Genomic DNA, 288,358 nt, shown 5'->3' on the forward strand with positions numbered 1-288,358 from the left:
TGGTGGGCACAGAGAGAAGCACAGAGAAGGCCAGTGTGGCACACCAGGGTACAGAGGACTCCAGGTGAAGATGAGCTATGAGCAAGGATAGATGTCGGGGTCATTGGCTGAGGAGCCTGGGTTGTTTTCTGCGTGTGATGGTGGACCAGGGAAAGGATTTCAGCAGAGGAACTTCTGTGTAGTGAGGGGGTTGGATGAGACCAGAGTGGAAAGAGGAAGGAGGCTATTGCAGTAATCCAGAAGAGAGAAAGGTGGTTTGAACCAGGGAGAGGTAGTGAAGGTGGAGAGGAAGTGACAGATTGGCAATGGAATCAAGAGGGCTCAGTATTGGAGCCTTTGCAGAGGAGTTGGGATTTCCATACAAGCCTGGGGGGTTGGGCTGAATCCAGTCTATACGAACAGGGAGGCCCTATACTAGATTTTCCAAAAAGATCCTGATGAAGAGGCTCAAGTTTATGCCACCAAGTCAAAGCAGTTGAGTCTTCATTTTGAGCATCTGTGACAGAAGGCTACTCGATGAGTGCTGGTTCTGCCTGTAAAGGTATGATTATTACAGAGTAAAGGCCTGACACTGAGATGGGCAGGGTCGCCATGTCCCATGAGAGGAAAAGACAGGTCAGTGGGTCTGCCCCACAGAGCTGCCCATTGGCTCAGGATGAGCTGGACCAGGATGAATGGTTGGAAGGAGGTATTTTTATCCTGGCCCAGGGGAGGGGTCCAGATATCCAGGCAGAGTGGCCGTGTGTCAGGAAGCAGGCTGTGCCTGCAAGGTGGAGATAAGCAGTGAGTTAGGGGACAGAAAGCCCAGCCTAGGGGTCACTGGCTGAATGGAGCTAAGATGTTGCTCAACGGAACCCAAGGAATTGGGGACATTTTCATGATTCATTTTCCAACTTGAGAAAGGTTTAGGTGTATTCTCCTCTCTACCCTCTTTCCCATCAATTCCCCTGTGGATACCCCAAGTGCCGGTCGTATTTGGGGGAAGACTTGCTAGGAATGCCTTCATTTAATTTCTGGGTTTAGCCAAATCCACTGGATTTGCCCAGCTGCTGGGTGAGATTGGCTTTCTGTGGCTTGGTCGTCCCTGGGTTCCAGTTCAGTAAAAATAATGGGAGTTCTTCAACTAATGTCTGCCCTCAACCTCCTTCTCTTCTCCTGACCCCTTCACAGCTCCCTGACTCTGGTTGTACCCACAGCCCAGCTCTGGGTGGGATATATTCCCTGCCAGACCCCTCCTCAGTCCTGCCCTGCCCCAGCCTCCTGCCAGGGCAGGGGCTTGGACACCCACCACACTCTCTGAGTCCTCTGTGTCAAGAAGACAGGTCCTGCTAGCCCACACCCCTTTCTCCTGAGTAAGCCAGGCCCTTTGAGCAAACCTGTGATGGGCCACACGTTTCCCTCTCCTTTAAAAATAAGCACTCCCTGTGGCTCAAGTTGGCCTTCACCCTGGTGAGGTGACTCCCTTCCAAAAACCTATGTCAGAGCATCCTTTGTAACACTTGGGGAAGAGCGAAGGTGGAAAAAAAGGCTTCTATTTATCCGGATGTTTGACATCCAGAGAAGGAATATTGTTTCTCCAGTCAAATACTGGGGCTCCATTGAAAAATATTTTCAATCTGCCAGCCTGAAGTCCAGCGTCTTTGTGAACCTCAGCCAATACACACAGTCCAGGTATTGGATCCAGGCCCATTTGTCCCCAGCAGCCATATTCCTGTCTGATGTCCTGAATATGGCATATCTGGTCTTGGTCCCAGAGGCGACTGCTGTGACATTCTCCCATCCTATCAGTGGATAGGGTTAAGGAATTCTCTCCCAGTCATTACAGGGAGGCTAGGGGCTGCCAGAGGAAGGATGGGGTCATGCCAAGGAAGGCTCATGCTCTGGAGGTTACAGAAATGAGGTGGCTGAAATCTCCTTCCAGCCAGCCAGTATCCTCCCAGATGTAGGATAAGCCTGCCTAGGATGTGGCTTTCAGACCTCACCTAGTCTCTCCCTCTGCCTGTCTACATTAAAAACACTGGGGTGGAAAAATAAATAAATAAAAAAAAAACAAAAACAGAACAAAAACACTGGGGTGGTTTTTTTTTGGGGGGGGGTACTTTTTCTTATACTACAAATGCAATTTAGAAACTATAGACAAGCAAAAGGAGAAAATGAAATTCACCCCATTTCCCATCTCCCAGAGATAATAGTAACTATGTCCATTATACTTTATATAATTCAAGCATTATTTTTATGCATGATATATAGCTTTTAAAAAACACTAAAATGAAATCATCCAGCATATACTATTTTATAACTTGCCTTTTCCACTTAGTAGTGTATCATGAATATCTATTTAATAAATACTCTTCTAAAACATACATAGCTACAGAGTATTTAATTCAACTGATGCGGTGATAAATTGAGAATTAAACAATTCTCAGTTAATGGATACTTAGGTAGTTTCCAACTTTTTACTACTATAAACAACACTAAGATGAACATCCACACAGCTAAATCTTTGGGAGCACCTGTAATTATTTGTTAAGAATGACGATAATATACCACAAGCAAACCAAAAAGAAAAAAGAATGATGATAATAGTTACCGTATTTTTAGTGTTCACTCTACTTTATCTGGAAACAGACATGTAGCTTACCCAATCTACCCAACTGTACATGTCAGAGGCAGAATGCATACCCAGGTTTGTCTGACTCCAAGTCCAGATCTCCAAATAGCGTTCCCCCTGTCCTACTAGGCTGAAGTTTTAGAATGATGGGGAACATGGTAAGACTAGCTAATTCTATGAGCACAAGCCTATGGATGCACTTCATTAGCTGTGAAATGAGTTCCCCAGTCAGAAGCAATGCTGTGTGAAATACCATGATAGTAAATAAGATATTCCGTAAGTCTATGGATGGTGATATGGGCAGAAACATCGTGGGCAAGGAAGACAAACCCATATCCAGAATATTCATCTCCCCCAGTGGGAGAAAAAAAAAAAGTGCTTCCAAAATGGAAGTGTTCCAATGTAACTGACCTGCCATCAGGTGTTTGGCTGGTCTCTACAAATAGTGGTGCCATATTGGGAGCTCTGTGTTGGTTTCTGCTATGGTAGGTAGGTTGGGTATTCAGAAGTGATTGTAGCCAGATTGGTCTTGGTGAGTAAAAGTCCATGTTATTGGGCCCATGTAAAATCTCCATTCATGCTGTCATGGCTGTTTTGTTTATGATCCCACTGACACACACAGAATGGGTCATCTTGTTGACCTGATGATTAGGATCATTCTGTGCCAAGACTGCTCTTCGATGAGTGCTCACTTGGTATGCAAATATCTTCACCTCTGAGCCTACATTGAGAGACCCATCCAAATATCTCTTTCTCAGACCTCCTTGTCATCAAATTTCCAATTGTGCTCTTTCCAAGTCCCTGACCAAACCATTAGCCACGTCCGTGAATGAACATAGATCCAAACCCCTAGCCATATTTCCTTCCAGGCAAGATAAACATCTAGGTGTCCTGCTCGAAGTTCTGCCCACTGGGAGGATTTCCCTTCACTACTGTCCTTCAGGGAATCTCTGAGTGGACCTATAGTGCTGGAGAGCTGCCACCAGTGGCCTCAGCACAGCTCTTTTGTCCCTTACCCGTGGACCTCTCTCCACATGCCCTCTTGGTGGGATTCCTAATGAACTCCCTAATGGCAATTATAATAGAATTATAGAAAGTGCCCAAACCCCGCAGATTTGTCTCTGGGAACAGCCACACAATGACCCAGACATTGGGCTGCTTTCTCAGCTTCATCTTGGTGGTCCTAAGGCAGAGACCATGTCTATTGACCCCTTTCATCTAAGAATGAGCCCTTTTTCCACCAGGGATGTTCCCCAAGGGTGGCAGGGACAAATCTACCTCCCTGTCCTGGTAGCATCCAGTTTCCAACACCCAGAGCACTCAGCAAAAAGCCCAGGCCCCTCTTCACGTATTTTTCTCCCCAGGATACAGAGGCCGTAGGCAAATCAAGTTTATCAGTAGGAAGGGTCACAACCAAGACGTCCCTAACCTCCAGGGTAGAGAGATGTTTTGTTTAGTGTAGCTTAGGAAGTTGTCAGAGTATTTCTAATTTTCTCAGTGCTAAGCACAAATCCCACCCACCTGCCATTTTATCAATTCTGAAACTGATGTATGTCTTAGTGTTTGCATTTACTGTAGGTTCCCTGCCCCCCAAACAAAACAAAACAAAGCTATTATATCAATGGTGAATATCTTTCAGTTAAGTTAGTTCTTGGCATTGAGGTATTAGGGAAAATGATAGCCAAATTCATGGGAATGGGTGAAATTACCTAAGGCAAAGATGTGAGGTAGGAAGAGAAGAGAACTAGGAAATAAGATAAAATTAAAAATTAGTAGTATTGTAATATCAGTTAACAATTAATTGACTGCTTACTGTGTGCTAAGTACTGTTTTAAAGGCTCTGCAAATATTAAGTACTTTAATTCTGATTATAACCTTATGGGCTAGGCACTGCTATCATCAGCAGCATCCCCATTTTACAGATGAGAATATTGAGGAAAATTGCCCAACGCATACAGCTAGTCAGTGGTAGAGGTGGGACCACAACTCCGGCAGTTCTGGTTCCAGAGTCCTCTCCCAACTTCCATGCTATGTCCACATCAGGGGTAGGCACTTAATCAGGCATTTTCCAGCACCAGACTGGGTACCCTGGATTTATCCATCAGAGTTTTTAGTTGCAAGCAATAGAAACTGACTTCTTTCTTTAAGGAAAGGAATTTATGAAGAGGCTATTTGTCTAGGCATCAATCAGCCACAAGTGCTAAGCCCATGGGAGAAATGTTAACAACATGTCAACACCTGACCAATTTCAGCTCCATGAAAAGTGGGACGTCTGGACATGTATGAATCCTGATCTGATGCACCACCTTACCAAAATAATGAACCCGAATCTGACCAAGCTTCTGAGGTAATTACCAGTTTCCAGGGAACGCAGAGGCCAGAAGACAAGTTAAACAAAACTATAAGATAGCAATCAGCCATGATTGGAACATAGAAGATTCCCTAGGAAAATTGACCATAATGCCTCAGGAAATAAGAGGCACAAAACCAAAAAAGAAGGAAAACTTTTAGAAATGGAAAGTCATTTAAGAGCATGTTAGCTAAATACAATGGGTGAATATTGCTTGGATCATGATTTGAATAAACCAACCATAGAAATACTTTTTCAGACAATTAGGGAAGACTGAATATGGCCTGGGTATTAAATGATATTAAAGAATCATTGTTGGTGGTGTAGGTTGGCATAGTGGTAATGTAGCTCTTTGTGTGGTTGTTAAGTCCGTATCTGTTAGAGACATATACTGAAGTATTTATGAGTGAAATGATAGGATGTCTGGAAGTTGCTTTAAAATAAATTACATAGATCCTCCACTCTAAAGAAGGAGGCACACAACTCCCCACTGTTTAAATGTGGGCTGCACGTAGTGACTTTCTTCCAAAGAGTACAGTGTGGAAGGGATGAGTGGGGAGAATGAATAACTCTACAGTGGAGAAACCTAATGAGCACTACTTCAGCCAGATGAATAAGGCCAACATCAACTACAGTAAATCATGCTGGTGGTATGTACTCTTAATATGGAGTGATGAAAACAGCACTTTACCTAGGCCATCTTCCTCCCCAAAACCCATCACCTCAGTCTAATCATGAGAAAAACAGTAGACAAATTCCAGCAGAGGGGCCTCCTGCAACATACCTGACCAGCACTCCTCGAAACTGGTCAAGGTCATCAAAAACAAGGGCAGTCTCTGAAAGAAAAACGGTTTCTCAACCAACAACACTTCTGACACCAGATGTGTGGATTTTCCACACCAAGAAATTCTCCAGTTTTCTGTAGACACCCACTGGGTGTACTACAATTTAATTCAATTCTGACATTAATGCAGGCCCTGCCGGTTAAGGGCTCAGTCCCACAAGACTTCCCCCACTTCCAAGGCCAACCACAAGTGGTGGGTGTCCAGGTAACCCACACTTCTGTCTGACTTGGCTACAAATTGAGGGTTCCCATGATCCTCTCCTCAGGTCCAATAATTTGCTATAACAACTCACAGAATTTAGGGAAACACTTAAATTTCCTGGTGGCATTTAAAGGAACAGCCAGTTGAAGAAGTACATAGGATGAGAAGGGTCCCAAGAGCAGGTGTCCAGAAGGTCCAGAAGGGTCCCAATAGCAGGTGTTTCTGCCTCTTCCATGTGGACATCCCAGCACATGCAGGTGTTCACCAACCTGGAAGCTCTTTGAACACCAAGCCTGGCTCCTGGGAGGCATTCATTCAAAACTGAATGGTTGAGAGGATGTGGTTGTAGAAATGATCTTGCCTTTTAGGGAGAAGGTGATGAAATCCTGGAGTTGTGAAGCCAGGGTTCTAGCCCTGACTCTGTATCCTACTGGCTGTGTGTCTTGCAGGGAATCACTCTCCCTCTCTGAACCTGCCTTCCCTCCCCCTGCAATAAAGGAGGTGGACCAGATGCTTTCTTAGCTTATCCATTCCTCAGCCTAGGTCAACATTACTGCTGGACAAAGAGTCCAGTCCAGAGGGCCCTGCTGTCAGGAAGGCCGGCTCACAGCTGACCCGGTGACTCCCCATGCCAACCCCCCCCCTTTACTGCTAGAGGGGAGGGAGGTGTCTGCCACACGCTGGCAATGGGGCCTTCAGAAGGGTCTCAAGGGCCCTGGGGACTCTCTCCAACAGGGGGGAGATGAGGGTTGCTGACCAATCCCCAAGGACTCTCCCTGTTCTGGGATTCTCTGGTCATTACCAAGCCCACACGTGAAGGCCTCAGTCACAGACGTCCTGGCTCAGGAACACCTGGAGAGAAAGCCCAGGAGGAAGGGCCAGGTCACAGCGCTGTTTGCTCTGGGCCTAGGGTCTGTCCTATATTGCCCCTCCTGGCCCAGGCACTGGCTCTGTGGGAGTGCAGGAGAGCTGGGGTGGATGATACACGCTTCCCTCCAGGGGGAGGGAGCCTTAGAGAGGAGCGAATCCCAGAACATAAATCAAATGAGGTGTAAAATTGTTCCAAGCCACGCTTCGTAAAGCTGCTGCAACATGTCTTTAGCAGCGGCCCCAGAGCCGGGGAGACGCACAGGCAGGCACCTGGCGGGTGGGTAGGGGGGCAGTTAGTCCAGGAGTGATGATGTAGGGTCTCACAGCTCATCTGGGGGGCACTATTGACCCACCCTGGACCTCACTACCCCTCTAGCAGGGCGTGAGGAAGGGGGCTGAGGGGCAGATCCTAAGGCTGGCTTGTCCTTACCAGCCCCTCCTCTTTGAGTTCTCTGAGAATCTCACTTTGGGCACTGCCCCTACAGCTCACTACAGAGGGTCCGAGGCCCCAAGAAGGGCTGTCAGCAAGCCATCAGCAGTTCCAGACGTGCAGGGCCCAAGGTGCCCAGCTTGCCTCCTAGACTGAAGTCAGCAGTCTGCTAATCCTCTCCTGTGATCAGGCCTCTTAGCCAAAGGCACAGGGAAGGGCCTACCTGGGGTGACTGGGGGACTGTCAGTGGTCCCCAGACCTAGATTTCCAGGGTGCAGAGCTTCTTTTGCTTGCTCTTTTGCCAAGTAAAGGTATTTTTTTTAACCCTACAATCTATTATCAGCACTACGTAGTCATGTTAGTAGCAAAAAACTACGACCAGCGGTCACGTCCCTAAATTCACTGTATCGTCCCCACTTTTCTCATTTCATTGTGAACTGTGAAAATTCTACTGCCACCGGCAGAGGTCAGTGGTTTGACCATTGCCTTGGTGGCCCACCAAGAATCAGGTCACCGCTGTGCGTCAAACGCGTCTGAGGGTCCGTCAGGGGTCTTCTAGAAAGAGGTGTGAGTTAGGGCATGTAGCCCTTCTCACCTTCCAGCCTGCATCTTATCTTTCCTGCAACTCTAACAACTCTTATCAGGAGAGCCTCCATCCAAACTGAACTGTATTTCCAGATCTACAGGAATCTGAGCCAGGTGTTAAAGGCCCGATTTTTCAGGGATGGGTGCTTCAGGCCCTGGGGACTGTATTCTCTATGTAATAAGGGTAGTCGTGTTAGCAAGATAACCCTTTTTACTACATAGCTTTTGCAGGCCAGGTTCCCCTGAAGCAGTTGGAGGTGAAGTTTGGGGTGCAAGATGTTATAAAGACCATCCACGAAATGAAAAGACAACCTACTGACGGGAGAAAATATTTGCAAATGATATGGCCAATAAGGGGTTAATATCCAAATTATATAAACAGTTCATACAACTCGACATCAAAAAAGCAAACAACCCAACTGAAAAATGGGCAGAAGACCTGAATAGAGATTCTTCCGAAGAGGACATGCAGATGAAAAGATGCTCAATACCGCTAATCATTAGGGAAATGCAAATCAAAACCACAATGAGCTATCATCTCACCCCTGTCAGAATGCCTACCGTCAAAAAGAAAACAAATAACAAACGTTGGCAAAGATGTGGAGAAAAGGGAACCCTTGTCCACTGTAGGTGGGAATGTAAACTATTGCAGCCACTGTGGAAAACAACATGGAGGTTTCTCAAGAAACTAAAAAGAGAACTATCATATAACCCAGCAATTCCACTCCTGGGTATATATCCAAAAAAGCCCTGAAAACACTAATTCAAAAAGATACATGCACCCCAATTTTCATAGCAGCATTATTTACAATTGCCAAGATATGGAAGCAACCTAAGTGTCCATCAACAGGTGAATGGATGAAGAAGATGTGGTATATATATACAATGGAATATTACTCAGCCATAAAAAAAGAATGAAATTTTGCTATTTGCAACAACATGGATGTACTTGGAGGGCATTATGCTAAGTGAAACAAGTCGGACAGAGAAAGACAAATACTGTATCACTTATATGTGGAATCTAAAAAATACGACAAACTAGTAAGTTTAACAGAAAAGAAACAGACTCACAGATATAGAGAACAAACGAGGGGTTACCTGTGGGGAGAGGGAAGAGGAGAGGGGAAATATAAGGGTAGGGGACTAAGAGGTATAAAATATTATGTATAGAATAAGCTACAAGGATAGATTGTACAACATAGGGAATATAGCCAATATTTTATAATAAAAATTGTGAACCACTATGTCGTACACCTGTAACTTATACTGTACATCAACTACACCTCAATTAGAAAAAAAAAAAAAGATGTTATGAAGGATCAACACGTGTGAGAGGAAGAGGGAGGAAGGAGGAGTGGGCAGAGGCGAGGTGACCTCGATGCAGGTCTGATGATGAAGGCTTGGCCAGTGCCCATCAGAGTGTCCCACATGGACCCACATGGCTGGGTCTTTATGCCCCCAGCTTGCTCTGTCCCTGGCTGCAGCCTGCCCCCGGGGAGGGCATGATCTCGGGCAGGGCGGGTCTCTGCAGCTGAGACCAGCTGAAGGCGCTGACAGTTGGAGGCCATCTGACCACTGACCCCACTCCTGGCAACAGGGGAAGTGGGCGGTCATCTCTGTGTCCACCAGCATAGTTTTCAGCACTTACACATCTCGTGAATCTTGCAACCACCTTGGAGCGCAAGCAGAGCAGAAGTACTTACCCGACTTTACAGATGGGCAAACTGAGGCCGCACATCAAGCGAGATAGTGCTGAGCAGGTCCTCTAAGCCAGGTCTTCAGAGTCCTCCTCCAGTGCCTCTATGACCAAGAACAAGGACTCAATGAAAATAACAACTATTAGTACTGCAAATGCTAACAGTTAGTATTAATCACTAGGTGAACGGCCAGGCGCTGTGTCATAAACTTTGCATATTAGTTCATTTAAACTTCCTAACAATCCTATGAGCTGACTTCTAGAATTATCCCCATTTTGTGGACAAGTAAACTGAGACTCAGAGAGGTGATGACTCTTGCCCAAGGTCACTCAGCTAATAAAGCAGGGTCACAGACTCACACCCGGGTCTGTCAGGTTCCAGAGCCTGCAGGGGCTGTGCTCTTAAACACTGGGGTGATCTGAACCCCCTGCCCAGCAGGGGGGGCTTTGAGGGCTGAAGGTTGGTGCTCCAGGTGTGGGCAGGCTGGATGGAAGAGCCCAAGAGACAGACATCACTTACCGAGGGAGGCTGTGCTGACTAGCTGGTCCTGGTGGTGGAGCCTGAAGCAAGTCCCTCCCACTCAGGGCCTCTGGGAAAAATGAGGGTCTAGCCCATGTGCATTCTGAAGGATCTTCCCTAGAACTCCTGACCATCCGGGTTTCTACTCTGGACTCATATCTGGAGCCACCCATGGCTTTGTAGACCCCTTAGGAAACCCCTTGTATGGCCTGGCCCCTCTCTCCTCCCAGCTTCCTGTCCTTAGGTTGGCCTGGGCTGTGAGCATCATATCTGGTTCGGGGCGGCGATAAGTCAGTCTCTGTGCTCTGCCATCTCTCCCTTCTCCACCACACTTGTTATTTACGAAGCACGTCTGGCCCTGGGTCTGGTGAACCATGCCTCCCCCAGCCCTCCTTTCTTGGGCTCTTACGAGCCCTTTGGTCTGGGAAGATACAAAGGTGGGTGGGGGGAAGAGGAAGCAGGGAGCGGGATGTGTGTGCGTGTACGGGGAATGGGGGGGGGCACTGCAGGGGTTCCACGTTCCTCAGGGAACCTCCTCCAAGAAATTTCATGCTCCAGCGAGAACACATAAAATCAAAGATGTGCTTCCATATGCAATAATTTATCCTGAACAAGTGATGAAAGCTTCCCACCCATTAATCATTGGGCAAGAGGCTAATTGATTTACAGGCATGTGGTCTGTGCAGAGCTCTGGAGGGTTACATATGGCGTGAATATGGATGTGCCATCATCCGTTCTCAAGCTCAGCCTTCCAGGCCCTCCCCAGGCAGGGCCAGGCCTGGCTCTCCCCACCTCCACCTGCTTACCCACGTCCCCACCACTCATCACACTGCACCCCAACTTCTAATATGTTCTTGAAGCTGCTCTTGCTGTCAAAAAAACCAGAGCCAGGGGTTCTGACTGTGCCAGACAGGTTTTGGCTGCTTTAAACTGGTCACAACAGGCTCAAACCACTTCTAACCAGTCCAAGCAGGTTCTAGCTAATTCCAACTCTGACCAGATCAGGATGAAAACTGGTCCAATGTGAGATCTGATAGGATCACACCAATGGAGTCCTTTTAAAGTAGATTCTGGCTAAATCTAACTAGATCAAACCAGCACCGTTCAGATCAAAGCAATGCTGACTGGTTTCATTGAGTCCAGATGGGGTCCAGCTTGGCCTGCTTCTTCTGCTCTAAAGCTGTTCTCACTGAAATGGCCTCTCCCTTGGCCTCCTCTGGGAAAGTGTGACCCTGCTGACTGTTCTTGAACAAAAAGAGGGTTGGTTATATGTTCTGAGATCATCTAGAGAGGGAGGCTGTTATTTTACTAATAACTCCGTTTACAGTTTGCTGGGTGCCTTTACACACACTGGTTCACATGACCCCCACAAGAAGTGCCTGGGCCAGAGGTTCATATCCTGTGCCCACTGAGTCTTTAGAGGGACTGAGAGATAGACTCGAATCTCAACCTCCCCACTTAGCTTTGTGGCTTCAGTTTCCCTCCTCTGAGCCTCAGTTTCATCCTCTGTAGAATGGGATAATAATAGTGCCTACTATTGTCATGGTAAAGACTGAGAACGATAATCTAGGTCACAACACTTAGAAGAATGTTGTGACCCACAGCAAGTGCACATTAATTATTAGCTCTTTTTTAAAATTATTATGATTACTGTTGTTACTGTATGATTACTACTGTCATCGTGTAAACAGAAAACTACCTGGACTCATCCTGCCTTTCTCTCTCACTTGAACCCTAACCCTGCCTGGGCCATGGCCTCTGGCTTCCTCTCCCGGAAGGCTCACGGGAAGTTAGAGAATTGATTTCCACAGTGTTTTCCACTCTGCCCCGCCAGGTGAGACCCAGGGCTATCCTGGGATGCGTTTTCCAATACTGCTCCTGGGAATTCATCACTTCTAAATTGTTTTCTGACCACTGGCCGAGGTTTCCCCTTTACTGAGAGCTTCCTACGGTTGGATGAACTCCCCTGGGACAGAGGAAATGGAGCGAGCTTGCGAGCCACACCTGGAGGGGTGGGCAGAGCCAAAGACCTTGTGTGGGGAGTGGGATTTGAGGGGCCTCTCCTTGGGCTGAGGAGAGAGCTCTGAGCTGAAAACTCGGGTCCTGAGTGTCCCTGCCCCCCTCCAGGCCTCTGTATGGGGAGGGGGGGGGCACTGGCTGAGGGAGGAGGGTCCTTTGGAGGCCCTGGGGGTTCTGGGGAGCTGGGTCTTTGGGCCTCTGGCCCGTGCTCTGATGGGGGTCATGGCTGGGGGTGTAGGGGGTGAGGGGGACAGAGTGTGGCAGGCACCTCACCCCAGGAAGGATGCCAGCAGGACCCTCTGCCTCTCCCTCTCTCAGTCCCTCTGTCTCAAAAACAAATTATGCACACCCTACTCAACACTCAAAAACTAACAATTTAAATAAACTACCTTTGTGGAGGGTTCACTGTGTTCCAAGCACTTTCCTGCATCTGCCACTTTGCATCACGCGACCTCACGAAAGAGGTGCCGTCATCACATCCTCTCACACAGGAAGACGTGGGCTCAGAGAAGGGAGGTCTAACCACCGGCTTTGGCCTTAACCCTCTACTGCCCTTCTTTCCCTCTCGCTCCTTCTCTCCCCACCGCCTCCCTTCCACGTGGCAGCTTGTCAGCTGGTTCCTCTGTTGCTCATCTGAACCCACCAGAAGCTCCTGCAGGGCCGGGGCCTTGCCTGGGGAGGCCCGTGGCCCGTGCTCAGGACCTGGTCTGAACGGGATGTAGGTGCGAGGGCAGAATGACCAGGACGTGAGCACAGCTGCTTAAGATGGTGGTGGGACAGGGCTCAGACACCAACCAAATCCCTGGTGGAGAAGGGAGCTCAGAGACCACTCCCACAGCAGCGCTGGGCCGCCAACCTCCGCTTGTACACCACCTCTGCCGAGAAGCTCACCATCTCCCACCGCAGCCCTGACCCCACGAGCATTTCCAGCAGCTACAGCTGCATCTAACACCCACTGCAGCTTCAGCTCCAGGGACCACCCCTCTTAGGAAAAGGGACACGAAGGAGGCGCAGGATTTTTTAAGTGTCCTTTTCACTTCACACATGGTACAGAGCGATGGAGGTGACCAGCTCATTTAACTCTCACAACAAACCCATGAAGTAAGATCTCTTGCTGGCCCCCTTTTTTTTTTTTTAAGATTAAAAAAATTTTAACTGTGGTGAAGTACACATGAAGTACAACTTACCATCTTAACCATTTTTAACTGTACAGTTCAGTGGTGTCCAGAGCATTCACATTGCTGTGCAATCTCTAGAACTCTTTTATCTGGCAACACTGAAACTCTGTGCCCATTAAACACCCACTACCCATCTCCCCTCCCCCAGGCCCTGGCAACCACTGTTCTACGTTGTCTCTGAACGTGCCAACTCTAGGCACCTCGTGTAAGTAGAATCAGACGGTTTTTGTCTTTCTGTGATTACTAGCACCATTTTAAAGCAAAGAGATGGAAGCCAGAGAGACTAAGCCACTTACCTACTGTCACCAGCTACTACATGACACAGCCAGCACCGGAGCGCAGGCTGCCTTTGTCGGCACAGGCCCACGCTGCCCTTCTGACTCAGCCGGGCCTCATGAGCCGTCCCTGCTCTGGTGGAACAGCCGAGGCCCTTCAGTGTCACAGGTGCAGGGGCAGTTGTGGGGAAGCCCGGACACCTGGGTCCAGGCCTAGACATACCAAGGAGAGGTTGGTTCTTATTATCATGCCCTTGAATTCGGCATGAAGGTATTTAGGCCATCCGGGCACGGGGAGTGCCCTGATCTTCCTCAGCTGCTCCCTGAGGCCCAACCTGCTCTTCCAGGCCCTTTTCCTCAGGAGATGGTGCCAGGGTTAGACAGCCTCTCAGAAAAGGGCATCGGGAGACTTATGTTCCCGAATCTCCACTTATAGCCAGACGCTTATTGTTCATTCTGAGACACAGGTCTTTGTGGGTCCCCATCAGTCAGGATGTCTAAGTTCGGGGCAGTCAGAGAGCCTCAGAAAGAGACCCTGGCTTCGAAGAGCTCCCTGAACTAGGAGGGGCAGTGTCACAAGCATAAGTGACTGCAGGCAAGGTGGGGCTAGAGGAACACTCCATGAGAAGCATGGTTAAAGGGCTAAGGGAGTCTGTGGGCAGAGGTCATTTCCAGGTGGGGCAATCAGGGAGGCCTTCCTGGAGGAGGTGAGCTGGGAGGACCCAGACAGGTTCGGCAGTGGGGGGGCAGGGGGAGTGGAAGTGTAGCCCAAATGGTGGAAACAGCCTGAGCACAAGTACAGAGGCCTGTGAGTGTCCTGTCCCCACAGTTAGGGCAGAGCCCAGGTCCTCACTGTGTGTCAGGAAGTACTCAGTAAGTATGCACAGAACATGAAGGTTCCTGGAGAGGGGGAAGAAGAGGGGAGGAGACTTATCCCCTGATTCGCCTGTCTTCCTTTTCTCCCTCCCTATCCCATCAGGGTGCAGACTTTGCAAAGGTGGTCCCCTTTCAGAACCGAAGCTACCCCTTTGATGTCTGCAGCTCTCTGTAGGGGAAAAGAACAACTGAGGGCACCAAGAGCCCTGGGTGGCCCCTTCAGCACCTTGCACATAGCGGGTCTCACAAAATGCCTTCCTTACGACTTCTGTTTGGATGGAAGGGAGACAGACCAGGTGCTGCTCCTGTTTGTTGCCCAGAGTGCCGGCTGTGAGTCACCTGGAATTTCCTAAGTGAGTCAGAAGGTAGAGGAAGGGGAAGGGGTAGGCATGTGGAAAGAGAATAAGAAAAAAACCCAATGCACTAAAATATAGAAGAGGCAGAGAGCACCCCCTATTGTGGGGAACTGTGAGGTCATCAAGGAGGTGGGAGTATTAACTAAGGTGGCCTTTGAAGAGAGAAAAGGTTTTGAGAAGTCAATATGGAGAGTGGAGGTGAGGGCAGGCACCCCACATGGAGGGAGGTGCATGGGCAAAGGCCCGGGTGGGACGGTGTGGGCCATACAGGGACAAACATATGTTCACCTTGGCTGAAACCTAACAGGAGTGAAGAGTAGTCTGGAAATTGAGTTTGGAGATGAGCAGAAGGGCCAGATCACAGACACTCTGAAGTTGGACTCTCTTGGGAAGCCTGCGGAGGACTTTCAGAAGTTCCTGAGCTGAGAACTTTAGGAAGAGCATGCTGCCAAGTTGTCACAATGCACTGGAGCCCAGAGAGGAGACTTGCATGGGGTCCCTGCAGAGGTAACACAAGACGGAGCTACAATGGCATTGCAGGGAGCAGAGAAGGAAGAGAGACCATTCCACAGAAACACAGAAATTCTAATCTATCTTTCTGTTTTTCAGATGGGAAAAATGACAAGAATTGCCCCAGGTCACCCCGCTGTGTAGGTAACTGACCTCCATCCGCTACATCAGGGATGGTGATCATCAATCGATTGGTAGTGGTTACTTGAAGGGCTGTGTACAGAAAGATTCTGAACTGGAAAGAGTGGTGTGATTGATTAATGATGTCTGCCATGAGCAAGGGAATAGAGGAGAGCAGCCTAAGAGCAGACTGTTTGCTATCTCTGCTCTCTTAAGCCCCAGGGTGAATAGTTCTGCTCTCCCTCGCTTACATAATAGCTGCAGGGATCAGCAAGATCACGTGTACAAAGATGTTTTGAAGACTATTGAGACTGCATAAGTAGGAGGGGTTGTTCCTATGGTTATGCATGTCGCTCTTAGTCACCCTGATCCTGGTGCCAGAAAAAACACACAGTCCCCCGATATCCTCGACAGCTTTCACCCACCAAATGTCCCCAGCATGTTCACTTGCTTGTTGACTAAGGCGGGCTTAGTCACAGGTGGCTGCACAGGGGCTGAGTTTGGGGAGCATATGGAGGGATGGCATATTTTATAACCACAGAACAAGGGCACCATGAGTCACCCAGCTCCCTGGCACATGGAATTGAGGGCAGAGTCCCTTTTGTGATCAGCAAGGGCCTGACCCTGGTAGGATGTGCAGCCATGTTAACCATTTCTGCCACATCCTGTCAGTTTCCAGCTTCAGCTCATCATGGGCTTCACTCTGTCCCTGAATTCCAGTGTCACGGTGGATAGAGGCTCATCCTCCTGTTTGTACATCTGGGTGATGTCACCTTACCTGCTCATGTGCTCCCAGAACAGTGGACCCCCAGGCCTGGAGAAGTCCGTTTCTGTAGGGTGGAATCCAGAGGGATTTTCTTTTCATGGGGGTTTTGTAGAGAAATGGCTTGGTGAAGCAGAGACTAGATTCAGACTCACAGGACTGTGACCCAGGCTCTGCCACTCACTGCTCGTGGGACCTTGGGTACATCACTTAATCTCTTTGTGCCTCAGTATCCTCATCTGTGAAATGGGAATAAAATTAGCTGCTCTGCCTAGCTCCCAAGGAAGGGTAAGATTTCACTCTGAAATAAATTTATGTTCTTAAAGGACTGCCAAGTTTGGAAAGGCCTTTCATACCCACTTTCATATTTGAGCCTCACAGGGCTCCTGTGGGGTAGGCAGAGCGTGTGTTTATCACGCCCATTTTACAGATGAGGAAACCGAGGCCCAAAGTCACATGGCCAGTTAGTGGTGGAGCCTGGACTTAATTCCAGGTCCTGTTCTCTGTTCACAATGATGCCAGGAGGAGGAGAGATGTCAAGATGCCGTCACAGGTGGGAAGGGGCATTGCAGAGACAACGGGGCCACAAGAATGGGATGTGGAACCAAATGCAAGCACCTGGCCACGGCCCTGGGTGGGGAGGCCCTGCGTGAGGGCTCCAGGTCAAATGCGGGGACTGCCACACACCCCGGCCTCTGCAGCCACCACCCTCCTGCTGTGGGGCCCTGCCCAGCTTCCACTGCCCAGCGGTCCCTGCAATCTGTCTTGCGTCCTCACATGCCCTCTCTTGCCCACACTTGGCCCATCGCTGTGCTCTCGCTTCTGCTGGTCCTCCTTCCAGAAACACCTTCCCTCTGCCCATCTTTGACTCCATGAGAGCCTCCTTTCCTGCCAGAGGGACTACCCTGGTGGGTTCGGGGCTTGAACCCCATCACGCCTAGCTCCACGCTCATCCCTGTTGTCAATTTACCACTTACACGTCTGGACCCGGTGATGCTCAGTTCCCCAGCGCCTGCCACGGGGCTGGGCTCGCCGGAGCCGGTCAGGAAGGGTCTGTCCAATTGAACCGAACTGAGGATACTGCTCCTCTCCCTGGGCCTCGGTTTCTACCCCCGTGGAGTGGGCTTCTCAGCAGCTGCTGTGCCCCCTCCCCAGCCAGCATCAAACTGAGCATATGGAGACGCGGGGTCTTTACAGACTGACAAGTAGTGAGTGAATTCCAGGTGGTTGTTCCTCATACACTGTCCCCGCTTAGCTCTCACCTTTGAAGTCCCCCCAAAACCCAAGCCAGCACCAGTGTTCCCAGAGGCCACTTCTCTTTAGCTGGGTGGTGGGTTTTCTCCCGCATGCCTAGACTGAGGTTTCCTGAGGACAGGGACCCGGGCTCTTAGCCTTGCTTGTTCCTGCATAAAGAGCCTTCCCTGAGGCCACAGGTGGCCAGGTGCCCATCAGCTGCACAGGCCTCTGGGCTTCCCCAGCACAGGCATTTTAACCTGGGCCTGGAACCCCCGGAAAGTGTATGCAAAATGCGGGGGTGTATGTACAGATGCTCATGTGTGACTTCCCAGAAAGGAGGCCCACAGCGCTCGCTGGAGTCTCCAAGGGGCCCAGCACCCCCAAAGTGTCAGAACTACTTCTGTGACCTCCTGTCACTGTCTCATCACATGAGCTGGCCCCCTGTGTCTGTGACCCCAACCAGACCATGACTCCCTGTTTTCATATTATGAGCACTGGCCTGCAGGCCTGCCACACAGTACTGGCTCAATACACTGAATTGGGAGCTGAATAATTGTACATTTACTGCCCCCAAAGGTGGCCATGTCGACCCCGTTAGGGACCTTTTCCTCTTGTGTCTGCGTGTGGAACAGGCTGCCCACGTCACACGCTCCCTCTCAGCTCTCCTTGAGTCACCAAAGAGATCACATTTGTTGAGTACCTGCTGAGTTCCAGGCAAAGGCTGTGCACATTCACCTATGTTACCACACAATCCTCACAACTCTACGAGGTGCATCAGTCAGGGAAGTCAGATTATGCTGCAGTAACAAAGAGCCCCTCACAGTTCAAGGTCTACACCAGACTTGTCTCTCACTTATGATCTTGCAGGCTGGCTGGGACTACTGTTCCACTTCATCCTTGTTCTCACTCTGAGACCCAGAGTGACAGAGCAGCCACCATTGGAAATACTACTGACCATGGCAGCAGAGCAAAGAAGGTTCTGGAGGGCCTTGCATCAGTGATTACACAATCAGGCTCGGAAGTTACACGCATCATTTTAGCTGACAAATCATCAGCAAGAACTAGTCACATGGCCCCACCCAAACACACAGGTGCTGAGAAACACCTGGCAGCAGGAGGAAGATAGCACGCATCATCCCCATCTTACATCTGTGGGCATGGCAGTTAGAAGCCCACCCAAGAGCATGCAAGGGAGCAGCTGGGCTGGGAGGTGATGCACTTGACCACTGCAAAGCTGGGTGTGTTCTTTGGCACCATCCTGCCCCTGAGAGGGGCTGCTCAGGGTCCAGGAACTGCCTGGAGCTGGTTGAAGAATCTTCAGGGGATAGGATGTGGTCAACAGGCCCTTGGGGTCGAAGCCTTGGTGGGGGTGCTCTCATTTGTGGAGTGTTGAGTGAATGACAGGTGGTAAGATGTCACAGACATCTGTCTGTCCATCAGAGGGGTACTGAGTTTCTCCCACATGTCCAGCTAGAGTCTGACAGTCCAGCTGGGGAGGAGGGATGGACGCAGATGACAGCCCAAACGTCAGTCTGTTGTAGGGGTGAGGGAAGGGGAGTAGGTCAATATGGCAGATTAGACACCTACATCTTCTTTTGCTGCCCCCTCAGTCCTCACCACAAAAACCAAAAAGGGTGACTTTTTTTTTTTTAAGTATAAAGATTGGGGGACAGGAGAAGAAACAATGTCAACAAAACATTGGGAGATAGAAACCCAAGACAACAAAACAGTAACACAGTAGTGTTACTTGAGGAAAGCCAAGCACCAACACAGCTTGCACTGCAGAATCTTTAGAAGGTTGAGGACCTGGAGGCTCCAGAGCTCTGGAGGGGCAGAGGAGAGAGGGGCTGACAAAAGGAGAACTGAAGGAAAGTCTAAGAAAAAGACAGGCCCGGCTTCTCTCTCTCCACATCTCAACAGCTGGGTTATTTTCTTGGGGGGTAACATCGGAGGGTCTCTTGATGGGGCAGCACCAGCAGAAGTGGAGGGTAGGGTACATACCACCCGCTGGAGAACTGCGTGAGTGCATCATGTTACTGCCAACACCACCTCCACCCTAACCCTCTGCCCCATTCAGCCCCCGGAGCCCTGGCAGCTAGGCTTCCCCCTCCAGGCAGAGACTGGAAAAGTCTTTTCTGCAGAATCTAAGCTGCTCAAGAAGAGTGGTCTAAAGGTCCTGACATCAGGAGTTCCCCAACCAAATGACCCAGCGGCTGGCCCACAGGGACTCTCATAGCTGATGAGCTCTCAGAGCTTCCAGTGAGCTGGTTAATTCCTCACCATGACACGTGAGCCTGCGGCCAGGGGTCCCCAGACACTGAAGAGAGCCCCTGACCTGAAAGACCTCTATCTATCTATAAACAAACAAAAAAAGCAACGTGGAGGAATCAGACTCTGCACTTAGAAGAAACTGCAAAACAAACAAGCAAAAGCCGTCATTAATACCCTCAGAAATATACAAGATGAGATTACAATCATGAAACAAAAACAGGATACTATAAAAAAATAACAGTTGATTAGATATAAAAGTAGCTCTTCCTCCTCACCCTTCTCCTCTGCCCCTCCTCAACAGTTCAAAGGTCATTAGGTGGAGCTGGATAACAGGTGTCTTCTTGGGGTCAGGGACTAGGGTAGCGGCTACACAAGAGTGTTGAAAACCATGTGAGGTGAGGCGGGTACCCCCACTGAGGGGCAGCCTGGTGAGAGGGGAGGACAGCATCCCTGTGGAGGAAAGTGGCTGCAGTGACCTACAGAGGGGTGTCAAAGCCTGGGTGGGGTGAGGGGGGCACCGGTGGTGGGAGGTGGCAGAGGTGGGAGACTGGTTACATAAAGAAGGATTAATCAGGTAAGTAAATATATTAGAGATAACGGGAGGTAGGTTCCTCACCATCAGAAAAGGGAGTTACAAATATGAAAAGGGACAGAACTAGATGGAACTGGGGTGGTGACTGGAATGAGAAGTTTCAGGTTAAACTACTAGATGGATGGATGGATGGATGGATGGATGGACAGATAGACAGATAGATAGATAGATATAAACATATTATGTATTGATATAACATGTAAACACATATAAATACACATATATCCCCTAGCCCCAACCACAGAGAGGGCCTGGGAGCACCAGCACCCCAATAGCAACAAGTACACCTAGCACCCAGATTCTGGCTTCTAAATACATTCTCCACTTTGGGACCCAGGGCTCCTTGGAGAAATGTCTGATTCTGGAATTGGGGCAGAGAAAGTACCAGATGAGCCTGAAACACCTTGTGGTGCCAGAAAGCAAGGAAATGCTCAAAGAATGAGGGGAACGTGCCAAAAGGACACAGGTGCCACCTGGAAGGGACTCCCACTAGGCAAATCTGCGACAATTTGAGCACCAAATTATGTAATGTTGGTAACAGATTATAACCCATTGAGCAGAATCAGAAACCTTGCGTCCATGCTCATACAAATAAATAAATTGAACAGGATAGTTACATGATGTCAAAGTACCTCCCACAAAATACTTATCAGTTACAGACAGCAAAAGAATAACATTGCAGTGGAGAAATCTGGCAGACACCACCCTCATCAAGTAATCAAAGTGAATGTCATCAGGAATTGGACAAATTGAATCCTGTCCATTGGTAGGATGCCATGAGAAGACAGCGTCAGAGAAGAGCCCAGAATTCCTGCCAAGGACGCAGGACTTGAATCTAGTCATAAGAAACATCAGACAACCCCCAACTGAGGGACATCCTCCAACAGCCTGGTACTTCGGAAAATCAAAGAAATATGAGGAGAGACTTGACAACTAAATGCAAGCATGTTTCTGTTCTGGGTATTTTGCTACAAAGAATATCATGGCAAAACATAAAAGGAGGCTGCAGATTAGGTGACAGAGATGTTTCAGTGTTAACTTGTTTCTGATTTTGAGGGCTATAGTGTGGTTAAGAGTATGTCCTTGTTTGTAGGAAATAACACACAAGAATTCGGTGTACTTGGGGAATCATTTCAGCAACTTATTCTTAATGGTTCAGGGAAAAAAACGACTTGTACTGTACTTGCAACTTTTCTTTATGTATGACATTGTTTCAAAAAGGAAAATATTAAAAACAATCGAACAAGTAACATAAAGTGAGGCCTTTCTTGGCTCAGCAGCCGTGGGAGAACTTTATACGGTATCTGTCTTTGTTGGTGCAAGGGCGCCCTCTTGTGGTTTTTATGGTACAATGCAGCACCCCCGCACTCGGTTGGGTCTGGGATTTTGCTACTCTTTCCCAGATTTTCTCGGCCTCAGAGGTCATCTCACCCAGTCCCCTGTCTCAGGCCATGGTTTCTCCTCACCTGGATCACCCTTAACGAATCACAGAAAACAAATCCTGGTCTGAGCTAAGCCCATCTTAAGTGGCTGGGCACTGGCTAGCAGGGAACTGGCTCCTTCTCCAGAAATCCAGGAGTGTGGGCAGGCAGGTGGGCCCCAGGGGCCTGGGAAGATAGGTTACACGTGATTTGTTGAAAAAAAATTTAATATCATACTTTTGTGGTGGAGGAAAATGAAAGCATCTCTCACCATCTCCCCGGGAAGGGGAGTCCAGGACTTTGAGTTCCAGGGTCAGGGAGAGGTGGGCAGGGTGACAGCCTTTGATACGTTTCAGGGCCCGTCACCAGGTTTGGTCCATCCAGCGGGTGGGGGGAGAGCCTGGGGGCTAGAGAGCCTTGAGGGTCAGAGAGGCGGTAACTTGGCACCTAGAAGATGGTGGGTGCCTCTCCGCACCCTGCTGGGAAGGGTGGGAGCTGTAAGTTCCGAGGTGGCGTCCTGTGCCCTGCTCCCCACGTGGACGGGGGCTTGACGGGCTGGTGGTGGAGGTTAGGGGGGTGGACAGGGGTCTTCAGTGCTGTAAGTGCAGCCAGCCCCACGCAGCAGGGGACAGAGGAGAAAGACCAGGCCCCACGCAGTCATGTGCAGAGGAAGGCGCAGAGGCCACGCCAACAGCCACAGCCCAGACGACAGGCCAGGCCCTGCCCAATGTCCCCAGACGCCATGTAATCAAGACTTGCTATAGGACCTAAGAAAGGGATGGAAAATAGGGTGCTACAGAAATACACAAAATTGGCCCTTATGATGGGTTCAGGAGGCTTGTGGATTCAGGTTGAGCTTGATCTAGGAAAGCAAAGAACAGTGAGGTTTCTGAGATCCAAGTGTAGAGGAGACCTCAGACCAGTCTCTAAACAAGCCCCTCAGAAAGGGACCAGGCTCTTGGGAAGCTGGGGGCGGGGGGCCGCAGATATCTGAAGTTAAAGCTTCATTTTTCTTTATCACTATTTTTTAAATTCATGTGAAAAGGGCATACGTTCCAGAAAATAATATGAATGTTCACATAAGAGGTCACCGTACCACTGACCATTTAGGGGTTACCTTCCACGGCCAGGGGACTGAGGACGTGATCTCAAACCCTCACAACCACTCTGTAGAGAACTACTATTACCCCAATTTTCCAGATGGGGAAACGGAAGCTCCCTGGGGGACGGTGGCTCTGCCGAGCTCTCCCAGGTGGGTCAGTGATGGGCTGGGATTAGTGTGTCTGCCTTCTGGCCACGACACCCCACGGCCTCTCTGGGAGGAGACATAGTCCAGCTCTGTCCCTCATTCCCTGTGCATCTCTGGGACTCCGGCCCTGGTGTGGTAGGCAGGCCCGAGCCTGAAGGAAAATCGGCAAAGTGCGGCCATGGAGAGACAGTTTGTGGAGACGTCTGAGGAGGCCGCTCTGTGACAGTGCCTGGTGGCGGCCTGGGGACCGCTGATGGTTGAAGCTGTCAGGACGACGGGCTGGATGTGGGACAGGAGGAGAGTAGTGACAAGCTGGGGCCCACCCGGCACCTCCATGTGTCTGGCCTGACCCCAAACTCTGGACTTTACTTCCATCTTGCAAATCTCACCGACTCAAACCCTGCAGGGAAGGGGATTCTGGGAAAGGCAGTTCTGAGCTAACTGTGGAGGGGAGCGGAGGTGCCAGGTTGACAGCCCAGCCCGGAGCAGTGACCCGAGGGCCTTGCCTCGCCTCCGGGGGCGCCGAAGTGGGGAAGGTGGTCTGGCAGATGCGCGTCTTTGGGAACCGTCTCTCCCTGCCACCAGCCCCTCGCACGTTAGACACAGACACAGGCAGCCTGCGGACCCCTCCTGCCCAGGGTCTGGGGCCACAGCAGACGGCCTGGGGGCAAGTGCCTGGGCCTCTGGCTCTAACATCCAGAAGGGAAGAGAGGCCGGGGGGTGGGACTCTACGGAAGTGTCCTTCTCCCACTGGTTCCCTGTCTTCTCTCCTCTGCTTTCCGCCTGTTGCTGAAGGGCCCTCCACGCCACCCAGAGGGTCAGAGTCCTCCTTTCCTGCAGCCCCTACCCTGGGTGAAGGACAGAGAGGGGAGGCCCCACAGAGCTGGCCCTGCCGGGGGACAGGCTCTGGGGGCCTGGGCGTCTGCTTTCTCAGAGCTGGGTCTGCTCACTCGGCCTTGTGCGTTCTCTTCCTGGGGAGAAGCCGAAGTCCATCACCCCTCTCTCCCACCAATCCCTCCCTGCCCCAAACATGCCCCGCAACTTTCCCCATGAAATTAGCCAATTGGAAAAAGTACCTTTTCCACGTGGCCTGAGTGGGCAGCCCTGAGCAGAAAGTGCTGGGACAAGAGTCACAACCGCTGGGTGGCCGGGAAACTTCAGGTGCGTTTCCTCCCAAGCTCTGGACTTGGGTTTCCGCCTGGGATGGGCAAGAGGGTAGCTGCCTCATCCACCTGTCGGCAGGACTGGGGCACCAGGAAGAGCCCAGCCCCCGGCGCGCGCTGAGCACAGAGTACACGCACGATAGAGCACCAAGGATTTTTAAAGAAAGTAAATGCACTCAGGGCTGGCTGGGGGGCCTGCTGAAGACGGTGAGACTTGAAAGGCTTCCTGTGGAAAGAGTGGTGGTAGAAAGAGTGGTGGCTGGTCCCTGTGTGGGCCCTGCAGGAATGAAGGCACAGGGAACCATGGAAAGATGCTCTGGGTCTGGGAGCCTTGGGGAGTGAGTAGGGGGAAAGCAGCTGTTAGCAGTTAGCACGCCACCAATGTTAAAGAAAAAGTGAAGTTCTGGGCTCTGGAGCAGGGAGAGGGCATCTAAGGACAATGAAAGCCCTCAAGGGACGTCCGGGGTGGCGCAGTGGTTAAGAATCCGCCTGCCAATGTAGGGGACACAGGTTTGAGCCCTGGTCTGGGAAGATCCCACATGCCGCGGAGCAACTAAGCCCGTGGGCCACAACTACTGAGCCTGTGCTCTAGAGCCCACAAGCCACAACTACTGAGCCCACGTGCTGCAACTACTGAAGCCTGTGCGCCTAGATCCCGTGCTCTGCAACAAGAGAAGCCACCGCAATGAGAAGCCCGTGCACCGCCACGAAGAGTAGCCCCCACTCGCCGCAACTAGAGAAAGCCTGTGCGCTGCAAGGAAGAACCAACGCAGCCAAAAATAAATAAATTAAAAAAAAAAAAAAAAAGAAAGGCCTCAAGAGAGAAGCTGGGACGACAAAGGAGAACGGTAGTGACCATGAGTATCGCACGGCATCAATTACAAACACACAGATACAGTTTTTTCCTCAGTCTTCCTCACAACCCTGTGAAGCAAGTCTTATCAGCTCCTCAACTTCATTTTCGAGACCATACATTGCAACCCCCTCTTTTTATAGAGGAGGAAACTGAGGCTCAGAGGGGGCAGTGATTTCCCCAAGGTCCCCGTGGCAGCATCAAGACTCCACCCCCACATCTGTGGTTTGGAGCTTGTGATCCGGGGAAGCCGGCTGGGCGAAGGCTGGGAGTTGCAGTGAGCTCTGCGGGCTTGGGCTGGAGTGGAGGTCTGCCCTGGGGAGCCCCCGGGGGTCCAGTGGTGACCCTGAGAAAGATGGAGAGGTGGGCTGGGAGGCAAGGCGGACACCTGACAAAATGAAAATGCCAAAGCCATCCGTCCCGACTTCCTGCACCAAATTGCTCAGTGTGTATGCAGCCTTCTGTGGGGAGGCTGGGGGTAGAGCTGGCCCGAAGGGTCTGGCAGCAGGGTCTGATGGACAGAGCTCCACTCAGACATCGCCTCTGACATTGGGTGAGACCTCTCTGTGTCAGGCTTTTTCACACACCTCCATTCCCCCAAGAGGACGTCATAATCTCCACTGTACAGTTCAGAACACACAGGCCCTGAGAAGTGAAGTCACTTGCCCAGGGTCTCAAGAAAGTGGTAGAACTATTCCTCAACCTAGGATCTTCTGTCTCTAATGCCATCTTCTTTCCAAAACATGATCCGTAGTTAATGAGAATTGCTGACGACTGAGTAGGAAGCAGGTACAGTGCCAGGTGCTTTATCTGGATTACCTTTAATCTATATGACCCTCCCTCATTTTACGGAGTAGGAATCTCTGGCTCAGAGAGGTCCAACCCAGATCTTCCTCGACTCCAAAGCCCATATTCTTTCCTCTATAGCTTGTTTCCCAAAGCGTGTTCCATGGGATGTCCACTGCTGTCTCGGAAAGGGCGGGGACGGGCAGATGTCGGTGGACAAACGTTTTGGGAAGCATTGGGTTAGACAGCCATCTTTGCATTAAGACTTCTCGGAGGCTGTAATAACCTATTTTTTGAATCTCTGACAGTGGAAACAGGAGTGCTCACACTTACTTGGTCCCCCTTTTATCACAAAACATCGTATTAGTTAGGAATGTGCTGAGCTGCAGGTAGAGAAACAGCTCCCCGGTCGTAGCCAGGAACCAGCACAGAGATCGGCAGTCCAGGGCCGATGCGGTGGCTCAGACATGGCACTGGGGACCCAGCCTCCTTCCAGCTTCCTGCTCTGCCATCCTTAACATGTAGCTTCCACCCCCCCGGTTGGCAAAATGACTGCAGCCCTTTCAGGCACCACAATTACACTGCAGGCAGGAAGAGGCAAAGAGCAAAGGTGAATTGAACCTTTATATCCCAGAAGCTCCCCCCAGCAGACTTCTGCTACGTCTCATCAGCCAGAAGCATGTCACGTGAGCACCCTAGCTGCAAGGGAGCTTGGAAGGCTGAGTAATTTCAAGGGCCCATTGCCAACCAGATGGAATTGGAGGTCTCTGGGTGAGGAAGAACAGGAAAGTGAATACCATACAACTCCTGGGACTGGTGTTCCATGAAACTGTTTTGGAAAATGCTGCTCTTCCCTCATGCCATCTCCCCTTATTGTTCTGCCCAGTGACAGTCAACTCATTCTTTAAGTCCTACAAATGGCCCCTCTGCAGCCAAGGCCCTCATATTCCTCTGCCTCCTCCCCACCCCTCGCTCCCTGGCAGGTGATGTGGTCCTAATCAGTCCACTGCAAGTTGTGCCAGGGTGAGGAACAGGGATGTCCATCTCCCCTGTGGATAGGATACCTACCCTAACGGCTGCTGGAGGGCAAGGACATGACCCACTCATGTCTGTATCTACCGTACAGCAAGCCCTGGCACAAATGTCAAATAATTGCATGAATGGCCTGCAGAAGAAGAAAGTGGTTCAGGATGCTTTGCTTGGTTAGCTGAAGCAGGCACCAATCTAAGCTGCCGTAAACGGAAAAGCAGGCATTATAATAAGGATCCAGGGGGGGCTTCTGGGAACAGAGGGAGGAGATGTGGTCAGGGCTCAGAAAGGGATGCTGCAGAGTCCGGAAGGGCATTGGGATCCCAGGCAGCCTCTCTGCACGTGGGCTGCTTCATCCACATGCTCTGAAGCCCGGCCTTTTCTGCTTCTCTGTCCAGGGGGCAGAAATGAGACGACACACTTCAGCTCCCAGTGAGATCAGCTCCAGATGCAAGCTGACCCTCTTAGCCCAAATGCCAAGGCAGGGGGAAAGACTCTGATTGGCCCAGCTTGGGCCAGGTGTCACCCTGGTCCAATCAATTGTGCCCCTCAGCAGCTGGGGGGAGGGGAGGTGGGGCTCATGTTAAACAGTGGGTGGAAGGGATAGTAAAGGCAGACACCGCAAGGTGTGACTACCTGAATTTAGACTATAGCAGGGGGTCAGCAAATTATGACCCAGGCGCTAAATCCAGCCTGCCACCATTTTTATAAATAAAATGTTATTAGAACACAGCTATGCTCATTCATTGATGTACTGTCCACAGCTGCTTTTGCAATAAACTGCAGAGTAGAATAGTTGTGCCACAGACTGTGTGTCCTGCAAAACCAGATATTTACTATCTGGCCCTTTGCAGAACAAGTTTGCCAACCCCCATATTACTTGTCCATCCTTAGGAGCTTGTCCATCTAGGAGCTTGTGGGAAACTTGAGGGCAAGGATGTGTCATTTAGAGCTGCATCCCGGAAGGACACAGCACAGGTAGCTGGGTGAGCAAAGGAAGGAAGGAAGGAAGAGAGGGAGGAAGGGAGGAAGGGAGGAAGGAATAGAGGGAGGAAGGGAGGAAGGGAGGAAGGAAGGGCAAAGGCAGAAACGGGTGCCCTCGCTGGTTCCCAGACCTCTTCTCTGGCTTTTGAGCAGAGCGGAGGGATGTTGGAGAAGGGGGCTTCTCCCTCTTCGTTCGCTCAGCCCCCCACCTGCTCCTAATTGAGGTGCACTGGTACGAGCCTGATTGGGAATAGCAGGTGCTGGGACGTGGTGAACATTAGGGAATCGTCACTTGGCGGGCTCTGGAGCTGCCAAAACGAAAGTGTGCCGATGGGCCAGATGTGCATTCATTACCATCCGCTCTTCCTCAGAAACGTTTTAAGGGAACATTTGCTTGTGGAGGAAACACAGCTGTTCCCAGGGAAACGCGTTTCCCTCCTTTGGGCAGAGGAGTGGGGGAGGCAACCATCAGGGGAGGGACACTGGAGACGCCTCAGGTGTGTGGCAGCTAAAGACTCTCTGGCCGGTCAAGGGCAGGCGTCCGTGAGGACAGCTCTTCAGAGGCTGGACCGTCCTAGTATGCCCACCGTGACTTTCTCCACACTCGTGTGCAAAAGAATGTTAGAGAAGGAAGCAGAGGCCATCTCTCCATATCTCAGAGAAGGAAGCAGAGGCCAAGGGAGGCCATGTGACCGCAGCCAAGGCCACACAGCCAATTAGTGACCAATCCCAGCCCCAAACCCAGCCTCTGTTCTCCAGGACCACTGCTCTCACACAGGCCCGTCTCCATCCTCTCAGCTCCGTGTGCAACGCATCCCTGATCTCAGTCTTAGAATCGCTGTTTCCCAGCCTGTGTGTGTTTCTGTCCCTGCATCTCATTGCTAATTTCCTGTCTCTCTGTCTCCAACTCCCCATCCCTGGGCCTCTGTGTTTTCCACTTGATTTCACCTGTCTCCTTCTCTGCCCTTCTCGGGGTGTCACATCGGCATCTGTGGGTGAGTGGCTCTATTTGGTCCTTCCCGCCCATCTCTCTCCCTGCTTCTCCCTCTCCATCTCTTTATGCCCGAGCCACCTCGGTGACGTCTGTAACATCTCAGGGTCTGAGGCCAGGTCTGTGTGACTTTGCCTCCTTGGAGTTGCTTGATTCCTCCCCTCTAATTCTCTCTCTCTCTGGCATCTCTTTCTGTATATTTTCAGAATAGTGTTTTTCAAGTTGTGTGTTATGACCGTTGGTAGGTCATGAAATCAATGTATTAGATTGTGACCAGCAATTAAACAAGCAAACAAAAATAAAATAGAAATTACCAGAATGTGTTGAACATACTATCCTGTGAATTGTTTGTTTCAATTTGCTATCAATACATGACTGTGTGTACTGGGTTCCAATATAAAATGTTTTCACGGGCTTCCTTGGTGGCGCAGTGGTTAAGAATCCGCCTGCCAATCAATGCAGCGGACACAGGTTCGAGCCCTGGTCCAGGAAGATCTCACATGCCACGGAGCAACTAAGCCCGTGCACCACAACTACTGAGCCCACGTGCCACAACTACTGAAGTCCATGTGCCTAGAGCCCGTGATCCGCAACAAGAGAAGCCACTGCAGTGAGAAGCCCATGCACTGCAATGAAGAGTGGCCCCTGCTCGCCGCAACTACTGAAAGCCCACACGCAGCAACAAAGACCCAATGCAGCCAAAAATAAATAAACAAAAAATAGATTTAAAAAATAAAAATAAAATAAAATGTTTTCACTATGAGATTTGATAAAACATTTGAAAGCCACTGACTGGAGATGCTTTGGCCGCAAGTGCAGAAATCTCCGACCCAAACAAGCTCAACAAGATTTATTATCACCACTATAAGAAGTCCAAGGGCAGGGCCCCTCCAGGGCTGGTTAATCAACTGCCAGACAACATCACAGGGCGTCAGGTACTTTCCTTTCTCCCTTTGCCTTCGGCCATCCTCAGTTAGCCAGCTCACTGTCCTCATGGTCACAAAGTGGCTACTGGGGCTCCATCTACCCCTGACAAGTCCATGAGAGAATGAGGGATTGTCTGGTCCCATACATCCCTTTTTAGAAGCCAGGAAACCTTTCACATCTCATTGGCTGGGACAGGGTCACATGCCCACCCCTTAACCAATCACTGGCAAAGGAGACAAGGCTCAGCATGATTGGCTTAGACTACTCAAGAGGGAGTCTCTTCCCTGCACAGAGGAAGGTGGACACCAGAGGCCTTGGGCCTTCTCCCGCCAGGATGAAGAGGGAAAAGTCTATGGGCTGGGCTGTCACCCACATCTGCCACAGCCTCTCACTGTCCCCTCTGCCTGGGTGCTGGCCTCAGTTTCCCTCCTAGTCCTGAAGGGAGGCCATGGTAAGTGTGGGGTAACATTTAGAGTCTCTGTATTTGTTTTCTAGGGCTGCTGTAACAAATCACCACAAACTTGGTGGCTTAACACAACAGAAATTGATTCTTCCACAGTTCTGGAGGTCAGAAGCCCAAAGCCGAGGTGTCTGCCAGGGCACACTCCCTCTGAAGGCTCTAGGGGAGAAGGCTTCCTTGCTCTCCCAGCTTCTGGGGGCTCCAGCTGTTCCTTGGCTTGTGGCAGCATCCCTCCTGTCTCTGCCTCTGTCTTCACATGGCCTTCTCCTCTCCTCCCAATGTCTCTCCTCTATGTGTCTCTTATAAGGACACTTGTCTTTGTATTTAGGGCCCCCCTGGGTAATCCAAGGTAACCTCAACTCGAGATCCTTAAGTTAATTACATCTGCAAAGACCATTTTTCTCAAAAAAGGTCACATTCACAGGTTCCTGGACGGGGACATATCTTTGGGGGCCACTCTTCAGGCCACTACAGGGCCTCTGCTCACCCCAGCCCAGCCCAGCCCAGGCTCTTGCAGGGGCAGGGCCTGGAGTCATAGACACTCTCCTACTGGCCCCCAAGAGGCTTGGCCTCTGAGCTGCAGCACCCTCATCTGCCAAACAGAGACCTGGATGAGTAAGTAACTGAGGCAAAAAGGCCTGGCAAATATCAGGAGGCAACCTGTTGTCCTAATGCTTCTTGCCCCTTAAGAGAAAAAGCAGGTTGACATTCCCACCCATTTTCCAGGGAACTAAGGCCTTTTTGGAAACTGAACTGAGGCAGTGGGGCCTGGTGAGCTGTTAGTAAAACACCCCCAGGTCCACCGTGAAGGTCATAGGACCTTATTCAGCCTCTGGCTCCCAGTCACTCTCTTGAGTCAAAGCATGAGGTCTCTAGAAGGCTCCTCTGATAAGGCTGCACCTGTTACCTGGGAGGGGCTAACCTAGCCACAACCACAGCTACGGTAGGAGTGAGTTACTGCCCCTCAACCCTGCCCGACGCCCCACAGCTCCCCAAGGGCCCCCATACATCGGACTCTAGCAACAATCCTAATGGTTCAGGTAAAGTGACTGAAGTATATTCATTCATTCAACAAGTATTGATTGAGCACCTATTTTGTGCCTATCAGGCACTGTTCCAGGCCCTGGGGATCATTTATCAGTGAACAAGACAAACATCTCTGCCCTCGTGGAACTGAGGTGTCACACAGAGAGGTTAAGTAATTCGCCCAGGGCCACATGGAGCTCAATGACCAGACCACGCCCAGAACTGGGGTCCCCAGGCTGTTCACCAGTGGATGAGTCAGTGGTCTTCTAGGAAAGCCTCTGGGAGGAATGGGACAATGGCAGCAGTGTTGGAATGATGTATAATAAAGAATTTGGCTGGCCTTTGTCCCCTGTCCCTGGGAGGTGATTTCTAACCCCTTGGAGTTTCCCCAAGGGTAGGGGTGTCTCCATTATTCACTGTGGGTCCCTCAGACCACACCTGCTAGTTTATGCTAACAAGGTGATCCATGGTGGGCCTCTCCATGGTTTATGCTACCGACATGGCTCAGGGTAGGGGGCTGGCTAGATCAGAAGGACCAGTCATGTGATTGGAGGGTTGGGGTTTTGAGTCAGTGATGTCAGCCTGACCTGGGATGGGGGCGGGGGGTGGGGGCTGGAGATGGAGTTCAATCACATGGCCAGTGATTTGACCAATCGTGCCTGCGTAATGAAGCATCAGTAAAAACTTTGGACACCAAGCTCAGTGAACTGCCCCGGTTGGCAATACGCTTTGAGTCTGTCACCCTTCCATGCGGAGGGTAACACATGTAACACATCCCTGAGGAGGACAGCAGCTTTGCATTTGGAACCCTCCCAGACCTCGCCCTATGTGTCTCTCCCTTTGGCTTGTCTGGATTTGTAACCTTTTGCTATAATGCAACTGTAATCATCAAAAAGAAAAATATTTATGATTCCACGAAGGAAGTACCTAGGGTAGTCAAATTCATAGAGACAGAGAGTGAAGGGTGGTTGCCAGGGCCTGGGGTAAGGGAGGAATGGGAAATTGGTTTTTAATGGGTACAGAGTCTCGGTTTTGCAACATGAAAAGAGTTCTGGAGATGGGCTGCATAACAATGCGAATGTACTTTATGGAACTGTACACTACCCCGAGCCCCGCCCACACTCCCGTCTGTTCCACTCACCCGCCACTTGACTCCCTCCTTTCTGTGTCCTTTTCAGGGTGTGTGTGTGTGTGTGTGTGTGTGTGTGTGTGTGTGTGTTCATTCCCCATCAAAGCTGTGAGCTCGGGCTTCCCTGGTGGTGCAGTGGTTGAGAGTCTGCCTGCCAATGCAGGGGACACGGGTTCGAGCCCTGGTCTGGGAAGATCCCACATGCCGCGGAGCAACTGGGCCCGTGAGCCACAACTACTGAGCCTGCGCATCTGGAGCCTGTGCTCCGCAACAAGAGAGGCCGCGATAGTGAGAGGCCCGCACACTGTGATGAAGAGTGGCCCCCGCTCGCCGCAACTAGAGAAAGCCCTTGCACAGAAACGAAGACCCAACACAGCCAAAAAAAACCCAAACAAACAAACAAAAAAAAAAAAACAAAGCTGTGAGCTCCTCTAGGCCTGGAACTACACTTGCTACTATTTTGCTGCTTCCACCACCAAAGGGTTTCTTTGTGGATGAACTGAACAGCCCTCCTTTTCCCAGTCCGAAGCACTGGCCTCCAGGGGGCCCCTATGGTGGAGCAAACTCCATCTTAAGAGTTTGCATCCTTGACTTGGTGCAGGATTGTCCTTTGAAGGCACCTCTCATGGTCGGGCACAGGAAGGAGGAGGAGCGTTTTCAGCTGTAACATACTGCCATGGCTGGCCCCCAAGCTCACCACCCCTACCTCCGGTCCTGAGGCCACTGGAAGAGATCAGACCCTCCTTCCAGAGCGTGGCCTCGTCCCTCTGGGGATGTGGACTGTTTAATTAGAACACCTTCGGTCAGAAACGCTCATCCATTTACGGGGAATACAGACACAGGCTTTTAAGGACATGCCATAAGTTTTACAGTTATTGGATTTTTCAACTTGTTTACAAAAGCAATATTGTTAAACAGCCAACGGCCAGGCCCAGTTGTTTTTCCTCCTGTGCCTTCTGACGACAGGAAAGCATATTATCTCCCCCAGCCAGCTCCCAGGAGGTGTGTGGAACAGCATTCCATTTTGCTGTCTGTTTAATTATCCATTCAGCCGGGCTTACACTAAAGCTCTTCCTCGTTTGTTCACAGCCAGATCTGTTCTGGAATGCAGCAAAGAGCTCCTTCCCCATTCCATACCCCCTGCAGTAGCTCCTGCAAGCAGCTTCACTCAAAGTAAATGCCAACCTCCTAAGAACCTGTCCCTTTGGAACAATGGACCCAAAAGGGGATGCATGTAGTCTGGGTGACCTTGACACTTGACTTCACATCCCTGGGTCAAGGGCTCCTCCTTCTTCAGAGAAAGAAGATTGCTTTGGAAAAGCCTTTCCAAACCAGGCTACTGGACACCAGAAGCCACTGGGGAGGTTTCAAAAATAAAGCTTGGGCTTTCTTGCTGGCACAGTGGTTAAGAATCTGCCTGCCAATGCAGGGGACACGGGTTCGAGCCCTGGTCCGGGAAAATCCTATGTGGCACGGAGCAACTAAGCCTGTGCACCACAACTACTGAGTCTGCGCTCTAGAGGCCACGAGCCACAACTACTGAGCCTGCGTGCCACAACTACTGGAGCCGCGTGCCTAGATCCTGTGCTCCGCAACAAGAGAAGCCACTGCAATGAGAAGCCTGTGTACCATAGCAAAGAGTAGCCCCCGCTCATGCACAACTAGAGAAAGCCCGCGCACAGCAACGAAGACCCAACACAGCCAAAAATAAATAAAATAAAAAATAAAATAAAATAAATAAATAAATAAATAAATAAAAATAAAAATAAAGCTTGCCGTGCCTGGCACTTTCAGATTCTGATTTAAAGGGCCTGGGTCCTCAAATCTGGATTGTTTTTCAAAGCCCCCCAGGTGATTCTGATAAACTAACAGCCAGATTTAGAGGCTTTTGGACTGGAAATCTCTGCCTGCCTCTGACCCTGAGGTTCTGTGACGCTCTATCCTGGTGGAGGGAAGGGTGGGAGACCTGCCTTTCCTTCTTCTCTTCATGCCAGAACAAAGAGGAGCTCCACAGCCGCTCAGCTGGCTGAGCTTGAAGAAGCTCACACCTGGTGAAAAGTCATCTCGGAGAAGCATCCAGGTGGTCAGGGCTCCAGAATCATCCAGTAGCTATAAATAAACTGGGAAGTGCCTATGAGCTGACGCGAGGGTTTTGTGAATGATCTTGTTGTGGAACACCTGCACTGGCTTAGGAGGAGTCTGAAGGGCCCGGGAAAATGTATCCCTGTCCAACTTTTGTTGGGAAAGCGCCTCTGGATAAAGGTGGACTCCACAACTGTGCCTGGCTTGGAGAGAGGAGACGGACGAAGAGAGGAGGGTGAGGGGTGGAGAGCTGGAGGTGGGAGCCCCCTCCCACTCCCCCAACTCCCCAGCCCAGCAGCACTGGTTTGTCCCCAGAGAAGTCGCGGATTCAGACTTCCCCACCCATCCTGTCTAGAGCAGTTGGCATGGGGACAACCACAAGGGCAGTCACACTCAACCTTAGGCTTAACCTCACTACGGCACTTAATCTGTAACACTCTTGCCATCCATCATGTCCCTCCGTCCTTACAACACCTCTGTAAAGGAGGCAGGGCAAGCCCATTTGACAATTGAGGGGATGGAAGGTCCAAGACAGGCCTGAGTGACTTGAAAAAGATCACAGGGCTGCCAAGTAGAGGAGCAGGAATCTGCCCTCAGATCTTCTAATTCCAGGTCCAGAGCCCACAGGCCTCCTCTAGTATAACACACCACTTGGCTGTCATCTTTCTCAGAGTGCTTCCACATACGTGACTCTGTCTGACTAACTGAGGTAAGCGGGGAAGGTTTCAGATCCTCAACCAACAACTGAGGAAACTGAAGGTCCAAGAAGTGAAAGGGACCACACAGCTGTACCCCTTGTAAACCAGGAGCTATGAGCTGCTAAAGCTGGCGATGGGGGTCGGTAGCAGAAAGAATGTAAGGTTTTGAAGTGTACTGTAGCTCTTATAAGCTGCGACCCTGGGCAAGATATTTACATTTTAAGTCTTGTCATCTATGTTAAAGGATAATTTTTTAAATGTAAAATTTTTAAAAATGTAAAATAACCACTTTAATACAAATGTAAAGATGAACAAATGTCAGAAAGATTTTATTTAGCTAATTAATGAAGGAACCAGTAAGGTGCTAAATACTGGTTCAAAGGAGAATTCAAAGACCTTACACACATAAGGCAATCTGAAATGAAGTTATAAACTTGTGCAAAACTGTCAATAACCTCAGGGCAATAGTCATTGGCATTCCAACAGGCGAAATTTATTTGCATCTCTGGACAAGAATCATTTGCATTATTATCAGTTTGCTACAACTTCTGGAGTTGCAAAAAAGCTCAAAAACAATAAAGAGATCACCCAGAAAGGAGCCAACCAAGATGTCAAGCAATCTTTTTTTTTTGCTCATTTCAAAGACTTCCATAATTTTTCCTTACATTGTAAAATGGGGATGATACAAAGGGCTGTTGGGAGGATTACGCGAGATGGCGTGTTTCCTGCTGGCGTGACGCAGATGCCTGGTAGGGTTCCCTTCCCTACCCACGTCAAGGATCTTCCCTTCTAGGATGGCCTCCTGATTACTCAAGCCCAGAAGCTTTCTCGCTCCACTGAGTCTGGTACAGGGGAAAGGGACTGGGCCTTGATGTCACCCAGACTCGGGGTCTGGTCCTGGCCCTGCCACATCCTCGGGCAAGTCATTCCTCTGTTCCTTCAGCCTCAGTTTACCAGCAGTAAAAATCAGGAGCTGGACCAGATAACCTCAAAATTTAGGGCGATAAATCTTGGCCGCACATTGACTTACACAGCACAGCCAGAACTGTGGATTTTCTGAGACCAATTCACGGCATAGTTGACAAACATGGACTTTGGAACCACACAGATGGATGTCTGAATCCCAGTTCAGCCCCTACTATCTGTGTGACCTTGAGTAAGTAGCTTAACATCTCTGAGCCTACACTGCTTATCTGTCAGATTGGGGTTACAACAGAGGCTCCAAAGGTTGCTCTGAGTTATGTGCTACCACATAGTTAATGCTAGGTGTCAGTTTCCATTCTCCACTTCCCTACACCCACTGGGCCCTGCTTTGGGTCACAGGGTCAGATATCCCCTGCCTCTGCCCACGGTCACTCAGTAGTTCCAGAAACAAACCCTCACTGCGTTCACCTCTGACCATGCGTTGCAAGAGCGACTACACTTCACTCCAGCACTCGGGCAGCTGCAGTCTTGCCATGGATCTAGGCTGAGGACACGGCTAATGCCAGAGGAGAGAACTCAGTCCTTAGAGGGGGCAGGCAATGGGCTGGGAGAGGTCCCAGGAGGTAGAGGTCACTTCGGCAGTGGTGCTAGGGTTGGTTTCCAGGACGAGGTGACCCTTGAGTGAGCACTACAGGACTTAGACTCAAGACGGTGCTTCACGGGCACAGGGGCCACTCAAACAAAGACTCTTCGAGCATCACCACCGTGATAACCTGCCTCCCCTGCTGCACTGTGAACTGCATGAGGAGAAGCGCTGTAAAGAATGCACTTGGGGGCTTCCCTGGTGGCGCAGTGGTTAAGAATCTGCCTGCCAATGCAGGGGACACGGGTTCGAGCCCTGGTCTGGGAAGATCCCACATGCCGCGGAGCAACTGGGCCCGTGAGCCACAGTTACTGAGCCTGCGCGTCTGGAGCCTGTGCTCCGCAACAGGAGAGGCCGCGATAGTGAGAGGCCCGCGCACCGCGATGAAGAGTGGGCCCCGCTTGCCACAACTAGAGAAAGCCCTCGCACAGAAACGAAGACCCAACACAGCCATAAATCAATCAATCAATCAATCAATCAATCAATCAATTTTAAAAAGAAAGAATGCACTTTGCACCCCCAGCGCCGGCCACAGGGGAGCTGCCTCACAGCGTTTGAGAAATGAATGAGGGGCCACACGCAGAGCCCACACCCACGTATAAATCAGTGGTTCCCAACGGGGCAATGTTGCCCCCAGGGAAACCAGGCAATGTCTGGAGACGTTTTCGGTTGTCACACCTGGGGTGGAGGGGTAAGAAGGGGCTGCTGGCCTCTGGAGGCCAAGGAGGCTGGTAAATATCCTCCAGTTCACAGGACAGCTCCCACACAAAGGTTTCTTCAGCCACAAATGTCGAGAGCGTCAAGGCTGAGAAACCTTGGTGTGTGGAGACAGCGAGCACATAGGGACACGGTGCTTCCAGGGGATGCTGGGTGGCGGGGCACTGACAGCATTTACTAGAGAAACCGAGACACGAAGCGGGTGAAGGGACTCTCTCTGGGTCACACCACAAGTTAGCAACAGCCTGAAAAGAGAGGCCCGTCTTTGGAGGCATCAACTAGGGCCCTTTCTGTCACCACGCCCCTCACAGCCTCTTCACCCCTGTTGTCACGTCTCAGAATCATCCTTGCCCCACCTCCCTGACACAGTTTAATAAGAACACTTCAGTAGCAGTGTCTTGAAAAACACCAGATGGCTCAGATCTTTGAGACTTTGAACATGTCACTGACTGCAGGATTCTGAGCCCTTTTCCCAGGCCTGCGTTTGTGGAAGCATTCCCAAACAAGAATTAACTTCAGAAAAAATGTAAATGTTACCAAATAAGTAAAGGCAAGCAACAGTGAGCTAGTAATAAGACACGTTGGGATGTTCATGATGCTGGATTTCCGGACAGTTAAATTGGTTAATGCATTTCCCTGTGGCCTGTGGATCAGTCTTGGCAACAGTCAGGGATACGGCAGCCACCCTGTTACACGTTACAGCTTACATGCCGCACTGACATCACTGAGGTCCCGCTCTCCAGGTAAGAGCCTGATTCATGGATGGAAGCGTGGAGGAGACAGATGACTCTGTGCCCACCATTCGGGCTGCCTGGCAGGCCTCTTGCACCCTCTCATTTGCACGCAGAGCCCCCCAAACAAGCGGTTATATACATGCAAGTGAAAGTAATTTACTCAGATAAATATCTCCTGTCACTCATTCATTAATTCCTGTAATCAATTATTTCCCGTAATTCGTGCGCACGGGGAAAATCCTCACGTCCTCTCTCCATGGGGAGTTTCATTTGAGAGGCTACAAGCGGTCGGCATGGCCCAAGGAGGAGTGCTCAGAGTGGGAAAGCGGGATGGTCACTGGGCAGAATGTGTGCAGCAGACATCGGAAGCGGGTGGTTTCCTCTCTCAGGGCCAGGGGTGAGGCTTGGAGCTCATGAGCATCATGGAAACCCGGCCTGGGCGGCACCTCTGTGAATGAGATCTAGCTCCCCTTTCAGTTTCCTTGTCTGTTAAATGGGGGCTGATAACCTTCCTTCCACCCATCGTCTCTTCCTTCCACCCATCGTCTCTTCCTTCCACCCATCGTCTCTTCCTTCCACCCATTGTCTCTTCCTTCCTGGTGTGTACAGACTCTGGGCTGGGCACAGGGAAGATAACTGCAGAAGAGGAAGAAAGAAGAGGGATGGAGAAGGGGCCCAGGACGGGGAGGCCCCAGAGAGAGGGTGCAAGCTGGGTGAGTCAGGTGGGAATACTATTCAGTTGGGACAAACCCTCAGGCCCAGGCCCCACCCGCGAATTCATGGCCTTCCCCTCTGGCTCTCAACACCCATGACCTGCCACTCCCCCAACCAGGCAGTAACAAGGCCAGGCTTTCCCCTGAGGTCCCTGCCTCCTGGGATGTCATGTCCTCCTGGATCTGCGGCAGGCTTCACACCTCACACGTTCCTCTTTCTACCATCTGCGTGTCCCCTGCCTTCTCCTCATGGTTGTTGATGCTTTCACTGCATTATCATTGGTTAATTTTCCGACGCGCTCAAAAGCTAAGCTGTACCACTACACACTCATTAGGATGGCTATTATCGAAAACAAAAACTGAAAATAAATGTTGATGAGGACGCTGGAGAGACTGGAAGCTTTACATTGCCGTTGGGAACGTAAAATGGTACAGCCACTGTGGAAAACAGTGTGGCAGTTCTTCACAAAACTAAACATAGAATTATCACTTGATCTGGCAATTCTACCTCTGGCTATATACACAAAAGAAGTGAAAGCAGGGACACAAACAGATATTTGTACACCCACGTTCACTGTAGCGTTACTCACATTAGCCAAAAGATGGCAATAACCCAAATATCCTCTGATGGATGAATGGAGAAACAAAATGTGGTATATACATACAATGGAATATTGTTCAGCCTTAAAAAGGAATGAAATTCTGATATATGCTACAACATGAATGAAACCTGAAGACGTAAGTGAAATAAGACAGACACAAAAAGACAAAGATTATATGATTCCACTTATTTGAGGTACACAGAATAGTCAAATACATAGAGACAAAAGTATAATGTAGGATACCAGGGGCTGGGAGGAGAGGGGGACGGGGAGTTATTGCTTAGTGGGTACAGGGTTTCAGTCTGGGAAGATGAAAAGAGTTCTGGAGACGGATGGCTGTTATGGCTGCACAAAAATCTGACTATATTTATGCCACTGAACTGTATGCTTAAAAGTGGTTAAAATGATAAATTTTATGTTATGCCTATTTTTACCACAATTAAAAAAAACTGAAGAAAAAAAAATAAACCTAAGCTTTGAGCTCCTTGTGGGCAGGGCCTGTATTTTTTACTTCTTTGGACTCTGTTCAGTGATACCAACAAAGGCAATGCCTGTGTGGACAGAAGGGGAGGAGAAAGGGAAGGGCACCTCTGGGTCAGCGGCCCATCAGGTTCAGAGATGGGAGCTGCGGGGTCCATCCGCTTCTCTGCCACCACAGCACGCATCTCCCATGGGCCCTTCTTCCAGATCCGCGGTCCTGACTCCACCCTCTCCTGGCCTGAGGCAGGCACTGGAGCCACACATCCCAGGCCTCCATGTACCCTCCCAGACCTTCCCTGCTCCATTCCTGCTGGCCTGGAAGGCCACATTACTCACCACTCCCCTGTATCCCCCTGTGCTCAGATCACACCCAAAAACGTTGTTCCCAGTTGTGCCATATTCTCCCCACCTCCATGTGCCTTTGCAAGGACCATAACTTGCAAAGTTAAGTCTGGAGAGTCCTGCCTTACCTGCTACCTGGTAACACCCACCTCATCCTTCACAGTTCACACCGCACCTGCTCTCTGAGGCCTCCCCTGAACTCGTGTGCCCTCTTCTGTGCTCCCACAGCACCCTACTCAGCATCTCAGCACCTAACACCCAGATCTGTAATTGGCTGGACGGCGGGATGGTGGAGCAGTCAGCGCCGACTGGATCCATCCCCCCTTTTTCTTCCTTTCTTAGAGCCCAGGTTTTGTTCAGCTGACCCTTTTCCGCCTGGCCACCTCAGTGACTGCAGCCAGAACCACAGGGCAGCTCCAAGAAGATGAAGCCTGATTTGTTTACGCCAATCACAGTAACCCATTCCCTCCCCAGGTGTTGGCTGGGGAAGAGGCATGTGATCTAATTCTGGCCAATGAAATGTGAGGGGAAATTTGCATATTTCTCTGTGCTTAAAAAGACGTGGGACCCGGACAAGAGGAAAGAGGTCCTTTTCGGCCTCTGGGCCTGCTCGTCAGTATTTGTCAAGTGAAATTGCTGCAGCCACCCTGTAACCCTGAGGAGCAACATCACCTACACACTGGGGGTGGGAGGGCAGAAAGATGCGCTATCAGGCAGGGTTCAGGCAGGAGGTAGGAACCATACTAGTTATGTTAGGGAGACTTTATGGTGAACAAGTGTTTAACTAGAGAATGTTAACTAAGCAACAGAGAGGTTAAAAAGGGAGGTAGCAAGATACAACTTTTAGGGTTGGGAGAACAAAGGAAAGAGGCTGGAATCATTAACACTTACTTAGAGGAGGGATGCGTGGAGCTGAAATGCAGACCTCTGGGAAGGAGCTGCTGCGTGCCTGGTGCTGGCATCTCTGAGCTCGAAGGACGAACCCACTGGGGTCTGGACCCAGGCTCTGAGGAGGGGATGCAATGACGCTGTATCTGTGAGAGTCAGAAGAACAGCAAATTCATTCAGCCTTAAGAGGAATGGCCTCTGCTGTGGTGAAGAGACCTTGCCGGAGCGATGCTGGCAGGAGTGGGACGCCCTCGGGAAGGTAACAGGAAGTCCTTCCTCCAGGCTTGCGGGCTCCCTCCAGCGCCCACTATTGACCGACTCTGACAGAGAGCAGCTGGTAAAGCAAAAATGGGGTTGGTGGCGTTCCAGTCCCTGAGTCACAAAGCAGAGTGTAGGAAGGTGTGTCCAGAGCTGAGACAACAGCCTAAGAACCGATACAAACGGAGAGGGCCTGAATCCTGGAAGACAGCGCTAAGACAGTGACGTAAAAAACCAGGGAGGGGCTTCCCTGGTGGCGCACTGGTTAAGAATCCGCCTGCCAATGCAGGGGACACGGGTTCGAGCCCTGGTCCGGGAAGATCCCACGTGCCGCGGAGCAACTAAGCCCATGCGGCACAACTACTGAGCCTGCGCTCTAGAGCCCGTGCTCCGCTACAAGAGAAGCCACTGCAATGAGAAGCCCATGCACTGCAACGAAGAGTAGCCCCCGCTCGCCGCAACTAGAGAAAGCCCGTGCACAGCAACGAAGACCCAACGCAGCCAGAAATAAATTAATTAATTAAAAAACAACAACAACCAGGGAGCTGCCCTACCTCAGATTTCCTGTCATGAGAGAAAATAACGTCCCTGGGCATAAGCTGCTCCTGTAACCGACCCAGCACGTGTACAGCCGCAGAGGTCTTAGCTCTGTTCCCCCACAGGGCCTAGTGCGGGCCCTGCCGACTGAAAACACTGATGAGGTTGAACTGAAGCCCCGCGCAGCCAGTGCGGTGCCCAGGGGCCGGGACTCTGACTCCTGGGTTCCATCTCTGCTCCCCATATGCCATTTCAGGCCCGCTTTCACCGCTGCCAGCCTCCATTTCCTCGTCTACACGATGAGGGCATTAAGAGCAGGTGTCTCATTGGATCCCGGTGCAGACTTAGCCAGAGGGTCTGGGTTGGTGCTGATGCGCGCCCCCCTCACATACACTAAGCCCTCTGCTGGCTACCGTTATCAGTCATCAGCTCACACGCTGCTATTTTGACAAACGGGCTTCGAACTGGCTCCCGAAGAACCCAGTTCCACCCCGTGCCTCACAGGTAGAGCCGGCCTCCGTGCCGTACCTCCCTGGCCTCCCTCCGGTCACTGGCTCCATAACCTGCCTAGTGCCTGCCCCCAGGCCGCCTCCCTGTGTCTCCGGGTCAGGGAGACACCTTCGTGTTGCCACGGCTCTGTCACATATGCTACATGACCTGCAGATGCCATGTCTGCTGTCAGCCTGGACTTCCCTTCCTTGCAGCCGCATATGGTCCTGTTCTGCATTCTGCTGCCTTCCCAGCAGCTTGTCCTCTCCCTGGACCCTCTGTGGCCTCCATGAGATGGATCAGGGTACTTACTTCCATGGAGTTGCTCTTCAGCAGTGTATTGATTTCCTAGGGCTCTGGTGACAAATAACCACAAACCTGGTGGCTTAAAACACCAGACACGTATTCTCCCACAGTTCTGGAGGCCAGTCTGGGATCAAGGTGTCAGGAGGGCCACGTTCCCTCTGAAGGTCCTAGGGGACAACCCTTGTCTCTTCTGGACCTGGTGGCCCCAGTCATTCCTTGGCTTGTGGCAGCACCCGTCCAATCTCCACTCTGTCTTCTCCTGGCCTTTGCCTCTGTGTCTCAGTGTGTCTGTTCTGTCTCTCATTGGATTTAGGGCCCACCTCCATCTCAGTCCTCACCTTAGTCACACTTCTACAAAGACCCTATTTCTGAATAGGTCACATTCTGAGGTCCCAGGTGGATACGAATTTGGGGAGGACACTATTCAACCCACTACAAGTGGCAAGGTCCACATCCAGAGAGGAAAGCTGAAGATAGAGCAGCAGCTGCCCCGCCCAGACAAAAGGGCTCCTTCTAGAGACAACTGTCACCTGGGAGGCAACCCCAATATTTCAGCCCCTGTAACCACCCAGGCCCTGGCGGTCAGCGGCCACTGCTAGGCCCTCTCAGGAGGTTACATGATGCCCCCCTTGCATCTCACCTACAGGTTGCTGGTAAGGTTTGTCTGTCAAAGCACACACTGTAAATAAAGCCTTTCCCATTTGGGGCCTGGTGGCAGAGCAAAGGGAAAAGGCAAAGAATTAAACAAAGGCAAAATCTTCATCACCCACAAAACAATACGCAACAACCAGGGCATTCCTCTGGACCATCGACAAATAGTCCAGACCACAAAAATAATACATTAGACAGCTTGTGTAATGGTAGCATGTGAAAGACTGCGGAACTTACTAAAATGAATTTTCTTCATTTTAGTTTATTAAAATTGCACTCATCTATCTCCCCTGTTAAATATTTTATTTTTTCATATTAATGGCTGCAATTTCAGCTTGTGCCTGTTTCTGTCATTAACACTGTACAAACTTAATATCATTAGTAGTTTTTCCCTTAATTATGTGACTAGAGAAGAAAAACATCAAAGTTTCCGTGAAATTGGAATAGTATATCTAAATTGCCTCATGTTTATTTTAACATTAACAGTAAATGAAGCTAATGGGCTTTTATATTATTAAAAGCACTCATTTGTGTCCTGCCTGTTCTAATATATAACAAAGCTTTAAAAGATGTTAAATAATTAGTTATTTAATAGGGACGGGTGGAATAGATCAAGCGAAAGGAAAAGTTGAGGGTAACCAATGCCCACAGTTGAGGGGGTCTGTCCCTTTTAGGCCTTTCAGATGGGATTCTCCTTCTCCGCAGGTTCCGTGCCCCACTGTTAACGTGAGAGCTCTAATTTATATCGACCCTGGAGAGTTGAAGCAACAAAATCTATTGCTGCAGCCTCGCAGAGGACACACGTGTGGGAAGCGATAATGTTTGCAATTATTTCTGGGCAACTTGCATCCATAATTCAATACCTGCAAAGGCCCATGTTAGGCTGGGGCCTGGGAGGTCCTCTGCAGGTGGGAGCCATGTAGCTGCTGTTGGGCCACCTCCTCCCTTACAGCCTCCTCACTGCTTCCTGGTAGCAGGGTTTCCTTGGCTTTAGAGGATGCTGATGGATGGAGGCACTGCTCTGCATCAGGAGCCCAGTGAGACTTAGGGAAGGACTCTGGCTGGTGGGTCTAAATGGGGTGCCAACCTGTGGTCATTCTCCTGCTCAAAAACCTGCAAGGACTCCCTGTGGCCTGCTCAGTCCAGGCCAAGCTCCTTGCTTGGCACTTCGGGTCCCCCTTATCCGACCCTAGCTCTTGCTCTTTCCAACATCTGTACTCTGTACCATCCAGTTGCTTTCCCCACTGGGCCCAGAACATGCCAAGTTGTCCCATCTCCTTGCCTTCGCTCATGCTGTTGCCCTTACCTGAAACCACGTTCATCCTTTCTTCCGTCTATCCAAATTCTAATCATTCCTAAGCATTCAAATTCCAGTTCCTCCATTAGTCCTCTCCTGGTCCCTCTGTCTCCTGAACTCCTAGAGCAAGGGTTCTCAAACTTGAGCATGCATCAGAATAACCGAGGGGGCTTGTTACAACTCAGATTGCTGGCCCCCACCCCTAGAGTTTTTGATTCCATAGGTCTGGGTGGGGTCTGAGAATCTGCATTTCTAACAAGTCCCCAGGTGATGCTGATGCTGATGATCTGGGGACCACACTTTGAGAACTACTAGAGCATAAGCAGCCAATTAGGCACTGTGCTTGCACTGGCTTGAAAGGTTCTCTGATAGTAGCATGTAGCCAGGATTTGTCTCCTCAAATAGACAGCAGGTTCTCTGAAGGCAGGAACTCTGGGCTACTTCTTTATATCCCTCGAGAAATCACTAGCTCAAGGATGGGCTCATGGTGTTTGAGCCAATGACTCCAGATGAACAGATTGGCTAGTTACCATGAGTTTCATTCAATCCTTGATGAAATCTCTATTTTACAGGTGAGGAAGTTGAGGCTTAAGAGAGATGAAGTAAGTCACTGAAGGTCACATAGCTATTAAGTGACAGACAAGATTTGATCCCAGGTTCATTTCCAGAGCCCTGGCCAATGTTTCTTAGTTGAGTGATTTCAGACATGAGGACTTGGGAGGACAAAGCACCTGTGTTAGAAGGAAACTGACTTCTTTTATTACTGCTGTGTTAAGGATTTGGGACTTCCAACAGAGTTGTGTCTAGTAAGGGGGAAAAATTGAGATGATTTCCCTTCTGTGGACTTAGTGCTCCTTTAGTCTAGGGCAGAATACACACAGTAAACTAGCTGCTACTCTCCTGCTCTCCTCCAGTTAACTAATGCACTTGGACACCCTAATGTAAGGCAAGTCTCAGAATCCTTCACACTGCACCAACTGATTGGCATTTCTATGGCAGGATGAAATATATTTGCCATTCATAATCTAGTCCAATTTCTCCACCATGCTGGTTAGAATACTGAGACCCAGAAAGGAAATGCAACTTGGCTACACTGCAAATTAGTGATGTGTATTAGTTATCTCTTGCTGCGTAACAAATTATCCCCAAACTCAACAGCTTGAAACAGCAGATATTTATTGACTCATAGTTTCCGTGTGACATGAATTTGGGAACAGCTCAGCTGGCTGGTCTGACTGAGGGTCTCCCATGTGATTGCAATCAGGATGTTGGCAGGGGATGGAGTCATCTAAGTCTTGACTGGGGCTGGAAGATCTGCTTCCAAGGAAGCTCACTCACTTAGCTGTTGGCTGACGGCCCAAGTTCCTCATCACATGAACCTTTCCATAGGCTGATTGAGTCTCCTCATGACATGGCTTCCCCCAGAAGAGATCCAAGAGAAAACAAACAATGAGGAATTTACAGTACCTTTTATGGCCTGGTCACTGAAGTCACATATCATCACATCCATTTTATTTGATTTGTAAGAAACAAGTCACTAAGTCCAGTTCATATTCAAGGGGAGGAGAATTTGGTTCTATCTCTTGAAGGGAGGAATACCAAAGAATCCATGGACATCACATGATGGAACAGGGTCTAGAACTCAGATTGCCCCATTTTTTTCAATTGGGAAATAAATCATGCAAACATACATTAAATACACATACACAGTGTAAAGCAGTGTAATTATAAAATGAATACCTGAGCAATCACCACCCAGATTACTAGACCTAGAACTTCGTCAGCACCCCTGAACTCCTGTGTGCCCCTTTGTGATTACAACTGCTTTTCCCCCAAGATATAACCACTATGCTGACTTCTATGCTTTTTATTTTCTTGCCTTTCTTTATCATTTTACCACCAATTGTGAGCCACTAAACAATACAGTTTAATGTTTTCTGTTTTTTGAGCTTCATGTAAATGGAATTGTACTGTAATGATTCTTTGGTGTCTTGCTTCTTTCACTCATGTAAATGTGTGAGTTTCATACATGCTTTTGCGTGTAGCTGTATTTTGTTCATTTTTTTTGGTTGTTCAAAGGCCCTCTTTATCTTTAATGATACTTTTTGCTTTAAAGACTATGCTGTTTGATATTAATATAGCTGTACCAGCTTTCTTTCAGTAAGCATTTGCATGATATGATTTTTTTCATCCATTTGGATGTATTCTTGCACTTTATATGTTTTTCTAGTATTCTTTAAGTAGCCTGATAATCTTCAGTTTTTCAACTGGAACATTTACTCCACCTACATGTAATGTAATTCCTGATATATTTGGATTTATTTCTACTACATTATTTTGTGCTTTCTATTTACTCCACTTTTTCTATATTTCTTTTACTTTCCTTTCTTACCTTTTTTGGATTAATGGAATATTTCTGACCATTCAGAATTGCTCTTTTAATTAGTTCAAAAGGTATATTCTGTTCCTATTCTTTCAATAGTTAACCTAGAAATTACAACAACATGTGTTCAAAATTTATCAATAGCTACTATTAATCAATACCTTTACCCTCGTCCTAGCCTCTACAAGCATCTTAGAACACTTTAAATCCATTTTACCTCTGATTTATGTGTTTTTATATTTTAAAGTCTACATTTTAAAATCCCACACAACACTATTATTATAGCTTAAAGCAGTTGATGTTCACTGAGTCTTAGCTACACAGTTACCAGTTTCTGTGCTCTTGATTTCTTTATACACTTTAGTTCCTTCTGGGATCACTTTCTTTCTCCCCTCAGTACAACCTTTGGCTTTGCCTTTAGAGGTAGCACTGTTAATGGCAAGTTTTTTTCTTCTTTTTTATCTGAAAAGCCCTAATATTACTTTATCCTCGAAAGAAATTTTCACTGACTACAGAATTCTATGTCAGTGGTTGTTTTAAATCAACATATGCTAAGCTATTCTATTATTCTGGCTCCCACAGTTGCTGCTGAAAGTCAGCTGCTAATCTAGATATTTCTTTTGAATAGATTGTAACCTGTTTTTTCCCTTCTCTGGCAGCTTTAGAAAGCTTTTCTTTGTCCTTGGTGTTTTCCAGTTTCACTATGATTAATCTACACGTGAATTTCATTTATTTGACCTTCACGGGATTCATTCAGCTTCTAAAGCTATCAATCAATATCTTTCTTCAGGTCTGGAAATTCTTAGCCATTATTTCCTGAATAATTGTCTCTTCCCCATTCTCTTACTCTTTTCCATTTGGAACTCTGATTTCATGTATATTAGATCTTTTCATTTTATCTCCCATATCTCTTAATTCCTCTTTCCTATTCCCCATCTCCTTTTCTCTCTGTTGCATTCATCTAGTTCACTGACTCTCTCTTCTACTATGTCTAATCTGCTATTATACACACCCATTGAGTGTTTACTTCAATTATTATGATTTTATTTCTAAATATCATATTTCCTTCTTTTTAGAACCTAAGTTTCTCTCTCTCTTTTTTAACATTTCTCTGTTCCCTGAAGATATTATCTTTTTACTCCTTTCAAATAGTAAGCACCATTGTTTTATATTTTGTATCTGATTATTCCAATATCTGAGATCATGTAGATCTGTTTCTGCTGTTTCCTCAGGTCTCATTTCTGGAGCCTTGCTTCCTTGTGTACTCGGTTATTTTTTTGTCTGAGTTGTTCATTTTCCTTGGAAAATTATTTTTGGTAATTTTTTGAGGTCTGGGATGAGAAGATCTGTATTTACTTCTGCCAGGTACCATAAAGACATTACCAATCCAAGACACTTTGTTTTGTTTGTTTCTTAATAGACAGACAGATAGATAGATTTGTTTATTTATTTATTTATTTATGGCTGCATCGGGTCTTCGTTGCTGCATGCGGGCTTTCTCTAGTTGTGGTGAACGGGGGCTACTCTTCCTTGTGGTGCACCAGCTTCTCATTGCCGTGGCTTCTCCTGTTGCAGAACACGGGCTCTAGGCATGCGGGCTTCAGTAGTTGTGGCACGCAGGCTTCAGTAGTTGTAGCACAGGGGCTCAGTAGTTGTGGCACGTGTGCTCTAGAGCGCGGGCTCAGTAGCTGTGGCGCACAGGCTTAGTCGCTCTGTGGCATGTGGGATCTTCCCGGACCAGGGCTCAAACCCGTGTCCCCTGCATTGGCAGGCAGATTCTTAACAACTGTGCCACCAGGGAAGCCCAGACACTTTGAATTAAGTTCATGGCTATAGGTATTCTGACCATTCAGGCGATACAGACTTGGGCTGCAAATCCACTTTTCAGGAATGGCTCTTTTCCCTCCTGCCCTGCTCAGAATTACAGTCCCTGGGTGTGCAAGGGGTAAGGCAGTCTTTCTTCTGATTCACACTTACCCTGAGGGTTTCCCTTTGGAGTCTCACCTTTATGAAGGAGGACATCCTATCAATATTAGATTCTGCATCTCTGGTGAGCCCTGAGTTTTATCTTCTCTTCCCAGATACCCTCAGCCACGTCAAGACTGAAACTAAAGTTTGTTGGTTGGGCAAATGCCCACAGGGTACAAGTATTATAGCTCCAGTGCTTTCGGAGTTCCCACTCTCACTTAGCTGTTGGCCCTGTAGCTTCTTATCATCTTGTCAGCTCTTTAATGCTTTTAAGAAAATATTTTTCATTTTATTCAGCATTTCTAGTTGTTTCTACCATGAGGGTTGATCTAAATAACCCAACCTGCCATTAGCAGGTGTTTTCTCAATCGAAGAAACCAAAACAAGAAATGGGATGGTCCAGTCCAGTGGGTGGCGGGGTGACTGGGTGGTGGGGTGATAGGGTGGTGGCTGTTTGGCAAAAAGTCCTCCTGGGCTGGCCCTAGCTGCCCTGCCTGCAGGTGCCTGGCCTGACCGCTCGGCCCCGGTTTCCTCAAGCACTCGCCCTACCTCTTGCTACCATACTCCAGCTCTTTCTTATTTAAAGCCCTTGCTCCTCAGGGTTCCCAGAGGCTACCTTCAGCACCGGCAGCTGGTCACAGGCGAGCAAGGAGCAGGAGGGAGCCTGGTCTTCAAGGCCAGAGCCAGGCCTGGGGGCTATGGCCCTGCCAGCCTTGACTCCAGCTTGGAGTGGCCAGGAGAACAGGACTCTGCCAAGGTCTAAGAAAGCGCCTGCAAAAGAAGTCCTCCTCCTGGAGCCCCAACTCAGGAGATGAGCCCTCAGCCGGAAGTGGAGAGCCAGCACAGAGGCCCGAGGCTGGGCCCGAGGTGCCACCATCACTGAAGCAGGCAGCACAGGCTGGGTACCAGCGCGGTGTCAGCCTCCGGCTCTTACCACATCGATCATCCAGTCCTTAAGACATATTAAAATGGATTTAAAAAGACATTTTGCATTTTCTCTCCTTAATGCCCACATTATTGCCACACATCGGCTTTTGTTTTAATTAAAATCGGTTTTGAAATCCTCCATGAAACTTCAGTGGGATTGTTAAAGGCGGCAATTTCCTTATCGGCAGTGCATCCCCACAACATACTGTAATAGTTATTTTGCAACAAAGCACAAGTCTTATTAATTTAGCTCAATCAAATCAGCACCACGTTAACTTATGGGGCTGTAAAAATCTGGCAGTGCCGCTCTAGATCAAGGAACTTAGGGCAGGCAACACACCAAGTGGGATGTTTATTTTGTACAATGGTCCCTAACTGCATTTCTGTGATTTAAAAGCTTTCCAAGGCGTGCGATGATAATATTACATGCATATAGAATTGTGTGTTTGCTATGCCTCATTACTCCCCACAGAGACCCAAAATCATTTGGTATTCAACTCCTACCTAAAATATTTCTTTTTACATACAAATATTTTTTCTGCTTTAAATGGCTTCTCTATGTTAATTTTTTTTTTTCCTGGGGCTGTGAAGCAAGATTGTTTCCTACGTGGGATTCTATTTTGGTCCAGTATTGATCTTTAGTGGTGGTTACTAAGTGGGGCTGGCTTTTCCTCCTTTCCCTCTGGCCAATCCCTCCAAATTCGAAGCAGGTGAAGGTTTCCCTGGGTTTGATTTTGCATTTTCTGCCCTTCCCCCATCTTGTTTCCTGATTCCTGCTTCCCGGTTTACTCTCACTGATGTCTACTTCAGCGACTAGGAATGCTTCTCTCTTGCTCACGTCTTAATAACAAAGCTTCACAGGGGCTTCCCTGGTGGCACAGTGGTTAAGAATCCACCTGCCAATGCAGGGGACACAGGTTCGAGCCCTGGTCCGGGAAGATCCCACATGCCGTGGAGCAACTAAGCCTGTGCGCCACAACTACTGAGCCTGCGCTCTAGAGCCTGTGAGCCACGACTACTGAGCCCACGTGCTACAACTACTGAAACCCGCGTGCCTAGAGCCCGTGCTCCACAACAAGAGAAGCCACCGCAATGAGAAGCCCATGCACAGCAACGAAGAGAAGCCCCCACTCGCCACAACTAGAGAAAGCCTGCGTGCAGCAACAAAGAGACCCAAAGCAGCCATAAATAAATTAATTAATTAATTAATTAATTAAAATAAAAAATAACAAAGCTTCACAGTAATAATTATAATGATTTACCAGGAGATACAGCATAGCAGCCAGTGGAGGATTTGAAAGGCAGTGTGGGATGGAGAACTGCAGCACTTGTGGGGTAGAAACGGGGAGGTGGAGGCTCAGAGTGGGCAAGTAACATGAGCAAAGTCACACAGCAAGTTAGGAAGAGCACTGGACTCTGGGACTCAACTCAGATCCTCTGAGCCCCAATTTTTCTGTTAATAGAATAAAGACCCTAAGAATTCAAGACGGTCACTCACATGAAGGGCCTAGCACAGGGCCTGGCACACAGGGGGTCCTCAGCAACGTTAGATACGGGTATAATTGTACTGTCCTTCCTCCACCCCAGGTCCTGTCTTTCAAGTGCCTGCCTCTAAATTGCAGAGCTCGATGATGCTCAGGCATAAGCTAAGGGCAGCTGACATCGCACATGCTTATGTCTACAGAGCTTCTCCAGTGTACAAAGATGAGTCCACCTGCTCCAGGAAGGCACACACCTGCTCTGAGGATACAGACTAGGCACCGAAATACAGTGTTAACTGATGGACTCAAGACAACTTGTCAGGGCTTCCCTGGTGGCACAGTGGTTAAGAATCTGCCTGCCAATGCAGGGGACACAGGTTCGAGCCCTGGTCTGGGAAGATCCCACATGCCGCGGAGCCACTAAGCCCGTGCACCACAACTACTGAGCCTGCGCTCTAGAGCCTGTGAGCCACAACTACTGAAGCCCGCGTGCCTAGAGCCCGTGCTCCGCAACAAGAGAAGCCACTGCAATGAGAAGCCCGTGCACCACAACGAACAGTAGCCCCCGCTCACCGCAACTAGAGAAAGCCCGCACGCAGCAATGATGACCCAATGCAGCCAAAAGTTAATTCATTAATTTTAAAAAAAGATTATGAAAAAAAAGACAACCTGTCAAAAGGCAGGCGTGAAACCCCATTTAACAGAGAAAACCGAGACTGGCAGTAAGTTTGGATGACTGCTCTCAGGTCAGACAGCTGATGGCCGAGGAGAGATTCCAACCCAGGACTATGGACTCCAAGGTCAGTGCCCTTTCTAGCACACTGGCCACATCGGGCTTCCTGGCCGGTCCATAGGAGCCCAGGGAGATCGTGGCTGAGGCTTGGGCAGGAAGCAGGTTTCCTGTTGGTGGCATAAACGGCTGCTGATGTGACAGCATTTAAGAGGCCCCAGAAAGCACCCCTGGTTCCCTTCCTGACTGTGGCCAAGCCTTAAAGAGAAGTGTCCTCTAGGTTAAGCCTGTCCTTTTCCCCACATATGTGTTTATTTATTTTAATTATATAACCCACACCGTTCACCAACGGTCCTTCTCTGTCCCATTAGTGAGCATGAGTTTCTGGTTAGTCTAGACAGCGGGAGAGCTCCCAGTGCCTGGCAGGGGTCTTTGTGTTAGGGGTGGAGACTCCAGTGTGTGACTCCCAGATGCCATCGTATCTTTAGTGATGAGGACATGGAACTCACTAACTTCAGAGACAGTCCACACCATTTTTGGACAAAGCTCTGGTCTGAAATTGACCTTTCCTGGTGGAACCCAAACCAACACTGTCCGTAAAGCATTATCACTTCCTTATGAATGGCCAGGCATGCGCTCTTGATCTGCCCAATGCCAAGAGCTTCCAGAGTCACCTGGAGAGGGAGACTGTGACAGCCAGGCCAAGCGCCAACCCACGAAAGTTAGCTGAGGCCAAGAGAGCTGTCTCTATGGACCTAGGCAAGCAAGGTCCCATGTCCTAGGAACAGGGAAAAGCAGAGGTGAAGTTACAGGAGAGAAGACGTGGGAGGGGGTTCCAGGCCTAGGGCAGACGCATGTGCTGCGTGCATGGCCCCGAGGCCTCCAGTGAGGAGTGGACTCAGAAAAGTCACAGCCAAGGGGCCGAGTTCTAGGCAAATCCAAACCCTCTGGTTAAGTTCCAGAAAAACACTATCAAGAAGGTAAGATGTGAGCCCGGATAAAGCTGCAGAGGAGGCTTTGTGACTGGGCAGTGACGTCAAGACTGAAAGCTTCACTGTTGGCTTAACTCAACAAGTACTTTGGAAAACCTGCTATGTGCCCAGCACCAGGCAGGCTCTGGAGAGAAGAGGAAGCAGCAGGCGTTCTCCATGCAGACGCGGTCCTCCCAGGGCAGCCACTGGCCACAAGTCTGCAAGCTCCGGGCCCACCCTTTGTCCTGCTGAGAGAGTCAGTCCCCATTTCCTGCCGAGTTTGGTTCCTCTGTCTGTACTGGCTCTGGGGGCCGGGCCCAGGAGGAAATGGAAATGTTCGCAGAAGACGCAGCTCTTTGGACAATCCTAGCTCAGCCTCGGCAAACAAACGCTAAGCCCGTGCAGGGCCGGGTCCCAGGCTTGAACCAGTCTGGGAGGCATCTGTCACCACAGAATAGAGGCAGCAACTTGGTTGCTTTCAAAATGGCTTCTCTCAGACGAGGCCACAGTGAGGTCCTAGAGTACCTTTGTGTGAATCCGAAGAAGGCACCCCCTTGGGGCAGACACGGCCCCGCAGGACCTCAGACTGGTGCATGGATCACAGGAGAGACTTCAGCCTTTATAGCCCCCTGGGCTGGGCACACTTGTGCAGTGAACAACTTGAACAACTGTATTGGGTGGCTTTGCCCCAGACCCCAACCACATGGCCAAAACCCCCAGACCTTTGCAGTTATTGGTGAGAAGATCCAGGCCTCTGCTCCTCCTAGATCACCCCAGATCTAAGCCAGGACTCCCGCCAAAAGAGGAAGGAAGCTGTGCTCTAGCCCTTCCACCACCGACGACCAACTCACTCAGAAAATCAGCATCACTACACGACCTCTTCCATCATTCCTTCATTCCTACCACAGAGGGACAGGTGGACACCGCCGGGAGGAGAGGAAAGACCCCCCGAAGCCCCTTTCCCCAGTCAGGGCCAAGCCTTCCCCTTCTTCTTGCTGCTCTTTAAGAAGCTTTCTAAAGAAGAGGAACCTCCCGAGGTAGCAGATGGCGGATAAGTAGGAATGGTAAATAGTTTTAATTACTGCATAATGTAAGTGAGACAATAAAGGGGAGACAGTGGAAGCAAGCTGCTGCCGCTGAGGCCCTAAAACTGTTCTGGGGTCCAATTTGTCTGGCATGTGCTGTTCTCAGTCTTGGGAGGGCTTTAAAGAGAACGCCGAAAATATTAATTGCCTGCCTCACTGGCCCATCCATCTTCACAACTGAGTAACACGCTTTTTTAATTTCAGGGGAATCGTTTTCAAACGGGAATCATGCAAATGAGTATTTTAGCTATTCATTTGTTTTACTGCGAGCGCTTTGTGAGCAAATGGCCTACAGCTTGCAATGAATTAAAAGACATGGGCACTGGAGACCGATTTTTAATACAAAGTCTTGACTCGGAGACGACCCCGACCAGCAGCACAGAAAATGTTGGCATAGCAACTTTGGGCATTTTCATGCAAATTGGCTTCTATATAGATGATACGAACGCAATGTTTTCCTTCAACTAATCATCATAAAATTAGTTTCACTATATTTAAATGCCTCCACTTAATGCATTATATCCATATGCATGAAATTGCCTCTGCTAATGCAGTACATAAAATGCCAAAGATACAATGAATAGCCAAATTGCAAGCAGTTATGTTATCTCCCATAAAAATGACTCCCCTCCCCACTTCTTTTTTTTGTGAGCGTGGGTGTTATTGAATGTGCGGGAGCCAATGGCATCTATCACAATTGCTATTAACACACAGAGTCACACTCACACTCACACTCACACACACCCCCAAAGTCCTCTACGGTTAAGTAACGTTAAGGTTGTAACACAACCTAACAAAAGCCAGACAAGGTCGGGGCTGGGCGGGTTGTGCTCACCTGGGTTGGGCAACCTCCCCTCACACAGAGCCGGTAGCCAGAGGAGACACTGGAGCAAAGAGCACGTGCCTTACCTTGGAATTAGGCCCCACAGGGGGCGGTGCCCCTCCCCACGCCCCAGTCAGTCATTGAATTGGGAGGCCTGAGAGGGATGTGTCTGAGCTAATCTGGAGAAGACCAGCTGGACCAAGAATTAAACTGGAAATAATCGAAGGGGGAGCAACTGGTGGTGAGAACAGCCCCCGAAGACTGGCCCTGGTAGCCTGGAGAGGTGAAAACTCTGGAGGAACATGAACAAAGTCAATAATTGAGAAAAGACTGGTGAGGAAGGAAGGAAGAAAAGTAACATCCATGGAACCCCTATGTTCTGGGGGCTGCACTTGGCACTCGACACCTGCCGTGTCATGTCATCTTTACAGCGACGGTGAAAAAGCCGACATGATCATCGCTGGTCTTGTGCACTCTGAAATGAGTCTTGGTGAAATTGAGAAACACGCCTAAGGTAATATGACCAGTAAGCACCAGAGGAAGGATTCAAACTCAGGTCTCTCTGATTCCAAAGCTGGACTTTCCTTTGTGCCAGGCTGCCCTCTGCAGGGGAATTGAGCAATGGCAGGAATGAGCTCGGGGGTTTTTTTTTGTTCCCAGAGGATCTGTCCTCCTCACCAGCAAGGCAGGTGCTGTGAGAGCAGGAGATAATAGTTCCGTGAGTCTTTCCTTCAACACTAAGGCTTGATTTTCCTTCTGTTTCTGCTGAGTCCTCAGTATGGACCCCAAATTCCCCAGGGTCAAGAGGATTAGGCTTCATGTAGACAGAGGGCATCACCAACTAATTGGGCCCCTAACCCTTCCAATCCACCAAGAAAGTCAAGGTTCTTCTCCAAGCCAGCCTTGGTGGATTTGAAGTTTGGCTTAAATATATGGGTGCTAGTCATGTCCAAGGTGGGCGTTACGAGGGAGAGAAGCAAGAGGTGAATTTGGAAAAACATAAGCCCTTCCTTCCCACCTGGAGATGGAGTTCCACCTCAGGAATTCTCCAACTCTCATTCCTTGGGGGACTTTGTGTTTGGCTTGAGTAGGGTTGGCGTTTCCTCACAAAAATGCATGAGGTTGTGGTGGAAACAGTAATGGTGGTTTCTCAAAAAGTTAAAAATAGAATTACCACATGATCCAGTGATTTAATTTCTGGGTATATACCTAAAAGAACTGAAAGCAGGGCCTCAAACAGATATTTGCACACCCATGTTCATAGCAGCATTGCTTACAACAGCCAAATGGTGGAAACAACCCAAGTGTCCATCAAGGGATGAACGGATAAATAAAATGTGATATATCCATACAATGGAATGTTATTCAGCCTTAAAAAGGGAGGAAATTCTGACACAAATTATAAGTGTCCATCAAGGGATGAACGGATAAATAAAATGTGATATACCCATACAATGGAATGTTATTCAGCCTTAAAAAGGGAGGAAATTCTGACACAAATTATAACATAAATGAACCTTGGAGACACTGTGACTGTAAGTCAGTCACACACACACACACAAAAACATTGTATGATTCCACTTATACGACGTACCTAGATTAGTCAAAGTTATAGAAAGCAGAATAGAATGGTGGTCGTCAGAGGCAGGGAGGAGGGGGGAATGGGGAGTTAGTATTTAATAGTTACTGAGGTTCAGTTTGGGAAGATGAGTGGAGTTCTGAAGATGAATGGTGGTGATGGCTGCACAACAATGTGAATGTACTTAAAATTACTGAACTATGCACTTAAAAATGGTTAAGGTAGTAAATTTTACCTTATATGTATTTTACCCAATTAAAAAAAATTTTTTTTTAATGCATGAGGTAGGAAGACATCTTCCCCAAGACCCCAAGCATGTCACAGAATTCAGGGGCTAAACTCTCTGAGTAGCCTGAGGAAAAACTGCGGACAGCTCTTCCTGATGGCTCAGGACCGCCCACATCTTGTGAAGCACTTCTGTGTTCAATACAGGCTTGTTGAATTAAATTAAGTTGAATTAAATTAAGTGGTAAAGTGAGGGAGACCCTTAAGAGTAACAGAATTAACTGAGGTCTAATACAGATCGGGAACTCCTCCAATCTCCTTAAGTTGGTCCATTTTCCTTTCCTTCTAAATTTCTCCCTCTTGGCTTCTGTCTTGTCTGGACAACCCCTCCACCCATCCCCAACACACACAAACACTCCTATTACATGTCTTTCCATTGGTCTTTTTTGTTTCCCCTCCACAAGTGGTTTTTCTCACCACCTGGAATTGTTTATGGCTACTGTGACTTTACAGACACTAAAGCAAGTTGGCATGCTCACTTGTAATTGGAATGTTTCATCCTTTGCATTGCTATCCTTACCAATGCTTATCTGTAACACTGGTCCTGTGATTCCAACAGCAGCCACCAGGTGGTGTGTTTTGGAAAACCCAACCCCCATCAATTATGGCAAATACCGCCTCTGGCAGTTGTAGTGAGATTTGCAGGTAGGATGCCTAGGTGGCAATTAACCAGGACTTGAGGGGGCACAGCTGTATTCAAAAGCCAGCTCCTTTCAGTGACGGCAAGGGGAGCTGCTCCTGAAGACACCCCACAGCTTTGGCTGCTGTCATGTTCCCTCTGGTACCCTTAGATCCCAGAAGAACCAGTGCTGCATGATGTCTTCTTGTACATAACCTGCCTTCGGTGCAGGGCTGCACACTTCGGTCCTAGCAGTCCTGGATGGGCTGGATCCCGAGATGAGAGCAAATGTTCCAGCTCATTCTGTTTCTACTATCTTTTGCAGCTTCGGTTTTTAAATCGTGCTCTTGTGGAAAACCTCTTGTGGTTTTGTTCTTGGCACACTGTCCCTGACGTAGCTTCCTTTGCTAGTATCTACCATGTCTGTACTTCCTCCTGCTGCTCGTGGGGGAAGCTGGGTCTCCTGCTGCAATGGCATCATGTCATCCTTGGTCTGCGAAGTTGTTGCTTCCCTTTATAGAACTTCCTTTTGCAACTGATAATATTCCTCTAGTTTACAAGCAGTTAGAAAAACAGAATTGGAGACCACTAGGAATTAGTGGGGATTCACTAGGAAAAGCCATGCCAAGCTCACCTGATTTCCCTTCTGATGGGATGCTTTACACATAATGCATTTTGATTCCCGCATTTTGTCTTTCTTGTTAGCCTTTGAACAAAATGGAGAGATGGGGCAAGATGAGAGTTTACATATACAGATTCACAGCTGGTTAATCAACCCCACACAAAGAATATGGCACAATTGATTGGGAGGAGTCCCCTGGTGAAATGTTGTAGGGCCCGTCCTTAACTCTGTTCTACTCTACATTTTACTGCCTTGAATGAAGACGCTTAAAAGCAGACTTTCCACATTTCCAGGCATGGCAGAAACACTTGAGTGACAAAATATAGGTTGGAAAAATATTTAACAGCCTATGAAAAATAGGCTGAATGCATTATGGTGACATTTAACAGACAAAAATGTAAAGTTTTCCATTTAAGTTCAGTCAATTGGCTAAGCATAGGATGGGAAATACTTGGTTTGACAGCGGGTTCTTCTTGAAATTCTCCGTGGTTTTATTTTTATTTATTTTTCTTTTTAAATTACTTTATTTTTGGCTGCGTTGGGTCTTCATTGCTGCGCACGGGCTTTTCTCTAGTTGTGGCGATCGGGGGCTTCTTTGTTGTGATGCGCAGCCCTCTCGTTGCGGTGGCTTCTCTTGTTGCAGAGCATGGGCTCTAGGCACGTGGGCTTCAGTAGTTGTGGCGCGTGGGCTCAGTAGTTGTGGCTCGCCAGCTCTAGAGTGCAGGCTCCGTGGTGCACAGGCTTAGTTGCCCCGCAGCATGTGGGATCTTCCCGGACCAGGGCTCAAACCTGTGTCCCCTGCATTGGCAGGCAGATTCTTAACCACTGTGCTAGCAGGGAAGTCCCTCTCTGTGGTTTCAATAATACATAAGCTGATTCCTTACTAAAGATGGTATATAGCTGCTAAAGGAACTAGTGCCAGCTTAGGTGGTATTAGTGCAAGTGTGGTAAAGATGGTGGTGGTGCTGGACCCACTAAGTACTCTGGGATGAGTGATCAAGATGGTCAGGATGCTGCAGTCATTTGCTATGAGTAACCTTCTAGCTTGAGCTACAGAAGGAAACTGGGACAGATCTAGTCCCTGGTGGACAACTTTGAGGGAAAGGACCACATCCTTTTCACTTTTTCATCCCCAATATCCACTAAAGCACCTGAGAGACGAGAAGGTGTGGTTATATTTGTCGAAAGAATGAATGCATGAATGATTGGAGGGGTCAGAAGGTTTTCTTTGAATACTGGAAGGACTTTCACAGGAAAGAGGAAGTCAGGGCCCAACTGTGATGGGGGTCCAGGGATACCAGGGCCCCCTTTCTTGTAAGCCCACCCACAAACCTATCCGTGACACTCCAGTCCTAGGAATCCAATGATAAGTAATTTGCATATCTTATAGTGGACGGAGACATCCACTCCTGGGTTTAAACTCTATCACTTCCTATGTAAGCCTGAGCAAATTAACTTCTCTGTACCTCTTTCCATAACTGCCAAATGGAAGTAAAACTACTGCCTCCTTCATAGGGTTGTTGTGAGGATTAGAAGAAATGGATTATGTGAAGAATCTGGCACATAATAAAGGCTCCCCCAAAACTGTGCAGAATGAATGAATTTCCTCTGAACACCTCTCATGCACCCACTGGTTGCCATGAATAACAAAGACCCCTCTGCCCATAAACTCTGCCCTTTCTTCACAGGCAGAGCCTTGCCTTATCCATGAGGAAATCTCCCTGACCACACGCAGCCATGGTTCTCCTTGCCTCTTCTGGTTCCCCAACTCACTGTCTGTTCCACACCCTGTTCCCTGACTCCGCTGGGAACTGGGGGGCAACTGCAGGGATGACCGTCTGAGTCTGGGCAGAGTGGGGTCGGGAACAGGATCCCGACTGGGGACTCAGGAGACCGGGAGTCTAGTCCTGGCTGCTAGAGAACTGGGCAATTCCAGTCTCCTCTCCAGGTCTCATGAAAGGTTCTCCAGGCTGCCCCTCACACGTGGTGATTCCCTGGAATACTCTGGCTCCATGGTGTTCTCTGTAACTACAGGTAAAGACGGGTCCTTGGCAGAAGGGGGTACCTATGTGGGCGCCATTTTTACCTTCCAAAGAAGACTCAGGTACTTGGAGTCAGTGACACGCTGCCCACCCCCCCCCCCCGCCCATCATATTTGTCCACATATTTTCTTAACTAATGAGGAGATTCAGTTCTTTAAACCCCTTCAGCATGCACTGATGTCCCACGTCAGAAGGACGTCCTCTGAGGCTCCTTGAATCTCCCGCTGGTTTTCTCAGAAGTAGAAGCACCCTGGCTTTGAGTCTCTAATTTCTGGGGACCTTGGGAGGCTCCTTTCCCTCTCCAGGCCTCATTTTCTCCACCTATAAAATGAAAGGATTCGGGCTTCCCTGGTGGCGCAGTGGTTGAGAGTCCGCCTGCCAATGCAGGGGACACGGGTTCGAGCCCTGGTCTGGGAAGATCCCACATGCTGCGGAGCAACTGGGCCCGTGAGCCACAACTACTGAGCCTGCGCGTCTGGAGCCTGTGCTCCACAACAAGAGAGGCCGCGATAGTGAGAGGCCCGCGCACCGCGATGAAGAGTGGCCCCCGCTAGCCACAACTAGAGAAAGCCCTCGCACAGAGACGAAGACCCAACACAGCCATAAATAAATAAATAAATAAATAAATTTATTAAAAAAAAAAAAAAAAAAAAAACAAAGGATTCGGGTGGAGGAGCTCTGAGGTTCCTATCAGCAACAATGTCAAAGTTATTCTTTCAGTGTGGCCCTAGCCCAAGTAACTGAGGCAGAGATATCAAAACAGGATCTGCAGTTAGTAAACAAAGCTTATTAAATGGAACCCTCAATTATTCTTCCAATCTCAATCAAGAGACCCAAATAACCTGACATCTAAATTTGCTCTAGCAATTTCCTTGAATTTCTGCCGCTGATTAGTTCGGGTAGCCAGGTAATGGGGTCTGGCACACCAAACCCATTCATTTTGTTTTCTTCGAGGCAGGCTCCATCTTGGAAATCCGAACCAGGAGGTAATGGCTTTTGATGTACTGTCAACGGGAGAGCCAGAAATTCTCACGCCATGTCATCACTGCCTGGGATCCCACAAGGACAATGACATGGAGAATGAGGACGAAGAAGGATGGGGAAGAGGGTGCCCAGCCATCACTGGGTACGGGCGGGGTGGGTGTCCCGTAAGGCACGGCTGGCAGTGGCGGAGCCCAGGGTCAAGATGGTTGGGATCTGTGGTGTCCAGGGGTGTCATGGCAGGGGAGCAGAGGGGTCGATAATGGGAATTCACATTGGTTCTGAGAGGCTGAGCCAGAGAGGAAGCGGAAATCCTAATTCCAGAGACCAAGTTGACTTGCCACCACCGAGAGCCAGCAGATGTCAGAGGCAAAGGCTCAGGGCCTGACTGGCTCAGAGTATGTGCATTCATTCAACAATATTGATTGAGGACCTACTACGTGCCAACCACTGTTCTAGGCACTGGGGATACAGCCATGACACAAGGCAGAAGAGCCTGGCCTGCACAGAACTAATTCCAGTTGGAGGAGGCAAAAAACAAAAAATTACATAATGTAATGTCAGGTAATGACTGATAAGGCTCATAAAAAATATCAGGGCAAAAGAACGGAGAGTGATGGGAGCTGCTGTGTTAGACAGGGTGGTCAGGGAAGGTTTCTCTGAGGAGGGGACAGGGAGCAAGGACCTAAACGTAGCAGGGAGTGAGCCATGTGAATATCAAATGAATTTCACCAAAAGCTGCTCTTGTCACCATGGGTGATAGAGTTGCTAGGATTGCATTCAAGCTGTGAGCATCAGAAAATCCAGCTAATTGTGGCTTGAGCAGAGAGCATTAATTTCAACTCACTGTAAAAGGGATGCAGTAGGCAGCCCAGGGCTGGAACAGAGGGTTAAAGGGGCCTCGGGACCCAGGCTCCTCTTCTCTTTCTGTTCTGCCATCCTTAGCGTCTGGCTATTGTCCTCAAGGTCACGGGGCAGCTGTTCACCTCCAGACACAGAGGGCCAGTTCAAGACATGAAGCGGGGAGAGGAACAGGCAAAAAAGGCCAAAGGGACATCAGCTAGGTCTGTCCCCATTAGCCCCACCCAATGACTTCTGTGTCTTAATTGCCAGAACTGGGTCACGTGGCCATCTCTGCACCAGTCACGGGGAGAGAGAAGGGGTTGTGTGTGGGGACTGGGTTAGCCAGTCAGCACCATCCACCCTGGGTCATGTTATTAGGACCTCCCAATGTGCAGGGTGGCTTGCGATGGCTTTCACCCTGGGTCATCTTAAAGGCTCTTCTCTCCTCTGATGAGTAGAAAAGCCCTGTAGGGAATCAGGAAACTGATTTCCAGCTCTACCACAAAGCTGCTGGGTGACCTCAGGCCAGTTGCTTCCTGTCTCTGGGTCTTGCTGGAGCAATCATGAGGCTGCACTTTGCTCTACTGGTCTAGGGTTCCAAGTGTCACCCCTGTCTCAGCCACCCATAAAGTCTGCAACTTAGAGGCCCTAAGAACCCAGCTGGGTCCTGGAGTGGCACACAGAATGCCATTTTACCAGATAAGACACAAACTCTGAGGGACAACCCAGCTGGCAGGGCTGGGACTAGGGTTAGGAGACTGAGGCCCTCACCTCTGGGAACACAATTTAAGGAGGCCTTGAAAACCACAATAATCAAGATACATGATATTTTAATGTAATATTTTAAAAAATCAAAATCAATGCAAAAAAGTCCATAATGAACAAAACCTCAAACTTTTAAATAAAGACAGTATCAGTGTTACTGACTGTTCCCTTGGCTCCAGACTCTGATATGCCTCAGCATGGCATGGCATTGATACTAACCCCATCTTTATTTAAATTTTGTAATTTTATCATTTTTTTTACATTCATTTTCATTTTTTAAAAATATGTTGCATTATACACAGAGGACTGGATAAAGAAATCAATACAGGGCTTCCCTGGTGGCGCAGTGGTTGAGAATCTGCCTGCCAATACAGGGGACATGGGTTCGAGCCCTGGTCTGGGAAGATCCCACATGCCGCGGAGCAACTGGGCCCGTGAGCCACAACTGCTGAGCCTGCGCGTCTGGAGCCTGTGCTCTGCAACAAGAGAGCCGCGATAGTGAGAGGCCCGCGCACCGCGATGAAGAGTGGCCCCCGCTTGCCCCAACTAGAAAAAGCCCTCGCACAGAAACGAAGACCCAACACAGCCAAAACTAAATAAATAAATAAATTTATTTAAAAAAAAAAAAAAAAAAAAAAAGAAATCAATACAGGGACTTGCCTGGTGGCACAGTGGCTAAGAAACCGCCAGCCAACGCAGGGGACACAGGTTCGAGCTCTGGTCCAGGAAGATCCCACATGCCGCAGAGCAACTAAGCCTGTGCGCCACAACTACTGAGCCTGCGCTCTAGAGCCCTCGAGCCACAACTACTGAGCCCATGTGCCACAACTACTGAAGCCCGTGCGCCTAGAGCCCGTGCTCTGCAACAAGAGAAGCCACCACAATGAAAAGCCCGTGTGCCGCAACAGAGGCCCAATGCAGCCAAAAATAAATAAATAAAATAAATAAATTTATTTTTTAAAAAAATCAATACAATGTGATATTGTGTATCTTTGAAAAATGAAATGAGACTACATAATTCCTTGAAAGATTTTTTAAAGATTTATAGCTAAATGAAAAGTAGATTTTAAACAGTAAATAATTTGATCTTATTTTTGTTTTATTTAAATGTATTTAGGGCTTCCCTGGTGGCCCAGTGGTTAAGAATCCGCCTGCCAATGCAGGGGACACGGGTTCGAGCCTTGGTCTGGGAAGATCTCACATGCCGCGGAGCAACTAAGCCCATGCGCCACAACTACTGAGCCTGCACTCTAGAGCCCACGAGCCACAACTACTGAGCCCACATGCCACAACTACTGAAGCTCGCGCACCTAGAGCCCGTGCTCCACAACAAGAGAAGCCACGGCAATGAGAAGCCCGTGCAACGAAGAGTAGCCCCTGCTCACTGCAACTAGAGAAAGCCCGCACACAGCAACGAAGACCCAACGCAGCCAAAAATGAATAAATAAATAAATATTTTAAAATAAAAATAAAATAATAAAATGAAACTGAAATACTGTATTAAAAATGTATTTAATAAGGAAAATGTAAACAACGGTTATCTCTGTGTGGTGTAATTACAGATGATTTTATCTTGTTCCTTACTCTGACAGTGACAAGCATTATTTTATATTGTTATATATAACAATAAAAAACCCCAAAACAAAAAAATAATAATAATAAAATAAATTAAATAAAATATGTTGCATTAAAATATTATTTCATGGCTGAGTATTTTGGCACCCATTTAAATTTTGTACCCAATGCAAAGGCCTCACCCGCCCTACCCTGGTCCCGACCCTGCCCCTGGAGGTCTTTAGGGAGCTCTTGCTGGACAGTGGCCAACCTGCTCAGCCAAGCATTTACCACATCTGGGGACTTCGGGGTCACACAGTGCACGTGTGTAATTTTTAGCCTTTTGCCAAGAGGTGTTTGGATTAAAGGCCCTGGTATTTCTTTAGTATGAAAAACCAGCTGTAGCCATTAAAAATTTAGTCCCACAAATTAGTAGCTCCTCTCTGAGGTGCTATATTTATTTAATCATAGTAGATTTGGGCCAAATCCTCTCCTGGGGCTTCCAGCACCTGCCTCCATACCCCTAAGGAGTTTGTCACTAGGACCATGCTATTCGCACAAAAGCCCCCTGCCTTTGGCTTCCCTGGCCCGCTGGCTCACAGGGAGATAAAACACCTTAGCCTCATTACTCAGATGGCTAATTGTGAACTGATTTAATTAAAGTATACAGATATTTCCCCAAGTTAGTTACATTTCATATCACTCCATTAGGGGTAATTGGCTGGAATGAGGAGCTGCAGAGACAGAGGCTGGCCAGGTGGATGGGGAGTCGGCAGCCCCCTCGGTTGGTGCGTATCTTGCTGCCTGACTACTGGGGTCATCTGCGGGTGTTCCTGATGGTACAGGGTCACTGAGAGAGCCACCTTGACTCAACAGCCTACTGGGGATGTCCCTGGTTCATTTCAATCACATGCACTGAATTGCTCACAGCCAGGGCTGGGAACCTGGGTTTCAAGCCCACTCCAACCCTTACGAGCTCTGGGACCTGGAGCAGTCACCTCACTTACCTGAGCCTCAGCTTCTTCCTCTGTAAAATGGGAATAATAGTAATGCCCACCTCAAATGACTGGTAGCAGATTGAATGGAACATGCCTGGAAAGCCTTTAGCATAGTACCTGGCACATAGTTAATGCTTGATAAATAATAATAACCTTATTATTCATGAACAGGTGTGGCTACAGAGTGAAGCAATGGAGACAGTGGAAGAAGCATCTGTCTCAGAGTCAGAAACTTCGGGGTCTGGTCTCAAGCATGCCCCTAGCTTTCTGTGTGGTCTTGGGCAACTTCCTTCCTTCCCTGGTCTTTACACAGATGGCAAATTAGGGGAAGGAGGCAGAGACTGAGGTTTAGCCACCCTATATCCATTCTCCCCTTCTTCTTTGCTAGCACAGTCCTGATTGGGGCAGCAATGTACTACATCTATATTTCCCAACTTCCCTTATAGGTAGGGCTAGCCCCGTGACCAATTCTGGTCAATGAGATGAAAGCCAAAGTTGTTCTCTTCTTGGATGGGGTTCCCAGGAAGTCTCCTTTAAAAGGGAGCTGACTCGTATGGCAAGCACCCCTTCCACCCTTCTCCTTCCCACGTAGAATGTGACCCTGATGGTTGGAGCTCCAGCAGCCATCTTGTGACCATGAGGTGACCTTAAGGGTGGAAGCCATTTGCAGAGCCACCTGGCCGAGCAGAAAGATAGAAGATGCCATTGTGGAGTTGTTGCTCCAGCCCTGACCACCCTGGATTTTGCAGCACATGAGAAAAAAATAAGCTTTATCTTTTGTTTTGTTTTTGTTTTTGTTAAGCCTTAGCTTTCGGTGGTCTTGGTTACTTGATGCCAAATGCTACTCCTCACTAATACAGTGTTTCCTTCTCTATCAGAATTGTAAAAGCTTGATCTCTGAGTGAGTCAAAACTGCCTGCTCACTCCCTTTCTGCACCAGGAGAGATCCCTCAGACTGTGACAATGTCACATTACCCTCACCCTGACTCCAGCCCCAGTCGGCTCACTCAGCTCAGAATCTTCACTACAGAACCAAGAACCCCGTATTTCTAGCCTGTAAGTCTCAGAACCTGAGGAGATAAGCAGTAGCCCCTTCTCACAGAGAGAGAGGCCCCTGGTCTACATACTTTCCAAGTGCCTGTACAGGAGTCCATTTGCTGATTGTCCATGGTAGGAGGAGACAGACTGGGGAAGAGGTTTATTTATGACCGCTCTGGTATAGTGGAAAATTCAAGGATTTGCTGCTGAAATATCTGGTTTGAATCCCTGTTCTGTTCTTTACTGATTGACTCTCTAGACTGAATGTTTGTGTCCCCACAGAATTCACATGTTGAAACCTAAGGGCCAATGTTTCGGTATTAGGAGATGGGGCTTTTGGGAGGTGATTAGGTCATGAGGGCAGAGCTCTCATAAATGGGATTAGTGCCCTCAGGAAAGAGGCCCCAGAGGACTCTCTAGCCTCTTCCGCCATGTGAGGTTACAGTGAAAAGACAGCCATCTAGGAGGAGGTGAGCTCTTACCAAACGCCTAATCTGCCAGCACCTTGATCTTGACTTTCCAGCCCCTAGAACTTTGAGAAATGAATTTCTGTTGTTTATAAGCCACCCAGTCTATGGCATTTTGTTATGGCAGCCCAAATAGACAAAGACAGTGACCTTTGGAAAGTGACCTTTGGACAATGACTCTCTAAGTCTCTCTGGACCTTGGTTTTCTCATCTGTAAAGTGAGCATAATAATAATAATAACAATACTGTACCCATTCTGTAGGGGATGGGGGGAGGAAATGAGATGGATGTGAAATGTACTGTAAGTTGAAAGTGCAGTACACTCATCAAGAGTTGTGATTATTGTCAGAGATCATTTTTTTAGCCAATCTGCATGTCTTTCCTGAGCTCCTTCTCTGAGCCCAGCCCTAGTAGGTATGGTGAGGGGAATACCAAAAAAGCACAAGCAAGTGCCCTCCATTTTACAGAGGAGGAAATGGAGGCTCAGAGAGGGTAAGTCACTTGCCTAAGGTCACACAGCTAAAGAGTGGAGGTACTGGGATTTGAGCCTAGCTGTCTGAATCCAAAGACTGCCATGGCCTCACTACACAGAGGTCAAGAGCTATGGCCAAATCCAGCCACCAGCTGATTTTATAAATAAAGTCTTACTGGACCACAGACACACTCGTTGGTTTACACCTTGTCTATGGCTGCTTTTGCATTACAGGGACAGAGTTGGGTAGATGCAACAGAGGTTGTATGGCTTGCAAACCTTAAAATATTTACTACCTGGCCCTTTACAGAAAAAGTTTTCTGAAACCTGATCTATAGCGTCCAGTCTATTTGCCCATCATCTCGCCACCACTGAACACCTCTTGCATGCCTGACACTGCTGGGTGCTGGTGATACGGAGACAAATTAGCTGTGGACCTGCCTGCTTCCCAGGTTAGCAGTGAGGCTGGCCCCATTTCACAGATGAGGAGACTGAGATCTGGAACCATCACGCTTCCCTTGATCCCCGAGAGATATGTGGCTGAAATGGACCAAACTCCAGTCTGGCACCTGGCTCTGTCCCACTCCACCATGTGGGAACTCTGCAGGCTCCATGGGAAGGGCCCACACACCCACATCAGGACCCAACAGGGGGAAAGGGATGGGGATTATGGAGGGATTCGGTCTCCCTCTCCCTCTCTTTCAATCCCTTCCATCAGTTCCCTCTTATGGGAAAGCCAGGGTAGGTTACAGCGCCTTGTTTGAGAAGGAAAATAATGATACTAATGACCACTAATTCAAGGACAGTTACCAAGTGCTACCATGTGCTAAGCATGGTAGATACTTTCTTCTTTTAATCTTACAGTGACACTGACAGGTGGGTGTTATAACTCCCCTCCCTGTTTTCTAGCTGGGGAAATGGAGACCACAGGGTTCGAATGACTTATTCAAGGTCACAGAGTTCACAGAACTAGGAAGAGGTAGAGCCAGAATTACAACCCAGGTCTGTCTGCTTCTGATGTCCAGACAGGACACCCCTCCCATCTTTACGTTCAGGGTTCGGAGCTGGGGGACAATGAGAATGGCTTTGCTCACTTGGAAAAATTTATGCAGGGGGAATAGTTTGTTCCTGGGTCTCTCAGTCATGCTGTTTGGGGGCTTTGACCCTCAACCATGAGCTCTCCTGCTTCCCTCGGTCTCTCACAGGTCACTTCGGCACCCTGGGGAGGCAAGGACCAAGAAGAAGGCCCTTCCCAGGAGCATCTGCTCTTTAAAGGGGATTAAACTACAAAGGTAGCTGGTTTTAAGGGTGAAATTTGAGGTCTCTGCTGGCCAGGCACAGGGGGCAAAGCTTTCCTGGGTCCCTGAAGAAACACCCTAGAGGATACACTCTCTGCGCCTTCTTACAAGGCAGGCATCAGGCTTAAAGCCACAGGGAGGCGGCGGCGGTTTTCCCTCTGCCTCCAAGACCACGGCTAAGTCCTTCCACTTCTCTGAGCCTCAGATTCTTCTAAAACAAGAGGATGTTGGGTTAGTGAGAGTTTGCATCCCAGGTTGTGCGGCCTTCTGGCAAGCCAGGGGATGGAAAGAGAAGCTAGGTTTCAAAGCTGTTACAGGTGAAAGTGTTAGGAGGGGAGCAGACTCCAGGTGGTCACTTGGCCTCTTGGGACCCATCGTCACTCACATGGGTCTCCATCATCCTTGCCCAAGCATTGTCCCTCCCCACCCTTAGTCCGCACACTTGGGCCGTCCTTCTCACTCCTGCATCAAGACAATCAAGAGGGAGCCCAGGAGAATCCCTGGGAAAACGGCTCACAATCCTGGTCCTCTGCCTGTCTCCCTCCTCCAATGACAGAAGTCACCTCCATTCGACAGCCAAGCTGGGCACCCGCCCTGTGCCCCTCACAGGACGCCTGAACCCACATCCCCGCCCTGTCTCCATCCCTCGAGTACCAGACGCTCCACCTTGCTCACCACCCAAAACCCCAGAGCCCTTCCCAGCTACTCTGCCCCCACTCACCTCGCTGGTGTGTTTACTTAAGGCTGAATTCTGTATCTGGAAGTTCATTAATTATTTTGTGGGTGCCCAAATGCAGATCATTTGTGCTTATCCTCAACTAAATAAGTCAGGTCATAAGAGGTAATGCCATGGGTAGTGGAATGTAAACAAACACATTCTACCTCAATAAACATGCTAATTTCCAGCTATAATATTCACAAGTAAAAGATCCATCACGCGGACCCTATTTGGCAAAGGCAGCGGGCCTCATCCGTCAACGAGGGAGGCCCCCGCCAGTTCTCTGCAGGAGGGAAATAGTACAACTTAACTTGCTTGATGACGCCCTCGGGGGGAAACATGAGCCTCACAAATGAGTCTGGAAATGTGATAAAAGGATAATCTTGCATAAATGAGCCTGTATCATCATTACCTGCACCGACCAAGGCCAGGCGCAGGCTTTGAGTGATGGAATCACATTTCATATAAATGAAGGCCAAGGAGTCTGTGCACCAGGCCAGCGGGAGCTCCCTGCTCTCGCCATGTCCCACTGGCCACCCTCGCCCGAGGCTGCCCCCCAGGATGCGGGTAGGGCCATGCGGAGGCTTCAGGCCTGGCTGGGGCTGGGGGTGCTGGAGTGGGAAGAGCAAGGACAGCCCAGGCCCTGCCTGAGCACGAGGGCACCCTTGGCAAATGCTGCCATCAGAAGGGGTCTTGGCCCTTTTCAAAACCTCATAGGAAAATTAAGGCATCTGTTAGCCTATTTACTCAATAATACTTACTGGCCACCTAGTAAGTGCCAAGGCACTGAGACAGGCACTTGGAAAATCAAAATAAGATGAAGGCTTTGCTTTTAAGAATTTGCTTTGCCTTAGGGAAGCAAAGCAAGTGCTCACAGCCTGCTTGGTCTGTGGTCAAGTGCGGAGGGTACTCAGAGGATGGAAAGATGTGGTGGGCCTGGGTACGGCGGGAAAGGTCAGGGCCACTGGTACATAAAGGACAGCGATGGCACTCGGTCAGGTGAATGGTGACAAGCCAGGACCCGCCCTCTCCTTGCTGCCCCTCTCAGTGCCCTACCCATCCCCAAAGCTCTCAGGGACACAGGCCCTGCCCCCACCCGTAGGTGTGCACCTCTGTCCTTGCCTGTGAGTCCTTTTAGCAAACGACGAGGATGGGGGACAAATGCACACAACTTGTACACCATTTTGGAAAAGATGTGGTGGAGATCTTGATGCTCCTTCCTGACCCTCCCCTCCCTTCCCCCTCCCAGAACCATGCTGTGGGTGCCCCACCCATCCCCCCACCCCCCCTCCCCGGCTAGGAGTGTTGGCAGCTACAGCTGACAGCCACCCTCCTCCACAGAGAATTGCCTTTGGCCGAAGAGGAGCCACCTCACCTGGGAGGTCACCTCCGCCTGCCCCTCTGACGTCAGACTAACTGACTCAGGGGTACAGAGTCTTGCCCCATGGACTGAAGGGGTTGGGGGTCACGCTCTGGGGTGCAGTTCCCGCTCCAGAGCTCCCCGTGGACCAGGCTAAGGCTGGACTCCAGCTGCACCCGCATCCTTGCTGCCCCATCCTGCTCCCCTCTCTCATTTCTCTGGAGAACTTGCCCCTTAATAAGCTGTGTGGGTCCAAACAACCCAATCAGTAAAATGGGCAGAAGATCCAAACAGATGTTTCTCCAAAGAAGACATACAGATGGCCCAAAAGCACATGAAAAGATGCTCAACATCACTAATTATCAGAGAAATGCAAATCAAAACTACAATGAGGTACCACCTTACACTGGTCAGAATGGCCATCATCAAAAAGTCTACAAATAGGGGGCTTCCCTGGTGGCGCAGTGGTTGAGAATCTGCCTGCCAATGCAGGGGACACGGGTTCGAGCCCTGGTCTGGGAAGATCCCACATGCCGTGGAGCAACTAGGCCCGTGAGCCACAATTACTGAGCCTGCGCATCTGGAGCCTGTGCTCCGCAACAAGAGAGGCTGCGATGGTGAGAGGCCCGTGCACTGCGATGAGGAGTGGCCCCCGCTTGCCACAACTAGAGAAAGCCCTCGCACAGAAACGAAGACCCAACACAGCCATAAAAATAAATAATTAATTAATTAATTAATTAAAAACTTAAAAAAAAAAGTCTACAAATAATAAATGCTGGAGAGGGTGTGGAGAAAAGGGAACCCTCCTACACTGTTGGGGGGAATGTAAATTGGTGCAGCCGCCGTGGAGAACAGTAGGAAGGTTCCTTAAAAAACTAAAAACAGAGCCACCATATGATGCAGCAATCCCACTCCTGGGCATATATCTGGAGAAAACCATAATTTGAAAAGATAAATGTACCCCAATGTTCACTGCAGCACTATTTACAATAGCCAGGACATGGAAGCAACCTAAATGTCCATCAACAGAGGAATGGATAAAGAAGATGTGGTACGTATATACAATGGAATATTGGCCATAAAAAATAATAATAATAATAATGCCATTTGCAGCAACATGAATGGACCTAGAGATTGTCATACTGAGTGAAGTAAGTCAGACAAAGACAAATATCATATGATATCGCTTATATGTGGAATCTAAAAAAATAGTACAAATGAACCTACTTACAAAACAGAAATAGAGTCACAGATGTAGAAAACAAACTTATGGTTACCAAAGGGGAAACATAGTGGGGAGGGATAAATCAGGAGCTTGGGATGAACACACTACTATATATAAAACAGATAACCAACAAGGACCTACTGTACAGCACAGGGAACTGTACTCAGTATTCTGTGATAACCTATATGAGAAAAGAATGAATATATGTATACGCATAACCAAATCACTTTGCTGTACATCTGAAACTAAAACAACATTGTAAATCAACTATACTCCAATAAAATTAAAATTTAAAAAAAAGATTTGAAATGATTGCCCTAAGTAGATAAAAATAGCTGTGTATTGTGGGCAATGCATATTCCTACAGCCACACAGATGCATACAACATACTTCCTTTAATCATTTGCCAACCTTTTTTCTAGTTATGAAAATAAGGATGATGACAAATAATAAATGCTTTTTCTTAAGAATGTAAAAAAAATAAGCGGTGTGTGTCCAAATCTCCATCTCAGGCTCTGCTTTTAGGGAGCCCAACCTAGGCACCCCATTTTCCCTTTCAGTACCTGGTGCTTGTGTGCTGTCTCCTCAAAGGCAGACTTGGAAACAGCCTATCACAACACAGTGCACAGGGGGCAGTACCCCTGTTATGACTAAAGTGCTGGGGGGCTCAGAGAGAGGACAGCTGAATGTGCCTCAGAGAGTCAGGAAGGGCTTCTCAGAGAAGGGGTGGGTGAGCTGGGAAGGGTGTTCTAGGCAGAGGGAACAGCAAGCCCTTGAATTTCCAAAGCACTTCCAAGTATCACGTCACAGCAAACAGAACCAGGGATGTAAAGTGGAAAGAGCTTGCTTTAGAAGCCCCCAGAATCACCACCAGGGGCAAGGGGTGGCCAGGCCCTCCTCCTGCAGTAAATGCCTGTTGCAGGAATGAGTGAATGTATGTAAACAAGTGAGCAAAATCATTGTGACTGTCTCTCCTGTGGACATTTTATCCACCTGCTGTTTTCCCGTGGTGCCTGCTCCCTCACTAGGCCAGAAATTCCTTTACAACAGGGACTTTGGCATCGGGGTGTCACCACAAGGCCTAGTTCTGCTCTTTGCACAGCACTGATGTTCAGGAAATACTTGTTCCATAGTTTTGCCTTGAGAGGAGAAGAAGGGGGTGTTTAGGTGTATCAAGACCTTCATTCATTCACCAAACAACTCTGTGATGAGATTGTAGCATCAGTGACCAAGAAATAAGGAAGAGAAGAAACTACTCTGTGCACCTACTGTGTGCAGGAATTGTACTAGGTGATTTCCTGTGCTGCCATTTAAACCTCACGATAACCTGGAGGTGGGTATTACAATATTATTGCCATTTTACAGATGATGAAACCCAGTGGGAGCAGATGCCTAATTGACACGTAGGTGTACCAAGGTCCAGAGTTTGTGGTCTTTGCATTCTCCCTCCCTTCCTTCAACCCTATGAGAGGATATTTTAAAATCAAAGCTGCAGAGGCCTGGAATGGGTTAACCAGATCTCTCTAGAGGCAGAAGATCTGGAAGTCCTCTGGGGATCCCTTTCAGCAGAGAATCCTCTGATTCACGCTGCCTGGGCCCGAGAAGCCCTGCTGGGAAGGAGATCCCCGTCCCAGGCCGAGGCCAGCTCTCCTGAGGCCCATCCAAAACCATGCCTCTAACAGAGAGAGAGCCATGCTTCCAGGGATTGTATGATTCAGAACCTACTTTAGGGTTAATGTTCTGAAGGGTGGAAAAAAAAAAAGTATAAATGCTGTTGAAAAACTGAGCTGACGAGCTCCTGGGAAACCTGAGCCGTAAACGTCTTAGTCAAAAGTGCTGGCTGAGAAATCGCTGGCCCCTGCCAAGCCCGGCGAATGGAAGCTTGCACATTCCCAGGCTGCATGTTTCAAATACTTTCCGTGGTTTCGCCAGCGGAGGGCCAGGAGAGAAGAATCTGTCATTACCAACTTGGGTCTGCAAAACAGCTTGGCTGGCGGGGAGCTGTGAAATCGCAGGAGTCGGGAAACCTGACTCAGAGCTTCAGGGATGCGGGAAAGTGCAGGGGGGAGGGGGCAACCCGACCCCGACCTCAGACCTGTGGAGGGGGGCATGGTTGGTGGGAAGGGTGGGGGAGGGACGTGATCCTTTGACTCATGATGGTTCTTGCCGGCTCCCCACCATGACCACCCCTCCCTCTGGCGTGACAGCCAATGCGGTTTCCTGAACGTTCTTCAGCAGTCCAAACTGCTGTTGAGCACCTACTAGGTGCCATGCATCATGCTGAATATCTGATACAACAAGCCTAGGATGTTAGCACGCCCCTTGAACAGGACAACTCTGAAGGTGTGCGTTACACGGAGCCCCGGTCGCCTGCAGGGTCCTCTGCACATCAAGCACCCTGTGTTCTCTCCTTTCCTTCCCCCTCTCACATCCCCACTGGCGCTTCCTGAGATCACCTCCCAAATAAACTACTAGCACCCAAATCCGGTTTCGGGCTCCATTTCCTGGGGGGAGCCAAACTGAAATACTTTCCTTGTCTGTAAAGGAGGAATCCAGGCCAGAAGGGGCTTTAGCCATCATCTGTGACAACCCCCTTGCTGTACCTAGAGAGTGACTGAGGCCTGAAAAGGAGAAGCTGCTACCTCACTAGCTGTGACTTTCCCCACCTCTTCCCCAGGTCTCAGGAGAGCAGCCAGGAGCAGGCCTAGTAGGTAAGGCCCAGGGTACGGGGGCAGTCGGGCACCGATGTCGGGGTGCCCCTGGGTTATGAATCCCCTGTTGACCTCTACCCACAGCCTAAGTGGCCTCTCGGGATGCCCTGAGGACAGGGGCCCTGTGGAGGGAACTGCAGAGGGGAGTGGGCAGCAGAAGGCCTGGGGGCCTCGGCCCCCTTCCTCGGCACCTTCACCTGGCGGCCGCCCATCTCCCCAGGCCCCACTCCTCCACTCCTCCACTCTGCCTCATACGCGTAGGTGAAACCACACGAAAGGCCCTCTGCTCTCCTGCCTCGAGCCCCCAAACGTGCCACTCCCTCTAGCTAGACAGTGCTTCGGGGACCCCACCCCAGGCCAACTCCTCCTCCGCCTTCCAAGGGGCTCAGGCTTCTCCAGCTCCCCGTAGCCTTCCCTGACGTCTGCCATGCTCTCACCGTCAGGAGTCACCCACTCCTCCTGCCCCTCCACGGGGTCTGGCACACCCTCCAGCACTGCACCCAGCATGTCGTCCCTGGGGAACCACCGTGATGAGTCTCTACTATGTCTTCCCATTAGCTCTCCAAGGGCCAGACTCGGGCTCAGGGACAGTTTTTTGTTTGTTTGTCTAAGAAAAGTTTTACTAATGTGTTAATATTTCAGCAAAGTTATTGCAACGGGTTTAAAAGGCAGACAGACACACTATTTTAGGCTATAAAGTAACAAGTTTCATACAATTAAAATATTACATAGAGCTATAGGATTTACTGAATAACTAACAGACCCATAAAAGAAATTAAATTTGAAAGGTTAAATCCAGTATTAGCACCTACAATATCTCTGAAAGTAAAACTTTTAACCGTTTCATTCTCTCCTAGTATATGTCCTAACTTTCTCCCAGATACAGTGCTCTCAAACCCCAAAGATGAAGGGCACAGGAAGCCCCAATACTAAGAACACACAGCCAAAAAGAAGAACTAGAAACAGTGACCCAGACTTGAGAGTTTTAGTTGGAAATCACTTAACTTGCTGAACTTGAACCAATCATAATATTTCTGTGCACTGAATACCGTATATGAGGAAAGTCTAGGAATCATAAGGTTTGCCAGTAGGGATAGTTAAAAATTAGCAATATATAGTATGATTCCTATCAAATTTTTTTCTCTTAAGCTATATTTATAACAAAACGATAATTAAAATATTTATTAACACTTGCTCATTCAGGGACACAGCAGGGACATTTGTGTTTGATGGTTTAGCATCCACTTTATTGTGCCTACTTATTTTTATAAGGAACAAGCAACACATGCCACATCTTCCCAATGTTCAAGGTAATACAGTTAATAACAGAATTCTCAAAAAAAAAACCCAAAAAACAAAAACCTGGAAATTGCATTAAATACTGCTTTCATCAGGAATTGCTATAATAAAACAAGTAACATTATACATTACTTTTCCAATGAGCTTCAGTTTGAGAATCTGAATGGCAGAACTTGATCTTTAAGCTTTGAGTCATGGCAAAACTGGTAATTCTCTGAAATCTGGGAGATGCATTAGCAAAACCAGACACAGCCCACCCTTCACCAAAATCCTGGAGAAAAGCGTTTTATGAATTTGGGGGGGTGGTAAGACTGAGCACTGGCTAGTTTACGACTTGCTGAAACCCAAGGAATGACGAGAACCACTGACACTGGTGGCAGGTAAGAAATAACCTGCGTTGGGCTCACCAACTGCATATTTTATTAATGGCTTTGAATTAAAAAGTGATATGCTTCATTGCGTTTTCTCAAAAACTAATCAAAAGATTACAGAGTCCTCCACAATTTGGAGACACAAAGCGGATGCTGAGCGACGAGAGGTCACTCCACGTGTGGAATTCTAGAAAGTCAGTCCTTGGAGCGAATGGCACCGTGGATCTGGCAGCAGATACAAAGGAATGATGTTCTGGAGAGGAGGTGGGGGACACTCTGCGGTCGGCCGGTGGACAGATGAGGGTCCCAGCTGGAGGTGGGCCTTTAATTCTATGGTTTATCTTCCACTGCTCATGCCTCTGTCTCCATAAATAGTAATTTCAATAACTCGAAGTCCTCTCTCGATGGGATCTGTCAGGAGGAGGCCTTGGGGAGCACAGATCTTCTCATTCTGCTCTTGAATGTATTTGGAGACTTTCTTCAGAACCTTCTAGTAGCGAGTTTCCATGCACAAGAAGATGGTGTACGCTATCAGACAAGCCAGGCAGCCTTCAAGATAGGACTGGCCCCCGAGCTTCTCTGCTTCAGCATAAAGGTTATTTAGAGTTCGAAGTGTTTCTTCAAATTGTTGCCTGTCAATCCGGTTCTCCAGCTCCGCGGGGAACTTGGTCTGGAAGTGGCAGCGGGCGCCACTGCTGTAGTCTCGCTGAATGAAAACCTTCCCGGACACTGGCGCCTGCTGCGGCCTCATGGCGAGGAAAGGACGGGCCGCGCCGCCTCCGCTGCCCTCCAGCGGCTGTCGCTCCGCCTTCAGGGACATTTTTATCCTCAGATGCTGGCTCTTACAGCTCTAGAAATGTTTGTTGAGTGAAGAAGTGTAGGAAAATCATTCAAAGCTTGTGGAGACCCCAGAATCGTTGTCCTTTCCCCATCTTTGTTGTCTTTTTCCTTGGTTGGTCATGGAAACAACGGAGCCAAGGAGAAGCTCTTACAGAGCAGTGAGAAGGCTGCTGATGGGGCAGGGGAACAGCAGGCCAGCCAGGCTTGGTGGGAGAAGAAGGGAGCCGGAGGGGCTGGGCAGGCAGCGGGTACCGGGCTTAACCTGCAGGAAGCCTGATGGGGAGACCAAGGCCAGGGATCTGGGACCCCAGACCAGAGCCTCAGAAGGCCAATTCTGTCACATTACACAGCTCCACGGGCCTCCATTCACTGTCAGAGATGAGCAAGGAAGTGGCCCTGTGACAGGTCCCTTATTGGGACAATTTTCTAAAAGTGCAATGATTTTAAAAGCTTTTCTAACTGTGGAATCCAAACAAAATCCCACCTAGACGTCCAACATGTAAATAATTGCCCTGGTTGAAGTGGGGGACACATGGGGTGGAGTTGCCAGTCCTCTCGACGATCCCCTATCCTGAGGCAAACCACTCTGAGAGTCCCCTAGGGCTCCACAGAGCTGTTTAGAAACCACTGGCCAAGTGGCAAGAGCCGGATTGTGTCGGAGGACCCAGGTTCTAGTTCCACTCTGCTATTTCAGGCTGTGTGACTCTGGACAAGTTACCTCGCCTCTCTGGGCATAGGTTTCTTCAACCCCACAATGGAAGAGTTAACATCTGCCTCACAGGGTTGCTGAGAGGCTCAAAGGGGTGATAACAGGGAAGCTTGGCACCTTACTGTGGCCACACATACAATTTGTCGTCAGGAGACCCAGAAGGACATGAGAAATTTTGTGTCATCTTGAAAGAGGAGCTCTTGGAGGCACTAGGCCCTGGGCTGCAGAACAGACAAATGGCTGTGAGACTCATGGTTGCCTTTCTTCCTGGGGTTTCAGGACTGAAGTGTTCACGAGGTGCCCCTTCGCCCCAGACCTCATTACCCAGCCAGCTGGGGCCCTCGCACAGTCACTGCTTCTCTTCCCTGGGTGTGGGGCTAGGACACGTGAGCATGGAAAATTCTTCCCCTCCCTGCTCCACCAGCCAAACCCCAGCAAACCTCAGCCCCAGCCCAGGACCGTGGACCCCTAAAGGGAAATGGAAGCCGAGTGCTCTGGCTCCAGGAATCCACTAATGGAACCTTGTTAATTACTATGTAAATTACTTTAATATCCTGGATCCCCTCAGACACTGTTTAGGGGTCTCCTGGAGGGGAAGGAACAGCCTTTCCTTGGCCCAAGACTCCCATGTATGGTTTCCCATAGGGCAGGAAGAGATGCACAGATGGGGAACTAGAGGAAAAGATGGATTCACAGCTGCCCCTGGTCCATGGGATCTTGAATGTGACACTGAGATGCAGGAACAGATTCCATCCTTGAAGGCTGGAACTGAAAAGGACCTCGGATGATCTCTAGGCCACCCTCACGCCCTTGCTGCATCCAGGAGAAACAAAAGCCCAGGACAGGTGAGTGACTTGTCCAAAGTCACACAGCAAGGTGATTGGTCAGGCAGGGACTAGTCTCCCACCTCCAGCCCAGGGGTTCTCAAACTGGCACTTGTGGGATGAGCTGGACTCGGGTGTCCTGCCTAAAACATCATATAGTGAGACTTTCCCAGTGTACAGAGAAAAAAAAAAATAATTTAAAGAGAGGTATTTTCTTGATTTTAGGTTCAATGTATACTTAAAAACAAAAAAGATACACTATCCTACAGACATGATACATAGTTATATTTTCTTCCATCAATGTGCTTTTGTATTATGGAATTATGTATGTTTGAATGTCATAGTGGTCTATGAAGAACACCATGACCTTACGATCCTCTGACCTGAAGGAAAACCTCAGTCCCGAGGCACTTACTCTTATCTCAATTTTCCAGATGGGGGAAGAGACACAGAGAGATGCTAACAGACTTGCCTCAGGACTTCTGACTGATCTGTGCTCTTTCCACCACACCGATTATTAGAAGTATGTATAAACAAAGAGTAAATAGGTTCTGGGAAAGGAGGTGGGGAATCATGAGGACAGTAATACTATGGGGGGGGCCTTCCCTGGTGGCGCAGTGGTTAAGAATCCACCTGCCAACGCAGGGCACACGGGTTCCAGCCCTGGTCCGGGAAGATCCCACATACCACTGAACAACTAAGCCTGTGCGCCACAACTACTGAGCCTGCGCTCTAGAGCCTGCGAGCCACAACTGTTGAGCCCACGAGCCACAACTACTGAAGCCCGCGTGCCTAGAGCCCATGCTCCGCAACAAGAGAAGCCACCGCAATGAGACGCCCGTGCACCGCAATGAAGAGCAGCCCCCGCTCACCGCAACACGAGAAAGCCCGCGCGCAGCAACAAAGACCCAACGTGGCCAAAAATAAAATTAAAATTAAAATAAATAAATAATAATAATACTATGGGGCTGTTGCCTGGGTGATGAGCTCGTGAGGAAGGCATGTGAGTATTTAACAGGCTTCTCCTGGCTGCTCAGGGCGCATGCTCCTCTCTGCGGCACAGGCTGCGTTTCAGCAGGTCTGCTGACGAGATGAGGGCAGGACTGCAGTGGTTTTACCATAACTTTGAAACCCAGTTCCCCTACTGAGTTTATGATTAACGTCTCCATCCAAAACTTTATTCCCTTTCTTGTCCCGCCCCTGTTCCCCTCAGGATTGAGGAGTATCAAAGAAAAGGGGGAATTGAAACGAAGCAGGACCCTTCGGGGCCCTCCTGGGTACAAAAACCCCTCCACGTCCCCCGTTTCTTGTTTGTAGAAAAAGGCTTTAGTCTCCTCGGCTTCCCTGAGTTCCAAAGAGCAGACTCAAGCAGTTAACTATTAGGACAACAGGGTCACAGGCCTCCTAATGCCTCCTCAGGGCATACAGATAACAATCTGATGCATATCTTTGAGTTGTTCTATAGAAACTAAGACTCCCACCCAGGTGGAGGGAGGATGGGACTACATGCTGACCATAAGCACTAGACCCCAGACTGGTTAGAACCAGATTTTGATTCCTAAAACACCCTGTTACCTCACCATCAACCAATCAGAAGAAGGTCCACGAGCTGATCATGCTTCCTACGACCCTTTCCCCTCACCCTGTCTTTAAAAACCCTTGCCTGAAAGCTATGGAGGAGTTCGGGTCTTTGGAGCATGAGCTGCCCATTCTCCTGGCTTGGCTCCCTGCAAATAAACCCTCACTTTGCTGCAAACCCTGCTGTCAGAGTTTGGCTTTCTGCACCTCAGGCACACGAGCCCTTGCTCGGCAACAATGTGGCAGCGCTGTGGCCACTTGTGTGACCTTGGCATGTAGCATCACCTCTCTGAGTCTTGGTTCCTTCATCTGAAAACCGAGAATAAGAATACTTGCCTCACAGGACGGCTGAAACAATGAAATGAGATGACGCTAGGCACCTGGTGCACGAAGTAATTACTCGCCTTCTCCCTCTCTCTGTCTCCAAGATGTAGACATAAATATTTTTCAATTAGGTTCAGGTGCGCCAACTTGGGGTGTGTCACTGGGGACATGCAGTAGGCCATCAAATCTCCCCCAGGCCCTTCCTTGCGCTGCCTCTGACCAGAGGCCCTCAGTGCCCAGAAAGGCTTCCCCAGAGCCTCCCTAACGTGCGCTGCAGTCCCAGCTCCTTCTGCCAGCCTCCAATCCTCCCCTCAGCCCTGCCACCCCCCCCCGCCCCCCCCCCCCCACTCAGGAAGCCTTCTGTTGCCTCCTGAACTGGGTCCCCCTGTCCCCATTGCCTCTGCCGAGGACACAGGCACCTCGTCCTCCCCTTCTCTCCACAGCCTCAGACAGCTGCTTCAGCACCACCCCAGCCTGGGGTTCTAGGTTCTGAGTATCTCCAGGAATCTACTGGAAGAAAAGGTAGGGCTGTCTGAACCTGGAGCTCTGCCCCTAGAAAAGGGAGAATAACACTGTTTCCACCACCACCACAGGAGGCAAGAGGTACTGGGGGGCGGTGAAGCCGCAGGGATTGTTAATGTTTGTGATCCGGATAAAGACACAGATACGGATGTTCTGTATAAACCGTGCCAGGCTCCCTTCTGGGTGTCTGATGAGCTGTGCCCCCTGCTGTGGCTGCCCTCTCCTCCCCCCTTCCTCACCTCAGAGGACATTTCCGTGGAGAAACCCCTTCCCCACCGGCAAGCGTGGCTCCGAGTCCCTCCCCCGTCCCAGCACTTTCCGAAGGGTGGTCGTTTCCTGTTCGCCTCCTATCTTTGCACTGGGCTGAGCTCTGGGAAGGGAGGAGCCACATCTCGCTCACCCAGCCTTGGCCTGGTTTTGGCTGCACATAACAGAATCCAACTAAAGCTACTTAATGAGAAAGGGGAATTTGCTGGAAGGCCATGAATGTGGTTTAGGAGGGGCCCAAGGAGCGGCAGCTGGCCTCAGGGAGGTTGAAACCAGAAACGGGTCCCCCTCTGGTCTTCCCCTTCATCTCTCAGCCCTGCTTCTTTCCCCTCTCTCTGCAGGATTTTATAACGGAAGTTTATGCTCACCCCGCTAACAGGATAGATCTACCATTTCCAAAGTGAGAAACCAACAGTCCACTGTGCTCAGTTTAAAAGTAAGTGGTCAAAAGCTGCTTAGAGAACCACAGGCCCTCCCGTTAAGCCCTTCCCCACGCAGAGGTTATAAAACGGTAGGAGGCAGAGATTAAGGAGTTTGAGGAGGAGGATGTCCGTGGTGCTGGTCTGTGTGGTGTACGTCCTCACCATCATAACAGAAATGCTAACAGCTACTACTGATGGCGTGCTTATCATTTGGGAGGCCGCCATGCTTAGCACTGTACATGGACGATCTCATTCGACCCTTGCAGCAGACATCTGAGGGAGGTTCTATTATTATCCCCGTTTTACAGATGAGAAAACTGAGGCTTGGGAAGATTAATAACTCCCTAGTAAATTGCAGATCTGACTCCGAAGCCCTGAGTTATGCTGTGCCCTGTCAGCCAGTGGGTGTGGCACACGGCGTTCTTGTGTGTGTTATACACTACGAATCTGTCTGACAGTGTTGATAGGTGTGCACTTACATATGGGCCCTCGGGGGTGCTATGCACACATGCATGTGTGCAGGCCAGTGTACGCCTGCAGTGGGAGACTTTGGAGGGAGTCACCCCCACGCTTCTGGGTCTGCCTGGTTCACATCCCAAGCAGTGCTGGTGAAACTTTCCCCAGCTGCTGCTCGTTGGTGACCAGTTTTCTTAATGCAAAATTCAGCGAACAGGACTGGTTGTCAAGCACTGGGGAGGCCTGCACGCTTGGTGGCTTTGGCAGATGAAGCCCCGGGGGGAGGAGCAGTGCCCGCAGTGCCCACTGCTCCTATCCTCGTCAGGGGGCTCCCGGGAGCCACCACACAGGGAGAAATATGAGGCTTCGAAAGACCCAGGAGACCTCAGCAGCTGCCTTCTCTCAGTCTGTCCCACCCACCAGGCAGGCTGCCCCCAGCCTTGTTTGCAGCCCCCCTCCTCAAAGCTGCCTTCAGAATACCGGCTTCATCCCGACCACAGGCCTGCTCCGCAAACCTCCATGGCTCCCTACTACCCTGGACATAAAATGCACCTATACCCTGCTTCCCTCCACCACCTGGCCTCAACCAGCCTTCCTAGAAAACCCGTCCAGGTAGCTGCCAGGGCCGGCACCAGTTTGAGGGGAGAGATGTCCAGAGCGCAAAATGTAAGGAGGCCCTTGCTCTCAGGGTCCAGCCCACAGCACTTACCCTGGGTATCCTCCACCATCCCTGGCCCAGGAGCAGGCATACCCATGGGCTGCTCAGGCTGAACTAAAGGAGCTGCAGAAAATTCAAGTCTGGTCCAACAAAGCCTCTGAGTGCCAGCTCGGTGCTGGGCTTCCCCGGACATCCTGTCACTTGGCCTCAGAGCACCCCCGTTTTGAAAGCAGGTACCTCCCCGCCCTGAGTCTGACGCACTAAAGCCACAGAACCAGCTAGCAGCAAACAACAAGCTATAAGACTCCCTGGGTTGAAGACCCACCATGGGGAAGCTGCTGAAGGCCTCTATTACCTTGTTAACACTCGAGATGATCCAGGGAAGTTGGTGCTGCCCTCCATCTTCATTGTTCACGGATCCCGGATTTGCCAACGCGCCTGCTCAATGAAATGTGTTTTAACTCCCAATCAATACTCACTGTGCCTTCAGGGTCGCTGGCGGACATGCGCAGAGTGGCCCCCCGTGCACGTTCCCAGCTGAAGTCCAGCAAGCCGATCGATGCTCCGCCTTCCTGTTTCAGCTCGCACTGTTAACGTGTCCTTTCCGTGGTCCGTTTACTGCTGAGCTCTTCACAATTTTGTGCTTTTTGTTGGTGATTTCGTTTTTTTTTTTTTTTTTTGGCCGCATGGTGTGGCATGAGGGATCTTAGTTCTCCCGGCAGGGATCCAACCAATGCCCCCTGAAGTGGAAGCGTGTCTTAACCACTAGACCGCCAGAGAAGTCCCAATCTGCTATTTTAAATGGCCCCAAGCATAGTGCTGAAGTGCTTTCTAGTATTCCTAACTGAATGAAGGCTGTGATGTGCCTTACAGAGAAAACAGGTATGTTCATTTTCAACAATATATATTAAATAAGGTATCTGAACAGAAATACACATAACACAAGGTTAGGTATTGATCAATTGAAAAAATGTGACCAGAGGCTCAAAGAAACCTAATCCTGTATTTTCCCTAGGAATAATGGCTCAGTATTCAGTGTTCCCAACTACTTTACAGACCATGACTACCACGAATAATGAGAATCAGCTGTGTTTTCATTCTTTGCTAGTGAAGAAACTATGGCTCAGAGAAGCTAAGTCACCCATCTGGGCTTGCACAGCTAGTGAGTTGCAGGTCATTCTGAGAGGAGTCAGAAACGAGCCCTCTGCTTTTTCATGAGTTGGGGGTAAATGCTGGTGGCCTGGGACATAAGTGAGAGGGGCAGACGCAGACTTGGCATTAAATGGCATTATCTAAAGTTCTTTTTCATTTATCTTTCGATCCTTATGATCAGATACAAGTGAAAGCCTGGGCATGGTACAAGTCAGTCCTTAACACCTCTCAAATCCTTCTGCTAATTGCCCGTTTTTTTTTTTTTAAGAATTCTTCTTTAAAATTTATTTATTTATTTATGGCCGTGTTGGGTCTTAGTTGCGGCACGCGGGCTCTCTAGCTGCCCCATGGCATGTGGGATCTTAGTTCCCCAACCAGGGATGGATCCGGTGTCCCCTGCATTGCAAGATGTATTCTTAACCACTGGACCACCAGGGAAGTCCCTAACTGCCCTTTTAAATAAAGAAAGAGCAGCCCTCAGGTCCAGAGCCTCCAGCAGGTAGGAGGGTCTAGCTGGAATTTAGTAACAATTATTTTTATACTTGCCTTCAAATAGAATACTTACCATAAATAATGGGTCATTGTAATGGTTTTTAACTTTCAACAAAGTGATAGAAAGTTTCTTTTCAAATAGATCCGGTTAAGTAGAGGTGTAAATATTTAAAGAAAAATGTTAAGTAAATAATTGTAAGAAAAATGCCACAGGTGGCATGTAGTAGTACGTGGACGAGGCAAAAATCAGGAAGGTGATCTGTGAATGGCTGATGTTTTGGGGGTGCTGGCAACATTCTGTTTCTCGATCTGGATGCTGAATATAAAAGGTGTACTAAAACATCTAGTGGTTTAAATCATAGTGGCTTAAACCAACAACAAATTAATTATTCTACAGTTCTAGAGATCAAAAGTCCAAAATGGGTTGGTAGGGCTGTGTCCTTCTGGAGACTCTAGAGGAGAATCTGGTCCTTGTCTTTTCCAGTTTCCAGAGGCTGCTTGCACTCCTTACCTTGTGGCCTCTTCCTCCATCTCCAAAGCCAACAGAAAATCTCTCTCTCTCCTGCCTCCTTCTTTCCTTTGTAAAGAACCCGGTGGTTACATTAGGTCCACCTGGATAATCCAGGATCATCTCCCCATCTCAAGTTCCCTAATCACATCTGCAAAGTCCCTTTTTGCCAAGTAAGGTAACATACTCACAGGTTCTGCCATTAGGATGTAGACATCTTTGCACCATAATGCTTTGGGGGCCATAATTCTTCCCACCTCACGTGGAAGTGCATGTGTGGGTGGGTGCAGAGCCTGCAGACCTGAGCGCTTGGTAACTAAGGCGTCTCCATGCACACAGCATTCCAGCACAGTCAGGCGTGCAGCTGCCATCTGCCGCTGTCCCCTCAAAGCCTCCCTTTGCAGCCTAGCTGCAGCCAGTGAGGTCACCTTTCCCTCCCAGCTGGGATCAGGGCAGAGGGGAGGGCTGGGGAGCCCCGTGCTGGGAGGCTGGGCAGTGCCGGCAGTGGATGGCCTGGGTGGGAAGGCGGCCCCAGCCCACCCTCAGCAGTCACTCTGTTCAATTGCGCTTTATGAGCTCCCCCAGCAAACCTGCAGCAGGTTCATCATCTGAAGTCACAGAGAACCATTTGGTCACAATTCTGGGCACCACCAGCCTCCTCCTTCGTAGTTTGGCTGGGTTTGGGGGTTTTACAAACTGCTAATCCATCTGTCTTCATGATCACAGCATTTACTTGCAAAACTGAGGTGCCCCTTGGAATGCATTTATTAGTAATAATAAAACATGCAGTAACAACAAACTATTGTTTATGTGCCACTTACCTTCCACGTCAGGATCCTAAACCCTTTACACACGTTAGAGCCTTTAACCCTCTTGCCGACCCCACGAGGGAGGTATTAATACTACCTATACTTGCAGATAAGGGGTCTGAAGCTCAGAAAAGTGAAGTGACTTGCCCAAGGTCCTGAAGTAAGTGAATGGGGGAGCTAGGATTGGGGTGCAGGCCCTAACAGTAACCCACACTGCCCGGTTCCTGGGAAGGGAGTGCCTGGGTGAGGCTGTGACTGGAGATCCACTCCAAGCAAACCTAGGCCTGGCTCTCCTGGGATTTCTCCTCTAAAATGCCCCTTGCCCTGGGGAGGGGAGGAAAAGAGGCCCAGGTTTGGAGCCCTGCCTCTGTCAGTTTCAGTGTGAGTTTCACCGTGTAATGCATGGCTTGGGGAAGGCCTGGCCTGGATCCTGTGACCCTGAGGAAGCAGCTTGCTCCCTCTGGGCCTCAGCCCCTCAGCTCTAGATCTGGGGAGCTGGACTCAATACCTCCCAGGGCTTTCCAGGGCTGGCCCTGCAGGGCTCCCACAGGGACTGTGGCCAGCCAGAGGGCTGCTGGGGTCTTGCTGAACCCTTGGGGTAGTCCCAGAACCTTGGTGACATCCATGTATCACCCTCCTCCAGGCTCTGGAGAGGGCACTGCCCGGTGGGATTGGTCTCCAGCCACTTTCAAGGATAAGGATAAAATCTTAGACTGGATTACACTTAATTTTCCTTCCTTAAAAATCAATCAGTATATAAAATATAATTGCCAAGTTGTCTAAAATGCTACAATCCAGATGCTCCCATGAAAACCGCACAAGGACTTTATCAGAAAGACACAGGAGCCAACCAAAAGAATGGCCAGAGCTGGAACAAGGTAAGCAACCAAACAAATAAAGAAGTACTGCATTATAACCCAAAGTATAAAACATATATCCATGAGTCCATAGTGCTATAAATTAAGGATTGAATAAATAAATAAACAAGGAAGACAAGACAAATCTCTGGTGGAAAAAAAAATTCCAAATAATTTAGGTAGATACTCCTCCCTCGAGGAAGGAGAACATAAGCCCCCAACCCTTAAGTGTGGGCTGTGCATAGTGACTTCCTTGCAAAGAGTGCAGGATGGGAAGGGGAAAAGAGTAACTTTACAGGGGAGTCACCTGACAGACACTATGTCAGCCAGGTGATCAAGGACAACATCAACCATGATAAATTATGTTGATAGTATGTACCTTTAATCCTGGAACAGAAAAAAAGATGGTAGGTAAAAACTGAGGAAATCTGAATAAAGTATGGACTTTAGTTCATAAGAATGTATCAATATTGGTTGATTAATTATAACAAGTGTAGCATATTAATGTAAGATGTTAATAACAGGAGAAGCTGGGTGTGGAACTTATGGAATCTCTCTGTACCATCTTTGTAATTTTTTTCTGTAATTATAAAGCTATTCTAAAATTTAAAGTTTATTTTTAAAATCATGTATTAAATTGTTACTTAACATGTACATTAAATTTTTTAAAACTTTGGTGTTTATTATCTGAGCATTAAAAGTAACATAAAAAGAACTTTGGTTATACATTCATGTACTTTAATCAATTTCTTAGCCATATCTGTTTCTAATATTCTGTCACTGGTATTTTTCTAAAGAATATGTGTTTTTAAGAAATATGGTCTAAACTAACACAACATTGTAAAGCAATTATACTCCAATAAAGATGTTAAAAAATAAAATAAAATAAGCAAAAAAAAAAAAAGAAAGAAATATGGTCTCTTTTTTCCCCCTCAAAGAATTGCATGCAATTATCTTCAAAGTTACTATGGTTAATAAAATGGAAATTGTTGACACCCTTCATGGACTCTTCTCTATAGATTACAATATTCTTAATAGGAATATAGTTTTTCTGCAGAGGTACCTGATAAGCTCAGAGCAGATTCTGCTAAATGGAGGACATTCTCAATTCTAATTTCTTTAGGTAGGAATGGTTAACTATTTCAGCCCCAATATTTTCACACGCAGTGTATTTCCATTTAGAATACCTTTCTTTAACAAATATTATGAGAAGATAAAATTCTCATATAAGTTGACTTTATAATTCTTTTTAATATTTTGCCAGTTGTAAATGTGGCAAAACCATAAGCCTCTGTCTTCCCTTCAATCCAAGTACAAAATATAAATTTTCCCAATTTATGATAGGAACTCCATCAAAATATTCTTCCCAAAAATCCAGGCATTCCAAAGAAAAATTCGAGAATCTCTAAATTAAATCTTGGCCACTGTTTGCGTTCTCATTACTTAATTTGTTCAGCAACTCCCTTGCTTTTGAGGGATATATGAAAATGTTTCCTCGTGTGAAATAACTGAAATTTGATGAAAGCTTTGTTTATAGTACCTTAAGTTGATAAAAGTTAAAGTTTATTTTGGCACCCTTGTTGAACACTCTGATTAAAGGTCTTCTATTGCTTTTGAACAAAATTTAGAGGATTCATTTACAAAATGTCCAATTCCATTGTAAACACTTAAAATAATTCACAAAGTTCTTCCAAGGATCAAACACTTAAAAATTGTGACTGATGACAGACAGCAAAAAGAGAAAACATACTGTTGTGCAGGGCTCTGCCAGGTCATGCTGGAGCCTGAGGCAGAAAGAAAATTGATAATACTGATCCTCTGTTTATTTAGAATTTGGATATTTTGTTCATCATGGTTTTTGCATTTATTTTTGATTTTTAAAATACATATAGCATTAAAATACTATTTGTCTTGATTATTGAGTTTTTTGCTGCCCCTTAAACTTTGCCCCTGAGGCAGGTGCCTTGTTCCCCTCTCCCTAGTCCTGGCCCTGTGGCCATAATGAAATATGTCTTATATTAAACACCTTTGCCACGAAAATACTGTAGTGTAATCACTATGTATGTGTGTGTGTGTACGTACAGATAACTACAGTTTCCATTTCAATTGATATAGCATCACAGCTTGTTTTATCCCAATTTTCAATTATATTTGCACCACACCGATTCCAAGTTCATTTCTGCTCCATGAATTTCCTAATTGGATATGAATATTGCTTTTACCATGCTGCTGCATTCTACTAAAATTTATATTTATACTTGCAAGCACAAAGAATTCTATCTTCGATGCTGAACTTTTTAAATGAATTTGCAAGAATATTTACAACAAGGTCAGATGTTTCACCCTCCCCAGGAAGAACTCCCAAAAGCTTGACTTTGATTCCATTATTCAAATCTCCTGAATTTCTATAGGAAACACTTGAGGACCTTGATTTAAAACAGCTGAGGGCTGCTATATTTGGTTGCAAGCAGCAGAGACCCTCTAGCTCAGGTGGAGAGAGTTGGTGGTGGGGATGACTGCACCAGGAGCTGGGAGGGAAGCTCATGGAAATCTGAGCTGGAGTGCCATGGGCCAGGCTGCTGAGAGACCACAAGGAATCCAGGACAAGACCAGGCCCCCAGTGGCAGAACGTTGCCCCAGTGTCTACATCCTTTTGTTCTGCTCCCACCTGCAAGTTTTTTCCGTACAGTCAGGTCAAGTTCCTGAACCAGGCAATCTGAATGGCTAGATAATTTTTTGAGCAAGAGTGTGAGTGGCTGGCCCTCCTGTGGACTGGCTGCTCACGGGTTAGGTGCCAGGCTTCAGTCCAATCAGCTGAGACCAAGGGGCAAAGGGTGGCACAGGGTCACTCAGGACAGAACGAGGTTACCTGGAGCACATGACACTTTCCTTAGGAGGGGCTCTGGCTGTGGCCTCAGTGGGCACTGACTGGTGGCCCTGGCCCAGTTAGCACACATACTGCTGCCAGGCCTCAGTGACTCCTCCCCCAGGCAGCTCTTCTCTCTCCTGATTGCTCATCTGACGTTCACGCCCTCAGCTGTTACTGGAAGCTGCTCTCCTTGTCCATTCAGCCAGACATCTTGGAAAGGAAAAAATGTCCTCCATAGTGATCCACTCTTATCCACTCTGAGACAAACAATATTCCCAAAATTACCCAGAGGAAGCTGCCAGTCTCTGCTTATGTGGTCTTGGAACCACCTCAGGACCATAACAGTGAAAATTTATGCAGAGCATTTCCCAGCTTCCCTTGCACAGTCAATGAAATGTGACGGCAGATTGTTGCATGAGACTTCCAGGAAAGCCCCTTGAAAGGGGGCAGTCTCAGCACGGATCTTGCAAGACTTTTGTAAGATTTATACCTAATTATTTCATTTTTTGGTGCTACTGTAAATACAATTTTCAAACTTCAGTTTCCAATTGTTCATTGCTAGTATGTAGAAATATGATTGATTTTTGTGTGCTGATCTTGTATCCTGCAGCATTGTTAAAATCTCTTATAAGCTCTAGATTTTTTTGTAGATTCCTTGGGATTTTCTATATAGAATCACGTCATCTGCAGACATGGGTAGTTTTATTTCTTCCTTTCCAACCTGTATGCCTTCTATTTATTTGTCTTGACTTAATGTACTGACTAGGAGTTTCAGGACAAGGTTGAATAGGAATGATTAGAATGAACATCCCTGTCTTGTTCCTGATCCTAGGGCGTAAGTATTCAGTCTTTACCATTGGGTACAATATAGGTTTTTTTGTATATGCCTTTTATCAGTTTAAAGAAGTCCCCTGTTCCTAGTTTATGAGAGTTTTTGTGCACATTATAGAAGTATTTTATGGATGTCCATGAATGGATGTTGAATTTAGTTAAATGCTTTTTCTGCGTTGATATACTCATGTGGTTTTTCATCTTTGGACTGTTGATATAGTGGATTACATTGATTGATCTTCAATGCCTTGTATTCCTGAGATAAGACCCACTTATTTTTTACATATTGCTGGATTCAATTTGTTAACATGTTGTTGGGGATTTTTGTATCTATGTTCATGAGGGGTATTGATAGGTAGCTTTCTTTTTCTTGTATTATCTTTGTCTGGCTTTGGCATCAAGATAAAGGTAGCCTCAAAAAATGAGTTGAAGAATTCCCTGGTGGCGCAGTGGTTAAGAATCCGCCTGCCAATGCAGGGGACACGGGTTCGAGCCCTGGTCCAGGAAGATCCCACATGCCGTAGAGCAACTAAGCCTGTGCGCCACAACGACTGAGCCTGTGCTCTAGAGCCCGTGAGCCACAACTACTGAAGCCCACGCGCCTAGACCCCGTGCACCATAACAAGAGAAGCCACCGCAATAAGAAGCCTGCACACCACAATGAAGAGTAGCCCCCGCTCACCCCAACTAGAGAAAGCCCATGCGCAGCAACAAAGACCCAAAGCAGCCAAAAATTAAAAAATAAAATAAAATAAAATCAATGAGTTGAGAAGTATTCCCTTATATTTTCTGGAAGATAGCATATGTGAAAAGATCAGTTTGATTTCTTCCTTAAACACTTGGTAGAATTTGCCAGTGGAATCTTCTGGGTCTGGAGTTTTCTTTTTTAGATGGTTTGCAACTATAAATTGAGTTTCTTTAATAAATATAGGACAATTTAAGTTACTATTTCTTCTTGGATGAGTTTTTGGTAGTTTGTGGCTTTCAAGGACTTCATTCATTTCATCTAAGTTGTCAATTTATTTTGTAGAATTGTTTGTACTATTATTCCCTTATTAGCATTTTAATGCATGTGAGGTCTATTGTGATAACTCATCTTTCATTCCTGGTGTTGGTAATATGTGTTTTCTCTCTTTTTTTTTCCTAGTCAGTCTACCTAGAAGTTTATCAATTTTATTCATCTTTTCAAAGGGCAAGTTTTTGTTACATTGGTTTTTCTCTGTTGTTTTCTTGTTTTCTATGTCACTGAATTCTGCTCTTTATTATTTCCTTGCTTTAGGTTTATATTTCTCTTCTTTTTTAGTTTCTGAAGGTGAAAGCTTAGATGTTTGATTTGAGATCTTTTTTCTTTTCTAATATAGTCATTTAATACTATCAATTTTTCTCTAAGCAATGCTTAAGATGCATCTCACAAATTTTGGTATGTTTTATTTTTTGATTCAGTTCAGAATATTTTCTAGTTTCCCACGAGACTTTCTTTTTGAGCCATTAATTATTTATACATGTGTTAAGTTCCAAGTTTTAGAGATTTTCCAATTATTGTTCTGCTATAAATTTCTAGTTTGATTTCATTTTAATCAAATGATATACTTTGTATGATTTCAGTATAAATTTGTTAAGACTTGTTTTATCACCCAAGATAAGGTCTTCCTTGGTGAAGGTTCTTTGCACACTTGGAAAGAATTTGTTTTCTACTGCAAATCTCAATTAATCCAGCTGGTTTATGGCTCAGTTCTTCTATATCCTTGCTATTTTCTATTTACCTGTTCTATTAATTACTGAGAGAGGAATATTGAAGTCTCCAAATTTAACTGTGGAGTTTTCCATTTCTCCTTTCAGTTTGATTAATTTTTGCTTCATGCATTTTGAAGTCCTGTTTCCATTTCTCCTTTCAGTTTGATTAATTTTTGCTTCATGCATTTTGAAGTCCATTTTGAAGCAAAGTAATTTTCTTTGCTCTGAAGTCTACTTTGATATTAATATAGCCACTCCAGCTTTCTTTTGATTGGTGTTGCCATGGTGTATCTTAATCTTTTTTTTAACAGTTTTATTGAGATACAATTCACATATCATAAATTCACTAATTTAAAGAGTATTGTTCAGAGACTTCCCTGGTGGTGCAGTGGTTAAGAATCCGCCTGCCAATGCAGGGGACATGGGTTCGAGCCCTGGTCTGGGAAGATCCCACATGCCATGGAGCAACTAGGCCCGTGCGCCACAACTACTGAGCCTGCGCTCTAGAGCCCGTGAGCCACCACTATTGAAGCCCGTGCACCTAGAGCCCGTGCTCTGCAAGAAGCCACCACAATGAGAAGCCCGCACACAGCAACAAAGATCCAACGTAGCCTAAAATAAATAAATCAATAAAATAAAATAAAGAATATTGTTCAATTATTTTTAGTACATGTATGTTAGTCTTTTAACCTATCTATATCATTATATCAATATAATTCTATGCAGCATATGGTTATATCTTTTTTCAAAAATCCATTTTGATCATTTCTGTCTTTTAGTTGGTGTGTGTAGTCTGTTTAGATTTAATGTAATTATTGATATGTTTAGACCTAGTTCTGTCATTTCATTATTTATTTTCTGTTTGCTCTGTTTTTTTGTTCCTCTGTCTCCCCTTTCCTTCTTTCTTCAGGTTAAAATTTTTTTTTATTAATTTATTTATGTTATTTATTTTTGGCTGCTTTGTTGCTGCGTGTGGGCTTTCTCTAGTTGCAGGGAGCGGGGGCTACTCTTCGTTGCGGTGTGCATGCTTCTTGCTTTGGTGGCTTCTCTTGTTGTGGAGCACGGGCTTTAGGTGTGCAGGCTTCAGTAGTTGTGGCATGAGGGCTCAGTAGTTGTGGCTCGCAGGCTCTAGAGCACAGGCTCAGTAGTTGTGGCACACGGGCTTAGTTGCTCCACAGCATGTGGGATCTTCCCGGACCAGGGCTCGAACCCATGTCCCCTGAATTGGCAGGTGGATTTTTAACTACTGCACCACCAGGGAAGTCCCTGGGTTAAACATTTTTTAGTATTCCATTTTGGTTTATCTGTTGTATTTTTTACTGTAGTCTTAATTTTTCTGTGATTGCAATATACATACTTAACTTTTCACTGTCTACTTAGGAGAAATACTTTACCACCTTAACTGGAATGTAGAAATCTCACCACTATGTAAGTCCCTTTACCCTCCTTCCTTTATATTATAGCTGTCATATATTAGATCTACATTGAAAACTTCATCTACCAATGCCATAATTTTTACTTTCAACTGTCAATCATATTTCAGATGACTCAAGAGAAGGCGAACAGTCTGTTTACCCAGCTATTTACCATTTCTGTTGTTCATCCTTTATTCTTGATGTTCCAAGTTTCCCTATGGTATCACCTCCGTTCCATCTGAAGAACTTCCTTTAGGGTTTATTTTAGAACAGGTGTGCTGGCAACAAAGTCTCTTAATTTTCCTTCACCTGAGGATATTTTTATTTTACCTTCATTCATAAAGGATATTTTCACCAGATATAAAACTCTGGGTTGGTGGTTCATTTCTTTCAGCACTTCAAAAATGATACAAATGAACTTATTTACAAAATAGAAATAGACTCACAGACATAGAAAACAAACTTACGGTTACCAAAGGGGATAACGGGTGGGGGGGGGGACAGATAAATTAGGAGTTTGGGATTAACATAAACATACTACTATACATAAAACAGGTAAACAACAAGGATCCACTGTATAGCACAGGGAACTATACTCAGTATCTTGTAATAACCTATAATGGAAAAGAATCTGAAAAAGAATATATATATATATATTATATGTTATATATTATATATATTAGTTTCTAGTGTACAGCAAAGTGAAACTAATACAACATTGTAAATTAACTATACCTCAATTTTAAAAAAAGTTGTTTCACTTCCTTTTAGCCTCTGGTTTCTGATGAGATATCAACAGTCATTCAAAGATACGTTCTGCTGTAGATATGTGCTTTTTTTCTCTGACTACTTGCAAGATTTTTTTCTTTGTCTTTAGTTTAAAGAAGTTTGATTCTAATGTATCTGGGAGGTGATTTCTTTGAGTTTATCCTGTTTGAAATTTGCTGAGTTTCTTTTTTTTTTATTTATATTTGTCTGTGTTGGGTCTTCATTGCTGCACATGGGCTTTCTCCAGTTGCGGTGAGCGGAGGCTACTCTTCATTGCGGTGCGTGGGCTCCTCATCGCGGTGTCTTCTCTTGTTGCAGAGCACAGGCTCCAGTAGTTTTGGCATGCAGGCTCAGTAGCTGTGGCTTGCGGGCTCTAGAGCACAGGCTCAGTAGTTGTGGCACACAGGCTTAGTTGCTCCGCAGCATGTGGGATCTTCCCGGACCAGGGCTCAAACCCGTGTCCCCTGCATTGGCAGGCGGATTCTTAACCACTGTGCCATCGGGGAAGTCCCCAGATAGTTTAAAGTCTTTGATAATTTCAACATCTGTGTGTTCTCAGGGTTGACATCTATTGATTGCCTTTTTACTGTGAGTTGAGATTTTTCTAGCTCTTTGTAGCCCAAGTCATTTTAGATTGTATCCTGGACATTCTGTATATCATGTTATGTGACTCTGGGTCTTGTTTACTAAGGAGAATGTTGATTTATACATATATTGACCTAGGCTAGGTTCAGGCCATACGTTTCAACCCACTTTCTGTGGGCTCCACCTCCAATATCAGTTAAGTTTTCAAAGCCTTTTGCAGTGCTGTTCAAACGTATCCTACATGTGCAACATCGGTGGCCAGTCTGGGATCTGGGTGGTGCTCTGCCCCATAGTTCAGTTCTCAAAACCTTTGGCATTCTGTTTAGGATCAAATCCATACATCTATAGTTTGGAGGTGATCCCGGAAGTTCACACACAAAGTTATGGGATTACTCTCTTGTGCTCTCTCCTTTTCACAATCACTCCAACATTTTTTGGATCCCTGAGGCCTCCATTCCCAGTCCCCCAGCCAGAAATCTGGGGCTTTAGTTTCTCAGTTCTGCTATGCACTTCTTATGACTGCCTCTGTGTCTGGGGCTAAGCAGTGGGAGGACAGAGAGTGGGGGGAAAAGCAAAGAGAATTTGCCCAGGCTCTTGCAGTCACAGGTCTTCTGGTAGAGAGAAGGTTTTCTTTCTCTTGGAATTTTAGGTACCTTCTTGGCTGATGGTGTCATCACCATTGCCACTACCACCACTGCAAGATTGCCTGAAGGCTGGAATGGGAGATCTTGGAAGAAAAGAAAAAATAAACAGGAAAGCTCTCCCTCTGATCCTTAGGAGCCCCTTTCCTACTCTTCAGACCAAAAGCTCTGTCTTGGAGCTCTTCCTGCCCGTACCTGGTCCACCCTTCCAAGTTTCAGGCTGCTTTTGAGTCTAGGTCAGGCAATACTGGAGGGAAGAAAAAAAAAAAAAAAGAGATACTCACCCCAGTTCACTTGTACTGCAAGTTCTTGTTTCCTTCTCTCATCTATTGGATACCATTTACTTTCCAAGTCCTCAAATAGCTGGTCCATACATTCTATCCAGGGTTTATAATTGAATTCAGTAGGAGACAGAGTGTGTTTACTCCATCTTTCCCAGAACTAGTCTGTCATCCACTGGCTTTTTTTTTAAATTTATTTTATTCAGTTACAGTTGATTTACATTGTTGTGTTAACCACTGGGTTTTAATTTCAATTATATTTGTCATTTCTAGAAGTTCTATTTGGTTCTTTTTCAAATTCAACTGATCAGTTTTGATACTGTCATTCTTTTGTCGTATATCCTATCACCTCTTTAACTTCTTTAAGCAAACCACACAAAATTATTTCATATTTTATAATAGATAATTCCAATATATTCAATCGTTGTTGGTCTGATTCAGCAATGTTGTTTCTGCTGACACTCATTTCATGTAGTTTCTGTTTAATGATTTTTTTTTTTTTTTTCACTATGACTTCCTGTTCCTTGGAAGTTTATCTGTGAGAATTCTTTGAAGCCTAGATTTAAAGTGTGTTTCTCCAGGGAGCATTTGCAATTGCTTCATCAGGCATCTGGGGAATACTTTAGATTGCATTTTTAGTTAATTTTTTTGGAGGAGGGGAACACGGGGAACAATATAGGCAGTGTGATCCTGGCAGCATACCCACTTGAAATTGGGCTCGTCCAGAGATTCTCAGGGAAGACCCTTCTCTCCTCTGCTCCAACCCCAGTGAAGATAGAGACAGACAAATCTCTGTAGACACTTTTTTTTCCTAGTTTACTAGCCCTTTGTGATCCTAGCTTTATGCAGGAGTCCTATTTCTCATGTTGATTGGGCCCCAGGAATTATCTTCTGTACCATGAGCTGTGTAGCCTGTTAAAGCCAGACTTTGAGTCACCAGAGATAGGCAGATACCCTCTGGGCAAATGCTGGCTCCAAAACATGTTTACCTCTGTGGACTCAAGATTTCCTGATGCTTCCAAACCTTGACACTTCCCTTATTTTTTGTCATCTAAGCTATGATATAAATTATCTAGCATTTTAGATATTCTGTCCCAGTGGATTTTTCTCTATATATCTATTGGAAATGACATCTTTGACTTCCGATAGGGGAATTCATCCAGATCACGGTTATTGTGATAGCTAATGAACTTAGTTTTTTTTTTTTTAATTATTTATTTATTTATTTATGGCTGTGCTGGGTCTTTGTTTCTGTGCGAGGGCTTTCTCTAGTTGCGGCAAGTGGGGGCCACTCTTCATCGCGGTGCACGGGCCTCTCACTATCGCGGCCTCTCTTGTTGCGGAGCACAGGCTCCAGACGCACAGGCTCAGTAACTGTGGCTCACGGGCCCAGTTGCTCCGCGGCATGTGGGATCTTCCCAGACCAGGGCTTGAACCCGTGTCCCCTGCATTGGCAGGCAGATTCTCAACTACTGCGCCACCAGGGAAGCCCATGAACTTAGTTTTATTTCTCCCACTTAATTTCATATTTACCACTGATTATATTTTTCTCCCTCTTTCTCCTTTGCCTTTTCTCGCTTGGTCAAGTTTCTCTTTCTTCCTTATGTCAAATCCCATCACCACCACCATCACCACTTGCTTATTTAAAACTTCGACTCTGCTTTTCAGTTTTGCTGCTGGTTTCGCCTGTTTACCTCTCCCCTATCCTTTTAAAAGATCTTTAGAATACTTTTATTCTCTACTCTCCAAAACATCCTTTCCCCTCCATGGAATTGTTATATTATTTGCATAATTTAGACCAGCGATGTCCAAAAGAATTTTCTGCAATAATAGAAATGTTCTATGTCCAATGGCCAATACAGTAACCACTACCCATGTGTGGCCATTAAACACGTGAAAAGTGGCTAGTGCATCTGAAGAACTGAATATTGGATTGTATTTAATTTTAATTAATTTAAACGTAAAGAGCCACCTGTGACTAGTGGCTGCCCCGCTGGATACTGCGGACTTCGATCATTTCATTTCTGACTCTTAATAAGTTTTCCCTTACAGAATGGCTTTGTTTCAAGAATCTATACTTTAAAAAATCACAAATTATTAATCACATCATCATTCATTTAGATTTAACTACACGTAGCCATTTCTTCCTATTATTTCCTATACGCTTTTTCATCCCATATCTTGAAATCTCTCTTGTAACCCAGTTTCATTTGGTTTGGGTATTTCTTTGAGTATTTTGTTCAGTCTTCATGAGCCCCAAAAATGCCCTGACAGAATTAATGGTATCTTGACTGGGACAAAGAATTGGATCACAGATCTTTTCCCTAATAATCTGTGGAAGTTTTGTTGTCCGGCATTACAGATGTAAAGACTAATGTTAGTTTGATTATCTTTGAAAGCCACCTCTTCTCACCTGTATGAACCTGTGTCACGTCCTCTTTATCCCTGGTTGGCAGGTACAAATCTCAGACTACAAACCAAGGTACATGAGAAGTAGAACTTTCTTATCTAGCTGATTGTATTTCTATTTTGAGCCCTCATTTCACTTGGATGGAGCACTCTTCATCTTAGTCAAGACTACATCTCAGTTCTTGGGTTGGGGTGGCGATTATGTGGTGCTGAGGCAGGGGAGGGGGAACATGAGGAAGATGCAGTTCTTGGGCATCTGCCTTGCTGTCCTCCCACAAGATGTCTGGACATCAGACATTGGTGCCCACTGAGCACAAAAGGCCTCCCTCTGGGCTCCACCTCTGCCTCTCCAGATCCTCCCACCCTCTGTGCCTTGTCTGTGCCACTCTTGGGCATATCAGACACACACTGCTGAATCCAGACCTCTCCAGGCGGTGGGAAACCCTCTTGGGCACACAGAAGCCTTGTGCTGCTCCTGGGAGCTCTGTGAGGCTACATCAGGCCCATCCGCCTAGGCGTGCCCACCAGATGACTTCCGCTTCTACTCCAGTACCTGTCATGGCACAAGGAGGTCCAGGCTCCTCCCACCTCCTCGGCTGCCCCAGAGGCCCAAGGCCTCTCCATGCTTGGATCCCCAGACCCAACGGGGAGATCCATCCTCTCCTCTCACTTCCCATGTGAGTTTCCTCCCTCCCCAACTCATGGAATCTTTGTTTAGTTTGGGGGGCCACACAGGGATTGAGTAGCAAAGACTGGATTGATGTCCAGATGTCCAGACATCCAAGACAGGCTCCTCTCAAGCCTGCAGTGAGTGTTCACACAGAAGGACACAGCCTGCCCTGTGCAGAAGTGCCCGGGAACCCCTCAGGGCCAGGACTTACCTGCCAGGCAGGGAGTACTCCATAAACTCTGAATGGATGATGTGGCGGCCCCCCGGGCAGGAGCTCTGCAGTACATTCCCACTCTTCCTGCATGGTTGAGTCCCTACTGTGGGCCTGACACCGATCACTGCTTGACTCATTAGCCAGGGAGCTGTGAGGGCTGGGGTCCTGGAAGAGGAGAGGATAAGAAATGAGTGAGTGTACCCCCAGCTGGTGCAGAGCACATTACCTTTTGAAGAACAAAAGAGAGATTCTTCATTCCCATTTTATAAATGGGAAAATTGAGGCTTCTAGAGAGTGATTAATTTGCCCAAGGTCACAAAGCAAGTAACGGGATAAGCCGAATTCAAATTGGCTTGAACACTGAGCCCCAGACCTCCACACCACACAGCCTCTTCTCCACAAGCTCAGTGTGATGATACCCACTTCGCAGATGAGGGAACTGAGGCCAGAGGAGAGAAGGAACTTGCTCAAGTTAGTAGAAGAGCCAGACCCAAACCCAAGACTACAGCCTGGGCTGTTTAATCTCAGTGCTCCCTGCCTACCTGGGGCTTCCAGGCTAATGGGAAGACAGATCCTGAAGTTCCTTCCCTGGGATGGAGGCCATCAGGTAGGCATAGTGCCTGTCCCGGCCAGCAGAGGTCAGCCATTCAGGGTGGGCAATAGCAGGTCAGGCCAGCCCACACCCTCCTGGGGGGAGGCAGAGCACAGGTCCCAGCACCACAACAAACAAAAGTCCAGATCCTGGGGCTTCCCTGGTGGCGCAGTGGTTAAGAATCCGCCTGCCAATGCAGGGGACACGGGTTCAAGCCCTGGTCCGGGAGGATCCCACGTGCCGCGGAGCAACTAGGCCTGTGAGCCACAACTACTGAGCCTGCGTGCCACAACTACTGAAGCCCGCGCGCCTGGAGCCCGTGCTCCACAACAAGAGAAGCCACTGCAGTAAGAAGCCCGTGCACCGCAACAAAGAGTAGCCCCCGCTCACTGCAACTAGGGAGAGCCGGCGCGCAGCAATGTGGAACCCAACACAACCTAAAATAAATAAAATAAGTAAATTAAAAAAAAAAAAAGTCCAGCTCCTGGCCTCATGGAGCCACCAGGTGTGTCACACTGACACATTCAGCAAGAGAATGCCACCAACACCTTGCACTGCCTCACCTGCCCTGCCAGTGCCCTTGCCCCATGAATGACACCTGCACTTCAGAGAGCAGCCTCCCGAGGCCCTACAGAATGGGCAGCCTGGCAAGTGGCTCCACCCGCTGGCCATAGCTGATTGGACCAGAGCCAGACCCCTGACCCAGGCTGGACCAATCAGCTTCTCTCCTGGGTTTCCAGGGGCCCAAATTCCCCTTCCCTCCAGCTGTGGGCACCTGTGGCTGTTCTCCAGGCCAGGCTGGTGACAGGAGGACCCGGGAGGCCAGTGCGGCGGCGGTGAGAAAGCCCCTCTCAGATCTCTACCTGGGGAACGAAACTGACCAACGGCTTCAGCAGCTGCGCTCTAGGCCTTAATGACCATTTTACATGTGGGAAGCCGAGACTCATAGAAGAGGATGACCCACGTCAAGGGGAGGGAGGGCCACCTCAACAGTTGGACATGAACAGATTGCTCTTAAACTTCAGTTTGAAAGTCAGTAGTATTAAGGCTGAGAGAGAGGAACCCCCAGGCCACCACACACAGCATTCACACTAGCACCACTACAGAAAGGGTTTTCTCACCATCACTTATGATGCCTGCCTTTCCACCACTAGGCACATCATGAGCCGTGCCTGTGGAGGCTGTGCTTCCCACACACCAGTGACTGCGCGTGGCAAGAATACAAAGGAGACCCATTTTGAGGAGAGGTGGGACCCCTCTGACAGGCATCTTGGCTAGAAGACTCCCACTGGCCTTAAGAACTTTCTTAGAATCCTCTACAGTCAAAAATGCTTCCTTTCAGCCTTCTTCCCTTCCCTTCCTCCTTCACATCGGGGTCAGATCCGCATCAAGGTCGGATGCTTTCCCAGGGTCCCCTGGCTCCCTCCCCATTTCCCCTTACAGATATGTCCCCTAATAAATCTCTTGCACATCTCGTCTGTCTTGGTATCTTCTCCTCAGGGAATCTGGATTAATTCCAGGTCCTTACCCTGTAGGCCAGTCCTGGCCACAGCACAATTCTGTGGCTTCTGAAGTTATGCAACATCCATGGGCCATACACCAGCTGGGCCAGTGGACCAGCAGGTGCCAGTCCTCGCCATGCCCAAGACCTACTACCCCTAAAACCCAGACGCAGGGAATTCACCCCTCCTGGGATCCAGGTACCACCACCCCTTCAGCCCCCTGGAGCCATTCCCCTCTCGGACAATCCCAGTTCTGGGACTCTTCCCACACACAAAGGTGAACATGTGGACCTGAGGCAGCCTGGAAGACTAGCAGAAAGGGATAGCTGTATGTTCATTATGTCCGTGTTTTGTTATCCAGGAATTCATTAATCACCTACTCTGCGCAAGACACAGTGACAGCAGAGTATTCCAGCAACTGCACAGGATTTGGAGATGCTTGGAAAGCAGAGACTGAGTTTGAGCATTCACACTCAGAGCTGTGTGACCTTGAGCAAGTTACTTAGCCTCTCTGATCCCCTGTTTCCTCATCTACAAATGGGTTGTATGAGAATTTCATGTTAGAGAGCACAACAAACTGACAATAGCAGACTTCTACAAATAACCAAGAGCATTATTGCTAGGGCTGCAGTTATGACTTCTGTCCTTGAAGGAAAGAGCTGGGCAGTGACTGGATCTGACCCTTCGTTCACCCAGAGACCAGCCTCCCACACACAGCTCAGCAGCTGGAGGCTGTGTGCTGGGCAGCCATTTGCCTTCTGAACGGCAGTGTCCAATAGGAGTCTGGCCCAAGGTTCATGTCTTTCTCCTCTACCACCAGACCTCCTTCCACGAAAGCTGCCCCTTCTGGCTAAAGCCAAGGGCTCAGAGGAGGTGGAGGAGAGGATGGGAGTCAGGGCTCTGCAGAGGGCAGCCTGGATACCAACGTTTGGAAGGACTCAGACATGGAGCAGACATGGAGTCTGCGCCATATCTGAGGGTCTACTGAACTGGATATCTTCAACCCGAGTTACCTGGGTAAGCCCTAGTTCTCTGTATACCAGGAGACAGATGTATTTACTGGGAGGTTCAGAGGAAGGAGAGCTCAGACCCAAGTGGAAAAATCCAAGAGGTCTTCCTAGAGGAGGTTGCATTTAGCCAAGTCTTGAAAGATGCTATGGGGACTAAAGGAGAGGGTAGGACACTCTGGGAAAAAGAACCAGCATGAGCAGAGACTAGAAGATGGGGATGGGTCAGGTAGCTTGCCTGGAGTAGGACAGGAAAGAAAGACAAGAGTGAAAAAAGGGGCCACAGGGGCCATTGGTAACAAGCAGGGGTCAGCTTCTGAAGGACCCTAAATGTCCTGGCCAGGAGTTTGATATTTACCCTGCTCATCAGAGGGACAAGGATGAGATTTTTTTTTTTTTTTTTTTTAAGGATGAGATTTTGAGCAGAGGAGTAATGTTCTCAATGTGTACTAGTAAGATGGGTGCCCCAGGAAATTTTGCAAACCTGGGTGCCCCTGGAAGGCCCCAGAAAATTTTTGCCATCTTTTGCCATCAGAGAGTTAGAAAAGCTCTGAATTTTATGTATCATGAGGCTGTCACATATCCCCTGTGTACCATTCCAATACACAGGCACACTCACACCCACATGCACACTTAAACCCACTCAGAGGGCCAGGCAGATTGCCAAGCCCATTTCTGGGTTGCATGGCCAATATTGGCCACCAGAGGGCGCCTCCAGCATCCCAGCAAAGAGAGAGCCCAGAGTGGGCTTAAGCACCCAACCCCAGGCAGAAGGGAGGGTAGAAACCAACAAGTCCACCTGCCTTGTTTTACTTATGAGGAAACCCAGGCTCAGAGAGCAGAGTGATGTGGTCAAGGGGAAGGAGGAGGAAGTGACCACCTCAACAGCTGGATGTGAGCAGATGGCTCATAAACTTCAACTTGAAAATCAACAGGATTAAGCCTGAGAAAGAGGTACCCCCTGGGCCAGCACACCCAGCATTCACACCACCGCTACTCCAGAAAGGAGTAAAATGGGGACAAGAATTGTGGCCAAACCAAGCACATCAGAGCTCCCACGATCTTTCAAGCTTCTGAGCCTTTACCAATGCTGTTCCCCTGCTTGGACTGCCCTGTCCCCAGGCTTCCAGTGGCAAATGCCTGCTGTCCTAACTTTCAGCCAAGGGTCTCCGCAGCAAGCCTTGCTCACACTCTGTCACCGGGGTGCTTAGTTTGGAGGTGGGAGGCCCTCGAGCAGAGAGGTTCATTACGGTGTTACTTGCAATAGAATAAAATTAGAATTTAAATGTCCACAATTAGGGAATGATAGTAATAATAATAATGGCATTGTCTGACACCCCCTGAGTGCTTACCATGAATGGAATCACAATTAACCCTCACAAGGAACTTACGAGGAAGCACCTATTATCCCCATTTTATAGATGAGGAAACTGAGACACAGAGAGGTTAAGTAATGGTGATAGGATGTGATACATTCATTTCAAGGCATATTATACAATCAGTTAAAATCATGATGACGTGCTGAAGGTTAACGCCATGAGGACATATGTACGTTATACTGTTAAGGGGTATTGTGTGTCTGTGCATGTATATATAAATATAAAATATGTAAAAAACATAATATGTAAAATATGTAAATATAGAGATGTAAAAATAAAATATGTAAAAAAAGAAAGTTGAATGAAATGTCCACAGTGGTTTACTCTGGGTAATGGGTGATTTCTATTTTCTTTGTTGTACCTCTCGGTATTTTCCACATTTTCTACAATAAGCAGACATGTTTTTAAATCATGAAATGCAGCAGTATTATATATTGGCTGAGAGCAATTTGAGAGTAGCAATTCTGACCTGAATTAGGTCTGAAGAGAATGTGAGGGCTTAAGAAATCTTGACCCTAAAGGTGCTTTCCAAGCTCCCCTCTGACTTGGCTTCCTGGGCTCAGAGGCTGTTTCATCTTCCTAAGAGTCATTCATTCACTGACTTGCTCTTTCTTCACTCCCTCACTCATCAGGTGCCAGGCATGTTGGGGGAGATAGAGAGATACTCAGTTCCCTTTCTGGCCCCCACTGAGCACAAACTAGGAGGTGCTGAGGGCCTGAGCAGGGCAGGACTCAGAAAGGGCGGTCACTGGGCTGCAGGAGAGGGGTCAGGGGGCAGAAAGGACAGCACGGGGAGGGGCAGGGGCAGGGACTGTCCAGGATCAGTCCAAGGGTCTGGCTTGGGCATCACTTGGCAGTGGAGTCCCTCAGGACCACCCTGTTCACAGCTGCTGCATCCCCAGCATCAGGTGGCTTGAGATTGGTGAATGAATGAATGAATGAACAAATAAGACCAATGATGAAGTGGGGAAAATACCTGAACCTTTATCATAGACAAGGGATTAATGTTTCTAATTTATAAACAGCTTCTAAAAGTAGAAAAGGAGGGCTTTCCTGGTGGCGCAGTGGTTAAGAATCCACCTGCCAATGCAGGGGTCAAGGGTTCGAGCCCTGGTCCGGGAAGATCCCACATGCCGCGGAGCAACTAAGCCCGTGTGCCACAACTACTGAGCCTGCGCTCTAGAGCCCGCGAGCCACAACTACTGAGCCCGTGTGCCACAACTACTGAAGCCCGCGCACCAAGAGCCCGTGCTCCACAACAAGAGAAGCCACCGCGATGAGAAGCCTCTGCACGACAACGTAAGAGTAGCCCCCGCTCGCTGCAACAAGAGAAAGCCCGCACGCACCAACGAAGACCCAACACAGCCAAAAATAAAATAAATAAATTTATATTTAAAAAAAGGTACAGGAATTAGAAGATATAAAAAAATATATAAACAAATAAGTAAAAGTAGAGAAGGAATAAACCAACAACCTTCTAGAAAAAAAGGGCTAAAAATATTACCAGACACTTCACAGAAAAAGAAATGCAAATGGCCCTTAGCCATATGAAAAGACGATCAACCTCAATCAAATAAAAGAAATGCAAATTGAAACTACTCTGAGATACTGTTTCCCACTTATCAGATGGGCAAAAATCCAAAAGTTTGGCAACACATTCTGCTGGGGAGACCATGGGGAAACAAGCCCTGTGCAGCTAACGGGAATGCAAAACAGTGTGATCCCTTTGCAAAGGAATTGGGCAAAAGCTAGCAAAATCATTGTGTGTTCAAGCTGGGACTCGGGAATCCCACTGCTGGGAATCGACTCCAACCGGTACGCCAAAAGATGGAAGCGTGAGGCTTTTTACTGCAACTCTATTTGTAACAGCAAAGGACTGGAAAGAAGGAAAATGTCCACCAGCAGGGGACTGTGGTTTTCAGCACAAAGGAAGATTCTGGCGGCAAAGACCAGGGGAGATCTCAACAGACCACTGTGGGTGAGATCGCAGGGCAAGATGTACAATGAATCAAACAAGGTGGAGGAAAGTGTGCCTGTATGGTCACACTTAACTAAGAAAAGGAGGGAGGGATACAAATATATGTGTAGACATCTGTGTATGTTATATGTACGTACACACACACGTGTATATATATTTATATATATATATATAAATCAATGTAAGGAACACACATATATGTGTGTGTATATATGAAAATCAATGTAAGGATAAAGCATAATTTTTTAAAATTAACAGTTCTAGGAAGGGGGGATTGAATGAGGAGGGCACAAATAAAAGTTAGATCTTTGTAAATATATTCGGTATGATAGACTTTGGAACCATAAATTAAATTTAAAAATTTTAAACAAATTCATAAAAACTGGAAGTAAAATGAAGCAAACAAGTCTATACATTGAGTTAATGATATAACCACAAAGAGAAGAACTATTCCAAATGACTTCCAAGCAAAGTAACTTAAAGACACATGAACCAATCACAATGTCCGAACCTTATTTGCATACTGATTCAAACACCCAAGTTGTAAAAAAAAAAAAAAGAAAAATGATGACATTCAGGAGACAATCAGGAAAATGGGAGACCTGACTAGACATACGATGATAGTAACTGGGAATAACGGCACACATTTTAGGTGTGATAACGGTACCATGGAAAGATAATATTTTTTTAAATAAATAAATAAATTTATTTAAAAAAATGATTGGCCAGGTGGGACATCATTAATGTGTTTTTTTTTAACATCTTTATTGGAGTATAATTGCTTTACAATGGTGTGTTAGTTTCTGCTTTATAACAAAGTGAATCAGCTATACATATAGCCCCATATCTCCTCCCTCTTGCATCTCCCTCCCACCCTCCCTATCCCACCCCTCTAGGTGGTCACAAAGCACCGAGCTGACCTCCCTGTGCTATGCGGCTGCTCCCCACTAGCTATCAATTTTACATTTGGGGGGCTTCCCTGGTGGCACAGTGGTTGAGAATCTGCCTGCCAATGCAGGGGACACGGGTTCGAGCCCTGGTCTGGGAAGATCCCACATGCCGCGGAGCAACTGGGCCCGTGAGCCACAACTACTGAGCCTGCGCGTCTGGAGCCTGTGCGCCGCAACAGGAGAGGCCGTGATAGTGAGAGGCCCGCGCACCGCGATGAAGAGTGGCCCCTGCTCGCTGCAACTAGAGAAAGCCCTCGCACAGAAAGGAAGACCCAACACAGCCAAAAATAAATTAATTAAAAAAAAATTTTTACATTTGGTAGTATTTATAAGTCCATGCCACGCTCTCACTTCGTCCCAGCTTACCCTTCCCCCTCCCCGTGTCCTCAAGTCCATTCTCTACATCTGTGTCTTTATTCCTGTCCTGCCCTTAGGTTCTTCAGAACCTTTTTTTTTTTTTTTTTTTTTAGATTCCATATATATGTGTTAGCATACAGTATTTGTTTTTCTCTTTCTGACTTACTTCACTCTGTATGACAGACTCTAGGTCCATCCACCTCACTACAAATAACTCAATTTCATTTCTTTTTATGGCTGAGTAATATTCCATTGTAGATATGTGCCACATCTTCTTTATCCATTCATGTGTCGAGGGACACTTAGGTTGCTTCCCTGTCCTGGCTATTGTAAGTAGTGCTGCAATGAACATTGTGGTACATGACTCTTTTTGAATTATGGTTTTCTCAGGGTATACGCTCAGTAGTGGGATTGCTGGGACGTATGGTAGTTCTATTTTTAGTTTTTTAAGGAACCTGCATACAGTTCTCCATAGGGGCTGTATCAATTTACATTCCCACCAACGGTGCGAGAGGGTTCCCTTTTCTCCAGGGAAGATAATATTAAATACTTATGAATAAAATGAAATGACATCTGGGATTTGCTTCAAAAATAATTTGGTCATTGTTGGGGAGGGGTGAGGAAACAAGATCTAAGGCTGATGAGGAGGTAGCGGAAGGCTGCTGGTGAGTAAGTGGAGGGTCATTAAAGTACTATTCTTTCTACTTTCTTAGATGTTAGAAATTTTCATGATAAAATGTTAAAAAAAAACCAAACCTGGCACTTGGTAAGGAAGTGGAAAAATTGAAACTCATACATGACTGGTGGTAACGCAGAATGGTGCAGGCATCTTGGAAAGCTGTCTGGCAGTGTCTTATGATACATTTTACCTACGATCCAGCAACCCCACTCGTGGATATTTACCTGGAGAAATGAAAACTAACATTTGCCCCAAAAGGGATGCTTCCAGTTAGGAATAGAATTCCTCCTGGCATTTGTCAGTCTTGACAACTCAAGTTAGAGTTTAGACTTTAAAAGTTTATTATTACTTTGAAACTAGTACAGCCATTCCAGATAACAGTTGGGCGGATTCCTCTGAAGTTAAAACATACACTTACATATGACTCAGCAACCCCACTTCTAGGTAGCTTCCCCCCCAAAATGAAAATTCATGTCTGCACAAAAACCTACACATGGAGTGTTTACAGTGGCATTATTCATAATTGCCAAACACTGGAAACAATCCAAATGTTCACCAATGGGTGAACAGATAAATACACCGCGTACATCTATACAATGGAAATACAACTCACTGGGCAATAAAAAAGGAACCAACTGCGAATACACAGAACAACACAAATGACTCTCGAAAGCATTTATGCTGAGTACAAGAAGCCAGATTCAAAAGGTTACCTGCTGTGTGATTCCATTTATGTGGCATTCTGGAAAAGGCAAAACTTTAGGGACAGAAAATAGATCAGAGGCTGTCAGGGACTAGGAGTGGGAGGGTGTTGATAACAAAGGAGCAGGAAGGAAATATTGGTGGATATATTCAACAGCTTAATTATGGCGGTGTTTACACTACTGTTAAACATTTGCCAAACCTCATATACTAAAAAGGGGTGAATATACAATATGTGGATTGTACCTCAATAAACTCTCCCCCAAACAGACAAAAACCGGGCACTTGGTAGATGATGAATTAAATGCTGATTGAATGCCGGATGAATGAGTGAACAAAGAGAACCCAGAGAGAGCAGTAGGTGAGAGTGGGAATGGGCCTGTTTGAGAAGGAGGTTGGGGGACCTATGGGAGCCCGGAGTGGGGGGTGACCAAGGGCAGCAGGACATTCAGGGTAGAGTCCCCGAGACCACGGGCCTTTGACATCAGCTGACCTTTTTCCTCTTCCCCTCTCCTGACCCTGTCCTTTCCCCACAGTGAATGCCCAGTCCCTGGCTGCCACCTCCAGGAACAATAGCTTCAATCCAAACCTGCTCACTCGTGGAAGGATTCAGTCCCACTGCTGCCCAAGTTCAAGTTCCTCTGAGTTCTGAGACAGGCGGGTGCACAGAGAGGGGCCAAAAGTGGCTCTCCCCCAGGTCTTTCCTGCCCTTCCTATGTCCTGCCTGAGCCTCAGGAAACATAGGGCTCCCATCCTTCTGCTTTGGGCATGAAGTGCCACCCACGTGCTTGGTGGTGGGCAGAGCCCAGAGACACCTCTCTCCACCCACAGCCAGAGTCATTGCTCTGCAGGGCCTCGACCCAGGGCATGGGGACCCTGCGGGAGACACCGCCCCTTCCCTGGAACACAATTAGTCTAACCTGATGGGAGAACACGGATCTCACCCCAAAGAGCTCTCGGGTAGGTGGAAACACAGATTCACTTATGTGATTCTCAAGCTTGACAGTCTCCGTAGTTTGTTAAGCCTTTGTTAATATCCTAGTTTCTTGAAGACGGAGTTACAGAAGGCACATGTGTTTTAACTGTTGCTGAATATGGGGACCAAGGAGGGACAAGGTGGGTCCAAACTTGTGAGGGGAAGGCCCAGATGTGGCAACCGTGGGAGGCATTGACTTAAAAGGGGAAAGATAACTTTGCAGGAAAAGCTTTCTAAATGACCCAGCAGGGTGAGTCAATGTCGTTGAAAGACTGCAGGGGGTGCTAGAAGAACGTAAGCATCCGTGGGCAGCTCAAGGGAGCAACTCAAGCCTTGGGGAGATTTCAGGAAGTTTCAGAACACAGTCTCCCTTGAGACACGTGTGGCACTTCACCTATAAAACCCAGTCATCATACCTGCCTCCCACAATTATTAGAAAGATCGAGTGTGATTACGTAGGCGAAACTAAGATGGGGGAGTTATCTGGGGAAGAAAAAAAAGGCTGCCAGAAGCCAGGACAACAAAATGGCACTGGGTTACTGTTCTGAGCCAATTCCTTGCAATGTAGTGGATGGAGCATGTGGAGTCAGAGAACTCTGGTCTCAATCCTGGCTCCACCACAGTGGGGCTGTGTGGCTTTGGGCAGGCCTCTGCTCCTCTCTGGGCATCAGTTTCCACATCTGTAAAATGGGCATAACACCCCACTCAGTTGCTGTGAGGATGAAATGAGAGAAACGTGTTGGTGTATCTGGTGTCCATGGAGTCCAGCCCTCGGCAGGGCTCAGTGAGTGAAAATGATAGGAGTAGGAAGGTGGGTCAGCCTCCCAGTGTCACCATGAGGAGGCTGGGAGGAGCATCAGGCTTCAGGAGGCTCAGAGGTGGCAGAATGGCCAGAATCTGGATTGCACTAGAGGAACTAGGCCTACTGAGGAGGGCCCTGCCCTGGGGTGGGGCCTCAAAAAACATGGGGACACCTGGGCACCAACACTGAGCATTTGGCCTTGGACCCAAGTCCCGGTCGTGCTGCCTACAAACTAGGGGATCCTAGTCAAGTGTCTTTACTTCTCTGCACCTCACTTTCCTCTTCTGTAAAGTGGGGCTACTATGCCTGCATCACAGGGTTCAATGTGTGTGTGGCTGGGTCCAAAGTTATCATGTTCCCAGCATCCTCTCCCCACGTCCAGCTTTGCCCCTCAACTCTTCTCATCCCAGGGACTTTGGGGAGCAGAATCTGAGAGGAGGGGAGAAGGTAGAAGCCCTGCATGGGGGCTTCCCTGGTGGTACAGTGGTTAGGAATCCGCCTGCCAATGCAGGGGACATGTGTTCGAGCACTGGTCCAGGAAGGTCCCACATGCCACGGAGCAACTAAGCCCGTGCACCACAACTTCTGAGCCTGCTCTCTAAAGCCCACGAGCCACAACTACTGAGCCCGCGTGCCACAACTACTGAAGCCCGCATGCCTAGAGCCCGTGCTCCGCAACAAGAGAAGCCACTGCAATGGGAAGCCTCCGCACCGCAACAAAGAGTAGCCCCTGCTCACCACAACTAGAAAAAGCCCGCGCGCAGCAATGAAGACCCAACGCAGCCAAAAGTAAATAAAATAAAATAAAAATAATAATAATTTTAAAAAAAAGAAGCCCTGCATGACCAGGCCCAGAGAGGGGAAGGAACCCACGTAAAATCTCCAAGTAAATTACAGGTAAAGCCAGGCTGCTTCCTGGGGGGTTGGCCTTCTGAAAGCAAAGAGCCTCCCTGAACTTACTTGATGTCTGAATCTCTGTCCTTGTCCCTCACTCTGTGACTTCCCAGTGCTTCCCTCGCATTCGCCCGGAGTGCCTGCATTTCCTGAGTTCGTAGGGAGCCTCAGTTCCAGACACTCTACAGTCCTGTTATCAGGAGACCAGAAAGAGGAGAGGCTTCGGGCTGCTGTGAGGTCTGGGGAAAAGGCAGGAGTTTTCAACAGGGAGTCAATGCCAGCGTTCCAAGACCCCAGCCTAAGGAACATCATGCTAGGAGTGCACGCAGACAGGAGGATGGGAGACAGGATGCCTGAGGAGGAAAACATGAGAAAGCTTTAGGAGAGGTGGTCTTAAGACCGGGGAACTAACTGCACAGCAATGGGTTTCATGAGGTCAGGGGCCTCTTGTCTCTTAATAGCTGCTTGAGGTCTTGGGGCAAATTCCTGGTGGCTCCTGCCTCAAAATATATCCAGGCCTTATCTTTCAGTGATATACACTGACATATTTATGGATGAAATAATATGATATCTGGGATTTGTTTCAAAATAATCCAGTTGTCAAGAGGGGTGAAAGGTTTGCATGAACAAAATTGGCTGTGAGCTGATGATGGTTAAAGTGGGTGATGGGGACATCCTTGTATCATTCCTTGTACTATTCTTACTACTTCTGTACGTGTTTGATGTTTTCTGTAACAAAAAGTTCCTGTGTCCAGAATCAGCCATTTGTCTCCAGCTTCACGACCACTGCCCTGGTCATCTGGCCTGGATGGCTGCAATCACCTCACAGGTCAGCCTGCATCGGCCGGGCCCCTCCAGACGATTCTCAACACCACCACCAGAGGGAGCCTGTTACAACGTGAGTCCCCTGCTCCAACCCTCCTGTGTCCTCGTCTCAGAGAACCCCAGCCTCCAAGTCCACGCCACCTCACCCCTGCTACCTCTCAGGCTCCTCTCCAGCCACACTGGCCTCTCTTCAGCCTCCCACAGTCTCCTTCATGACCCCTAGAACCCTATGTGCTGAGGGGGATTTGGGGGCGAAGTCTGATTTGACCAGACTTTATTCACCCATTACATTCAGACATTACAGTACGGCATGGGACACAATTATACCTTTACAAAAGTATTTGTTGTTTACCTGAAATTCAATTCCAACTGGGCATCCTGTGTTATATCAGGCGACCCCATCTGTAACCGACTATGAGCTAGTCCTACCAAAAGAACCATGTTGTCATCTTAATGTCCACAACGCTTGGCACACAAAGGTGCCCCCTCCTAGCAGACAGTTGCAAAAAAGCACCCTCTGGGCTGATGCAGCTCCTCGCCCAGTTGCAAGGATTTCAGGTCCACTTGCTTCAGTGGCAAAGGTGTCCTGTTGCAGAGCACAACCTGCCCAACCATTCACGGCAGCCCTGCAGGAGGCCAGAAAAGCGGGTGCTTCCAGAATGAGGGAGGTTGAAACTGCCCTCCCAGCTCTTTCTCTCCCCCACAGTGGGTAGGGATGGGGAGGGAGTGACAATGCCAAGGCCTAGACTGTCAGCCCCCTCTGGGTGCTTTGGGATTCGAGCCCATCTGGGATGGGTCTGAACTCTTGCAGTGCCCTGTGGTGGTGGGTAGAAGGGCCCCGTGCCAGACGCCAGCTGCCCCCGTGGCCGGAGGGTGTCCACTTGAACCGTTCCAAGTAAACATTTGACCAGCTCAGCCCCGGCCATCATCCCATGCCAACACTTGGCCCTTGTTCCTGGACAGGCCCCTCTGTGTCCCGTCCTTTGTGGCTGACATTTCAGCCGGGCCCTGCAGGGGCTGGGGTGACCCGGTGCCCCATCCCCATTCTGCAGACAGGCTCCAGGGAGGGGGTCCCTGTGGCAGCCGGTACTTGGCGGGGGAGTCCCAGTAGACGGGCCGTCGCCAGGCCGGGTCAGCCACCCGCCTGAACACCCCACGTGGGCCCCAGGGCTGCAGAACCCACGGTCTAACAGTGGAGCCATGGGGCTGCCAGCTGACTCGGCTGCTTTGTTCCAGGCCTGGAGTGGTCTGAGGGTGGCTGAGGACTGTGGCTCCTTCTTTGCTGAGAAGCCACAGATAACGCCGGCGACAGGGCCTGATAAAGCGTCTGTCAGAGGCTCCCTCCCAGACGGGCCCTGCTGTTCCCGCCAGCCCCAAGGGCCCCTGCCGCCCAGGCCTGTCTCCACAGGTCCGCCCCTCCCTGGGGTCTCAGCCCTTCTCTTCCAGGCTGGCAGACCCCTCCCCGCCCGTATCTTCAGTCTGGCTCTCAGAAGTTCCTGAGGACTTTGGGCCCAGGAGCAGAATAATCTTCTCATTTACTCCCATGAAGAGAATGTCAAGCCATGCGCCTCTCTCAGTGGAATTCCAGACTGTGGCTCCTGGGGAGTTGGGGGAGGGGGATTGGGGGAGCCTGGAATGTCTTCCTAGAACCCCTCAAATGACATCCCGAGTCACCTCTTTCATGTCACATGAGCCCACTCTATGCCGGGCTCTAGGATGGGTGCAGGGGGCACAGGAACAAATAAGACATGGCCCACGAGTATAGGAGCTTCCAGGAAGAGGGCGCTGGAAGATCTACCCCACCCTGACCTGACCCAGGCCTGCACCCCCAGCCTATAGAGGGGTCTGGCCTGGAGTAGGAGGTATGTGAGGGGGTGCTAGCCAGCCTTGGGTGAGACTCACTGCCAAAGGGCCAGAGAATTGGGACCTTGAGTCTTGGATCTGGTGGAGGAGGCACAGGTCCCGCCCTGGGGGTCAGAAGACAAGGCCCAGAGAACAGGCATTTCTGAAGTCAGCCCTCACTGCGTCCTGAGCATGGTGCAGGTGAGCAGGTATGGGCTGGGGGCACTGCCAGAGAAGATCCCCCCCGACGGCAGCGGCCCTGCTCCCCGAGACTGCATGGGGACACTGGGCTCCCAGTTTGACTGCAGAGAGCTGCCTACTCTGTGCTGACCAAGCTGAATGAGACCCTTACACAACATAGACGGTGGGAGCTGGAGACCCCAGGCCGGAAGTGAGTCTCAGCTCGGCTTCTCCTCCCTGTGTGACCCAGGGCAGGCCTCTGGCCCTCTCTGAGGATTGGGCTAGGGGCCCTCGAAGGCCTCCCAGGGAGAGAAGCCCCAAGGGAGAGTACCTGTCCAAGGGCCAGTGTGCCCAGGGGGAGAAGGCCTGGGCTGCCTCCCCCCCCCCCAGGGGGAGGAATGTCTCTCCAGCTCCGCTTGTTTGGAGTGCTGTGGAGGGAGGGGACCCAGGTTTCCTGCATCTGTGGACCCAGGCGCTGCCTCTCCCGGATGCAGGGACTCGGCATAGCTTCGCAGGGGGCCTCTGGCTCATAAAGGAAGGACCTGAGTTCCAGAGGTTGCAGGGGAGGCCTCCTGCCCTCCCCCACCTATGGCAGCTCCCTCTGAAACCCCTGCGGTCACACAGGCTCAGCCCAAGTGGCCCCCCCAGCACACACACACACACACACACCCAGAACAAACCCTTCCTTCCCTGGCACTCCCTCCCCTGGTGTCTACATCCCTGCCACGGCAGTTCTTCCTCGTGCATTCATTTATCCTTCCCTCAAACATCTACTGTTACACGTATGTGCCAGGCACAGGGGCCTAGCGGTGAATGAGACAGACCCAGCTCCTGCCCTGGACGAGCCTACAGTCCTGTGGGGCGAGACAGACCTCTGAAGAGAGAACTACAGGTGAGTGACAAGGGTGGTGAAGAAGCAGAACGGGCTGTGAGAGAGGGTGGGAAGCGGGACATAAGGTCAGGGAGGGAAGGCCCTTCTGAGGAGGTGACACTGAAACTGACACTTGGAGGCAGGTGAGAAGTGAGAGATGAGTCCCGGGCTGGTCCTGGGCTGGGTCACTCATCTCTGGAATCTCCCTCCAGCTGCCCCCGCCTCACACCTACCGGTGCCTGCGTCAGACCAAGTTCATGCAGGTTGAAAACAGGGCCAGTCTGTGACATTTCTGCTGGAAGCAGGCAAAGGAGTGGCACCAAGGGGAGGTGGACCCTGGATCGTGGCCCCAAGATAGGAAGGGCTGCGGGGCTGGGGTTCACCCTCCACAGTACCTGGCAGAGAAGCCCCCCTCATGCCAAGTACTCCCCGCATGAATACTATAGATGCACTCCCTCTTCAGAGCAGAAGGAACACACCCCCAGCCTCTGCTCAGGAGGGGCCGTGTCCCCCCGGGCATAAGGGAGAAGCTTGGTTGGCGGCCCAAGCCTTCAGCCTCTCACTCTCCCCTCTGCCCATGGCCTTGCCTGGCTCTGCTGCAGACTTCCTGTGTGGCCTTGGGGATGTCACTCCCCTCCCTGGGCTTGGGACAGTGACCTCGGGACAGGGTGGAAGGATGGAAGTGATACAGTTGTCCCCAGCCAGTTGATCCTGAGGGCATTTTGGATGTGGGCCAATGAGAGGTGAGGGTGGGGCTCTGTCACTCCATTGCTGGGGTCCTCAAGGCTCTCTCTGGGGAATCTTGCCCATCTGCAAATAGAGGGGATGCTCTCAATGCCATCTCATCGGCCCCCGACCAGGAAAGCGGAACGCTCCCCACTTCAGGGTCTCCACTGCACACCAGCCCTGGGGACCTGAGCACCGGCGAGTTACCACATTTAATGATAAAGACTATAATCTTCTCATCGCAAAGCAAAGCAACAGAAAAAAAAGACCCAGTCCCCTTCCATCCCTCAATTCTAACAGCACGGCACCATCTGAGCCTAGCTAATGCTTGGTCCATGACAGGACACGGGTGCTGGAAGGCAGTCCTTGCCCCTCAGAGTGGCACTGGGAAGCAGGGAATGTCCGCAGGTGCCGATTCTGAGACACGCACAACTACATTCTCCATCTCATTTACTCTTCACCAGCTTTCCAGGTAGTGCACTTTTTTCTTTTTACCTTTTAATTGAAATATACATAGCATGATGCACATGAATCTCAAATCGTTCATGGAGCTCAAGTTCAATGAACTTTGACATGCGTATCAACCTGTGTGACAACCAGATCAAGACAAAAAACAGTTCCAACATGCCAGAAGATTCTCTCAAGCCCCCTTCCAGTCCGCAACCCCTAAGGATAACCACTATCTTAGCCTCTCTCACCATAGATTAGCTTTACCTGTTCTTGAACTTCTTATTAATGGAATAACACGTACCTATTCTTTGCGCCTGGCTTCTTTCACTCAACAGCATGTCAGATTCATTCATGTTGTTGCATCCGTCTCTCCGCAGTTTCTTTATGTTGTTGTGTATTATTCCATTGCAGGGGCGATACCACACCTCATTTAGCCATTCTTCTGCTGATGGACACCAGAGTTGATTCCATTTCGGGGCTATTGTGACCAACCCCCAGGATCACCCTGCCCGTGCCTTTTTGGACATGCACATTTACCTCCCTCGGTTAAGTACCTAGGAGCACACCCACAGGGTCAGGGATGGGTGGACGCTTAGCTTTCATAGCTATTTAGGCAGTAGGTATGTTCAGCCCCATTTTACAGACAGAGAGGCCAAGGGTCAGAGAGTTTAAATCACTCACCAAGCTCACACAATTACTAAGTCATGGAGCCTGGTCTGGAATCCAGAGATTTCTGACTCCAAATTCTCTCTAATCCTGCTTTTTAGAACAGGTGAAGGGGGTGCAAGGGTGGAGGGAGCCAAAAGAGAGGGGAAGCAAAGGGGTGACTCTGATAGCCTGCTCTGTAATCGGCTCCTGGCACGTCCAAGCCGCCTTGGGAGGGCACAGCTCCACTCCCAGGCAGACACAGAATAAGCACAGCAACTCAGAGCTGTAAAGAGCACGCAGGGTCTGGCCCCTCCACTCGCCGGTCTCACACCCTCCCTCTCCCTTCCCACTCATTCCAGCCACACTGCCTTCCTTGCTACACCCTGAAAGTGCCAGCCGGGGTCCCGCCTCACTGGCCTTTCCACCTTCAGCTCCCACTTTCAGAACTGTTCCTGCCTCAGACAGCCACGTGGCCCCTCCCCCACTTCTTTGGGCCTCTGCTTCATTTCCCAGTTGAAAAGAGCACCCCTATCACACGCTGTCCCCTCCATCTGACCTAATATTTTGTGTATATTTGTTTATTGCCTGTCCCCTACACTAGCATGTGACCTCCGGAGGGCCAGGCCTCACAATCTTGTGTGCCGCTCCACCTTCAATATGTGGCACAGTGCCTGGCACCTGATAGGCCCTCCAGAAATACTTGTTGAATGAATGAATGAATGAATGAAAAGCAACCCCCAGGAGCAGCTGGTGGCAAGTCGCAGGCCAGGAGGGGCTTTTGGTGCCAGATCCGGCTGCCATGTTCATGTTCTGAGATAAAGCTCCCGCAGGCCAGGGCGTTGGTCTAGAGCCATTGGCTGGGGTGAGGTGGTGCCCTGGTGGCCTCCAGGCACTGCAGCAACTCAGCCATCACAGCCGGCTCTCAGTGGAGCCAGATGGACAAGGGCACCAATGTGCACTTGGGTACCTGTTGGGCTGGCCCTTCAGGATGGGGGAGTTTAGGATTCCTGGGTAAGAAGAGGGAGCCAGTGGTCACAGATCCCCCCAAATGACTTTTCCCTTAGGGGGTCTTAGAGATCATCTTCAAAAAAGATGGGCCTGGGAATGAATGATTTGAGGGGTCCAGGAAGGTTCCCAGCTCCTTCCACCCCTGCCTAGAATACATTCTTCATTCCCTACTGCCACTTGCTGGTCTGGGAAGCCTTTGCTGATTCACATTACAACCCTGGGCCTCATTTCTTCCTTCTATAAAATGGGTGGAATTTGGCCATGAAGTACAGTGAGGAAACAGTCCTAGATCAAAGGTCTGCTGGCATGAATTCTCATACCTCAGGACTGCTGTGTATTCTCTGGCAAAGTCCTGCCCTCTCTGGGCTTCAGATTCCCATGTGTCAAATGCAGGACTGTGGCAGAACTATCTCCAAAGACTGAAATCCTCCCTCAGGTATGACTGACCTCCTGTTCTTTCCCAAGGAAGGACAAGTTTATCCAGGGATATAGGGAGACGGAGCCAAGGAAGAGGTTGATGACATAAAATATGAACTTTGCCAGTGTTACACCTTTGCTCTGACCTGGGCTTGCTAGACGTTTCCTCTCTGAACTCCACTGAATGCCTGGCTGGGCTTTGGATAATCTGGGCAGGTGAGTGGGGGAGCTGTGTTCTGCTTCTCTCTCTGTAAACAGGGCTCTGAGTCCCAGAGGGTGACCAACACCAGACCACAGCTACGAACTGTCTCCGAGAGTTTGCCCAAGCTGCTCACAATTCTACCACGTCTCCCCATCACCACCAAGACCAGGAAAAGTTTAGCCCAAACTTTTCACTCTAAGTCAGAGAGAGACCTAATTTTCAGATGAAGAAAACGAAGGTCTTCCTAGGGATCCCACAGACCATTCATTCGAGCACATACATACGCCCAAGTCTGGGCTTGCCGCGTGTCGTGTTACCTCACTGACACCGCACACAAGCCTGTAAGAAACATGCCATTATTCTCCCCATTTGACAGATGGAAGAACTACCACTCAGAGAGGTTAAGTGACTTACGTAAGGTCACAAAGCTGGGAGTAGCAGGGCCAGGATTTAAAACCAGGTCTGACTTCACATCTGCTCTCCATGCTTCCTTCCCGTGGACTGAGGTAGAAAGGGGAGTATTTTGTGCTTCAGAAGCCCAGGAACCTGAGAGATGGGTTCTGCCAACAAGGTTGGGTAGAATCTACCCAACAAGAGGTGGGTAGGGGAGCCAAGGCCTTTGCACCTGCTGTTTGCTTTATCCAAAAAGCCTTCCCCTAGGTAACTGCCTTGCTCACTCCCACACTTCACTCAGATCTCAGCTCAAAGGGCACTTGACCAAGAAGACCTTCCTTCTAGGACCACTGAGTCTAAATTGAACAACTCCTCCCACTCTCCTTAGCCCATTATAGTAACACCTATCACCATCTGAAGCACTATCTTATCTGATGTGAATATTCATTTATTGTTTGCTTGTTGTTTGTCTCCTCTGAGAATGTACGATTTTATCTGTCTTGTTCATCACTATAACCCAAAGCCTAACACAGCACCGAGTAGGTGTTCAATCGGTATTTGCTGAGGGAAGGCATGAGAGACTGAGTGCCTTTTCCCCTAATAACTGAAAGAAAATGGAGCATCTCTTATCTGCTAGGCATAGAGGAGAGTGAACCCGCCCACATCTCAGTCATCCCTAGATGGTAACCCATTTCACAGATGGGGGAACTGAGGTTCCCTCCAGCATCAAGGGCCCACGGATGGAAAGATGGCACATGGCAGATGGAGCAGCCCGTTGGGGTGGGGATGCGCGACCCCACGAGTCTGGCTCCGAGCCCAATGTTCCTTGTAAGAGTGGGGGCGGCGCCCAGAAAGGGGAAGGGGTGCTGAAGGCCCCCCAGCCCTCGCAGAGCACTCTGGGCTGTGCTGTGCGCCGCAGGGCCCTGGCCTCGCGCCGGGGCCGCACCCTGGGCCTAGCCGCTCAAATTCCTCCCCTCCCACCCCCGCGCTGGCGCCTCCCGCCGCCCCCTGCCACCCCAGCTGCCCGAGCGCGGCCCCTGCGAACCCCCGCTCCTTCCCCTTCCGCGGGCCTGCCAGGCGGAGGGTAGTGAGGACGGGCCAACCCAGCCCGGGCGCTCTTGCCCCCCGGGGTCCCCCGGCCCGCCCGTCCCGGGCCCCCAGACTCGGGGCGCCCGCAGGCCCCGCGGGTCAGTGGGAACCGGCAATTTCCCGGCCGCCCGCCCGGCCGCCCGCTCTGTACTTAGGCTGATGACGGGTTCCCGCGGCCCTGGTGGCGGGGCAGGCGGTGGGTTCAGGGCGGGCGAAGCCGGCCCAGCCGGTCCCGTGCTCGGCTCTCAGGCGGCCGCCGGGCCTGTGTCATCCACCAGGAATTTCTGTTTTCCCCTCCGCGGGGCTGGAAGAAAAAACAATAATTAGGTCACTGGGCAGGCGGCAGAGAGGGTGTGGGACAGGCCAGTGGCGCCCTGTTGGGCAGGGAAAGGGTCTGGGAGGATGATGGGGAAGGAGAGGCCCCCGTAGTGCTCCCTTCCCCCTTCCTGCCCTCCCCAGGATGCTGGCTGATGAAGGCAAAGGCATCCCGGACTACTGCCACCCGTTTCCTCATGGGCCCATTCATTCCGTGAGCATTTATCGGGCATCGCCTGTGCGCCAAATTCTGTGCTAGGCGCTGGGGACCGAGCACTGAACGAAAGAGAAGGAAAGACTTCTTAGAAAAGACCCACAGGCAACCACGCAAAAATATACAGTCATCGCTCCCGTGTGAGGGCTGCGGGGATTGGTTCCAGGACCCCTGTTGATACCAAAATCCAGGGGTGCTCAAGTCCCTTATATAAGATGGGGTAGTAGTTCCAAAATAACAAACGCACGTCCTCCAGTGTACTTTAAATCATCTCTAGACTACTTATAATACCTAATACAACGCCATGTAAATAGTTGTAAATGCAATGTAAATGCTATGTAAATAGTTGCCGGGCCAACAGCAAATTCAAGTTTTGCTTTTTAGAGCTTTCTGGAGTTTTTTTCTGAATATTTTCCATCCAGGGTTGATTGAATTGCAGAGGCAGACGCCATGGATGAGGGAGGGCTGACTGTATAGTGGGAGGCCTGCTGCACAGGACAGAGGAGTTTCAGGGGATGGAAGTTAGGAAAAGCTTCCCTGAGGAAGCGGCACCTGCACAGAGGCCTGAAGGAGGAATTCGGATTGGCCAGGCCAAGTGGAGGGGGAGGCAGGGAGGGTGGGGGTGTTGGTGGCGAAAGGAACAGCATGTGCAAAGGCTTGGACGTAAGAGGCAGTGCATGTTACAAGGACTGGGAGTACAGGAGAGAAGAACCAATGAACGCTTCATTCTGAATGTGATACTGATGAAAGACACATACTTTTGGTCTCATGAGGCCCCCTAAACACAAGCCAGCTACTTTATCTGGGGCTCAACTGAAGATATAGCCCCCTGTTTCTACACTGGAGGAAACCTGTTTTGGACTTGCCTCACTGAGAGGTACTAGGTCTGGATACTGTACCTATGTGCAGTTTAAGGGATTTTCAAGGGTCATTTGGACTTGGTACGTTTCTCAGTTTTTTTTTTTTTTCTTTCCATTTCTCACCTTTTACTCTGACCTTTGGACAAGTCCCTGGAAAAGATGGGATGCCAGAGCAACTCTATCTGGCTGTAGAGTTCACGGTATGAGTGATAAGACCAGGGAGGTGGTCAGGATTGAAGCATAAAAGGTCTTAGGGCCATGGTAGGGAGGTTAGATGTTATCTTAAGGGAAGTCAGGGTTGAAAGCAGGGTGGGAGGGGACAGGATCCAATTTCTGAAAACTTACTGCTGATAATATCCACCATTTATTTAGCTCCTATTAGGTGTACAGGGCTAAGTGTTTTATGCACATCATCTCACTAAGCTTGATGAGACTCTTATGAGAATGTTTTTTAGCCCCATTTTGTAGAAGAGGCCAGGGAGGTCATTTGCCCCGGGTTGCCTGCTACTAAGGGGCAGAACCAGAACTGAACTGTGCTAGGCCCTGTTCTGAGAGCCGTAGGAAGAAAGACGGGGGCTCTAGCCCTACTCTCAAGGAGCTTGTGGGCTGCTGGGGGGACACGTGCGTGTGATGTATTAGAGCCACGGCAGAGTGGAGTTTACTTCTCTCTCCTATGATGACCTAGGGGTAGATTGTCCAGGACGGAAATGGTGATCCTAGTCCCCGAGCTTGTCCAGGCAGCCAGGCCCCCTCCACCTTATTGCTCTGCCGTCTTGATGTGTCCAAGTTGGCTGCCCCCCCATCCCCATTCTGGGCAGAGGGAGGGAGCATGTCCTTTCTCCTTAGGGAACATCACTGCTACATCTTCATCTGTATCTATATCTGCAGCTGTATCTGTATTTGAATCCACATCCACATATGAATCTATATCTATATCAATAGATCTACCAATGACCTAGTATCCAAAGCAACAGCTTTAAGAAGGTTTAGTGCCCAAAAGGTAAAATACAATGATGGATAAAGCCAGCCCCTAGTGGCAAAACATGGAAAACATTACAGCAGAGAGAGAATTATTTCACTTCCTATTGAGGTCCTAGTGGTAGTTTCCTTAACAAAACTATTCCTGCATATAATACTTGATCATCTGAACAAAATAAAATATTTTTGGTATGATTTTGATAAAAATAAATTAATTTTTTCCCAAAATGTAACCTTATAAAATTGTGGAATGTCACGTGTATCTGTGGGTTTTATGGGTCAGAAACAGTTGCAAAGATGAACAAGACAGGGCACTGCCCTCTGCGGTTCTTTCAACCACACCCCACTCCCTCAGAGGAAATGGTGCCTAGACAGGCATTCGGGACATGGCAAATTGCCCTTGGTCTGTGCTTTGGGGGCCCATCAGGAGAGTGATGTGGGAGACAGAGAGTCTAGAGCACTGGTTCTCAAAGTGTGGTCCTCCGCTAGCCACATCAGCACCACCTGAAACTTGTCAGAAATGCAGATTCTCAGGCCCCACCCAGGCCTACAGAATCAGAAACCCCAAGGATGGGGCCCAGCTCTTGGTTTTCACAAGCCCTCCAGATGATTCTGATGCAAACTAAAGTTTGAGAACCACTGGTCTAGGGCCCTGCACACTGGGCTGAGAGTTGGAAAACCTTGGTTCCAATCCTGGACCTGGCAGTCCCAGGCTCTGTGACCTTGGGCAAGTCAGTTTCTGTGGGTCAGGAGTCTGGGCAGAGCCTAGCTGGCCCTCTGCCTCGTGGTCTGTCACAGGCTGCAGTCAAGCTGTCAGCCAGGCCTGCAGTCATCTGAGCTCATGTGGGGATGGCTCCACATCCAAGCTCACTCACGTGCTTATTGGCAGGATTTGGTGCCTCGTGGGTTGCTGGACTGCAGACCTCAGTTCCTTGCTGGCCTCGCTGGTCCCACTGGCTGTTGGCCGGAGCCCTGCTGCATGGGCCTCTCTGTTGGGCAGCTCACAACTTGGCAGCTGGCTTCCCTCAGAGAGAGCAAAAGCATGCCCCAGATGAAAGGCGTGGTCCTTTTGTAACCTAATATCAGAAGTGACATTCCATCACTTTGCTGTCCTCCGTTTGTCAGGAGCGGTCACTAGGTCTAGCCCACACTGAAGGAGAGGGGATTATACTGATCCAGGAGGCAGGGGTCATCTTAGAAGCCCCTACCACATCTGCAAAGGCTTGTTCCAAGCGAGCCCTAAGATGGAGGGAACTCCAAATGGAGGACATCCTGGGAGAGGCCAGAGAAATGTAGGGGAGGGCTCCCAAGACAGGGTCCCCAGTGCCTGCCCACCCTGATTTTTATCTTCACTGCAGGGCCTGTCTGATGGTGGGGGGTATTTGCAGCCAGCGGGAGCTGCATTCCAGGGCTGGGTACTTAACATTCCAGAGGAGCTCTCAGCTAATTATTGCCTTGCCTGTCCTAGGCCTGGACCACCCGGTTCCCCTGAGCTCCCATGGCTTGGCCAGAGGACTCTGGTGGCTTTGTTCTTGGGTCCCACTGCGAGGCCCAGAGATGGGCCAGACTAAACCAGGGTCACACAGCAATGAGTCGGCAGTCACAGCGGGGCTGGAGCTCAGGCCCTTTCACCCACAGCTTGTGGGCCAGGGGCAGATGCAGCAGGAGTCTTGGGGCTGAGCTTCCTGGGGGTGAGGGGGATTAAAGCAGACCCCAGGCAAATGACTGCTCTGGGCCTCCATTCCTCAGCTGTAAAAAGGGGAATTTTCCCCAGATCCTATAATATGTGACAAAGACTCTCTCCTTGACCAAACTTCAGACAGGCTCCTCTGAGCCCCCTTTTCAACTAGGCCTTGTCCTTGGGCCTTGTCTTTGGCCTTGTCCTTGGGCCTTGTCTTTGGCCTACCTCGCCCAATTTTAGCAAGAATCCTGCTAAATCAGTTTAGTGAGGATCCTCCACGCTTGGTATCTGATCACCCTGGCCTGCCTTCAGCAAGAATCCTGTTAAGTTGGTTTAGTAAGAATCGTCCCCCCCCCTTGATGTCTCCTCTTAGTAATTTTCCATCCACTGACCCCTCATTCTGCTTGTTGGCTATAAACCCTGGCTGTCTTTGCTGTACCCAATGTTGAGCCTCATCTCTCCTCACTACTGTGATAGTCTTGACACCTATAGCAATAGTCCTGAATAAAGTCTTCCTTACCTGTTTTAACCATTTTAACAAATGGCAGAATAACTTTCCTTTAACCATGCATCCTATTATATACACGTTCCAGTCCCTTCCCCGTGCAAAGGCGTCCCAGGAGGCATGAAATTCCCACTGCTTCCCGGTAGCGAAAGGGGAGTGTGGGCTTGGGGTGGGCAGTCCTTTGTCCCAACACACGAACAAGCAAAGGGCTTGGGCAGCAGGAAGCCTTGGGCCTGAGAAAGGCCAGCAGGGCCAAAATCTCTAGATGCCCTTCCCTCCTTTTCCTTCTCAGTTGGGCCCACTCAGCTCTGAGGACTTCGGAACAAACACTGAGGATGTCAGAGAGCAAGATGGCGAGAGGGAGGACTCTGACGGGGGCTTAGGGGAACACTGGGCCAGAGAAGGAATTGGGTGGGTGTAGGACTCCACACGTGAAAATGGAGGCAGGACATTTCCAGTGAAGTCATGGCATAAGATGCTGCAGGGCCCAGAGGATGGGACTCGAATAAGTGAGAGGTGCCTATGGCGCTGAGGATTCTGGGAGGCTGCTGCCCGCCTCTGCTACCTCGGGGCTCAAGGTCACGGTCCTCCAGCAAGAGCCACAGGCAAGCAGCCCAGACTCCTCCTCCACCGGGAGCAGTGCTCACCTGCTTCTCCCCTCTTTCCTCAGCACCCAACTTCTGGGGTTCCCTGAACCTCCCCCAAAGAGTGGGTGCTCTATTATAAATCTAAATCATGTAGATTTGTTAAATAGGTTCACATATGCAAGGCACAAACTCAAAAACTCTCACTCCCTCCCCGTCCCCCTAGCCCCCGCTGCCCCCCTCCTGAGGCAACCTTTGCTACTACAAGTATACATGCTTTTTTTCTTACACAAATAGTAAGTAGCTCACTGCATTCACTTATTATTATATCTTGGATTATTCCATACCAATCCAAGTCATTCTTTTGATACCAGCATAGTATTCTATTATATGAACATACCAACGTGTATTTAACTAGTCTCCAAAATGGCAGCAGATTCGTACTGGCACCTAACCCTTTGGCAGTAAACACATGGAGAGTGTCTCCTATGGATCAGGCCCTCGATATGTCCTAGAGACACAGGGGTGGTTGCATCCTGGTCCCTGCGAACTGGAGTTCCCAGGCTCATGGAAGTGACCGATCGACTTGGGCATCGCAGAGTGGGATAACAGCCCAAGGGGAGCCATTCCAGGAAAGCATGCTTCTTCCTTGGGTTGGGAAAGAGGTAGGCCTTTGAGCACATAAGTGGGCTTTCTTTGAAGGGTAAGTTGGATTTTACTGACAGGAAAGGGAAGGGTGGCTTTGTAGGCTAAGGGAACTGTGTGAGCAGATTGGAGGAGGGGGATGGCCCACGTGTGTCTGTAATGAATGAGGGTCCAGGGCGTGTGGGCAGAGGTGGAATGAGGCTGTTTGGAGCATGAGTCTGGGGAAGCCTTGAATATCAGGGAGACGGCTTGTGGCCTGAACCCTGCTGTTCTCCCAGAGCCTCCCCTGTGGTCACCTCCTCTGGGAAAGGGGGCTCAGGGGAGGGGGTGGAAGGAAAAGGAGACAGGGCTGAGGCAGCTCGAGGCCTGGTGGAGTAGTGGCTCGCCAGGATTGAGATCTGCCCTGTGCTGGGCATTCTGTTTGATTCAATTCTGCTACATTTACTTTATCTCTGAACCATTGGAGAGTTAGCTGCAGACATCATTGTATTCTTCCCTAAGTATTTCAGCAAATATCTCTTCAGAATGAGGACATTTCCCTACACTGTCCCTATACAGTGATGACACTTAGGAAATTTAACATTGTCATACTGTTATCTAATGTACTCTCCATATGCAAATTTGTCCAATTGTCTCAATAATGCCCTTCGTAGCCTCCCCATCCTACTCAGGATCCAATCAGGCATCACCTTTTGCATCTCCTTTAACCTAGAATAGTTCTCCAGACCTTTTCTTTCTTCCTTCCTTTCATGCCATTGGCGTTTTTGAAAAGTCCAGGCCAGATGCCTCGCATCATGTCACCCTATTTGATTTGTCTGACGTTTCCTCAAGACTAGATCCAGGGTCAGGGTTTCCAGCAGGAACCTGGGTGCTGTGTGCTTCTCGGGTGGGTTTGCCCCATTACTCGTGGTATTAAATTTCATCACCGGGTGGGGTCCAGCAGGTTTTTCCATTGTAATAAGTTAGGCTCAATGTTCACCTCCACTTCATCTTGTAGATGAACAGCCTGAAGCTCAGAGACATCAAGTGACCTGCACACAGACAGCTAGAACGAGGGAGGGCTCAGATGCGAACTCCATTCTGACTCTTAAACACTGCACTACGCTGCCTCTCCACAAGTAATACATAATAATGATAGAAAAATTAGAAAATACAGAAAAGCTAAAAGAAAAAGGAGAAACCACTGGGATTCCATTACCTGGAGATCACTTTTGTTAAAGTTTTGGGTGTATGTCTTTCTAGATTTCCCCCCGTGTGAATACACACATATCAATATATATTTATTTTCACAAAAATGGGATCATCTTATTGTCCAAGCTGCTGTTTTCATTTAATACAGTACAGCCTGAGTGGGGAAGGCACACGGCCATGTTTACTGTCTGTTCTCTGTTTCACCCCCACCTCAAGGCTGTCCCAGAAGTGACAGAAACTCAACATGGCTTGAAGGACCCAGGGAGGGAGAGGACTCAGGGATTAGGCTTGTCTCGAGGGTGGCTCCCAGAACACTTGGCTACAGGGACCCTAAGGGGATGGCGGGTGGAGGGTCAGCACAGGTGCCAGCCCCACAGCCAAATGCAATGGGCGGCCTGGGTATCTTCCCGCAGCTGGGTCTCTCTCTGGTTACCCAAGGTCAGAACTCAACCCTCTTTATGCTTCCAGCACCTCCTGGACGTCATGAGGGCAAAACCCAGGCCAAGCTGCCACCTGGTGAGGTGGGCGGGTCCCCGCACAGGGTGGGTAGAGAGCCGGGCTCTGGTCTCGGCTCTGCCACTGACAGCAGAGTGACCTTGGACAAGTCACGTTCCTCTGCTTTCCTCATTCATTCACTCCACAACCTGTCTACACACCTGGCCAGGACTGGGCTGGGTGCTGGGGACTCAAGGTGGCGCAGTGACTAAAATCCAGGGGGAAAGAGCTGAGCTGGAGTCAGAAGAGGGTCTAGGTGTGAGGGTCTGAGGCTTGAAACAGCTCAAGGGCTGTTTTAAGAACAAGAATACCAAACTATGAATATAGAATTGGTTACAGAGTCTTGGAAGGGCTGCTGCAAGTGAGGGGCCCTGAGGTTGAAACTGCTTTAGCTTCAGGGTAAATTCACCTCTGGCAAAAGGGACTCCAGAGAGAGGAAAGCCCAGAGGCCACTGGCACCAGCACCTCCACCACTGCCCTTGGTCCCCACTCACCTCCACTCTACCTGGGCCTCTAGTTGGGACAACATGGAATAACAATCATGGGCTGGACCCTGAGCCTTGTCTGCTCTGGGCTTAAACAAGGATGCCTTAAATACACCTGCCCCTCTGTTTGGTGTTAGGGTTTGGTAAATACTTCTGGCCATGTTTAGGATTCTTTCTCACTGCTTTATCAGGAAGGGCTGCCAATCAGCATGCAAACCTTTTCTACTGTCTACTGAGAGAATCACATGGTCTCCCTCCACTATCTGTCAGTGCCGTGAACACTGCTGGTGGAGTTCCCAAGAGCTATCACCTTGGCATCCCTGAAGTAAACTCCTATTGGGTCACGAGGCATTATTCTTTTGATTGACTACAGTGCTAGATTTCTTTTGCTAATATATTGCTTAGAATTCTTTTATCTACATTCACAATGAAACCAGTCCTGAGTTTTCTTTGAGCTGCCCGTCCTATAACGAGAATGACATAGATCTCTGTTCATTTGGAAGGATGTCCGTTATCTACTGATAGATAGATATAGATGGATGGATATAAAACATATCATATGATCCCATTTACTTTGAAAGCTATATATTCATAGAATTCAAATGAGCAAATTTTAAAGATTTTTAACGGGTGGGACAGCTGGTCTTTGTCTCTGTCTCCCCCTGTCTACACACGGCCAGGCCCCTGAGAGTCTCCCCTGAGCCTCCTGGAGCTGCCAGGTCGCCTGGTATTTCTTCCAGGACCCCGTGGCTTCCCATGGCCCAGCCAGTGCTGGGTCTTCTCTCTCTGCCTCCAAGGACAAACAGCTCCCCCGCCCCCCAAGGTTGGGGCAGGGGCCAAGCTTATCCCAGGTGTCAGCTTTGTCCAACACGACTCTTCAGCAGGAGAATCCAGCCAAAGGTTCCAGAATCCTGAGATGGGACCGTGGCAAAATGAGTGTCAGGGAGAACAGAGGAAAGGTCATAGCCACCTGGGCCCTGAAAGGCCTCCTGGAGGGGGTGACTTAGGTTTGGGGTCTGGGGGAGGACCACCTCTGTGGCCCAGAGGTGGGCCTCAAAGCTGTGGCAGGACATGATGTCAGCATCCACAGGCAGCCTGGTCCGGGGGCTCGGCCAGGCCCTGGCTGGGCTCCCCAAGGAGGCCACCTCCAGCCCAGTACTGAAAACTTAAAGCCCAACCAGGTTGGCTCTTTCTCAAGATGTTCAAACCTATTTAAGAAAACAGAGTCGAACAAGCCCAGAGAATCACAGGCTCTGCATGAGGCCCAACAGAATCCCCCAGGCCAGTGACTTTCAAATGCAACCCCCTCCAGCAGGGAGGGTAAGTGCACAGGAAGACTCCTACTCGGCCTCTAGAATCAGCCAGCCCAGACTCATTCCTGTCTGCTGTGTGACTCTGGACACGTTGCTTAGCCTCTCTGGGCCTCAATGTTCTCATCTGCCAAATGGAAATAAGAACAATACCTACCTCACAGAGTCATCATAAGGATTTAATGAAAAATGCAGGTGAAGCAGCTGGCTCAGTGAGTGGCAGCCATAGAAAAACAGGGCTTATTCTGCTTTTCTTCATATTGGTGGGATTATTTGAGTAGAAGCACAAACTCACCTAAACTAGCTACAGCAAGAGAAGGAAGATACTGGCAGGGGGTGAGGGGTGGGATGGGGGCATGGAAGTTGTTGAAAGGAGCCGGGGTGTACCTCCTGGAACCCCAGACCAGCAGACCAGGACCTAGTCGGCCTCAGGAAAGGGTGCAGCCAGGGCTAAGAGCCCTGCGGGTGCCCAGCGGGGCTCCCCCCCTTCTCTTACCTTGCTGCTCTCTGCTGTCTCTTCATCCTCCTCACAGCCTATGGCTCCGTCCACCTCTGCAGCCAGTAGTAGAAAGCACGGCTGTCAACAGCCCCCGGGCCTCTAGATGTGAAGACAGCCAGCCTTAGCTGAAGTCTTTTGGTTCTGATTCCAAATTCTCTGCAGAAGTCAGAGATTGGCTCAGTGTGGTCAGGTGATCCCCACCTGGGGAGAATCAATATGGCAAATCCCGCCGGAAACCTGTGGCCAATAATGATGGGGAGCAGCTCCCGCAAGGGGGCAACACTCAGCAAACAAAACAATAGGCGTCTCTTGCATGTTCCAGACTCTACCCCCCCAGTCAGACCCAGGACCCCCATCCCATCTCCATCACAGAAGCAAAGCAAATGGGTACTGCTCTCTTCCAGGCTGGCTGATTTTTACTGGTTTGTTTTAAAAAAAAAAAAAGCCCTCCCTGCCCCCTAATACATACAGAGCAGACATTTGTGATTAGGAATCCAGATCACAAAGCTTCCAGTCTGCAGTTCTGCCTTTTAGTGCTGGTGCTTTGAGTACAGTGTATAAAGACACTTCCTTTGAGCTGGGTGGGCACACCCTCCCCCAGTCTGAAAGAGGCTGCCTGCCACCCACCTGAGCCTCTTTCCACATGGGTTGCCTGCCTAGTCGCTGTGGCGTGTGAGCAGGGAGTCCTCGCTGGGTGAGTATTCACTTTAGTACTGGGGTTTTCTAGCCACCAGGCCACCACTGCCTGAGTCTCCAGGCTCTTGCAAGATGGCCTGTTAGCGGGGACTGGGCTGCAGGCTCGAGTCTGCATTTGGAGCTCCTGGAGCCAGAGGCTATGAAAGGTTAGGAGGTGAGGGCAGGGGTGCACAGGCGGTCAAGGGCGGCTGCCTGAGAAACCAAGGCCCCAGCTAGGCCCTGGAGGCCAGGCAACCCTGCTTCGTTGAAAGCCCAGGCCCGTGGGAGGCCCTTCTTTCAGAGGTTTCCGCAGTAACTGGCACGGTGCACAGCACCTGAGCTCTCACACAGGCCTTTCCTATCCATCATTTGGACCCCTCATCATGCCCTTGAGAAGCAGGCGCCACTTTACAGATGAGAAAACCGAGGCTTCAAGTCACCCAGCATGTCCAAGGCAGAACTGGAGTTCCACACCAAGACCTGTGCCGGGTGGATCTCCCACTCTTTGCCTCCAGGCCCAGAAGGGGCTGGGAGTGAGGCCTGTTCCCTTTGCCCGCTTCAGTATCCTGTCCTTTGTGCCTCCCAATCTTCTCCAACAGCACTGACTCCATGGCCCCAGCCCGCCATGACTGACCGGCACATCCGTGTGATGTGACCTGTAGGCACGTGGGCTTTTGTTCCCCGAGAGCTCCCTTCAAGGGCCCCCTTAGTGCCTTAAGAGCCACCTCCTGGCCTTCATTTACATCATTCCCCTGGCCTGGGGGCCCTGGGAATGGGCCCGCCCCTGTCCAGGCCTAGGTCAGAAGGCCGAGGAGAGCTCTGGCCGTTCTCCCTGTGGCCCCTCCACTCACAGCTCTGTTTCCTCAGTGACCATAAGCTCCTCCGGGCATCTCAGTTTCTCCCGCGGACACACTGGGTAGGTGGGAGGTTCCAGAGTAACAGGAGAGCTGGGAGTGGGGCGTGTCTGCCTGACAAGAAGCTGATCTAAAGGCAAGTCCATGGAAGCAGCCACGTTGAAGCAGTGACTGCCTCAGGAGAGAAGGAATGAAGATTCTCAAAGGCCCTGTGGAGACAGAACCAGCCATGTGCTTCATGTACACAGGCCTCTGCATATACTGTTCCTTCTAGTAGGAATCCTTTCCTATCATCTGTCCTCTGTGTGGCAAACTTGGCCAGTCATGACCTCCAATGTCTGTTCCCCAAGTCTTCCTTAGCAATGGAACCCCCAAGTTTTAGCTAGCTGGGCACATGGCCACCCAAAATAAAGAATATGTTTCTCAGTCTCCCTTGCAGTTAGATTGGCCATCAGACAGAGCCTAGACAATGGCTTCCAAGTGCAGTGTACAACTTTCAGGAGTGTCCTTAAAGAGACATGGTTGCTGGAGCTCCAGCAGCCACCTTGCACCAGGAGGAGAGCATGGGCTAGAGCCCAAGCACATGGAACAAGAAGATAGGAGGAACCTGGGTACCTGTCACCATGGAGCACCCTATGAGCCCTGGGCCTCCCACCACCAGATTTCTACTTGAGTCAGACATAAGCTTCTATCTTGTTTAAACCACTGTTATTTTGTGTTTATGTTTTTCTTCAGAGCCAAGTGTAAACCTAACTGATAAAGCCAGCAAACTCCTTGTCAGTCTTTAAAACCCAGCTCAATTGTCACCTCCCTCAGGAAGACTTCCTAATTCCCAAGTAGAAGAAATCCCTCCCAGACTTGACCATGTTCCTATTTTTATTTTTATCCCTCTGTATTACAACTTTCCTGTTTAGGTGTCAGCTATACTTCTCCAGAATACTGAAATATCCAGCTCAGAATCCCTGGAGCCTAGTAATACTTGTAGTAGTGAAACAACAGGTAATATTTATTCAGGGTTTACAATGAGTCAGGCACTATTTTGAGTTTGTGTATATTATCGCATTTAATCCTCATAGGAACTCTATGAGATAGGCATGAGCATTAACCTCATTTTCCAGATGAGAAAACCAAGGCACAGAGAGGGTAAGTTAATTGCCCGAGGTCACACAGCTAGAAAGTGGCAGATCTGGGACTTAAATCTCAGGAGTCTGACCGCAGAGTTCAAGTTCTTAGCTTGTCATTTTTGTCATAGGAGCTCCATTAGCTTGTCATAGGCACGCCTTCAAATGGGATGTGGGGGAACCACACAACTCCCCTCACCTTCCTTAGAAAGAGTAAAACAGGAGGGCTTCCCTGGTGGTGCAGTGGTTGAGAGTCTGCCTGCCAATGCAGGGGACACGGGTTCGAGCCCTGGTCTGGGAGGATCCCACATGCCGTGGAGCAACTAGGCCCGTGAGCCACAGCTACTGAGCCTACGCGTCTGGAGCTTGTGCTCCGCCATAAGAGAGGCCGCAACAGTGAGAGGCCCGCGCACCGCGATGAAGAGTGGCCCCCGCTCGCTGAAACTAGAGGAAGCCCTCGCATAGAAAACGAAGACCCAACACAGCCAAAAAAAAATTAATTAATTAATTAAAATAAATTAAAAAAAAAAAAAGAGTAAAACAGGAGTAAACACTCACCATCTGCCTGGGAACCATGGCAACCAGGGTTCAGGGCTCTGGAGGGGGTTAGAGGTCCCCGGGGACTTATAGAACCCAGGCATCCACCGGGCCACCTGTCTCAGTTATCTCTGCTGTGTAACAAACCACCCCATAGCTTCGTGGCTTGAAATAGTGGTGATTTACTATTTCTCACAGTCCGTGGGCCAGCTGGGTGGATCCCCTGCTCCACGAGGAGTCAGCATGGCTGGGTCCAGCTGGGAGCATGGCTGGGCTGAAACATCTACAAGGCCTCCCTCACATGCTTGTGCTGGGGTGCCTCAGCTCCCCTCCACGTGGCCTTTCTTTCCACATGGCTCCCATCACTCTAGTCTGCCCAGGCTGCTGTGCGTGGCAGCTGGCCTCCAAAAGAGAGAGAAAGCAGAAGGCCTAGGCCATTTAAGGCTAGGCCTGGAACTGGCAGAGTCACTTCTGCCATATTCTCTTTGTCAAAGAAAGTCACAGGGCCAGTCGAGATTCAAGGCAAGGGTGGGGTGGGGTGGGGGAGGGGTGGCGGGGGAGGGAGTTGGGGGAACAGGCCTTCCTCTTTCCGGGAGGGGCATCCTATGTGTTCAGGTAGGGAGAAATTCTCGGCAACTGCCTTTGGAGAAAATGTACCATCCTACCTCACAGGATTTCAGGAAAGAGTCCCAGGAGGACATGGCACCTGGACACAAAGACTAGGTCCCATCCTGCCTGGGCTGCATTCTAGCTATGTGACCCTGGGAAGATCACCCCACCTCTCTGAGCCTCTAAGTTTCAGGGATACTGGCCTTCCAGGGCATAGTGAGGATTCAAGGCAGTGAGGGCTAGGAGAGCTCTGAGAGGGGATGGGACTCCCCAGGGTCATGCCCTCAGTACATGGTGACATAGCCTTGGAACCCAGGTTGTCTCAGACTCCAAAGGTCACGGCCTTCCCAGCTGCAAAGGCCTGTCCTAGAGGAGCTTCAAAAATGAATTCCTTGACTTTAATGCTAGAAAAGGCTCTTGTGAGATGGAAGTTCTAATTAACCTTTTTCTAGGGAAGGACTGTTGGGGTTGGTCTGGGATTCCATGCAGAGGATGAGCAAGAGCCCCACTGAGAAGGTCAGAATCAGGCCAGAGAGGTGGGAGTGGGGCACCAGCATGGACCAAACGTGCAGGGCTCGGCACCTGAATAGAGGGGCAAAACAAAACAAGCATCAACCTCCCTGTCTGGGTCAGAGTTGCTATAACAAAGGATCACAGGGCTTCCCTGGTGGCACAGTGGTTAAGAATCCGCCTGCCAATGCAGGGGACACGGGTTCAAGCCCTGGTCCGGGAAGATCCCACGTGCCGTGGAGCAACTAAGCCCGTGCGCCACAACAACCGAGCCTGCGCTCTAGAGCTCGTAAGCCACAACTACTGAGCCCGCGTGCCACAAGTACTGAGCCCGCGTGTCTAGAGCCCGTGCTCCGCAACAAGAGAAGCCACCACAATGAGAAGCCCACGCACCGCAACGAAGAGTAGCCCCTGCTCACTGCAACTAAAGAAAGCCCGCGCGCAGCAACGAACACCCAATGCAGCCAAAAAATAAAAATAAATAAATAAATGTATTTAAAAATAAAAAAGTATCATAGACGGGGTGACTTAAAAACAACAGAAGTTTACGTCTCACAGTTCTGGAGGGTGGAAGATCAGGGTTCTGGTGACAGCCTTCTTCAGGGTTGCAGGTGGCCTACTTCTCGTTGTGTCCCCATATGGCGAAAAAGAGAGCGAGAGTTCTCCAGGGCCTCTTTTATGAGGCACTAATCCCATACATGAGGGTTTATCCGTCATGACCTAATCACCCCCCCAAGGCTCCACCTCCTAATATGATCACATTGGGGGGTTAGGATTTCAACATATGGATTTTGAGGGGACACAAACATTCAGTCCATTGCACTCCCTCACAGCTTGTCAACCTTCCATAGCTCTCTGTTGCCCACTTAGCATTGCCACGTTGGCATTCAGGGTTTGCCACCATCGGGCTCCTTGATGGAGCAGCCCAGGCTTACTTCCCACGTTGCCCTACATGTACCAGCCACAAACAGCCCTTCCCCAAACATGCCTTGTAGTTGTACACCTCATGCCTGTGCCTGCTTTATTTGCCTGCGACACTTTCTTACTTCTTCAAGATTCAGCTTTGTGTTGCGCTTCTATGACTCATTTCTGACCTTTCAGCTCAGAATTGATTGTTCCTCCCCTGCTTTGTGCAGAGCCCTTAGCACCTGCACCTACAGTCGAACTGGTCGCATACACGTCTGCATCTGTCATTGATTGCCACAGTAATGCTGCATAACAAACAACCTGGAACCTCAGTGGCAAACATTCTCTCAGCTCATGAGTTGGTTCATTCATTTAGCTCAGCTGATCCTAGCTGGGGTCAGCTGCTGACCTACAATGGCCTCGGCTGGGATGATGGGGTGACTTGGCCCAGGGCCACATGTCTTAGTCACTCAGCAAGTTAGCTGTTATGTTCTCATGACCACAGCAGAAGAGAAAGAGCAAAAGAGGAAACTTGCGAGTGCCTTGTCAAGCCTCTGCACCAAGGGGGCTAACATCCTACCGGCCAAAGCAAGTCACAGAGCTGAGCCCAGCATAAAAGATTGGGCGGAACATTCTATCCCGGGTTGGAGGGCATTGTGGAGTTACTGGGTGAAGGATGTGGATACAGGGAGGGGTGAAGAATTATGGAACTATGAATACAGTTGATCTTCCACAATTTCCGTCTTTCCTACTAGACCATGCGTTCATTCCTAGAGGGAGGATTTCTCTTCACTGGGCTAAAAATTCTGTCCTAGGTTGATTGGACTTTGGTAGGAGGAGAAGGACCAGGGAACTCAGCTATTCCTATCTGTGACCTTGAGAAAAATATTTGACTCCGGCCAAAGTCTCGGTTTCCTCATTTGTGGAAAAAGGAAGACAGAGGCCTGCCCTCCTAGGGCACAGAATTAGGGGGAACAATTGAGATCTGGGCTCTGCCCAGTTTCCGCTTCTGTAAATGGAGGTAATGATGGCTCCCACCCCACAGGGACGTGGCAAGGATTCAGTGAGTCAATGTCAAGGGATTAGGGCCCTGCCAGGCAGGTTGCAAGTACTAGCCTTCAGGAGGAGTTGGTCTTTGCTACGCACTTGCAATATCCCCTCTCTTCCTTCCTAGCTCCTGTTAAGTGTTGTAACTTTGTACTGATGTGTGCAGCTATTTGTTTAGGGTCTTTCTCCCCCATGTGGAGTGGGAGCTCCATGAGGGCAGGGACCATGCTCAGTGCTGTATCCCAGTGCAGGACACAGAGCCAGTGCCTTGGAAGTATTTGTGGAATGAGTAGCTGCATGAATGAAGAGCTGGATGAGGAAAGGCACGGTTTGGCAGGGGTAGAAAAGCCTGCATTATCAGGCCTGGGTGGCCTGTTTCAAAGTCCATTACCAAGTCCAATCTCTTTCCTTCCACAAATCTTAGATTTACTGAGAACCTGCCCCACCCACTCCCGCACCCTGTGCCAGGAGTATAGCTTCTCCTAGGAGGTGATCCCTGAGGCGAGCCACCCACTCTGCATTCTGGTTCCTTGGTGCCCTGAAGCATGAGGTCTTCCCTGCACGGTGGAAAGGATCACACAACCAAACCCACTGACCGCTCTCCCTACCCCTCACAATACCCTGCCAGGGAGCTGTCATGACTGCTGTTCCCATTTCACAGAGGAGGAAACTGAGGTTGCTAAGTGACCTAGCAAGTCGGTTCTGTACCACACAGAAAAAGCCAAGTAACCAGCCCGGAGCACCCCAGGTGAGTGGATGCTGAGCAGAACCAAAGCCCGGGGACCCAGTACCCTGCCTGAGCTTCCACCCCTGGAGAGAAAGAACCTCAGGCTGGAAGGGCCGGCAGAGACGGTCTCAGCCCTGGTTTCTGCCCTTAAGAGTCATGACGGCCAAGCATCAGCAGTGTTCAAAGTGCCCATCCCCGACCATCACTCCAGCCAGGAGGTGCTACTCTCAGGCCACCGACTGGCCGCCTCAGCCTGGACCACCACCACCGTCAAGGGGTGTCTCAGTTATTTTTGCCAACCACAGTGCTCATGAGCAGTTATGATGGTCTCGGATTATTTAGAAATGGGAAGTGAGGGTTAATCGATGTCATTTGGGAGTAACACCCACCTGTCTCTATGAGTCTCTGCTTGGACCCTTCGTGCACATCTTAGAGCCCCCCCTGAGGTGAGGCTCAGTATTTCTACTGGGCAGATGAGAATCTGAGGTTGGAGATATTAAATTATTGGCCCGGGGACTTCCCTGGCGATCCAGTGGTTAAGACTTCACATTTCCACTGCAGGGGGCGCCGGTTTGACCCCTGGCTGGGGAATTAAGATCCCTGAGTGCGGCGCAGCCAAAAAGAAAAGAAAAAAAATTATTGGTCCAAAGTTGCCCAACCAGGCAGTGGTAGAAGCTGGGGTATCTTAACTGGCAGTGACTTTGGAATCATTTCCCACTCATTTGTGTAAACTTAGTTGCTTGGTCTGCCCTGGACGAGGGGGAGGGGGAGGGGGAGGTCATTCCCTTTCAAAGGAATTTTTCTTCCTCAACAATTTGTCTGGCAAACATAAAGCTTTCAAAATATGCAATCACATTGGGGTGGGGGAGATAGAATGATTCCTTGGTGCACGTCCAGCTCTCATTCAGGGTTCAAGTCTCCCCTCTAAGGGGCCCTGGCCTTTGCTCCATCCTCTGGTACCAGGGAGCCCACCACCTCCAAGGTGGCCTGGCCCGGCCAAGCGCGCTGGACTTGCCCTCCCCGGGGCTCCCAGACACCGTCCTAAATGTCCTCCGGAGCCAGCGACCTCCAGCTCGTCTCTCATTTTCTGAGGCCGGTTGCCTCTCTTCTCCCAGGGAGATCATATGTGCTCACGTAATGGAGCTGTGGTTTCCACTCCAGGCTCTGAAGCCAAACTCCACGGAGTTTCAAATATCCCCAAGGCCTTGGAGGAGGAAGGCCGCCGAGCACGGCCCAGGAAGGGGCTGCATCTGATCTGCGTTACCCAGTAGCTGCCACTGCCTCGAGCTCTGTCGGGGACCAGGGCCGGATGGAGAGGGGGGCCCGCAAGAAACGGCTCAGCTCCCTGCCAGCCTCCCCTCCAGCCATCCCAGCCCTTCCCTTAGGACCACAGAGCTGAGAAGGCCCTTCCCGACATTGAGGCCAGACGTCCCATTTCGGAGGGTGGGAGCTGAGGTCTGAGGTGGCACAGGCAGCTTCATGGCAGGACCGAGAGGGATTTGGAGCTTCTGATTAAATCAAGAGTTCTTTCCACTGCCCCACGCTAGCTGCTTAACACCTGGCAAGTCCAGGGCAAGGCCTTCTCCCGGGACGGGGACATTGCCCCGCAGCCTCCTCGTCTGACCCTCACACGGCCTCAAGACGGCACAGACAGGCAGCTACTGGCGGCCAGCCCAGGGGGAAGCAGAAAGGGGCGCTAAGGATTCATGTGACTTTGATGGGAGGTGAGGAAAACACCAGTGCCACAAGAAGAAGTGATTCACAGGGGCATGAGATCCCCAAGCGGAGAACAGAACAAGGGGTTCTCAAAACACATGCTTTTTGACTTGCAAAAGCTCCCTCCACCCAGGCCATCTTCACAGACTGGGTTCCGCCCACACCGCCTGAGCTCCTGGCCCAGCCTGGTCCTCCCTCCCACCGGGCGCCTGTGTCATCCCACTGGGTTCTCACAACAGTCGCATCTCATAGAGGCGGGAACTGGGGCCTCCCTTCTCTGAGCACGGACCCTCTGCTGGGATGGGGGGGCCTCGCTGCTCATTCCAACTGCTTATCTCCACTTCTGAGGCTGCGCAGGGCACGCGGGGCCTCCCTCCTGGGGTGCACTGGCTCTGCTTCCTGGTGCCCCCCAGAACTTTGTCCTGGGGCTCCACCCAGGGTCCAGCTGGGCGAGGGGCAGAGAGCAGAATGGTGATGACCTGATTTTGTTTGTGTGCTTGTTCTTTGGCCCCTGAGAAGCCTTCAGAACAAAGTTTCACATAAATAAGAAAGAAAAGAGGTGTATTTTTGGAGATGAGTTTTCTCCTACCTCCCCATCCACATGCCAACAACCTAATGATTTAACCTTTTCTAAGTGCAAAAAATTTAAGTTGTGCTAGAAAAATGTCAACAATGCTTATTCTTTTTTTTTTAATATAAACTTATTTATTTTATTTATTTTTGGCTGTGTCAGGTCTTCGTTGCTGTGCGCAGGCTTTCTCTAGTTGTGGCGCACGGGCTTAGTTGCTCCGCGGCATGTGGGACCTTCCAGGGCCAGGGCTCGAACCCGTGTCCCCTGCATTGGCAGGCGGATTCTTAACCACTGTGCCACCAGGGAAGCCCAGTGTTTATTCTTTATCCTCACTTTCTAGCCAAAAAAAAAAAAAAAAAAAAGGAAAGGAAAGAAAGAGGTCTTAGGAAGGAAGGAAGAAAGAGAAAGGAAGAAGGAAGGAGGGAAGGAAGGGAGGGAAGAAAAAACAAATGATAACGTCCCCAGATTCATGAGTGCACAGATTAGAGAATAGGGGATCAGGAAATCTTGACATTACATGGTTCAGATAGCATCTGGGGAACACAGAATGATGTGGGTTTCCTGTTCCACCACAGAATCTTTAAGAAAATGAAGTCCTCAGGGCACACAGCCCAACCTAACGTTAATTCTCTAAACCTTTGGCTGTATATTTAAAATTTGTCCCCATTACACTTCTGAAACAAAATTAGAAATATTGAGAAAATTGGAAAAGTCAATTGCCAATATTCCTACTATCATAAGGCAATTAAACACACATTATACACACACACACACACACACTCCCATACACAATCATATATGTACAATTCAATATATATCTTTTTTCACTTTGCTGAAGACCAACAGACTCGCATTTAAATCCCAGCTCTGGGCACGTCACTTTAGCCCTCTGTGCCTCGGTTTCCTCATCTATAAAACAAGAAGACTGGTGATCTCGTGGAGAGCATAGGAGACTCACTGGCTCATTGATGATGGCTGTTACTATTGCTGGTGTCCTGGGCTCTGCCTCCCCAGTCTCCCTCGGGAGCTCCAGTGGACCCAGAGAGCTCCCACACCTTTATTTATTCCGTAGCCCCTTAGAGGGTGTGTGTGCTGTACTGGGTGGCAAGGGCACAGAAATGAATGTGACCAGGGTCTGCCCTTGGTCCAGAGCTCAGTCCAGGAAAGGGGGCAGATATATAAACTGACAGGGGAGAACTTGGGTGACGAGAGTGACGGTGGCCACACAGACCGGTGCTGTGGGGCTGCACAGAAGGTGACAGAGCCGCCGGTTCAGCAGAGGAGAGGGGGTGTGTGCCCGACACATGGTGGGGAACCTCCAGCAGAGGAAACAGCAAAGGCAAAGACCTGGAGGCCCCGGAGAACATGGCCCATCCTGGGATTAGCCAGTCTTCGAGTCTGGCTAGAACAGCAGATGCTGATGAGAAACAAAGCTGCCGGGAGTCTGAGTCTTGAATGACATTTGAAGAGGTTTGGGGTTCATCCTTGCACCAACAAAAATGCTTTCAGCTGCAAGGAGCAGAAAACACTGATGCAACCAGCTTAGCAAATAAGAGATGTAAGCGCTCACGTGTCAAGGAGATGAGAGGAAGGGCATCCTGGGTTAGTTAATTCAGCAGCTCATCCACATCTTCAAGAACCCCATTAATACCTGCCTCTACTCTGCCATCTTCAGTGTGTCAGACTATTCTCAGACTTGTCCCCTTATGGACCTAATGTGGCTGCCATAGTTCCAACATCACATGTAGACACCACAATGTCCAGAGATGGAAGAGAGGCCATTATATGTTCCATGGGTCTCTCTCTCTCTCTTTTACAATCAAGAATCTCCTTCCAGAATTCCCCTAACTTCCCTCCACTTCTAACAGGACAGAAAGCATCCCATGCCTGTCCCTGAATCAATCTCTCGCAGGAGGAGTGGACCATCATAAGTGGCTGAGGCCAGTGAAGAGCCTCCCCTGGAGCAAGCCTCTCCTGAAGCTGCAGTTGTGGGATATGGGGACAGAGGAACAGTGTGGTTGCTCTGCCAGCAAGGGAGAAATGCCGGGGTGGATGTGGACGAGGCAGTGAGTGGTGTCTGCTAAAATCCTAAAAGTGCTGAGGAGGCATTAGTAACCTCTCTGTGCCTCAGTTTCCTCAACTATAAAATGGAAATAATAGTTCCTACCTCATAGGGTTACTTGTGAGGATAAAATCACATGTCCCCTATAAGGCCCTTACAGCAGTGCCTGACACATATTCACCAGTCAATAAATACCAGTCCCTCATCATCGCTAAATTACCATTCTTTCGAATCAAAATTTGCATTCTCCAAGTTCAGTGAGGTCCCAGGATGGAAGAAAATCTAGTAGTGTGACAAGTGGGAGGACTCTTCTTCCCTCTCTGGGCCTCAGTTTCCTCATCTCCAAGGCAAGATGACTGGGCCAAGTGACCTCTGCACCCTGACCATCTCTGGGGTCCATGATCCACTCCAGCCTGTTCATCAGGCCTGGAACGCACTGTGCTTTAGCCACCCTCCAAGCCTCGCTCAGGCTGTGTCCTCAGTTTGGAATGGACTCCCATCTTTGAGACCTTCCTCAAATGCTCCATCTCAGGAACACTTCCCACCCTGTGCCCCTGAATTCAGTTGAGCTAAGCCCGCCTCACATTGTACTCCCACCTGCCAGGAGCTGGTGGCACCTGCTCGCTGAGGGTGGTAAGGTGACGTACCTCCAGGACTAAAGGGGAGCCCAAGTTTGAGGTCTGAGTCTCCCGTGACCAGCAGAGGGTGGTGCACAGATTGTGCACAGGGGTTCAGACTGTGGTCCTTCTCCCTTACTAACACCATGAATGAGCAGGGTAAGTTTATTGAGGTCTTACCTGGAGCCAGGGAGGGTTTAAATCACTTATCATGGGGTGTCTTATTTCATGCTTGTAACATCTACCCATGAAGTAGTTACTAGTATTGTCTTCACTCTACAGATGAAGAGATTAAATGACTGGCCCAAGGTCACATAGCAGGTAAGTGATGGACCTAGGATTGTTCCCCACGTCTGTCAGGCTTCAGAGGCCCTGTTTCCTAAACAAACTTGGTCTCTTGGGAAACAGAACCAAATGCCCATCCCCCAGATATCATTCTTTTCAATTTGTTAAGGTGGGTTATATGGCCCAGTATGTGGTCTATCTTGGTGATGTTCCATGTGAACTTGAGAAGATTGTGTAGTCTGCTGTTGTCAGATGATGTATTCTATAAATTAGATCCGGTTGGTGCTGTTTAGTTCAACTACATCCTTACTGATTTCCTGCCTACTGGATCTGTCCATGAATGACAGAGGGGTGTGGGAGTCTCCAAATATAATAATGGTTTTGGGGCTTCCCTGGTGGTGCAGTGGTTGAGAATCTGCCTGCCAATGCAGGGGACACAGGTTCGAGCCCTGGTCTGGGAAGATCCCACATGCCACGGAGCAACTAGGCCCGTGAGCCACAACTACTGAGCCTGCGCGTCTGGAGCCTGTGCTCCGCAACAAGAGAGGCCGTGATAGTGAGAGGCCCGCGCACCGCGATGAAGACTGGCCCCGCTTGCCGCAACTAGAGAAAGCCCTTGCACAGAAACGAAGACCCAACACAGCCAAAAATAAATAAATTAATTAATTAATTAAAAAAAATTAATAATAATGGTTTTGTCTGTTTCTCCTTGCAGTTCTATCGTTTTTGGCCTCATGTACTTTGATGTTCTCTTGTTAGGTGCATATACATTAAGGATTGTTATACCTTCTTGGAGAATTCATCCTTTTATCATTATGTGATGCTCCACTTTATCCCTGATCATTTTTCTTGTTTTGAAGTCTGCTTTGTCTGAAATTATAGCTTTCTCTGATTAGTGTTAGCATGGTCTATCTTTCCCTATCCCTTTACTTTTAATCTGTTTATTTTTAAAGTGGGCTTCCTGTAGACAAAAGATAATTGAGTCCTGTTTTGTTTTGCCTCTGATAGTCTCTGTTTTTTAACTGGTATATTTATACCATTCATATTTAAGGTAATTACTAATATAGTTGGATTGGATTAATATTTACCATGTTTATAATTGTTTTCTACTTGTTGCATTTGTTTCATTTTTTTAATCTTCCCTTCTTCTCCTACCTTATCTGGTTTTATATATGATTCCATTTTCTCCCTGCTTTTAGCACATCAATTAAATTTCTTTAAAAATTTTTTTAGTTGTTGTCCTAGAGTTTACAATAAACATTTACAACTAATCTAAGTCCACTTTCAATAACTATATTGCTTCATGGTACCTTATAGCAGAGTATTCCCAATTTTTCTCCCCATCCCTTATAACATAGCTGGTATTCATTTCACCTATCCATATACTATAATCACCCAATACTTCTGTTGCTGGTTTTTTGCTATTATTTTTGCTATTTTTAGTTTGAACAGTTGTCTATTAGATCAGTTAAGAATAAGAAAAATAAAAGATTTTATTTTATCTTCATTACTCCTTCTCTGATATTCTTCCTTTGCTTATGTAGATCTCAGTTTCTGACCTACATAATTCTCCTTCTCTTTGAAGAACTTCTTTTAATATACCTTGGAGGGCAGGCCTACTGGTGACAAATTCCCTCAGTTTTTGTTTGAGAAATTTTTACTTCTCTTTCACTTTTGAAGTATAATTTTCCTGGATACAGAATTCTAGGTTGATGGGGTTTTATTTTCTTTCAATACTTTAAAATCTTCACTTCATTCTCTTCTTGTTTGCATGGCTTCTGAAGAGAAGCCTGATGTATCCCTCTGTGGGTAAAGTGTATTTTTCCTCTGGCTTCTTTCAGGATTTTCTCTTTGTCTTTGGTTTTCTGCAGTTTGAACAGGATATGCTTAGGTGTAGATATTTTTATATTTTTGCCTACTTGGTATTCCCTAAGCTTCCTAGATCTATGGTTTGGTGTCTGTCATTAATTTTGGAAAACTACCAACCATTATTACTTCAAATATTTCTTCTGCTTCTTCTTCTCTTTCTTCTCCTTCTGGTATTCCCATTATGCATATGTTACACCTTTTGTAATTGTCCCACAGTTCTTTTTTTTTTTTTTTTCCATTCTTTTTTCTCTTTGCATTTCAGTTTTGGAAGTTTCTAATGACATATCTTCATGTTCAGTGATTCTTGCCTTGGCCATGTCCAGTCTACTGATGAGCCCATTAAAGACATTCTTCATTTTAGTACAATGTTTTTTATTTCTCACATTTCCTTTTGATCTTTTCTTAGAGTTTCCATCACTTTATTTACATTCCCCATGTATTCTTGCATGTTATTTACTTTTTCCATTGGAATACTAACCAAAGTTATTTTAAATCCTCTATCTGTTTAATTCCATAAATCTTTGTGATATCTGAGTCTGGTTCTAACACTTGCTTTATCTCTTCAGACAGTTTTTTCTTGTCTTTTAGCATGCCATTTAATGTTTTGTTGAAAGCCAGACATGATATATCAGGTTATGGGTACTGAGGTAAAGAGACTTTTAGTGTGAGGCTTTATGTTAATCTGGCTAGGAGTTGATCTGTGTTTAAGGTTTGCTGTAGCTGTAGGTACCAGAGGCTTCAGTTCCCTAGAATTTCCTTGTTTGTTTGTTTTTTCCTCCCCTGTTATCTTTGGGTTTCCCTAAGAACTCTTTCTTAGAAAGAGCCTGTGTCCTGCAGCTCTTTCAGCTGTAATCCACTGTTATTATACTGAAGACCTGCTGTATTAGCAGTAAGATGTTGCGGAGGGAAAACATTCTATATTCTTATTATTAAATCTCAGATTTTTTAGTGGGTCTGAGTCCCTGGGCTGTGACCTTTAGAAGCATATCTTAGCCCTTATTTTTTTCTCCGCTTAAATGAGACAGTATGGTTAAAGAGGGCTGCAGTTGTTTAACTGCCCTTCCTCCAGGTCAGACAAGGCTCTGGTAAAGCAGTTTCTCCGGAGGGATAGGCCTTTGTTATGGAAAAAGCTCTGGGCATATTTCAAAGGTCTATTTCTCCTGCCCAAAAGAGAGTGGATTTTTCTCTGATCTTTACCATGTGAACCTGGTAGGGTTCCTGGGGGTAAAACTCCTGAATGTATGGTAGGCCTAGGACTGGGCCCCTATTTGATTTTTTGTTTGTTTTTGTTTTGTCTTTAATATTTATTTATTTTTATTTTTGGCTGCATCGGGTCTTAGTTGTGGCACACGGGTCCTTCATTGCGGTGCACGGGCTTCTCTCTAGTTGTGGTGCACAGGCTAAGTAGTTGCAGCGTATGGGGTCCAGAGCACGTGGGCTCTGTAGTTGTGGCCCGTGGGCTCCAGAGCAAGTGGGCTCTGTAGTTGTGGCTCGCATCCTCAGTAGTTGTTGTGTGCAGGCTTAGTTGCCCCGCAGCATGTGGGATCTTAGTTCCCTGACCAGGGATCGAACCCACGTCCCCTGCATTGGAAGACGGATTCTTAACCACTGGTCCACCAGGGAGGTCCCCCCTATTAGTTTTTAACTTTCAAGCTAGTCCACACTCAGCTTCCAGCAGTTCATCAAAATTACTGTTTAATAATAATGATAATAATATTTTAAAAATAAATAAAAATAAAAAAATAAAGATAATAATAATAAAATAAAAATAATAATAATAAAAAAATAAAGAGGGAGGGAGGAAACTTTGGGAGGTGATGGATATGTTTACAGCATAGATTGTGGTGATGTTTTCATGGATGTATACGTATATGCAAACTCATCAAGTTGTATACATTAAATATGGACAGCTTTTTGTATGTCAATCATACCTCAAAAGAGCAGTTTTAAAAATTACCATTTAATGTAACCGACAAGGACTTAATCTCCAAAACACACAAACAGCTGATACAACTCAACAACAAAAAACCAAACAACCCAATCAAAAAATTGGCAGAAGATCTGAATAGACATTTCTCCAGAGAAGACATACAGATGGCCAACAAACACATGAAAAGATGCTTGACATCACTAATTATTAGAGAAATGCAAATCAAAACTACAAAGAGGTATCACCTCACACCGGTCAGAATGGCCATCATCAAAAAATCTACAAACAATAAATGCTGGGGCTTCCCTGGTGGCGCAGTGGTTGAGAATCTGCCTGCCAATGCAGGGGACGCGGGTTCGAGCCCTCATCTGGGAAGATCCCACATGCCGCGGAGCAACTGGGCCCGTGAGCCACAACTACTGAGCCTGCGTGTCTGGAGCCTGTGCTCCGCAACAAGAGAGGCCGCGATAGTGAGAGGCCCGCGCACCACGATGAAGAGTGGCCCCCACTTGCCGCAACTAGAGAAAGCCCTCGCACAGAAACGAAGACCCAACACAGCCAAAAATAAATAAATTAATTAAGAAAAATAAATAAATAAATAAATATATAAATGCTGGAGAGGGTGTGGAGAAAAGGGAACCCTCCTACACTGTTGGTGGGAATGTAAGTTGGTACAGACACTGTGGAGAATAGTATGGAGGTTCCTTAAAAAACTAAAAATAGAACTACCATATGACTCAGCAATCCCAGTCCTAGGGATATATCTGGAGAAAACCATAATTTGAAAGGGGGCATGCATGCTGATGTTCACTGCAGCACTATTTACAATAGCCAGGACATGGAAGCAACCTAAATGTCCATTGACAGAGGAAGGGATAAAGAAGATGTGGTACATATGTACAATGGAATATTACTCAGCCATAAAAAAGGATGAAATAGGGACTTCCCTTGTGGAGCAGTGGTTAAGAATCCGCCTGCCAGTGCAGGGGACACGGGTTCGAGCCCTGGTTCGGGAAGATCCCACATGCCACGGAGCAATTGGGCCTGTGCGCCACAACTACTGAGCCTGCGCTCTAGAGCCCATGAGCCACAACTACTGAGCCCGTGTGCCACAACTACTGAAGCCCGTGCGCCTAGAGCCCGCGCTCCACAACAAGAGAAGCCACCGCAATGAGAAGCCCGAGCACCGCAACAAAGAGTAGCCCCCACTCGCCACAACTAGAGAAAAGCCCGTGCGCAGCAACGAAGACCCAAGGCATCCAAAAATAAATAAATAAATAAATAAATAAATGTATTAAAAAAAAATGAAATAATGCCATCTTCAGCAACATGGATGGACCTAGAGATTACCACACTAAGTGAAGTAAGTCAGAGAAAAACAAATACCATATAATATCACTTAATGCGGAATCTAAAATATAACACAAATGAACTTATCTACAAAACAGAAACAGACTCACAGACATAGGGAACAGACTTGTGGTTGCCAAGGGGGAGGGGTTGGGAGAGGGGTGGAGCAGGAGGTTGGGGCCGGCAGATGCACACTATCCATATAGGATGGATAAACAACAAGGTCCCGCTGTGTAGCACAGGGAACTACAATATATTCAATATCCTGTGATAAACCATAAAGGAAAAGAATATTAAAAAAAGCATATGTATATATATGTATAACTGAATCACTTTGCTGTACAGCAGAACTTAACATTGTAAATCAACTGTATTTCAATAAAATTTTAAAAATTAAAAAAAACTAAAAAAAAGAATATGAAAAAGAATATATATACATATATATGGATGGATATAACTGAATCACTTTGCTATATACCAGCAACTAACACAACACTGTAGATCAACTATACTTCAATTAAAAATTTTTTTTTAATTAAAATAATTACAATTTAAGTGTTCCTAACAGTTACTAGCTTTGGTAGCTTTTGCTTTCAGTAAGCTGATCTTAGCTGTGATTCTCTGTATTCACCTGCCTCTCCAGATTTCAGAGTGGCAGTCTGCCCTGGGACCTTAATTCTCTGATGGATCTAAAAGTTGTTGACTTCTGACCTTCTGGATCCCCCTATCTCCTTGAGGGACCAGCTTGAGCTGTAGTGGAGGTGGAAGCATGGGGTCACGTGAAGTGGGTATGGGACTGAGGTCAGGCTGGCCAGGCAGACCCATCAAGCACTAGCTCTATCCTTCACTAACTGTGACCTTGGGTTGGTCACTGCACTTCTGGGGCCTCAATCCTTTCTGTAAGCTAATAACCGTACTTCCCTGGTACAACTGTGGAGAGGAGGGAAATGCCTGGCACTGAGCCTGGCATATCACAGGTATCATACAAACACATTTCCTTCTTCCCCACCACAGGAGCCCCTGTCACCTTCAGAAGCCAATCCAGTAGCCCTGCCTTGGCACTGACACCTCACAGGTCAGCCCCACCTTTCCTCCATCCCACTCCAGCCCAAGGGCCAGCCAGAGGAGGGAAAGAAGGCAGGCTGAAAGCAAGTAGCTACTGTTCATGGAGTTATGTACCAGGCACTGTTCCTAGTACTTTATGTGTATTCACAGATTTAATCTGCACACACAAAATTGTATGATCTGGGAAAGATTGTTACCCTATTTTACAGAAAAGGAAAATCAAGGCACTGAGAAGTTTACAACAATAATCACAGTAAGTGGCGGAGCCTGGGTTTGAAGCCAGAGTGCACATTCTAGGAAGACAGGGGAAAGGAGTGAAGATCCTCCAACTTGAGAAGAGGGCTCATCAGAGGGAGAGTCCCTCCCACTGTATTATTGATACTTTGGCTGTGGGTTTTAAGGGCTGGAGGCTCCCTCCAGGGTCCTCAGGGGATGCTTGTGCTAACACGGGAGCCGGAGCCCCACAGGAGCTGGGCTGAGGCTGGTGCAGATCCCAGATCCTGTTATCCTGTCCCTCTATGTGGCAGGAAGAGGCTGGGGCACATGCCTGTGTGCCCCACCCCGTGCTTCTTCAACCTGAATGTGCACACAGACCCAGAGGGATCTTATTAAAATGCAGATTTGGATTCAGCAGGTCTGGGGCAGGATCCTAGATGCTGAATTTCTAACAGTCTCCTGGGGAAGTTTGATGCTGCTGTTCCTGGGGCCACATCTGAAGAAACGAGATTCTACAGGACCCTGCATCTCAGGCCCATCTTCTTTCATCATTCTTATTTCTCACACTCCACCTGCCTGATTCCCCCTGTACTCCCAGTTCTGGAGTGAGAGTTCTCCCCACCGCCACCTCTTATGAGGCAGCGCGGCCTCTGAAGGGCATTTATGAAAAAGCTACCCAGGGAAAGGTCAGCCCCGTAAACTAGTTAATCAACATGGGCCAAATGTGAGTTGGGCCCAGCATCTCCCATCACCTCTGAGGTCCCAGAACACTGGCTTCTGGCTGAAAAGCAGCACTTATGTCACCTGTAAGATGGAGAAATGATGACAACCTGACCTCACAGGGCTGATGTGGGGATTAAATGAGTTAGCACGTGGAAAGCGGTTAGCCTGGAATCTGGCACACAAGAGGCACTCCTTAAGCATTACCTCTTAATTTTGTCAATAAATAACCAGCAAATGTGGGTTTGAAGTTGACTTACCGATAATGAAGTGCAGCGGTCCTCAAACTTGAGTGTGCATCAGAATCACCTGGAGGGCTTGTTAAACCACAGATCTCCGGACTCCACCCCCAAGAGTTTCTGATTTAGTAGGGCTGGGGGGCCTGAGAACCTGCATTTCTTTCTCTTTTTTTAAAAAAAAAATTTTTGTTTATTTATTTTTGGCTGTGTTGGGTCTTCATTGCTGCATGCGGGCTTTCTCCAGTTGCTGCGAGCCGGGGCTACTCTTCGTGGTGGTGTGCGGAATTCTCATTGCGGTGGCTTCTCTTGTTGCAGAGCACAGGCTCTAGGTGCGTGGGCTTCAGTAGCTGTGGCTCATGGGCTCTAGAGCGCAGGCTCAGTAGTGGCGCACGGGCTTAGTTGCTCCGCGGCATGCGGGATCTTCCCGGACCAGGGCTCGAACCCGTGTCCCCTGCATTGGCAGGCGTACTCTTAACCACTGCGCCACCAGGGAAGCCCCGAACCTTCATTTCTGACCAGTCCCCAGGTGATGCTGATCCAGGAGCCAATTTTGAGACCCTCTGATCTAGGGGAACTCCTGCCCCTGCCCCATGACGGGAAGCCTAGAGGCCAGGCCAGAGCTGGCAGTGCCAGGGCAGGTCACGCCGAGAGGTAGGAGCTCTCCCGGCAGCCTGGGCTCCAAGGACACCAGAGAGGGGCTCATCTGAGGCCCAAGGCCCCTCTGCAGGCCTCTCCTCCAGGCCCATTCCCTCCTGCCTGGCCCAGCGCCCCGGCCCTCAGAAGGCCCCTCCACCCGGCTTTGTTTGCATTCCTGGAGCCTGCGTCAGCCAGGGCAGCAGGCGTGTCTATGCGGGCAGGCCTGGCACAGTCCTGATGGCTGGCCCTACGCTCCAGGCCTCCTGGGCAGGCGCTGCAGTGGCCACGCAGGGCTCACTTAGCAGTCCCAGTGACTCACGCTTCCTCCCAGATTCCGGGAAATGCTTTCCTCCTGTTGCTGCTGCTGCTTTTTTCTTGCTTAATGAGAAGTTCTCTGCAGACTTCCATGGCAACCTCAGGATGGGGAGGCAGGGGGAGAAGGTGGATAAATCCATTCCCAAGAGGGGCCCCAAGAATTCCCATCTCTCTCTCGCACTCACACACACACACACACACTCTTGCCAGCCCTGGCCTGAGCCCCCAACCCACCATGGAGCTTTGGTCCAGGAGGGCCAGCCCCAGAAATGCTTGCTTTTATTAAAAAGGAATGGCCTCACAAAGGCACGACTGTAGGAAAGGTTGTAATTTGCCCAAATAAAACTTAATTTGATCCATGAAATAGCTGTGGTTTATTGTGTAATAGATGTGCTATGTGTTTCAATTTAATAGAAGCCAATATAATAAGGGGCCAGCTGGGGCCTCCAGAGGCCAGCCTCTTTCCCACCACGCACAGTAGGGCCACACAGCCCGCCCTGATGGCGGGACCTTCCGCCGGGAGAGGATGGAGAAGGGCTGGCCACAGACTCCTGGCCCAGACCACAGAGGCCTGTGGGAGAGACAGCCCAGGGACAGACGAGTAAGAGTGCTTGAAGACAAAAAAAAAAAAAAAAAAAAGGGAAAGAAATAAAAACCACCCTTCCCAAAGCAAGGCTGCGAGTGTGTGAGTCTGAGGAGGGGTTATGAAGGCTGAGTTATTTTCCTGTCCCCTGCTGGAGTGGCAGGGCCCCACCAGGAGCTGTGGGAGAAAGAAGGATGGGTCTGTCACCTGGCATGTGTAGGTGACATGTCTGTCACCTGGCACGTGCATCACCCTCTGGAGATGCCTTCAGGGATGGTCCCTGGGGAGTGGGTAGCTGGCTCGGCCCCCAGAGCCTTCGTGTGCAGGGTCGGGGTGAAGGGGAGAGAGAGCCAGGGGGTAATGGGCTTACTTGGGTATGGTGGAGCCCCCAGAGATGATCCAGTCAGCACGCCCTGCCCCCAGCCCACCCTTGCAGCCCAGAGAGGGTAAATGAGCTGCATAAGCTCAAACAGCCAGGGAGCAGCTCAGCTGGCTCTCGTTCCATAAACCCTTATGACACACTGGTGCTGGGTCTGGGATGGGGACAGGTAGGGTGGGATGCCGGGCCGGTCTTACAGATGCCAGGAATGTTGACCAACTGACAGAAACCGGTAGAGAAGGGAAAGTGGGTAGAAGTAGCGGGATCTCACATTTGTCAGCCGTTCCCTGTGAGCTCGGCATTGCTCTGAGCATGTCATGTGCATTATCTCACTTAATCCTCTTGACAACCCTGTACAGTAAGGTATTGGTGGCCCCATTTTTCAAATGAGGAAATTGAGGCTGGGGTGGCTTGACCAAAATCACAGTTACCCCTGGACCCTCTGCTGCCTTCTGTGGGTGGAGACAGCATCCAATTAGCAGCACCCTCCCACCCCAATTCCCTACTCCTTTCTGGCTCCTGGGCTCTGATCCTGGGTCCAGGTTGCTCCTGATTCATTCTCCCTGGGACTGCTTCCCGAAAAAGACCTTTATTTGGCTCAGTGTGACCTTGGACAAACATCTGAGCCTCAGTTTTCTCATTTGTAAAATAGGAATAATTACACATACCCCACAAACGCCGTTCTGGAGATTAAATGAGATACCATATAAAAAGCACCTAAGCCAGGGCTTGGCGTTCAGCAGATACTCCTTAAATCCATCTATTTCAAACAATTCCCACTGAGAATACCATATGCCAGGTAAGTTTTGGAAATTAGTTTAGGAGGGAGAACCACCTAGCTTTGAATTCCAACTCTGCCATTTACTTGCTGAGTATCTGGACAGGTTATTTCACCTCCCTGAGTCTCAGTTTCACCATCTGTAAATTGGACACAACACTACCTATTTCACAGGATGATGGGATAATTAAATGAGATAATAGATGGTACATAATAGATGGTGCTCAATAAATGATAGTTATTTCGTCATCATCATCATTATTCTCTTCCTAAACTCTCTTCTATGGCATGGCCTCCAGCGTGTAGGAACAACAAGTCTAGTGCAATGCTGCCCCATAATCTGTCTTGAGCTGTGTCCCCTCTCCCCCAAGGACTTCTTAGTCTATCTGTGAACTAAGGTTTCTGCACTGAGGCTCTGAGAACCCTCTGTATCCTGAGCACACCAGAAACAAATCACACATGAATCCAATGACTGAAAGAACGGAAAGCAGTTACCCTGGAAGCAACTGCAGGACATGGTCTTCTGTTCTTCCAAGGAAATGTCCTCTCTTTGCCAAACCCACTGTTGGGCTGAGAAGGGCGGGTCTGTGGGGCATCCGGAGGGATAGGAGCCTTGTTCGTCAGTGTGGGGTTTCCCAGGAACAGTAGCCAGGAGGTCTTCTCTGAAAGTCAAATGAAAGGGGAGATGCACCCCATCACCTCTCTGGGAACTGTGGGCATGCTCCTCTCCTCCCCTCCTGCCCTGCCAGCTCCCACCTGTGCCTGACAGATGGCAGCGAGGCCAGGAAGCCCAGTTAGAAAGCCATGCTGTGGCCTGGTCATCTAAAGCCACAGCGTGAGGCTTATACGAGATTGGAGCCCTTGAGACTGTGACTTACCCAAGGTCACACCAGATTGTGTGTGTGTGTGTGTGTGTATGTGTGTCCACATTTCCCATTATGTCTTGTCGAGTTCCCTTAATCTCAGGACCTTGCAGAGGTGCTATAGGGGTCAAGGGAGCCAGTTGAGCCAGTGGAAGTACACTATACAGATGTAAGGGTCATTTACTGTCATTTAATACAGTCAAACTTCAACTAAGCAGAACACTAGCAGATAGAAATGTTTAATTAAGACTTAACACCAAATCCCTTTGGTTCAACATTTATAGTGGACAGTCTTTTTTATAATTATAATTTATAATAAAGTTTAATATAATAAAGATAATGCATGCTTATTGTAGAAAATTTGAAAAATGTGAGAAAGTACTAAAAAAAAAAAAAGAATGCAGAAACCACCCCTAAGTCCACAACCCAGAAATATTCACTGGTTATATTTTATATACATGTATATGCATTAATATCACAATATTGATATGTATGTACATAGTCAGTACTTTATATGTGCCAGGGACTGAATTGAGTGCTTACTGCATTATTTATGTGTATATATATGTAAATGAAGTATTTTACATATATGTAGATGTATCACCTGCTTTTTTCCATTTGGCATTTTATTTTCCAAATAATTGAAAATATTCTAAAACATGATAATTTTTCTTTATAAAAATAACACATGCTTACGGTAGGGTAAATAATTCAGAAAAATAGAAAGTGGAAAGAAAAAACTCTCCAAGTGCACCTTGATCTCCCCTCCCATTTTCTCAGGCACAAGTGCCATCAACAATTAAACCTGATTTTTAAAGGCTGCATAACATTTTGTCACATAGATGTGCCATCGTTTCTGTCATTCCTTATTTTTGGACAGTTAGGCTGTTTTAGAAATTTTGCTGCCGTAAAAAATGAGTATTTCTCAGGAAAGATCCCCAGAGGCAGAACTGCTGGAACAGAGGGCATAAACATTTTTAAGCCTTTTGATCCATATTGAGAAACTGATTTCCTGAAAACTGCCCCTGTTTGCAGGCCCTTCAGCATAGAAAGAGAACATTCATCTTATTCATCTCACTTCATCTCAGCCCCATTGAGCACTATTTGTTTTTTATAGTCCTGCCAAGGTGATAAGTGAAAAATAACATCTCGCAGTTTTAATTGAGGTTTTGTTTTCTAATGAGTTTAAACATATTCTTAGTCACTTACTTTTAAACATAAACATAAACTTAGTCACTGTTTATCCTTTTGTTAATTTTCTTTTCGTGTCTGCTGCCCTTTTTTTTTTTTCTATTGAGGTTCTTAAATTTTTTTCTTTTTGATTTGCAAGTGCTCTTTGCATATGTGTTGTTATTTTAATTATATTTCTGGGATGTTTTGATGTACAGAAATTTCCAATTTTAAGCACACAAATATATATGTCTTTTTCTTTATTATTTCTTCCATTACTGCTGTGCTTAAAGAGACCCTTCCCATCCAGAGATCAAAATCATGAACATTTTATTCTAGCTATTTCATGGTTTCATTGTTTTCACATTTTGCAGTCTCATCCATCTGGAATTTATTCTGCTCTATAGGGTGAGGTGAAAATGGAGCTATTCACTCTCCTCCCCTCCCCCCCTCCTCTATCTCCTTGTTTTCCCCAGCACCACTCTCTAAGCAAACCTTCCTTTCTAGGGGACTCTGTGAAGTGTAGCAGCCCCAGGCACTGGGCCGTCACCACCTGAAGACACACCCAGTCCTCCAGCAATACCTTTAACGTATATACACCAGGCACCAGGGCTCTCTGTCCCCCACTGGGGATACAGAAACCACCATAGCACCGTTACCACCCTCTAGCAGCTCACAAGCTAGAGAGAAAACAGGCCAATCAACAGACAAGGACGGACATCTGGGTGCTGTGTGTCTCAGCAGGCAGGGTTTACCTGGGCCAGGTGAAGGGATGGCTGTTAAGGGATGGGTCCCAGAGGAACCAACAGTGAGCTGGAGCATTGAGAAGTGAACATATTAAAGGACACAAAAGCACCCAACAAACAGGTGACCCAAGGGGGCCTGGGTGGGAGAAGATGATTCCCACCATGCCATTTGTAACACATGTGTGTATCTCCTAATACATACATTAAACACTCATAAGGTTACTACTCTAAATGATAGGAAAGGAGTTTGACAATTAAGCACTGGAGCCGGTGAAGGGTATCTAGGAAGAGGGAACAGCATAAGCAAAGGCTTGGAGTCACAAATCAGTTTGGCCTATTTAGGGACCATTGTTGGTTCAGCCTCGGGAGGGTGAGGGGACCAAGAAGGGCCTGATACATCCCATAAGGGGCTTGGACTTTGATGGGCAGCCAACAGATGGCTTTAGGCAGAGGAATGACTTGCCAAACTGCATTTTAGGAAGATACATCTGGCCGAAGTGTAGAGAGGGGAACAAAAGGAGCTCCTGGAGGCCTGTGGAGGGACCCATTATGAGGCAGCTGTGGCAATGTCACAGAAAGATTATGATGTGCCAGAGCCATGGTGGTCTGGGGCTGCCCCTTCCAGCCTGGAGTCTGTCCTTGAACAAGTTCAGCCTGTGCCCACCTGGTCTTCAGTCACTATGAGATCCCACCCATGAAGGAGGATTCTGGGACTCCACAGCCCAGGCCCCAGACTCAGCGTGCTTGGCTTCTCTGGGGGTGAAGGTCAAGGATATAAAAACCACGGAGCCCAAAGGCAACCAGAGTCTGAAGCAAGAGCAATCTCAGTCGAACCCTAGCTCTATCCCTTACCTCCCGTGGGACCTTAGGCAAATTATTGAGCTCTTCCTAGCCTCATTCTTCCATATATGTAAAATGGGACAGCCATACCTATAAACAGTGGTAGTGTGAGAGTCCAGTGTGAGTATTCCATTAGACCGTGTATGTAAGGTCCTTACCTGTGGGAGAGGCTCAGTTTATGTCAGTACAACACCACTGCCCTAAAGAAGACAAGTGTTCTAAAACGAGAGCTTAGAAAAGGGCCTGCTTAACCCAAAGGAATGTCCAGGATTTCAGGCACAGGAAAGCAGGTGGCATCACAGCCGACAAACTACAGTTTATAAAAGAACACTGGCCCAGTTTCTGTGTCTGACGAGCCCTTTCCACTCTGCTTTCTTTCCATCCCAGCCCTCTATCAAGCCTTTATTCTCTCCTAAGTCACGTCTCAGACCACGTCAATGCTCCCATCAGTACCTCTAGTTTTCCAAACCACTTTCCTGCTCCTGAGTTCATTGGTTCCTTGCAACCACTCTGTCAAAGCAGGCCTTAGACCCATTTCACAGATGAAGAAACTGAGACCATCCCCATATGGGGAGGAGGTGTTAGTGAGCCCCTTGGCTACTCCATGCTCCCCTAGTCTTCTTAGCCTCCCAAGCATGGTGTCCAGAGCCAGGGCACGGGCTGAGAGGCATGAAATGCTATGAGCCAGGGTCTGTGAGGCACATGAAAGAATCCCAGTGCCTTGGATGCGGGAAAGCTAGTGGGCACTGGAACAAGAATCAGATAGATCCAGTAACAACCCAGCACCACCAGTTGGCTGTGTGACCTTTAGGTGATCGCTTGACCTCTCAGAGCTTTTGCTTCTCATCTATAAAACAGGCATCATCCCACAGGCTTGATGGAGAAGGTGGCAAAAATCTCTTGTTCAAAGATAATTTTCAGTGGCTCTGTGTCCCCTCTCTCCCCAGCCATGGCACATTCCAGAAGAGGCTCACCTCAAAGGCCTTTGGCTTCTCCCGGTCACTTGAGAGCCCACCCCTGAAGCCTAGAAACTGTCACAGAAGGTGTTGGATGAAATTGCCTGCTCCCTAGAGGGGCACCCCTGGCATCTCCAGGCTCAGAATCAGACAGAATGGGATCCCAAATACACAAACTGACAATTCCTCAATTTAAAACCTTGCGTGGCTCAAGCTGGTTCTTCTTCCCTGTGAGTCGTGGCAGGGACACCCCTCAGCACACACAGCCAGGGCCTGGCAGAGATCCTGGCTGTGGGCCCGGATGGGGCCAAGTGGTCCCAAGTGTCAGACCTCAACCCCCTGGAGCCCCAGAGTGAGGAGAGCCTAGGAGCCAGCCAAGGCCTGTCACCAAGGCGCCACTCGGCTTTCTGGGGATCTGATGTGGGTTTTGACATGTATTGACATTCTATGTTGGGCAACACAAAGCAGGGGATTCTTAAAGAGTCAGAATAGTTGTCATCAGGTCCAGACACAGCAACCATCCTCCCTCCATGGGTGGACGAGGAAAGGGAAGAGGGAGTAGGGGTGGGAGTGGGGGTCACCATTGCCAAAGGGTCTGCTTCCAATACACACACTTAGAAAGCACCGATATGCTGCCCATTTTAGCCAATTTAAGGAACTTGGCCAACATTCTATGGCCTATGGAGAAGATTTTTTTCCCCTTCTCTACAAAAACTTACGAATAGATGCGTTTCTGTTGAAATGTTAAGGAAAGCACATCTTAGACTGCATGCATGTACGCAGTGTTGTTTATGTGTGTGTTTTTCTAGGCATTCCTAAAGCTCCATTTTGTTCACTGCTCAAAGATGAGAAATAGAAAGTGAAACTGTTACAAATAAACATTTCCAATTAATTTGCTGGTTCAAACAAAACTGACCTCAAAAAGCTGGCAATAAACACAGTATTTTAAAAATTCAACAAATGCTAAATGTGAATACAAGCAGGCCCTATTCTAACTGCTTTACAAATATAAACCCATTTAATTTCATCTTCTTAACTATCCTAGGAGGTGTCCATTCTAACAAATAAGGAAACTGAGGCTCAGAGACCTTAGGTAACTTACCCAAGGTCACTTAGCTGGAGGCAGAGCTGGGCCTAGAGCCCTGGGAGTTGCCTCCAAAGCTTGTGTGCTCAGCAGCCATGGAAAGTCAAGTTCAGAACTGCTGCCATTCATTAGCAGGATTGGGGGTGGGAGTGGGTAGGAACACCAGCTCTGGAACCAGAGAGATCTGGGTGGGAATCCTCCATCTGATACTTCCTAGCTGTGTGACCTTGGGCAACTTACTTAACTCCCCTGAGCCTCATCTATAAAACAGAAATAAGGATTAAATGAGATGATACAAAGTACCTAGTACATAACAAGTCCCTCAGTAAATGATAACTGTTATGATTATTGCTAAACAAAGTAAGGGTTCTGTTACTAGCAATTGTCTCAGCTCCTCTCAGCAGATCTAATAGCAAAGTCCACCCTAAATTTTGGAGTGAGCATCAGGGGCTCTCTAGAGCCCCTGGGCTCCCCCCAGAAAGCACCATCAAGCCATCTGGTTTAGACCTTTCATTTCTGAAGGGAAGTTAAAGCCCAGTAATTGGGGTCTCTCCCAGCATCACTCAGCCAGGTCTCCCACGGTGCCCCTAGGGAGTCCAAGGAGGTCGCATTCAAAACCATCTGTGTCCTCTACTCATCACATGAGCTCCCAGTCTCACAGTCAGAAATTCTAGGCATTTCATCTATACTCCACTAGCCTCGCTGTGACCTGCGTTGAAAACAGCAAGGCTGAGAGGCTGTTCCAGCCTTTATCCCGGCTGACAGTCAGCCTAGACTGGACACCCCCTTCCCCAGCATTCTCCACCAAACCCCCGACCAGGCCAAGGTGACACACAACTTCCCCTGGGTTATCCAGGTTGCCAGAAGTCAGCAAAGGCCTCACGATCCCAGGGTGAAGAATTGTAAAACTTTGCCTCCATATGCCTTTTATTAAAAAGCATAGGGAACACAACAATGAGAATGCACTTAATGCCACAGATCTGCACACTGAAAAATGGTTACAATGACAAATTTTATGTTATGTGTATTTTACCACAATAACACCACCGACAACGAAAGCATAGGGAAGATGAAAAAGTTCTAGGGATGGATGGTGGTGACAGTTGTACAACAATGCAAATGTACTTAATGCCACTAAGTTGTACCCTTAAAAATGATTAAACTGGTCAATTTTATGCTATATATATATATATATATTTTTTTAACCACAGTTAAAAACAAACAAAACCAAAAAATGATCTGTGCCCCTACCCTTCTTGCCTCTCGACTGCTTTGCTCAGGCTGATCCTGTCTTCACAGAAGCCTTTGCAGCATCTCTGAGAGATCAGCTCTGAAAGGAGCCCCAAGTCAAGGGTTTGGCCCCCATTGGCTACTGCCTTGCTGTGTGACCCTGGTCACCACCCTGACCTCTCTGAGCCTCAGTTCTATGACAGTGACGGAACTAGATGTCCTCTAAGGGCCCTCCCAGCTTAGCTGTTCTCTGAGTCTGTGTTCTAAATCATCAAAGGAACACGCCCCCTCCCAAATCAGGAATTCTTGCTACCACATCCCCAGGAGGGTAGAATAAGACTATAGGACCTGGGGCCTGAGGCTAGGGGAAGAGATGAGGGTTCTTAGGGGCCTGTAAGGAGAAGCCAGCTGGGGTTGTCATGGAGACATGTGATACTAATAAACACACCCCCCTCTGGATGACTGCTTGTTCCTTTAGAGTTTATAAAACACACCCACATCTTTTACCTCCATGACCCTTTCATTCCACAAACATCCAGGGAGCCTATCCTCTGTGCCCGGCACTGGGCTGGACCAGGGCCAGTGGGGCCAAAGGGACATAAGACATCTCTGGCTTCTAGGAGACTCCCAGGGAGGAGAGAGGGGACAGCGGCGTGGGCAGATCTTGGATTGGGCAGGAGGGAGCATGGGCAGGCTCTCTGTATCCTGAGAGCACAGGCAGTCACCAGAGAGGTCACTGTCACTCGGAGGACTGACAGATTTGACAGTGACACCCACACTGTCCGATTTGGGTGCAGACCATGACTCTGGGTGAACAGTGGGTTGGAGCGGGTGGGAGAGGGATGGAAGCCCAGCAAGAGGCCATAGCAGCTGTCAGGGGGAGGCCCTGGCGTCCCCAACGAGGGATGTCCCAGTGGGTCACTGACTCTATTCCTGCTGGGGAAACTGAGGTTCACACAGGTCAGCTGATGGCCCAAGGCAACAGCGACTTAGGAGATCTGGATTTGAGTCCTCATACCTGCTGAGAACCCAACCCAAGCTTTCTTCACCAACCTGAGCTACGTTCCAGGCCCCAAGATGATACTAGGGAGCACTTGCTGACAGCTTAATACTTGGCAGTTGTGAGTGCTTAACAGGCATTAATTCAGTTAATCCTCCTGACAACCCTTGGATGTAAACACTCTTATTGTGTTTTGGGTTTTTTTTTTTAAGATTTTTTTTTTTTTTTGATGTGGACCATTTTTAAAGTCTTTATCGACTTTGTTACAATATTGCTTCTGTTTTTTTATGTTTTGGTTTTTTGGCCGCAAGGCATGTGGGATCTTAGCTCCCTGACCAGGGATCGAACCGCACTCCCTGCTTTGGAAGGCGAAGTCTCAACCACTGGACCGCCAGGGAAGTCCCAAATACTCTTACTGTTATTCCAATGAGGCAACTCAGGCACAGAGAGGTTAAGTATATAACTTGCCTCAGATCACCTATCTGGTAAATAGCAGAGTCTAGATTAGAACGGGCAGCTGCAGCCAGAGGCAGCCGGAACAACGAAGTCCCCTGAAATGTGTGTGTGGGACGGGAGCTTCCAGGACAGGTGGCGGGGGTATGGGGGGGCGTTCACAGAGGTGAACAGAGGTGTGTGCATGCCCTTCAGAGCACTGGGGGAATCTATGCCCAGACACACAGGAAGCAGCCAGACCAGGAGTCTTGAGACACGGGTGTTAGGCTCAGCTCCGCCCTGTACTTGCTGTGTGATCTTGGGCTCCTCATAGTCCTCTCTGAGCCTTGGGTTTTCTCACCTGAAGCATGAACACAAGATCTCCAGGCACCCCCTCTCTCCCAGTTGTGCTTCCCTCACTCATAGATCCATATCTCCACAGCCCCTACCCCCAGACATTCCCAGAGACTACGCAGGGAAGGGACTGACATGGGGGTGGGCTGTGAAGCTGAGAGGAAGGAGCTATGGAGGGACTAAGGCCTCTCAAAGAATCTAGTCAATAGAAGGAAATCTATTCCCTCTCCGCCCTCACCCCAGGCCTGGGCTTGGGTTTGGGGGCAGTAAGCCCCACCCCCCTCGCTTCCCAGGGCCTGCAGGGACCAGGCTCCCACGACGCTCTCCAGAGACGGGGCCTTGTTTAGAAAGTGTCTTCTTTGGAGCCTGAGTCACTGGATCCCTGGGTGGTCTGGGGGAAACCACAGAGTTTCTGCCAGCACCACAACCGGGAAAGGGGGAGGACAGCAGGTCCTAGCGCCACTTGTGCCCTCAGCAACGAAGCCTGTTCTGTCTGGGACTTGGTTTCCCTATGTGAACTGAGGGGCTAGAACTGGCGTCTCAGACCCCCACAAAGAAAGGCAGCCACCAGGCCTTCTCCCTAACACTCGAGGCCACCCAAGGACCTTAGGGAGGTCCCCAGCCTCAGGACAGGGCAGGCCTTGGAGCAAATTGCTGCAAGGTTGAGGCCCCTGGGCCCCCAGAGTTCAGCCCTTCAGGATCACAGACCGTTCCCAAGGGGCAGGCCCACTCCAGCAAAGCCAATCATAACCAGCACATGAGAGGACACCCAGCCAACATCTGAGACAGAGGTTTGTTCCTTTCCCCCCAGGGAGCTTGGGCAAATGACAGCATTTGTGTAAGCATCCATTCCTCCAACTGGAAAAGGAGAATGGCAGAGAACACCCCCACAGAGGTTCTTGTGAAGACAGGATGCATCAAAGTCACCTCACGAGTAGGAAGGACTCACAAACAGTGAGTTAAGTGTGTCAGTTGTCACTGACTTGAAAAGAAGACAGATACAGTGACTCCTAGCCCATCCTCACACAGCACAGCACAGCTCTGCTCACCGCGCCCCAGGAGGACCAAGGCCTGCATAGTGGGGACAGCAGAAGGAGTAAGGCCTCCCGGGAAGCTCGGGTCTGAGGTTGGCAGAGTGGAGTGAAAGGGTCTGGGCTGGCTGGCCTGGGTATGGGGACAGAATTAGCAGGGGTGGGGAAGGAGTCCACTGGCATATAACTTTGGGAAACCAAGTGAAATAGCGTAGTTCTTGGAGGATGTGGTGGCCATGATTCCCACCTCCTGGCAGTCACACTCCTGTGTGGTCCCCCCACCCCTACCCCCCAACACACTGTAGCAAGAATGGTTTGTGTGATCAACAGAATATGGCAGAAGTGATGGCAGGATGCTTTTGAGATAAGGTTAGGAAAGACAGCAGCTTCACACTTGGTCTCCCTCTTTTGGATCAGTTGCCACGTCATGAGTAGTCCAATGGAGAGGCCTACGTGGCCAGGAACTGAGGCCTCCAGCCAACAGCCACGTGAGCGAGCTTGGAAGTGGGTCCTCCAGCCCCAGTTAAGCCTCAGATGACTACAGCCCTGGCAGACAGCTTGATTGCAGCCTCACGAGACCCTGAACCAGATCCACCCAGCTAAACTGCTCCTGCATTCCTGAACACAGAAACTGTGTGATAATAAATGTGAGTTGTTTCAAGCTGCCAAGTTTTAGGATCATTTATTACGCAGCAATAGATAACACACAGGACTTCTCAGAGCGTTTAATAGGCTAATGTAAATCTCCAAGAAAGAAGATATACAATGTAACATTCCCCTAAGTTATTTGGCCAAGAAGGCCTTCTTTTTTTGAGTTTTCTCAAGAGAGGAAACTGATTTAATTGATATGGCTCTGGTTAACTTCTAACCTTGATCTGTCTCATGCGCTAGTCATTTACCCTTCCAGAACCTTAACTTTTCCCTTTTATAGAGTAGAAAGAAACCACCTGCCTTTGCATCAATCATGACTACAGTTCCAGATGGGCAGGTTCTGAGCTACTTGGTGGGGGGATGGGAGGGTAGCTTATCTAGGTCTTAAAAGGAGTTTCACCCTGGGGCTCAGGTGGCTTCTGTGAGGTGGTAGGTGGGTTCAAGACCCACCATCTCAGTCTTTCTTCCACAGGCCATTTCCCCAAAGTGGTGAGAATTAATGTTTTCTAGCTTGCAGACAGCTCAGAAATGAGAGGCATGGACCCAAGTCTTCCCCATCAGGCTGAGAATTCCTCTAGGCCAGAGCATGAGCCTCCCCCACAGACGGGAAGAGCTTACCTAGGATGGATGGCCCATGTACTCTCCCTCCTCCCCCTGAATCCTGTGGACACACTACAGCCATGGGTGGGAAGCAATAACAGAACCTTCTCTGGCCTTAAGAATAAACATACGTCCTTCCTCCCTTTTCAATGTAATTCCCTCTACTCTAACCGGTAAAAGATGGAAATCAAGTTTCGGGATGCCTGATGGGTCAGAAACCCACAGAAGCCCTGCATGTTCCTCTTTGTTAAAAAGAAGACAGTTTAAAAAAAAAAAAAAAAAAACTATAATGCGAATACTTTATTATCAACGAGTGACTGCTATTAGCTTTTTGTCTGGGCATTAATATTTCAAAAACCATACACCAAACCCAGGCTCTTCCACCTAGCTCTGCTGTATCATTTTCTTTAAAAAAAAAAACAAACAACAACAACAACAACAAAAAACCATAAAGAAGAGGAAGGAGGAGAAGAAAGAAAATATATCTGTATTATAAGCCAAAGTGCGTCTTTCTTGTTTTGTCCATATACACACATTGCACCATACATAAATAATTACATTGTAAAAATGACTCCATAATTACAAGTATAATATATATTTCCATATAATATATAAAACTTTATATTAAATCTAGGTAGATGATATCTGGGGGGAGGGGTCGTCCGTGGGGGCTGTGTCTCTGGGCACGGGGCCCCCGTTGGCGGGGCGGGTGGCGGGCCGCTATCTGTGGTTGTTGAGGAGGATCTCAAGCCAGCAGGGGCAGGAGGTGATGAACTGCCGGGAGTAGCAGGGACCCCAGCCCTTGGCGAAGCTGATGCGGACGCTGTTGGGGTCGTAGGGGCCGTCGGCGGCGTCGGGCTCGGGCCCGTGCTGGAGCAGGCCGGAGCGCTCGAAGTCAAACACCTTGATGGAGTAGCCGGGGGGCACCTTGCGGACCACCAGGGCGCGGCCGCCGGGCGCGTCCAGCGTGGGGGAGTTGACGAAGATGGGGTGCTCGCCGCGGTTGTAGGCCCACACGCCGTCCGGCTCCTTGCTGAGCAGGATGCCGAAGCCGATCTTGCTGCGCGTGCGCCGCACCGACTCGCTGCGCTGCTCCAGGTTGAGCTGGCCCAGGCAGAAGCCGCTGCCCTGAGGTAGGTCGTAGAAGATGCTGACGGCCTGGTCATACACCGCGTAGAGGCGGCCCACCCGTGTCCGGTGCTCCCAGTAGGCCACGCTGCACCAGTGGCTCGGCTTGGTGGCATCCGGAGACATGCTGGCGTCTGCGGGGCAAGCACAGGGCACGCGGGTGTTATTCTAGGGCAGCGGAAGTGGCACTGCCGCCTGGCCGGTGGGGTTTGAGGGAGGTCTCTGGCGCCCAACAGACATGGGGAGCACTACTGCGGGCCAGGCCGTCCTCAGATTTAACCCACAGCAGGACCTCACCGTCCACCCCACCCCCAGACACACACGAAGGCAAGGCACCTACTGTGCCAGGTGCCCGTGGCTACCCAAACACGAACCACACCCGGCTCCTGCCTATAGAGTTTTACAAGCCAGCAGGAGAGGGACACACACCCACACACCCAAGGGAGGGACTGAATGGCGAGCACCTACGTTGTTCCGGGTGCCGTGCTCTGCACTCCTCGCTCTGCACGTGACTCACGGGGTCCTCCCTTAACCGTGAGGAGCCACCTTCTCATTTTACAGATGAGCATCCGAGCCTTGGCAGCCGCCAGCAGCCTGCCCGAGGCCACTCAGCTGGCGAGGGGCACCACCGGGATTTGAACCCGGTCAGTCCAGGCCTCAACCTGAACAGAGCGGGGTGAAGCTATCAGAGGGCATAAACCGCCCCTCAGAGGGGACTCAGGCATAGGAAGGCGTGGTGCGGTGGGCATTGTGGCCCCCAGGATCTCTTCCGGCCCAGAATCGGAATCACGGCTGCCCGACGGCGCACAGCCTCAGCCTGGAGCGTCACGCAGGGTCTCCCAGTAACCCCCACCCCCGGTCCCTCAAGTTGGCTCTCTGGGCAGGAAGTGCAGCTTTTCACCAGAACTGTAGCCGCCTCTGGTGAGACGGAGAAGCAGAGGGTCTCTAAGTGCAAAAGGGAATCGCTCCTCAAGGGCTCCAGTTTGCCAGCGGCTCCTCTCCGGGCCTCAGTTTCCCCATAGGCGGCAAAGGGGTGGCCTGGATGATGGCTGGGATCCCTCCTCACTCCAGCTTGGGGCATCTCTACGTGTCCGCGTGAATTTAACAGTTTTCTGAGACCAGGCCTAATACCAGGTATAGGCAAGGGACCCATCTTGAAGGGCAGCCCCCTCCTCACTGCGCTCGGGTGTGGCCGGCTTCTCAGATGCTGAAGCGTTTTGACATCTGGTCTCTCCTTCGAGCTCAGGGCTCTGACAAGCAGGTGGGCACCCGTGACTGCCCGGTGGGGTTATGTGTTTCCACACAGGCCCCTGGCTGCGGTTTTTGCAGAGGGAGAAGGTCTGCTGGAGGCCTGATGAGGACACACTGAGGCCCTTTATGGCTCGGCTTCTCCAAAAGAAACAGATCAAAGTCCAATCAAACCTGAGGGAGAAAGCACTGCCAACAACTTCACTCAGGAGCCTGGGTGAGGTCAGCTCTGTCTGCCTTCAGCCCAGCCCCGCCTAGAAGCCCCAGAGCAGCCGGGTGACGGGGCTCCTGACATTCTCTTATGTGCTGGGAGGCCCACCTAGCAGGAAAATGTCCACCTGAGGGGCCGCCTGTGGGCTGCCTGCTCTGCTGTGGCCTGGGGCTGGGCACAGTCCCAAAGGGCATGCCCCTTGCCCTCATCGATCCATCCATCCAGCACGGGTCTGAGAGTTTCCAAGAGCCAGGAGAGCAGCACCATCCCAGCCTGGCCGTGAAACTCCAACACCGACCTTCTCACCGAGCAACAAGAACTCCATTAGTGCACTAGGCACAGAGAGGCGGGGAAGCAAAGAAGCTATGCCTGGAGAATGTCGGGTGACAAGACAGACAACAGGCATCCCTGAGTGCCTTCCACGAGCCAGGCGCCTTCTTCGCAACGGCCTTGGTTGCACCTGTTATCACCCCAGTTCACAGGTGTGGTAACGGAGGCCCAGGGAGGTGCCATAACCGGTCAAGGGCACACACCAGTGAGTGCTGGAGCCAGCATCAGTGCCAGGCCACACTCCCGAGGGGAGCTCTTCTCCATACTCCGGGCAGACACCCTCCAAAACCCATGCACCAAGCAAATGCCCCCCTTCTCGAAACCTCACCCCGTCTGTAACCATGACTGCTCTCGTGGTCTGTGAGTCCTAGAGGTGCTCACCCACAAGCCGGTGAGTCACTGCCCGACCCAGAAACGAAAGGTCTTCATTCCCTGAAGACTCACCCAGTCCCACTGAGTGAGGGAGTACTGCCATCCCCTCTACAGATAAGCTCAGAGAGGGCCACCCTAGTCATAAAGTGGCAGCTCTGCCCCAGGAGGGAGCCACTCTGTTGCAAAAGACAAAGAAGCAGTTTAACAGTCAGGGAGTGGGGGTAATGGGATTGAGGGGGGGTGGGGTAATTGCTCCTAAAAGGCTTTCCATTCAAGGCCAAGTGGGCCTTCCTGTCCCCCTCCTCTCAGTACCTCCCACCCCAGCCGAGCCAAATGCGCCCTCACCCTCCACCCCCATCTCATCAACACCTGTGTCCCTGGCCTTGCCCCAGTCAGCGCTCCTCGCAGGGGGATGGGACCCTGTGAGTGGGGATGAACCCCACCCCCTCACCGCCCCGCCCCAGAGCTGCCCTAGGGCCCAGCCTGCCCCATCCGTGGCGCTCAGGGACACTGCCTGGGCCAGGCCTCACTTTCCGCAGCCTCTTTGCTTGAGCAGACTGAGTAACAACTCATCAGGCCTGGGCTCCAGGTCTTCCAAATTCCAGGGGATGGACTGCCGCCTCTGAGAAGCCCTCTCTGACCTCTCCCTCCTGTGCGCCTAGAGCCTTAAATGCAGTCCCTCCCTTGGCCTGAGCAGGTGTCTGTGCCCCTGGCTGGCCTCAACTCTCAAGGAGGAAGGGGTGGGTCTTAGTCCTTTCTGCATCTGTCCCAAGTCTGCATGTATCCCCAGGGTGCTCTTGGAACACCTGCAAGGGAAGAAGGAAGGAAATAAAACAGATCCCAAGTGTTGGCACACTGCCCTCACCCCTACCCCCGCCCCCCGGAATCCTGCCCAGCAGGTGGGGCCAATGCCCTCAGGCCCAAGGGGGTGCTGGGCAAGGACTAGGGTCTCAGGTCTGATCCTGAGACAGCAGGCCGGCAGGTGAGCCCATCACCATGCTTGGGGCCTCCCCATCCCCACCTAGCTCTTAGGGTCTCTGGGCTCCAGAGCTGGAGGGTTCCCCCCCACATCATCTCATCCAGGGAGCCCCGATGCTTTGGGCTTTCATAAACCAATACACTGTTTAATGGAGGAGTTGGGAATGTCATAAGGTTACCACGGTTTTACTTTGTCACATACAGACTTATTAAAAACCCCAAGACCATCTACTATCACTAGCACAAAAGAAAGTAATTTGATACTCACAAAATAGGTAGGACCTAAATCAGAAAATTTTAAATTAACACATTTAGATTATAAGAAATTTTCTTATTTCTTTCACCATGGGCCAATGAAAACTTAGTCCTGAGGCTGGCCTGTGGGAACCATCAATTGAGTCCAATGTCCTTGTGCCTACAAGATGGCACCTCCGGGGGTATCGGGTGACTTGCCTAAGGACACACAGCAGTGGGTGGCAGAAGTGGGACCAGAACTAGAGACCCCAGATTCTAACCTAATGCTTGTCACATGATCCAAAAGGTTTCCTAGTGAGACAGACCTAAGCTCTCACCACTGACTGGATATGTGGCCATGAACAAGCCACTGAATGTCCCCAAGCCTCAGTCTCCCCATTTGTAAAACGGACTTATTCATAACTGAGCGCGTCATTTACACAGTCCATCTTTGGATTTTCTGGCAACTCTGGCAGCAGATCAATTGGGAGCAGAAAGAAGCAGCTGTCTGTCTATCCGTCCCAGCGCTGGCCTAACCCTTCCAAGGCCAGGGCTCCTTAGGGGTGTCGCGGGTCACGACCCAGAGTCACCAGCATGGGAAGTTACAATAGGACAATGGACGGCAATGCCCTTTGCAAGCGGTAAAGCACTTAACAAATGTTAAGGTTTAGCTCCCAGCCCGGTACCTGAGATGCAAGGAGATGCTCAGTAAGCAAAGGAACGAAGGGTGAAGCAACGAATAACTGAACGCGGGGGACACAGATGAGTGCTCCTGGAGTCCTATTTACACACACACACACACACACACACACACGTGTATTCCGATCTCATGCTGTGTGTTCAGAACAAGCTGACCTGCCCTCTGCGAGAAGGCAGGCACCCCCAAACCCAGGGTCACCTCCCCACTCCTCACAGACACAGAGCCCCACCTGACCCACCACACCTCTCGTCTGCGGCCTGGGCTGCCACTCAGGCCGCGAGGGGACAGTCTCTTGCAGAAGATCCTTTGCTTCTCGTGGCTCCAGGGCTGTGGTCCCGCCATCAGCCTAATTAGGAACCAGCTCCTTAATTGCAAATAAATACCGCGGAGTCAGACCCGAGTGAACAACATCAAAGATGACCGCGCTCTGACCGAAACTCCTGCTCGCTACCCCCTGCTCAAGGCCTGGCCTAGTTCCCAGCCAGACTCTGGGTCCCAGCTGGAAGGGTTCCAGGGGGAGGGGGAGAGGCGAGGCGCGGTCTGGCGCGATGTCTGGGGCAGATCTGGCGGAGCGGCACCAGGCCGGGGGTCAGGAGGCCTGCAGCCCGGTGTCCAGCCTCCTGGCCCTGATCAGGCAGGCCATCTCCCTTCTCCTGGCCTCAGTCTTCCCTTCTGAACAATGAGCTCTACATTTCTGTGATTTCATGCATGTTCACAGCAGCTCTACTCGTAATCACCCAAACTAGGAAAGCAGCTCAGATGTCCATCAACAGGAGCATGGATGTTATGGACTAGATGTTTGCGTGTGCCCCCCCGCCCCAAATTCACGTTGGAAATCTTAACCCCCAATGTGACAGCATTAGAAGGTAGGGTCTTTGGGAAGTGATTAGGTCATGAACGGGATTAGTGCCCTTTAAAAGAGACCCCGGAGAGCTCCCTCATTCCACCCTGTGAGGACATAGCAAGAATACAGCCATTTAGGAACCAGGATATGGCTCTCACTAGACACCAGATCTACCAGCCCCTTGATCTTGGACTTCCCAGACTCCAGAACTGTGAGAAATAAATATGCATTATTTAAGCCACCAATTTATGGTACCGTTATTATAGCAGCCCAAACAGACTATGATAATGGACAGGCAAAAATAAGGCTCATCCATACAGTGGAATACGACACACCAATAAAAACGAACAAACTACTGAAACACACCACAATGCGGGTGAATCTCAGATGCATCCGGCTGAGTGAAAGAAGCCAGACACAGAAGACGTGTTGTTTGTTTCCATTGATATGAAATTCTTGAGTAGATAAAACTAACCTACAATGACAGAAATCAGAACAGGGATTACTTCTGGGGAGTGGGGATGAGGGAACTTTCTTGGGTGCTGGAAATGTTTGATATCTTGATTGGTACAGTGGGAACCTGGGTGTACACATTGTCAAAAATCATAACCTATGCACTAGAGAGCTGTGCATTTCATTGTACGTATGGTGCCTTGAAAGAATTACAACGAAGATAGTGGAAATGTGCTGCTAGGCCAGCCCTCTGTGGCCATCCTGGAGTGGTCCCAGCAGGGCTCCCAGGTGGCCCAAGGGACAAGCCCTGTGTTTCCAGGCTGGACAGGGGCGGCCTGGCCGCCGGGTGGCACCCACATTCCTGCCACCAGAGGGTGGTGATGCCTGCGGCGGGCAGGAGGAGACTGGCCTGACAGTAGGTCCTCTCCCCTGCACTGAAGCCGGCCCCTCCGATGGCTGGCGTTCCTTCCTCTTGGCCCCTCTGTCCAGCAAGGGTGCTTCGAGCCCAACGTGTAATTCTGTCGGGGTGCTGGGGCACCAAGGGGGCCAACTGCGTCTGGGGGAGGCAGGGAGAGCTGAAATCCCAAGAAAGCCTTTAACTTCTTCGAATCAGCAGTTTTTTGTCAAAACAAAGGGCAGGAACGTTCCTGTGTGCTCCCCCGTGGGCCGCACGCTCCAAAAGCCTGAGCACACGCAATGCAGCTTGTTTTCCTTGTGATTCCCCCCTTTCCACTGGGCCAGACCGCCTTGGACTCACCCATCCTGGGAGGCAAACCAGAGACATGCCCAGATTAAAGTCTACGATCCCTTAGACTAAGGAAGCTGGATGTGGAGGCTCAGAGCATTCGCAGGAAGCTGGACCCTGAGTCCCCCGGTCTCCAGGGCCTGGCTGGGCCGCTCATGCTCCTCCGTGTTCAAAGCTTTTGCTGCTGCTGCACACCTCCTTGGGCCTTAGCAGCCTCCCTGCCTCTCCTGGGGCTGGCCCAGCCACACCTCAATGAGCGATGAAACATGGGCAGACCCCATCGAGAGCTGGGAAGGGAGACTCAGAGACTCAGAGAAGTTAAGTGACTTGCCCAGGGTCACCCAGCAAGTTGGTGGCAGAGCCAGAGAGGAGCCTAGGGCTGGCTTTTCCAATCCCCTTTGCACAGGGCCCCACTGGGGCCTCCTACCCTTCTGGAAAACTCCTTTCTTCTGTCCCATGTCATGCCTGTGGCTTTAAGTTCCCATCCAACCAGCAGCTTTTTCATCTGAGGCTCCCAGGCCTGGGAGTAATTACGTGGCCCTGCATCTGGTTAACCTAACACCCCTTTAAAAGCCTTGTTTGCCCATTAGATAAGTAGTTTTTGTTATCAAACTAAAGAGGGAAAAAGAAGTTTCCACTTAACCTTCCTTTGTCATTTTAAGCTACAGAAATGGCTTCAGGTTTTGCAACAAGTCCAGAGATACAGCATTAATTAGAAGCTCTTTTTTTTTTTTTCTTTGTTAAGGGAGGGGGAGACCAGTCCTTTATCCACTGGGATCCGGCAGTAAAAGCAGAGAAGGAATGTGCACAGGGCCATGTTAATGGTCAACAGCTTAGAACAAGCCTCTCCGCTGAACGCTTTCCAAAAGCAGGGCCCAGCTGACAGGAGTTTCCTCTTATTCGCTCCCACCCGCCCCTCCCCACCCCCACCTCAGCTCCAGCACCTTTGGCCCCTGGAGGAAGCCAGGCTTCCAAGAGGAAGTTCCTAATCGGTCATTACATCACGGGCGGTCTAGCCACCGCCACTGCCTGCACGGGGTCCACCTTGGGGGCTCTTTCAGCCGCTGGTCTCTGGGGCCAAGGACTGTGCTTTGCCACCACTTTCCAGAGAGTCGACCAGCCGCTCTGCTCTGTGTGTGTGTGCGCGTGTTGTGTGTGGTGCAAAAGAATGACAGCAAGGGGAGGAGGGAGGCCAGGAAATCCGTGATCCATGTGGCCAAAATTCATGATTCTGCAGATGCAAAACCTGAGGCCCAAAGAGGGAAGGGAACTTGCCAAGGTTACAGGGAAAATTCGCAATACAGTGGCTAGGACCAGTTGGGTGTCTCCTGCACAGGGCCCAGAAGCCAAGCTGCCTGCATGTGAATCTCAGCTCTGCCACTCAATAGTGGTGAAATCTTGGGTAAGTGACTTCACCCCCTGGGCCTCAGTTTCCTAATCTGTAAAATGGGGATGCAATCAGAAGTTACTGCCTCGGGCTGCTGGGATTAATTTCAAGTGCATTGAATAATGCCTGGTTCAAAATAAGCACTCCATAAGTAACAGCTATTATTTTTCACTAGTATTATTACCACCATCTTATCTCTATATGTTATTTGTATAAATTATTTAATAGATTGATTCAGCCTGTATAGTTCATAAGGGTATTCATATTAGGTGATAATAATACCTGCAATGTGCCAATGGAATTGAGAATCAAGGGGAAATAAGAGGAGGAGTACTAGTAGTAGTAGTAATAATAACAATAAAATAAGCCAGCCAGTAGTAGTAGTAGTAATAGTAATGATGATGATTTACCAGCCAACATTTAATGAACCTTTACCAAATGCCAAGCAGAGTATGAAGCAGTATCTCAACATACTGTTAATCCTCTCAGTAATTCCCATTTTAAGATGCAGCTGAGGCCTGAATGTCAGGTAGTGTGTCCACAGTCCTCAGCTAGGAAGTTGCAAAGCTGGGATTCAAGCTCACATCTATCTAGAGACAGGGGACTTTGCATTACTCTCTCATGGTTGCAACCCATGGGCTGCAAACCTCCAGAGGCCTGCCGGGTAATGGCACAGGGGCTGTGCTGTAATAACCCACCCGTGTCCACTCCAAGCTGGCACGTGGAGACTCTATAAAGACTGGATGTTAAAAGTGGCCCTTGGATGTGGCAATGTGGGCACCCCACCACACGCTGCCCACCTTCTGCGAAGACTGGAGGTTTTCAGAAACCATGCCATATAACAGCTATCTATGGTCCCCTATGCAGCCCTGCAAACACATACACTTTTTTGGTTTTTAAGTACAGTTTCTCCCATGCACTCCCACCACCCCTCCTCAACACAACGAGCATTTTCTAAATGCACTGCAATGACGAAGGGTGACCTTGGGAAAGGGCTGCTGACCTTGGCTGAGAAACTGGAGTGTGGGAGCTGCCGGGTGCTCTGTGCTCTGCACCAGGAAGCAGAATCACCTCCATTCTCAGAGGACAGACCCCAGGGACAGAGGCCACGCAGCAATGCAGCACAGGAACCCTGACTGACGGCCTCTGAGCCCAGCTCCACCCTGCTGTGCCCTTCGTGCTGCCTCATCTGCTCTTTTGGGGAGTCCATGGAACCCCCGCCCTGAGGGGTTTAGAGGGATGTGAGTATAAGGATAGTCAGTGGCCGCCCAGCTGAGTCGTAACTGGCCTTCTCTAGAGAGAGGCCTGCTGGGCCCAGCAGGAAGGCCTTTCTTCTGCCCTTGGCGCCCTGACCCCAGCCTGCTCGGCCCCAGGTCTCTGGTTGAACAAAGTGGCGGCCTGGACTGAGGTGGGTAAGGTTTCCATTCATCTATCTTGTGCAGTAGTCAAACAGATCCTGAAAAGACGAACTCCTCTTGCAACCCTGACATAAAACAAGCTTTCACCTGGGCCCTAATACACACAGGCCTGCTCAGAGTCTCCTCCACAGGTAGTTTCCCTGGCACCTACCAGGACCTATGACTTCTATCAGCATCCTTCTCGCCCTGCCTCCCTGGCAAGATTGTTCCAGGTTCCCCGGGCCCAGTGGGCAGTGGCTTTTCTCCCCAGACCTCGGTGCTCTGTGGTCCAAGCTCCCTTCTTAAAAACACTCTGCAGGCAGCTCCAGCTTCTGAGAGCCACACTGAGGCCGCCATCAGATCACTCTCCATCAGAGCTGAGCATTCAGACTCTACCCCAGAAACACTGGTGTGCCGGCCTGGCCTGGCCCTATGCTCCTAAAGGAAAGCCCAACACCCTAAGCCAGAAAAGACAAGGCCCAAGGAGGCAGGGCAGGGGAACCACTCAGACTTCTAACAGGGAACCAAGTCCGGGTAGGAGAATTCTGGTTCCCTGTGCCCTGGAGGGAAGGACGGTGAAAAGCATCTGTCTGCGAGGGGAGGGGAGAGCCGGCGATAAGCGGCTTATAAAATCAGCCCCACATTTTCCAGAAGGAACCAGTTTCTGCGGCAAAAGCCTCTGAACTTTGCTCCCATTCCAGGTCTTCTTTTGTTTTATCACAAAGTCAGACTCTGAGTGTGTTTGTTTGTTTTCTTAGCCAGAGACCCCCTGGGATGGGAAAGCCTGGCTTTTCATATTGCCTCTGAAAAGATTCTAAAAACACACTGTGCACGATAATGAAGCTGGGTACCTCAGTCCCCAGGAAAGAGAATGCGGTTGTGAGAAGGGAAGGGGCCCCCCAGTCCTCCCTGGCTGCGGGTCTGCCCTGCCGATGGCCGAACTCCTGAATTCACACAAGAACCAGGCCCCTGGTTGCTCTTCCGGGTTCCTGTCTTGGCGGAGTGTGGGTTTTCCCACCTTAGGCTTCAAGTGCCAAAGTTCACTGACTCAGCCCAACCTTGACTTCCCTGTTGAAGAAAATCGGCCCTTTGGGGGTTCAGATGGGGACAGCCTGGGCGTGTGTCAGAGGTGCGTTGGGGGCCGCAATCTGTGGCAGTTGGCGGTGTGCTTCAAGGAAGCCCATTTGGGGGTACTTTCCTGCCCTGCAGGCTACCAGAGCTGGGGGAATTCAGGACACCTCCATTTCTCTTCTATTTCCCAAATACAATTTGAGTTTTATTGGCAAACCTCCTGCCTTAAACTTCTACTTGGACCCAATGTAAAGCCATAAAAGCAAAGTACCTTAAAACTGCCCTCAATCAGCCTGTCTCAGCAGCTCTGCGGGGCAGGAACCTGCCCTGGTGCAGAAACATCCCAGGGGGTAATCAGGGGAGGCACCCCTGCTACTGGGATCCCTTAGTTCCCGGTGCTTTGAACACCCCACTCTGTGTGTACTTTGTCCATCCCACTCTCTCTTGATCTGGAAGACTCCCTGAGACCACAGGCAGCAGAGAGGTGAACTAGTGCAGATCTTAACAGCTGGGTTACTGTGGGCAGGTGACCACGTCTCTGAGGGCCGGGACCAGCTACAGAATTTGGGGGGCCCAGTGCAAAGTGAAAATGCAGGGCTCCTTGTTCAAAAAGTATTCAGAATTTCAGTGGCGAAAGCATAGCCTTAAACTGAGCTGAGGCCCCTTCTGAGCACAGGCCCTGAGTGGGGCACACACTGGACACCCATGAAGCCAGCATAACAACTCACTCAAAGGGGTCAAGGGCGGGGGGCAGGTTCATGACGGGCCTAACAACGGTAACTGGCACTTGATGAACATGAGTTTCCTCCTCCCTTCCCCAAAGTTTGTCAGACTCTTACTCAACCATCAAGACCCCGATGTCACCTCCTTTGAAAAGTCTTACTCAGTCCCTGGGTCTGAACTGCACGGCCCCCCTCCTCCATGACACTCTTTGATGCCATCATCAGGAGGGCGTGTGTCTCCACCGCACCCACCTGCAAGCTGGCTGGCCTGGCATGAGGCGTCACTCATCTCTGCCCCTCCTCCCCTGAGACCTGGCACCCTGCCACCAGACCAGGGCACTGTCAACAATGGGCGCTGAATGGAATTTCACATCCAAGAGCTGGGAGGGCACTTGGGAAATCATCGGGTTTTCCCCAGGTCTGAAAAAAATGCAGCAGCTGTACCGTTCCCATTGAACAGATGACACCACTGAGGCTCAGAAGCCAGGACACTGAGCGGGGGAGGGAGAAGCAGCATCCCTACTTGCTGATCCTCATGATGCAGCCCCACCAATGGAATGCCAGATGAGCTCGCTATGTGCCACACTTGTTTCAGTGGCTCAAAAAAAAAAAATCGCCTAAAGCCTACAGTTGTCTGGCAATGGGGGTGGATTTAATTTCTCAGACTTGCTAAGTCTATGAGGGTGAATGGAACAGGGAGCATAGCTGTCAATGGAACAGCCAAAGAATAGGATGGGGAGCTGGTTTTCTTATTTGCAAAGCTCTCAAAAATAAGCCTCATCTAACACCAGCCTGGTGTCGTTTACCAACGAGCCAGTATCGTGTGACCTTTGCAAGTCGAATACACCTCCCTTATTTACATTAAAGATGCACTTTGGGATAAACACCCCCAAATTAAAGTCCCCGGGTGGGGGCATTCAAATTAAATCCTTGCATTAAATCCTTCCCTTAAAAATATCCTTTTGTAACACAAAGGTATATGATCCACACCTCTTCAGTGAACACAGGGTCCTACATACTGGATTTTCTTAAAGTGAGGGTTCCCTGGATCACACACATTTCTGGAACAAACAAGAGTGCTTTATAATAAGCAAAAAGCTAATATTGACTGGAGAGACCATTAAGCCCCAATTAAATACTAATACCTGCTGTAAAGAGCACAGTAACATGAGTTTTAAAGGTTCCCTGCAAAAATGTTGCAAGATGACCTAGGGCTTGGCAGAAGCTCACCCCTGCAAGCCGGCCTCCTGTCTGTGGTTGTGCCACTGAGTAAAACTGAAGCAGCTGAAGCTGCTCGGCACCATCCGTGCCCAAGCTCCAAGCTGCCTGGAAAGGGACGGCTTGTTTGATGTGGGGCTAGAGGTGCAGAGAAGGGAGCACGCCAGGCGGTCCGTCCATCACATCAAGCCAGCGGGTGGACACAGCCCCACAGCCTTGCGCCCCATGCCTCAGCCCCAAGTCCGGGACCCGTTTCCAAAGCAGAAGGAGGCCAAGCTTGGTTCTCACAGCCCCTGTAGCCCAAGCCAAGAAGGTGGCTCTACCCCCATTGATAGTGATGGTGGAATACTGTTTCTAACTGTGGAGGGTTTTCCAATTCTCCAAGCCCATTCAAGCCCATTTTAGGTTATGGAATATAAAGCTCAGACAGAATGGGTGACTGCCCACAGGGGGTTAACGAGGAAGGAGGACCAGGGCTCATCCACGTCTTCGGAGGCCAAAGGTGCTCCTTCCACTGTCCGCGCAGTGCCCCACCCCCGCTCACCCCCGGCCAGGCATCTTGGGAAAATGAGTCACCAGCTCAGTAACAGTTTCTCAGAGTAATTCTTTAGTCTGTGTCCAGGTACACATGGGCACACGCTGCACGACTCAAGTCAATGCAGCAATAATGTGAGCGCAACTGTCACAACTGTCAACCGTGCTTCTGTTTGGTCTGCTATTCCCAAGGCTAACTTTTCAGCCAAGAGGGGCAACAAGGCTTGTTTGCCATGATCCAATTCATAATCCTTAATTGTCTTCTAGGAAAGACAAGGGGACCAGGGAGACCTATGGACAGAACCCAACCGATGGCAATGTCCAAGTGCCTTCTAGAACTGCCTGCTCCTCCTGAGGGCTGTTTGCAGCCACAGGGACCTGTGTGATAAGGGGAGGAAGGAGTGCCTTTCCTGAATCATGGGGAAGCCTGAAGGGGCTTTTGGGGAAGGGAACTGAATAATCGTGTCTACCTTAGCAAGCAGCACACACCTGGCACACATGGGGTCAGCAAACATTAGCAGAGCTTTACTAAGTAATGATCCTGCCATCGCTGGGTCGCTACTGAGGCGTCTCCCGTCAGCCTATGGGAATCCGGCTGCTATTGGCCACTGTCCATCCACATACCCCGTCTCATTTAACCCTGAGAACAATCCTAGGAGGTGGGTAGAATCTTACAGAGAAGGAAATGGAGGTTAAGTCCCCTGCCCAAGGTCACAAAGCCAATTAGCTAGAATTTGAACCCAGGGGAGCCAGACTCCACACCCACTCTTCCTTCCATCCCTCTTTGCAGAGTGTGACCCAAGGGGCACTCAATTTCTAGCCTATACTAGTTCCACCAGATAGTGCAGTCTCTCTCCCGGCCATCTCCTCCACTTGAGACCTGTACCTCCTCCGCCGCAGCTGGTGCCTGCCCCACTGCGTCCCGCCCCCGGCCCCCCGCACCTCTACTGCCTCCCTTCCCCGTGGGCACAAATGGCCCTGCAGGCCACCAGTGTCTGCTTTCCTGGAGCACATGCCCAAGTTGGGCCCACTAAGGAGGACCTGAAGTAATTCAGCCCATAAATCATGGCCATTGTGAATTTCCCTTTTCGCCACAGGCCAAGTCAAACTCTTCCTTCCCCCACTGTAGTTAACCACTCTTGGTTCACTGTATCTCTCGCGGCTGGCTCTGCCTGGCCGGGGGCCAGCACTCAATTATTAATTAATCTGGGAGGCGCAGGTTGCATTCTTGGCCACCTAACCACTTCCTCCTCGGTCAGGAACTCACAGGCCAGGCCCTTTTAGTTACATCAAGCGTCTCACAACATCCCAGCCCTATCTTGTGGCCATAGCTGCCAAGAAAGGACGCTTAAAACCAGAGTTAAAAATAACAGCAGAAAACCCAAACACCCAGAAGTCCCCTTTCCCAACTCCATCCCACAGCGCCAGCCCTACCTGTGTGCAAAAGCAAAGCGTGCCTCAGTTGCTCAGGTGTGAAATGGGACCACATCCCCTCCCATAACACGCAAGCCGCTGCGTGTGTGTGTGTGTGTGTGTGTGTGTGTGTGTGTGTGTGTGTGTAAGGGGGTAGCTGGGGAGTCCTCCCCTCTGAGAATTCTCACTAGCCAGAAAGAGAGACACCAAGACTTAAAACGAAGCTAAGAGGCAATTCAGAGGCTGGGCAGGGGAAGGTGCTGCCGCTGACTTCACCTGCTCGCTTTATCCTCTCACTGGATGAAGAAAACTGATAGGCAGCTGGGTGAGCAGAGGGCAGGAGAGGCTACAGCCGAGTTCAGGTTTATTCAAGTGGTTCAGGCGACTTTGGGCGTGAGGAAGAGGATGGAAGTGTGAGCCTCTCTTTGTCTGGGTCAAGTCTTTGGGAGGTCTTTGCATGGACAAACACCCCATGAAATGTGGGGATCAAACAGAGCAAGGTGACCAACCTTGGTGTGAAAGGTAGCCCCCTGTGACAGTGAGGCCCAATTATGAAATCAGACCACGGCTCTCCTGAGATCAGTGCCGAAGCCTTGGGCCAAGTGGGACCGTGAATTCCTGATTAGAAGTAATGCTGAAGGGTTGACGCCAATGCTACTGGGATGAACGTCAAAGGTAAGCTGTAAGACCGGTGAAAGACAAACACGATAGAGGGACACAACATATCAGGTCATAAAAAGGGATAAACATCTGTTGTTGCTGGAAATTGCTGTCAAGTATCCTTTGGTCACCTCCTCTTCTCCATCCCCCACTGGCCCCATACACACCCCACAGTATGTCAACCTCACCCGCAGTGTCCCAGTCAAGCTCCGGGGACTCAATCCCTTAGGGTGTAGTCTAGGAAAGCTCTTTGAAATCTCATGCTTTCTACTCCATGACATGTCTGCTTCCGATCAGATAAGACAAACGATTTGTCCCCCAAGCCTTCCTATAACATTGACATTCTGGGGAGGAAGGGACACTTTTGGCTTCCCTTACCCTGAGCACTGAGGCTCTTGGTTAAAGGATGCATGATAAATTATCATGCACATACATAAAGTACCATTCATTAGGACCCATAAATCCAGAGTTTGTAATAATTCCGAAAGCAGCTGGGTTGAAGTTGAAAAAAAAAAGTTTTGATAAACAAATGCAAAATATAAATAAGGTTCAGGAGAACTGTTTATCCTACTAGCACTGTATAAACAACTGGCATACCAATTACAAATCGCTCTTATCTGTGCACTAAAGCAGATCTCCGAATGACCTCTAACGGGAAACATTATCCGGTCAGCATCACCGTCTATGGTATTCGAACATCACAAAATTTGCTTTCTAGACAGTAACCTTTCTAATCAGCCACCGTCCAATCGCCTGAATTGGCGAGTCCCTGAGTGGTCAGTGTTCCCTTTCTGTGCAACTGGAAAGGAGGCCACTTGGGCGACTGTACCTCCAGCACCCCCAGGTCCCTCAGCAGCCGTCCAGGAAGGAGAGGTAGCCCTTGGCTCCCGTAGGCCAACATGCCACCCAGTTATTTCCGTGCCCATCTGAAAGAAGCAGCGTTTCCTAGGGCATATGGCCAGGGGACCCAGCCAACTGGGGCGTTTCCACGTGAGAGAGGGTGGGGAGGGGCCCCACAGGGGCCCCACCCCATGTGGAAACCCCTCAGGCGTCAACTGCAGTAGGGGAACTTGGGATGTTTACGGCCTCCTTGGTGATGTCTAATGAGCCAGGCCCCATGTTTTCTCCCTGGGAGGAAGCACATTTCACCTCCGGGGGCGGGCTGGGGTGTCACTGATGTTTTCTGAGAAGCAGGCAAGGTGAGGGGACCGCAGATTCAGCGCAGGGAGTCTGGGATGGCAGGAAGAGGCCCGGGCAAGGCCGGGAAGCCGTCAAGCTGAGAGGGTGTGTTGGCCCTGGCCCGGGAGGACAGACTGTGAGGCCCCAGAGAGGCGGGCAGAGGGCCAAGCTGGAAATACCGGGGGCTGCTCCAGCTCGAGGAGATGGCCCTGCCAAGTCGGGGAGGCGGCACTGTCAGGCGAAAGGCAGATTCCGGCCAGGCGGGTCCGCAAGGCCACTGAGTCAGGAGCAGCCGCCTGTGTCTCTGGGCACGTGGGGGCTGGAGCTGTGCCAAGGAGACCCAGAGCCGCCAGCCTCCCCGGGTACCCCTGTCCCGGCGCTACCCCGGAGCCCGCCCGCCTGCGGAGCCCAGAGGAAGGCAGAGCCCCTCCGAGTGGCACTGACCTCAGGCTCAGCCTCGAGGTCGGAAGATGGTCCTTCTCCCTGCACCTTCCACCTCCTAGTTCCAGAGCTGCCCAGCAGAGCCCCACTCCCACCCCGAGATCACCGCTCTGCGGCTCCTGCCCTCTGCGCATTCCAGACATCCTCTGGATCACCAAGACCCTGTGGTACCCACTGGGTGATGGAGCCCGCCTCAGAGGTGCTCCCTAGGCTAGCAGGGGCCTCTGCTATGCCCTGTGGGGAAGACTCATCTTGTGTCTTGTGGGGCAGGAAAGCCAGGTGTGCTGGCGGACGCTTTTTCTCCCTCTCCCTACCAATTCCTTTGCACCCCCCTCCTTGGGCTTCACATACTGCTATCAGGTAAGACCAACAAAAATACGAAGGCTGGGACCTGCCATACGCATGCCTCTGCCCCCAGATGGACGTCCCGACACAGACACCATGGGTTCTGTAGTTGACCCGCAGGTTGACCAGAAGGATCTTCACCCATATGTTTGGAATCTGGGCATCCACTTGGTTTAACCCTCTCCCTCCTCATGGCCTTCACCGTAAAACAGGCAGACCGACTCACTTACTTATAAAGACCCACTAAAGAACCACATCCTAGTAGGTCACTCACGCCAGTCTGACCAGCTCTACCTTCCCAAGGTGCCCCTCCTGACCGCTCCCACCCAGCCACGAGAGCTGCCATGCCCAGGCCTGGAACATGTAGGGCCCCACCCTGAAACCCTGAAAGCAAATTCCCTGAGGGGAAAGAGTGGGAAGGATGTTTTCAAGAACCACTCATTGTGGGTTTGGGGTCCAGCCAACAGAAGTGCCACGGAGAGGCAAGAGCAGCATTTGCTTACGAGGTAGGGCTCCTCTCTCACGCTCACTGAATGCCTACTGTGTGTGAGGGTGCACCAATCCGGACTCCCTGGAAGAAGGAATAATCAATTCTGCGGCAAGGGGCGTGCTGGAGGCTGGAGGGAGGAGAGAGTAACGGCGATGTCAAAGGAAATCAGAGAGAGGCTCTTGTTTCTGTAAACATCGCTCCTTCTGGTCAATTCCAAGCTATTTAGTGGGCTACACACACATGTTTTTTCCCTCAAACCAAAAGAGCCCTCCCTAAGACTCCAGTCTGAGGGCAATAAAAGAAACAGCATAAACATTCTTTGCAGCTGGCCCCCAGGAGGTGAGCACTAGCCCGGGCGTGTAAACTAACTGCAAGCCTGCAGAAAAAGTCCCACTCCCTGTGAGTTCTGAGGGGCATTTCCCTGCTCCCAGTTCAAAATGGAACCTGTCACTTGGGAAATCCACCCACCGCCCTGGTGGGTCATGTGAATGTCTGAGAGTTGAGGGTGGGGGAGGCCATACCAGTCTTGGATTGGTGGAAACTCGGAAAATTATAGGGTGCTCTGGAACATACTGTCTAACAGCAAAAGCATGCTCATTTCAAAGAGACACTTGGAGGAAGTAGGGGAATCTAAAGGATTCTTGGGGAGCTGCTCATTGTTAGCGTTAGAACTTATTCAGCCCAACCTCCTCCCTTTACAGAAGAGGAAACTGAGGCTCAGAGAGCAGCAATCACTTGCTGGAGGTTAGGCAGCAGCAGAGCCGGGCCTCACAGCTAGCGCTCTTGTCTTTGAGAAATGACTTGGTTCTATCAATACCACTGGGCACAAGGAACAAATACTCCTGATGAGTCTGGCCAACATGAATTATTTTTGCAAAAGGGTCTGTTTGTTTGTTCTTGTGAGTTGCAGGGAGAGAGTCCTTCCTCGCATGGCTGTCAGAACAACTCCCCGCCTCTGCCTGAGAAGTGACCCGCCCCGGCTGGCCGGCACCACCACAGACTCTCAGGCAAAGGATGTGCGTTGCAAAAATGGGGCAAAGTTTCCTATTCTGAAGATAACATTGTAAGACACAGGAAGTCTCCGAGCAGAGCCTGAGTTTCCAGAAGGTCTCTGCACACCCATTCGCAACCACTTCCATTGTACAGGGTTCCTAGAGATTCGAGGCTGGGGGATGGGGCGGGGGGGACAGTGCTGGGAAGGGGCAGCAGCTGTGACTCAGGTAAGAGCCCAGAGAGGGCTCTGCAGGCTCACTGGGCCTCCCTGTAACGCAGACCCCTCTCCGAAGGCCGGCTTCTTCAACCGAAAAACAAAAGGGTTAAAAGAGCCAGTGTTTCCCCTGCTTTGGGCCCTTCTGTCCAGATTCCCAGGCCCCGCCCCTGGAGATTCTGATTCATGGGTCCTGGGTGGAGCCCAGGAATCTATGTTTTTCACAAGATTTAAGAGGCCTCTTTTCTGGCTGATATGTCACTATCCCACGAGCAGAGGGTTCAGAAGCCTGGCACAGTAGGGAGAGAGCTGGCTTCCCCGAGGGAGGGATGACACGGGAAGGAAGGAGACCAAACCAAATTGACTTCTTAGCATTACACGGACCTGGCGGTCCCAGCGCCAGGCCGGGAGACCAGCAGGGAAGGCGACACTCTGGAGCCACCGCGGATGGCCCTGACTCAGTGCACCTGGGCGTGTCTGAGGACAGGCCCTTGGGACAGCGTGCACCTCCTCCTGGGATCCAGCATCAAGGGCCTCGGCTCAAATCCCAGCTCTGCCACTTCCTAGCTGTGTATCAGGGACGAATGGCCTTAGTCTCTCTGGGCCTTGGGTTCCCCATATGTGAAATGGGATCAAGAGCAGCCAGGACAAAGAATCGTGGGACAGGGAATGACGGTGCTAGGAACTGACATGTTCTGCCAGCTCACCATGTGCCAGGCACCTATTTCTCACAACAACCCTGGCGTGTAAATATTATTAAGTGCCCGTTTGATGGACAAGGAGGAAACTGAGGCCTCCTGACCCCTCCAAGGTCACCCACTGGTAAGGGGTGGTGCTGGGATTCACAAACAGGCAGTCCAACCTCTGCTCCCGGGGGGCGTGCAGCAGGCAAGGAGGCGCTCTCTCCACAGATGCCCCCTTCCACGCACAAGCACTGCCCAGAGCCCTGATAGGGCACAACGCTGGTCTCCTGGGGGGCCAGGGGACCAGGCACACCTCTGCCCTCGGAGCTCCAAGCCAGGGGAAGAGAGGACACGACCACCAGGAACATCGTAAATGAGGGGCAGTGAGGCAAAGAAGGTCGGGCCACCAAATCCTCCTAGGGAAGGAGGATGCTGAGTGGTACCCCGGAGGGGTGGAAGGGGTGGGGAGGACGGCCAGGCGCTCCAGGGCTGAGGGATGGCCTGGGCGAAGGCACACGGGCAGAAGTCAAGGCGAAAGCAGTCTCCTAAGGCCAGATCACAGAACACGGAAGGGCTCGTGGAGAAAAGAGAGTCTATAGGGGTTGGCTAGGGCTGAGCACCTGGGGTGTGTTGTGGGCATGGATAGCCACGGGAAGGTGGTGGGCAAGGAGGGTCACGGCCTGACTGGTTCTCCACTGTTTCATGGGCACACATCCCTACACCCCACAGACCACTAGCTCATTCAGGGTGGGGACCCCGCCTACAACTGGGTGTGATTGATACTGAGAGACAGGTGGACTTTATAAGTGGGAACTCTAGGACTACAAGAAGCACCCAATGCTGAAGATGCAGAGCTTTTTTTCACCTCATCTTGATCTGTCCAGCCCGTTTAGAGACAAGACAGACCACTCTAGTTTAAAAAATCCAAGGGGTGAACAGGGACCTGGCATGGTACAATGGGACAAGCACCTGTAAATACACAAATACACATATTGCAACATATTTGCAGTGTTGTCCATAAAATTCTCTGTCTACTGGATCTGTCAGCTTCTGAAAGCACTGTGTTTTTAAGTCCCATTCTCCTGGGGGTTTGTCAAGTTCCCTTTTTATTTCTATCTGTCTTTTCATTTAGAGATTTCAAAGCTATGTTGTTAGGTATATAAAGATCCTTGATTATTATATCTCCCTGAGATATAATAATTTATCTTTGATCTATGTCAGGCGTCAGCAAACGCCAAATGTGGCCCGCCACTTGTTCTGGGCACTACAGTTTTACTGCAACACAATCACAGGCATTGTGTTATATGTTGTCTGTGTATGCCACAATGGCAGAGTTGAGCAGTGGGACAGAGACCGAACAGCCTGCAAAGCCGAAAATATTTATCTGGCCCTTTACGGAAAAGTCTGCCAACCCTTGATCTTTGTAAAATTTGCCTCTTTGTTCCTTCTAATGCCCTTTTGTCTGGAATTATATTACCTCATATTAATACTGCTGCACTTACTTTCTCTCTGTTTAGCACTGACTTAGTGTATCTTTCCCCACCAGTTCTCTTCAGTTTCAACCTTCCTATATGATTTTGTTTAGATGTGTCTCTTCTGAAAATCCAGCATGTAGCCGGGTTTATAAAGACAGTCTGAGAGCTTTTGTGAAGTTTACTGTCACCAGCGTTCGGACTTGCCATCATTAAAAAATAATCTACTCTGTTTCGTTGCTGTTTTCATACTGCTTGGCTTAAGAGTAGTTAACTGGACTTCCCTGGTGGTCCAGTGGTTAAGAATCCGCCTGCCAATGCAGGGGACATGGGTTTGATCCCTGGTCCGGGAAGATCCCACATGCCGCGGAGCAACTCAGCCCGTGCGCCACAACTACTGAGCCTGTGCTCTAGAGCCCACGAGCCACAACTACTGAGCCCACGCACAGCAACTACTGAAGCTCGCGCACTCTGGGGCCCGCATGCTACAACTACTGAGCCTGAGTGCTGTAACTACTGAAGCCCACGTGCCTAGAGCCCGTGCTCCGCAACAAGAGAAGCCACCGCAGTGAGAAGCCCGCACACCGCAACGAAGAGTAGCCCCCGCTTGCCGCAACTAGAGAAAGCCCGTGCGCAGCAACGAGGACCCAGCACGGCAAAAAAAAAAAAAAAAAAGAGTAGTTAACTCTCAGGAGGAAAGTGCGATGGGGAAGAAAGGGAGACTTCTGCTTTACCAGTATATTTCGAATGTTATATAAAGAGACTATAACTATATTGACTGTGTGATGACATGCTACTTTGTATTTAGTAATAAAACGGAGAGTGCTAAGGAACCAAGGGTCATGACTATAGAAGGATCCATGTAATGAATTCTTCAGGCAACAAAAGTTCCAGTCACACTTCCCTCCCACCACCTCCACCCGCAGACATACACAAAGACAACAACTTTATGTAAACGGGGTTTGTATAATGTGGAGTAGGCTTCAAGGAGGGTCCCTGGCCCTCTCCGTCAGTTTAACCAGAAACCAGTCCCTCAGAGCCATGGGAAACTGCTCCTTGAGGTCACCCGGCCTGCCAAGGTGGCCGTCCCTCCCTCCCTGGCTCCAGCCCGGTCATCTCCACGTCTGCAGAGGGCCCGATCCCCAGTGCCCGGGCCCATCGCGTTCCGCCCGCCCTCGGCTCTGTTGTCCTGCCAGCACTTCCTTCGCAGCTCAGTGGACATTCCAGCATCCAGGGCGTGTGTGCGGAATGCAGTGATCGGGGAAGGCCCAGCCCAGCGCCCTCCAGCACTGGGGGCACGGGGTCGCCCCCACCCGACCCCGTGCTCCCAGCTGGCCCTACCTCCAGAATTTCCTTTAGCCCCCTCCAGCAAGCTCCAGAACACTAGAGCCAGGCGAACCCTCCAAGAGACTGGGGGTGAGGCCCTGAAAGGGGCTGGGATCAAGATGCACCAGCCCCCAACCTGGGGACTCAGGCAAAGACCCATCCTCAGGGGGCTGGACCCTACATCGGGAGCCACCAGGAGTGATGCCCCGGATTCAGACTCTGCCCCTGGCAAGTCCCATGCCAGTCTGGGCCTCTGCCTGCTCTCTCCTGACTCCATGGGAGTCCCTGTCATTAAAGAAAGGGTGGCTGGAGGAGGTCCCCCATCGAAGGGAAGGAGTGTGTCCTGCTATGTCTCACCCGGATCCTGGTACCCACAGACACCAGGTTCACTCGCATGTCACACCTCTCCTCCCGTGTCCTCCCATAGGGACCAGAGTTGGCAGTGTGCGAGGATGTTATAAAAGCATTCCCTGAACACCTGCTGGGCTTCAGGCCAGAACTTCTCACACCAACCTCCTCCATTAAATTCTGACAACAGTAGAGGAGATGAGGACTCTCACCTACACCGTACAGACGGGGAAACTGAGGCTCGGGGAGAGGAAGCAATTTACCCAGGTCACGGCAGACAGTCAAGCAGCAGAAGCCCTTCCCCACAACTCCAAGTCTCAGAACTCTTGGTGGGGTTTTTCTCCACTAGCCACAGTGCCTCAGGGAGACATGAAGCAGAACTTCCCTCCCAGCACATGAAGGTCAAGCCCAAAGCTCCTGGGGCTGGGGTGGTGGTGGTGGGTCTCTTCCTAGGGAGAAGAATCAGCCAAAATAGCCACAAGGCAAGAACCCCCTGCTCCCCACTCTCACCTCTGTCCAGAGAACCCAGCTGATGCCTCAAGTCACTATGCTCCTAATTTGCTGTGTGACTTTAGGCAAGTCACTTCCCCACTCTGAGCCTCCATTCCCTCAAAACAAGGGGGTTGGACTATAAGAAACTCTGATGTCCCTTCAGTCCAATTCCATCCATTACTAAACCTGATTGAGCCTCCTCTGGAAGAATCTGTTGTGTGTGGGACCCCTCCCCTTTGTGGGTATGTGGGATGGAGGGGAGGGCAAACAAAGCAATGGAAAACAAGTATTTTCAAGGATGGGATGCTGGCATGGCAGCGCCGGTGGAGTTGCTGAACTAGAATCCTGAAACCGTTAAAAATAGGAAAAGAAACGGTACAGTTCACATATTTTGCAAAGCTAAGTTAAATCAACATCTGCAAAAAATATCCCCGTTAAACGGAATAGCAGGATTTCATTAAGTAAATTGCAAGTTGGCAAAAATTCTGAAAGAAAGGGGAAAAGCCACGGGCTGGCCTGTAATTTAAACCTTATTTTAACTGTGACAGCATGACTGCAAAGGGCTCCATTTCCAAACGAAAGGAAAAAAATAAAATAAAGCCTAAAAAAAAAAATTTTTTTTTTTTTTTTGGAAAAAAGGGCCTCCTGCACACCCAGGCATGCCCCTCCCCCTAGCTTCCAAGGACCCACAATATTTTCAGTAATTATAACATTACCTAGTTTTCCCATGGATATAACAAACGAGGGACAGAGAGAAGGGGGAGGTGTGGGGAAGAGGGAGGAAAAAGTGAGCACACAGACAAAGTCACCATTGTCACCTCTAATTAGGTTTTTTTTACCAAAATGGCTTGAAGCACAGAACTCTGGGAATCTTTTCCTTCCTCCAGGAGGCCTTTCTGTTTAACCCCACTGTGGGTTCCCCTGGCTGGGAGCCCCACGCAGAGGTGGAGGCCAAGCCCAGCCCTGCCCAGGGAGGGGGAGATTACCACCCGGACCCCACTGCGATGGCCCTGCCACTCACCCGGCCCCTCCTCACCTTGGGCAGACTCCGCCTGCCCCGAGCCTCAGTTTCTCATCCCTAAAATGGGGTGGTAACAGCAGCTGCCCTGCCCAGGCTAGTGCTGGGAGATCAGTGGTGAGCACCTTGTAAGCCACAGAGTACCCACAAAGCCCAGGGACATGCTATGGGCTCTTCCACCTGGAGCCCAGATAGGGCCATTTCTACAGGTAAGCAGAAGGCTGCAATGGCAATTTCATGGCCCTGGGGCATCATCCAAGGATGACCTTAGCACAATAATATTCTCATCACAAGAGACTTGAGCCAGAAGAAATCATCTACTTGGTTCTTAACATTTGTTTTCTTATTTAGCAATGGAATACCCACTGCCCTTTCCCCCCCCATATAGAATCTTACTGTTAATCCCAGGATCTAAAATAGTAAAGGTACAGCTACTCCATTCCTCATGCTTTGGAGCAGTACCTGAAAAAGTTTGAAAAGCACAGATCCAAGCTGTCTCCTCTCCTCTCCTGGTACAAAAAGGGGAGCTGAGGCTCAGCAACAGTCAGTGACCATGGTTTGTTATTTCACGGAGGGTGGGGCCTCTGGGAAGTGTGGCCCTGCAGGCATGCTGACGAGGCCTATGAATCCGTGAGGGCGTGCTTGGGACCTTCCTGTGAGCAAACAAATTCCTGACAGCTTCCCAGCCTGGTGGTGACTCCTCAACATGAAGGTCACCCTCAGAGCTGGGCCATGACCTCCACAGTCCTAAGGAGTTTTTGAAGAGTAAGGACAGTGCTGGAACCAACAGAGACAGCCCCTTTCTGAACACATTTGATTGGCTGCCGGAGCTTCCAGAAAATCCAAAGACTACGCACTGAATGAATGTGCAGTCCTTATAGGCCCAGAGAGGGAAAGGGACTTGCCTAAGGTCACACAGCAGGCAAACAGCAGAGGGGGGACTCGGGACAAGAACAAAGCAGCTTCCCTGGTGGCGCAGTGGTTGAGAATCTGCCTGCCAATGCAGGGGACACGGGTTCGAGCCCTGGTCTGGGAAGATCCCACATGCTGCAGAGCAACTAGGCCCGTGAGCCACAACTACTGAGCCTGCACGACTGGAGCCTGTGCTCCTCAACAAGAGAGGCCCACGCGCCGCGATGAAGAGTGGCCCCCGCTCGCTGCAACTAGAGAAAGCCCTCACACAGAAACAAAGACCCAACACAGCCAAAAATAAATATAAATAAATTTAAAAAAAAAAAACAAAAAAAAACAAAGCAGCTTATCCCTAGCTCCAAGTGAAGTCTTACCTCTTTGATGAGGTGAGACACACTGCACCCCCAAACCACAGAGCTCCCCCTTCCCTCCCCTAGCTCCTCACTGCTGCTCAGAAGGCAGCCATTAGGCTCATCTTGTCCTTTGCGCCCTCTTGTCTTAAATGGACTTTTTTTTTTTTTTTTAATGAGATCATTTTTTTTTAACATGAGTTTTTTTTAATTGAAGTATAGTTGATTTACAATGTTTCAGGTGTACAGCAAAGTGACTCATATATATACACATACTCTTTTTCAGATTCTTTTCCATTATAGGTTATTACAAGGTATTGAATATACTTCCCTGTGCTATACATTAGGTCATGGTTGTTTATCTGTTTTACATATAGTAGTGTGTATCTGTTAATCCCAAATTCCCAATTTATCCCTCTCCACCCCTTCACCTTTGGTAACCATAAATTGAGTCTACTGTTGTTTTATAAATAAGTGCATTTGTATCATTAAATGGACTTTTAACCCCTGTGCTGTTACCTTAAGTTCACATGTGCCTTTTCTCTGAGCCTCAGTGAACCCACCTATAAAATGGGGATTATAATGAACTATATTCCTCCTACCCCCGATGGTTATAAGGATTATGGGAGACACTCAATTAAAATGCCCAACTCTGTGCTGAACAGCCAGTAGGCACTTACTCTGCGCAACCCTATAATGCCTAGCACAAAAGGTACCTACCTGGTAACACCATCACTGACGGACAGAAAATAAAACGGGCACATGCATTTACTGAGCTCATACCAAGTACCACCGGCTGTACTTCACACGAGGGTTTGGGTGAACTGTGTGTGTGTCTGTGCACCAGTGGAAGATAGGAAAGAAGTGAGTATGAACCCCTGCATATTGCAAACTGCAGCCAAGTCTTCCAGCAGTGCAATGAGCCAACTCCCCAGGCAGTGTCACCTGGAGCCGGGCAAACTCTGACCTTTTTGCAAGTGTGAGTTTGAGTGCGACCCCTGCCTTGATTTAAAGAGAGCACAAGCAAGAGGCCACTCTGTAAGAGTGACTGAGCGAGTCCGGAGAACACAAGAGTCAGATGGAGAGAGAGGAGGGATGAGAAATGCCCCCTTGTCTCCCAGGACCAGATAACAGTATCGCCCATTCATGGAGCACTTCCTACATGCCTGTTATTAACTCAGGCCCCTGAGGTAGGGCTCCCATTATCCCCACTCTTACAGAGGAGGACAAATGAGCCCGTGACCACCCACGGTGAGCGTGGTGGGGCTGACATCTGACCCCAGAGCTTCAGTCCCCAAGCGCCCCACACGCTGCCTTTCAGGCCCTCTGATGGTGAAGGCAGGCAGCGCCAGGAAGCTGGGTGAGGAAATGGAGCCTCAGCGTCACCTGGCTGGGGCTCTTCCCCTCAGCAAGACGCGTCCCCACAGATCTCCAAAAGACTAACGAAACCCTTGCAGCAAGAGGAGAAAAAAATTCTAAGTTTCCTTCTCAAGTTCATGAGGCTCTTTGGGGCGGGGGGCCTGAGTTGTGTCAGGCGAGAAGCACATACTGGATCCCATGAGCCATCCTATCACGGCGGAGGGCTGCAGGGTCCACCACAGTCACTCCCCACCAGGGATCACCAGGAGGTCTGGCCCAGCCCCTAATGCAGTGTGACTTTGAGCAAGTCACTTCCATTCTCGGAGCCTCGGCTACCCCATCTGCGCAATGAAATCTTGAGCTGAGTGACCCCTGATGTTTCACACCCACGAGGAAGGATCCTTAAAAAAGGCCACCCAGAGAGCTGGGGGGGGGGTAGGCATGCGGAGGCCACTGTGGCCATATTTGCTTGCCCCTGATGGAGGTCGGAGGCCTCCTGAGCGAGCTGAGGCAGGAGGACAGAAGTGGAGAGATGGTGCCCGAGGGGCAGTGCTGAGGCATCTGGGAGCAGGGAGGAACCCTGGGGGCTCCTTGGAGACGCCTGACTCACAGAAGGCCCAACTGTGCCCAGATCCCGCAGCTGGGATGATACATGGGCAGGCTGGGGGATGAAACTGCTGGCACTGAGGTGGGCAGTGGCAACGCCACTCCCAGCCTGGGCACATTGCCTTACAGGACCACTCAGCCTCAGCACCTTTTGCAGACCTCAGATCCTGAAAGTGATGGTAAAGTCTGATTGGGCCTCGGGGCCTTTGTGGCAGTGACATGGGAGGCTTCGGAGAGGTGGAAGGAAGACGAGGGGCTTTAAAACCTGCTTCATGTGGCCCCAAATAAGCTACCCCCCCTCTCTGGCACCCAATGACTTCATCTGCCAAATGAAAATAATTAAACAACCTTTCCAGGGCGGCCTGCTGTGAGAATTCAACAAGACAATACATGTAAAGCTCAGTGCATGTGGTGCATGTTTGGCAAATGCTACTCTCATCCCCCTGCACCTTCTCCCTGGAGTGTCCCTCACTGTCCCCTGCCAGGGCTAAAGGTCACCTCCTCCATGAAGCCTTCCCACACTTGCCTAGGCAACCCCCACTGGGATCCCAGAGCGATCTGTTCACATCTTTATAAAAAAGATTTCTGTATGTAATTTTTAAATTAGGTGTCTGCTTCCATCAAACTGTGAGCATTGAGGGAAGAGGCTAGAGCTGACAGGGTGATGTGACCATCTAGCTTTGGGAAAGAACTCAAAGCGCAGAGGTGATGTGACTCCCTGTAGTGACACAGCAAGCCAAGCCAGAAGTGGCCTTGAAGCCCAGCCTTCCAGGCACCAGCCCGGGGCTCTCTCCCAGAAGCCCTCCGCCCCAAAATGTCTATGGTCTGTCAGAAGGCAGGGAGGGCACCTCACAGTCAAGACTTCCGACACTGCCCCTGGCCGTCCTGACCCACTAAAATCTGTGTATGGCTGAAAGATCACTGCCCTGGGGATCTCAAGACCCCAGTAAGCTTCCCAAGCCTCAGTTACTGCAGCTTGAAAATGGGCAATGCCTGTTTGCCCCTCAATGGGTTGCCTAAGGAGCAAGTGAAAAGCTGGGTTGTAAGTTGCTTTTTTTAAAAAAGGCACTATTAAATGTAAGGGATATTTATTATGTTTATAAGCAACTATAATAAAACATACTTTACATAGCAGCTTCCTACGGAAGGAGTAGGAAGAAAGCATGCCAGCCATCTGAGACCTGGCTGCAGTATGGTCGTCAAGAAGTCACTGTGACTCGGGGAAGTCACTGGTGTCTCTGGGACCGTTTCCTCTTCCCAACAAAACAAAGGTTTGGGCTGGCTGACCGCCAAAGCCCCTCTGGCACTAATAACCTGCTCCATGCCCAGCACGATCAAGGTGCTGAGGATGCAGCATGCACAAATCAGGGGCTCGAGTCCCAGGGAGCCTTGAATATCTTGATGCCAAGACTTGCTCGAGACAGGTGAGTGCAGCCAGAGCACGTGGCCAGCCTATCTCCTCCCCGCTCCCAGGCTGGCGTTGTGATTTGCTTTGACCTCGACACACACCTGTCATGTCAGGAAAACGGTGTGGCCCAGGGGGCTCAGGAGTCCCGGGTTTGGTCTTAGTTCTTATGAGCCTCAGTTTCCTATTGTGAGAGAGGCAGTGACAGAACCCTTTCCGCCGGCCACCACACAGTGTGTTGGAAGGGCTGCAGAAAGGCACGTGCTAACAGCCTGTGAGGGATGCAAGTAGGAGTGACCTTTTCTTGAGTATCTTTGTGCCAGGCAGCAGGCTGAACACTGTACTTGGGTACCATTTAAGGCTCACGGTAAGTGGGCAAGGTGGGTTCAGTGGCTTCCCCAAGGCCATAGGGTTCCGACTGGCCCTGTCTTCTGATTCTGGAGTAAGATGGTCTGAGCCCTCTATGCAGAGCTACAATCACCACTGTCACCCGATCACCACCATCATCCTCCGACCCCCCACAGAACAGAACTCAACAAGGTGTAGAGCACTTTCACCCAGAGAACCTCAAGCACAGGGCCTGTCTCAACACTTCCTCTCCAAAGGGCAGGGGGCTTGTCGGGCTCTCCCTTGCTGAGAACAAACTTCGGCCGAGGGCGGGATCTTGGGGCCCCCGGTGGTCTGACACATGGAGGGTGTCCAACAAACACTGCTGGTGTTCTGCCCACGTCCCCTCAGCCTGCACCAGCTCAGGGCATGACCCAGCTTCTAAATGCCAGCACCTGCTCTTGTCCCAGGACGTGCCTGAGAGGTTGCTGGGGCCTTACTCTGCTTGAGAGCTGGAAGCACCAGGAATGAACACCCCAGGAGTGGCGGATTGGTGCCCCGGCTCCCTCGCCCTCGGCTGGGATAACTGTGAGGTGAGCTCCACATTGTTTCCCAAAGTCCCTGGCAGGATTCTGCTCCTACCCACAGAGGTAACTGGCTTCATATAACACTCCCTGCCCTGGCCTCCCCACCCCCCGTCCCTTCTCCACACTCCACTGCTGTTTCCTGGGTCAACCCCCTGCCCCAATAAACCATGCAATTGAATTTCTTCTGTCTCAGGGTCTGCTCTGGGAACCCCCAAACTAAGAAAACCTTGCCTTGGCCCCAAACAAATCGTAGCTACAGTAGCTGTTCCCAGGCCCAAGTTCCTAGAGAGAAGGGAAGTTCTGTGGGAACCAGAGCTGGGTCTCCTCTGCTTTGTGCCCCTACAGGAGGCCCCAGGCCGAGCTGCGGGGAGGTGCCCATAAATAGAGCGAAATGAACATGAGATGGCTCATTCACTGGGGTCATCACATGGAACACTCGTCCTTGTCCAGAGAAGGCCCCAGTCTAGCTGGGAAATAAGACATAAAACAGTTTGTGAAGCTGTTCACACAAAAAGAAGAATGTGGTACCAGGGGGTTTTCCTAGGTGTCTAGATAAAGGTCATGAGTCTTACTGAGAGCTGACTTACCCAAGGTCACGTGGCTCTTCTGTCTTAGTGTGAAAACAGATTACAAGCCCCTCAAGGGCAGGGTTGAGAGAAGCCCTCTGTGTCCCGGCCACGGCAGCTCAGAGCGTGCCCTGGACGAGGCAGGGAATCAGTAAAGGGCCACTGGTTAATCTTTACGGAAAGAACAGGCGCCCCGGCCGCAGTGAACATTTGAGGAAGTACCCGTTTGTGTGTCCCATGTGTACACATTAACCTTGAATAACAGCACCCAGCCAAGTCCGGAAGATGTGCTGCAGACCCATGGCCTCCCCTCACTCTCTTGGACGCCAAACCCAATCTGTCAGCAGGCCCTGGCCGGTTCTGCTGTCCCGGCATCTCAGAACCACTGTCCACACACACAGACTGGACTCCAGGACTCGGCCTGGGGCCAGGCCTCCTCGGGCAGGTATCAGCCCAGCCCACCTCCCACAATTAAAATCGTGAAGTCTCTAGACCCAAGAGGATTGAGTGAGGCAGCGTTCAGCAGGCCTGGTCCCAAGAGGTGCCCAGTGGTCACTGCGTCCCTGTCCTCTGGTTTCCTAGACCCGGAAGGGCCCTCAGGAGCTTCTATTCCAGGAATTTTTAACCAGGAAGGCACGAAGTGAGCAGCTGGGGAGCCCGCTGAATCAGACTGGCCATCAGGCACGTGTACTGTGACAAAGACCTCCAATCAGAGGCTCTAATTCAAGCCCCTCATTAAACAGAGGGGAAACTGAGTCTCCAGGAGGGGCAGTGACTGACCCAGGGCTCCAAAGCTAAGACCAAGTCCCGGCAAGTAAAGCTTTTGGAAAAGCACATCCCACACAGGCCTCTCCCTATAGCTTTGCAAGGAAACTCCTGTCCTGTCTCCTTTTCCCGATGATCTTGGGCAAGAGTGAGTTAGGGTGCAGCAGGGAAGCGGAAAAACCTGGGGAGGGGGTGGGAGCATGACCCCCTCCCCCAAGGAGCCTTGCCATCTAATGAAGCAAAGAGAAAGATTCAGGTGGCAGTTCAAACGCTTGCGTTTTAAAGATGAAAGTATGCGATTCAATTAAATGTTTAAGTAGTGTTTTCTCATACTAAATCACTGAATCGTTGGTGCATTCCTTGAATTTCTCAGGGCACTGTTCATTTTTATTTATTGTTGTAACCCAATGCCCTTAGCTGCGTGAATGGTGCTATTCGAAGGAAACTTGTTTTGCAACGGGGAAAGTTGTCCCAGGTCTCTTAAAAGGTTCATTATGTGCCTGGTAACTCCGTTCTATTAATAATCCCGGATTGTATAGGCAGGGCTTACTTTCCATTTAGCATTATATTTTCCATAATTCTGTAAACAGCTCCTCCACACAAACCCTTTTGATATTCAATTCCTCCCTGTTTTTTTCCCTAACCACTCTTCTCTCTGGGCCTACTCCTTATGAAAAGAAAAGAAAAAAAAAGATGGAAAGAAAGAAATCACCAAGCACACATATTTTTTCAATTAGGCCATGCTTGGTGCCAAAATATATGGATCCCACTAATAGCCATAAGTAATCTTAAGGTCTTTTCCCCAAATATTTTGATTATTTTACAAATCCCCCAAGGAATGTGCTCTTAGGGTGATTTATGGAGCCCAGGCAGGATTCATGATTCGGGCAGGGGGCGGGCTGGCTGCAGCGGGGCAAGTTAGGATATGGGGGCGGCTGTGTGTACCCCCCCTAAACACCGCCTTGTGGGAGGGGAGAGGTGGGGGGGGGACCAAGGGGCTCTCAGGGGGAAACTTCAGGCCATCTCTGCAGGGGTGAGAAGGGTGAGTTGGTGGCTCCTACCCGGGACAGGTGGCTGCGATCTGCCCCCTGGGGAAATGGTGGCTGGAGCAGAAGTGGCCTCCACAGACGTCCCCCATGTCTGGTGATCCCCAGGTCACCTGTGTTTGCTGTGCATTCCCAGGTGGGGTGTTTTGTTCAACCTCTATCAAATTTACGCTGCTCACTTTTCAACTTTCACTAAGTATACATGACTACGGGGGAAAACCATGGTGGCAAGGGAAAGCTAATCTGGAATTAAGAACTACGGTATCTGAATAATCTTCAGGTGAAGAAGCCATGCTGGCGGACAGATGGGGAGGTACCATTGGCCCAGTGGGCTCTGTCAACAGCATCTCCAGCCCCCGACCATGAAACCTCTCTACTCAAGGGACAGCCAAGAAGATGGGGCCAGGGACCCTCAAAGACCAGCTGGGATGGGCAGGCTGGGTTCCCCACGGGGGCGCTGAGGAGTCTGGCCAGAACTTCCCACTGACCAAAGGGGCCCAAATCAAGGACGAGCTTGTTAGCAGGGACAGATGAGGCTCTCAAGTGAAGGGCAGGTATGGTGGCAAGGGTCAGGCCTTGGCAGCCAGAAGCGCAGGGCCCATCCACACCCTGACAGCAAACCGTGCAACTCCTGCCAAGCCTCAGTCTCCCCACCTGCCACGTGGAGCTAAGAAGTTCTATCTTCCTGGCTGGATCCTCTCGTGCAAGATCTACTGGATCAATTGGGTTGTTCTTTGTAAGTGGAAAATCTGGCCAGAAGGAATTTTGTATTAGGCCTGTTATACAAATAACTGACATAATAAACATCCAACTGCACAGCATTCCCCGAAAGTAGCTTAAATACCCCTTTCCCTTCCTTACGCATTAAAACGAAATTAACCCTACAAAGCCAATGTCTTTGCATTCTGAGATCATCCTCCCAACTCTGGAGAATTCAGTTCTTCACACTGAAGTCTGACTCCAAAGTCCCATGAAGCCACACTGGGGGGACTTGCTGGATTCACTAGCGGGTCGTCGTAACTGTTCACATCTGGAAGTGAGCCCTCTCTGCACCGCCTCCGTCAGCTACCGTCAAACTGAACCTCGTCCTTGACTGGCCACCTGAGCAGTTTAATTATCACGCCCACCAAGGGCATGAAATCAGCCACAGCCAGAAGTGGCCGAGCCTCAGTTTGACAAAACTCAAGACATAAAAGCCTGGCAGTCGCTGTCTCAGCCTCCCACACAGCCAGAGGGTGTCCCCAAATGACGTTTTCCCTGAACGAGCGGATGACTTTTCATAAGCAGGTACGCGCAGATCCCAACCCCCAGCCACCCACCGCCAACACCAGGAACCCCCCACCCCAGCACAAGTCCAGAGAGGAACTTGGAGCCTCTGTGTCAGCAGCAGGAACAATAGGCTGAAGTCAGGGTCCTTGAGGATGTGGAACAAAGAGCTGGCTCGCCGGGAAGGGAGACCTTTAACTTCCAGAAATCACACACGTCCCATCCCACACGTTGTCCCACGACCAGGAGAGAGCCCCAGGGTCATGTGGCCTTTGGAAGATCCCAGGTTTGTTGGGGCCAGAAAACCCCCAGGCTTGCAAACACGTAATAGGACAAGAGTCATTACAGTTGCACAGCTGCTGAGGTCCCTGTCTCTCTGCATGTGCCCTGAAACCTTCACCTGTCTGAGGCCCCAGAGGGTGTGGGCAGAGGCTGGCGAGACCGGTGCCAGCCTGCCCTATCTCCCCCCACCTCCAGCACCTCCAGCTGATTCACCGGGAGCCTCGGCCTCTTATCAGGGCCCGCCAGCCAGGCACCAGCACACATCCCCACTGGCTGCACCTTCCGCCTGGAGCACGCCTTTGTCTCTGGCTCCAAACTGGCTGCAGGAAGTGGGGCGCAAGGGAGGGGCAGGGGTGCCACAAGGCCCCGGAGGCACTGCAAGGGGCCTCCCCACCTGATGTCACATGATCCTCACCTAGAGACAGAGAAGCAGAGGTGGAAAAGAACTCAAGAGACCGCCCACTCACGCTGTATATGAGCAAGCTGAGGTCAGAGAGGGAATGAGACTTGTCCAACGTCACACAGCAAGCTGGAGGCAGAGGCTGGGCTGGAGTCCCAGCTTTGCCAGCCTGACTCTCTGTCCTGTGCTAGGCCGCTGACAGGCCATGTGCCCTGAGCAAGGGGCTTCGCTTTTCTTAGTGTCCTCACCAACAAAATGGATTCAGCACTCAGACCTTGAAGATTCAAGTCCAAGATGGGAAAGTGTTTTGCCAAAATAAAAGTGCCCTCCTGGAGTAGGAAGCCCTTCTCTTAGCCTGAGTAAAGGGGAAGTTTAGGGAAAGGAGTGGAGGGGAACAGAACAGGAGGGAAAAGGGAGTCACCAAAAGCTATTTTATCACGGGGGCCCAGGAAGGGAGATGAGAGGTGGGGAGGGGATGGGGGAGTCAAGTTGAGGGGCAGAGGGCATGCCAGCCTGGGTGCTGCAAGAGGGGCCTCCTGGGTCAGTGGTGGGGCTGGACGGCCTGGGGCTGAAGCTCCGGACTTGAAAAGCAGGATGTTTGGCTGGGGCCTCTCCTCTCCAAATAAACAATCCACAACCTTATTCAAAACAGAGGGGCACACTGGGGAAGGGCCTGGTCACCTTATTTCCATATCCCCTCCCCAGGGGCGTGCCACCAGCTACCTAGAGGGCCCTGCGGACCGGTGGGGTGGGAGGCAGCAGCACGGACCAGGGTTGGGCAGCAGCTGCCATCCATCCAGAGGTTACCTGGGGACCCCCCATCTTGCTGGACGTGTGAGGCAAGAGTCTTGCCAACTGACACCCTCCTCGCCCCCATCCTGACCACGGGCACCCAGATTCCTGGCCTGAGAGCCAGAAGGGGGCCCGGAGAACAGTCTAGTCCCTTAAGAAACTGAGGCTCAGTCAGTGAGGCAACTGCCCCCAGTCACACAGGATCGGGGGCATGAAACTGGCACCCAGACTCCCTGTCCGGCACTTTCCAGCACCTACGAGAGAGGTGGGGGATGGACGGCTCATCCGTTTTCTTGTGGAGATCTGGACCAATCCTCCACCATATTCTTGGATTCGCTTGTCCCCTGGAGCCTTGGTTCACCCCGCCGGTGTTTATAGAGAAGGGGCATGGTTCTAGGCTCGGGGTGTAGCCAGCTGTGAACAAGACTCAAACCCTACTTCAAAGAGCTCATATCAGCTTCCGCTGGTAACAAGCTGCTTTTTGTTATTCAACAAACATTCACCGTAGGTCTAGTCCACGTGAGCCCCGAACCAGACGCCAAGGGCGGCCAAGGCACTGCGGCCCCACCCTTAGCCTGAACTTGTCACACGCCCTGCGCTCACGCTCCTGTGGCCTTTCAGGTGGTCATCATCTTCTCCATCCAGGTGGATGGGAAGCCACCTGAGACACGGACCAGGTCTCGGCTCTCTTCTCTGCTCCCAAATGGCCCGGCCAGAGGCAGGCCACAGAGAATCCACTCAAAAACTGGGAGTGGACTATTTACCAAATGCCTCCCTTCCTCTGGCAGGAAGTCGCTCCCAGCACGGTGGTTTTTTTTTTTTTTTTTCCAACTCTTTCTGGGCTCGTGGTTTGGAAATAGCAAAGGGTTGTGAGTTACAAGATCCGGGCCCTCTCCTCCACCGCTGCTGGGAGAGAAAACGGATACAGCCTTTCCGGAGAGCTCTCTGACCTTAAATGTGCATGGCCTTTGACCTAGCAGTCCCACTTCTAGGAATTTATCCTAAGGAAATACCCAGTGATGCGCACAAAGACGTATGTACAAGGACGCTTACCAGGAGGCAATGTTCCTGAAATTAAAAAAAAAAAATCACTGCAACAACCTAAATGTCCAGGCCCCGGGAGATTGGTAAGTAAATATGGCACATCCATGAAATGGAATGCTAAGCAGACATTAAAAAGCACTCTGAATATATGCTGAATTAAGCAACTGTTCTCAATATTGCTAAGAGCAAAACAGAGCACTACAAACAGCTATATATACTTTTAATAACTCCCTTCTTTTCATTTGGCAGTATGTATATATCTATATATTCAGCAGATTTCTACTTCCCATTTTTTGCTAAGACAGAGGATGACATGAAAAATAATATTCCAAGCTAGTTAAATAATAATAATAATTTCCTTTCAGGGTGGTAGAGTTAAGGGTAATTTGTTTTTCCTTAGTGCTTTTCTTGTTTTCTAAATGTTCTGCGTTAATCATGTATTACTTTAAAAAAGGAAGAAAGAGGAAATGCTATTGGGGTGGGGCTTGGGCCATCTAATGTCTGTAGGAGCCTCCTCTGCCCATCTAACAAGGACATCAGTGACATTGATAGCTAGAAAGACAATACCTGCACAGGTGTCGTACATCCTCCCCATTCCACACTCACAAAAGCCCTTTCAGGTAGATACCCACTTTACAGATGCAGAAACTGACTCCATGCCAGCCCAGAGGCCTCTGCTCACCAAGCCCCACCGCCAGCCACCCCAAGAGAACGCAGCCCACGTCAACCTTGTGGGATTGGCTGGGAGTGGGGGGTTGGGTGGGAAGCTGGGAAAAACCTGCGCCACCACAGAGCCACCAACGCTTCTAAGAAAGCAAACTCTCAGCTGCTACATTCTCACTGCACACTGCAGGGGACTCTCAGAATCCCACAGGAATAGGCCCTGCAGGGTCTCTATAGCTGGTGGGTGCATCCATCCATTCGCTCAGCCTTCTCTGGGCAGCTGCCACAGCCAAGGCAGGAGTGACTCATGGAAGGGCAGGGCATGGTTATGTCCCGATGTGGAAACTGAGGCCCACAGAAGGAAAAGTCACACAGTCAGGGTGTGGCCTACCACATGCTGACCGTGGAGGGGCAGCCGCTCTGGAATGCAGGACTTCCAAGTGTGGGGGCTCCAGGGAAAAGAATTTCAGCGCTGAGGACTCAGGCAAGAACTCAGTAAACGTACCCACCCAAGGCCAGAAGCAGAGCCAGGTCTCAGGCCAGAGCCGAGTGGGCAGCCCAGAGGAAAGGCCATGTCCACCGACCCACTGGGCTTCCTTAAGTAAGGCTGGGGCTCCGGAAGGGGCACCAACGGTGGACAGGGTCAGAAATGCCAGGCACGACCTGAGAACCACCAGCTGCATCAAGGAGGGGGCACAGAGCCCACCAGTCACTCCTTCCCCCGGGGGAAGGGTCAACCAGCAAGAGCATCATGGCCGAGTCCCATTCTTGGGACTAACAATTACTGCCCAAAGGGCTGGCTGGACACCCCGTGGGGCGCTGAGACCACAGACATTGGAGCTGCAGAGGACCCTGTGCAGGATCCTTTCCTGTCTGACTGTCCCACACAGAGTTCACAGGGCAAAGGCATCCACCATCTCCCCACCTGGACCCAAAGGAACCAGAAGGCCAGAGGAGATGGAGATTTTTTTTTTTATTATTGTTATTTTTTAAATACGAATTATTTCCAGCCGGAAGGCAGAGGGGTGAGGGCCATTGGAGGCCTCCGGCCGCCGGCACCCAGCCAGCCTTGTAAATGTCTGGCAGCTGGAGGGAGACTCAGCTCATTGCTATCAAAATGAGCTCGTTACTGCTAATTTCCCTGGCTCACCAACGGATGTATCCAGTGTGTTCCTGAATCTCCAAAGACGTTTCCTAAGCCACCCTCAGGGGATCTGCCAAGAGTCATGGAGTGTAGGCGGAATTTCAGGGTGGCCTCAGTTTCCCCAACCAAAGTGTGGGCAGAAGAAAAGGGAACAAAGGTAGTTCATTCAACTGTAGCCGAGTCAACCACAGTCGAGGTCAACCACTCCCCGCTGGGCTGCTCACTCCTGCGGGTTCGTGGGGAGACAGCAGGACAGTACAACCTCAAGGTGTCACTCAAAACAACCCCACCACTTATCAAGCCCCCAGCAGGCCCCCGGACAATACCAGGTACCTGGCGTATGTGATCTCTTTCCATTTACACAACAACAAGGCAAACAGGACCTTATTACCACTCGTGTTTACAGATGAAGAAACCAGGACTCAGAGAGGTTAAGGAACTTGCCCCAAAGTACACAGCTAGTGAATACTAAGGCCTCCTCTAAAGCCAGTACTTTGTGAAGCAAGCAAGAAAAGAGACCAAGGGACTTCCCTGGTGGTCCAGTGGTTAAAACTCTGCGCTTCCACTACAGGGGGCACAGGTTCGATCCCTGGTCAGGGAACTAAGATCCCACGTGCTGCGCGGTGCATCCAAAAAAAAAAAAAGAGGGCAGACGTGGCAGGGGCGATGGCCACCCTGTAAGCACACACAATGTAGGCAGGATGTGCAAAGTATCCTCCTTCCTGGGAGTTGACAGGGGAGGGCAAACACCCATTGGCCACCCCAAGCTGGGCTGGCCTGAGAAGGCTTCCATTAAGGTGACCTGGGAGAGCCACGCTATTCGTGCTCAGGGCTGCCGAAGCTCAAAGGAGGGGGTGGTCAGCACCACCCACTCAGAGTGTCCACCTCCCCGGGCCAGGCTCAGGCAGGAAGCAACACAGCCCAGAGGAGCGGTGGGCTAAGGAGCAAGAGCCCTCCACATGCGTGGGGCTCATCTTCCCACCTGGGAGGCCAGGTGTCCAGCTTACAATCGAGTGAATCAGCCCTGGGAGATCCATAGGCTGGAATAGAAAGCAGCCATCAAAAACAATGTTTACGAAAAGTATTAACCACCGCAGGGAAATATTTACTAATGCTGAAGAGGGAAAGGCAGGATACAAAGTTGTATTTTTTTAACAGAAAAACAATTTAAACAGAATAAGCCAAAATGTTCCCAGTGGTTATCTCTGGCGGGGGAGGATTACCTCTTTGTGCTTTCCACATTTTCCATTAATGAGCCATATGCTTCTTTGAAAAACAAAAGCAAATGGGTGTGTTTTAAGTGAACCCAAACAACACCACTGCTGACCCCCAACCTCCTGTCCCCCATCCCTCTGTGCAGAGGATGAGGGAGCTGCTCTGGGAGACAGACAGGCCTGGCTGAGGCTCTCTCCTCCTGGAGGCCCTGGGAGTGAGAATCCGAGCCCTGGGAAGATGGATACATCATGCCGCATGTTCCCCGGCCACCTCTAGTGTCCGGAAGGCTGCCGGGTTGAGCAATCCACACCGGGGTTCTGTGTGCAGCTAGGCGAGGGCCTCAGCTCCCCCCACAGGTGATACAGGACCAAGAGAGAGATGCCTGCGAGTGCAATGCATAGACTCAAAGATGCTGCGTGAATAGTCCCGGCGTGCACTGTCCACGAGCTTCCTCAAACAAGTGCGTGCCCCACAAGCTGCTCAAAAGTGCCTGGGCTACTCCTTCTACATCTCAGCCCCTCCACCTGAACCTGTTCTCTGGTCCCAGACGGAGCCAGCACCCTCACCCCACCCTACCCCTTGGAGGGGAAAATGGCAGAACTGCTCCCTGGAGAAAGCAGGGTTGTTCACAAACATTTGGAAGCCTTGGGTGGGGGGAGTGTGCAACACTGGAAAAGTGGTTCTAAGATGACATTAGGTAAGAAGGGCAGAAAGGAAAATGTTCTCTTCTTTGCCACTGCACCGAGACGGCGTGAAAATATACCCGGGAGACAAGACACTGAAGGACAGGGGGGAAACGGAGCATGGCAATTGTGTGAGGGTGATTTTTTTTTCTATTTCTGAACTTCCTGGATTCTCGTGAGGCTCGTTTTCATGCACCGCCACCCCCAATTTTCATGGGGATGACATGAACAGATATATTTATGAGTGGTTTGTATGCACCATCACCCAGTGTCCCATTCGGAGCCTGAGACCAGCAATGTCCGCCCTGCCACACACGTTCATCTGTGCCCTCACCACTCTCTTTTGCCCACCTCCCTTGGATCCTTGGTCCTATCTGTCCCACAAGAAAGAGAGCGCCCTAAGGGCTAGTGGCTGTTTTATTTATATGTGTCCCCAGCCAGTGATGTGAAAATAGCCTCTCAGTGTGTATTTTCAACAGAATTTAACACACGGCTTTAAAAAACCATTCTCCTTTTGCGAGACAAAGGGATGGGGATGGTAGCATAACAATGTGAATGTATTTGATGCCACTGAATGGGACACTTAAAAATGGTTAAAATGGTAAATTTTCTATTCTGTGTATTTTGCAACAATTTCTTTGTTTAAGCCATTCTTTTAATGCCAGAAGAGCAAGTGCCTTAGGGCTCCCTCTCCTAAGTGGGGTCCTGGCTCCCCCCTCCACCTCCCCAGCGCCTCAGGCCCCTTCGGGGCCACGGCCCATCTCAAAAGTGGGGAGGCTGCGCTCCTCACTTCCGTGTTTATCCAGAGTGGAGTTCTGGGAAGCGAAGGCTCAGCCCAGGCTGGCTGGGACCTGGCTCCAAGGCTCCAGGTTTGCCATAGGGGCCTTTTTCCACCTACCCAGGTCCAGGGCTGGCACTGAGCAACTTCCTGGCTCGCTTGCATTTTTTTTTTCCCCCCTCCTTCAGGTCATTTAAACCTGTTTACCTTTGGGCTACGTGGGGCCCAGGCTCCAGGCAAACAAACTTAGGTACCAGCCAAGAAGAGGAGGGGCAGGAAAGGGGGACCCTCCAAAGGGACAACGGGGTAAGGAAGAAAGATGGAACCCTACTCCCTCTACAAAATCCTTCCTTCTCCCTTCAATTCAATACCCATTTACCAAGTTCTTCCCCATGCCAGGCACTACCCTCGGACATGGAGAAGTACCGAGCTAGCAGTGAAAGGGACCAGAAGACCCCTCATTCATCCCTGCTAAGACGTGAACTGCTATCACTGAGTCTGTGCCATGAGTCGATGAAGGATGGGATGACCAGTTCTGCCATGGTGGCCAGGGCAGGCTCCAGAGAGGAAGTGACATGAGTTGGACCTTTGCAAGGAATCGGAGGAGCTGGCCAGGTGGACAAAAACAGCCTGGCAGTGCATTCCAAGTGGAGGGAGCAGCAAAGGCTTGGAGGCTGTGAAAGGGCCTAGCGTGCTGGTAGTTTGGGGTAGGGCCTGTGTGCCAGGATGAACTTCCGCCTGCAAGTGGCAGGGAGCCGTGGGAGGATGCTGAATTGGGGAGGTGATGAATGGGGGCCCAGACTCCCTGCCTCACCCCAGTACATTCCTGGGCCCCAGCCAGGGCAGGGACCCTGGGTACTTTCCAGGTACCAGACCAAGGTTCCCTCTTGGTCTCGTGTATTCCTTTTCCGCATTCGTGAATGATGAAAGCGGTGCGGCCCAGGCGTCAATATTTTTCAAAGCTGCCCTGATTGATTCTAACCAGGCTCTGCTGTCAGGCAAGACCTTTCTGAGGCCCTAGCAAGATACTGCCTCCAAAAACCTTTTGTTAGTGCTGTACCCATCCGGGATGAAAAATGTAAGCTTTGGCGTCTGCCCCACTTGAGTATGAATCTTAGCTCCACCACTTACAAGATATGTGCCTAGGTAGGATTGTCAGGTAAAATAACAATACAAGGTACCCACTTAAAATCTGAATTTCAGATAAACCACGAATAACTTTTAGTATAATTATGTCCCAAATCAACTCCTCCATTTGCACCAGGGAAATAACCCAGGTAAAAGAAAGCGGTGATATGCTTAGCATAAACCCAGCACTTGCTGGGTGAAAGTTACCCTTTTCTTCCTTTCTTCTCAGAACCTTGTCTCAGTAGAGATCCTTTTCCCATTATGAAAAATTTCAAGCATACAACAAAAGTAGAAAGAATAGTAACAATAAACTCCTATATACCCATGGAGTGGATGGTGTTACATGCCCCTCCCAGGTCCCCTTTGTCCCCGGCTACTGGGAGGTTTGGGCTGCTAATGGTTCACAGGTGCCCCTTACTGGGAGAATTGTCCTGGTCAGGCGATTATAGTCCCCCCTCCCAGTGTGTGTGTGTGCATGCGTGTATGCGTGTGTGTGTGTGTGTGTGTGTGAGCGTGCACGCCCACCCACAGCCAATGAGTAACTGACACGGAAACAAAAGGCTGACCCCTTGCCTCAAGGTGTGACCAACTCTGGGGTGCAGTTCCCGCTCCAGAGCTCCCCGTGGACCAGGCTGAGGCTGGACTCCAGCTAAGCCCACATCCTTGCTGCCCCATTTTGCTTCCCTCACTCCCTTCTCCCGAGTACAAGCCCCCCAATAAGCTGCATGTGTCCAAATCCCCATCTCAGGCTCTGTTTCTCAGACCCCCCCCAACCTAAGCTAACTCTCACTCAGATTCAACAATTATTAAGTTGCTACATTTAGCCCCTTTTACTTATTTGCTTGTTTGTTTTGGCTAAAGTACCTCCTATCATTTCCCCCTACATCCTTCATTATGCATCTCTAAAAAAATGTGAGCAGTTAAGGTTCTGACTTCCTTCCCTGATTTCCCTCCCAAAGGGGAAGGTCCTTGTGGGGGAGTCATAACTCCCAGCAGTGCCAAGGGACAGAGACCAGAGGCCAACCAGGCGGGCACCAGGCCATCTACTCTGGCTCCAGCCCAGCCCTGGACTATGGCATGGATTTGGTGGCCAGCAGACCATGGTCACCCCAGGTCCCACCTCTTTTGTGTGGATCAAGAGCTCTGGGACAGTGTCCCAGCATCCTCTTGGGGATGCTGCCAGGGTTTAAGCATCTCTCTATTCTTAAAGAAGGGGATGGCATGGAAAGGCCAACCCAGCCATGGCCATCTGCTGGCCAAAGCCCCTACCTGCCCTTCTGCCTGGACCCTGGGCAGTCCCACCAACCGGGAGGCACAGCGGCAAGGGTCCACACACTCTGCCATGCCAAGGAGTCTGCTGTGCAGGAGGCAGCACGGATGGGGGGAAAGGCACACCAGGGTTTTTTTTTTTTTTTTAACTGTGGTAAAATACACTTAATAAAAGTTAACCATTTTAACCATTTTTAAACATACAATTCAGTGGCATTAAGAACACTCACAATGCTGTGCAGCCAACACCACTATCTAGTTCTAGATCTTCTCCGTCACCCCAACGGAAACCTTGTGCCCATTAGCAGCCCCTCGCCTCACACCAGCTTCTGAGTTCAGAGAAAACTTGGGTTCGAGTCACAGCTCCTTCACTCGCTCCCTGTGTGACCCTGGCAGGTAAGTTCTGAAACCTCTCTGAGCCTCAGTTTCTTCATCTGTAAAAATGGGACGAGAATGCAAGAGAGGTGCCATGAAAATCAAAGCTGATGGGGATAAGGTGCTGATCTGCTCCCAGCACTGTTACATCCAGGCCAGGCTGGGGCCTCCATGGCCGAGGATGCTCTTCCCCTCCATTGTCCTCTCCTCCCTGCTTGTACCCTTTAGGTTCCTGGGCTGTGTGCAGTGACGAAGGGAAGGAGGCTGCTTTCCTCTCCCAGAGGCAGGGCAACTGGAACGAGTACTCACGGGCTCCAGTGTTTTCCCTTCGCCATGCCCGGACCCGGTTCCAAACCAAAGAGTTACAAAGGCCTTTAAAATTGCACACTCAGGGCGAGGTCAGCCAAAACCCGCATTTCCAAGCACGGTGCTTTTAAACGTTGAAAACAGCCAAACGTGAACTGGCCCCTTGTGAGGGTCACAGCTCCCAGCGGCCTCTTGGTGGCTGGCACTGACAGCTGCCTCGCCAGCCTCTCCCTCCTTCCCGAAGGTGGAGTCACCTCCCCGTCACCACACTGGGCTGTCTTTCCCTGTCCAAATCAGGGATGAGGGCCTGGGTCTGGGAAGAGGAGACCTGTCCTCTCATCAGCTACTGGGCAACCCCAGGCAAGTCCCCTGCCCTCTCCGTTCTGCAAAATCAGGAGAGGGTTCCCTGAGGTAAGGATTCAGCTCTCTTGCCAATCTCCCACCCTGTGGTTTCTGTGAACAGCAGGCTCAGAGCTGGAAAGGATCTCACCAGGTCATCCGATCCAGCTGTCTCCACTGCCTGCCATTTTACAGACAGGAAGCTGACACCCGAAGTCGGAGGCAACTCGCCCAAAATGTCACATCTGTCTTGGTAGGATAAATTCACACTTGACTACCTCAGGGAACGTCATGGGGGCAGAGGTGACGCTGCTGAGAGTCCAGGAGAAAAAAATTCTCCACTTTGCAACTCTTCCTCTGAAACACGGCACCCAGCACCAAGTACCAAAGCCATTCCAATCCTATGCACACCAGGTCAATATATAAAAGTTAACTGTATTTCTAGATACTAGTAATGAATAACTGGAAAATGTTTTACAATTTATAACAGTACCAAGAAACGTGAACTACGTTGGTATAAATTTAACAATCATGTGCATGATCCGTATTCCGAAAACGACAAAACACCAATGAGACAAATCAAATACCCAAATACATGGAGAGATATACCCTATTCATTGACTGGAAGACAATATTTTCAAGATGTCAATTCTGCCCAAACTGATCTATAGATTCGATGCAATCCCAATCAAAATCCCAGCAGGATTTTGTAGAAATCCACAGCTGATTCTAAAATTAATATGGAAATGCAAATGCTTGGAATAGCCAAAACAACTCTAAAAAAAAGAATGAAGTTGGAGGACTCATGCTACCCAATTTCAAAACTTACTATGAAGCTACAATAATTTAGACAGTGCAGTATTGGTAAAAGGATAGACAATGAAACAGAACAGGGTCCAGAAAGAGAACACACATAAATGATCGACTGGTTTTTGACAAAGGGGCCAACATAATTTGGGTAAAGAGAAAGGGCAGTCTTTTCAACAAATGTTACTAGAACAATTGTACCTCCACAGGCGAAAAAAAAAAAAAGGAAAGAAAAAAGAAACTAGACCCTTATCCCACACCTTGATCAAAAATTAACTCAACATGGGCTATAAACCTAAATGTAAAACCAAAAACTATAAAACTTTTAGAAGAAAACACAGAAGAAAATCTTCGTTACCTTAGGTCTGGCAGGTTCTTCATATGGCACAAAAACATGAAAAGAAACAAATGACTGACTGGACTTCAGCAAAAATAAAAACTTCTGTTCTTCAAAAGACTCCATTATGAAAAGGAAAAGACACGCCACAGACTGGGAGAAAACATTTACAAAACACATATCTTTTAAAGGATTTATAACCAATATATAAAGAACTCTCAAAACTCAATATAAAAGCAATCAACCCAATATAAAAAAATGTGCAAAGATCTGAACAGATTCTTCACCACAGATACAGATGGCAAATAAGCACTTGAAAAGAAGTTCAACATCACTAGTCATTAGGAAAATGTGAATTAAAACCACAATGAGACACCACTACACATCTATTAGAATAACTCAAAAACAAACTGACCATACCAAGGGCTGGTGAGGATGTGGAGTGACTGGAACTCCCATACGCTGCTGGTGAGATGGCTAAATGGCACAAACTTTGGAAAACAGCTTGGCAATTTTTTATAAAGTTAAATATACCTTCAGCCCTACACCCAATAATCCCACTCCTGTATTTACTCAAGTGAATTGAAAACTTATGTTCGCACAAAAACCTGAACACAAATGTTTATAGCCAAAAACACTGGAAATAACCCAAATGTCCATCCATGCGACACCATGAATGAATCTCAAAGCATTATTCTGAGTTAAAGAAAAAGGTACAAAAGGCTACTTGCTACATGATTCCATTTGTAGGATGTTCTGGAAAAGGCAAAACTAGAGCGAGAGAAAACACATGGGTGGTTGCCAGCAGCTGGGGAATGGGGTAAGGGCTGACCACAAAGGGGCACCAAGGAACTTTTGGGGGGTGATGGAAATGTTCTGTATCTTGATTATGTAATAATGTTACATAACTGTCATAATTCACACGATAGTCTGCTTTCAAACAGTTTTACTGTATGTAAACTGTATCTTAAAAAACCAAACCGCATGCAGTCTCACGAGGGTTCGTCTTGTTTCTCCAACCAGTCAGATAAATGTGGGGGTAATTCTGGCCCAGAGAGGTAAAGTAACTTGTCCAGGCACACAAGCTCTGCAGTCAGGTGGATGTGTGTTCAGACCTCAGCTCTGCCGCTTATTAGCTTGTTGCTCCTGGGCAAATTGCTTCTCCCATCTGACCCTCAGTTTTCTCATCTGAAAAATGAGGGCAAGTAATAATAGAACCTACCTTATTGGGACTGAATGAGCTTAAGGAATAAAAACACACGTTTTGCAGTACTCAAATTTTAGCCATTACTATTACTTCTCCTACTGCTATTGTTATTATTATTGTCAAAGAGCAAGGACTGAGTTGCAGGGAATGACTTCAATCCATGTCATCCTGCATGAGGTGGGCGATGCCAGGCACCAGGACCACCAGTTTCCCTAAGGGGCAGAGGCAGGCCCAGGCCCTGCCCAGAAGGCATTCACAGTCTGGCTGGGGACAGCAGACAGACTCAGTGCAAAATCAACCCACAGCAAGAGAGTGGTGTACAGATGAAAACTACTCAAAGTTCAGAAAAGAGAGAAGCCACTCTGGACTACGTAATCCCTGAAGGCTTCCTGGAAAAGGAAGGATTTTACTGAGCCTTAAAGGACAAACCAGATATAATTAAATCAAAGGAGAGGCGCCATCAGGAAGGGGAAGAACCAGAAAATCCCTCTACCCCGAACTTCTCCCCCACCCATCCCTGGCAAAAGGCATTTCCTCCCAAGGACCAGCCCTGGGCCAAGGGGAGGTACAGGCATGACAGCAGAAAGTCCGGGTATCATGCGTCAGCTGGGCACCCACATGTGTCCCCACATCTGGGCCAAAGGGTCCGATGAAGGACTGCTCTGGGATGCTGGGCTTTCACTTTCTCCCCACTTTTTTCCAGGGACCTGAATTTGGGTTTGTCTGGGGAGTGTTTGCTTTAGCCCAAGTGTTTTTCCCCCCGCAGCCCAGGTCCGCTCCCTCCCTGCCCCTCCTTGCCCGTGTCTGGAGCTCCGGGCCACGGGGCACCTTTGATGCGCGCCCCTCTCCAGACTTCAATGTCGCTGTGTTCACGGCCCCTTTAATAAGTTATTTCCGTGGAAAACCCTGGTAACTCGGTCATGAATCAAGCCTATAAACACCTCCAACCCATCAAAGCACCCAAGTAAGGGAGGGGGCGGGCAGGGGAGGAAAATCTCTTACAGTAACTCACACACTGCTCCCTCAGAAAGGCCCGGCTGCCCGGCTGTCAGGGGCCCTGCAGTGGCCAAGCCAGCCACTGAAAAAGCGACATGTCCCCCAACCCTCCAGCCCAGGGATCCAAAGCCCCCAAGGACACTGCCCGTCTGTGTGTCCCCGGACGAGGCAAAAGGCCCGACCCAGCGCCCACAAGATTTACAGCCCGGAGAGGCAGACCCGACCGGCTGCTCCCGGGGTACAGGAATGTAATGTTTTGGCTACTGGTGAAAGGCCCAGTTTATTGGAAACACACTTCTTTTCCAATGTTTGGTTTCCTTTCACTCTTTTCTCCTTTTTGTTTTCCCAGAGTGCAGTGCCCAGGGTCTTCAGAAAGGATATGGACCTAGAATCCTGCCTGGGGGGAAGCGGGGAGGTGGGGAATGGGACCTGAAGTCAGATGTCTGAGTGGTGGGCTGAGCACCACCTCCATGTGGGCAGAGGCTTGGACACAGAGAGTGGGGAGACCCCAGGTCTGGACCGGGCTCTGCCACCTGGGAGCTGTGGGGCCCAGGACCAGCACTGTCCCTCTCTGGTCTCATCTGTAATATGGGTGGGATGAACCAAAACCCCCTTAAGAGTGTTTCTGTCATGGTGTTGGACAACAGTCTGGTAAAGCATGGAATAAAGCTGACCACATGTTTGATGGAGAGCCCAGCAATGCCACTCCCAGGTATATACCCAAGAGAAGCATCTCCTTATGTCCACAGAAAGGCTTGTCCAAGAATATTTATTAGTAACATCATCAGTAGGAGCCAGAAACTGGGAACTGCCCAAGTGCCCATCAGGAGTAAAATGGATACATTAGCCTAGGAGAACCATGGTTGTGCCCATAGAGTATTACCTGGCAATGAATGCATGACCATAGATGTTTATGCCAATTATATCTCAATAAAAAAAGAAAAAAGGAAAAGGAAGAGCCCTCAGTGTATGCTTCTGTTTACACCAACTCCAGAAAGAGGAAAACTAGTCAACAGTGTTCCAAGTCAAGATGGAGTCATGCAAACCTATTCTCTAAAGCAACAGTCAATCCACCTAGCAATCAAAAGTATTTCTGGGATGTACAGCTGGGGCCCACCATCGAGAAAAGTGTGGCCTTCCTTGAAGCGGCATTCAAGGCCTTCCCCTTGGGCCTCACTTCTTACTGCCCTGCCAGGATTGCGCCCCTTCCCAGAGCAAGCATCATCACATGACCTTGTCTTTGCCCAGCATGTCCCTGGGCCTGGGGTGCCCTTTCGCCTCCTGGTGACACGCCCCCTGCCTCCTGACCCAGCTCCCCTCCCAGAATGCCCTGCAGCCACCCTGGAAAGCGGCTGTCTCCCAGCCCGCACTGTGCACTTAGGAAACAGCATTTTCCCTGCCTCTCTAGGAAGCGTTTTTTCCCCCAATCTTCCCAGTTAGATTCTAAGTTTCTTGGGAAGGACCTTCCTTGGGTATCCGCTTCACACAATCCTATCCCTCATGCTAATGCGTGGTTACCAATTCACTTAATAACCACTTACAGAAAATTAAATTGCTACCTATGGCACATGTGGGATCTCCATGGCGTCCATGAGGTGCTGCCCAGCCCACCTGCCAGAAGTGGAGTGAGGCAAGGCTGCAAAAGGGAGGCTGAGTGATAGTTTTTTTTAATTAATTAATTTATTTTTGATTGTGTCGGGTCTTCGTTGCTGTGTGCAGGCTTTCTCTAGTTGCGGCGAGCGGGGGCTACTCTTCGCTGCGGTGCGTGGGCTTCTCACTGAGGTGGCTTCCCTTGTTGTGGTGCACAGACTCTAGGCGCACGGGCTTCAATAGTTGTGGCTCACGGGTCAGTAGTTGTGGCTTGCGGGCTCTAGAGCGCAGACTCAGTAGTTGTGGCGCACGGGCTTAGGTGCTCCGCGGCACGTGGCATCTTCCCGGATCAGGGCTTGAACCCGTGTCCCCTGCATTGGCAGGTGGATTCTTAATCACTGAGCCACCAGGGAAGCCCGAGGCTAAGTGATTTAAATCACAGGTCTGTCTGGCTCCAAGACAGACCTTGGGCTGGCTCCAAGACAGACCTTGGCTTCTTGGGCTTTTCACCCTTGCCCTCTTGAGTTCACGAGCATCCCCTGTCATTCATATTCCTCACTCCACATCCTACTCCAAGGTCTAGAAGCAGACCTGGGCAGGGCTAAGTGGCTTATTTTTTTTAGTAAAGCTGTTCAGACCCAAGGGAGGCATCAGGGCAAGGAGAGGGACTCAGGGCTCAGGTGGGGCTGTCCCCCGCTTTCCTGAGCAACCACAGAGAGCCCACTTTCCTGCACAAGATGAAAACGGCAATCTTCTCATGGAGGCACTGGTCAGACGCTTGCCTTTAGCTGAGTGTCTCAGAGCATCACTTTAACCACCTCCCAGACTCAGTTTTCTTACCTGAAAACTGGAGGTCACAACTCCCACTTCACCAGGCTGTGTTGAGTAGGCACCTGGTAACTTTCAGAGGGAGGGTCAGACGTGACCTCACTGGTGCTCTCCCACTGCTAACCCCCAGAACACGAGTGGTAGCTGATGGGACTAGAGCCGGGCAGCCAACAAATGGATCCAGCTGCTTTAAGATGCCAGGCACGCCCATCACAGAAGTGATCAAGTTAAGGCTCCTGCCTTGAGGAGAAGATGGCCCAGATGCTCTAGATCCCTTCTAGGTCCATTTGGATCTGCGTTCTTAGCCCTGGTTGCACATTAGAATCACCCGGGGAATTTTTAAAACCCTGATGCCCAGTCTCTCCCCAACTATTTCTAGAGTGGGGCCTGAGCTTTTTAAAAACTCTTCAGGGGACTCTAATGTGCAAAGAGGGTTGAGAACCAATGAGTGAGACCAACTGACCCATTTTACAGATAAAGAAGCCGAGTGGAAGCAGGTTGAGACCACCAAGAGATGTGGGACAGAGCCAGGACTGGGACCCGGGTCTCCTGGGCCCCCGGGCCAGCTGTGTCACTAACTTTCAACTCAAAGGAAGCCCCCAGGGCTCTGTCTGGCTTTGCCCTGTGAGGAAGAGGGCAGGGAGCTAAGACAAGGCTGGGCAGCCAGGTTGGAGGAGATGGGGTCTGTCTCCCCAAGCACCTGGACCCTCTCCTGCCCTCCTCGGCTTCTCTCCCAGGTCAAACAGCAGCAGAGGTCCCAGAAACAAGGTTCCCCCGCAAACCAAATAGGGTCTCCTTGGACTCGAGACAGACAACACGAGCTGAGGGTCCAGGGATGTGGAGAAGCAACAGCCACTCTGTGAAATCTGTTCCGTTTTGTTTTAAACTCTTTGCGGGGTGGGGGGCCTTCTGTGAATCACAAAACAATCCCAGCATCTACCGCATGCCAGGCCCTGAGCTGGGTGCTAGGTGGGGATGAGCCAGGCCCTGCCCTCACAGCCAAGCCCCCCAAACCCCATTCCCAACGTCTGCCCTCTGAGAGCAGCCTTGTCTTGGAAACACCGTCCCCTCTTTTGCTGTAACCCTGCGGGTAGCTCTGGGAGTGACCCTGCACAGCCCTCGGCTCAGCAGGGCAGAACCTGACCAGAGCAGATGTGCAGCTTGCGGAAGACCAGGAAGACCACACGGCTGCTGAGCGGAAGGCTGGGACCTAACACGGGGCTGGGGAGCGTGTCCCCTCAGTGCCGGACGTAAGGCGGTGGACAGGAGGGCCGGGGGATGTGGGTAGAAATGTGGGGGGGGACACAACCTGGGACTTGCTGGGCACACACACCCTGACACGAACAGCCTGCTGGGTGCCCCATTTCACCCCAAGGGGCTGGAGCTGGAGCCAGAGAAGCTGCACTCCGCCCCCATCCCTCTCCCAACACACCCCACTCACCACGTCTGCCCCAGCAAAGCCTCCTCCCCCAACTTCGCTGCTTCCCCGGGCTGCTCCCGGCTCTGCCCCTTCCCTTCCCTATTTCAGGCTGTGTGACTGGGTGACGGAGGCCACCTCCCCACCTTCTCCCCGCACCTGGTACAGAAGGCCTGGCAGCCCAGCTCCTCCCTGCTCTGTCCAGAGCTGGCGCTACCCTGGACGACTCAGAGTAAAACGGCTTCCAGGCTCCTATCTCTGAGTTTCCCCCTCTCCTTTTAAAGATCAATTAAAGCCTCGGCAATGATTCACCTTGCAGTCTGGGACAGTGCCTTTGATGTCTGCTCCAGACATGAGACCTCTGTTTTTCCAGAGGCTTCTACCACGGGGTGAGGGTAGCGTCCCTCCCTCGGGCCAGGGCGGCCCCTGCTTTGCAGAGGTGCCAGCCCCCCAGGCCTTACCCTCTCAGGCTGGGGGTGCCAGGCCCTGACTCGGGGGCGGGGGTGGAGGGAGGAGGGGAGGGCATAGGGGAAGGGCCCCTGAACACCAGGAATTCTTTCCACAAAGGACAACTGGAAAAGCGATGCATCTCCGCTTCCCTTGGCAGCCAAGGGCCACGGAGGGAGAATGTTTAATATAAAAACATCTGACAAAGTACCTTCGGGATATATTTTCTGCATCAAAGAAGGAGCTCTTGGCAACAGGTGCTCTACCCTGACAAGGAAACTTTCGAGCGCAGCTCCCAATTGTTACAGACACCCGGGGAAAGCGTGCCAGTGGGGACAGGAGGAGGGCGAGCCATGGGGCCCGGCAGACAGATGGTTGTGATTAGGCTGGATGCAACCAAGTGCATTTTCTGGAATTTCAGGTCTCCTCAGAAAACCTGCCGGTTCCCCCGGTGATGTAGGGGACCCGAGGCAGAGTGAGGGGTAGGGGACATCTGCCTCCAGCTCAGAGGCACACAGCCCTGGACGGGCACAGGGCTCCCCCTCGGCCCAGCAGCTTCCACTCAGAAGCCCATCCACCCACCATCTCACTGATTTACTCATGTATTCATCCAGCAACCATCCGACGAGCAGAGTCTCTCTAGGACCCGGTGACAGTTGTTCATGCCGAATCTCGGGTACCCAGGAACACAAAAGCCCCAGAAGAGCAAGAACCATTGGAGTACTGTATCTTCCAGGGGGCAGAGAGGGCACCTCGCCAGACCCTGGGGAACCCAACAGGGGCCAGACTGCCTGGGTCTGATCCCAGTTTCACTGCTTTCTAGCTGGGAGGCCTTAGGAAGTTACTTAAACTCTCTGAGCCAGTTACTTCTCCTTTAATTTGGCTAATAGAAGTGGCTACTTCATAGAGTTGTTGGGAGGATTCATAAATCTGATTATTAAATGTGTTATCATCTGTCTTTATTTTTATGTGTTCTCTCTCTTTTCTAGATCTCTTTGTCTCAGGCAAAAATCCATTCATTCATTCATTTATCCCACGATGACCTCCGGCTATTGGCTAGGCCCTGTGCTGGATGCTAGGCAAGGTCCAGAGCCCCTTCAGTATCCCAGAGGTCCTCTGGGCCCAGTACCCACTACCTCTCGGTTCCAGTCCATTCCTCCAGATTTAGGACAACATCTCTGGATTCATCTTACCCTATTCCCCATCTCTCACGTATTAACCTTCTAGCCACAAATAAACTCACAACACACAGTGCTATTTGCATACCTCTCTGTTTCTGCACAAGCTATTCATTCCTTCTATCTGACAGGCCATCTATATCCTGTTGGCCTCCTGGTGAACTCCTAGTCATCCTACAAAACCCAACTCAGAATCACTTTCTCCTTGAAGCTTTCCCTGAACACCTCATTCCCACCCCAACAGAGTCCCCTGCTCTTGTTTCTGTGCTGGTGCTAAGGCTTGCCCACATCTCCACAGCACTCAGCAAAATCATTCACCATTCTTTGCTTGTTGTCTACCTCTCCTCCTAGACTATCAGCTCCCAAAGGGGAAGGTCCTGGCTTTCTTCACTTTGTAGCAGCTGCACTGGCATGCAGTAGGCTCTTAATACATGTTCAGTACACTGACTTGTCACCCCAAAGCCTACGGTCAGGAAACACACCAGCCCTGGGATCCTTTGTCAGGGACCCCGGAGGATGCAAAAGCTATGTGATCTCTGGTGAATCAGTCGTCTTCTCTGGGCCTTGGATTTGCCATGGGTTAAGTGTACTCTCACTCTAGTCCCCAAGTTTTCATACTCTGGGACCAGGGCTGCTGGGGTAGGGGGCAGTACACCAACCGCCCTCCCTCTGCATGGCCTTGTGCCAGGCAGTAGTTTGGCTTTGAGACAATGATGAGAAGCTAAGATGCTGCAGGCCAGAAGCCCCAGCTCTCTGTACAACCCCTCAAGGCCTAGGAGCTGGTACCCTCTGCCTGGAACACATCAGCATCAAGGGGCCCCTGAGATCAGTGGCCCAATGGCCCCAATGTACAGCTGAGCAAACTGAGACTAGGGAGTGAGGAGCTTACCTGAGGTCACACCATAAGGTAAAGGGCAAGGCCAAGCCTGGAACCCACGTAGGTGCACTGCTCACCACCCTACGTGCTTCTTGGCAAACCAAGTTGGCCAGGCCTCCTCCACAAATGCCTGGTCCTCTCTATTCCTGCCCTTGACCCCCTCACCACCTCTCCTCCAGCTCCAAACAACCAGCCCAGGAAGAACAGGTCCCCCTGTGAGATACCTGGGAGGTTTTAGGGAGGGAAGAAGGTTGTTTTTTTTTTCTTTTGTTGATCAAAGCTAAAACAAAAACAAAAACACATGGCAGAGATAGGATGCAAGGAACCAGAGGTGAGTGTGCCCTCTCCCCACCCCCGCCTCAAGAGGAGGCAAGGAGTCTGGGGCCATTTCGGAATTGGAAATGGTAAGCTGGTCCCAAGAGCCCAGCGTCAGTCCTGCAACCCATCCACAAATTTCCAAGCTGGAGCCTGACTCAGGGGGTAGGCAGAGCAGGAGTGGGCCACACCCAGGGCCACTTCTTAACCCATGGGGACCTATCTAGGTTCAAGGCGAGTAATGTCAGGGCACCATCTGCCCCAAACTCCAGGTAAAACGTCCTTCCTGCTCTCCAAAGCCAAATGGAACCCTCTTTTCAGCTAAAACTCAACCCCCCTGCCCTCCCACTCTCTCTTCTAAACCACTCACTCAACACGTGGCACCCCTAGAGCCACAGGCTCTGAGCACTGTCACATGTTGGGACTGAGCACAGTCATGTGACAGCAACGTTATCCGGGACCTGCCTGTCACCCAGGTGCGATCAGTTGGTAAAAATTCACCAAGCTGGACACTTACCTGTGTACTCTGTATATTATAGCACAAAGTTTTTTTAAAAAAGTATTACACAGGCCTTGGCCTCCTCATGCCTCATCTCCCACTAACGTCAGGTACTTTGCTTCCCAACCCCTCTACCCTCCTTTGGTTTCTCAATATCAGGCTGTTTTCACACTTCCAGGCCTCTGCACTTGATATTCCTTCTACCTGGACTGCATCTCCCACCCCCCAAACCTTGCCTCTTTGGTAGATTCCTATTCATTCTATAATACCCAACTTGGATATCACCTCCTCCAGGGAGTCTTCCTGGGTCACCTCCCCACCATACCAAGAGTCAGTTACTAAGCCCTTCTTTCTCTTTACTGCCTCTTATTCCACTTCTCATTATTACTATTTGTGTCTTCACCTGTCTGTGAGTACCTTGAGGGCAGAGATGATGTAATTTTTATCTCTGTGCTTCCAGCCCAAGCACAGTGCCTGGCACACCATAATGGCCACACCTACCACATGTGTGCCAAGCCTTGGCTGATTCACTTGGCATCATCTCATTTCACCCTCACCATAAGGTGACACGTTGTTATTTTCATCCTCATTTTACAGGTGAGAAAACCAAGGGTGGGAGTGGTTAAGCAGCTGCCCCAAAGCCCCACAACTAGGAAATGGCAGTGCTGGGACTTGAACCCAGGGCCCAATGGAGCGCAGCCCATGCTCGTCAGCCCACCTTGCTAGAGAGGCTCAGCACACAATGACGGAGCTGAATTGAGGACCTCGGAGAATGAGGAGCTCTAGGGTCGTTTTGGACCAGGGCCTCTGAGGTGAGCAAGCTTGGGCCCTAGAATCGGGAAGCAGCAGGAAATGATAATGCGCTAACTCACTCCTCTCCTGGCTTCTGTGAGCACTGACACACATCAGACGGCACTGACCACAAAGGGGAACCTCCTCAGGGACCACTGAGAGGAAAGGTGGCAGGTGGGTGGGCTGCATGGACCCATCTAGGTTATAGCCTGGCTCCACCTGCTATGCTTGCTGTGTGGCCCTCAGCTGCTCTCCTAACCTCTCTGAGCCTCTGTTCCCAAACTCTGCCAATCTACAGAATGCACGAATCCTGGAGAATGATCTGTGCCCTTGAGGAGCTTAGCGTTTGGCTGGTGGAGGAAAGATACCCACATCCAGCTGAGCCCCCAACTCTCCACACTGTCCTGAATAGCTCCTTTTCTTCCCAGGCCTTTTCTTCAAAGTGAGGGGCTCGCCCTCACTGACACTCTAAAGAAACCAGCATGCTCCAAGGACTGAGATACTGGTACACACAACCAAGGTCAGACAAAGGGACTGTCTGGTCCCCATGACAGGCAGCTTACACCATGTCTTGCATACAGTGGGTGCTTAATAAAGCACTTGAATGGTTATCCAACAGGCACTAGAATAGGATATTAGAGGGGAGTTACTGGTTCCTACAGAAGCCCGCCCAGTGCTCCACCCTCCAGCCCCACAGCACTGGAGTCTGGCAGGCCTGGCTTCTAAATGCAGCCCATCACCTCAGGCCCTGGTCAACTCCCAGAGCTCACTCAGCACCCAGCACTGAGCCTGGCCTAGCTCCTCCTACCTCATCCAGGGCAAAAGGCTCCTTGTGTCACATTCATTCTGTTCTTCTAGCCTGGAGCCAAGAGAACCCAGCCCTCAGAGAGGTCATTCCCATGTGGCCCTTCATCCTGCAATTTCTTTGAATTATCGCATATCTTGCCTTTAATTTGTCAAGAAGAGTTGCCCACCAGCCACTCACACCTTAGTATGAATTTAACCAGCTAATCTTGCTTTCCTCCGCAAACTAAATCAAAATAAAGGGAATGGGAGGGGGGGTGGAGATGTTGCAGAGAGGAAGAGGATGCCCCTTAGACAGTCAAGGGGCAGCAGTTAGGCAAGGAAACCAGAGCGTCAAGGACCTGAAGTGAAGGCACCCCAAAAAGGGACTTCTAGGCTTTCAATTTTCCAAATCCCACTTAAGACTCCAGGTGTAAGGGTCTTTACTTAGTGGAAGCTCCATGTTCTGGCCCCCTACTGGGTGATCTTGGTGAAGTCACTTGCCCCCGTGAGCTTCAGTTTTCTTGTCTGTTTAGTGGGGATCACGTATCGACATTTGGAGCTGACGTAGAGATCAGATGAGAGGGTGTCAAGCATTCAGCAGAAGGCTGAAACAAGACAGTCTCCTGTCCTGCTGCCCCCCACCCTGCCCACCGATGCAGCCTCGACTGCCCTGGCTGTGACTAAGCCTCAAAATCCCCCCTTTCCCCTAAAGTGACCTCAGCAACAGGACGGGAAAGTGAAGCAGAGACCTTGGCGCTGGATAAAAATAGCCAGCCTCAGGTCGGGTGCCGGGATTGTCATTGTGCAAGACAAACAAGGGCAGCCTCCGTCCCAGAGCTGCAGACACCCTGCTCCAGCAACACCCATCCCAAGACGCTGAGAGAGGCCAGGCTCTCAGGGACAGCGCTGCCCACCCCCACAGGATGCAGGGAGACAGAGGGGGCTGGGGGTGGTCTCCGGGTGGTCGGCAAGGTTCACCCGGTGGGGACACGGAGGAGCACAGAGCCCTGTGCCTCTTGCCAGGCCCCAGCCCTGTCCCTGGTACTGCAATCAGGACAGGCTGTCCCTGGCCTCCTTTTGATCACTCCACCTTGCCCGGTGTGGCTCAGGGAGGAGGATGGGATCCTTGCTGTGGAAGGCTGTGCAGTCACACCGCTCAGTCTCCCTTCCCAAGCCTGCCACTTACAGTTTGGGAATTTGGGCAGCTGGCCTGGCCATGAGCCTGTTTCCTCACCTCTGAAACAGGGGGAATCAAATGTGTCTCACTGGGTTGTGATAAGGAGTCAGCGAGATGAAGAATGACCAGCAGTTAGCAAAGTGCTAAGTAGTGAATGTCAACGTTAAATAAATAAATGTCAGCATCAGCATCCTTACCACCTGTCCTTGAGCATCAAACGCCTGGTCTGTCCCAACGCATTCTACCTGCCTGTGCTCCTCACCTTTCTGACCTCACCTCCCGCCCTGCCTCCCATCTTTGCAGGATGAGTCTTGCTTCACCATCCACTGAGACCCCTCTGGGCCTTCCTCTCACCCTGCAGGGCCTCCCTCCCTGAGCCTGTCCTCCAAGGTGACAGCCACCCACAGCCCCAGCTCTACACGCATCCAGGAGGCAGGGGCAGGGCCAACTCATCGGTCCTGGGATCCCCACGGTACAAGTAAGCTAGAAAAGCTGAACTGTGAGCCCGCAGAGTGGGAGGAGACCCACGCCATCCCTGGGAGGGGCCTGGATGACCACAATGGGGAAGGCCTACCGAGACCACCTGCAACCCAGACCAATCAACCCCCAAAAGGAAATCCCAAACTTCCTCCCCAGTTCCTTCGGTCCCTTAGGATCCCAAGGCAATGGATGCCAGATTTTCTCATGAGAGCCATGCAATCCTCATCCACGGTAAAGAGCGTCACATCAGGGCCTTCTCACCAGTCAGTACCAAAGGTCGCTCTGGGATAGCTGGGTGGGAACCCCAAACACAGGCCCACTGGGCCCCAAAGGCAGCCCAACCTAATGGCCTCAGGGTCTCCGGAGACCTTCCAGCCTCCAGAGGGTGCTCTCTCCTGGGAACCGGATGTATGGAGGGGCCTCCCGCAGGCGCTCTGGGGTCTGTTCCTTCTAGCCTCAGTCACACACCAGGCCAGCTCTGGGATGACAGAGATCAAAAGAGATCACGTCTGAGAACATACCATGAACCTGTAAGGCACCTCCACACACGGCAGTTTCCGCCAGTCACAATGAGGGGATGGGATGATGAAAAACTACCCGTCTGTCCATACAACCAACGCCAGTGCCATCCATCTAAATTAAATACACTCTGACGGTTGGCAGGGACATGGAACCATGCATTCAGAAATACTTTTAAGCCTCTTGCCTCAAAATTATATGTGGCTTCCAACCACATAGGCACAGAGGAAGAAGAATGGATTAAAACGTCCACTTCTTGTGTTCATCTGGTTAGGTCTTTCAGGGAAAGACATTTTAACAAGTAGGGCCAAAAGGCAGGGATGAAGACAAAGTGTCCCAACTAGAGGGGCCACCAGAGACCAGAAGGCAAGTGGGACCCAGAAGACCTAGACCCCAGTACCAGCTGCGCCATAAGCTCCACTGTACCCCTGGGCAAGTCACTTCCTGCTCTGGTTTCTAGTTTCTCTATCTTCGAAACAGACGTACTCTTGTGATCTCCCACGGCTGTGATGGAACATGGAACGGATGGGGAAGGGCTCGGGACACGGGAACTGGACAGGCAGCCCTGAGCAGCCAACACTGTGACACCCGTAGAGTCGTGGGGAGAGTACGGCAGGAATGACAGAACTTCGTGCAAAATAAGTTCACTGGAGGTACATCCAGCCCTTGCAGAGAAGTGGGGGACAGAACAGTGGTCAGAAGCACAGTGACATAGTGGCAAATGGCTCTGCTCCTACGTGATCCTGGGCAAGGCACTTTACTGCTGTTCTGAGATGATGATTCTAAAGGGGCCCGAGTATAGGATGTGGCCCAAAGTAAACACTCAATAGATAGCTACAATGACTGTTGTTGCCATTATGACAGGGTGTGGGGTCTGGGGAGGACAGCTCAGATGCAGGCAAACAGAGGCCTTCTCAAAGAGATCCAGCCATGCCTGCTGGAGAAGCATCTCCTGCCCGAGGGGCTGTCACCCAACGCAGCACAGAGCCAGGCCACAAGCCCCAGCTGTCCTCACAGCACACCCTACCCACCATGCTCCCAAAGGGCCCCATAGACCTCGGCACTTGAGCCCCTCCTGGCCCTCGAAGCCCCCAGGTCACCACCGACATGTCATTTCTCAAGGAAAGCTTGATTTAGGTATTCCCCAGAATGTGAGGGTCCCTATGGCCAAGTCTTAAATGTGGAAAGTAGGGGAGGCTCCAAACCAGGGTTCTCTCTGCTTCCTAGCCCAGCACCCAGTGCTCAGGGAGAGACACGGAAACCACCAGCCTCTGGAAAACTCCTCGCTTGCTGGACTCTCCCCCATGATCGTTCTACCCACTCCATTTCCCCCTCTTCTGACCCTGCGCATCGGTCCTTCCCCAGAGCAGGGACAGAAGGAGAAACCCAAGAAGACAAATGTAAACAAACACGTCCATTTTGCTGCCTCTCAGCAGCTTGGGGAGAGGATCCCTTGCAAAATCAGGATGGAGAGCTGGGCTGGGTTTTTATCATGTCCACAAGAGAAAATTGGTTAGAGCATGGATCGCCAGGCACTTGAAAAGTTCTCATCCTTAGGCCTCATTCATACAGATTGTTCTTAACCCCAAGAACACCAGTGATGAAAACACTGGCAGTCTTCTCCTCGAGGGGTGGGAGGCCCAGGGAAAAGAAAAGGAGGGGGGACATCAACAAGACCTCCGTCAGGCCCCTGCCACTGGTCCCCCTACTGTAAAGTTCAACACAATGGCAACATGCAGGGAAAAAAGAAATGCCAACCTGAGAATTCACCTGGAGCCGTGATGAGGGAGTTGGTGGCCTCCGTTTCAGTGTAAGACAATGTGGAATCAGACAGATCTACAGGAGGAAAGAGAAAGAGAACTTAAGTTGGCTGTGGGGTGTTGCTCTCTTCTTTCTCAAGCGTGTGTGTGTGCGTGCGTGCGCGCACACACACACACACACGTGGGCATGCAAGCGCTTGCAAAGGGCAGCATGTCCCTCACAACTTTCTTCTGCCACTCCCCGTCCCACGATTGCAGGAGACCAGGCCAGCCAGCCCTGGAACTCTTCTGGAAAATGCTGACTGCTGCAGCCCTGGCACCTGAAAAAGTTTCAATTGCTCTGGCCACAGAAATAACCCAAGTTCAGGGGACCGAGCAAGTAGTAACTTGGAGCCTTCTTGGGTAAGGTTAAATTAAGCCCCTAAACAATTCATAGCTGCTGTACTTAATTACAACCATTAAAATTCTTGAAGTTGTTCCTTCTTGCTTCCTTCCTTCCTTCCTTCCTCCCTCTGGAGCTGGGGAAACTCTGTTTTAACAAGTTACCAGCCATCCTCACTCTGTCCCGCTTACACCCCTCTAATTAAGGGCTCAAGCGTTTGCTCCCAGATTAACTTTTTTCTCTCTCCCCTCCCCCACCCTCACATCCAAACCCACTCCCAGAGCAACTTTCAATGTCTAGACTATTTTTTTCTTTTCCTTTTTTTTTAAAGGCGTTCATTGTTGTTTAAATAGTTTTAAGTACCTCACATGGCGTGCGCTATTTGTTTTCCCCTGTCTGCAGTGCACTTAGATGGGGAAGGGAAATTCTTTTGCACGTTTTCTCTTGAACGCTGAGCTATTAGCGGGACAAGCTGATGCCTTGGGGGGCAGGCCGACTTGGAAAGTTTTTCCTGGGCCTCTGCCTCTGCTACCAGCAACGGGGTGTTGTCCCCGTTAAGGGACAGGTCTGTCCAGGAGTTGGAAGGCATGTTCTTTCTGTGAGGCTTGTGGTATCTTTCATCTTCTCACCCAGCACAACCCAGATGCGGCTCGGCTGGTCCCACCTGGCTCAGGAAAGCCACTCCACGCTGGGGAATCCTGGCACAAAAACCGTTAGCCTAGGCCCTAGCTAGCTAGAATTCCACTCGATCCTGTAGGCATTTTTTCCTTCTACCACGTGGCTTGGGGAGCGGGAAGATGAAACGTTAAACAATTTGGCTTTTTTTTTTTTTTTTCCTTCTCGTTTCCCACTTGCCAGATGCTGACTGGGTGTTCTGGGTTTTATTTTGTTTTTTTGGTTTCATGTGATCACAGTGGCTCAGAAGTGAACTGACTTTTTGTTTATGAAAAACTAACAATGCAAGGAAAAGAAAATAATACAAAAAATAACTCGGACTATTTATCGGGGCCTGAAAAAGTTATCTGCTGGTCAAATGTGTTTGGAGGAAAATAGGGACAGATGGAAAAATCTCTTTAAAAGATAATAACCTCAATGCCTAAGTGGGAACCTCTTTGCTTTTCAGACCTAATCTTCCCAAAGTGTTCAGGCCCCAAGTCTTGCTGCCACTTACTGTTCGAAGTAGCAACACCCCAGGCTGAACCCGGGTTCTTAGTGAACCACTGTGGACCCAACACAGACAGACAGCCTTATGAACGTTCCAGGAGTGGGCGTGATGTGTGTTTTCCATCCTTCGCAGCTGTAAGTCCCTGCCATGCGCTCTCCAAACCTTCACATCTAGTGCTTCTAGTGAGGGAGGCCCCACGAGGCTGTTGTAGAAAAAGAACACTCCCAACCTTGGTCACTGCTCGAGCCCCAAGGAGGAACCCCATCTGGAAGCTGGAGCCCCAGGTTCGAGTCCTACCTCCACTCTTACTCAGCAGAATCAGGGGTTCACCAGCTTTGCCTGCAGAGGGCCCCGTAGTGAATATTTTCAGCTTTGCGAGCCCTACAATCTCCATTGCAACTATCCACCTCTGCTGCTGTCCTGTGGAAGCGGCCACAGACAATACAGCTGGGTTCCAGCAGAACTTTGTTATGGACTCTGAAATTTGAATTTCATATAGTTTTCACATGTCACAAAAGACATGCTTCTGCTTTTGGTGGTTTTCTTTTTCTTAGCCATTTTAAAAAGTAAAAACCATTCTTAGCTCAAAAGCCACACAAAAACAAATGGTGGGCTGTCATTTTCGGACCCTTGAGCTGTATGACCACCAGCAAGTGTCACTTCCTCTTTCTCCGTCGCAGTTGTCCCATTTGTAAAATAACCGGGACACCTGCTGATTTCCAAATGGTCACTTTGCCCCGCTGGATGGAGTCCTGATTTTTGTGGCTTTATCACCAGCTGACCCATGATTCCTTGGGGCAATGATCCTTGACATTCAAGCTCAGGTGCTACATTTACTAAGAATGTTTGCGGGTCTTCCTTTTCCTCTACTAGAATGAGGGATCTTCTAAGCGACTAGTGCAATTATGTTAACTTAAAAAATGCTGAGACGGGCCTGGGAGGGAAGGATGGGGAACCACTGAGCTGAACAGGGGCTGCTCTGGGTTTCCGCCTCAGCCCCACTGCTCATCAGCTGGGCGGTTGTCCCTGACCCTCAGCCTGATTCCTTGTCTACCAAGTGACAGGGTCCCACCAGATGACCGCTCCAGTTCCCCGGAGAACTAAAAGAAGCTCCTCCATCCACGGGATGACCATACTTCAGGAAAAACAACGAGGAAGTTGCCATCGTTAAGCCACTGACTCGTACACCGTCATAGGACAGCCTCTGTCCTCCTAGACTGAGGAGGACAAACTCCTGAAGGGACCCGGTGGGCACTCCTGTCTCCAGAGGGGGGCCTGGAAGGAAAACTGGACTGGATGCCTGAGAGTTTATGACACTTAGAAGTGACCTCCCAGATGATGCTGACACACGCTACCGGGAAGAGGCCTTTACCAAAAACAAAACAAAACCCGCTTCTTGTGGTCACTGGTGGAACGTGTCAGCATTACTGCCACGCCATCTGACTTTTAAAGCTCGAGTCCCACGGCAGCTACCCACGGTAGTCCCACGGTCTCAAAGTCACTCTCCCGGTACTATTCAGGCCATACTCACCCCACCACTGGGATTCTCCACTGGAGGAACCAGGAGGGCCAGGAAATGAGCCATTTCTACTTTTAAAACCACATGCATCTACCCCAGCATACAGGCTGCTCATTTAGCCCCAAGGCTTTACAGAAAACACGTTCTACCTCTGAATGGGCTCTGCCAACAATGACACTACCACTGAGGGGCACCCTCCATGCCAGGGGCTTGGTGTACCAAGACACTTGCTTTCTAAACGTTCCAGCTGTTGTTTCTGCCCAGGTGAACTTCTTGGCTTAAAAGAGGGGGGGAAACATATAGCTCCTCTCAACAGTGACTTCGTGCTCAGCCTATCTGTCATAGTGCTAATTAATACACACCAAAGGAGAACCATGTAAGGCTGGGAGGGAAGGAGAGGAAAAGAGACAGAAACATCAACCCACCAGCATCAACAAGATGCTGAAGCTGAAACCCATTCGTCTCCCACAGGCCCATGGTTAAAGGTCACAGAGAGGTTAATGATGAGCGAGGAATTTCAAGACGTAAATAGCCTGCTGCAAAGGCACTGCAAAGGCTGGGTCAGCTCTGGCCCAACTGGGGGTGTGTTTGTAAAACTTCACCCACCCCATTTCAAAGGCCACCAGGCTGGTGATCCCTCCCTCCCCTCCTTCTCTGGCCCTTTAGCACTGAGGCAGGGCCCTGTGGGAGCCTGGGAAGGAGGCACCTCCCGAAAGGTCAGAAGGAGGACACACTTACCCAGTGGCTTGTACTCGTCGCGAGGAGACAGCCGAGAGTAGGGGGGTGGCGGTGATTCTGGAAGACAGGAGACAACGTGTCACTGCTGGGATGGGAGAGTTCACACATGGTGGTTCTACATGCTTTTGATTTCCTCAAATAATAAACCCAGCTCCCAGGAACCCAGCACCTCTGCTGCCCCAGTCCCCTGGAACAGCACTGCCCAACAGGGAAAGCCACAAACTTGGGGTACAGACCTGGGCTCAATCCCTGCTCTGTCACCTTTGGCTGTGTGACCTCAGGCAAGTTACCTCACCTCTCTGAGCCTGTTTCCTCAGCTCTAAAATGGGGACAATAATCACAGAGACCTCCCAGGTTTGCCAGGAGGGCAAAAGGAAATAATGTATGTAAAATGCTCAGTATAGCTCTTGGTACTGCAGAAAAATACCTCCACAAACAGTAACTAATATTATTATAATGAGAGAAACAAGGGTACAGGGAAAGTCAGAGCTAAGGTGGCCTGTTAAAATACAGGATGCTCGGTTAAAGTTGAATTTTGGATATACAAGGCATAAGCTTTTAGCATAAGTATGTCCCTTGCAATATCTGGGACATACTTATACTAAAATATTATGTGTTGTTTACCTGAAATTCAATTTAACAGGGCACTCTGTAATTTTCTTTGCTAAGTTTGGCAACTCTAGTCAGAACTGACTGACTGCAGAGGCCCACATAGACATAGGAGCTCCCTTTCAAACAAACTACATTAGAGCAAATGACCTTCAGGGCAAGGAGGAGGACATGATTGGTTGGAACCCAGGAAGCCAAACCCAGCTCCCCATATGGGAGACCTTAAACCAGTCACTGCCAGCTCTTGGCCTCAGTCTCCCCCCTCTGTAAAGAGAAGGGGTGGAACACACAATCTCCATGGCCTTGCAGCTCAGACCCTCTGCGATTCTTTATTGTCTATGGTATTTTTCTTTGGGTTTCCTTTCATTTGCCTAAAATACTTGTCCTTAAAAACATATACTTTGTCTTCAGAAGAATTCCTTAGCCTCTTGCTTTCTGGGAAGTAACAATTTGCTTAACTAAGTAACAATTTGCAGGAATGAAATGACCCTTCATTTTCCTTAAATGAAACTAAAGGCCATCAAATTGCAAACTAAAACAAACTCTCAGTGGCAGTAAAGTGGTAATAACTATTATTAGGCAGGTATCAGGAATGACACAAGGGATAATAAGTGTTTTTCACAATTCTAATAAGGCACAATTAGTCGCAGGAGCAGGCAGCTTCACCTCTTCCCCACCCCGGCTTTTCCAGCTAGAAAGGACTTCAACAAAGTGAAGGCGCTGCAGTCTAAACACAGGGAATCTTTTGTGGACTGGAATTAGGGAGAAGGAAAATGAATCATGGATTAGCCACTGGGAGCGAAGCAAACATTTGCTGAATGTGTACCCTGTGTCTCTCTCTGTGCTGGGACCTTTCAATTTCATACACTGTATTTTATTCTTTTGGACCTTAGGTACAGAGTGGTTAATCACGCTCATTGGGTACCTACTTTCATTTCCTCCTTTCTTAAAAATAAATAAGATGACCATTACCATTCCCATTTCACAGATGAGAAGACTGACTTGCCCATTGTTCCCCAGCCAATCATGGTGGAGCTGGGATTTGAATCCAGGCCTGACTCTGCTCTACACCCCAATCAGACAGGCAGTCAAGAGGCATCCTGTCTTCCACCCCTTCATCCCAGCTGGGTCTGGTACATCATATGCACAGAAAGTGTTCAGTAAACAGATATGGACAAAGACAATGGTGACAAGGATAATGGTAAAGTTGGGGGCATCAGTGGACAAAGGTGTGGAGAAAGAGGACCTATGGGGCCAAAAGGGTGACCCAAAGGAGACCTCAAACAAGACTCAAGGAGGGGGGCTATTTGCCTTCAGTAGGAGCCCCCTTATCCACCAGTCTTGGAGGGGCTAGACACCAGACTCTCAGGACAAGAGGCGAAATACAGGTAGGGCTAGCGCTCCACAGGGAAAGAGAATTGAAGCCAGTGCTCCCACTGTACAGAGGAGAAGACTGAGGCCTGAAGAGTAGAAGTGACTCCTTGAGGGCCAGACAGGGAGCTGGTGTAGAGGCAGAACCGGAGGTCAGGTCTCCTGACCCCCAGCCTCATGTCCTTTCCACTACCCCACTAACTTATCAGAAGGTCTGCAACTCCTGTGTCCGGGTTCCTCTTGCAAACATCTAATTGGCTGAGGCCCAGGCCACACATGGTAGGGAGTTCTGGACATCTGCCCCCAGATCTGTCCCCCAAAGTGAAACCTGGCAGCAATGGGCTGTGGAAGCTGGAGTCAAGCCACTGTAATCAACCCCAGCATCTCTGCCTGGGGCTGCTTACCTGGGACCCGTAAAGGGGCGGGGGGGGGGCGGCGGAGCTCATGAAGATCCCCCTCACAGGAGCCACCTGGGCCTTGAGTGACACCCACCACCCATGCCCACACCTGGGCTGGGGGCTCTAATGCATGAGTGAGACAGAAAGCAAATCTACAGACTTGGGACATCAGACACACCAGCCAGTGAGGAACTGCAAAGCTTTCAGGAGGGACTTTACCAGCACCCACACCCTGCTTTGTTCCAACAAAACGATCTGCACAGAGATTGGAAGCACATCACTAACTTCCATCCTAGGCAAGTAAAAAAGAGACTGCACCCCAAGACACGGGGATTTAGAATGTCAGAGGTCCCCCCCAACTCAATTTCTTATTTTAACTGATGGGGCAAGTGGGGTGGAGGCAGGTAAAGGGCCCACCCAAGACCACACAGGAAGGCAAGAGATGTTATTCTACTTCAGCTGAACAAAGGGGGGAGGCCAGTTCAGGACCAACATCAAGTTACTTTAAAAAAAAAAAAAAAAAAGTTATCATTCACATACCCTAAGATCTACTCTTTTAAAATATACAATTCAGTGGTTCTTAGTACATTCAGAGTTGTGAGATCAATACCACCATCTAATTACAGAATATTTTCCTCACCCCAAAAGGAACCCTGCCCCATTCACAGTCAGTCCCTATTCCCCCAACTCCCAAACCTCAGGAAACCACAAATCTACTGTCTATCCTCGTGGGCTTGCCTATTCTGGATGTTTCACACAAATGGATTCCTATAACAGAAGGCCTTTTGTGTCTGCCTTCTTTCACTTAGCATACTGGTTTCCAGGCTCTTCCATGCTGTCGCTTCTATCGTACTTCATTCTTGTTTATGGCTGAATGATATTCCACTGGGTGGCTATATCACACATTTTGTTTATCCATCTGTCAGCTAATGGACATTCGGACTGTTTCCACCTTTTGGCTCTCAGGAATAACGCTGCTATGAACAATACTGAGGAACCTTTAACTGGCACCTCGGCCTCACTCCAACACATCCACCCTCCCTCCACAGATCTGGGAGGATGGAGCCCCAGGACATGAACTCAGGTGGGACAAAAGGTCAGAAGAGAAAGTGTAGGCTGCCTCCAGGCCCTCTGTCCACCCTCTCGTCTTAGAAGCTATCTTAGTACTTAGAAAAGTTGTGCTGATTTCTAAATAAGAACTTACGTGCTCTAAACTTTAAGGGGAGAACTCTTAGAGCCCTGCAGGCCCCTCAGAAAGAAATGATCATGGGCAGGAGGGAGGGAGAGAAAGAGAGATCAGAAACTCCAGCCCCCTCAGACAGTCAGCCTCAGGCATCAACTTCAGGAATCTCCTCCAACTTCCTTCAGAAGTGAGAGCAGTCAGCCAGGGGCCGAGTGTACCAGAAGGCTAGCGCTCAGCCCAATGCAGCTCAGCTTAGCAGAGACGAGGCTCTGGTTAGCCCCCAGGGAGTACTTACCCTTTCGGGATCTAGACCCTAATTCTAAAGCCAAAAGAGTTCACAGCCTCTCCCACTGCCTGGTAACGTTTCAGTTGAAGACATTACCTTCCACCCCGATCTGCGCAGCCTAGCATCTTGCTTAGGAAAGGTCCATGTGCCTCCCTGGGCCTCCCAGTTTTCACCCTCCCAAGGGGTGCCCTCCTGGGTGCCTGTCCCCTCCAGCCCCAGGACCTGAAGGCTCAACCCCGAGCACCAGGGTGGGAGACGCAGAAGAGAAGCTCCTGGCGCTTTAAGGCCGGCAGAGCCTAATTGCCCAGATTCCCCCGGCAGCCAGATAAACAGCGCGGCAGGCTGGCGCCAGCAAGAGGCAAACTGCACATTATCACCCCTTCCTCACCTCCAAGGAGGAGCTCGGAGGAGCAGGGCGGGCAGGGCCGAGGGGCCGCCAGAGGGGCGGGGCGGGGGCTTGGAAGCCCAACTTGAAATTGATCTCATTTCAAAGGGATAATGCCAGGCCAAATAAAAGGAAAACTTTCTAGCCCATTCTAATTCCTATAGTCCTGGCCTGGGAACCCTGTGTTTTCCTAGGCGGCCTCCTCCAGTCATTTAGAAGTTCTCTCTCGCTCTCTCTTTCCCTGGCGCAATTTGGATAATAGTAATTTACTGAATATAATTACAGAAAAAAAAAAAAAAAGTGGTGAAGCAAAGAGCAGGAGATTTATTCCAAAGTTAATGGATACTTTCGGGAGAAAGAAGCTCTATAAACACAGGTTAGAACTGTGATTAGAGTATTTCTCCACATTTCCGTCCACATAGGCACCAAGCTCAGCGAACTGGCTTTTCCAGGGACAGAAAGATACACCAGAGGGAGGGAAAGCTAGGGCCTGACTCCCACGGGAGCGGGAAGCCCAGGGCAGAGCTGGGCAACACAGGACCCCACTTTCTAAGACAAGCATGGGGGAGAGGGCAGCCCTGTGTCACCTGGAATCTTCCCAGCAGACCCTCAGAGATTCTGTTCACCACTCCCTCGCTTTACAGATGAAAAAAGAGGCCCAAAGAGAGGAATTGGCCCCAATGCCCCAAAGCAAGTTGAAAGATGGAGCAGGGTTTGCTCTGAGCAGCAGGGGGCCGCACTGCCCAGAAAGGGGCCGTCTCACTAGGGATCCCTGTGGGGGCCAGTGGGGCACTGGGGGGCCGGTGGGTGTCCCTCAGTTGGCCCGCTGCGTGTTCCAGCGTACTCTCTATGGGTGTACCTGCCCCAGTGCCCCAGCCCTCTCCCGCAGAGCCCTGGAAGGAGCCGTCTCCTTATCAGGACGCGCACGGCTGAGCTCCAGCTATGCACCCGCCCAGCTCCGGGAGACAGGCTGGCGGCCAGGAGGCGGCGGTGGGGTGGACAGCAAAGGGCTCCCCCAGTTCTCAGTCCTGGCGGCCCAAGCCATCAGGCAGGGGATGGAGCAAGAGGGTCAGCCTGGTGCCTACCGGAAACTCTTCCCAGACCACCAGTCCTCCCAATGGCCCCCGGGGCGGCTTGAATGGGGTGTGGAGGGCGGGGCTTGGGCTAATGAAGTAGCAGGAGAACAGGCACAGTCCCTGCAACAGCGCCTCCTTCCGGGAGGAGGAGAGCAGTCAAGTGCCAGTGCTTAGTCTGGAATTTGAGGTGGAGAACATTTCTAGAGCCACCCCCACTGACCCACAGGGAGACTAAGAGGAGAGGTTACTCCTCCAAGGTCAAGTTGTCGATAGATACCGGCAGGGCAGAGCCTAGGACCAGGTCTACGGGTCAGAACCATACCACTGCAGTTTGCCCGTTAACTTAAAACTGCTCAAGGCTACCAAACTCAAACCAAGACCCAAGCTGACTTATCCAAGGAGTACGGGCAGGGTGGGTCCTGCCTGTCTCCAGTTTTCTTTACCCCACCCCTTCCCACCCTCACACCTGAGCTTGCCTGGTACCCTGACTCTCGGTGGGCCCTCTCCTCCTCCCCCTCGACACCCACCTCCCCTTACCCATCCATCCTCCAAGGCCCCGCTCCAGGTTAGAGCTCTGAGGCTCCTAAAGGTGCTCCTGTTACATGCACACCCCACAGTGCTCTGAGAGTTCAGACCCTCTGGCCTGGCCCTGCTTCCCCCTAAAATATTATGTGTTGCTCCCTCTGTCCCAACTCTCCCCGCGCCGCAACCCGAAGATTCTGTTTCTTAAGGGCATGGATCCTACTCATATTTCCACTCTCCCCACTACAGCACCCAGCATGGTGCCTGGCACAGAGTAAGTGCTCAACAAATACTCGCTAGCAGACTGATGTGGTGAGAGAGAAAATGCCCAACGGGGCCTTCTAAAAGAGCAGAGGGGCCCCCACCAATTCTCTCCCCCTGAAAACGGGACCAGGGACAGGGCAACCACAAACAGGGCCCTCCTCCTCAGAGGCAGGGAGGAGCCAGGGTGGAAGAGGGGAGAAAGCCACTTCCAGGGAAAGCTGTCAGAAGAGGAACAAGGAGCACAGAAAGCCCGCAGAGGGCCACAGGTCAGCAACTGCCCAAAGCCCCCTGAGAATCAGGCCTGGAGTGACCATGCGGGGCGCAGGGCAGCCAGATCAATGCTGCCTCTCCCCACCCCAGCCCCCATCAGTGCTCTCTCTTCAGGAACCACCACTGAGGCACCGTCCTTCCCCTCCGGCCACCACCCCAGACACCAACAAGACACCTGGGACAAATCCATGCTTCTAGCCCCACCCTCCCCTTCCAAGCTGGGAGTCAGGAGACCTGTGTGATCTGACCCTCTTAAATGCCCCCAGGCTGGGTGCTGCCTCTCTCCAGAGGGGCCAGGCCAGAGGAACTCAGAGCCTGCCCAGGCCCAACAGTCTATAACCCTCTGAGAGTCCCATCCCTGCAGAACCCCCAGTGCCACCTAAGATGCATACACCCAGAAGATGCTACAGGCTAAAAATGTGTGATCTCTGCAGTGCAAGGGAAGGAGGCGGGGTGGGGGTGGGGGGTGAGGATGCAAGCTTCTGGCCTGCCTGGAGTCTCCTTCTGTCCTCACCTCTGCTACAGCACCCAGGGCCTGCTCAGGTAAGCAGGACTGGGTAGATGGTGTGTGCAGAAAAAACCCAAGAAGAGGACAAAGAAAGGGAGCAGTTCTCAAAAGTACTAAAATATCCAGCTTCCTTCCCTACCTAGACACCTCCAGGACCCTCAGCTCTCTAGAAAAGCTGGACACAGGATTGAGAATGATGATGGCAGAAGGCCCTGGCATTTGACACCCAAGGGATGCTGGCAACAATCAAGAGGCAAGAGAGCAAGAGAGTGGTCTCCATTCTGAGAAGGGTTATCCCGCAAAACCTTTGCTCCAAAGTATAGACAGGAACAAGTGGGACAGTTTACAAACACTTTGGACTCTAGCCATGAATTGTCTACACCAATTTCACAACTTACATCTACCTGGATACGACAAACCATAATATACCGTAGGTATAGGCATATGCACACAAATGCTACAGGCCCGGGCACGGACTGGGGGTCAATGGGCTTGGTGGGAGGGGGGGGGTGGCGCTCAAGTCTTTGGCCTCTCCTAGACCTGCCCTCCTCTTCCACCGTCTGTTAAACCGGAGCCTGCCTCAGGTCCCTGAAGCTGCACAGAGAAAACTCCAACGCGCACCCTTCTGAGTTTGCCGGAGCCTTAAGATGAAGTTGCCATTTGATGTGTGCGCCCACATCCCCACTCCCCAGCTTTCCTGCCAGCGTGAGGCGCCTCCACCGGGAGCTCCCACGCTCCAGGGGCACCTGGGAGAGCACCCGCAGCTCCGCCCGCCCGCCAGAGGTGTCAAGGAGAGACAGGAGGCCGCGGAAAGGGGCGGGAGGGGAACCCCGAGGGCCCGCCGGGCGCGGCGCGCTCACCTGGCCCGCAGAGCCGGCTGAAGTGGTAGGGATTGCAGCACACGGTGGGGCCGTCGGCGGCGGCGGCGAAGCTGTGGCAGCCGCACAGGGGCTTGAGCTCCACGGCGTGCTGCAGGTCGGGCCAGCGGAAGAGGCGGCCGAGCAGCAGCTGCGGCGGCGCGGGCTGGCCGCCCAGGCGGAGGTCGGCGCGCGGCACCAGCACGCAGCCGCCCGGCACGCCGCCGCGGGACTCCACCGCCTCCAGCAGCGTGTCCAGCGAGCGCTCCTTGAGCCGCTTCAGCAGCGAGTACGTGACCGTCTTGAGCTCCTGCTCGAGCAGCAGCAGCCGCGAGCGAGCTTCGCGACTCCGCCCGCCGCCCGCCGGCTCCAGGGCAGCCCCGGCCAGGGGGTCGCCGGCGTCCCGGGGCGCGCCGGCGGCGTCCCGCTCCGAGAAGAGACAGCAGGTCACCGTCTCGCAGTCACTTTCGGGCAGCCAGCCCCGGCCTCCCGGCTCCGCCACGTGAAGCGGGGAGCCCCCAGAGCCGGCCCCCGGCTCCGACATGGGCCTCGGGGGGCCCCCTGCGCGCCGGCGCCTCCCAGCGCCCTGGGCGCCTCGCTGTCCCACCGCGTCCCGGGGCCGCCTCAGGGCTACCGGGCGGACTTCGGGGCGGCCGCAGCCTCCGCCTTCTCGTGCCCGCGGGGCCGGCTCAGCTCGGCTGCCCACGCTCCCATCCTCGCCGCCGCCGCCGCCGCCGCCGCCGCTGCCTTCCTCCCGGTCGGGGACCACACGACTTCGCCAAAGTCGCCGCACCAGCCCCGAGCGTTTGGACCTGAACATACGATATCCTTTGGCGCCGGGGGTGGGGGGGAGGCGGTCTCCGGTTACCGGGGGTCCGTTTCCTCAGCGAGGCGCCGGCTGCGCGGGCCGCAGCCCCACATGAAGCTCTGCCGCCGGGCGCCGTGCAGACCGCGCACAGCCTGTCGTCGAAGGGGCGCCGCAGGGCTGCAACATGAGGGAGCTCGCCAGGGCGGGACGGCGGGGAACGCGCGCACGCCGAGCCGCAGTCCGCGCTCGGCCCGCGACTACATGGACCCCGGCGCCCGGGCAGCTCAGCAACTCCAGCCCCGGCGCTTTAGAGGGACTGCAGGCTGCGCGCCGCCAGCAAGACCCCGCATGGGCCGGAGAGCCTTCAAAAGTTACGCGGCTGGTCCATGAGCACAAAGCGCTCGCGCCGAACCCCCCAAATGTGTCTGGGAAGCCCTGCCTTTAAAACCCAAGCACTTCACTACATGGGCTTTTCCTGCAGGATCCGAAAGGCAGGCTTGTTGATACCCTCGGCTTCCTTCTTACTCCCTGCAGAAAGAAAAAGAAAAAAAGGAAAGAAAGAAAAAGAAACCCCAAACAAAACCAAAATCCCTGGAATTGCATGCACGAAAAGCCAACTCCGTCTCAGGTCCCAGGCGCTAGATGCACTTGGAGCGAATTTCTCCTGAACGCGGGTGTCAACACATGAGTGGAAACTGTAAAAATCCCAAAGAGCTGCTGGGAATCCTTAATTAAAAATGCAATCCACCGAGGCAGAGGTCGTAGCCCGCCCCACGCTGCGCTCGGACGCCCCGGACGCTGCGGCTGCAGAGGTCGCCCCCCTCCCCCCTCCACAAAAAGTGCCTCCCGGTGGCCCCGCGGTCCCGGCGAGGTCTGGCGAGGCAGCGCCCGGCGGCTCTTTCTCTCGGCTCGTCTCCCTCGCTCGCTCCCCCGCTCGGCTCTCTCTTTTTTGTTCTCCTCAAACGCACACTGAGGGCCCCCGGAGGAGCGCCGCGGAGTCATTGGCTGCCTCCCATCATATGCCAGTCTAGACACTTTGGCGGCTCCGCGGCGCTGATTGTTGCGCAAACAAGGTTTCAAGTTTCTTAACTCTTAAAGGAGAACACGTCCCATTGCAGGGCCCGAGGCTCCGAGGGGCCGGCTCCCGGGGCGGGCCGAGCCCCGGCCCCCGCCCCACGCTTGCCCCAGCCCCCCCGCCCCGGGCCTGACAGCGCCCACGGCCTGCTCTCTAGCTCGCGTGCGCCGTGGGCACGGATGCGAGCGCGCGCTCGCACACACACACACACACACACACACACACGCGGTTACACAAACCACGGGCGGGCTGCTCGAGGGCTCGGCGGACCCACTAAGACTCGGACGCAAACGGGGCGCTTTGCCTTTCCCTGGCTTGTGCACAAACTTACAAACACGCATTGCACTTTAGAATTGGTACAAACCCCCATCCCAGGGAAGGCTAATAAAAATGGGTGTGCGTGTATGCTTGCCTGGCTTGCGTCTCTTGGGAGCAGGGGGCGGCTGATTTGTTGGAGTAGCGGGATCTAGCGTGATAGCACGAGGCTTCCACACCCCCTGCGCAAAGTCAGGGGTTGGCCGCCGGGCCAACCGGGGGGCGTGGAATGCCTCGCGCAGCGGGACTCTAGGCTTGCTCGAGGTAGGGGAGTTGCAGAGGGTGGGGTAGAGGCAGGGAAGGTCTTCTCTAGGGCTCCTCTCGGTCGCCAAGTCTCCTTACCTCGGAGCTAGGCGGGCCGCCAGCCGTCCAGGGGCTGGGCGACTCCTCCACCCCCTTCCCTTCCCCAGTTTATTCTCTGCACCACGGTGAGGGATGTGGGTAGGGTTCGTGATTTCCCCAGCGACGTTTCATCATGGCAATGGGGGTGGGTTGGGGGGCCGGGTCCCGCCTGATCCGGGGCGAGCTGGTGGGAGCGCGGCGGCAGCAGCGGGCCGCCCGGCGAGGGAAGGGTTAAGGCCGCTCCTGCCCCAGGAGCCGGCGCGGCGGGGTACCTCCTCGGGCGCTCTCGCTAGTCCGAGGGTGGCAAAAGTTCAAGCTTGTAAAGTCGGGATTGGCCCCGCGCGGAGGGAAAAAAGGCCTGGTCCCCCCTCCCACCCCGGGCGCGGCGCCGATTGGCCGGGCCACTGAGCGGGCACCGCCCTCTCCCCGGCGCGCGGCGGCCCCGCCCCCGGCGTGGTGTCCCGCCCCTTTCCGGGCAAGAACCAGACCCGCACTGAATGAAAGAAATTCCGCTACTCTCATTGGCCCGGGGCTGGACGCCATTCCCCCCACCGAGGCCGAGGGGTTTGCGGGCGCGCGGGTCTCCCTCGGGAGTTCCCACGTGTGGGCCTGGCCTTGTGAGCGTGCTGCGGTGCTAGTCCCCCGGCGGGCCCGAGTTGTGTGTGCGCCGGGGGAAGGCCGGTGTTTGCAGGAAGGACTTAGAACCCTTTGCTGAGCTTTACCTGGAGCCAGGTACTGTTCGCTCCGCGCCCTCTGGGAGAGGCGGTTACTCTCGCGAATGGAGGGCCGGACTTAGAAGCTTCCCAGCCCTCATCCCCTTCTTCTTTGGCCCAATCAAAATAGCTGTCTTGGCCTCCGTCTGAAAAACGGAGATGATGATGCCTGCCCTGCGTTCTTCACAGAACCTTGAAGATCCTAGGAGACAGTGCCTTTTAAGTGCACAAATCGTAAGCAAACAGGGTGAATTTTCACAAGTGAACAAAACACCTGTGTAAGCAACATCTAGAGGACAACGGATCTTGTGGCCCCTTTTCAGTCACTGCTGACCCCTGGGGAAATGAATGCGTCTTAAAATGCAAGGAGAAACTTAATGTGAGGTAGTGTTTTCTTTCATCAGGGTATCTGCTGGTTTGGCTGTGGATTACAATAATAGCTTGTGCTTACTATGGGCAAGGCCATGTTCCAAGCAAGCATTACAAAGATTTTAGTCATTCTCACAACAATCCTGATAGTACTATTACCTCCATTTCACAGATGAGGAAACTGAGGAAGAGGAACTTATTTAATTTGCCACTGAAATGAAGATAGTCTTGAAACTGCTAAGATACTAAAACCAGAGAGGCATAAACCAGTATGTGCTCTCACGCCAACAGCTAGAAAGTGGTGTGGGTCTGTGTTGCCAGAGCACACCCTTCAGGACAGTGCTTTCCAAAATGTGGTCCATTGGACCTGCTGAATCAAAGTGTTGTGCGGTGAGACCCCAGACTCCATATAACAACACTTTTGGGGGTAGGCATGGTTATTAACCACTAATTTACATTAAAGGACACTGAGGCACAAAGACCTTAAGTAACTTGCGCAAGCTTGTAGTTAGTGGCAGAGGTTGGATTTGAACCCAGCCAATTTGGCCAGGGGAAGAGGTATGTGTGTGTGAGGGGAAGCAAAAGGAAAAGGATAGCAGGTGGATGGATTACCCCTCAGGGCTTCCACAAATGCTCAGCACCCCTGGAGGCAAATCTGTGAACTGTGACTCCTTCCCCCCTCCATTCCCCCATACCTCCCTGAGGTACCAGGGCATCCCTTTCTGCAGGGTTCCTGGTGGAGCACCCTGAGGGATGTCAGGCCTGTGCTTGGGGCCTCAGGCCAAGGAGAGACTGAAGTAGGAACCTTCCTGGGGAGGGCTGCCTTCTTCCCTGGGCAGTAATTTGGACAAAGTTTGCCTTCTGCTGTGCTCACCCAGAGATGTGGCATTGAGGGTGGGGTGCCATTAGGTTCCAGCTGGATGACACCTGAAGAGCATGGAAACCAGAGTCTAGTAGGCCTGAGTTCAGTACTGACCCTACTTAACCTCCCTCGCCTCTATAAGCCTCGGGGTTCTCATCTGTAAAATGGGAATAGGAATCATGCTACAGTTGGTTACCAAACTTAAATGACATGAGGTCCCGGAGTCATCCCTCATTCCAGGAAGACCAAGTCTCAATGGAGATAGTATCAGGAAGAGCAGGATGGTGACAGCCAGTCCCACTGTCCTTGGATTCCAGGGCCCATCCAGCCTAGCGCCTGCCTGTGTTGTGACCACTAGAGGGTGTGTGTGGCAGTGCCCAGAGGGCAGGGCCTCAGAGCTTCAGCCTAGGGCACCCTCCTAAACTGCCCCTCTGGAGAACAAGCTCAAATTCCCTGAGGGTGCAGGAAAGGAGAAAGGTAGGGTCCCAGCTGCTGCTCCTCAGGTCTCTGCAGCCTGGTTATTCACAAAGTAACTCACAAAGAAAGAACTCTAACCCCTGAGATTTAAATCTGCCCCCTCCCCATTATTCTAATATTCCCCCAAAGTACCCTGTGTTTTCTCACAGTTCATAAACCCATGCTACCCCGTGTCCATTCTCCTCTGCCTCTGGAATGTAAGCCCCACGTGGTTAGAGATGGTGAAACTGTCAGGCACAGGCCACCCACAGACCCACTGAGGGAGTCAGAAACAGGCCATTTGATGCCACTCTGTCTGTACCATCAAAGAAGCTAATTCACACAAGACAGCACCTGCCCCATTTCTTCTCCCCAGTCCCTAGCATAACACCTGTCACATAGCAGGCACTTAATATTTGTGACATGATTGGATTAAAACCCCTCACTTCACCAAGCTCCATACTCATCATCATCCCATACCAAACACTTATATGCACTCTCAACAAATCCCCCCAACAGCATAATGAGGAAGTTCTTATTCTTAAAAAATCCATTTCTTTAGAGAAGGAAACAGAGAGGTTAAGTAATTTGTCTTTGGTCACACAGCCAACAAGTGGCAAAGATGGGACCTTAACCCCAGGCTGCTTGAGTTGAATGTTCATCTTCTGAATATCTGGCCCTAGAAAAGAAAACATGGTCTTTTGCCTTTGGGATGTTTCCACATTAGCTGGGAATTCACAAGGCATGAAACAGCAGAAATAATACAAGGCAGAGCTTGCTTCTTGGTGGTGGGAAGAGGCAGGCTCTAGGGGCCACTGCTTATAAACAGAGGCATTACAGAGGGAGTCTGGGCCACCTCTTGCTATGGTGAGATGAACTGGCAGGGAGACTGACTCATCCTAGCCCACTTCACAGAAAACTAATGGATAAACCAAGGCTTCACTTATCAACTCTCAGGAGAAAAACTATAGGCCCAACTGGCTAAGTGGTATTGTCTGCCCCTTTAGAAGGTAAATCTAATTGGCCAACATGGTCCCAAATGGGGAAGCTGGGGTACCCTTTGGTGGTAGACAACCTTTCTGAGACTTTGATGAATGCTTTGGACCCTTTCTCTCTTGAAAAATGCACATGTGCACGAATGGAACTTTGTATTCACCCACATGACATGTACTCATCAAGCTCCTATTGGGTGCCAAGCCATGTTCTAGGTGCTAGGGATCCTGCAGTAAGCAAAACACAAAAATTCCCGAGCTCAAGGAGTCTAGTGGGAGGACAGACAGACCATAAACAAAATAATCAGGTATCCAGCATCTTGGAAGATAAAGATGCCAAGGTTAAAAATAGAACAGAGAAGAGGAGACAGAAATGCCAGGAGAGGGTAGATGTGGTTCAGAGAAAGTGGTCAGGGAATGCTTCTCTGGGAAGGTGACATTTGAGCAAGGTCTTGATGGTGAAGGGAACCTCTCTGACACTATCTGGGGGAAGAATGTTCCAGGCTCAGAGAACAGCAAGTGCAAGGGTCCTGAGGTGGTAGCATGCCTGGCATGTCCCAGGACCATCAAAGAGGTGATGAGATGGGAGAAATACTGGGGGGAGGGGGCGTGCAGATTATAGGGTCACACAGGCCATTGGTGGGTCTTTGGCTTGTCCTCTGAGCTGGGAGCCCCCTGGAGGTTCTGAGAGGGGGAGGGACATATCTGCCTTCTGTTTTAACTGGCTCCCCCTAGTTGCCATATGGAAAACAGACTGCAGGGACAGGGCGGGGAGCGGGGCCTGGTGGGAGACTGTTGCAGTGGCCCAGGAGAGGCCATGCTGGCGTGGGGAGAAGAGGTCAGGTCCTGGACATATTGAAGATAGAACCAGCATGACTTGCATTACATATTTGAGAGTGCGAAAGAACATCTGAACAGTGTAGACATGTTATTGACGCTTATTTACTTAATTTTTAAAATCAGTTCACCACTTTTATTTAGCCTTGTCATAAGCAGTAATAGCCGTGGAGTCACAGATGTGCTAGTTATATTTATCACTTTTAAATAAATACATAAAATAGGAAGTTTATCTGTGTATCACCTGAAATTATCCTAATATCCACCTGGATACATGCAATGTTGGGAACACCAGTTTAACCAGTACCTAACCTCACCCACTTTTAGGCTTTTTTTGTTTGTTTGCTTTTTCCTACACTCTCACAGAGACAAGGATTTTTCCTGGTCCTGTCTATAATTATGGGACCTATTACCATAGCCCCTATGAATCAAATGCCGATTTTACTATTGCCACTCCAGGCAGCCTGTGCTTGGGTAGCACAGAGTAATGGTTCTTAACCATCACTTTATTGAACCAAACAGACCTTGGTGCAAATCCTGTTCAGCTACCTCTTAGCTGTGTGACCTTGGGCAACTTCCTTAATTTCCTACAACAACCCCCAATAGGGGCCTATTATTATTCCCAGGTTATGGGGAGCCTGAGACTTAACTGGTAATAATAATATTGGGAGATTGTTTTGAAGATTCAAATGCTTAGCCCAGCGTCTGGCACCTAATAAGTGCTCAGTAAATGGGAGCTATTATTAGTGAAATAAGCAAGGAGTTAGTTGTTACCAGGTTAAGCCACTCAACTAACAACCAACTATTTAACCTCAGGGAGACTCAGTTTCCTCATCAATAAAATGGACCTGCTTGGGGACCTGCCTGGCGGTCCAGTGGTTAAGACTGTGCTTCCAATGCAGGGGGCGTGAGTTCAATCCCTGGTTTGGGAACTAAGATCCCACATGCTGCACGGCCAAAATTTTAAAAATAAATAAACAAATAATTTAAAAATTAAAAAAAAAAGGACCTGCTCGACCGTGGTGGGAGTTAAATGAGTAAGGTCCTGGCACACTGTAGGACTCAGCAGCTCCAGAGAATCAAGGGAAACTTCCCTTCTCAATGCTATTGGTCACACCCCTCGGGCTGCACTTAACCCTCCACTATCTAAATAGACTAAATAGCTCAAAGCAGAATAGGGCAGGGAGGCGGGCCAGGGCAGATTCTGGAACCAGGAAAGGAGGGTGATTTGCCCAAGATCACAGTGCCGCTTGGAGGGAGCCGGAAGTTGATCTGAGGTTTTCCAGCTCCCAGGGCTCTTTGCCCCTTATCCCAGTGCTTAAGGCTTCTCATCCCAACCGCTCAGTGTACACAGTACAGGAGGTAAAAGGGCAGCCTTGGGGTCAGACTGCCTAGTCTTAATCCTGGCTCCGCTGCTTCTAGGGTGGCCTCTGTCACTTTACCTTTAACTCCTCTCTGAGTTTCAGTTTCCCCATCTGTAAAATGGGTTTAATAATAATAGTACCTACCTCAAAGGGTCATTGTATTGATTGAGATCATATATGCAAAGCATTTAGAGCCGCTACTGTTATTCTGCTCCTTGTGGATGTCATAGGAGAGGGCAACGCCCTGCACATTATCAGGTTTCAGAAATACCAGGTGGGGCTTCCCTGGTGGCGCAGTGGTTGAGAGTCTGCCCGCTAATGCAGGGGACGCGGGTTCGAGCCCTGGTCTGGGAAGATCCCACATGCCGCGGAGCAACTAGGCCCGTGAGCCACAACTACTGAGCCTGCACATCTGGAACCTGTGCTCGGCAACGAGAGGCCGCGATAGTGAGAGGCCTGCGCACCGCGATGAAGAGTGGCCCCCGCTTGCCGCAACTAGAGAAAGCCCTCGCACAGAAACGAAGACCCAGCACAGCCAAAAAAAATAAAATAAATAAATAAATTTAAGAAAAAAAAAAAAATACCAGGTGAATGAATGAACAGAGGCGTGAATGAGTGAAGTGCAGCAAGTCTCCTGGTTGTTAAGAGGGCCGAAGGCAGTTACACAGAGACCAGGGTGAGGAGTGTAGCTTTGCTGCAGTGAAACTGGATTGCCTGCATACATCCTTCTCAAACTGGGTGGACCCCTCGAAATCAAAGGATTTTTCTGGAGGGCTAATTTGACTCAAATATGTTAGAAAAACTTACTTTTTTAAAAAAAATAATTAATTTTTTTTTTTGGCTGCGTTGGGTCTTCGTTGCTGCGCGCAGGCTTTCTCTAGTTGCGGCGAGCGGGGGCTACTCTTTGTTGCGGTGCACGGGCTTCTCATTGCAGTGGCTTTGTTGCGGAGCACAGGCCCTAGAGCACATGGGCTTCAGTAGTTGTGGCACGCGGGCTCAGTAGTTGTGGCTCACGGGCTCTAAAGCGCAGGCTCAGTAGTTGTGGCACATAGGCTTAGTTGCTCCGCAGTGTGTGGGATCTTCCTGTGTACCCTGCATTGGCGGCGGATTCTTAACCACTGCGCCACCAGGGAAGTCCCGAGAAACTTAGTTTATATTACATTTGTAATACATCCCAGTTTAATGTTAAAGCTAACCTAGATATATCAGGGAATAGTATGCAAAATGGAGGAGTTTTTTTGAACAGAGATGAGAGACTTCTAAAGAATGTCACAGTCACTGTGAGCAGCATCAAACCATGACCCCAGACCTGACCCCCGGCCTGAGCCCAGGCCTCCTGGAGGAAGCTCACGACCCTCAGCCTTCAGGGGAATACAGGCGCCCTCATTTCAGAGACAATGCCAGGGAATATGGCTCATTTTGGTTCTTGGCTATAATTCAACTGCCTGTTTCTACACTTGCTATGGGCTAAAGGCCTTTAGTGCAGGGAGCCTGTCCTTCAGGGACTGGGAGTTTACTGGAAGAAACGTTGACATTCAATCATTCCTCCACACCACGGCCAGAGAGATGCTTCTAGCATTTCTCTCACCATGAGGCTACCACATTGAGAACCCTTCAGTGGAGCCCCATGACCAACAGATCAAAGAGTCTCTTCCCAGCCCTGTTAGGTGCAGGTCCCATCTCATTTCCCCTCCCACCACATGGACCCTGAACAAGAGAAGGCCTGCTCCCCAGAACACCCCAAAGTTCCCCTGTGACACCTGGCCTTTGCACATGCTGGATCACCTACCTGCAGTGCCCTTCCTTCTTTTCCTCCCAGCAAACATTTTTTTCCTCTCTCCCGAGTGACAGGCCCATGGCTGTCTTCCTTGCACTGTCCTGGCATCTGTACAGCCCTCCTTCCCAGGGCTGCAAGTGATCTGTCCCAATCTGAGAGCCCCCAAAGAGCAAAGCCTGAGTGCTCCTCACCTCTGTACCCCTAGCCCAGCACCCAGGAGGTGGTCCAGAAATTGTTTGGGGAGGAGGGATTTAATTCAGATAAATATGGCCACATTGGCCTCCCCATGGAGGTTGTACCAACTTCCCCTCCCTGCACAATGCCCACATCTCTTGACGCTGTGATTCCATTCTAAACAGACATACAGATGTGCTTGCACATAGCGAAAAAAGAATATATACAGTTATTTAATGCACAACTGAAAGAGTGGGGAGCTATGCTCCATAAGGTTACTTTATAACAGAGATTGGAAACAAACTTATCAATAGAGGATCTAGTTAAATCAATTATGGTATATCATCCAGCTGTTGAAAAAGAATGAGGCAGCCCTCAGTATGAAAAGATCAAGATATTAAGTGACTAAAAACAAACAACTCAGTGAAAAAATGGGCAGAAGACCTAAATACACATTTCTCCAAAGAAGACATCCAGATGGCCACCAGGCACACGAATAGATGCTCAGCGTCGCAAATTATTAGAGAAATGCAAATCAAAACCACAAAGAAGCTATCATCAAATGGCTTTCATCAAAAAATCTACAAATAATAAATGCCGGAGAGGGTCTGGAGAAAAGGGAGCCCTCCTACACTGTTGGCGGGAATGTACATTGGTACAGACACTGTGGAGAACAGTATGGAGGTTCCTTAAAAAACTAAAAATAGAACTACCATATGATCCAACAATCCCACTCCTGGGCATATATTTGGAAAAAATGAAAACTCTAATTCAAAAATATACATGCACCCCAATGTTCATAGCAACACTATTTACAATAGCCAAGACATGGAAACAACCCAAGTGCCCATCAACAGATGACTGTTTTAAGATGTGGTGTATGTATGTATATATATATATATACACACACACACACACACACACACACACACACACACACACAATGGAATATTACTCAGCCATTAAAAAAGAAAGAAATATTGCCATTTATATCAACATGGATGGACCTAGAGAATATCACACTAAGTGCGGTCAGACAAAGACAAATTTTATATGATATCACTTATATGTGGAGTCTAAAAAATAACACAAATGAATCTATATACAAAACAGAAACAGAGGGACTTCCCTGGTGGCGCAGCGGTTAAGAATCTGCCTGCCAATGCAGGGGACACGGGTTCGAGCCCTGGTCTGGGAAGATCCCACATGCCTGCGGAGCAACTAAGCCCGTACGCCACAAGTACTGAGCCTGCGCTCTAGAGCCCACGAGCCACAACTACTGAGCCCCCTCACCTAGTGCCCGTGCTCCGCAACAAGAGACGCCTCCACAGTGAGAAGCCCGCGCACCGCAACCCCTCTCGCTGCAACTAGAGAAAGCCTGCGCACAGCAACGAAGACCCAACACAGCCAAAATTAAAAAAAAAAAAAAAAACAGAAACAGACTCACAGACATAGAAAACAAACACGGTTACCAAAGGGGAAAGGGAGGGGGGAGGGATAAATTAGGAGTATGGGATTAACAGATACAAACTACTGTACATAAAATAGATAAGCAACAGGATTTACTGTATAGCACAGGGAACTATCAATATATTAAATATCTTAACCTATAAAGGGAAATAATCTCAAAAACATATATATATGTTTACATATATATAAAACTGGAAAAAACGACCTTAAGTGACTAACAGTGTATACAGTGTGCTACAATTTGGGTAAATGTTTTAAAAAACATATATTCTTGCATATGCATAAAATGTCTTTGGAAAGATACATGGTAAGCTGGGAAAGATGGTTGTCTCTGGGGTGGTGGGAGTGACAGGGAAGCTGGAAACTGGGTAAGAGGGAGATTAACTTTTCAACACATACCTGTTTGGAGTTTTGTTTGCTTGTTTGTTTTCAGCCGTTCTATTAGATAGGTAATGCTTGCACATGGCACAAACTAAACAGGACCAAAGGTTCAGCACAAAAGAAACCTCCCTCTCTCCCCTGCCTTCAGCCTTCTTCAGTACCTCCTGAATTTCTGTACCATGGGCTGAATTACCCATTCAATTAAATTGGACAATTAAATCCAGTGTTTTAAAATAACAAATATATTATTAAAATAGTAATTTTTTGTTGAAGAAAGGAAAAAATCCACAAAAGAATAGTTGATTGAAGCATTAAATAAATGAAACAGTTCAATAACCTGCAAAGCAGGACATAACTAAGTGACGAATGAAATGACAAAAATAAGAGATAGAAGGGACTTCCCTGGTGGCGCAGTGGTTGGGAGTCCGCCTGCCAATGCAGGGGACATGGATTCGAGCCCTGGTCTGGGAAGATCCCACGTGCCGCGGAGCAGCTAAGCCCGTGTGCCACAACTACTGAGCCCACGTGCTGCAACTACAGAAGCCCACGCGCCTAGAGCCCATGCTCCACAACAAGAGAAGCCACCGCAATGAGAAGCCCAAGCACTGCAATGAAGAGTAGCCCCCACTCGCCACAACTAGAGAAAGCCTGCGCGCAGCAACAAAGACCCAACGCAGCCAAAAAGAATAAGAAGAAGAAATAGAAGTAAGAACTGGCCACACTGGGAAAAAGCATCCTGTCTTGTCCTGCTCTTGGTTTCCTGTGTGTACATCGTCTCTTCCCAGCCAGACCAGGACACACCTGTTGCTCTTGTTTATTTCCCAGAGCTCTCAGCATGCAGAGGTGTGTAATAAACATTTCTTGCCTCAGTCCCCACTAGCACTGGCTGTGCTCTGGGAAGGGCTGGGGGACACAATGGTCAGCGCCTTCCAGGGCCCAGGACTGTGTGCAGGGCTGCATTGTGAATTCCGTGGTCACTAGACACTTTTGTCTTCATGGGTCCCTTCTTCCATAAAAAAAATTAAATAATATATTTTACAAGTATATTGGCATAAAGACAAGTGTAATCCAGGCTGGATTCATTGTTGTATGTTTATCATTATTATTTCTTTTCTTCTGATTTCAAACAGAATGAAAATTAAAGCATTTTGTAGGCCCCCCTAAAATTATCGTGGGCCCTAGACACTGTGTCTGCTGTGCCTAATGGATAAATGGGCCCCAGGCCTGTGCCCTGGGCATGGCCGGTGCTCAGTAAACAGGCACTGCTTCCAGGAGCAGCCTGGCCAGGGAAATGCACGTGGGCTTTGGAGCACTAAAGGCCTGGGTGTGATCCCAGCTCCAGCACTTACCCACTGAGGCTCTGAAGGCAATTACTAAGGCTTCCTGAGTTCCGTTTCCCTCCCTCCTGCTAAAATGCAGTGTTGCCATGAGGATTAGAAATAACATTAGATGCTTAATAAATGCCCAATTTTATTAGTTGATTTGTCCCCAGGATGGAGTGGGTGCTCTGAAGGTGGCCCAGGGACATGGCTGGCGTGGATGCCACCAACCGCAGCCAGGAGTCCTGGTCCCTTCAGAAGAAAAGGCAGAAGGAAGGCGGTGGGAGGAGGTGCAGCCACCTGGCCTTACATATACTCTTAGTATATATGTACCCTCAGTATAAGTCTGGAGCAGATAAAGAAAGATTAAAATTCAGAGCCAGGCCTCTGCTCAGGTATTCTCCGCCTTGACTGTGCATTAGAATCACCTGGGAGCTTAAAAAACACTAAAGCTCAATCCCTACCCCAGATCAATTAAATCAGAATATCTGATGTGGGGCTGGGTATTTTTTTTTTTAAGCATCCCCAGGTGATTCTAATCTGGAGCAGGGCTGAGCACCCCCGTGGCCATTTCTGCGGATGGAAGGAGTGAGCTGGGGAATGATCTGTCCCGTCCAGCAGACGACTTCTCACCCTGACAACATCTAAGACAATGAACTCTTAGTGGTTGCCAGAGGTGGATTGAAAGTAGGGTAAAATTCACTTGTAGGAGGTCATTCCAGAGCCCCTCACCCAACAGAGTATTCTTTTTCTCTGGGACAGCCTCCCAAATCTCATAGCTTCAGGCTGCACCCAGCCTGGATCCACCCCTGTAGATGCCACTCTCGGCCCAGAACCTTGCTGGGTCCTGAGACCAAGGGAGAAGAGCATGCCCCCATCTGACAGGGGGATAACAAAGAAGACAGGGGACCTACCCCAGCAAGCACTGAGTGCGTTTCTCCAAGGGTGGGCTGCAGACCTCCTCCACCTGAAGACCTGAGTGCTGTTAATCTGCCCTCCTGGGCCACCCAAGACCCACTGAATCAGCATCTCTGGGTTAGGCCAGAGGCTGCATTTTTCACATTCTCCAGAGGGGATTCTCATGCACAGGAACATTTCTGAGTTAATAGAGGACCCATATTCCATATCGTGATTTGGGAGAGGGTTACACAGTGCACACATAGGTAAAAAATCACCAAGTTTTACACTTAAGATGTGTACTTTATGTGCCCAACTCAAGAACAAAAACAAAAGAGAACTAACCTACCATGTGCCTGGAGCTTTAGGAAGAAGAATCGGGGGAGGCTGCCTGGAAGAGGGCCTCTTTGAGGTAGGCCTAGACAGGGACAAGAACAGGGAACAGGGCAGAGGGAGTTGGGAGGCCCACTGGGGAAGAGACTCTTGTAGCCACAGCAGTGGGGGAGGCAGGTAGGAGTGGGAAAACGGTTGTTTCTGAGGCCTTTTCAGGCAGCTGCCTCATCCCCACCCAGCAACAGGGCGTCCTCAGAGGCCCACAGGCTGCTGTGGTCAGCATAGGTAGCCCATGTAAACTCCCAACTTGCCTCCAAGTGCGTCCAGGTCATTCTCCCCAACAAGACGGCATTGTTTGGGGTTCCAATGGAGGGCAAGAAAAACAGAGAGCCCAACTGTCCCTGTCATAATAGTATATAATTTATAATAATGTCAGCTATTAAAGGATTTTTAGTAATTAACTGACAGTGGTGTGCTATTTCACTGCATTTTTGCCTGTCATAATGATCTTGAACTTTGCAAAACGGTTTTGAACTTGTTCAAAATAAGTCCTGAATACAAAGAAGGGCGAGATCATTCCAAATAAGGGGTAAGAGACGTTGGACAAAATGGGGCTGTTCTCCTCCCAGGAAGAGGGGTGAGCTGTACAGAACCAGGAAGATCTCAGGCCCACTGTCTTCCCAGGGAGCTATACAACCAGTAAAACGCCTGCCAGGCCACTGTGGTGAGTAAAGCAAGTCAGCTGTTTCAAAAGAGTGTATTAAGTTGCGTTTTTTTCAATACACCTTGTTTGCATGATACACAGCTAAGAATATTTTTCTCTTCCCCAGAGAAATATGCTTCCACTCTCATTTTTCTTGAAGCACATGATTCTCTTGGTATATTTTTTGCTCTTTTGATTTTTAACAGAGACATAGTATAGGAAATATTTCTTTCTCCTCTTAATTCCACTAAGAAAAAGAAAAAAGTCAACACAGCCCAGTGATAAATAGTAATTGACATGGAGTGCTGGAGAGGCATCAGGGAGTGGTGGGGTCTGTGGGAAACTCATGAGCTCAGGCCCAGTGTGAGTGAGGCATCTGCTACTCCAGTCTAGACAATCAGGACTGCAGGCCCCTGGCAGAGGCTGTTAAGTGCCAATGGCAACCTCGATTCTTCCCCTTTCTCTTTAATAGCAGAAAGATGATTTATTTTTAGCTGGGCAAATTTCATCCTGGGGAAAAAGACTACTTTGGCTTGAGCATAGTCACATGACTATGTCTATCCTCCCTTGCCCTTGGTATAGCCATGTGACTATCTAGACAATAAGTTGTAAGTAGAAGCTTTGTGCAGGAATTCTGGGAAGGCTGCATAAAGATAGCTGACTCCCTTTTTGCCTTCAACTTTTCCTTCTCTGGCCTAGAGTGTGAATATGATGGCTGGAGCCCTGGAAGCCACCATGGGCCATGAAGCAACCTTTGCAAATGGGAGCTATATACCAAAAACAACAGAGCTGAGAGAGAAGCCTAAGCCCCTGATGGCTTTTTGAATCTACCTACCCAGTCCTGGGCTGCCTACTTATCTCCTGGCTCCTTTTATATGAGAAAGAAACATGTATCTTATTTAAGCTACTGTTATTTTGACATTTTCTGTTATAATCTGCCCAACTTAATCCTAATTAATACACCTGGGCTCACTGTCACCAGATAGTTCAGCTTTTCAAATTTAGCCAGATTATACAGATTTGTGTATGGCATAGATTGATGTCATACCTGTTGGAAACCTTATAAAATTATTTAAAATACTGAACAGGCCAAACAAATCATGTCTGAGCTGCATTCAGTCCAAGCCCCGCTCTGGCCTATACCATTGATGGTAGGTATTAAAACTGTTGATAAACAGTCAGTTCTTTCATTTCTGGGAACATAGTAGGATTGTACTTCTCGACCCAATTGAACTCAAATGTGTCCATGTGACTTCCTTTGGCCAACACTTCTGGGCAGGTGATTTAAGAGTCAGTGTGTGGTTTGCCATATTCTCTTTTCCCTGCTGCTGTCATTATGGAAGCATATCAACATAGAGCTTCCTATGCAGCTGGATGGTTGAATGACTGAAGAACAGAGCACCCTGATAACTCACCATGTAGTACCTAAACATGGTTGTTGTAAAGCCACTGGAATTTGGGGGATGTTTGTTACCACAGCATTATCTCGCTTATCCTGACTGATCTGCCATCTGCACCCTAGATATTGATCACTGGAATTTTACGAAGCCCTCCTTCAACCTTTTTCTCTGTGGCTGAAATTTCCCCATTTTTTTAGCCCTCTTACTCATTCTTTTTCTTTCATTTATTCTTTCATTCATTCATACATTTATACATCAAACACTGGGGGTGGGGTGGGGGGGGGGTGCCCTCTATGTGGCAAGTCAAGTCACTGCTATCTGGGGGCTCACATTCTTCCTTTGATTGGGTTGCTTCTCTTGCCAATATCCCTTTGGACCCTTCCCAACCTCCCTCACATACAATCCAGAGGTGGAAAGGGATAGGAAGGGAGAGAGATGAAGTCCTTTGAGGGCAGCCTCTCAGGTCTAGGATTTGCATTAGTGTTTTCTGTTTTCCTTTTATCTAATTCAAACCTTAACACATCCAGTGAGAAAACCAAGTCTCAGAGAGGTTAATTAACTTGCCCAAAGTCACACAGTTAGAAAGCAGCAGACCTAGACTTGAAGCCAGTTCTGACAACCTGCAAGGCCTATGCCCTCCAGCTACCCTACACCACCTGCCTCCATGGAAGTCTCTCTACTGTGGTCATTGCTACCACCAGGAGCCATCTGTAGCTACAGGGCAGCATAGCAGATAACAGCCCATTCCCCACTTTTGACTCTTTTTTTCATCACAGACTGAAAAGCATTTGAGGGCTTCCCTAGTGGCGCAGTGGTTAAGAATCCGCCTGCTAATGTAGGGGACACAGGTTTGAGCCCTGGTCCGGGAAGATCCCACATGCCACGGAGCAACTAAGCCCGTGCACCACAACTACTGAGCCTGCACTCTAGAGCCTGCAAGTCACAACTACTAAGCCCACGTGCCACAACTACTGAAGCCCACGCCTAAAGCCCCTGCTCCACAACAAGAGAAGACACCGCAATGAGAAGCCCATGCACAATGAAGAGTAGCCCCTGCTCGCCGCAACTAGAGAAAGCCTGCATGCAGCAACGAAGACCCAATGCAGCCAAATAAATAAATAAAATTTATTTAACAAAAAAACAAAAGCATTTGAAACTCTGTTGAATCTTTTGCACACAGTATAAGCCTGTGGTCAGCAGAGAAAACAGGAGGGTTTGGCCTGCAGTCTGTGGGAGCCAAGAATGCTTGCACATGGGCTTGGAGATGGTAGATGGCAGCTGTGTCTATTAGGAAGTCTTGGGCTGCAAGTAACTGGAAAGCCAACTCAAAGTGGTTCAAACAATAAGAATCTTTATTATTTCATTAAAAAAAAAAAAAACCCAGAGAACAGATTCTCACAGCAGCTCTGCAACATCATCAAGGACCCAGTTCTTTCCATCTCTTTGCTCTTCTACCCTCTGTAGGTCAGTTTTGCCTTAGACTGGTTTCCCTCACAGTTGCAAGATAGCTGCTGCAGTACCAGGCATCACATCAGACACAGTGAGAAACAGCTCTCTTCTTGTCTCCTTCCTAAAAGTAAAGAACCTTTCTCCAGAAATTCCCTAGCAGAGTCCCCTCAAATTTCATTTGCCAGAACGGAGTCACTGATTGACTTAAGTAGAGTAATTTCATTTGCTAAACTTCAACAAATTTTTTTTAAAAAGAAAGAAATTTCAACTGATAGGTGGCTGGATATCTTCCGTTCATCCTTCCCCTTCTCCACCTTCTCTGTGTCCTGGGAGGTTGATGTGTGTGGGCTGCATCAACAGGCAACCTTGCTCTCTGACTTCAGGTTGGACCCAGCCAATAATGGACACCAGAAAGTGCTCCCAGAACAGGAAGAAGGAGCAGTCAGGGTATTTAATCCCCTGTGTCCTCCTTTCTCGGTCATCTGCATCTTCTACCAAAGCCCACAGCTCCTGCAGTGCAGCCCTCTCCATACCACACACTCTCCTGGTTCTGGTTCCTGCTCCCTCCCTTGGGGTCTTCTCAGTCCTAGGGGGTGATAACAGCTCCCCACCATTGCTAGCCTCAGGCTACTTCACTACTCCCCTCACAATACCAAACCCTTCATGCACCTTTGTAAATAGTCCTTTATCCATCTCTCTTGATTGCCTAGTCTGAACGTGCTATCCTCTACCTTTCCCTAGAGCTGATGATACACGGGCTGGGGATAAATCTCCCTTTGCAGTATTGAATCACTGTCTTCTGGGCCTCTTACCAGAAGGTCTTTTTAGCACTTGACCCTCTGTTCATCCCAAATAGCATGCATCTCCTTACCCCCCATGCTGACTTCCCCATCTCTGTCAATAGCACCACCAACCATTCAGTCACCCAGGATCAAAACCTGGGTGTTGACTCCCACTCTCCCATTGCCCTGCCCCCAACCTAATCCAGAACAGGTTCCATTGATTCTCTGCTGTCTCCCATTCCTCACCCCTACCCAATTTCAGGCCTATCGCTGCTCATCTGCTCACTGACAGCAGCCTCCTAATGACCCCCTGCCTCCGATTCATGCCATTCCCTGCTGCCACAGGAAACTTCCTTAACCACAGCTCTGATCATCTTAATCTTCTGCTCAAAAACCTGCTCCTGTTGCCTGCAAATTAACATCAAATCCCTCCTCATTCAGGCCCCCTACCCACCTTCTCAGCCTCAGTTCCTACTACATCCATAACCCACGGGCAATACAGGTTATATCAGTCAGCTTTTGCTGGGTAAAAAAAAAAAAAAAAAAAAAATCACCCCAAGACTCAGTAGCTTAAAACAACAATGTCTATTATTGCTAACAAGTCTAAGGTCAGCAGAACTTCTGCTGATCTGGACCAGGGTCGGCTGATCTTGGCTTGGCTCACTCACATGTCTGCAAGCAGCAAACAGGTTGGCTGGGGTCTAGCTGATCTGGGACCACCTCGCTCACATGCCTGGTGGTTGTATGGCTGTTGGCTGGATGAAAGGAAGTGACTGGGCCTGATGTCACTCAATCCAGCAGACTAGCCTAGTGGTATATTAGTTATCTGTTGCGGCATAACAAATTACACAGCTAAAACCAACAAACCTTTATTTTCTCAGTTTCTGTGGGTCAGGAATCCAAGTGGCACTTAGCTGGGTGTCTTTGACCCAGGGCCTCTCACAAGGCTACAGGCAAGGTATCAACTAGGACTTCAGTCATCTCAAGGCTCAAATAGGGGAGGATCTGCTTCTCAGCTCACTCATGTGACTTTGGCTGGTCTCAGGTCCTCGCTGGCTGTTGACCAGAGACATCATATCCACGCCGTGTGGGCTCCTCCACAGGGCACTCACAGCATGGTGGCTGGATTCCCTCAAAGCAAGCCAGCAAGAGAGTAAGAAAAGGAGAGCAAGATGGAAGTCACACAGTCTTTTTATAACCTAATAGCAGAAGTGCCAACCTGTCTCTTTTGCTGTATTCTACTCATTAGAAGCGAGGCACCAGGCCCAGCCAGCACTGTGGGATTACACAGGGCATTAATCCCAGGAGGTGGAGATTCTTGGGAGCCATTTTAGGGGCTGCCTGACACACCTGGGCTTGGTCATTAACTGGTGGCAGGGTTCCAAGGACAGCAAGGTGAGTCCAGAAGTGTGCAAGGCTTCTTGAGGCCCAGGCTTGGAACCTGCATATGTTTGATCAAAGCAAGTCATAGGGCCAAGCACATATTCAAGGGATGGGGAAGTAGACTCCAACTCTTTTTTTTTTTTTTTTTTTTTTATTTAATTTATTTATTTTGGCTGCCTTGGGTCTTCGTTGCTGAGTGTGGGGTTTTTTCTAGTTGCGGCGAGCGGGGGCTGCTCTTCGTTGCGGTGCGCCGGCTTCTTACTGCACCGGCTTCTCTTGTTGCAGAGCATGGGCTCTAGGGGCACAGGCTTCAGTAGTTGTGGCACTTGGGCTCAGTAGTTGTGGCTCATGGGCTTCAGTAGTTGTGGCTTGCGGGCTCTAGAGTGCAGGCTCAGTAGTTGTGATGCATGGGCTTAGTTGCTCTGCATCATGTGTGATCTTCCCAGACGAGGGCTCGAACGCGTGCCCCCTGCATTGGCAGGCGGATTCTTAACCACTGCACCACCAGGGAAGCCCCTAGACTCCAACTCTTGATGGGGAGAGCTGCCTAGTTACACTTCCAAGGGGATATGGACTAGGATGGAGAATTGTGTCTGTTTTTGCAAAGAACCACACAGGTTTTCCCACTGAACACAAAATGCCTTGTGCTTTCTAGCCTAAAGGCCACTGGGTGTACAGTTTCCTCTTCCTGTGTGTCCTAGCCCCACCTCTGCCTATTATATCCTGCCAGTCTTCAAGGACCAACTCACATCCTGTATCAGTTTCCTTTTGCTGCTATAACAAATTACCACAAACTTAGTGGCTTAAAACAACTCAAATTTTATTACCTTATAGTTCAGGACATCTGAACTAGAATGGGTGTCCCTGGGCTAAAATCAGAGCACTGGCAGGGCTGCATACCTTCTGGAAGCTCTAAGGAAGAATCCATTTTCTTGCCTTTTCCAGCTTCTAGAGGCAGCCCACATTCCTTGGTTCATGGCCCCTTCATCCATCTTCAAAGCCAAGAATGGCTGGTGGAGTCTTTGTCACTCACATCACTCTGACAATGACTCTCTCTCCCTCCTTCCTCCACTTATAAGGACCCTTGCGATGACATTGGCCCTACCAGGATAATCTCCCCATCTCAAGGTCAGCTGATTAGCAACCTTAATTCCACCAGCAACCTGAATTCCCCTGTGCCAGGTAACCTAACACAGTCACAGGTTCCAGGGATTAGGACATGGACATCTTTGGTCCGGGGGAGCATTATTCTGTCTACCACTCCCTCTCCCACCCCCAGGAGCAATAATAGCAGCAGTATTTATTGAGCACTTACCATGTACCTGTCAGTGCGCCCACCGCTTCTTTTCCTGAATGATCTCATCCACTCTTTACAACCCTATGAGGAAGGTTCTATTAGTGGTCTCATTTTACAGACTCAAAGAAGTTAAGCAATTCCACAAGTCTACCCAGCAAGTAAGGGCTGGATATTGGCATTTGAACTCCAGTCTGTCCAACTCTGAAGCCAGAGTCCCAACCATATGTGCGTCCTATGAAGCCACCCAATCCCTTCCTCTGTGTTCCCATAGCTGAGTGGTCGGGCCTCTCTTTTTAAATGATATTCCGCTAAAGTTTCAACTTTGGGCAGGCCACCTCCCCACCTCAGCTGTCACAGTAATAAGAGTAGTTATTTAACGAAAATCTACCATGTCTCAGACCCTTCACATACAACATCTCTGACACCCACTGCTAAGGCCGGTCCTGTTTCCACTTTCCACAGAGGAAGCTGAGACTCAGAGAAGCGAGGGTCAGCCTCAGGGGTCATTAATGTCAGTGCTGGAAGTTGAACACAGGCCTAATTCCAAAGCCAGTTCCTGCCTTGGCCAGGCCACCTTTGCAGTTGTAAACGCCTCCTGCCTTTGTAAGCAGGGTAGAGACATATACGTATCATTAGCTGGCTTTAAGCTGGCAGTGTAGTCCAGTGGTTAAATTGGAGACGCTGGAGTCATACTGCTGGGGTTCAAATCCCAGCCCTCCCACTTTCTGCCTGTGTGACTTATGCAAGTCACTTAACCTGTGTCTGCCTCAATTTCCTCATCTGTAAAACGTATAATGATAGTACCTACCTCATAAGGGCTATTGTGAAGATTAAATGAGTTAACATATCTCAAGTGCTTTTGACAGTCACTGCCACACAGCAAGCGCTATGTAAATGGTGGCTTTTATTGTGGGGTGACCTGGTCAGCTGAGGGTCATGCAGGGCCCCTGCCCCAATGTCTGGTCATGTCATTGGTCCTCTGCTCCAGTCTTGTTAGGCATCTTTCTTCTGTGAAATTTTATGACCCCAAACTACCTAAATGGAAGGTTATCTGTAAGACCAAAAAAGATAAATGTTGAGAAAATACTTTATAAACTGTAGAGAGAAGTGCCCATGTTGGCTATCATTGACCTTTATGAAGTGCTTAACAATCAGACCAGGAAACCATAGACCCACCGGAAGACCCAGTGTCAGCCTTCTCAGTGTGGGCCCCAGGGGAACAGAGGGCCGGCAGCTGTCATATGTCCTCCTCCCTCCCATCTCCACACCCCATCCCGCCCTCATCCATCCTGGGGCTGTAGGAATGCGATGGTATCTCAGCAAACAGACAGTCTGTTCCCAGAGGAGATGGGGCCGCCCCCAGGAGGCCCCACTCTCCCAGCCACTGTAAACACAAGGGTCTGTCCTCTTTATCAGCTTGGCTCAGCGGCAGCGGAGACAGTCTGCCCGCTGGAGAGTCACTGCACAGCGATAAGCCGACGGGCCCCTTGTTGGCTGCCCTCCTGGGGCTGCAGCTGAGCTGTGCCAGAATAGGAATCTTGGGGCTGTCCTGGCTTGGGGCCTAAACACCTCGTCCAGGGGCTGGGGGCTAAGGATGGGGGGCTGGTTGCCTGTGCTCTGAGGATGTTAGCCACTCAGAGGAAGGAAGGAAAGGCCCAGAGTTGCCAAGGAGCCAGGGCACACAGTCTGCAAAGTCCCCAGGAGCTCCAAGACTGCTGACTCTGTTAATTACATTGTTTTGCAAGATATCTTCATCCTCCTCCTCCCTCATCATCCTCATCTTTACAGACCATACATATTGATGATAGTTTTCCCCACTGTGTTTTCCAATCCACACTCCAGTCAAAGAATTAATGCACATAAAGCACTTAGCACTGGGCTTGGTAAGGGCTCAGAGAAAGTCACCTTGCATAGGCACAGTGTAGTAGCGTTCTTGTGGTTCAGGCAACCCCCGGTCCCTTAAAATAATAACAGCTAATTTTATCCGGGACAGTCATACCCATTATGTCCTCAGTTTCTCCACTGACTGGACGTGGGGAATACTGGTGTGAACATCATTCCCATTTGACAGACGAGGGAACTGAAGGGCCCAGAGAGGTGAAGTGATTTGCCTAAGCTGCACAGTCAGGACATAGCACAGCTGGGACCAGCCCCAAGCCCTCAGACTCAAAGTCTGACAAATCCCTTTCCATCCTGGCCACCGCCTGCCCACAGCCAACCACACAGGAGCCTGAACTGGGTCGCTGGCCCATGTCCTGGATCCTTTCTGAGGTCAGGCAGAGGCAGATCAAGATCCTGGGGGCTGGGGATGGGCTGGCAAGCAACAGTGAATGGAACTCCAAAACAACCAGTGCGGTTGTGAACCCACAGGATGAGCACTTGGCCGGGAGCCCAACAGCCCTGGGTTCCGGTCCCAATTCTGCTGTTTTCAGGGCGCTGACCTAGAACTGGGCACTTAACCTCTCAGGGTTTGGTCCCCAGGTCTTTATTTCCTTGTCTGTAATGTAAGTCACCTCCTCTGCCTTGGCTATCTCCTCCAAGAGTTGCTGGGTGAACTAAATGAGATAGTACACATTAAAACCCCGGGTTTGGAGCTCCTGATTAAAATGTCCTCTCTTCCTGATCAGATGACTTTCAAACCCCTGACCATCCTTCAGTTCAGAGTCCTCCTCTTCCTGGAATCCCTCTCTGGTCTCCCTATTAGGCACAGCCATAGCCTCCCTGGAGCTGTCACGTCTCTCCTGGGGTACCCTCTCCCTCGCATGGAGTCAAAGTTCAGGACTGATTCCTTGTGGCATCCCCAGATTCCAGCATGGAGTCCAGCAGACGTTAAGTGCTTAATAAAGTGAATGAGTAAGTGAAAGGACTACCAAAGTGAAATGGCCACTCTGTCCCCCTTCTCTGTCTACGAGGCTCAGAGAGCATGTCTCCTCCTCCCCTTTGGGCACCTCACACTGGTAAAGGCCCCTGAAATGGCAAGTCTTCTCGAATATAGCTTCCTTCCTTTGTCACCTCCTACTCTCAGTTCCAGATCCTCTTGTGTCCCCTGGGGCTCCCAGGATTCTCTCCTGACTCCTTGGCCTGGCCTTCAAGGCCCTTTCCAACCTGGCCTCGGTGTGTGCTCAGGCTCTTCTCTAGCCCCTGGTCCCAAGAGTGGCCTCTACCTGGACCTTATTCTCTGCTCCCCAACATTCACAGAAGCATCTCCGCTCTCACTGAGTCTACAATCCAGCCACCACCATCACCACCACAGGGACTTCTGCCGCCTTCTCCCTTCTAAAGGCACCCCCTGCACCCCAACAGGTACCCTCTCCTAGCCAAGGGACCTCCAGGTGGCCTTTGAGTCTCATGAATGGGTCCACCATCACCTTCCCCACAAACCAGCTGGGCCCTCGAACCTCCCCTCCCCCACATCAACAGGCTCTGATTCTCAGGGCGACAGAGGAAAGGGATGGACGCTGAGCTGGAATTTGGGACACACAGAATGGCTCCCCAGATGTCTCAGGTTTCCTCCAGGCCATGTCTTCTCCCTGTGCCCACTGGAGTGTCCCGCCTCCACCACCCACATGTCCACCAGATCCCACATCACAAGGTGGCCCTTTAGTCCACTGCTGTGGCCTCAGACCTCCGGCTACTGCCCCAGGCAAGGCCATGGCCCCTCTGCCACCTCCCCCGAACACCCAGCCTATCACCACCTTACTCACGGATACTTACTGAGTGTCTTCTCTGCACCAGGTACTCTTCCAGGCTTTGGGGGGACAGCAGTGAACAAAACAGACAGGGTCCCTTCCCTCACGGAGCTTTCATTCTAATGAAGGAAGCGAGGGAAACACAATTAAACAAAACAAATGGGTAAAATATAGGGCATTTTAAGTAAGTTTTATTATAGATAACTTTACTATCATTGAAAATAAGGGCTTCGGTTAAAGAAAAATAGGGGATGGGTTTGGGGAGTGTGGGGTGGAGTTGCTGTTTAAATGGGGTGGTCACGTAGGCCCCCTTGAGAAGGTGACATTTGCTCAAAGAGTTGAAGGGGGTAAGGGGGTCGACCTTAAGGATTCCAAGGAAGGGCATTCCAAGCGAAGGGAACAGCCAGGGCGAAGGCCCCTGTTTGAATTCATGTTGCCTTTTCTGTGCACCCACATTTTTCATCCCTTTATTTGGCCCTGAGCAGAGTTCAGGAGCATCAGAGGAAGTTGTTCACTTGGCCACCTGTCCTGCTGTACCAGGAGCTCCTTGGGGCAGGGACCCTGTAACGGTCAAGTTCACAGTCACCTCAGACCCCACCCTGACAGGTCCAGACACACACACACACAGACCCAGACCCACACCCTCATGCCCAGACATACACACCCAAACTTGTATACAGAGATCCACACACTATGCCAATAGAGAAGGCCTCAGTGATTGTCTATTGAGGTGAACTGAGTGAAGAGGAAATCATAATTAAGTACACCCAGCACCATCTAGTTTACAAAGGTCTCCCTTGTGCCTACTCTTCGAGCTTGAGAACTGGGTGGTTAAAAAAAGTGAGGCTCAGAGAGACCAAGGTGAACAGGCTTGTCACTGGTATCTGCAATACTGGAACCCAGCTCTTCAGATTACCATCCAATATATGTTTTCATTAAAAAAACAAAACACAAAAAAATAGGTCAGATGTGAACATAGTACAAAATTCAAAATGTCCATAGAGGCAAGTGTCCCTCTTCTCCCCGCCATCCCCACACCCCCGCTTGGCACACAGCTTCCTCCCTAGAGTCAGAGGGACTTTTACTTCCAATGGAGACTTAGGCTCTCCTCTCTCTGTGAAGAGAATCTGCATTGCACATACATCTGACATGAAAACAGGCCAGGAGTCTCCACTCTGGAAGCATCTCCTCTTTGCTCCTAGAACCTAGGTTGTCTGGAGCCAGGCTTGGCATCCACTTGGTTTCCCCAAACCCACAAGCCTCTTGGATCCATGACATGGTCACTGAATAGTTCACATCTTCGTCCCTGGGGATGATCCACTCATCATGAGGAACGCTTCGTCCTCAGAGAGAGGAAACAGGGACAGAGCGAGAAGAGGAAAGGAGTAGGAAGGGGCTTGGGAGGGGGAAGTTGGGCACTGCAGGAAATTGCACTGTGTTGCAGTTTCTTTAAAACTAGGCCCTCATTTAAGGACCTCTGGATTCTTCCCAAGAGGTTTCAAAGCCAATGGACCGTAAGTTCCCCATGAAAAGCATGGGGCTGGAGTCACTGGATGACCACCCCAACCACACCCTAGCACGGTGCCCCAAACACACTCAACTACAACTGTGGTGTCCAGTGCATGCCTTGCCTTTACTAGGAGCAGATGAAAATGCGTCAGCCATGCACCTGCTGCCAGGAGCTTACAGCCTAGGGGAGACACACACATACATCCCAGTGGGACAGTGCTCAGGGAGCCTTGGGGGACCAAAGGGTGCTGCTCCTCCTGGAATGAGTGATGGAGAGAGAAGAAGGAATACACAGGAACCCCAGCAGAGGGGCCGACATATACAAAGAGCTGGGACACTTAAGAAATGCTAAGGGGAATTCTGGTTTTGGGCGGCAGAGTTCAAACAGGAAGGGTCAGTGGGGGCGGGTCAGAAGCAAAGGGCCTGGATGTCAAGCGGATGTGTTTGATTTTATTTTCTTAAGTGGAGGTTTTCAAGCAGGGTTATGGCAGGATCTGACTTGTGTACTATCTGGATCTCTCACAAACTGTGAGCAGTGCAGAGGATGGGGTGGAGGCTTCCAGGGCATGGGATATGAAGGTCTGATTAAAGTCGAGCAGAGAAAATGTATTTATAATGCTTTATTTCTTAAATAGGGTGATGGGGACACTGTTTCTACTCTTATGTCTGAAATAGTTCATAATGAAAAGGAAATTTTAAATAAAAAAGTGAATTAAAAAGTCAGTGAATAAGCTCCAAGAGGGTGCAGATAACAACAGCTAATAATGAAGCTTGTTATGCTCTTAATAAGACTGCTTAATAGGCACAATTTCTAGGACTTTCTAAGTATACAGTCATTTAACCCTCACAACCCTAGGAGGTGGGTGTTTTACTCCCCAGTTACAGATGAGGATAGGGAAATATAGAGAAGCTGAGTATCTTGCCCAAAGTCACCCAGTCAGTAGGATGGAAAGCAGCGATTCAGGGATCCATGACACTCTTCACCAAGGCTTGTATTACCACATGGCTCCTGTTCACTACCACATGCCCAGCACCTGGCACCTGGTCTATAGTAAATTTTCGTTGAATGCATGCAGCCCAGAGAGGTTCAGCAAGTTCCCTTAGGCCACACAGCAGAGCCCGTCAAGATTATGCCCCCATGGGGATCCCGGTTGTCCGGCTTCCGGTCCAGCGCTCCTTCCCCGACCTGGCCGCGCCCCTTTCTCCCTCTCCTGTTCGCCCTCGCTGTCTCCAGTCCCAGCCGTCCTGGGTCAGTATACTTGCGGCAGCCTAAGCCTGACTCAGCCAGACCAGCGGAGCTGGAGCCGCGTAGAACGAAGCCGCGGGGAGGCGGGGCCGGCAGTGGGCGGGGCTACGTGGGGGCAGGACCTGGGTGACCGGGGTTAGGAGGGCTGCGCCGACGCCGGGCAGAGGCAGAACAGTCCTGAGCAGACAGGAAAGCATAACCTTCTTATTCTGTCGGCAGTGCCTAGCTGTCACTCGCTCGCTCTAAGAGATCCCATTATGTGGAGCCTGTCTTCCAACCCCAAATGGCTGTGCTCTCGCAAGGGTCTAGGCCGGGTGGACCGGGAGGAGGTACCCAAGGAACCTTTCTGTGCAGAGCGCTGGGTGCCATGGAAATGGAGGGCCAACTGGGGAGCCATGGCAGGCTTCTGAGCAGTAAGGGGGTCGACAAACTTGAACCTGGACGATGACCGGCCGTGGAGGGGCGGCAGGAAGCTGCCTCAGCCTACCCATACCCCTGCCTTCGTAACTCCATCCCTTGCCACACTTCCCTTGTTTACTCCTGACCTTCTTGCTCTTCTTGGAACATTACAAGCCCTTTCTTACCTCACGGCCTTTACCCTTGCTGTTCCCTTTGCTGGAAAAGTAGAAGGAGAAGAAGCAAACACTTGCAGCCCTTACTAACGTGCCAGGCACTTTCTAAGCACTTCACATGTATGAACTCATTTAATCCTCTCCACAACCCTATAGGTAGATACTATTCTTATCCCTATTGTGCAGGTGAGCAAACTGAGGCATAGAGAGAAGTGGCTTGTTCAAGGCCTCATGGTAGTGGCAGAGCTAGGACATGAAACTCTGGGATTCAACTCTTATTCCATTCGAATGGTTTGCCCGTCCCTTCACCATCCAGTATAAAAAAGCTTTCTGTGCAAACCTCCCACCAATGCTTACCCTCTGTGGTTTTCATCATGGCATTTGTGTCCCCTTGACATTCTGCATTTCTTTCTTGGTCTGTGTTATCTGAGTTGTCCATCAGATTGTGAGGTCTGCTGCGTGAAGGCAGGACTTTGTCTCATTCACGCTGTAACCCTCGCTCCCAGCACAGTGCCTGGGACATAGTAGGAATTCAATAAAGGTTTGTTGGACTTCCCTGGTGGAGCAGTGGTTAAGAATCCGCCTGTCAATGCAGGGGACACGGGTTCAAGCCCTGGTCTTGCGAGATCCCACATGCCGCGGAGGAACTAAGCCTGTGCACCGCAACTATTGAGCCTGCGCTCTAGAGCCCGCGAGCCACAACTACTGAGGCCGTGTGCACAACTACTGAAGCCCTGGCGCCTAGAGCCCGTGCTCTGTAACAAGTGAAGCCACCGCAATGAGAAGCCCACGCATCGCAACAAAGAGTAGACCCCACTCACTGCAACTAGAGAAAGCCCGTGCGCAGCGACGAAGACCCAACACAGCCAAAAATAAATAAAAATAAATAATAAAATAAATTTAAAAATAAAAAAATAAAGGTTTGTTGAATGACTAAAGGAACAGGAGTGTGGATGTGAGATGGAGAAACTCAGCTCAAGCCTTCGTGGACCTCTATCCTTTCCTGAACCCCTGATCCCAAGAGAAAGGATCCCTCCTTTCTCCCTCCTGCTTTGTGTTCCCCATCCCATCCTTGCACTTGTTAGCTCACACAAGTGTGTCTTCCCACTGGATTGTTCACCACCTGAAGACAGCAACTATGTCATAGTCATCTGAATAAAAATAATACTAACTCGCGTTTTCTTTTTTTTTTTTTTTGGTTGTACCGGGTCTTAGTTGTGGCAGGCGGGCTCCTTAGTTGTGGCATGCATGTAGGATCTAGTTCCCTGACCAGGGATCGAACCCAGGCCCCCTGCATTGGGAGGGCAGAGTCCTATCCACTGCACTACAAGGAAAGTCCCAATGACACATTTTTTTGAGCTTTTATTAGGTGTCAGGCACTGTTCTAAGCATTTTACCTGTGTGAACTCATTTAATCTTCCTAATAATCTTATAAGGCATGTACCAGTCTCCCCATTTTACAGATAAGGAAACTGAAGCAGCAGAAGGTTAAGTGTCTTGCCCACAGTCACACACTTCGTACAGGGCAAATTTAGGATTTGGATTCAGGTCCTCCAGACTCCAAAGCCAGTGCTCTTTTCCCATGCAGAAGCTGGCAGGCCTGTTCCCCACTGGGGCCCTGAGTAGAACTCTGGCCTCCCCATGGGCTGGCCAGAAATCTCTCCCCAATTACCCACAGGCCTACAGGGCCTCAGAGTGAGCACACGGAGCACTAGTGGACTTGAAGCCTGGCATATGGAGCCCGTGCCTCTGAATCCGCTGGGGTTTCCAGTACAGGGGAGAGAACTGGCGGGGCAGGAGCTTCTGGGGTATATTAGTTTCCTGTTGCTGTCATGACAAATTGCTGCAAACTTAGTGGCTTTAAATAACACAAATTATTATGTTACAGTAGGTCAGGAGTCTGACACGGGTCTCTAAAATCAAGGTGTTCCTTCTGGGCACACTGGGGGAGAAGTCACTTCCATACCTTTCCTAGCTTCTAGAGGCCTCCTGTATTCCTTGGCTGATGTCCTCTTCCTCCATCTTCAAAGCCAGCAACAGCAGACCCAGTCCTCCTGGCATTGCACCACCCTGACTCTGCTTCCTTCTTCGTATCTCTTTCTCTGACTCTTTTCTGCCTCCCTCCTCCCCTTGTAAGGACTCTTGTGAGGACACTGGGCCCAGCCAGATAATTGAGAATAATCTTCCCATCTTAAAGTTAGCTGCTAGTAACCATAATTCTATCTGCAACCTTAATTCCCCATTTCCTTGTAACCCAACAAATTCACAGGTCCTGGGGATCAGGACATGGACATTTTGTGGGAGAGGGGGTTTTAGTCGGCCTACCTCACAGGTGTTTCTCAGATTGTTCATCAAAACTTCTCATCCCTGAAGCCCGTGCACCGCAACGAAGAGTAGTCCCCGCTCGCCGCAACTAGAGAAAAGCCCACCCGCAGCAATGAAGACCCAACGCGGCCAAATAAATAAATAAACAAATAATTAACAAAACAAAACAAAACATGTTGTAAACTGATGTGCTCTCATGGCTTTCTTTTTCCATTTATAGAGCACAGGCAGGGTAGAAAAAAAAAAAACTTATCATCCCTAAATATCTGTACAATTATTGGAGCAGCCCCCAAAGTCTGCGCAGCGGGACAGCCTGAGCCCCAGTTCCTTCAAAGTCTCCAGTGATGGGGCGAGGGGCGTGGGCCTCCCTCAGAGAAGCCCCTCACAACCCACAAAGCGGAGACACATGGGGTCAGCTGAGGGCTTGCAGTGGACCACGTGACAGGAAGAGACCCGCCCCTCAGAGCATTTCCACCTGTTATCAATCGCGCACTAATCCCCAGCGGGAGGCCATGAAGAGATTCACATCCCCATTTTAAAGTGCAGGAAAGTAAGGCTTGAAAAGTAAGGTGGCTGGCCCAGCGTCTCACATGCAACCTACATGCACGTGCTCTGAGTCTGTGCTCATTCTCCTGCAACCTTGCTTCTCACAGTGGGGTATTTGCCTCATCCAGGTGGCCATGGTTCTGGAAATCAGATAAATATGACCCTTCTCCCCCACTATAATGCTTTGTTGAGCATAAGTTACCTAAAATATGCCTTCTTTATTAAAATAGCACAAATATTATTAGGTAAAATCAATAAAATAAAATAAATGAAATTAAGGAAAAGCCATTTGAATTATTTTTAAAAAGATAGACCAAGAGAGACTGCGGGGTTTGCATGGGTCAAGTCTGCCAAATCTTGGTGTTCGCTTTTCGGCTCCCCAGTCTTGAGGGGTATTTCAGAGAAGCAAGGCACTACATGTGCCAACACAACACTGCTTGCACATATATGTGCACACACACACACACACACATATTGCCACCCTCCCAAGAGACCCGGAAAAGCCTGTGGTCCACTGCAGCCAACTGGATTCTTCCTTTCCAATATGGATGCTTTTTATTTTTTTCTTGCGTGACAACACTAGCTAGAACCTCTAGTACAATAGTGAATAGAAATGGTGACAGCAGACAGCCTCATCCTGACTTAAGGATCTTAGGGAGAAAGCATTCAGTCTTTCACTATTAAGATGTTAGCTGTGGATTTTTCATAGATGCCCTTTATCAGGATGAGAAGTTCCCATCTATTCCTAATTTATTTAGAGTTTTTATCAGGAATGGATGTCGGATTTTGTCAAATGCTTTTTCTGCACTTATTAAAATGATCACATGATTTTTCACTTTTAGTCTGTTAATATGTTGAATTACATTGATTTCTTAATAGTACACCAACCTTGCATTCCTGGGATTAAACTGCCCTTGATATAATGTATTATACTTTCCATATATTGCTACATTCAATTGCTAAAATTTTGCTATTAATTTTTACATCTATGTTCATGAGGAATATTGGTCTGTAGTTTTTTTTTCTTGTAATGTCTTTCGTTTTTGTAAGACAGTAATACTGGCCTAATAGAATGGGTTAGGAAGTAAGCCCTCCTCTTCAGTTTCCTAGGAGATTTTGTGTATAATTATATGCTTTCTTCCTTAAAAGTCTGGTAGAATTCATCAGTGAAGCCATCTGGGCCTAGAGTTTTCTTTGTGAGAAGGTTTTTCCTACAAATTCAATGTCTTTAATACATACTGGGCTATTAAGTTTATCTGTTTCTTCTGGAATGAGTTTTGGAAGTTTCTGTCTCTCAAAAAAATTTGTCCATTTCATCTAAGTTGTCAAGTGTATTGTCACATATTGTACATAACATTCCCTTATTATCCTTTTAATATCTGTAGAATTTGTGATGCTCATTTCTAGTATTGATCATTTTTAATCTATTGTTTTTCTGTTATTTCATTGGTTTTTGTTCTAATCCTTATTATTTTCCTTCTTCTACTTTGAGTTTCATTTGTTCTTCTCTTCTAGTTCTTTAAGGTAAACACTGAGGTAATAGATTGAGGGCATTTTCTTCCTAATAGAGGCATTTTAGTGCTACAAAGTTTCCTCTACATACTGCCTTAGATACATCCCACAAATTTGGATATGTTGTGTTTTCATTTACATTCAGTTCAAAATACTTTTTACCTTTGCTTTCTTCTTTGACCCATGGTTCATTTAGAAGTATGTTACTTAGTTTCCAATACTTGGGGATTTTCCAGAGATCTTTCTGTTGTTGATTTCTAATTACAGTTAACCCTTGAACAATGCAGGGGTAAGGGGTGACAATCCTCTACATAGTCAAAAATCTACATGTAACTATATAGTCAGCCCTCTGTATCCACAATTCTGCATCCACAGATTCAACCGACCACAGATCATGTAGTACTTTAGCATTTACCATTGAAAAACATCCATTTATAAGTGGACTCGCGCAATTCAAATCCCTGTTGTCCAAGGGTCAACTGTACTTCCACTGTGATCAGAGAACATACTTGGTATGACTTGAGTCATTTTAAATTCATTGAGTCTTGTTTAATGGCCCAGAGTGTGGAGTGTCTGGATAAATGTCCTGTATGTACTTGAAACGAATGTGTATTCTGCAGTTGCTGGATATATTGTTTTAGAAATTTCAATTAGGTCAAGTTAGTTGGTAGTGCTGTTAAAAACTTCTGTATCATTCTATATCACTGATTTTCTGTCAACTTGTTCTATGAATTATTGAAAGAGGAGTGTTGGCATCTGTCTATAACTGTGGATTTGTTTTTATCTTCTTGCAGTTCTGCTATTTGCTTCATGTATTTTGAAATGTGGTTATTAGATGCCTAAACATTTAAGACTGTTATGTTACTGTGATGAATTGACCTCTTTATCATTATGAAGTGAACTTCCTTATCCCTGGTATTTGTTTTGCTCTGATATCTACTTTGTTTGATATTAACATAGCCACTTCAGTTTTCTTTGGATTAGTATTAGCATGGTGTGTGTGTGTGTGTGTGTGTGTGTGTGTGTGTGTGTTGGCCACACAGCATGTGGGATCTTAGTTCCCCAACCAGGGATCAAACCCATGCCCTTGCAGTGGAAGCGCAGAGTCTTAACCACTGGACCACCAGGGAAGTCCCAGTATATATTTTTCTATCCTTTTACTTTTTTTTTTTTTAATATTTATTTATTTATTTATTTATTTGGTTGTGCTGGGTCTTAGTTGCAGCAGGTGGGCTCCTTAGTTGCACCTCACAGGCAGGCTTCTTAGTTGTGGTTTTTCAGCTCCTTGTCAGTTGTGGCATGCAAACCCTTAGTTGCAGCATGCATGTGGGATCTAGTTCCCTGTTCAGGGATTGAACCCGGGCCCCCTGCATTGGGAGTGCAGAGTCTTAACCACTGCACCACCAGGGAAGTTCCTACCCTTTTACTTTTAAGCTATTTTTTTCTTTATATTTAAAGTGGGTTTCTTGTAGGCAGCAGATGGTTGGGTCTTGCTCTTTCTTTTCTTATTTTTAAAAAATTTAAACAGTGATATTTTATGTTAAAATTAAATAATAAAAGTAGTTGGGGTAACAAACATAGTTTGGGGGGGTCTTTCTCTTTTATCCAATCTGACAATCTCTGGCTTTATTTGGGGTGTTCACATTTAACCACATTCAATGTGACTATTGATAGGGTTGGGTTTAAACCTATCATTTTGCTATTTGCTTTCTAAATTTCCCAACTCTTATTTCTTCCCCTTTTTCCCCTTTTCTGTTTGGTTTTGTTTTTGTTTTTTGTATTAACTAAGTAGTTTTTTATGGTTCTATTTTATCTCCTTTGCTAGCTTATTAGATGTAACTCTTTTTGTGCAACATTTTAGTGGTTTCTTTGGTGTACCTCTTTAATTGATCACAGTCTACCTTCAAATAATACTGTACCACTTTAGAGTACACAAATCTTATAATAGTATAATTACATTTGTCCAAGCCTTTGTGCTATTGTTGTCAGATATTTTGTTTAAATTTGTTACAAATTCAACAATACATTGTAATTATTTTTCCTCTTAATATTCAATTATATTTTAAATATATTAAGCAGTAATAATTGTAGTTACCATTTACAGTGCTCTTTATCCTTTGTGTAGATCTAGGTTTCCGTCAGGCATCATTTTCCATCTCTTGAAAAATTCTTGTAGGACAGATATAACTGGTGATGAATTCTCTTTACTTTTATATGTCATAAAAAGTCTTTCCTTCATTTTTATTTTTGAAAGATGTTTTTGCTGGGTAGAGTTGTTTTTATTTTTTCTTTTGATACTTTGAAGATGTTTCTCTGTTTTCTATCTTGCATCGTTCATAATTTAATATCTGCTGTAATCCTTAGCTTTGTTTCTCTGTATGTAATATGTCTTTTTTTCCTCTGGCTGCTTATAAATTTTTCCCTTAATCACTAGTTTTAAGCAATTTGATTCTGATGTGCTTTGGTTTAGTTTTCTTTATGTTTCTTTTGTTGGACTTTCTTGAACTTCTTGGATCTCTAGGTTTAGAGTTTTCATCACATTCGGAAAATTTTCAGACATTATTTTTAAAAATCACTTATCAGTCTCATTCTCTATTCTCCTTCAGAAATTTCAGTTGCATGTATATTTGGCTTCTTGAAATCACCCCCACAGTTCACTGATGCTCCATTTATTGTTCTTAATTCTTTTTCTTGCTGTGTTTCATTTTGGATAGTTTCCTTAACTATGTCTTCAAATTCACTATTCTTTTCTTCTATAAAATCCATCTAATCTATCCTTAATCCTACGTAGTACTTTTCTCATCTCACACATTGTGGTTTTCATCTTTAGAAATTTGATTTGGATTTTTTTTGTCTTATATGTCTCTAATTAACATGTTCAATCGTTAGCTTCTTGAACTTATGGTATACCAGTATAATACGTATTTTTATATGCTTTCTTCATTATGCGTTAATGACCCTCTCTTTGTTTTTGTTTTTTTGTGGTTTGGTTTTGTTTCGTTTTGTTTGGGTTTTTTTTGTTTGGTTGGTTGGTTGTTTTGCCACACCATGCAGCATGCAGGATCTTAGTTCCCCGACAGGGGATCAAACCCATGCCCCCTGCATTGGGAGTGTACAGTCTTAACCACTGGACTGCCAGGGAAGTCCCGTGACCCTCTCTTCATTGAGTGTTGGATTTTCTTCTTTGTATGCCTGGTAATTTTGATGAGATGCTAAGCATTGTGACTTTTACCTTTTGGGGTAAAATCCTTTTGTATTTCTAAAATTATTCTTGAGATTAGTTCTGGGACATGGTTAAGTTACTTGGAAAGAGTTGGATCCTTTTTATTCTGTATTATTTTTTTTGGCTGTGTCAGGTCTTAGTTGTGGCACACAGGATCTTTCGTTGAGGAATGTGGGATCTTTCATCGTGGTGCACGGGCTTCTCTCTAGTTGTGGTGTGCGAGTTTTCTCTCTCTAGTTGTGGCACGTGGGCTCCAGAGCACGTGGGCTCTGTCGTTTGCAGCACGTGGGCTCTCTCATTGAGGCACGCGAGCTCAGTAGTTGTGGCATGAGGGCTTAGTTGCCCCGCGGCATGTGGGATCTTAGTTCCCCGGCCAAGGATCGAACCCATGTCCCCTGCATTGGAAGGTGGATTCTTTACCACTGGACCACCAGGGAAGTCCCTGGTAAAAGTTTGAAGAGTTTTTAGGTTTTGATTTTAAGCTTCATTAGGCAGGACAAAAGTAGCATTTAGTCCAGGGTTAAGTGTCCCCACTACTGAGATGAGACCTTTCACAGCACTCTAACTGATGCCCGGTTATGGGCATCTTATGATCTTTTACACTCTGGCTTTTGGAAATAGGCACTATTCTGAGCCCTGTAGAGCTCCAGGTACTGCTCTCTCTAACCTTTTGGGGTTCTTTTCTGGCCTTGGGTAGCTTTCTCACACTGAATACTACAGGGAACTCTGACTTTCTCTCCCTATGTAGCTTTCTCCTCTCTAGTATTTTTCCCTGCGAATTCTAGCTGCCTTGGCTTTTTTGGACTCTCAGCTCCATCTTCTCAAGATGACTTCTGGGCTCTACATGAGTCACTCTCCCTTTGCTGTGGATGGAAATGCTCTCCAGGAAGTAAGCTGGGGCAATCATAGCTCATCTCATTTGTTTTCCATCACTGTCCTCTATTGCCTTATATACAATATCTTGAGAGTCATTGTTTTCTATACTTTGTCTGGTTTTTCGGTTGTTTCAGATGGCAGGGTAAATTCAGTTCCTGGGGTTTTTTTTTTAAAGTGAAAGTGTCAATAATCGGAATTTGAAATTGAAAACAAAAACTGTACTACTTAAAATAGCGTTTAAGGGAATTCCCTGGCAGTCCAGTGGTTAGGACTCTTTGCTCTCACTGCTGAGGGCCCAGGTTCAATCCCTAGTTGGGGAACTATCAATAAAATCCCACAAGCTGCGCAGTGCGGCCAAGAAAGAAAGAAAGAAACATAAATAAAATAAAATAGCGTTTAAACATTCTCTGACATAAATCGTACCAATGTTTTCTTAGATCAGTCTCCCAAGGCAACAGAAATAAAAACAAAAATAAACAAATGGGACCTAATCAAACTTACAAGCTTTTGCACGCAAAGGAAGCCATAAAAAAATGAAAAGGCAACCTATGGAATGGGAGAAAATATTTGAAAATGATGCGACAGACAAGGGCTTAATCTCCAAAATATCCAAACAGTTCATACAACTTAACAACAAAAAAAAAACAAACAACTCAATAGAAAAATGGTCAGAAGACCTTAATAGACATTTCTCCAAAGAAGACGTACAGATGGCCAGTAGGCACATGAAAAGAGGCTCAACATCACTAATTATTAGAGAAATGCAAACCAAAACTATAATGAGGTACCACCTCACATCAGTCAGAATGGCCATCATTAAAAAGTCTACAAATAACAAATGCTGGAGAGGGTGTGGAGAAAAGGGAACCCTCCTACACTGTTGGTGGGAAAGTAAGTTGGTGCAGCCACCATGGAAAACAGTATGGAGGTTCCTCAGAAAACTAAAAATAGAATTACCATATGATCCAGCAATCCCACTCCTGGGCACACACCTGGACAAAACTACAATTCAAAAAGATACGTGCACCCCAATGTTCATAGCAGCACTATTCACAATAGCCAAGATATGGAAGCAACCTAAGTGTCCATCAACTGATGAATGGATAAAGAAGTTGTGGTACATATATACAATGGAATACTACTCAGCCATAAAAAAGAACAAAATAATGGCATTTGCTGCAACATGGATGCAACTAGAAGCTATCATACGAAGTGAAGTAAGTCAGAAAGAGAAAGACAAATATCATATGACATCACTTATATGTGGAATCTAAAATATGGCACAAATGAACCTATCTACAAAACAGAAACAGACTCACAGACATAGAGAACAGACTTGTGGTTGGGGGAGGGGAGTAGGGGAGGGAAGGACTGGGAGTTTGGGATTAGCAGATGTAAACTATTATATACATAGGATGGATAAACAACAAGGTCCTACTGTATAGCACAGGGAACTATATTCAGTATCCTGTGATAAACCATAACGGAAAAGAATATAAAAAAAAAGAATGTCTGCATGGGTATAACTGAGTCGCTTTGCTGTAGGGCAGAGACTGGCACAACAATGTAAATCAATTAAACTTCAATTAAAAAAATGTTTTAATTAAACATAAAATAGCATTTAAAAATATGAAATACAGATAAATCTGACAAAAGCTGTGCAAGATCTGTAGAGTGAAAAATACAAAACATTGCTAAGAGGAAATTAAAGCATATATAAACAAATGGAGAGCTATACCATCTTCATGTATCAGAAGACTCAACGTTTCTAAGATGTCAATTCTATCCAAATTGACATATATTCAATGCAATCCCAATCAAAATTCTAGCAGGCATTTTTTTGTTGAAATTGACAAGCTGATTCTAAAATTCATATGGAGATGCCAAGGACCTAAAATAGCCAAGACAATTTTGAAAAAGAAAACAAAGTTGGAGGATTTACACTGCCTTCCCTCAAGACTTATTGCACAGTAATCAATACAGTGTAGCATTGCCCTCAAGATAGAGATCAATGAAACAGAATAGAATCCAGAAATAGACATGCATGTAAACGATCAATTGATCTTTTGACAAATGTTCCAAGATAATTCAATGGGGAAACAAGAGTCTTTTCAACAAATGGTACCGGAATAAATGGATATCTATATGCAAAAATAAAAACAGAACTTTAATCCATACCTTGCACCATATATAAAAACTAACTCAAAATGGATCATAGACCTAAATGTAAAACTTAATACTATAAAACTTTAGAAGAAAACATAGGAGAAAATCTTTGTGACCTTAGATTAGGCAAAGATTTCTTAGTTACTCATCAAAAACACAATTGATACAAGAAAAAATGGTAAGTTGAACTTCATCAATGTAAGAACTTCTGCTCTTTGAAAGGCACTGGTAAGAGAATGAAAAGATAAGTCACAGCCTGGGAGAAAACACTTGCAAGTCAGATATTTGATAAAGGACTTATACCCAGAACATATATAGAACTCTCAAAACTCAATAATGAGAACATAAACAGCCCAATTTAAAAATCGGCAAATGATCTGAACAGACAATTCACTAGAGAAGATATGCAGATAGCAAATAAGCAAATGAAAAGATGCTCAATATCATTAGTCACTAGGGAAATGTAAATTAAAACCACAATGAGATATCACTACACACCTATTAGAAAGTCTAAAACAAAAAAGACCAATTATACCAAGTGTTGGCAAGGATATGGAACAACTGGGATTCTCTTTACACTGCTGGTTGGAATGAAAATAGTACAACCTCAGTGGAAAATAGTTTAGCAGTTTCTTTAAAAAGTTGAACATACATCTACTATATGACTTAGCCTTCCATTCCTTGGGTATTTACCCAAGAGTAATGAAAGCTTATGTTCATACAAAGACTTGAACACAAATGTTCACAGAAGTTTTATTTATAAGAGTAAAAACGTGGAAACATCCCAAATGCCCATCAGCAGATGGATTAACAAATTGTGGGATATCCATTCAATGGAACACTCAACAATAAAAAGGAATGAACGACTGATATACACACAATACAGATGAGTCTCAAAATACTTGTGCTGAGTGGAAGAAGCCTTACACACAAGAATACATACTGTCTGACTCCATTTATATACAATTCTTGAGAATGAAAACTAATGTAAGTGACTTGAAGCAGATCAGTGGTTGCCTGGGGACTGAGGTAGGGGGTGGGGAGAGAGGGAGAGAGGGAAGGATTACAAAGTGGCAGGAGGAAACATTTGGCAGTGATGGACATGTTCATTTTCTTGATTATGGTGATGGTTTCATGACTGTAAACATATGTCAAAACTTATCACGTTGTACACTGTAAGTACATGCAATTTCTTGCATGTGAACCACATCTCAACAGAGCTGTTTTTAAAACATGAAAGAAAGAAACACAGAGATAAGTCTGACCTGGACTCTGCTTCTAGCACCCTGATGGGGAGGGGGAGGAGGGCTGTGCATTGTAACCTAATCAAAGCCTGAGGCTGGAGAGTGAAGCTGGAAGGGCGGAGTTTAAGCACAGAGCAAGGGCGGGAATCTGAGCTGGAGACACAGAGCCTTCTGAGTTCCTGAAGTCACCCTCCCACGTGAGAGGCTGGCTCTGCCTTATCTCGAATGCCTTCTCCTCCAACATTCTTTCATCCTAAGATGTTTCCAGCCAAAAAAGACTTCCTGAAATTGGGCAGGGCAGCCTGAGGAGGCAAGAACAATAGCAGAGCCCCAACTATGTGGCCAGGCTCTCTTGCACACTTTATCGTGTTTAACCCTCCCATCACCCCCAGTATGAGCTAGTTATCGCAGTCCTATTTTACTAATAAAGAAACTGGGGCGGGGTGGGGATGGGAAGCAGAGGCTGAGAAAGGTGAAACGACTACTGCTCCGAGGATAAGAGCTGACAGCGTCCCCCTCCCCCCAGCCACAGCACGCTCGGGGGTGTTACACACACACACACACACACACACACACACACACACGGGTTGGAGGACCAGTGGTTGAGGGGCCCTTTGAAGCCTTTTCTCAACCCCAGGCACTCTTCTTTTGGAAATCCCACCCCACTCCATATAAGACATAGTAAATCAAAAGATCCTATAGTGATTATGATTTTTACTGTGCTTATTCATTTTATTTGCAGTGGTTTGTTGTATTTGAGAGCCAAGATATGTTCTTTTCCCCAGTTTCTAACATTTTCTTAAGCTCTAAGTTCTAAGGGCAAAGTGGCCCTATTTGTTGGGGGTGTGATGAGGGTAGTAGCTTTCTGGAAGTGAAGACCCAGGAAGAGGCCCTGGGCTCCAGTACAGGCGTGCCTGGTTCCTGGGGACAGCGGGGGCAGTGGGGCCAGTGCTGCCAGGAAGCCTGGCTTGGCACGCAAGCTCTGGAGTCAGTTGTCTGGTGCACATCCTGGCTCCACTGCCACTCCTGTGTGACCTGGGCAATGTCATCTTACCTCTCTGAGCCTCACTTTCTTCTTCTGTGAAGTTGGGATCCTAATACCTACCTGACAGGATCAATGACTGTAACATGTCTGGTTGGATGGTATTCAAGGTCCTTCGCTGTGTGGGGACATGTGAGGACTCAAGAACTAATGTCTGAACAGGTGCCAGAAATCTTGTTCTGTCGGCCATTTAGGCAACCCCCTGGACTCTGGCTGATTTCCTTTGGAGTCATCTTACCTTATCAAGTCACAAGTCCCTGAGTCACCCCCAGCCCTGCGGCCAGCTCCCCGGCTGTCCCTGCCATGCTTCCTGTGGCCCTCCTCCACCCGCCCCATATTGTTCCTTGCCCCACCACATTCAGGGACGTTTTGTCTCCCTGGGCCTGGCGACTGTGAGCCGCTGGGAACAGGAACTGCTTAGAGGCCCCTGGTCATTCCCAGGAAGTCCACGTGGAATGCAAGTGGACGTGTCCAGCAGCAGGCCTGTCTGCTCAGCCTGGCCTCCAGCTTCTAGCCACTGCCTCCCCACCCCCGGCCCCCATGCCAGAGGGTGGTAACAAGATCAGAACAAGGGACACCAGCCTGGCCTTGGGCCCCCATCTGAGCCTTTAGAGTCACAATGTCACCCACCATTCTATCAGGGTCCTGGATGTGCCATTAAGGTTTCTGGATCTGGGGAGGTCTAGGGCCTGGGGGAGGGGCCAGGCAGCCTGAGCACAGGAGGGAAGGGGACCATATGTATTTGCAACACATATATAAGTGCATCAATATTTTAACCACTGGTATGGTCTTGCCCACACAAGCCAGCTGAAGGTCAGCCCTGCAGGTTCAATCCCCTCTGCCTACTCAAGGTGACACCCCTTCCAGGAAGCCCTCTCTGACTACACCAGCCAGTATTAGGGGCCCTTTCCAGTGGCCGTGCTTACCCCTATTGTGGCACTTGTCACATCATGACCACCAACACCTATTCCCTTATCTGTCTGTCCCTTGAGATATCCTGGGGAGAGGGGTTCAGGCTGTCTTTCCCATCTTTACCTCAATGAAAAGTGTTACACTTTTACATTAAATGAATAAAAGGCATTATATATGTCCAGAACCTGTCAGGGCTGGGTTTACATTCCTGCTGCCCGCTCATAGTTATGTGCTCTTTGGTCTCTGTAAACCACCTTGTGCCTCAGTTTCCTCCTCTGACAAATGGGGTTACCAGTGGCTGCCTAAAGCATCATTTGGAACCATTTGGGCAAATTGTCTGTCTTTCTCCTTTTACTAACCCTTAGGTGAAGCTTGAGCGACCACCTGTCACAGGCCCAGACAGAGAGGTAGCTTTGGCTTTCTGGTTAGAGGTCTCCTGAGAGACCTCACCTGAACTTGGCTGCTGCCCAACCCCCTCTCCCTCTGCTAAATGCAAGACCCATGCCCCCTTTGTGAACTCCCAGGCCTTGAATTGTGCCACTGACGTATGTGCTACACTGTCATCATCATGGGAACAACTTACATTTACAAGAGCTTTGGGAGTCACAAATCCAGTCTTTATCTCCACAAGCACCTTGTAACATCAATCATAGGAGTCTCCCATTGTACAGATGAGAAAACTGAGGTTCCCAGAGTCCCACAGCATGAACTACGTGTAGATAACTAAGAGTGCTCAAAGATCCTGCTCACACACATTTGCATTTTGACCTGAAGGAAAGCCCAGAGTAAATGGAATGATTCGTTAATGGTGGGATTTCAGGCCAAAAAGGTGGGAGAGGAAATTAAGGGATGGCAAGGGGGTTTTCCCAGGCTTTTGAAACCCTATCCCACAGGTGATCCCACCCCCTCTACCTGTAGTTAGACCTAGAAAAGCAAACAAACATCTCACCCTTGCTGCCTCCCTGGCCACGGGAGGATGCAGGGAGAAACTTGGCCCTGGGTCTGTACCAAGCTGGCTCTCCACCCTTCGTTTTTATAAGTTCAGGCAGAAGAAGAGGCTGGGAGAAAAATCTGCTACTAATAAGGAAATCAATTAGTTGGTGTGCGTGTCACGAAATGCTTCAATAAAAATCTGCCTTTCAGGGATTTTTTCCTCCCCCTTTAGTTTTTTCCCCCGAAGAGACCTGGCTGGGGCCAGAATGTGTTTCCAGAGCCCTCCCATCAGAGGGCGGCGACGCTGCTGCGTCTGGAGCTGATTACAAGAGGGATATGCTCCGCTGCCATGCTGGCATCATGGGTGCCTATGGGGTCCCCGCCTCTACCTGGCCCAACTACACCCATGGGCGGTCAAGGAGGAGGGGTCGAACCCACCCCGTGTGCTGATCAACCAGGCTTAGAAGAGGCTTCATGGCCCTCCAATACACACAATGACATACACACAGTCATTCCAAATCTCTCACACATACACACACACACACACACACGTCCACATACACACATAAATCTCTCACAATAACATACTCACAGACACACAAACTGCACCCAGACCCACATATCACAACCCACATACATGCACACACACAATTACACACATTCACTCACCCCCGAATACACATATACACATTCATAGTCATCCTTCTCCACACACATATATAATCACACACACACACACACTCCAATCATACACACCCACAGACACAATCATCCACACATAATCCATCTACTCTCACACATGCGGTTATACCCACATACTCACCATCTCCCACATCCAATCGCACACCTAACCACACACAGCCACTCACATAATCACACACACACACCTAACTGCCTGCAATCACGCACACAATCACATGCATATACTTGACGTGAGAATCCAAGAATATCTGAGCTAGGCTGGAATGTCCAAGTCCTCATTTCCAACCTCCCCTCACATTACCAGTGGGGAAACTGAGGCTCAGAGAGAAAGCATGAATTGCACAAATGTGCCTCTCTATCCTTTCCCACCTGGTGAAAGATGTCTTGGGATGAAAAATATTGACCAGGGGATCCAAGGCTGAGAGAAGGCAGGAAAGAGAAACTCATAGGGAGCCCAGCCCCCAAAGAACATCAGCCAAATCTTCTAATAAGGAAATGTAAAAATAATAATCAGGAAGGAATCCACACAGCCCCATCATTCCCCTGACCCCTGCCCAGCCTGGAGAATAGCAAGTGCTAAGACCACGGGCTTACTGGGGAGACAGATCAGGCTTCCTGAAACAAGCTCTAAATGGCTGTGCCATTCATTTGCTGGGTGACCTAGGGCAAGGTAGTTCACCTCTCTGAGCCTCAGTTTTCTCAACTATAAAATGGGAATAAAACTGACCTCAAAGAGTTAGAGGAAGGAATAATAAGTTAATGTCTCCAGAACATCAAGCACTGTGCCTGGCAGGTAGCAGGTACTCAATCCATCCTACTTCCTTTACTCAGACCACGTTACTGCCATGTGATCTGTGTGAGTCCCTTCCCTTTCTAGCCTCCCCATCTAAGGGGATCTCTAAGGCCAAACAGTAATGCGCTTCTTGGCTGAGCAGAGCAGGCCTAGGTGGTAACCCAGGCGATGGTCTGGAACTTGCCCCTGAGACCCCCGGCCTCCAGGTTCGAGGGGAGCAGGGCTATTGCCCCTCAGACAGAAGGCTCTGAGGGGAACTCAGCCTTTGTCAGACCCTGCCTGGGGAGGCTGGTATTTGAAATATTCTTCTGAACAGTTGAGAGACGCTGGGAGGTCTCAGGGTAAGCTGGGAGGAGGGATGCAGTTGCCTAGGAAACCATGTGTTTTCACTTTTCTGAGAGAGGGGGCGCCGAAGAGGAAGGGCCTGGGGTGCACACAAGTGGAGGGGAATGGGGGGTAAGCTGAGGGGGAAGGGAGGAAGCCAGCCGACAAGGGGCTCAGTGAGAGGCTTGAGGGAAACATTTATGGGCCCCAAATGCCTGTGGGCAAACGGCAGACCCAGAACCACCAAAATGATCGCCAAAAATACAGATTCCTAGGCCCTGCCTAGGACTCACTAAGTAGGAGGGCAGGAAGTTGGATAGGGAGATGAAAGTCTGCCTTATTAACCAGCTCCTGGATTGGGAAAATCAGGAGGATATCAGGGGTGTCAAATTAGGAAGAAGGACCACGGGGCTAAGCCTGGCCCCTCTAGGACCTCAGTGTTCTCATTCATAAAAATAGGGTTGGAGGAGGGCAGGACAAATAGAACCAAAGGCCTCTCCATAACTCCAATCCCTGGAGGCTCTGGCAGGAAGGCAGCAGCCTAGGTTTTTGCAACAGGATGGTCTGGGTTCAAATTCCGGTTCTCCCAGTTACTTATGTGGTCTTGCCCCAGTCATTTGCCTGAGCCACAGTTTGCTTGACTATAAGATGGGTATAAACCTACTATTATTATTTATCTTTTTTGTGTGTGGTAATGTAACAGTCATGTAATATGAAACCTGTTCTTCTGTCCTTGCCTTGGGGTGTAAGAACCTCCTCAATCTGGCTCCTTTCATCTCTACCTCCCCCAGCCTCCATCCATCTTTCCACCGCTGGGCCTCCAGGTCCTTGCCTGTGCTGGGCCCTCTGCCTTCCTCCTCTCTACCGTCTTCCTTTTAACCACCCCAGGTGTTCCCTAGCTTCTCTCCTCTCCCCCGCCCCTCACCGGACTCCACAATGCCTGCTCCATCCCTGCTCGAATTCTTCACCACTGCCTCTCAGCTCTGCATGCCCCTGGTTGACACATGGCATTGGCAGTGGGCAGGGGGTCTGTTGTTGGCTGCATGAAATCTGTACTCAGACTCTCCTTCAGGTGTCCCTTGCAGGGCTGACCTCACTTACAGCCCCAGAGAGCAGGTTAGACCACCTGCCCCCATCCCAAGCGTCTTTACCTGCAACCTCCTGGGTTACTTCAGATGCCTGCAGCAGGGAGGGGCAGAGAGGTGCCTTCTTGTTCTGCTTTCATGTGTAAGATTCCAGTCCCCCCATCACCTAGGGGCCAAAGGTGGTCTTGGGTGGCACCTTAGAGAGACAGGAGGATTTCTGTAAGCTAAGATGAAGAGGGCATTCTAAGCAGAGGAAGCAACCGGAGCAAGGGGGCGGGTGTGCTGAGAACAGAAAGACCTGCTAGGAGAGGGGACCCAGCTGTCTCCATCCCCACTGCTGAAAGAACCCAGCCATTTTTGCTATGTCAGGGCCTGGGCCCTCGCAGACCTCACTGGCGGTTGGCACACTGAGGGGCTCAGCTGGCCCTGCCTCTTTGCCATTGGCACCCAGCCACTGGGAAGGGAATGACTTTCTAGACCCGGTATGGGGAAGATCCTGATGGGGGTCGTGGGAGTGGCTTTGGCCAGTTGTGTTCTCTGGGCCCCAAGTATCTCTTCTATAAAATGGGGATGGGGCAATCTCCCAAAAAGCCCCTCTCGGCTCCAAGTTGGCCAGTTCCTCCCACATCCGCTGCCAAGGGGGCGTTTAGGGCCTCCCTGCCCGCTCAGAGGCCCCTCCACCCAGCAGCAGCCCCATCTCCCATACCCTCCCCAGGCCCAAGGGGCTGGGGGCAGGCCGGGCCCCCTGCTCTGCTCTGCGGGACACCGCCACCCCAGCTTTGCCCTCGGGGAGCCCAAAGGGACCGGCCCGCCAGCGTGGAGCCGGGAGCGGGAGCCGGTGGGGGGAGAGGCCGGCCAGCCCGGGGCCGGCGGCGGGAGACAGCGCGGAGACAGGGCGCGATAAAGCGGCGGCTCCGCGGGCGGCCCCTCCCCGGCCCCGCCGGGTCAAGAAAACCGAACTCCAGCGTCCGGCGGCGGCGGCAGGCGGCGGGCAGGCGGGCAGGGCGGGAGGGTGGGCGGGTGCGGTGCACAGGACTCCCTCAGTGGTCTCACCCTGTTAGGACCCTGCCCCCGCCTCCGAGGCTGGGGGGTCCACCCTACAGCATCCCACTGGGACAGGCCTGGGACAGGGGTCTCACTCTTGCGGATGGTGGGGTCCAGGAACTAGGGTGGGCAGAGGTCGTGAGGAACTTTGAATGGAGGGGCCCGAAGCCAGGAGGCCCTAGCACCCCACTGCCAGCAGGCTGTCCTCAACTGGGGAAAGGAGGATCTGGGCTCGAGAGAGCAGTCAGATTGGGGTGGGAGTCGGGAGTGGACTCCTTCTGCCCTGGGGGACTCCCCATCCTGAAATGCTCGATGGGACCTCCCCCAACCCAGCAGGGGTGCCCTTTAAGACTGTGGAGGTTGGCAAATGTCTGGTTATCAGCACTGACTGACCACACACTGTGGCCAACAGTTATTATCATTATTATCCTTTGAAATAGACTGAGAGACATGGCTTGACGAAGGCCCCTGTCCCCTCCAAGGATCACGCTCCATCCTTGTACAACTTCTTGCTCAATAGGCTGCCCTTGCTTCATATCTTTCTTTTCATCCTTTTGTAAGTGTTTTCATTCATTAATACACATTCATTCAAATTTACCAGGCACTTACTCCATGCCAGGCACTGTGCCTGGTGTCGCAATTTATGGAGGACACAGCAGAACTGGCCTCTGACCCCCACAGTACTTCACATTCTAAAGAGAAAGACAGATAAAGAGCACAATTAAAAACTTTTTTGGAGCTGTGAGGAGTATTTCGTGGGGTGCAGTGGGGTACAGTGTATACAAAACAAGAGAACTGCCCTACTTTGGAGCGGGGCGAGGGGTTCAGGGACACTTCCTTTAGAAGGCAGCTTGCCCAGAGATCCGACGACTGGGCAGACCCAGGAGAAGAGGGCAAGGGTGTGGGCCATGGGGGTCTCCCATGTGGAGGTGCTGAAGCTGGACCTCAAAGGTCGGAGAAGCTTGAAACATGCCCCCTTTTCAGAGCAGGGGCCCCAAACATGAATGGGGAAGGGGCAGAGGCCAAAAGGCATCAAAGACTGGTGGTCCGTGGTAAGGATGGTGATGGGATGGCAGAGAGCATTAGAAATCTGGGAGTGCCATGACTTGGGTGTGTTTTTAAGAGCGCTTTGGCCACCGACCTTGTGGTGAATGAACTCGAGGGGTGAGGACAGAGTAGGGAGACCAGACAGGAGGCTGTGGTAGGTGCCCATGAAAGAGATGCCAGGGGCTTGGCCTCAGCTGGTCCATCCAGCTTCTGCCTCATCCCTCCATTGAATTGCTTTTGACAGGTTCATAGGTGACCTCCACGTAGCCAAACCCCACATGATCCTCTGTGCTGGCCACTCCCTCCCTGAATGCCTACCCTGGGCATCCTGACACGCTGGCTTCAGGCTCACTTCCCTCTCCCCACTCTGTCAAGACCGCCTCACCCATGCTCACAGACTCAACCACCCCCTGGACACAAATGACTTTCATACATTTTCCCGCTCAGCTCCAAATACCTTTGTCTGCTGCACAGTACACACCCCACCTGGCTTTCCTTGGTCTCTCTGAAGGCATCCTGCCCCCAGGGGACCTGTTTCGATTCCCCTGCATCCCCCCCAGCCAGAAACTTAGAGTCCTCCTTGACCCCTCCCTCTCTCTCTCTCTCTCTCTCTCTCTCTCACACACACACACACACACACACACACACAAACACACACACACACACACGACCCCCACACATCCCTCTCCTATCTCAAATTCATCCACTCCTCTCCTTCTCCATAGCAACTGCTTTTCTAAAACACAGATCTGTCCTCCGCTCTCCTCTCTGTGCTGGTTCTCTGGTTTCCCATCAGCCTCAGAACAAGCCCAGGTTTCCTGGCACAGCTTCCATGGTCTCCAAGGTCCAGAACTTACAGTCCCATCTCTGGCCAGCCCTCCACATCCCTCACACTGCCATTCTCTAGACACACATTTGCACAAGCTCTTTCTTCTGCGTGGTGATTGGCAGACTCTGCTCAGAGACCCCCTCCTCCAGGAAGCTTCCCCGGACTCCGGGCTCTGCTTGCTCCCTGTATTTCTCCAACTTGGTGTTGGTGGTGGATGGGAAAGACAGAACTTTGCCCTTCCTATATGGTCAGGACTACCATGAGGAAGAGGGAGTCATGGCCACAGAAAGATGGGACATCAGGGACAGACAGATAATAAGTAGCATAGCCCTAGGCTAGACCAGCAGGATGATTGCAGTGGGAGCATGTTTAAAGATGGAGACATCCCCATTGGCCCAGACCCCTTCATGCCAGCTGGACTGGCTTACACGGAGGTGCTGTGGGAAGCACAGGAAGACATCCTGCATTGCCTGTCCCTCATCCCGAAAATTCCCTTAGATCTCCACTCCTTTCTGATAAGTATTGTCCTCCTATCTTCCCTGATCAACTGTAAACCATCCAAGAAGGGATATATACGTGGAACAGCCACTTCGTGCTAGATCCCCCTTAGAGATCAACCCCAAGACATAGCATCCAAACCCGATAAGCTGGTGAGCAGTCTAGGGCTGTATTGTAGGAGGGTATTCATGTTTCAATCCTCTATGTACACAAAGGAGGACCCTGAGGAACTCTGCTTTCACAAACACACGTTGGAGGGATTACCTAGTGGGCTATTACCCAGAGCAAGTGGCCTGCTTTGCTCTGCAGGTAGCTTGGCGAAGAAAGTTATTTCAAATTCCTACTGTTAGAGAGACTGGGATAACTCAGGGTGCCTGAGTCTCTGCCTTGGCTCTGGGGTTGACAGGACGCTCCTCCAACAGGGCTGTAAGGGTGTGAAGGGTCCTCAGAGCTCACTTGGCACTTTGACAGATGGAGAAACTGAGGCTCAGAACTGGATAAGGGCTTGCTCAGGGCTACAGAGCAGGGGGATGGGCCAGAGCTCAGGACCCTGGGTTCCCAGGCCAGGGTTCTCCCTATTGCCTTGGCACCTGGGTGTGGAAACTTTCAGAATTAAGTGGGAGCTGTGTTTTCAAAAGGCACCAGTGACTTTACAGTTGATTAAGTTGTGGGGAGGGAAGACTGAAGGGCCTCTCTCTAATAACTTTTGGAGGGGGGCTGCTACTTAAAGGATGATACGTCTGGCCTGGAGGAGGGTGTATAGAGATGCCCACAGACACGTGGAACTGCAGAAATTCCCTGTTATTAGTTTAAAATCACTAAAACACACTTAAACACACACACATACACAACTGCTGTTTTCATTTAGCTGATTATTATACAAGTATTTCATAGTCATTGAAGCAAAATTAGAAAATACAAATCAACAAAAATCAAGCAATGTAATTCAGCCACAAGTTCACCTTGGGCAACAAAGAGGCAGTATTGCCAAGTGGTCAGGGGTGCAAGCACATGAGTCCACCTAGATCTGAATTCAGTCCTGGTTGTACTGCTTAGCAGCTGTGTGACCTTCAGCAGGTTGCTGAACTTCTCTGAGCCACAGTTTCCTCACTTATAAAATAGACTCTATTCTAGAAGTGGGGCACTTAGCCTCATGCCTGACATGTAACAACCACAAGACAAAAGGCAGTTATGGTGATACTCTCCTGATGTGCGGTTTTCTAGACACCATTCCCATTTTTTAAGACAAATGTTGAGAAAAAGAATTCATAGAATTGGACCAAGTAACCTTTGAGATCCTGTGCCTTTCATCTTCTATGATTCCAACATGTCGATGGGTTCTGGGGCAAGGGCCTTCTTGCCTCCAGGCCTCAGTTTCCATGTCTGTATTCTAAGCTCAGGGCTGAAGCAGTTGCTCTCAGAGTCATTTTTGTCTGCAGGCGAGGCCTGGTGGCCTCCAGCATCAGCTGGACCATCTCTTGCCCTGGCCCCCAGAGACATGCTGGATGGCCAGGAGGCCAGCCCAGGTTGCTGGTGACCCGGGCAGCTGAGTGCAGTCAGAATCTCTAGACCATGGTAAGCCTTTCCCATCCCACTTCCCCAGGCCCCCATGAGCTTTTCTAGACTAAGGCGGCATTGTGCACCGCAGCAGGCTAGCCAAGCCAAATAAACGGGTGCACCCAGCCCTCCCAGCTGAGCCACATCAAATACCAACTATAGGCCAATTACACCAAAATGCTGAGACACAGGCAGTGGGGGAGGCTTTCCAGGCCACAGACCCTTAGGGGCTGGGAAGGGAGGTACATAGAGATTCATCCACTTACTGACTCACTCACTCATTCACTGCTTCATTCATTCAGTAAACTCACAGAGCATTGTCTAAATGTCAGGCATTGTGCTAGTGCTGGAGATTCAGACTGAGCAAAACAGCCCCTGCTTTCAGTTTGCTTCTGGGCTGGCAAGGGCATAAATCCCAGAGGTGCTGTCAAGATTCCAGCACTGCAAGGTGAGATCCAGAATAAAGCATGAACCCTTCTAGCTTGGGAGATCAGGGAAGACTTCTCAAAGGCAGTGGCCTTTGAAGAAGGCTATGAAGGGTGGGTAGGAGCCGGTCAGACAGAAAAGACAGGTGGGGCATCCCTGGCAGAGGGTACAGCATGAACAAAACCTGTGATTGGTGAGTTGATCACTGAAATCACAGAGTGAGCACTGGAAAAAGACAAAGAGATCAATTTGTCCCATCCCCTCATGTTACGGGGGGAGATTGAGGCCTGGGCAGAGCCCAAGTGCAGCTGGCAATGCTTTGCAGGGGGAGGGACCTGAAATCTTTGCTATGGATGATGTGAATCATCAGGCTTAGTTGTCCAGAGGTTTGAGGTTCAGGGGCAACTGAAGATAGGTGTCCCAGGCAAAGCCTGGCTCTTCCCAAGGGACCTGCAAGGAATCATTGGTGTGTCTGGTTTTTTTATGCCCCCTTTATTTGGTTAGTTAGTTATCTTTACTAATATAATAAGCACGCAGGAACCTGGAGCTCTATTCTACTTTTAGGTGGCACAGAGGGCAGGAGAAAAATATGTTTAAGCTTCCTCAAGAGAGCTTTAGGGCAGATGTGAGGAAGAACTTCCTGAGGGTGGACTAAGTCAGGCAGTGGAACTAAGACCAGAGAAGAGGCCCCCACAGGACCCAGTTCTCTCCCCACCCTGAGCTCCCTCTCCAGGCCCACCATGGTGCCTGCCCTGCTACCCCTAAGGGAACTCTGTGTCTGTGTCAATCATGAGAAGGGCTCTGACCTCTGGGGGCTCTTCTGGGGCCCACAGTGGTACAGATTTGGGACGTGGACCTGTTTGGGAGTCTAATAAAGGCCGTCGACCCTGTCCCAGAAAAACTCTCCACCTGTCCAGATTTCATCTGCAGTGTCAGCCGTTCCTGGAGCCCCGAGACCTGTCTGTGGACCCCCGTGCAGAGGCAGGAAGCTCAGAGGCCTGAGTTCCAACACGGGCCCCACCACTCACCAGCTGTGTGACCTTGAGTCATTGACAGCTCTGGGCCTCAGTTTCCCCATTGTGAAAAGGGGAGGTAAGACCACCCTCCCCACAGTGTGTGGCAGGAAATTGATGAATGCATGGAAAGCACTGGACACAGAGAGGCAGAGGGTGCCTGTGTGTGTCCTCCCCTCCCTACTGAAGGGCAGGCTCTTCAGAGATAGCAAGAGACATAAAGAAAGAAGAAACACCTGCAAAAATTCCCTCCAAAGTGGAAGACCGGGGCTTCTGTTCACTCTTCAAGGCTTTCCAACCTTTCTACAAAGAACACACGTCACTTGTATATAGAAAGGATATTGCAGGGGTGAAGAAGAACCAAAGAGGAATTATGAATAAGGTTGCCCCATGAAGCCACACTAGGTGTGGTGGTTCCCCAACCCCTGACACCTCTTTGTGATGGCTCCTGTCCCACGCACAGCCCTCACTCTCACTTTTGTATCTTTGTTCAGGTTGTTTCCTCTACCTGGCACTTCCTTCTGCTCTTTTCCACTTGAGAAACTCCTACACATCCATCAAAGCCCACCCCAAATGCCCCCTCTTCTCTTAGTTGGACAAGTTTGCCACCATAGCTAGCCTGCCCACAGGGCTTTGGTCTCCCTTCAGTCCAGGCTATACATTGCCCAGCCATTTGCCCTGTTTGTTGAGAGCCAAAACCAGGGTCATTGCCACCTTGCACCCTGCTCTGAGGTGTAGCTTTGTGACCTCGGGCAAATGTCAAATGGATGAATGAATGGGCAAATGAGTGCGTTTTCAATGTCAAAGCTTGGGTGATTCCATTGCTCATTCTCAGGAGTTTTTGAGAAGATGAGCATAACCTGATTCCTGATCTTACTGTAAAGCCCGTGCTGGGCAGGACCAGCGAAAGAAGAGAGGAAGAGGCTGAGCAGAGGGACAAACTAACTAACTCAATTCTAACTCAGTGGCAGTGCTTCTGAACCTTTATTTCATTATCGCTCCCACCCTCCAGGATCCTTTATAGACAGTTTTTCCCAATCCCTTCCCACGAAAACATTGTAATACCCCAGATATACTGTATGTCTGTTTAAGTACCGCACGTATATCCATAATTCAAGATTTTTTCATATGTTCTCCCTGAGCCAGTTTTTGCCCCCTGGAGGGCAATATGGCCCCTATGGGAATGCCTGCTCTAGGGTGGGCAGTCATCTGTATTATCACCTCTAGCCTTCAAAACAGCCTGTGGGGCCGGCACCACTATCCCCATTGTACAGACTTGTAAACTGAGGCACAGGTGTTAGTTGTGAGTGG

At 49.5% G+C, this 288,358-nt stretch overlaps 2 protein-coding genes and 1 long non-coding RNA gene across 7 annotated transcripts; all 3 read right to left on the reverse strand.

Moving 5' to 3' along the window:
- Positions 1-76,065: 76,065 nt before the first annotated feature.
- LOC132359287 (uncharacterized) lies at positions 76,066-119,835 on the reverse strand. The gene is given in 6 exon segments (XM_059912967.1): positions 76,066-77,148; positions 99,131-99,298; positions 111,018-111,304; positions 116,147-116,287; positions 118,535-118,621; positions 119,754-119,835. Coding segments are annotated over 4 exon segments (1,020 nt in total). The 5' UTR covers positions 116,199-116,287; positions 118,535-118,621; positions 119,754-119,835; the 3' UTR covers positions 76,066-76,635.
- SMAD6 (SMAD family member 6) lies at positions 119,826-236,302 on the reverse strand. Of its 5 annotated transcripts, XR_009500798.1 has the most exons (8): positions 234,440-236,302; positions 226,708-226,764; positions 222,902-222,979; positions 152,177-152,343; positions 149,012-150,040; positions 129,362-129,463; positions 122,845-123,045; positions 119,829-119,906 (listed from the first exon to the last, which is right to left on the reverse strand). XR_009500798.1 is itself a non-coding variant. In XM_059912966.1 (4 exons), exons 1-4 carry the CDS (start codon positions 235,254-235,256, stop codon positions 163,359-163,361), a joined length of 1,482 nt encoding a protein of 493 aa, XP_059768949.1. In that variant the 5' UTR covers positions 235,257-236,302; the 3' UTR covers positions 163,102-163,358. The 5 variants fall into 5 exon arrangements, 2 of the variants coding, with proteins under 2 accessions (XP_059768949.1, XP_059768947.1); XR_009500800.1 differs by lacking the exon at positions 122,845-123,045 and having other exon boundaries at positions 119,826-119,906; XR_009500799.1 differs by lacking the exons at positions 119,829-119,906; positions 122,845-123,045 and having other exon boundaries at positions 129,432-129,520.
- Positions 236,303-255,948: 19,646 nt separating this feature from the next.
- Positions 255,949-259,721, reverse strand: LOC132360412 (uncharacterized). Its single transcript, XR_009501089.1, has 3 exons — positions 259,649-259,721; positions 256,743-256,985; positions 255,949-256,015 (listed from the first exon to the last, which is right to left on the reverse strand). It is a non-coding gene; the product is annotated as an uncharacterized LOC132360412 (long non-coding RNA).
- Positions 259,722-288,358: the final 28,637 nt, after the last annotated feature.

The sequence above is a fragment of the Balaenoptera ricei genome, chromosome 2 (assembly GCF_028023285.1).
Source record: "Balaenoptera ricei isolate mBalRic1 chromosome 2, mBalRic1.hap2, whole genome shotgun sequence".
NCBI lineage: Eukaryota > Metazoa > Chordata > Mammalia > Artiodactyla > Balaenopteridae > Balaenoptera > Balaenoptera ricei.

Coding starts and splice junctions, on each gene's coding strand:
- SMAD6 (XM_059912964.1), bottom strand. CDS start 235,256: ATGTTCAGGTCCAAACGCTCGGGGCTGGTGCGGCGACTTTGGCGAAGT. Junction 226,765..234,439: donor CAGCCGGCTCTGCGGGCCAG/GTGAGCGCGCCG, acceptor CCTGTCTTCCAG/AATCACCGCCACCCCCCTAC. Junction 222,980..226,707: donor CGACGAGTACAAGCCACTGG/GTAAGTGTGTCC, acceptor TTCCTCCTGTAG/ATCTGTCTGATTCCACATTG.